Raw genomic sequence first — 247,957 nt, 5'->3', positions numbered from 1 at the left:
AAAGAAATTAGTTCCAGATTATTTGATTTTGGGGGAAGACTCTCTGTAAATACTACAAACAACCCAGACTTAACATAGCTCCTCCCAACAAACTAAGCACAGTCGAGATCGACAGTATCATTTCAAAATACTTCCTTGACACCAATTGCTTTTTATCACAGGGCATTTTAGAAAGAGCGAAAAAACATGACTTGGACAATTTTTTTAGTGAATAGGGAGAGGTTCCACCAGAAAAGGTGACTGTTTTTTTTTTCCTCTTCCTGAACCAAACGTTTGTTTACCATGGCAAAAAAAACTCTTCAGTCCCCACATGATAAGCACCTAGGATAATCTTCTATAGACATCCGGCAATCGGTGTTTGGCTTGCTTAGGTTGAAAGGAAGTGGTCGAGAAACAAAGCTGTCGCAAACAAATTCTGAAAACTCTTTGAACTCACTGCTCTCCTTTGTGATTGTTATGGACGCCATGTTGTCATCCACAGTCCACCAATCTCAGCATTGCTTTGCGTCTTTTTGAGTCCCTTTTGGTGATCCATCCATTATCAAAGCCGTTTCTCCTCTTGTGGGTTACGGGATTGCTGGAGCCTATGCCCGCTTTCTCCGGGCAGCAGGTAGGGTACACCCTGTACTGGTTGCCAGCCAATTGCAGGGCACACAAAGACAAACAACCATGCACACTCACAATCATAACGGGGGATATTTTAGAGTGTTCAATCTACTCTGCATGTCTCTGGAATGTGGGAGGAAACCAGACAGGGAGAACATGCAAAGTCCACACAGGATGTCCGGAGCTGGAAACAAGTTCTGCACCTCGGAACTTTGAGGTGGACGTGATAACCAGACATGCTAACCAGTCTTTCACTGACCCAACCCCCTTTTTGGTGATTTCTGGCAAAATTATTTAATTGGCTGTAGGCTGTTCTACTCATCCTAGAAGGCTGGTAGATGCAGATGAAAACAGAATGATGAAAAACAAAATGAAAAAAAAAACCACAATGATGCCTGAGAGAGTTAAACCATATATGAATATTTTGTGAATTGTTAACAGTCAATTTTGCAAGAAGTTAACTGTGTTGCATTGCATTGTATCGTGACATTTGATCAAGCTTGGTGATATTTCACTGCCCAGACTTTTTTTTCCCTTTGGCTTCGTGAGAACAATGTGTAATGTTGATTACTTTATGAGTCAGAGGTAATGAAACCGGACCTCCTCTTACATATGTCCTACATTTGGCAAACATTCATATTTCCGTGTATCATCCATCATAGTCATGCACAGCTGTGAATTGAACACACTCTACGTTTACAAGCAGGGTCTTCATGCTAATTTCACAGGGGCGCCTGCAAAGATTGCATGACTCAAGCGTCACATGGTATTATTTTGGGGTTTCACTTCCAAGGTCCTTCAGGCTTCTGATGGACACGGGGTCGATGTATTATGCGGCATCAGTGGAACTCTCTCTTCATCATGTGATTTCGAGTAATAGGCAGGGATGTCTCTATTTTGAACCGAGGACCATCCCCAGTCGTCTTCTCGCACTCTTAACGTAATTAAGCACAATGTTTAACTCATCTGGGGAATTTAATTCTTTCTGGAGATTTTTACCTTATTCACCCACTTTCACTGCCATAGCTCTGTGTTGACAATCGACTCAAGTTGCCTTTCCCCTCCCCGCCGCCTCCCCTTGACCGCGGTCATAAAGCGGTGGCTGTCGCTGTCACACAAAGCTCGGGGGAAGCTCATAAACGTGCCACCTGTTGCTTGTGCGTGTCGCGGCACTTTACTTGGGATGCTGCAAACGTGGCCCTGCTCGGCCAATCCGACTCTCTTTCCCAGATTACTGACTTGGTGTTGTTGAAAAACAGTCAACTGTGTGAAATTGGGATCAAATGTCCTATCTTGGCTTTGTTTTACCAATCTGAAGAGCCTTAGAGATTGGACAGAAGACCAAAACAAGTGCAGCTGATCCAGATTTCTTTAAGGCTGCGGTTCTCTGTTTTTTTGGAGAACTCCCCATTTACCCATAATGTCAATGAACCATAATTCCCATGTGACACCTAAATGGCATTGGAATAAAAAAAAAAAGTAGTACTATATTCGCTAAATTATTGAATTTATTCTCAAATAAATTTCCATTAATTCATTTATTTTAACTTAACTTTATTCATGCGTGTATGTCAGATTTACTGTCAAATGATCACAATTATATCAGAACTTTTAATTGGCCCACAGCTAAAGTAGGGGGAGTGATTGATTTTTTTATTTTTTTTTATTAGCGGCATTAGTCATCACATATACAGTTGGTATGCACTTTATAAAATGAGAAGGTGAAATAATTTATTGCAAATTCCTGTATTTATCACCCCAGGCTACATCAGTGCACCATCCATCAGAGCTGAGATCATCCACGGACGTCCGTGTATATGAATAGTCCGATAGATATAGCCACACTGTGGTTTCAGCAGTAGTTTATTTAAACGTCCATTACAGCCTGACCTCATTTGAGCAAGCGTGTTTGCTTTCACCCGCATCCTGACCAAGGAGTCAACGCAATCCTGATCGCAATAAAAATCTATGTTCGACTCGCTTCTGACTCTGTCATCTTATGTAAGTAGCAGCCTGTTTTGCGGAGCTCCAGTGTGGCATAATCCACAGCAGGAGTGTGCGCTTCACAGGGGTACTCCAGTTTCTGTTGATTGTGTGCTGCATACACAAGCTTTCTGTACAGGTACACTTTTGAAAGGCAACAGTTTCTATAGCATTATAATTCAGACTGTTCATACTATAAGTTTCCACTTGTCTGCACATTTCATTTACTGATAAGACCACAAACAAGCAGAAAAAAAACGTACTTTTTTGTCATCTTTAAGACAGCTTCAAATTCTTAGCAACGGTAGAAGTTTTACATTTTTGCCTAAAAGATAGGTTGTAAGACATGTGTTAAATGATGTTGACTGTTTCTATTAATTTATTTTTCTCCAATTAATATTGGTATTGACCAAGTAATATGGGAATCTGGTTTTGCTCTTTGACAAAAATGAGTACGGAATGAAGCTGTACATTGCTCCTTTAGGTTCTTGGATGATGGTCGTCGAGTCGACGTCTACTAGTGGATGAAGTCATTTATATTCTTTAAGTTGTCTTGGCAAATGTTTGCCTTCAGCCAGTAAATGCAAGCTAACTCGTTCAGCTATAGAAAAATGCTTTTCGCCGTCTTTTGGTACACTCAGCCCCACCCCGATCTTTCTCATCCATTCACATTTCGATACCTTCATGTCCTCACAGTCAGTGGAAACTTGTAAAACTCTAACACCAATTAATTTAACACAGCAGAACTATACTCACAGGTGGATGGACTGCTTGGCAATAATGTCTTGTAGTGACCATTGCGACTGACTGTGTCACATAGTTTATTTCGAGGGCTGTCTGTGAGACAGTGGAATGTGTCTGCATGTGATTTGCGGTTGTATGAGTGAGTCTGCAGTTGGGCGACAACAGAGCTGGGAACTTGACCCTTTTTTGCCGGTCTGTCCACCAACTTCCGCCCGCGATCTCAGTACTGTTCCCGCCTCAACCCTCTGGCCTTATTCCTAAAAATAGTCGGCCCTGGACCCTGTTTGTTTTTTTTTTTTTTGTTTTGTTTTTTAATTATTCTCTGATGGCTGACAAGACCATTGTAGGTAGATAGCGTTAGCTAGTACCTTTTCAGAAGGTTGTGCATTTAGTATGTTTAAAGTTTGACTTGCCGCTTTTGCAAGTGACCGTGTTACTGGTGTTATTTTTTGGTAAAATTTCCACGTACTTGAGGCGCTGCTTTTTTGCTCTGTTCACTGACTAGCTGTAGTTGTCAGTGAGGCCTCCGTGTTGTTAATCAGAAAGCACCTGAAGAGCGATTAATTGACTTCAAGAGCTAACCATCATTGCTGAGTAGCTCAGTCGACAAGTCTACGAATCAGTTCGACACCTATGGCAAATAGGCTAGCCTGTACTTGTTGATAAAATGGTTATGGGGGTGACAGTTCAGACGTGAGATATAATTGAGCTTCGTGGGCAATGCTATTTTGAAAGTTAACCACATATCCATCTGTTTTTTTGTAACGTTAGATCAGTGCTAGTCAGTACACACAGACATACAACCTATCTCATCTCTGAATAGTTTAGTTTACTACTCAAAGGAAAGAAGTTTGAGTACCTGAAGAAAAGCCTCAGAGGCAAAGGCCAGAGCCAGGATTCGAACCCAGAACCTCAGAACTGCGAGGAAGATGCTTTCCTCACTAAGATCTTCATGCTGCCCCTCATTACACCCATTTTCTCCAGCTCACATGCTAAAAATGAGTCAAATCAAGAAGGAACTTGGCTTTATGCCATTTGCCAGATTTCTCAAACATTAAACAATGAGCAATACAAGAAGAAACAAAGCCAACTGTATTTTACTGCTTTCAACTTCAAAAATGTTGTCTTATTTCTCAAAACCAAGCATTTTTAATTAGAGGGTACCACATTCTCTCTGTAAATGTTGACATAAGTATAAACCCCTCCTGTCAATGTCTAAAGACCTCACAGCATTCTGTCGACACAACAATGTTGTTGAGCTTTCTCATTGACGAAAGTCCACGGCGGCACTAACTGCCTCTCGTCCTGTAATCATTATAACCTTATTTACGCTTGTCGCCAACCTCCCGACCTCAAACAATCGCTCACCGAGGGGGAAATCGTCTGGCACCCCGCTGACGCTAATCAACAGAAAAATGTCTGCCGCTCATCAGTTTGCTTGGCGTTCTCGCCTGCCCGCTCAATGATGGAAGACGTGGCGGTCCGAAGCGTCTGACCCACTTCAACCTGACTCTTGCGCTACAGTCAACAGAGTCGCCTTTTGACATTTGAGCCAGCGGCGCGTTCAGGCGCCAGCAACCTCCATTTTGTCTTAAGATGCTGCGACAGTGTTTCCACTTTGCATCCCACAAATCCTCTTGGATACACGGACAGTCACGTCTCCTGCATCACTGATAAACAGGCGTGTAAATTTTTCAAGCTGGCTGTAGTTGATGATTTGCTTAAAATAAAAAAGGAATGTGAACTCTGAAAAGCTTCACTTGTATCACACAGTGGTTATCTTTGTGCTACATACTGTAACTAAACGGTTTAGTAGGTTACAGCAGGAAATCCAAGTCAAGCTCATCAAAACTGGTCAAATCTGGTCTTCATTCAAAATTTCAGTTGTCAAATTTAATTCATTTTCGGCCACATTGTAAGATGAGGTTTCCTGACCGTGATGATATGACAAAGTATTTTTACCTCATCTTTTCATATAATTACGTACAAAATAGCCTCTGCATTTTACTGTCGTGTATGTTTTGAACAACAAATTGAATTTGCAATCAGGGGGCATGGAAATTAGTGGCAAACAAATACATTAGCCAATGGTGGGCGGTCAAGGCCTTCTCTGCGGGCCCAACATAATCAAGAAATCATATTTATGATGAGTTTATTTAATTATATATGTTTTTGTTTCCTTCACATTCATGTCATATTATATCCCAATGTTATATTTTTAGGTGAGAGTTTTTATCCAATTAGAATTCAGCTAGCTTGCTCAGCGGATTTCAGAGCATGTTACGCATTCTGAATGAATTGTCCGGGCGTCTGTGCTGGGTGAGTTAACCGCCTCTTAGAGTTTATTGACAGTTGCGATAGCCAATCAGATCACGAGTTGATGACAGTACGCCTTCTCGCAGGCCTAACATTGAAGGTGCGAACGTGCCCTGTGATGCGATAGTCACTTGTGAGAGGCCAGCGCGATGCAGAAATTGAGACCAGACAGTCTAACCCGGTGACCGTTCAAACTATTCTAGTTTTTGAGACCACAATGGACAAAGGAGGGGAAAGTGTAGATTTTATTGCAGATATACTTGCAAGGCCATTTTGAAGATGGACCTTTCAAGAGAAGCTCGCTCTCGTGAGCCGAGGTGGTCCAACAGTGTCATAAATGAAGTTGTAGTCAAGCTGGACTAAGTAGGACTTCACTGAAGGCCTACGTGTGAAATAAACGGCCCACCACTGATTATTAAAAAAAAAAAAAGTTCAAGTGAAGGAAAATTGTAATGTTTGTCCAAAACCTCAAAACTCAATCCATTTCACAAGACATTTTAAGGTAAACTTACTGTGCTGCTTTGGTGGACCCCATAGGTTGAATCAATAAAGATTTTTTGTAGTAAACAATAATATAAATAAAGTTGAGTCACAGTTGAGTTGATTATATTATTTTCCAGAAAGTGCAGCGATGCACCACAGACTAGTTCCACATAAAGAAATATTTTGATGACGGGCAGGACAGGTATAGATTTTTTGTTTTTGAATTAAAATTACTGGTAGGCTAATTGCAGTTGTAATTAGTGGGCACGCTGCACAAACCAGCCAGTCTCATCTTGTTTTCAATGTGGCTTGGCGGAATGTCTGATCAACAAGACGACGCGGTCCCCATATGTGTGGTGTTGAGGAACAAGGACTGTGGCGTGAAATAATACTCCCTCTTCACCAAAATGTTATGGCTAATAATGCACAGACAACAGGTGTGCGCTCACAAGAACTTTATTCACCATAGATGTTTGCAGCAATTCTTCCCAAATAGAGATAGCGGTATGCCTCAGCAAATCAGAACCTGTTTCCTCTTACGCACTGTATATTGTTAGCTGTTAGAGGCCATGAAATTGACTTACTCTCCCATTACTGGATGTGGTCGGGCGATAGCGGACATTGACGAGTCGTGGCAAGTCAGGATGCGCTGCTCGTGTCATTTTTGAGGAAAATGGCGGTGTCATTCGTCATCTTCCACACATCAAGCGCCGGGAAGTGGAGCTGCCGTGTTAGGAAGCGTGGCGACACTCTCTTCATCCTTGGCTTCTTTGATGAAAGACAGTCAAGATGATCTCCATTAGGCTGACAATTGCTTTCATCAGTTGCGAATATGGTCACCTGAACCGGCACACATACAACACATCTATCAGCACCAGAAATAAGATGTGTTTGTGCAAATGTATGTGTGTGGGCGTGTGTGTGTGTGTACGTGTGTACGTGTGTGGACTGCTGGGTTTAAAATAGTTCTGAAACCGATAGCCAGTACCAGTAGAGACTCAGATTTCTGCCCAGACAAATTGACGACAAGACTTACAAGAATATACACTGCTGGGGATATGGAAATCCACTAATGGCAAAAAGCCACACATGCCGTAATTGATGCCCCCCCAAAAAGGTTTGTAATTGCCAACAGATGCCACAAGAAGGAATCAAAGCATATTTGCTTAATTAGACATGGGAAAGATGAGTAAATGTAGCTCCTTCGCACTTCAACCGTCCCTTAGCCTCAAGATAGAAACAAAATGATTTCTTTATGTTCTTAGCATAATTTCCAAATATATTGGTTCAATGTTTTTTGAAAAAAAAAAAAAACAACACACCTAATTCAACAAGTAAGGGAGGTTCGTTTGTCTCGATTCAACTTTTGCTTGCCTTGACCTGGATGAAGATGTTTCATTCTTTACACATACACTTAAACATATTTCTTTTTTTTTAAATCAAGCCCGTTAGTATTTGTTTTCATAGATATTTTTAACATTAACAATTTGCTTTTAGTTCAACAATACTGGCTTGAGCATAAGAATAAGAAATGGGGAAAGTTTTCTGCCAAATCACGGGGGATAAGTCCCCTCCAAATTTGAAAATTCAGCTCAGAATCATCTAAATTTTGTAAATTTGACATCCCTACAATCCCTTTTGACCTTTTGCACCCACCTACACGCTCATGTATCCTGCTGAAAACTTTCTTTATTTCAAGGCTTCCACGTATGACCCCGCCCTATCCAACTCAACTTCGCTCAGTTGAATTCCCAGAAAAATTGCTCCCGACACCAGTTTCACTCTTTATTATGAAATTTGATAGATATGTTTATCATTCCAGGATTAAAAAAAAGGCTCAATGACCAATGGCCAGTATGGCATATGCCAATATTATTATCCTTCTATTATCCTAATCTCGACCAGATTTCCACCTGGACTTTTTTTAAATACATAGAATATAACCCAGTCTCGTCTCAATTTTTTTTGACATTCCTCCAATGAACATGCTATTTCCCCTCTGACTTGGTTTCTGCACTGAAGGCCACAGCCACTAGATGGCACTGTGTCACTTGTGTGCTTTGCGTCAAGCTTCCATCAAAGAGCCAGATTAATACCTCAAGATATCTAAAATGCTGCAGGCATGTGGAACCCCAACCCCACCCCCTTGGATTCATGCAGGCTGGATTATGACAGACTTTTTTTAGGCCTATTGTGTTGACGTAGTTGCTGCAACTCTGAAGTATTGATTGCATTATGAAATGTACTCACATCACTTCACGTGGTGTCCTGGCATATGTTGATTCATGGACATAAAGACCTCCATTTCTTAATTGCAGGCACACTACAGTGCATTGTATAAAGGGACAAAATTGAATTGCATCGCCAAAGGGGTAAGAGAGTGTTTCTTTTTCGAGCCTTCATCAATGAGAAACCAACACGAGTGCCTCATTGCAACGACTGTTTTTATAATAACAATAATGTTTCATGTGTAAGTAACAGAATATGATTGGAACACTAGAAATTCTAATTAATGTTGCTAAAGTCGAGTTTGCATGTTCTTCTCGTGCCTGCGTGGGTTTCCTCCGGGTACTCCGGTTTCCTCACACGTTCCAAGAACATGCATGGCAGGTTGATTGGACACTCTAAATTGCCCCTAGGTATGAGTGTGAGTGCAGATGGTTGTTCGTCTCTGTGTGCCCTGCGATTGGCTGGCAACCAGTTCAGGGTGTCCCCCGCCTACTGCCCGAAGATAGCTGGGATAGGTTCCAGCACCTCCGCGACCCTAGTGAGGAGAAGCGGTACAGATAATGGATGGATGGATGATAATACATGCCCGAAAAGAAGCATTGTTTTTAACCTGGGGCCAACTTCAGTTGTGTTTGGAAGGTTATTGCATTTGTGTGCAGCATAACAGCTAAATGCTGATGCACCATGTTTTGCTTTAAAGTCTGGGCTCCACAATGTGTTTGCTGCACTCAGAACCCTACTGGGATTATATTCCATGATAATTTCTTTGATGTGTTCCAGAACTAAGGCAGTCAGTGATTTATTGACCAGTAGCATCCTTTCAAAATCTATTCTACAGAAGGACTAGAATCATATTCTCATTTCTTTGTTCTGGTCTGAACCCGAGCTTTAGCATTCTGAATGAGCTGCAGCTGTTTGATCCTCTTTTGAGGGAGTCCAGTGTCGAGTCTAATGGATTAATGTTCATTTAAAAGTTATGATGGGTATCAGATATGGGTGACCTGACTTGTATTAATGTGTGTATTTATTCAGAGATCCTTCCCTCAGCATGGTCTTGCGGAAAGTTAAAAAAAAAATTCACAGATAACCATGAAACTGGATGGAGGTACCCATCATAACAGAATGGTTGGAAAAGTCTAAAAGACCTTTGCCTGAAATTGAAAATAAAGTCAGTTCTTTTGTTTTTGGTGAATTGAAAGGCTCGTACTTAAAATAAGAACAACCTGGAGTAATAGCTTTCTTACATGGGTCAAGCTAAATTACAAAGCATTTTTTTGCCTATGTCATCCTAATGTAGATGGAGCATTGGGGTCAAAGGTTGAATCATAGCACATATGCAACCTGATCTTCTTTTTCGCCAATCTCTTCCATCGTCGCTCAGGGTGGCATTCCCGCCACCTCCATATCGTGCCCCCACGCTTCGGCTTACGGCAAAGCTTGTCCAAAAACCCGGCAAACAAACAAGGTGCCTCCGGGCCGTAATTCATCAGGCGATGCCGTGGCGCTATTAATCTCTCTGTTTTAGCCATCATAACTCTTCCTTATAGTAGCCATTTGAGTAGTGCAGTGTTGCCAAAGACAGGAGCGATAACTCTGCTGTAATAATGGACCTCAGTGCAGCCGTCCTGATGGATGAGCTTCCCTGGTGGAGATGTATTCGCGTTAAAAACACTTCTTTAATGAAAATTTTGTCCCGGTGTAAGTCCTGGGTAAAACCGAAACAAAACACCTCAAGAGACAAAATCCGCTTCCTTTAAATTGCCTCGGGTATCACTATGCAAAACAATTTGTCCAGAGGCTCTGGGGAAAAGACTCAAATTTGTATCAACTTCCCAGTGGGAGGCAAATCTCAGCCTAAGAGTGCCAGAGGTTAGCGTTTTTATTTCGACAGGATAAATACTTTAAAGTCGCGTTTGTTCCGGGAGGCTGCACTTTCCCCACGCTCGGGTTAACGTTTTAACATGTTAACATTAGCTGCAGGCTGAGAAGAGTTGTGGCACTCCTGCTGTGCTGTGTGTTTGATAAATTCATTCACAGGAATGTTTTCCAATCGAGCCCATTTTGATTTGGAGCCATTTTTACTTTATCCAGTAATCAGGCTCAAAACAAAACATTTATTTGTGATTAACAGTTTTGTAGCTAGTATTTGTCTTGCTCCCTATTTTGCGTACAATTAAAATAGTACAATCTTCATTGTTTGAGAACTATTAAAAGCTAAAGTTAATTGAATCTACTTTATATCTCGTCATTTGTTCCTGACAAGACACATATTTTACTTTGGATATGACACACCACCAAAAAATAATCTTAAAAAAAATAATGAATATAGCAGCACGGTGGATAACTGGTTAGCACGATGGCCGCACAGTGCAGAGGTCGCTGGTTTGATTCCGGCTCCAGCCTACCTGTGTGGATTTGGCATGTGCACCCCGTGCCTGCGTGAGATTCCTCCAGGCGCTCCGGTTTCTTCCCATGGCAAGTTGATTGGACACTCTAAATTGCCCCTAGGTATGAGTGTGAGCGCGGATGGTTGTTCATCTCAGTGTGCCCTGTGATTGGCTGGCAACCGATTCAGGGTGTACCCGGCCCACTGCCCGAAGATAGCTGTGATAGGCTCCAGCACCCCCTGCGACTCTTGTGAGGAGAAGCAGTACAGATAATGGAATGGAATAATGAATTACCCCAAAAGGTCTTTAATTGCCCATAGAGGCATCAAGCACTACTTTTCTCTGAATTGAGCTCCTTAACTCACTTCAATGTAGTTCCTTGGCACCAGGTTGCCACAAGACGCTGGCAAAGCACTCCTTAAGCCTTAATGAAACTTCTCAATTCACTTAAATAATAGTTCCTTGGCACCTAGATGCCACAGGATGGCAACATAATCTGACTTTTATTGCTTTGGTCTGAACACAAAAACAGCAAATGGGTGAGTTCTTCATCAAATAACAGTGGATGTTTTCAAAATAAATACAAAAGTATATGGAGGCTTCTCTTATACTGAAATATAAATGGTCTTGTGAAATATTTCCTTTTCAAGAATGCCAATGCGCAGGTTAATTTGACCTTCTAGTGGAAGAGAATGGAATTGTTCTGTCTGTCATGACCCGTCAATGATACAAAAGAATGCTCACTGACATGTAGTTTTATTGGTGGTAAATGAATACTAAATTTGAGACCAATGGAGTGAAATGGGGATGTCCTAATCACTTGGGGCACAAGTTTGGCACACAAAAAGTTCACACTCGTTCAAGTTCTATTTGATGGTCACTAAAATGTGCAGCTTTTTTGCCGTTCAGTGAGCTGTTTGGTCACCCATCTTCTGGTTTGCTCTGACTGTCGGTTGTGTAAGCAAGGTTCTTCTCCCCAAGGTGCTGACAAGCACCAATGCTTGTGGCCATTTCAAACCCAAACTTTGGGGATAAATGTACCACCTCCTACAGAGCGCTGCGGCCACAGTAGTTTTAAACTTGATGGGTTGGCTTAACGCCATATTTGACGAGCTTTAAAGCGTCCCACGTTGGAGGTAGCGATGCTATCAAATATCCAAAGGCTTTGTCCTGCTCATCTTCTCGCGCTAAATGCCATCCGTCTGGTGGTTGATGAGCACACCGATAAGCCAGAGAATAATAAGGCAGGTAAACACTTCCCTATCTCGGGCGGAGAATAGGGCAATTGAGAATCTGAGTGAGAAATTAGATGGCCTTTTGTTACTTGACCTGTGTTACCCATCCAACAGTTGAGTCATGTGAGTGTTGTTTGAGCGAAGCGCTCGCGCAGATTCGTTGCGGCGAGGCTCAATGACCCATGCGGTGTCTCATTTCCTCATTAAGAGCTCCTTCACCACCGGAAATAAAGCAGAACATCAAAGGAAAGAATTTGTGCGTATGCAATACGTCTATTCTGAGCTATGATTGTCATTTTTATAAATTTCCATCAAGCATTAATATTCATTTTGTTTTGCATTCTATTACTTTCCCAAAATATCCAACCTGTATGCGTGCGTACAAACAGGCAGTAAATTACGGGTAAGTAATTGTCGGTATTGCATAATAAATATGACTACAGGGCTGTCAACATTTGAGCAAACCTTGTAATGAGACATCGGTCGGTCAGCGGGGTGCTGATGGATATTTAAACGACATGTCAAGCGGATGTCGGAACGTGCGCACTGGATGATGTCACATTGCGTCCCCTCGTGCAATTTGCAGCCCCCCACAGATGATGGTGCCCTACGTACTGTGCGTACTCCTTACTATGTTTAGAGTAGTGGGGCTACATAGAAGATGCTTGTAATGCCTTCAACTTTATTTTTTTCTTTAAGGGGATTCAAGAGTAATTTTAGAGCAGATCTGAAGCTGATTATAGTTGGCATACAAGCGTCCTTGCTGCATTTATATAACGTCATCAACAACCAACCTGACTCCTGCTTTGGACCTATCACAGATGTGATTTCCCCGAGAGTGATGGATAACTATGTTTGTGGAAGATTAGCTTTTTTATTTTCTGAGAGAAGCTCATTTTAAATGTCCTACCTGTCTGTGCAGGGTCTGACCTTGAAAATTGTCATAAAAGTAATAAGCTAGTTCCGGGTTGGGTTGTGAGTAGGGGCACGAAGGAGCATTTATGCAATCACATTCACAGCCATTTGTCCAGACAAACTTCTCAAGAACAACAAACGTAACTTACATATAACCTTTGAAAACTCCAAGAATATTGATTATTCGCTGACCTAAAGCAATGAAGTCATTTGCCAGCCATTTTAAAGCATTTTGACTCATCTCTAAAGAGCTACAAATTTTGTTTTCTAGTACAATTCAAGGTGTTAAAAAGGGGTTTTGAAACATGTCCATGAGACACTTCTTACAAAGTAGCCATAGGTTGTATTTCAACTTTGCATGTTATTTTATTTTATGCAATATATATCGCTCATTATTAACATAGTGCAATTTTCCCTTGACACTTTCAGGCTGAGATCCTACCAATTTCCCATTAAATTAAGAGAGAATATTTCAACGTTAGCCCATTTTTTGCCTTTTCAAAGAGAAATACTGTTCACTAGCCAAATCGGAAGCATGACAGAAGATTTCAGCATTTACCTGCCTTTGATTTTTACACAGAGAGCCTGCAAAATATCTCATCAGTTAAAACACAAGATGTGGCATTCACCTCCTATCTCTGTCTCTCGAAATGAGATCCTACAAAATCTTCTGGACAATGTTGCACAATTTGTGTATTCGCATCTCTTTTACTCAGAGGTCTTGTTAAGAATTTCAACATCAGGGTCATAACAGAAGATCTGGCTACCCTCCTTTGCATTCTTAACTGAGATCCTGGAAAAACTGCCAAACTCCAGAAGACTCCTCAATTTACCCAACTTTGCCTTCAACACGGAGGATCCTGCCGAATTTCCGGAAAAGTGGTGTAAATTTGGCGTAACTTTGTTTTTCAAACTTTCACTAGATATTTGCATCTGCTGTTAACAAAATATTCTGGCATTGACCATCCTTTGTGATTGGGCACTGGCCTACCTGCCCTACAACCCTGCTGATTGACTGCTACAAGGTGACTGACCGTCATAATGTCTGTTGATTATCTGCTGCGAGGAGAGGGGGTGTAATTTATCATGCAGTTATCGTTATCGAGGTAAAATTGCTCAATCGATTTGAGATCATATCGCCCAGCCCTAGTCTTCTGTGAATTTCCTCCTATTTTGGTGCACTATTTTATTTTACGTTTTGTAACTGTGTATTCACCAGATGTAAATATTGAGCACAATGCATTAGGGGTACTGCGATTGGCTGGCAACCTGCCTACAGCCCGAAGTCAGCTGGGATAGGCTCCAGCACACCCGTGACCCTCGTGATTAGAAACGGCTTAGATAATGGATGGCTTAATGGATGGCCAGTAGGGGTAAGGTCCCATTTTTGTTGAAGAGTTTCCTCCTTAGTTTGAGGTTTGGTTTAAGTGGATGCATTTTGGTTTCATTGTTGTTTTTCATAAGGTTTGTGCTTTGGTTGTGATTTTGGCCAAGGCTTCTTTGTAAATGGTCATTTTTGTATTGTTTTCTGCCTTGTGCGTTAGGTAATAAATTTCATTTCATGTTGGCTCTGCCTAACCCCAAACTAGGCCAGAACACAAATGTATTGTCCCCCTCAACCAACTCAATTGCTTTTAACACAACAGAGCAGAAGTGAGTGCCGACCTGCCGGGTGTTAAAATGTTGACCCTTTTCTTAAATTTTAATCATTTAAAGCCAAGGCTGCGTTCATTTTTGTATCACACAATCAAAGGCGGAGAAGTATGGAAAGTTGTGACTTGAAAAATGTGTCCAACTTAAATCATCCTGTAATTCTGGGGGATTCAATATCCCTCTCCCTCCAAGCCCCCCGACCTTGGAAGTGCATCAGCCTAAGTATTTATGTGCTGCTGAAAATATTACCACTGACTTATGACTGCATTTATCATATATCATGTATCCCCACCGCGCCCCACCCCTTCCCAAAAAGAAAATGGATCACTTGCAAATGTAGAATTATCATATTCTACCGTGTGCCAGAAGTAACAACATCCATCTCTGAGTCAAATAGACAATTTCCTATATTAAAATAAAGTTGGATCCAAAACTCATATATTCTTCCCGCTGCTACTTCCTTGGCTGAATCAATGCAGCCATTAAATCAACAGTGTTGGAAAGTTGTGCTTCGTCTCAGCAAGTCATGCTTTCCCCTTCTCTTGGCAGTGCATTACTCTTATTTTGGGAATGTATTCACTTTTGTTTGAAACCATTTGGAGTTTGACCAATGTTCAGTTTGTGGGGCAATTGACATTCGGTGAAGCTGCAGACTGCTTGGTTAGCCTCGCCCGCTGGCTCTTTTCTGTTCATAATGCAATGCAGGTACCTGATAAATGTTCAAATCTGATAAATGTTCAATTCTGCTGATACGCAGATAAAGATTTTTCAAATCAAAGATTGTTTATATGTGACAGACTCCACAGAGAAAGATCATGTATTTTACATTATGGATTGCATGGTGTGTGGTCTTCACATTCTGTCCACTGATCTCAAGGCAAGGCATAAATAGAATCACATGACCACATGTGGTCCCGCAAAAAGAACTAGGAACAGACACTTTCTGATATACTTTCTGAAATATATTACCCAGGTTTTCTAAAGCGTACCAGCTGGTAACGTTTTTAAGATGGTACAAAAATTAAAACTGTTGACTATCCTGTGTATATTGGAATTATGTTGACATGCTTTCATTGTTTAATAAAACCCTTGTCTGAGGTCCCTGCGATTAACCTGCAAAAATGCTACTCAAACCTAGAAAATTGCTCCTCAAATGAAATTATTGATTAGCAAAACTGCCCATCAAATAAGAAAATTTATTTCAAGCCTTTTTTGGGGGAACACTGTCACGTTTCTGGCGGTGCGATTCAATTAAAGTCAGTGTCGTTTTTGTAGGCGGGAGCAGTGGCGTGCGGGGCACCAAGGATGATGTGTTTGGAGCATCAAAAATCCGCCCATTCGCCAAGCGAATTAAAAATATTGAACTTTTTTTCCCTCTTTGCTTGGCGGCAGCCAATCAGCTTCAGGTACTCCATTGTCCTGTACATGTGCTGGGTTTTGTGTGAAGATTTGAGAATTATGGAGGGGAAATAATCATCGCCGTCCGTTGTCACCCGGATCACTACAACACGGCCAGCTATCAATAGCGGGACCAAATGTTGAGCAATGAAGTCGGCTTGTTGTGTTTTTACTACTTGCTTACAGCTGGCAAACTGTACCGAGGTAGCAACAGTGTTTAGTATTAACCAAATTATTTAGCATATCAACCAGCCACCTGATTGCTTTGTTCCGCAAAAAGTGGGAGGGCTTTGGGAACACATACCTCGAAGAAAAAAAATAAAGGTGCTGCTGGAGAACAAGAGTGGCTGGGCAGCAGTCCCCGTAAAAAAAGTGCAAGTACTTGGCGGTGCTCTCTTTTTTTCCACCCGCTGAATTGCTAAACTGTCAACCAAGCGATGTCATGCCGCATTCCCTTCTCCGATGTGCGCGAATGAAGCGGCTGAGTCCACCTCCGTGGTGAAACGCCAGCAAATTATGCGTAGCCGATCGCTCACCTGGATTTGGTCTCAACATAGAATTTGATTGGCTACACCTGTTCACATTACTGAACATGGAGTCATGTGACTGGAGAGTAGTTAGGATGTGTGTCATATATAATGGATGAATGGTTGCGCGCAGATATAGTCTCCCTGCGCTTCAATCAAATTGACCAAAATCATGTTACCATGCGCCACGACTTAGACCAGGTTTTACCTGGTCTTAAATCTAGTCGACTTTCCATCACCCAATTGTCAGGTGCGCTGAGGGCATGTAAATGAAAACGCCTTCGGTCTGCCGGAACGCCAAGCTTGACACACCGCTGTCCACTAGTTCCCAAACGCAGTTAACTAGACTTTCAAGAAAATGATGTGCCATGCGTCGATCTTATGTGCTACCTACAAAAATACAACCCTTAGCGCTATAGAAAATGGAAGGCAAGTTTTGGAGTTCCCTTTTAAACTTTCCAACTAAAATTTCCCAGACAAGTAAGAACCTCAGTGTCCTCTTGGCTCATTACCTCAGCCGTGCATCTTCATCAAAGCCAGCGTGACGATAATTTCTGCGGAAGGGACGCTATTATTCATTTTGTTCACCCACCTGCATTTACAGATGGTGCGTCCATCTGATCGAGGTTCTGAATGCGAGATGACGACAGCGCATCTTCCTCCCTCCCTCGCTTTTTGCCAGTCAGTGCCTTGAATGCATCCCGTGTAACCTTCAAGCACTCTCCTTTGTGTTAAAGGAGAACACGTGCGCAGAGTTGTGTAAACACGTAAAAGCTTATTGAAGTGATGCACATTATTTTTCGGCAATACTTAAACTCTGTAAGCCCCCCGAAAAAGAAGAAAAAAAGAACGCGCTTTTGAATGGTTTTCTTTTTGGTGGCGAACAGAGGCCTCGGTTAGCGGAAGCATTTTTTTATTAATTTTTTTTATATCCAAAGGCCACGTGAACGCTGCATGTGTTTTTTTTTTTTTATTGGCTTGAAAGTGTTGAGAGGAAGGACATGCTTTCAGCGCCTCTCTTTTATAAAAGCCTTGAACACGCGGACAATAGCCTTGAACACCTCCGGTTTGAACTTTAGCATGATAAATATGGCTTCAGCCATTCAGCCACATGAAAAACTTGCTTTCATTTCCTTCTATTTAATGTATTTCAACTTTTTGTTCAGCAGGTTTGGCGGACATTTGAAAGCGGTGTGGAACTTTTATAATAATAAATTAAAAAAAGGGAATGCTATATAAGGTGTGTGTCCCTAAAAATGCCAAACTCAATGAAATTATTGAATTAATTATTTTACTTCAATTAGCCGCCCCCCCAATACGGAGATCCTGGGTTCGATTCCGGCTCCGGCCTTCCTGTGTGGAGTTTGCATGCTCTCCCCGTGCCTTTGTGGGTTTCCTCTGGGTACTCCGGTTTCCTCCCACATTCCAAAAACAAGCTTGGCAGGTTGATTGAACACTCTAAATTGCCCCTAGGTATGAGTGTGACCGTGAATGGTTGTTCGTCTATGTGTGCCCTGCTTCAGGGTGTACCCCGCCAACTCCCCGAAGACAGCTGGAAAAGGCTCCAGCACCCCCGTGACTGAGAAGTGGCTTCAGTGATGGATGGATGGATATATGTATAAATCAATAATTGTCCTAGCCTGAACCCAACTTTTGAGGCATTTGTGTTTGTGTTATCATTAAAAAAAAAACCTTCATTTATAATACAAATTTTAAGTGTTTTTTTTTTTTTTTTCGTCTGTTTCTTTGCTTTTTATTTTCTTACACCCCAGAGTCTAATTGGACTTATTTTCTTTGCTTCAGAAAACCTTTAAAGAAAACTAAACATGATTTGTTGGCTCATGTACACGAAATGATTTCTATTTAATCAGTGCTGTGCTAGCCTTGTATGGGGACTTCATTAATTAATTATGCATTACAGTGTCACTGTTCTGTACTATTACTACGCTCTTTATATTAATGTGGTTAAAATCAAAACAATATTTAGCCTTACAATGTGCTTTCATGAAAGATGGGACATTCTTGTGGTTCAAGCAGAAATTAATAGCAGTAGTAGTTGCAGTAATAGAAAGAGGAGTCGAAGTGAATATGGTATTGTTAGTAGCAGCACTTGTGGTAATTATAGTGGTAATTGTGGTAATAGTAGTCATAGTGATGTTAATAATATTGATTTTTTTTTTTTCATTTGATTTTACTTCCATGTCTTATGCTGTCTTTATGTTCAATCAATCAATCAATCAATAGTCAGTATTTTTGGTAATAGGAGCAGAAGTAATTGTCAATGCCAATGTCAATTGGTATCGGTAATACGATTAGCAATGGTAGTAGTAGTTGTGAAACGCACTTTATAAATAAAATTGTAGTGTATTGTACAGTGTTACCAATAACATTCATTGCATAATTACTCGTCGTACATGTGGTGAGAGTAAAAATAGCAGCAATAATGGTAGCCACAGTAATCGTAATAGGAGCATTAGAAAACACAGCAGTAGTAGTAGGAATAAGTAGTCGTAACAGTAGTAGTATTAGTAACAGTAGTAATAGAAGTGCTCTTAGTAGTACATTAGCTGTTGTTGTAGTGGTATTTTAGTAGTACTAATAGCACTAAATGATATTAGAAGCAGACATACTAGTCATGATTCTGGTAGAAATAGCTGTAGTGATAGTGGGAGTTGTAGTGCAGTCGGTGTAATACTAGTACTAATAGTAGTAAAAAACAGCTGTAGTGATACAGTCTATGTATAAATAGAGAGATAAAGTCGTAGATTAGTGCTACTAGTAGGATTGTTGCAGTAAAAATAAGCCTTACAAGGCTAAATAAATAAAATAAGCCTTTAAAAAAAAGCCTTTGCAAGTGATAAGTCAATAAACGGTGACATGTGTGACTTTATATTTCTTTTTGTGCACATCACAGTGTTTACAACCCTCAAGGCTACAATGCCGATAGTTGATATGTTTGTTGATGAGCGTGTGTACACGGGGCACAGCGTGAGAAGAAAGATGCTGTGATTTGTCGTCGCTTGTTAATAATATTGTAGTGTATATATAGTTTGCGTGCGCCTCTCATCACAGCGCTAAATTTAAAATGCTGCCTCGGGTACAAGAAGCCAACGTTTTTATTTATTTATTTTTATTATTCATCCGCATTCAACACAAGAAATGATCCTAGAGACGATGTCACTTTTGTTTACATTTGTCATGCGCTCTGCTGGTGGAACATTCCGAGGTTTACATACTTAAGCAGTAAATAAAGTCTATGTTGAAAGGTCAGTCGTTTCAGCACTGATTTGAAATGATGGCAAAGTAAAACGCAGACTCATAAACAAAAGTTGGGAATGTATCTTAAAACCAACATAAATTATTTTGTATTACAACTCTGCAGGCGAGTATGTCTGGTCTACAAAGGACTCTCCAATTGGGCTCTTTTGTTCAAAATTATTTTGTCTTATTGGTTTTATAATAAGCGAGGAGACGAGATTTAGACCTGCCGCGTGTGTAATGTGCTCTGAGATGACTTCTGCTGTGATTTAGCGCTATGTAAATAAAATTACATTTTATTTAATTAATAACAAAATATATTTCTTATAGTCCTACATTTTAGAAAATATGTTTTCCAGAATATGAGGAGTCATATTTCAGGAATAATGCTGTATTTTTTAAATATACAATACTTGTTAAATTATGATTTCCTTCCCTTTCAAACTTTGACTTTAATAACATGACATTGCGGGCTATATTTACGTCAGTGCCACACATGTAATTTTACCAGCACTATTAAAAAGGGGACGTTTGCGCTATTGTGGGCGTGAACTCATCTGACTCCATTTGCCGCCAATCAAAGCGACGCCTCTCATTTCCTTTTAATAAGGCACACTCACATCACTTATGGAGACAGCAGTGTGCCCGAAAGGAATCATCTGTCTCTGCGTGGCCGGAGCATAGTCACTGCTCTTTTGCTGGTGCCGCGACAGACAATTTAAGCGGGTACCCTCATTAAATACAGAATGATCTAGTGCTAATCACCGATTTCCTGATTTCAATATGTACGTGTGCCTCATGTATAGATCACCAGCAGTTCATGTTTTTAACTTTTAAATTCCAATGGCATTTACGTGTAACACAACATTTCTTCCCTGTAGCGATCCATGGACTCAAAAAGTTCCAGGATGATTCTTCTGAAGGTGCTTTTATTTTAGATGCAATGACAAAGTTTGACAAAGACTGTTTCTCTTTGAAAGTCAATATTGAAATGTTTTCTCATATATTATGATTCACAGCACTGCTTGTTGAGATTTGGATCTGTGGCTTTGCATGCACGATACTTTAAAGCGGCAGACAATCTAAATACTCGGGAGGTATCTGAGGCTCCAACACAAGGACAAATCTGCCAGTGAGGAGATTTCAGTCTTTCTTCATATTTGTTTCTGTTTAGAATATCACTCCAAAATCTCAAGATTTCTTTGAGGTTTGTGATAATATTCAACAAGCTGCGAACGTGAATCGGCTCACGTCATAGAGATGGGTATGACTTTCGTTCCAATGGCAACTGGGGTGATGACCCTTGTTGAGCCCTCAATAGTGAGTGCAAACCGATTCTCTCCATGTTGGCGTAGTCGTAGTACTAGTAGTAATAATAGTAGTGAACAAACATGTGAACACATCCTTTTTTATACGCAGGGAGGCTTCTTTTTTAAGGAAAGGCTTTGGGGAATTTTGAATGGTTTACATTTAATTTGTGCCCCCCCCCCCACCACCTATTTTTCCGAGAAAGAGAAATGCAATCAAGGGGGAGAATTTTTTTTTATTAGATTCCCTGAACGCAAATTATAGTTGAAAAATAATTGCTTTCCTATCCTAAATGTTTTATATTTGTTTGTGAAGTGATAATCTTGAACAACTTGTTCTTTTTAAGAAGAAATTAAATGCATTAAGGTTCAATGAAGGGACACATTTGTGAAATTGTTGTAAAGTGCTTTTTGAACAATACCTGAATTTTTTTTTCTGCTTATTACTTTGCGAGCTTTGTTAATTAAAGAAAATAAATAGCCATTGACAATGTGTGTGTGGGGGGGGGGGGGGGGGGGAGTTGAATTTTATTTTTACCAAAAATATGTGTCCTAATTATGTCGCATTATTTTTCAGTGGTTTAATAATTAAAAGCCAAACATTGCAGAAACAAATAAAGCTCATCAAATTAATTGAGCATTGGCCAGTCGATGATGCAGCTATAGTTTAAATATTCTAAAGTATCGGTATCAGTATTAATATTGGCGAGAAAAAGTATTTTTTTGAGCGACCAATCACCGTCATAGTTTCATGAAATATAATGCAAAAGACAAGCAGGCCCAAACTTTAGTTAAAAGAAGTGTTGACAATTGTGAAGGATTACGGGTCATTGTGCTTTTTAGATTTGAATGAATCTGCCATCAATTACAGCATGTGAAATGATGATCACTCTGATTAGCTGCAAATCATTTCACCACTCCCAAGATAATTACAACTAAGTGAACTTTCAATGTGTGAATATGTCTGTTTAGTTAAACCAAAGAATCAATGACTTCAATATATACCCCACGGGTTTCCCCACAAACATAAAGACTTTTTTGTCTTAAATATCAAACACGTTCAATATTTAATATCGTGGGCCCCACTCCTTCAGGACCCTATTATTTGGACAAATACAGTCGAAATACACCTCAGACAAGGATAATGGGACAATGTGATTTGACATCCTTGTTTGGGAAGTGGCAAAATCGGGAACAAAACAGCATGACTGTAAAATGGATTTTTCTACAATGCCCTCTTGTGTCACCAAGACCAGGCCAATAAATCACCACTTTTTTTTCTTTTTAACCCTCTTCCAGGGATTGAGTTCACTTCTCTGCCAACCTGACCCATTTCTGGAGGACACGAGTCCACTCAAACTAACGTGCTACAGTAAAGTCTCTGTTGGGAGGAAAATCGGGATCTTTCCGGCGTTCTTGTTGTCCATTTTCATTTGTTGCACATACTCTTCAGATGGAATGCTCGGCTCAACATTATACATTTGTTTTCAAAATCTGAAAATCAGATATAATGCAGTTTAGCTGTGTGCATGGGTAGAGTATTCTTTCTTTCGGTATTTTGTGAGACTTTGTGCAGTTAGAATTGGGCGTAACGGGGCGTTTAAGCATTTGTGTGCCGCTGTGGGACGGAAATAGGTCTTTTCCCGGCCCGTCATTGTCTTTGACAACCAAAGACCAAGTCGGAAACCTAGGGGTGCTGCTCGATTCTGATCTGACTTTCAACACTATTATCAAATCAATCACTACAGCCTTTTACCAGCTGAAAAAAAATATCCAGATTGAAGGGTTGCGAGCTCCGAGCAGACCATGAGAAGCGTATCCAGTTGAAATTAGATTTAAATAGAACATAGGCAGTGAATTGAATGCTTGAGTCAGCCACATAATAAGCAGGAATGAATGAATGGATGGAAGTATTTGGGGTGAAACGAGCTCGGAGGAGAATGCAAAATGTTGCAGTGAGAGCTTGTAAGATGACTGCCCTGCCCTACTGTCACACTGCTTGTTAGCATGGCCTACTTTCTCACACCACCTCACACGCAAGCACACGCGCTAGCCATGTGTCTGCCTTGAACCTGCTCCTCCTTTCCTCCCTCGAGCTCAATTACAACCTGTGGATGTCACCTTTGTCCCACTTCTTATATATATATATATATATATATATATATATATATATATATATATATAATTGTTATTTTTATTGTCCTCTGATGGTTGTTGTCCAAAAATTATTTTTTTTTCTGTCAAAATTAAAGCGTTAACTCTGGAGATTAATCTAAAAAAAAATAACTCAGTCAAATATCTTAACTCAGTTAACTCAGTTCGATATATGTAAATAATATTGCACCATATTAGCTGTACAACTTTAGCACATCATCTCAGAACAAAACACCCTGTTCAATTTACCACTGAGCCTTGCAAACCAAAACTGCCGGAGTGTGGTGCATGTGGGCAGTTTTGGGAAATGTTTCTCAGAAAAATGCCTGCTTTGTTGAGTTTGTATTCAAGAATCAAAGAAAACTATTAGAGCTATCTTTGAATTAAATCTACTGCATATTTGGTGTTTTTGCATTAATCCCAATATATTACTCACATAAATATGTCACAAAAAAATAGTTGAGAAATGTGATTAATCGCAATCATGGAATTTTACATGTATATATATATATATATATATAAATAACTCAAATGTACAATAACAGAAATAAAAATAAATGCATGTAATATATATTTTTTTCTATAAATTGATGTTTGTGTAAAGTAATCACTGCCTTTAGTAAGCCAAACATAGTTTGAGTACATTGAGTATATTTCTGCGGGGTTGAAACAAGTTCAATATTTTGCCATCTTCATATGTTAACATTACTGTATTTCTTTTGATTGTGTGCATTATTCGCACAGAATATTCATGAGCTACTGTTTCCTAGCAACAGCATCGCTTGTACGCACGGCGGCTCTGATCACGCGTACATCCCAACCCAAGACAAAGCTAAAAGATAGCAAGTGAGTCAATGCGCATCTTCACTTCTTCCCCTTAAGCATCATCGCTTACTTACTACAGAGCCGCGTTCTGCTCAATCATGTGTTGGTCCACTATAACGCCTCCAGATGTAGCCACTTTTCTTTCTTTCTTTCTTTTTTTTTTGTCGTCACGGTAGGAGCCGCTCTGTTTATGGCTGTACACAAAAGCACGGCTGAGAGCTCCTTCAAAGCACCCGCCAGCCACTTCTTAATACAATGCGCCTCTCCATGGCGGGAAATGTTGGTGCTCGGTCCGAGACGGATGCGTCGCTTGTGCCCATTCTGTCACCAAAGGCCACTTGTATTAACTTCAGGTGCATATTGGAAAGGTAACGAGTGGACACTCTTTGTCACGCTCTCTTCCAGTCTGCCGACCGCTCATGGGGTGACGGCAGCTCGTCTGTACGCACGGCAGTGATGTGCGGCTAAGTAAATTTAATTAGATTAGGAATCATGGTTGATTATGAGGAAAATTGCATTTTTCAGAACGTTCCCGCAAAATATTGCCGCTGACACCACGTTCACAGATCGGCCCGAAATTGAGTGGACTGTCTAACGCAGGCATGTCCAGCTCCGGTATGGAGCTGAGCAGTCTTAAATTGGATTATCAGTGTTCAACTTAACTGGCGGAGCTTGGATTTGTTCCATGGAGGGGGCATGGTTGGTCTGAAGATATCTCAGGCGGTCTGCAAAGGAAAATAATTCTTCAATTCTTCAAAAAACACTGATAAATATTTATTATTATATGTTCCCTACGGGAGACGAGGGGAAAAAAATCTCAGAAAAATCGGAAATCATCCAAAAGCCAATTAGCTGGCCTGGCACCTGAGAGCCCAAGCACCAGGACCAGCATTAGGTCTAGAAATTGTTTCTTTCAGGTTAAATTGGAAGCAGTATATATGTTCATCGGATTTAAATGCAAACCTATCAGCCTAGTTTGCTTCGAGACAGTATTAGCCATGAAAGATTTCACGACAACACTGATGTCATTCTCTATTTCTAATACAGCAAGTCCTTGCTTTTGGAGGTGGATACATTTGTGTAATCAGTTGGTATACTCGTCACTGAAGCAAAGAGAGGCCAGATGCTCTTGCAAAGTCGTTGCTTTGCGATAACAAGCCACGATTAGTTCGTTGGTGCAATGTTTTTGAAGATGATCGATCCACTTAAAATGGAAACAATGTCCAATGTAAGAACTTCAAGTCGGGGCGTCTGTCGCAAGGGATGGATTCAAAACAAAACGGTGTTGAACAGAGTTTCTTGCTGTTGCCTAGCAACCGTGACAGATGCAGATCTAGGAGATGCTGATGTAGAGCTGTTAATTGTGTTTATGTGGCATTCACAACCCAGATCCGCATGTTGCTGCAGCAAAAATAAGAGAGCCAACATCTAGAGCAGGGGTGGGCAAACTTTTTGATTGGTGGGCCACAATGGGTTCGAAAATCTGATGGAGGGGCCAGACCATGAGCAGATGGATGGAGTGTTTTGGTAACCTCACCTCATCGGAGAAAAAAAATAAATGTAATTTGAAATGAAAATGAACAAAATCATCAAAATATCTGTCTTTGACACACCACAATATTTAGAAAATAAAACATCAGGTTTATTCATTAAATTTTTTTCAAGTTCGGCGGGCCGGATTAAAACGTTTAACGGGCCGCATGTGGCCCCCGGGCCGTAGTTTGCCCACACCTGATCTAGAGTATTCATTGTCATAAGCGAAAGCATAGTAATAATAGTAGTAATGGTAATTACAACAAGTTGCAAATGATTTTTTTTCTCGATAGGCCTACCTTTAGTGTTGCTAGAATAATTGACACAAGATACCAGTAAAGCCATCAGAAAAAAATTAACAATTGAGTCAACTCATGTAAATTGGTATTTTAATTTGATTAGTAAAAGGCGACGAGGAATACCAATGAAGATTCCACACCAACTCCCAACGCGTCATATTTGTTTTTAAACAACTTTAGAAAAAAAATAAATAAATGGAAAACTTGTTGATTTCTGTCATTTTTAAGATGGGTGGTTAAAAGCTCATTCAGTCTGCATCTTGTACCAGTTAACTGTGAATTATTTAACTTTCTATGGAAAATCTGTCACATTTTTGAGCATTTTGGTTGCCAGGTTAAAGAAGGCATGGCATTGGACAACCATGACAACTCATTTCATGTTGAGGTGCACGCCAACGACTAATTTCAAGTGATTTCATTTTTTTTTTCCTCCAGTGATTCACTGGCCTTTATGCGCGATAATCCCGGCAATTGCAGGAGGAGCCTTTTCTCCCTTTTATTTGAAAGTTGGCAGGGTATGACAATTTCCAATCAAAGCACACGCTCGCATGCAAACAAATTGAGTGGATGTGCTAAAGTTGCCTTCTAAGTTGTACTTACTTCAAAACAAATGTAGAAGAATTTGAAGTTGCATAAATCCAGGTCCAGAATGTAAACCCTGCGACTAATCTAACTAATTAGCCACAGGTGCTTTTACTTGACCGGCAGGTAAACAAGGTCTAGACCAAACCAGTAACTGAATCATAACGTATGTCAATGTGAAATGATGTCATGTTTTTGAATAAAGGCATTGAAATTAAAACATTTTTAAACACGATTAATCGGTAAAATAATGGTTTGTTAAAATAAATGTTGCAGCCCTAACAATTTAGTTGTGCTCTTTTGAGGCATGTTTGTTTTACGGAATGTTTCCTACTTTTGAGGCATGTTTTTATCTACTTCTATTTAATGTCAGTAAGACTTCCCCAAGCGTCCTGCTATAATACACGTGGTTTTGAACTGACAAATACGAATCACATGATCCGATTAAGCAAAAATAAAATGTAGAAGTTGAGTTTGAAAACATTTTAATAGAAATAAAATTTGGTATAAAAAAAATAAACATGCTTCACACACTTTAGTATTTTTTTTTTTACAAATACATAATCAGATAAACCAGGCACTGTATCTTTTTTTACACGTTTTTTTTTCTTTTATACTATGTGATGGGAACAGAAAGCAGACATCATCAATCTATTTACCGTAATCACATTGAATTGAGTCCCCGAAAGAAAAATTGTGAAACGAGCGAGGCCTGACAAAGCGACACAGATGATGCTCCCCCCACCAAACACACACACGTGATGGCTCCCCCAAGACACCTGACGGCTTTTATACCTCATGAGTCATCTATCCGTTGATAGATAAATGCTTTTTACCTTATATATATATATATATATATGAATCTTGAAAAAAAAATGTAACTTCCTTCTTCCCCTTTATCACCAGAGTGCCCATGGAGGACGAGTAGTCTTCGTAATGAATTTTGTAAGTATGGTTTCCCATTAGGAATATATGGATATCACCTTCAGGGGCGTATGGCGGGATGCTCTCAAGGGTATACTTCATCTTAATTCCTCCTCTTAATGGATCTGTACAGCGAGTCGTTTTTACCCTCTGAGGGAAATGGCTGCTGGCAGTGATGGTGGGGGGTGGGGAGGCTCAACCCCTTCCGGGAAAGATCCGTCCTGCTGAATGAAGCACGTACAAGAAGGGCAAGATGGCAGTGGCGAACTCCTGCGGGGGAGAGCTGCTTGATACGTATCGAAAAAGTCACTCATGAGACCGTTTTGAATGTACCCCCAAACGAGTGCAACAATCGAGTGACAATGCATTCCGAATATACAGCAACAACACAACACATGATGTTAAAACTATCATGCACAACACACTTGGTTCAATAGAACTCAGCAAATTAACGGGAACGGGGGTGGAGGGGTCTTAATTTTGATTTGGCGCATGGATGACTTCGACTGGAAAAAACACAGCAGGAATCCCCCTTGCATTATGTACCTTTTTGACGTCGATTATCCCGTGTTGGAAGATTCTAACGCCAGTTGGCAGACGACACCGACAAGACCCAAACACATTTTTGGCTTTTGAGTTCACCGTCAGTCACTCACTACTAGGATGAATCGAAGGATAAACTTCCGTTTTTCAGTCTCCTGGTGGCTTTCATGCAGTTATTTTTCTTTATTTATTTAGATTTTTACAACACAAGATGATACCTCACAATTGTCCCGCCCGCACAAGTGCGTCACTGCGTTGGGGGGGGGAATAACACACTCCTGTGATTTCCGACCGTGTGAAAATGACACTCCTGACAAGCAAATCAGGTGGAAATCCTGACTTTGAAAGATGGTGACTTGGACTTGACTTTGAGGCGTCCATTAAATGGCGTGGTTGCTGTAGCTGATGTATGTCTGCTTTGTAGAGAAACCTGGAAAATAGCAAGGAAACGTTTTCAAGAGAAGATACACTATGTTTCTGGTCATATCTGATTTAAGATAGGTACGCACATTCAGATTTTTAGCATTTTAAGCCTTTTTTTTTATTCTGAAAGAATGCACACTTATTGTAAATCCAAGATCAGCGCTCTGTGTCACTGAAAGCAATTACAAATTTTTAGGATATTAATGATTCAGACCTGAATTTTAACTCTCACAGAAGAACGTGTTCTTGCTTTTATTTTCAGGAGGCTAGATGGTGTATTTATATAATAGTTATGGGTCTTAATGTAAAATCAATCAGGAAGCTGCAACTGATCCAAAACGATCCTCAAAAACACCTGGAAACTGGACCACATCAAACCTGTCCTTATATCACTAGACTGGCCTATAGAATAGAATAGAAATCTCTAAATGGGCTTGGACCAAACAGCATGCAGGATGTATCAGTACCCTACAAAGCATCCAGCCCTTCATGTCATCTGGAAATGGTCTACTGCAGGGGTGTCAAGATCCAGTCCTGGAGGGCTGCTTTCCTGCATGCTTTCAATCCCTCCCGGCTGCAACCCACCTGATTGAAGTGATCAGCTCATCAGCTAGCTCGGAAGAATCCTGATCAGTATACTGCTTATTTGAATCAGGTGTGTTGCAGCCGACAGAGATGGAAGAATTCCCCCCCAAAAATCCGATGCTAACAAAGTGAAGCAGCATTTAGTTATTATGCTCGACAGCTGTGGAACAAACACCCCAAATACCTGAGGTCCGCTCAAACTGTCAGTTTTTCTGGGCTGGAATCATTATTGTTTACTGCAGCATTCTCAATCCTTTATTAATCCCCATTTGTATTTAATCATTTGAATCTAATTATTTTTAAATGATTTTAGTAAGATTTTTACAATTTTGGAATATTTGGTTTCTCTTTCTGAAATGCTTTGAATGGGGCAGGGCATCCGGACTGTCACAAAAACAATGAAACACAGCAAAAGTATTAGAGGAAGAAAATAGTAAAAAAACAAGCTAACTGTTAGCTTATGCGGTCATGACATTGCGGTTGCCAACGCTGTCATTTTCTATTTTTTGGGGGGGAATGACAACTGTAGCTGAACCAAATCTTTAATAATATTACTAAATGTATTACTATATTACATATGATATTGTTTACGTATTATGATGATTATTATCATGAAAACCTGTAGAAAAAAACTAGGGGAACGATAAAAAAAATCTAGAAAAATGTACTTGCATTCCTGATTAAAACATTTACTAAAAATTTGTTGACCAGTGTTATGGGAGATTTTCTTGTTGTGATTACAAAGAGGTTAAATTCAGGATTTGTGTATGTATTTGCCCATCATTCTGTTTCATGAAATTTGGCGTTAGCCAGAAACATAAGGATTTCCGATTACAAATATTGAATGGGTTTAACTTTTACGATTGCTGGCTCTGAGCCTTTTCCGGGTAGATCTGGGGGTAAAAAAGCCGTTTTAGCAAACCCCAACCAAAGGAATAATCGCTCTGGATAATCCTGTAGAGATGTAAAATAATCGGCTCTCAGATGACTTTGATTGCAAGCGATTGAAAATGCTCGAGTTTGGATAGATTTTTAGTATGTGTGTTTATACAGGGCAGTTGATTCCGTAAATCTTGTCAATTTTCCTACCACCACCATTTCCTTCCAGTTTTTCTGCTTTTCTCCCCTGACGGTGTTAACCAAAGCGCTGAGGTGGCGCCGATAAATCCTGACACTGCACATATTTGCAGCAACTTGGCAAGAGCCGAACTGTGCCGACAAGATTTTTTCAATTTTGTCAAGTCGTAAATCCGCGCTGGCAATGACAATGACGAATGGCGCTTATTCAAATAAGCCCGCATCGCGCAGCCCTCCCGCGACAACAATCCCATCGAGATAAATTGCTTCTGGCGATCAGCTGGTCATGCCAGAGGCTTTGCGCTGCGAATTGGAGCAAAAGGCTCAGTTAGCCAGCAAATTGGACTAAATGTGACAATCTCCTTTAACGTGTCCATTGATGATATTTGATTTCTTTGTTTTTAATTCTGGTACACCAATGCAATGGTACCTTGATTGTACAGTTTGCAGTTAATTTTTTAACTGTGTGCGAGACGTGAGACGATGGATGGATGTTGCGTGCATATCTGAAATTCGCTTATCTCTCAAATTTTGACAAAGCAGAAACAATAAAAATGAATAAATAAATGAAATCGTAAGTTCGTCAAGCAACCACTTTACACTAACTCGTCAAGTGACAAGTAGCCGCCATCTTTATGGAATTTTCTCAAAAACATAGAATGAGCATTTCAAACGGCTCTCAAACCTCCGAAACGAAAAGGCGCAGGTGTGACTTTGACCCATTTCACTCATTTGAAGGCATTTTCAAACCAGATTTTCTAAAAAAAAAAACATTCCCCAAAAAGGGCCATTTATTCTGACAAAAGAAACAAATTTTCATCCAATTTTCAAAATATTGGTGAGTTATACTTCTTGATTTCAACAGACTGTCATTTTTGCAAATTCTTACATTGCTCCAGTAATCCCTGCATATTTTTTGTTTTATTTTTCCTTTTGAACCAATCCTCACCTATGAGTTGAAAAACTCACTTATTTTTGTGCTCTCTCTGTAACGATTTCATAAACCACAAGATGTTGCCAAGCCCTGACTAATAGGAAAGTAGTAATTAGTGTTGATTTATTTTTGAAGTGATACATCAGGACCGGGGGACAAGAACTTTGTACGCCGAGGAGGAGCTAAGTTTAGCCTGTGTTGTTAGTGGAAATTATGACGTGTTCTCGCCACATGAGCATGTATGCGAGCCCTTGTGAGTTACTTTTAAGATAAATCATATCAGATGAACCTAAATTGTGAAAATGTTTTGTAGTCAAGGTTTTATTTACAGTTGAAGATATAAATATAAGCAATTCAAAACATTTTCAGGAAAATCACTTATTTGTGTTATTTCACTATTGTCAGTAGTGCTTGGTTCAGATCCCTCACAAATAGCGGAGGTTTTCCGTAACAAGATTATGTGTATTTGGAGTCCAATATAGAACATGGTGGGTCTTAACAATCGTAATCCATCCTTGCAATGACTTGAAGACAATACCCAAAGCGGTCTAAATTAACAATAGTGGCAGTTTTGTGGAGCCGCTCAAGTATTAAATAACTCCCTTCCTTCCAATTTGTGCATCAATTTGCTTCACATTCTGAAGGACAAAATGAGGAAATAATGCTTTCAAGCACTTACTTTGTGTTTCCAGGCTTTCGCACAGCTCCGTCTTAGCCTCACCGTTGGGCCTGAGTCCGGCCTTGGGGTTGAATTTATTCGACATGGTGGCGGCGGTGACCACGGCCTTGAGGCTGCGTGTTCGCTTGGGTACGTTCTGCTCGGGGTGGAAGAGGACCACGTAGACCTTGGGCATGTAGAGCAGGCCCAGAGACACCGAGGCGCTCAGGCTCACAGAGATGGTCAGCGTGGTGGTTTGGATGTACATCTGTGGGCGGGGGGAAATAAAAAATTGTATGTTAACCCTTTAGCTTCTTTCGCTTGTGTGTTGGGAATGTTTCCGGGAGGCCAAGTGGCCAGCACGCTGCATGTGACAGCTGCTGTGTTGGATTGTCATTAGTGCGTCCAATGACCCGTTAGTCGGCCAAGCTGTTGTTGGAGTGGTTCCGGCCGCGATGGATCGACAAAGACAAACCAGCCAACGCTACCCCATTTGTTTCAGTTTTACACAAACACATTTGGCTCGAGTTGTGACTCCAGCAGCAAAAAAAGAATGAAAATACACTTGTATAAAAACTTAAATAGAACAAGAAGTTTGGCCCGTCCCTCTTTGCAGCAACTAGCGAGGGTGCACAGCCCTTTTCAGATCTCTCATGTTCAATCAGATTCAAGTCAGGGCTCCGGTGGGGCCACCCAAGGACATTCACAGATGTTCTGAAGCAACTGCTTCCATATATATTTGTTTTTAAAACATTTGCACATGTCTTTTGCTCTTATAGATTGTTGTGTATAGAAAAAAAATGAGAGGAAGGCTGTAATAGGAAATGTGAACAAAATGAAATGCCGTGAATGCTTTCTGGATGCATCATATCCAGCATAAAAACAAATTAACCACGATTATATTTTCATATCCAACTCCCCATTATATTCCAATTGGAGTTCACTAGTACATACTTGCATGTATATACTTTGTACCATGATGTGTAAATATTTGATCATATTTTGCCTTTAAAGTGGGAGCTCTTCCTCCTCACTGGGTGCATTTTCACCTCCCGCCGCGAGACCGCCCCCCCCCCACTCCCTCTCCGACTAACCCTTTCATCAAAGCTGCGTAACATTTAAACCCCCACATGTGAGCTCGGCTTTAATGTTTTCTTAGTTTGAGCCAGCCTTGTGGCCGAGTGGCAGCGCTTCTCCGCCGTAACGGTGGCACGGTGATCAAGTGGAGCGTGGCTGTATGGACGGCGAAGAAGCAGCTGCAGCGTTCCCTTGGCAGATGTGCACGGGGACGGCCGTGGATCTCTTTACTGGTGCCTTAGGGACTCAGACTGTTGAACTCAAGCTGTTAGTCCCATAAACACAGACAGTCATCAACTTTAAGGCGAGTATAAAAGGGTCCTCTGTTTACGACGGAGCAGGCGACGTATTCTGAATTTGTATCCAATATGAAATGCACTATAGTCGATGACAAATTATAATGCAAATGCAGCTGTAAAGTCCTGATTGTGTGAATACTGTACTACAAAATAGTCGTCCAACACTCGACTCCTTCCAAAGTCCCCATAAAGTGTAAATAAATACAACAGAAGGTGTGTGAAGTATATAAAACGAGGCGACAAAATCATGAAAAATCAAAGACATTTTCTCAATAATATATCACACATCTTTCTTAATAAGCTACATTTTTGAGTCTTAAAAATATTTCTGACTGGTTTTCTACGCTGAAAAATGCAAGTCATCAATTAGCTTGAGTGTTAACTGGTGCTCCTTTTGGCCGGTGGACAGCTCATCCGTGGTGTTGTCTTCTTGTTTGGGAATTTAAATAATGACTATGGTTATATTTACATGGACACAACCGGAATAAAAATGCTTCATATACACACCCTATTTAAAATAGTCTGAAACAATCAAGCTCATAATGATCAAGATTTTCATTTTCATTCAAGATATTCCGAATGAGGGGGTTAGTTTATTTTGATTGATAATTCAATTGGCGTGCATGAAAAAAAAAAATTCTGAAATTTCGAAACAAACTGCCTTTACTGCACATGTGACGTCAGTACACGTGTTTCTATTACTAGTAGAAGCAGAGCAAGCGAAAGACATGGCGAGGCAAGATTGAACTTGCCATCAAGCAGTGTGAACTCAAAGTAACAAGTAAAGTAAGCACGAATGAGAAAAATAGGCGAAAGAACGCTGAGAAAAATAGGCGAAATAATGCAAACATTAAGAAGAAACGATGAAAGTGAGTTAAAGGCTATCGCGCCACCATTTCATACGACATTATATAGCTATTAGTCTACGTACGTTTTCAGCAATTATCTTTAAAACGTTGACTGGAAGGTTAGCAAAAATCTCCCCGACTCCAAATTCTCTGATCGTAATGAAGGTGGGGGGACATGTCGATCAGAACATGACGCACAGAAAAGTCTCTAGAAGCCACGCTGACAAACAAATTGGAAGCAGACATTTTGCGTGAAATTTAAGACTCAAAATGTATGAGGGAAATTGCTCAAATGAACCCCAATGTGAAGCAGGTGACAATGTTTCAAAATGTTTTGTTCAGTCAGGGTGCAAGTAAAATTTCTTAGAGATTACTTACAAACCCGACAAAAAGTAGATACACAGGTTAATGATGTAGCTTCTAGTGGCTTCATCTGGAGGCCTATGGCAGTTTTGCAGCTTTTCTTTCAATTTATTTTCAATAAAAAAAATTAAATGTGTTTTGTGAATTTTATTTTGCGTATGCCATCTAATGTGGGCAGAGCATGGCATCAAAATTTGTTTTTGGGTTGATTTGCTATTAAAAAGAGGGTGTAAGGGCACATAGTGCTCAGCTCGCACCTTTTAATTTCACCGAAATTGGTTCCGCAGGCTTCCCTTATTAACAATTTGGCAAAACAACACCTATCATTGTCACCCATCAACTCAAGTATCTCAGTTTCTCATCATTGCCAGCACTCATTTTATTTAACCAAAGTAATTGGCTGTTGCCGTGACTGTGTTGCGGCGGCTATTGATTGTGACCGATATTGATTTGAATGATATCTGACAAGGTGACTGCTCAATTTTCAACCTGTTCTCAAAGTGTCATGACATTACTGTATTACTGCATTGCATGTTTGTTGTAGCAACGATCCTATTGATTAACAAGACAAAGCTATTTTGGTCACATCCATAAAGGTTACTCACGGGCTTCTCCAGGTCACTGCCTGTGAACTTCTTTCCAAACAGCATTAATGATGTACGCTTTTATTCGCATGAAGAACTACTGTGTGAAAATTACTTGTGAGAGGTAGGATCTGGACTCGCATACTAAAATAACTGCGTACTTTGAATCAATTAGAATTACTTAGAAATTCAACCATCTTATTGTCATAGCAATGGTGAATGACATCTTTCTGTGGGGTGAATTCAACAAGCATAGAAGTTAGCATACCAAATGCTAGTATTGGTGAATGGTCACTAGAAATAACCAGAATTCAACACTTATCAATTCATCCAGGTGTTTTTTTCCATTCGTATTTTGCTACATGTTAGCATCTTATCAGGCATGATGTGATCATACCACCTATTCTAATGTTAGCATGTGATCAATTCTTATAAGAAAGAGCACCTGCCTACTGGCAAAACATTAAACCCATATCATTTGGCCCGATAGATTTTCCTTTTCTGTTTTCTTTTTTTAAATATTGGGAAAGCTGTCATGGATCGGAAAGGAGGAGAACCCAATCGCAGTGAAGCCGGATTGCAGCATCGACTTGATTTAGAGTAAAGTAAAAAGGCAGACAAAGTACTTGAAAAATAAAAAGCAACAAGACACGGCAAGGGCAGGAGGACAACTGACATGGAAACCGACATGACAAGGTCTGAAAGGAAACAGGGAACTAAATAAAAATTAACGAGACAACGAGAAACACCTGGATAAGACACAAAGGGTTGGAGGAAGAGCTGATTGGGTGACACCAGGGACCGGGATGACAAGCACAGGTGCACACAACAAACCAACGAGGCACAAAGAAACCTGAAACTAAATACTAAGCTAAAAATAAACCAAAACATTTCACGACAAAAGTTGTAAAACGCTTATAAACAAGCCTTTGCACTTTATATACTTTGCTATATTGCCTTATGTTAGCATACAAACTGCTATCCATTGCCATAACCATGACCATTTAATCAATTCTCATTAGCAAGAAGGCAAAAAAGCCTGATCATTCCGATCAAAGTATAAAATGCAGGATTACTAACGTTCTATATTCATTAAATTTTAAGCATTTCAGTTCAATGTCAGCGTTTAAGCATGCATTTTTTTTTTTTACAGAAACTGTATTTCCTTGTTTGAAGTTGTAATATTTTGTGATTCCATCAAATGTCAGCAATGTATGTATTTTTCTCCTTTTTAGTTGATTAGGGTGCATTAAGAGGGAATTCTATTTTTTTGTTCAGATAATAACAAACTTCAGGCAACACATCACTGACTCAAATGATGGGAAAGTAAACAACAGGAGGTCAAATCGCTTCTTGTGTTAAATTCGCTCATTAGATTCGTCAGAATGCGGCACCACAAAGTGAACAAAAAAAAAATCCAGCCAGCTAATACGAGCTTAATTTGAGAGTTGAGAATTGTAAACAAATGCTATTTTAACCGACAACCCGAGAGAGAACCTCAAAACCATCAGATGATTTTCAATCCCGTCCCACCGCATAGTTTCACAGCACGCTGCGAATCGAAGGGGGGTGTAGCGTTGAACGTACTCCACAGTGGCGCTCTCTCATTAAGCTAATAAACAAATAGAAGCCTCGGGGGACTCCATAATAGAGTACCGTCGTTTGTAAAGATCACAGTTCTTTAGCCTTGATTAGTTTAACGGCCTGTTCACCCTTGACTGGTGCACTCGTGGGGGGTTGCCGGCCCGAAGCCCCAGATGTGGTTGGGAAGGAGTTGGGGGGTGGCATGTGCTAGTCGCGCACCGGGTGGCTAATGAGTGAAACAACTGCTCTCGGTGAAAAAGCTCAAGATGTCGCTCTGATCTCTGCACTTGCCCGCATCAATCTTCATTATGCCTTATTGGTCCGCCGGGACGTTATTGTAAATAATGTCACGTAGGCCAGTGCGGGAAACTGTTAAAGTGAGGGACAGTATAGCTGCTGGCAGGTAGACAAAATACGGGAATGTTGGAACATATGGAGCATTGTAAACTTTCGTCTGAACATCAGCTAAATGTTTGCTGTTCCACTACAATATACGAGAAGATTGTAAATTCTCATGTTTTAATGCCAGAAGACACCAGAAAGATCGACACATTGGCCCATGGAGGCTTTGGCTGAACGATTTATCATTCTGAGACCGAAATCGCGATCTCAGTTGCCCGTAGTGCCGGAAGTAATTTCTTTCGCCGCTGCTTGAATGCAGGGCGCCAAGCTATCTAACGCCACGGCAGCATGGACTTTATTTGTACGACACGCAAGTCCGTGCACAAATAAACGACTCCACTAACAAGAAGCGTTTTAAACGAGGAGGCGAACGAGGAGTCGCTAAAGCGTTCTAATCGCTAAATTGAAATACAACATTGGGAAGGACCCAAAATAAGTACTTAGATGTACATAGAAGTCTGGTTAAAACCGCGTTTGGGCCGAGAGCCAACAACTATGAACAGAAATGTTGTATTTTAATCAATACATATCTAGACATATAATAAGACGACAGCTACATTAGCAATTTAGCGGATGCTCTCAGACCGGAACACGGAAATGGCTGACGTCATCATGACGAAGAGGTTTGATGTCTAACGTATATCAAATATTTATTCATCACATCAATATTTGCACCACAGTGTTCTGAGTTATGAGATCTACACAATAATAGGTCTCTATATTTTAATCAATTGATTCAATTTGATAAGTGACTGTGATTTTATTGGCATATAATCTACAATTTATGTTAATTGAAATGTACATTAGTACGAAATTCAAAATAATAATAATAAAAAAAAAGAATTTTCTTATACACAATTCCTCACTAATACAAAATTATACTTGACAGAAAGCAGTTTTTAAAAACTTAAGAACTGCACCCACACAAAACCGCTTCAGCATCCTTGCATTATTGCAGTCATAGCTTTTATTGTTTTTAATGTTATAATGGCATTTTCTGTCATGTTTGTAAATGACTCAGTACATTGTGCCAAAAATCGCAAATTTAATCGAAATTGGAATATCTGTCAGAAAAATCGCAATACATATATTTTCGAGAATCGTTCAGCCCTAATGGAGCCTTATCAGCTACACAGAAAGTGCCTTCGTCATGCCCACACAGGTGGGTGAAATAGCCCAAACAAATGTCAGTGTGTGCACCAAACTTGGTCTTAACGTGCTTTAACTGTTCTTAGGTGTAAAGAGTGCAGTAGAGGCGGATGCAAGACCTTGGCAAGTAAAAAGGTTACAGCGATAAAACAGTCTAGCTCAAGTCACATATCTAATTATGTATACCAAAGAGGCCTACATCGAATAACGTGATTGAATTGCCTGCGCTGGTGGACGGGGGTGGACTTAGGGCCACTGCCCCCCACGAAATATGCTTGCCCGCCCTCGGGTGCCAGGCCACATAATTGACTTTTGGGTTTTTTATGGTATTTTTTTTCCAGGAAAGTTTTTCCACCTGTTCCCCACAGAGAACGTATTAGGAATCAGCGTTTTCTGAACAATGTTTTGGATTTGTACTTTTTTTTTTTACCTTGTGCACCACTGAGATATCCTTGGCACTCCCTAAATGCTCCACCAGTGATTGTGTGCAGTATGCATCACAATACACATAATGATGTTACGTATTCTCCCAATTAATACTTTGTGGCAATCCACACATAGAATGACCTTTCATTAAGTGTTAGGCAAGCCCCCTCGCTGTCCACTTGTTTGAAAACACATTTTTATTCTATGGCTTTCAGCACAACACCAGACTGTCGCTGTTCTGCTGTTCTTCTGGCTTTGTGTGCTTTAATTTGTGTTTTGATGTAAATGTAAATGTAAAGTGCTTTGTTATAGCTCCAGCTGTTGTGAAATGCGCTATAGAAATCAAGTTATATTTTATTGTATTGTACATAAATCATTTTATAGTGTTCAGCATTTCTGCAGGAATATATATTCAAGTACAGTAACACACACATGCTGCTGGCTACTCTCTCTGCCTTCTTTGTATAAAGTGGACCCACGCTGTGTGCTGGGGATTGGGACCCTTCTGACTCGCAAATAGCGAAAATCACGCTTATAATTGACTGCCACTGAAATGTACAGGGAACTTTAAGAATAAATGAAGAAATTTATTTTTTTAATTAAAAGAAAAAAAAGCATGGGTTCAATTCCGGCTCCGGCCTTCCTGTGCAGAGTTTGCATGTTCTCCCCGTGCCTGCGTGGGTTTCCTCCGGTTACCCCGGTTTCCTCCCACATTTCAAAAACATGCATGGCAGGTTGATTGAACACTCAAAATTGCCCCTTGATATGAGTGTGAGCGTAGATGGTTGTTCGTCTTTGCGTGCCATGCGATTGGCTGGCGACCAGTTCAGGGTGTCCCCCGAAGACAGCTGGGATGGGCTCCAGCACCCCCCGCGACCCTTGTGAGGAGAAGTGGTACAGATAATGGATTAGCCACTAGTGCTTAACTGTAAGTATGTCCACTGTAGTATAAATATTTATATTCCTGTACCATCAGGTTGCCGCTTGCTGCATAATAATGCACATCTATTATGATTTAATCAATTATTCCACAAAATAAAGCAAACGATGCTTGCTACCTTGTTGTTCACATTCACTTTAACGTACAGACGTATTTATCCATGTACCGTTGTTCAAATCGGCATGGATAGTAAAACAACAATTCTGCTGACTATTGCACCTTTTTGTCCCCCAACATATTTATCCATGTCGTAGCAAAGTTGTCATCCATTTCTGTATAGTAATTATTACCATTCAATAACATCTACACATAATGCGGTTGATTATGCTTGTTACCATATTGTTCACATTCACTTCTATGTGGTATTAATTTATATAGAATTGACATTGAATACTTAGTGTTTCTTAAAAATCAATAACCTACAAAATACTTTTTAAGGTATTTATTCAGTCATGGACACTTTTGCTCATGCTCCACAACCTCTATTTTTGTCATAGTGGACTTTGTTAAGCCTTCATCAAGAAACCCAAAACAGTGGCTCCATTTGTTGGTCCATTGATGGCGATGGCAGAACCTCTTGCATTCAATCCCTTTCAGGGGCTTCTATCCCAAGTTTTTGTTCCGTGGCTCCTCCTCGTACGTCAACCACCAATTTAGGCCGTCACTCTCCAGTTAAGCAGACATTTTGAAGCTACTGTAAAAAAGGTGTACAACCAGGACCAGATGTCCCGCCTTAAATAATGGAAAACGCCTCCCTGTGGTGTCCGGTTGGACGTACTCTCAAGTGAAGTGTGCCATCGTGGCAGAAGGAAGTGAAGCGTTTAATTGCTGTGCGAGATGTTTCAATGTGTGTGTGCGGCTTTACAGGGCCTGACACACTTCACCGTTATGAGGAGTGTTTTTGCTTTGACGTGAGGTAATTCCCCCCAAATAAGAACTATCCTGTTTATGTCACGATGAAACTCTTAAGATGTTCTTTAAATACCCTCGCCCGACAAAAATTGTCACCCGCCTTCCTTTTACATACACACTATATTAAGCGCCACAGTTATTGTTTCAGGACCCAGGCGGTCTTGCAGAAAATCATGTGTAAAATTGTGCTGCATGCTTTGAATGGGAATGAAACAGCTGACATGGAAAGCTATTATGGAGGGTCCTCGTTTTTACGATACTGATGTGTGCCGTAAAGCCAAAATGGCAACTAAAAAGAATGACGTTGTGCTGCATTCTTCGAATGGGAAAATATAGCTCCATCTGGTGGACAAATATACAAAATACAAATGGAAAACCAGAAGTCCAAAGTGAAATTTTCCCATGGTTTATTTTGTATGATCAGGTAAATGCTGTTTTTTTGTGGAACCTTTTTTTGTCCCCTGAAACAAATGTTTCGGATTTCATGTCGTTTTGCCATGTCAGGCAAATTAACGAAACCGAAATGAAAATTTTAGAAAATTCAATATCCCATTATTCTTTCAACACACCTAAGTTGTATGAAAATAAGGGTGCAATCGCCAAGTCTGTGTATATAATTATATATATATATATATATATATATATATATATAATAGAAGATACTTTAGTTAAAATAGACATTTTTAGCTTTGCATACTTTTGGGACTCATTCAACACTAGACTGTTTTCTGGCCTCCTTCTTTTAATAGTGAGTTTAAATAAATTATAACTTTTTCACCCTTTATAGAAGTTTTCCAAAGAAAACAAAGTAATATTGTTGACTGTGTGTGGGAGTTTTAAGAGTTTTGAAAAGTGCATTTGAGGAATGATTGTCTTTTTACTTTTTTACTTTTTACTTGGCGAATTAAGAACATCATACGTTTTAAACATCTGCATACATCCCAGTAAATTATATTCCTTTGAGTTATGAAAGAAACAATGAAAAGTTATCTTTCTATTTTAAACTCACTAATAGCTAATGGATGCTTAATCCGCCTGTGATAAATCTTCGGGTGGAATAAATTAAATAAAAGGTTCTGGTATTCACTGGGGAAAAACAAGGATTTTTTTTTTTCGTTTCATTTTGCTTTTAGGCGTCCGGCTATGTTTGACGAGCGCTAACGTAAAACCAGGCGGATAGGGTACGAGACGTTACTTTTAGCGCATTAACCGCAGGTGGGTGTGCGAACAAGCTGTTATGCAGATTCACAGCAAGCGTATGAAAACAAGACATTGTGCTGCCGGTCACACGCTGCATTATTAATGGCATTTAGTTGACTGCAGGCATATGCAGATTTTCTGCACTACTGTACACAATTGAAATTATTTTGGGGCTGAGAGTGGGAAGTGTGACGACATACCCGCCACACACAGCGGCCTTTTTTGGGGGGGTTTTATGATGTATTGGTTTGTTTAATCTCCAAAAGGGAGGAGGTGGGGATTCATTTTATTGCATCTGTCAGACCCCATGCTGGTTCTCCTGATAGCGTCCGTGCCAGCGCGAGGCTTTTGCGTCCCCGGCTGTCCTCTGGTGTTAGCGCACAAAGTCCCCTCTGGTAGCCTGGCCCAAAAAAAAAATAAAATCCTTTTCAATTGGATGGATACAATTCTATTGTTGTACCCCCTTTGGCTTCATTCCCAGATGGTATCCCCAGCCGCTGTTGCCATTGCATCCCTCTTGACCTGCAGCTCATCTAGAGCCCTCACTGAATGTGAGCCGTGTTTATGGTTCTGAGGTCAGAAACATTGATTTGACTTGGGAATATATGAGTGTACACAGAGCTGCTCTCTCTGATGCGTGGGTACTGGTGTGTGTGTGCGTGAGGCTAAATGAACTCACAATAATTTGACTTGGTGCATTGTTAATATGCTCTAAATGCTTTTGCATGAATGTATTGTTTTGTATGCTACAAAGTGGAATATCTTATCTGGACTGACTCTTCCACCAAATTGATTTCAATGAAGCTTACCACCTCACCATTATTCCACTTGTCGCGTCCTGCAATTATTTAGCTTATGCAATGACACACATTTAATATTCATATTTTTAACATATTCAATTGTCTTTGCTATCACAGGTGTTTCTAAAATTGTATTGTTTCTATGACATCAAACTTATATTGTATTATATCGATGACTGGCCAATTATGGTGAAAGTAATAATTTTGATTATTTTAATGGAGATTGAAATCATGATTATAAAAATGATTAGTCATTGCTTTCAAAACGTTGTGTTTGTTCAATGTCTAAAGGCGATTACTCCAAACTGTAATTATCGCCTCATGCTCATTCATGCCTGGACGTTCAACACTTTATTCTTAAACACTCTATTCTTTTTGTCAAGTATAAAATGAAGTATCATGTGAGATTCAAGCTTCTTGCATTTTCTTTCTGCTCCATCCACATGTTTGATGTCTTGCATCTTCGCATACATTGAAGCCACGATTAAGCATTACCCTGATCTCTTCATCCGATTTTTTTATGTTTCATGTCATCTTCACAAGTCTCTGTGATTTTATTTTGTGTCATGTCATTTGGAAATTTGTGCTGGTTCAACAAAATGAAAATCCTTGGATCTTTGATTCCTTAATTTTGAGGGAAGGAAAATTCCAATTTTAAATATTCCTTGAAAGGACAACAAGAAAATAAAATCATAAGAAAGTAAAATAGGAATATAAGAAAATGATAGCAATTGAAAAAAAAACTATTAAAACAAATGAGTTGTAGCTGCAAGTTTTGGCCTCTTAAGGGCAGTTTGTTGCTATGTATGGATGGAGTACGGAATAATTTTGCGATTGAACACTGAATTAATAGAACTCGTTTTTCACAGACCTGGAAGAATGTATAAAGTAGCGTTATCTTACCTGTGTGTATGTGTTTCCACAGCGTTCATGTGTGAATATATGCATTCATTGAAGAAATACCACTCTCGAAGTCAACGCTAATTTCCATTAGCTTTATAATGGGATTCTCGATTGACTTTAGCATTAGTGCTATCGATGTTTTATAAATGAAGCAGGTTTTTGTTTTTAAATGTACAATGAGCGTAATTTATTTATTTGTGTGTTTAGTTTTACAGTAAACTCCAACTAGGTATCATTAAACATCTTAGCAGAATCACATACACGCTTGCTACGCAAGCAACATGGTGCATTCAGGGAACTTTTAAATACACTGCACCTTTCTGCAAATTTATTGTTTTTCTTTGATTATGTTTAAAGATGGAGAGAAGCGAAAACGAAAATCAAAATCAGATTTTAATTTAGCGTTCAGCCCTAATCTGATCTGTCCGTTTCCACTGCACTCACATTGACAGTTGTCAAATGCATATCTGATTTGAATCCACATCAAGAAGATGCCTAATTTTCATCCGAGGATATCTGACTCAATGCGGGTTTTATTTTTCATTTATGATGCCATGTCGTATCTACAAATTGTGAGCAAAATCCCAATTTGGGACAAAAACAAATAAATAAATCTGAATTATGTCACGCATGCCGTGCAATGTAAATCCATACTAATAACTGTAGCAGGTTGAACTAGGTATGGATCATAAGAATGCATTATATCTCAGGAATTTTCCTAATTAAACATTTACCGCCTTATTTAAACAAAAGGGTGGGGAAAAGTGGAACAGCGGAACGAAACTGCAGGACAAAAAAGCAGCACAGCCTGAGGCTCAGAGCTAAATCTCTTCACATTCCAAAGAACAATTATGAGCACGCTTCCAGGGTACCCACTACCCAATTTGAATTGTTTACAACAAATCTTATTTCCAAGTAGAAAATATCTCATTTGCACCAAATCCTCTATCTTTCTGTTGACTTTTGATAGCTAGCCCAAACCATTTAGTCTGCAAACTGCTGCCAAGTAGTGGAATACGTTATGCCTCCGTTGACAACACAGCCTCATTGTTACAAAACGATCAATGCAGTTCCAGTGAATCAGTGACAAAATGATTCACGTTGCAAAACTAATACTGACTATAGTTTGGTTAAAATCGAAGAAGCATGTCAAAATGTCCTGTTGAGTGAGTGGGGGTGAGTGTGCGTGTGTGTGCACTCAGAAGCTATAACGTGACTTATATTGCATAACGGAAATTGAAAGCAATTTCACAATTTAAGATAACGTGCACATTTTGGTCTAAACACTATTAAAGACGCATTTATACACTTGTGCATTTAGTTGAACTATTTGTTGGCCTGTTTACTGCTGCTTCTTTTCTCATTTCTGCCCCCTCTTAAGGTGACGGTGACCCGCAAGGAAGGTTAAGGCATTGACCAACTGGGCAGGGACCTGTTCCACTGAAGTTTCAGCACGTCATCAGATCAATTTATTTATATACGTTGGCATCTAATAGAATTATTTGTAGGCCTGTTTACTGCCGCTTCTTCTCTTTTCTGCCCCCTCTTCCCCTGCTTTGGAATTAGGCGATGTTGATTCACTAGGAAGTGGCTATTCTGATTCTACACGAACTGACCGGTAAAAGACCGAAGGCTGACCACATCCTTGGAGGTGCTGCCATGGAGTTATGGCGCTGATCAACTGGATGAGGACCCACTCCACTGCAGTCATCTTCCTGCAGCACTTCATTTGATTGACTCTTACATTATCTCAGCTAACATTGTATAGCATCATTTTATGTGTCAAATGTTGCCCACTTGGCATCCATTGCAGCCTGGTCATCCTGGAAGGGGGATTCCCCCATCTGTGGTCCCTTCTCAAGGTTTCTCACTTTTTCCCCTAATGGGGTTTTGAGTTTTTCCTTGCCCTCCTGGGGGTTAAGATCAGAGGATGTCGATTGTGGTTATGTAAAGCCCTTTGAGACTGTCTGTGATTAAGGGCTATACAAATAAAATTGACTTGACTTGACTTGACTCGGGTTGTTACTGTAATTATGGAACTCTCTGTCGTACACTGATGACCCTCTGTAAAGTTAAAAGTAGGGATATAACCCATCCATCCATTATCTGTACCGCTTCTCCTCACTAGGGTCGCGGAGGGTGTTGGAGCCTATCCCAGCTATCTTCGGGGATTAGGCGGGGCAAACCCTGAACTGGTTGCCAGCTAATCGCAGGGCATACATAGACAACCATTCGTGCTCACACTCATACCTAGTGGCAATTTAGAGTGCCCAATCAACCTGCCATGCATGTTTTTGGAATGTGGGAGGAAAGTACCCAGAGGAAACCCTCGCAGGCACGGAGAGAACATACATACTCCACACAAGGACGCCGGTGCCTGAATCTAAATCACGACCATTGCAGAGTGAGGCCATCGTGCTAACCAGTTAACGACCGTGCCGCCGGGGATGTAACCGTTAATCGAAAATTGGTTTAAAATGGATTTAAACTGCTTAAAATATGCATTAATGAAAACCATTTGTCATTCAAACAAATGTAAAAATGGTATTCCTACCTTTTCTGTGGATTGTGAGGTGCCAAAGAAGATGGGGATGAACGCCAGCCAGATTATGCAAGTGGTGTACATGGTAAAACCAATGGGCTTGGCCTCGTTGAAGGTCTCTGGCACCCCTCTGGTCTTAATGGCGTACACGGTACAGGTGACCATGAGCAGCATGCTGTAACCCAGCAGACAGATGAGGGACAGGTCGGAGATATCGCACTTGAGCACGCCGCGGGCCATGGCTGGATTAGACGTCCTCTGATCCTCATAATCGATGATGGCCTTGGAGGGATCCACGCCAAACCAAATGCACACGCCGAGCAGCTGCACTGACGCCAGCGTGAACGTGATGATAAGCTGTGAGGCTGGGGAGATGAACCGCGGCGCGCTCAAGGACATGGTGCCTTGATCGAAGATGCGGTAGATGCGGTTGGTTTTGGTGAGCAGGGCGGCATAGCTGATGCTCATCCCCAGGCCCAAAAAGATTCTCCGCAGGGAGCAGATCCCCACGTCAGGGGTGGATATCATCAGGAAGGTGGTGGCGTAACATAGGAAGATGCCGGTTAGCAGAACGTAGCTGAGCTCTCGCCCCGATGCCTTCACAATGGGCGTGTCATTGTACCGCACAAAGGTGACCACGACGAAGAGGGTGGCCATGATGCCCGCCACTGCGATGAGCACCGGGATCACCGCCCATGGAGAGCTCCACTCCAACTTGACGATGGGGATGGAAACGCAGCCTGTGTGGTTCTCATTGGGCCGCAAGTCGAATCGACACATCTTGCACGTAAACGTGTCAGCCTGGTACTGGTAGCCGTCGCACCGCTCACAGTGCCAGCAACACTGGATACCTTTCACAATCTTCTTGCGCTCGCCGGGGCGACAAGGATGGCTGCAGATTGACGACGGGATCTGACGGACGGCGCCGGGCCACTGCATCGAACGAACCTTGCAGGAGGGCACAGGAAACAGGCTTCAGCATGTTTGACATTGAGTAAAGGTAGAGAATTTATTCACCTTCCATGCCTTTCACACAGAACCCAATGATCCGGGACATAGTGTCTGGTATGAATTATACAACACTGGTCAGACTGCTACAATCACTTTTAGCATATCTGGGTGGAAGAAAAGAGTCTCGGGTGTTCAACCTCACAGCTCAGTCGCAATACTTTTTCATATAACCACCGTCCCACATTTACAGCTACCTCCAAGTTCAATAAATTTGAGGGGCAACTTCAATTTCCCAGCCCATCTTGGTTCCTGTTACATTGCAAAGCTATTTCCTTTCACGCCATTTTGATGATCAGATACATTTCCAGGCCTGCCCTTTCACACAGTATTTGTCATATCTCCGATACTACTTCCAAACTTACTTGCTCCAAAGTTGATGACATTTGCAGCTGGACGTCAACCTCCCATCCTGGTTTTCTGCTTTCCTTCACATATCTTGCAAACCTCTGATACTACCTCCAAAGTCAGCAGAAGTGCATGTTTAACTTTAGCTTCTCAACTTGCTCTGGTTTTCTGTCGCTTGAGTATAACTCCCAAACCAAGAAGTATTCGAACCAAATTGGAATTTCCACTTCCTTGTCGTCATGTCTTTGGTGTTACCAAGAAAGCCGGCAAATTTTTTGTTCGGCTTCATTTTAGCACCCTGTCCTACGTTTCTACTTTTATTTAAGTCGTGGGTGTTGAAATTCACTGCTCAGTCGCAATTCCCTTTCGTACAACGGCTATTCTGTCTCTGATACTAACCCTAAAGCCAGAAACTGTGTGAGTCAACTCTGACTTCCCGCTCCGTCCTGGCCCTTTCGCTATTCAATTTTACAAAGCTGCTATCATGCCTGTAATACTTGAGCCAAAGCTGGGTCAATTTCACCACCCAATTCCATGTCTGTACTTTTCTCAGCCTTCTTCTGGGACAAAGTGGGCTTTGACAAGCACTATGAAAGGGGCTAAAGACAACAAAGAAGCAGATTAATATTGATTGTAGTCGGTTTGGTGCACAGAGTGGTTACAGTGGCCGCATGTAGCAGTGGTGAAGATAGTTGGAGTGGAGCGATATGAGCTCAAGGTCAGTAGCAAAGGTTAACTTTTATTTGGACGCTCAAAGCTGTGCTGAAGGAGCCGTCTTGAAGCTCCCATGCCAGTTGATTCTATTTTTAGGGAGGTGTGTGTTTGGTCATAACAACCAGCCCGTCAAAAGAAATGTTCCTTTGATTCAGCAGAGTTTTCTTTTTCCTTCTCAGAAGTTTAGTTATTAGAAGGAAGACAGTAACATAAGGCAAGCCTGTATTTTACTCTTCTGGGAACTCACAACACAAGGTGCTCAACGGTTTTTGGAGCAAAATAAATACTTGGACATCGGGATCGACTCAATTTAATTGTTTTCCATGATGTATTCTAAAACGAACCAGAAGCAGTTGTATTGGATTATGTATTTTACTTACGCGTATCAATCTGAAAAACATGAACACGCCATGCAGTATTACAAGCTTACGTGTTTCTCGTGTGAACGCGTCTTCTCCAAACACCCGTGAAGATATTTCAGTGGGCCTTCTTTAATGATTTCACTTGTCTCCAATTATTGCAAGTAACGTGGAAAGGGGCTTTTAATTAAAAGACAAAGCAGACTAATTAAATAAAGCGAGCTCAACTGTTCGAATTGGTGCGCTCGGCTCAACTGAAGTCAGCAGCAGGTTGTTTCAAGAAATACACAAGACAAAAGCTTCTCTCTCAAGCTGCTTCGTGCGTTTCAACTTTAATCTCTTTTTGGCCGCCCAAGGCCTTCTTCTTCATATTGTCAAAACATAATTTGTTTTGTTCCTTTTATGCCGTTTACTGTTACAAGACCGTCGCTTCATCACAGCCTGCTGAGCCCACAGTGTTACGTTTTAAGAGTCAATGATGCCGTCGGGCACAGATGCTATTTAATGTGTCTGTCATGGCTTGCTTTTCATCACGCTCTGTCCGGTTGATCATTCAAGGAGGCCCTCAGGATATTTACACACGGAAAACGGCAGCCATCAAATCATTTGCAAGGAGTTAGCGAACAAGCAGAGACACAAACTTTTAATCCACTTTATGTCACTCACGTTGAGATGAAGTTGATCCGTCCAGTGGCCGATGATCTTGTACTCGGCAGTGAGGTTTCGGATTTGGTACTGGTAGATCTCGTAGCGCCCGGGAGCGTCTCCATTTTCGTTGAAGAGCACCGGGTTTCCTGCGATGCCTGCATGGTGGGAAAATAATCACACCGCATTTACTTGTTGTGACTTCCGATTAATGCAAATGTGTTGCCATTATTTGTCTATTTGAGCCATTCCAAAATAATATCCGATCGAAACCAAAACTTTCACGAACTTTCTCAGTTTATGATGTTCCCGAAATTTGAGGAGTCAAGTGGTATGCATTAACTAGTTTGTGCAGCAGCGTAAGAAAAGAAGGCACACTTTTTTTTTTCTTTTTCATACAAATACATCAGGTATTTCTGCGATTTTTATAGTCAATTCAAGTCATCAGAATTTTCAAGTCATCAGCTCTTCGACAATCATTTGAATGTTTTTAAGCAAACCTCCCAATGACATATTTTTCCCCAAATAAAAACAGAGTTTTTGCTTGTTTCGAGACATTTTATAGTTTCTAATGAACTGAAAATAGTTATTTGTTGAATTTTCAATATTAGGAAGTTGTATTTGCTGAAATCTAAAGCCGTATCAATTAAAAACGTCGAACCAGGTCAAGTTCCATTTTAACACAAGGCCTCTTATTTGATAGCAGCTTGCAATTCATGCATCCATTGAACTCGAGAGTTTTTGGACAGCTTCTGCTTGAATTTATTTCCCGGATAATAGAATAGCCTCCCGAGCCGCTGTTTGAATGTGAACAGCCTCCCAACATCGAAGAAGTTTTGCTACTGCCTCCCAGCCTCGTAGACCTTTTGCTTAAGGACACTTCACAAGTTTCTCTCCTTTGATGCCCACGGCAGCCCATGATGCAGAGAAATTTCTTGTGGCATAAAATAAAATAGAATGGTGCATTGTCATGCATAAAGATCATCATGAATCATTTTGTACCATTGAAAATAATAGGCAGTCAGGAACTCCACATGCTTTTTAGAGCTTATTTTCAAAAATTCAGGGACTCTGCTCCCTTGCTAATGATATTGGTATTGTTCCTTTTTGGATATTGGTAAGATTAATGTTCTCCAAAAATACTTAAAAATATCATTTTTGCTTGGTTCAAATGTGCTGTGTCAAAGTCTTGGAGCCATTGGTGCAGATTCGAAACAATTTCATTAATTGAATGCAACTAACAGATCGGTGAATGTGCTGCTGGAGGGTATTAATTTACTGTAGCTGTGCTTAAGTATGATGACAAATTGTTGAATACGCAAGTATAAACTCTTAAATTCCATGGCAGATTTGGAGTTGGTGTCATGTAATAACTCCACAAATTTCAGGCATTCGCTCAGGGCGAATTGGGTCCTCATCCACATCTGTTTATACTGATTAGAGAAGCGATTGGCCGCCATCATCGCAGGCTCACGGGGGGATTAGACGCAGGGATGGATGTTATCTCCCCGCACGACTCGTACCGCCGTGAAAAGGAGTGACAGGCAATAGCGACAGGCGAGGATGAGGCGGAGGCAGCTGTATAGATGAGACTTTTATAGGATATTGCAGTCCCCTTAGAAATGGTTTGTATAGGCTGACAGACGTCACCGAGCTGATACGGCAAAGACTTAACAGTGGTTCAGACACATCGGCATGGCATAGAAACTTGTGATCCTCCCCCGGATGTTGTGAAGAGCATCAAGATCAAAAGACTCTGAGGAGCAACTGGCAGCTTCCGACCACTCGTCCAATAATCAATATATATATATATATATATATATACACGATTTTCAAAAACTGGAAACCTTTTTGATAAAAGCCGTTTATTTTCTGCTTCTCTCTGCCCCACCCGGGGTAACTAGTCTCTGCGCCAACAAGTCTTGTAGCCATCTTCCTGAATCAATCATTGCAGAGTTGTCCATTGCGTGAAAAAGCAAAGGGAAGCAGACTCAACAATAAAGATAGATGAAACGTTTCAAGAATTTAAGAATTTGCGTCAATGTTTGGACAATTAAGACTAAAATTATATCAATTGCTAAACTGAAGAAAATTAGGCATTTTGGGACCACTGGAAGTCTCAGGGTCCTCAGCAACTTCCTGTGTTTACCTAATGGTAAGTGCACTCCTGACTACCGGCACCTACTGGACCTGAGTGGTTCTATAACAACCCTAAGCTTCAGTGTGAGCACTAACAATGATACGCTTTGACTTTGCATCTTCTGCTTCATCACCGTGATAACTGTGTGCTGTTTGAAGACACACCATAATGATGTGTCACTAAAAAGACAGGCCTCATCTTTACCATACAGCGTATGATGAGCCTCACTGCCAGCCCAGTGATGCGTTTAATCAAGGTAGAACACAGAGAGCCGTCCTGAGAGGTACAGCGGAGGGACTCAACGTCCAATTGCTTCTGCTGTCAACATTCACAAACCTGATGAAAAAGCCTGTGCATTGTTTTTTTTTTTTTTTTTTTTTGGTTTTGTTTCATACGCCCCTCCCAGAGATGGTTTATGTATTTGGAAGCCTCCCACACGTCCGAAATGAAAAGGGTGCGCTTGGTAATTCTGCTGAGTCGTTTATCTTTGTTTCATCGCCGGAGGACGAGGCGGTCTGATCCACAGCTGGGCTGACTCATCCACATGTGGATTAGAGCTTCAGTCGGGCTCGCCTCGGTGACAATGCCGCCCACGTCACAAAGCAGTCGGCCGTCGTGGGAGGATTACACTGATTTTGTGTCCCAAAAGGGGGAATTACAGTGTGTATTAAGCTCATTGACACTGTCAATATAGACGTGTTCTTTTTGAATTGAAAGTCTTTTGTAAGGGTGGCACAAGCTCAGTATGGAAGATTGTTGGATTGTGAGACAAGTTTCGTATAAGGAATAATTGAAATTGAAGCTATAAGCAGCAATGAATGCGCCCGCTTTTTTTTCTGCAAATTCATTGATGAAATGATCAGCAAACTGTGACGTCATGTTCTGCCAATTTTCTGATGACATAGGAAGAAAGACTTCACAATTTCAGGTTGAGCATCCATCTTAGGTACCTGGTTTTGATTTGAGCTTATTCGGGCAAATTACCGAAGGACGAGTCATGTGGAAATCGGAGAAACAAAATGGAAGTTCAACCCAAACTGGAGGACTTCCCGTTCAACTTTAGGCATGGGTCCTTGAGACTTTTTTGTGTCTCCTGTTCAGGTCGGAAGATAATCCACCCAATTATGTATTGGTCTGTGAAACTGATGATAAGGGCTTTTCAGGTGGTGTTCTTGAGTGATAGACTTTGCTCTCATGTTGGAACCACATTAGATGGTGGAGGCACAAATGCTCTCCAATTTGTCATCGCCCTTCTGTCTAGGATACCTGCTTCCCACTGGTGGGCGGTCAAGGCCTTTTCTCCTGGCCTAACATAATTAAGAAAATATCGTATTCTTCACATTGATGTCATATTATATCCTAGTGTTGTATTTTTAGGTGAGTTTTTATCCAATCAGAATTCAACTGGCTTGTGTTGCCAGGCAGGTTTCACAATTCTAGTTGAACGCACTATTCGTCCGTACCTTCAGATACAATCATGCGGGCATCTGTTCTGTCAAAGACTATGAGCTTTCAGAGTTGATAGACAGTTGCGATAGCCAATCAGATCACAAATTGGTTACAGTGAGTCTTCCCGATGGCCTTACGCTGAACGGTGATGAACGTGTTTTGGGATTGGTTACTCACTCGTGAGGGGGCAGCGCAATGCAGAATCAACACACCAGAAAGTCGTAACTGGCGACCGTTCGAAAATCTCAAATACATTCTTGCTTTTTCAAACCACAATGGCCGAAGGAAGGAAATGCGTGAATTTAATTGCAGATACACTTGCGAGGCCCTTTTCAAGACGGACCTTTCAAGAGAAGCTATGTCGTCCAACATTCATTGAGTATTCTGTAAGTGTGTTTCTGTTTGTCCAGCCGTGGTGTCATAAATGATGGTGTTATAAGGGGGATTTACTCAAGTTGGACTTCACTGAAGGCCTACGTGTGAAATGCACGGCCCGCCACTGCTGCTTCCGATTGGGGCTCATTTGGATACTAAATTCCTTAGTGAGACTCCGCCAAAGTACGAGCCCAGAAATTCGCCCAAAATGGCTGCTCCAACCCAAAACGGATGACCTCCTGTCAACATAATTTTGTGCGGACTGATGGATCGTTGTCTGGGCTGTTGTCTGAGGTGTTGCTTGGTGAGTTTTAGGTGGGTCATCTGCATTAACATTTGGCATCCCACCTCTGATACTACTTTGAAAGATGATCAATTCAGTTGACATTAATGGCCCCAACTCTTATTGGCACATTAAAAAGCCACATTGCTTTCAAAACAAGCAAGCATGGGCAATAAAGTCAACACTTAAATATATCTCTTATTTTAACCGGCCCAACCCGCAGCACCTTACAACACCAGATAACAGCCTGGAAATAATTTTGAATTTTGCGAACTTTGAAGCAATGAACCCCCAAAACAGGAGGGTAAATCAAATTTTCAAACCATAAAAGCTTAATAAAATCGATCCACACTCAGCACCGAATTTGACAGATATCCTATTCCCGCTTCTGCCCAAATTCATCTCTGTGATTCAAGTGTGCCAGCAGAATCCTGCATCCCTTTCACTTGCCACTCAATGACCACTTCACAATCAAGCGTGAATAAACATGTATTTATCAATTCTGATTTAGCTGCCCACCCGCGGAGACTCGCCAAGGAGCAATTTCGGCTCTAGCGGCAAACTGTAGCAGACCAATGTGATCTCCACAGGACGCTTGCACGTCAGAAATGCTGACGGTAACAATAGGACTCGACAAAACATGTTTATGACATTCACTTTAAGGCCAGTGGTTTGTAGGACTCCAAATGGATACGTGTTAGTCACACGTCAGTAATCACATCAGATTCTGATCTTTTGGGTTGAGAAATCTGGATGATTACCAAATTACAACTCCCGACTTCTGCTACAATTTTCTTCACTGAACTGAGGAGTAGTACCCTCAAAACACATCAACTGTGTTTTAAAAAAGAAGAAAAAAAATCACACTGACCATGACACTACACACAGTCACACTCCCTTCTCCTTCATCAGTATGCATCCCACTTCTGACACAATGTTGAACAGAACTGAAAAGAGCAGTGCCCTCAAACAGAATTTTAATAGGGACTTTTGGGGCTTAAAGGGGAAGTAACCCCCCAAAAATTCTTTGCAATAAAAAGTTCTATGTGCCTTCTCTCGTCTAAACATGGCATTCTGATTCACATTGCGTCAGAGTTGCAACCAATCATGTTTCACCTGTCTTCTTTGGGTCGCCTTCCCCCTTCAAAAATGTACACTGACCATGACACTGTGGTCAGTCATGCTACAGCCTCCCTCTTCTTGGCTAGCTATCCTACTTCTGACCACTGACCATTTGAGCCAGGGGTGGGCAAACCTTTTAATTGGCGGGCCACAATGGGTTCTAAAATTTGACAAAGGGGCCGGACCAGGAGCAGATGGATGGAGTGTTTTGGTCACCTCACTTCATTGGAAAAAAAAAAACTTTTTTTTTTTTTTTTAAATGAAAGTGAACAAAAGCACTTCAACAATATACATGCCTTTGGAAAACCACAGTATTTAGAAAATAAAACAATAACAAGGCTTATTCATTTAAGTTTTTTCAAGTTTGGCGGGCCGGATTAAAACGTTTAATGGGCCGCATGTGGCCCACGGGCCGTAGTTTGCACACACCTGCTTTGTACTCCATTTTTTTTTTTTTTTTACTTTTGTCCGTTACGTTACTTTCGAGGAATTGAACAATGAATGATTTTTTTTTTGTAGTTGACTGTGATGAAAGTTGGGTCCGCGCCAGTTAATCGATGATGTCATTCATATTGTTGTCAGTGCGTGGTGTGAATGCGATGCAAATAAAGTTAGCACACAGTTGATCTTCCTTTGTTATTGGACATCCAATTTTGGCACAAAAGATGAGCTTCCCTTCACACCGCAGCCTTTGCTCCTCATCACCAGTCCTATGGTCCCGCTGGTATGAATATTTGAAGACCAGCGGCGATCTGCATAACTAAAGCCTTTGAGGCTGACAGCAATGCTCATCTGCAACCATCTTATTTTTGGACTCTGGGACCTGTGCAGAAATATGTAGTGCAGACTGTGTCGCATTGTTGGCTGGCCATGTTGCTGCTGCTCTAGTTGGGTGACGGCAGCAGGCAGGCCAGTCAAAAGTCCTCTTTAGATTGTCCAATAGAAAGATGAAATGCCAAACACAGGTGATTATGGATTAGCGGATTTTAACCTTTAAATGTCGATGCACAGTAGTTGAATCGACTAGTAGTATAGTACCCTAAAACTGATTTAAAGTGTGAATAAAATAGTGCTGTCAATTGTCGATTACATTTTTAAACTAATTAATCACAAAAAATATCCATGATTAATTGCAATTAATCCCAATTTTCAACTATTATTTATTGTGAACTTTGTAACAGATATTTACTTGATTATTCTCTTGGAATGAATACAAAATCGCCAAATTTAAAGTGTATTTAATTCAAAGAGTGTTCTAATAGCTTTCTTTGATTCTTGAATATGATCTAGACTGAGACATCTTAACAGGGCTTTTTTTTTTTTAAAAACATTTCTCAAACTGCCCACAAGCACCACATTCTATGGGTGTTGGTTTGCAAGGCCCAGTGGCAACTTGAGCAGGGTGTTTTTTGTTCTGAGATGATGTGCTAAAGATGTACAGCTAATATGGTGCAATATTTGAAAAGTATGAAAGTAAGTTATTTGTGAAGTAAATCAAACCGTGTTAATTTTTTTAGATTAATCTCCAGAGTTAACGCTTTCATTTTGACAACCTTAGAATAAAGCGGACCACAACACTTCATGCCACAGTAGCTTCTTCATCTTGGATATCATCTCACTTGTGATACCATTTTTAACAGAAGTCTGAAGAGTAGTACCCGCCTGATTGGAACTTAAGTTTAGTTTTTTACGCTGACTACAACACGGGGATGGCATGAACAGAACTGTAGTGACGCTGTGACACAGATGGCATCATGTGCTGGCACAGCACATCACACCTCTCCAGTGGTGAACAAAATTAAGAAGACAAAAAATAAAAAAAAAACGGGGATTCTAGTGCTTGGGTAATGAAATGAAGTGGCCGAGGGGGAATGCGACCTGTGGTTTCAGTCGTTCTTCCTGTGCCAGTGGTAGGTCCTCTTCATTAGGGCGGAGATTCTGGTCCAGTCTGGCCAATGTTGTAGATGCAGATAAGAAATGAGGCCTGTCATGTGGCACAAACTGCTTGTCTTAACAGTCTTCTTGCATAATGAGCTCCACAGAGGCCTCCTCCTCCTCATCTCCTCTGCCACCACTACATTGAGCTGCACTCTAATGTGACAACGTGGGCCCTGAGGTTGCAAAAGCCTGTGAACTGACGGCCACTTGCTTGTTCCGGGCCACTGAGGTTAATTAACTGCTTGTAATCATATGCAATATTTAATGATCATGGTAGCAGTACACACCTTCAGAATTAGCGATCATAATCTAACATGGCCCCCCCCAGCCCCACCCCACACGTGAACGCAGGACACCTTGGCAAATGGAGGCATGTTTCCATGCTACACTGACATTAACTCTTAATGACCTCTGCATGGGGAAGTCATGCAGAATTTACCCCGAGTACACTTCGCTCTTGAAGTGCGTCTCGCGCCTCACTGGCTCCATCATCGCTTTATGACTTTATCTGCAGCAGATCCTGTTGCAATCACGAGCTCAGTAGCGCATCAAATGTGAATTATATTGAAAACATGAAATTTAAAAGAAACAAACATGTCATAACCTGTAATAAAATCTTGAAAACAAATCACAATGCCGTTTTAAGATATTTAAGGGAAAGAAGGTGGAATGCTTTTAAAAACTGCCAAGAAGAAATATTTGCTGACAAATAACAGTGTTTTGAGATATTACACTTCACTTTAACTTAATTTTAGATTTTGCTGTGTATGCAAATGGCAGTTGCATCATTGAGAATATAACTAATATAATATAATCAATGCTGCGTTTATTGAATTTGTGGTCGATTCAGAGCAAAGCAGGCCAATCGTAATTCATTAAGGATACATGTTGCTGTTTGCAAAACAATAAAGTCCAACAGATTTGGATCTTCGTCATTTGGTTTGTCAACATGATACGGCAGTAATACAATATGACTAGGTCAGCACTTGCACAGATGTTTCTAAAAATGTATTTTTCCACCACACAGGCATGAAAGAGCTGTGGCAAAAACAACGACAAATGCGTTGTTTGCCCGTTCTCAATATTGCGTGAGATCAAACGAAGGGCAAACTTCATATGCTAACATCCTCCGAGTATGTTTACTGTTAAATAAAGCGGGTAAACACTGCTTTAAAACGTTCATTTTTCTTTGACCTAAAATGCACTGTGCTTGTGAACAAAAGGCCAAATGGATTTTTTTTTTAATTAGATACAGGTATAGTTTGAGTTTCATAATGCCTGCTGGAGGACAAAAAAGAAGGTGAGAAAATAGAAAAATAAACACTTTTGTGAGGCGCTCGCAGAAGACAGAAAAGACTAATGAGAAGCTGCTTTTCTGCTCTTGACCAATTGGAGTGAGAACAAGTTTGAAGAGAGTCGCAGTGGATGCGTTTGAGTATTTGTGCTTGGTCGGCTGCTGCTGCTGAATGGGCTGAAACTGAGCTGTGAAATTGATTCACGCTAAAGAAAAGGGGCTCTGACTCTGGATTTGTCAGTGTGGAAAATGTGATCGGAGAGAACGTAAAAGAATCACACAGATATTAGCGGATTATGAGAACTATCTGGAGATTTTGTTCCCGCTTTTCGAAAAGGTTATCTGTCGTCAGCTAGCTTAGCGTGCAGCCTCCAGACAGTGTGCTCAGATATGGCAGATAAATGGGTTTTAGCGCCCGCGACTCCCTGTGAGCATCTCGCTTTTTAAGAAGCTTTTTGAAATTTCATCCTCATTGCATGAGAAACCCAAGAAGCCCACGATACTTTTGAGGCGTTGTCATTATTTTTAGCGGCTACCCACCAAAACTGCTGACACACACGCCGGTATGGAACAATAGATTCCTGCTGGATCAGTCCCAAGAGCAAATTACCACAACAAGAAATGTGAGACACTTCAAAACAAGAATTAGCACTGACCCAATCTTAACTATAACCCTAACCGTGTCCTCGCTGAAACACCACTAATCCTAAAGGTCTCTTTATAGTCCCGCGTCAGCACGGTCGACAAGTGGTGTATTGCCTCACGTGACCGGCACGTTGTGCTGCGCACACGTCAGAAAATGTTGCAGCACGAACGTCGATGCCCGGCATTCTCTCTCTTGATTGGTCCGTTATGTCACATGCTGCAATGACTACATCAGGTTTCCTGGCAAGTTCCACCATTTTGACTAAAGAAAACGAGCCCCAAGTAGTCGAGCGACTGTACGAAGAAGTGCACAAATATATTCATCTATATGATGCCAGCTCCAGCTTCAAAGATGGCCAAATGGCAGCCAATTCCTGGCGTGACATTCTCACAGCTGTAGACTCGGAATTGTTGGAGTGCCAGCGAAGGTGGAAGGTTTTGAGGGACAAATTCGCCGTAGGGACACCCCCTGACTTGGAGTGAAACTGCAGCACATTCTCAAAACTGCGTGCGCGAGTGTGAAGGCAATTGGCGCGTGACATTGACGCAGTGTCGTACGCATGGACATCGGACGCTGAAGTATATAGAAGCTTAAATGCTTATACAGCCCTAACCGACCCTCACCCTGCTGACCTTAAAACTAACACTTAGACCAACCCATCATTAACCCCCACACTCCAATCCTAACCATAATATGCATAACCCAGGGGTGTTAAGATCCAGTCCTGCATGTTTTCAATCTCTCCCGGCCGCAGCCCACCTGATTCAAATGATCAGCTCATCAACAAGCTCTGAAGAATCCTGATAAGTATCCTGCTCATTTGAATCAGGTGTGTTGCAGCTGGGAGAAATGGAAAACATGCAGGACCTCGAGGACTGGAGTTTGACACCCCTGGCATAACCCTAAACCTGACAGAAAAATAAATATCATGAAATTCCTATTCTTTCTACATAAATACACATTTATCACACGTTTCATGTATCATGACGTTATACTATAAATTCAGTCAGCATAGAATCCACACACCCCAACAAATACAGTTGGAGCTCTTGTTTTATACATCTGGACAGTTTCAATATCTTGTTGTGGGCTGATGCAATTATATGGAGTGTGCTGTAGTCTAACCTGGAGGCAAGCTGTCTGGCCAGATGCAACCGCCATGCACACTGTTGAAATAAATTCATTTAAGGTTTGATGGATCAATAGAATTGCGTTGTGTCTTGTCTTTTCTTAAAAGGACTTGGTGCTTTCAGACACTAGCTCCGTCCGTGTAAGACTTCCTGTGAAGCTTTTTATGAACACACACACACACACACACACACACATCGTTACTTAAAAGTGTTTTTCCACTTTCCTCAGCTCAAATAACATTTGAGGCACATTTTCCTGAAAATCTTATCAAACTTTGGAGTTTTAAGGTTCCACACTGTATGCTTTGAAAAATACCAGTGTGGACATGGTGTTATTATAGATAACAGCGCAATTGGGTCTTTAGGGTATCTGTTTAGTGAGGGGTAACTTTTTCTCGCTGCTCTCCCATGATTCTCTAATCAGCAGCACACCCACACAACCCCAGACCACCCAAAAAAAAAAAAAAAACTCCAAAGGGGCCGAATTAAAGTCAAGAGTCCCTTTTGGCAAGTGTCTCTGCTCAGCAGATGTCTGGGGATTCAGGTTACTGAGATAAAAGAGACACCGTTAATGGTCACTCTGGCATTCTCCAAGTTGTGTTCCTGAAACCCAACATAGGCACCAATTCAACACGGCACCTCTAATTTAAACCGTGTGGATTATTGATCCCCCACATCTGATAAAGACAGCACTTAATGCTTAACCCAAACCCTACAATATTAATCTACACCCTAATCCTAATATCAACCCGACCCTAATGCTCGTAACCCTCTTAAACAGGTGTGGGCAAACTACGGCCCGGGGGCCACATGTGGCCCATTAAACGTTTTAGTCTGGCCCGCCGAACTTGAAAAAAATTAAATACATAAACCTTGTTAATGTTTTATTTTCTAAATACTGTGTTTTTTTTGCTGTTAAAACTAACCCCTAAATCATTCCAATCCTAATTTGAAAAACCCTAACTCCTAGCGCTACTTACCCTGACTAGCCAAAACTTTTAAAACTAAATCCAAACTAACCCTGACCTCTAATCATGGCAACCCTCCCCGACAAACTCTAACCAACACCCCAACTAACCATAACTACTAACCGTACTGCACCTAATCCCTACTAAATGTTAACTCTAATTCTTCCAAACCTACCCCTAGTAACCCTAAAAGAACCCTCTTAATCTCTAACCAAACTAAATAAAAAAACTATAACCAACTCTAAAACATAAAGAAATTAACCTAAATAAAGCTTCTACAACTATAACCTTAACTCATTCTGTACCAGCCAGTAATAAAAAAAATTAAAAAAAATGTATCCTTGACATCTTAAGCCGTCAATGGCAGTTACTGAATTTAACCTCTAATGCTACCAATCTAAATTATGGTTGAAATACACAGGATGACATCTCTATGTCCTTTGCATAAAGATAAATGTTGATTTAGAGCAGGGGTGTCAAACTCAAATACACAGTGGTCTAAAAAGTAAAACTTGAACAAATCCACGGGCCAGCATTAAATTTTTTAAAAACAATATAAATGCTAATTTCTTTTATTGAAAAAAAATATTAAAAGTCGTTTAATTAATGCAATACAATGTTTAGTTTTAAAAATTAGTATTATCATTTTGAATGTTACTATTATAATATAGAATGTAAAATGGTATAGTAGTCATATGGTATATATCCTTGTGGGCCGAATACAATTACACTGTGGGGCAAATTTGGCCCGCGGGCCCGAGTTTGACACCTATGATTTATACTATTCAATGTTGCTCTAAAATGTCCCCACTGTTCTGTAAACTAGGCCTGAGCCAAGATAATGTGACGTGTATTAACAGTCGTTTCAAGTTGACTTCCCAGTGAGAGGCTCTTCTTCCTTCCTTGAATAGTTTTTAAACTCTCAAGTTTATGGATTAAACATTTAATTGACATTCTGACAAAGTGACAAGTAGATATTAATTAGAATTGAAAAAAAAAAAGATAGCCGACACAGAGCACGGCTTCAAATGAATAATTTATCTACACAAACGTTGCACAACCCACCCATACACACGCACACGCACACCCACACACTTGATTTTGCGTGAAAGAATAATTATTGTCTTAAATTGCTTCTCTCCATTTTTTTTTTTATAAAATGAAATATGGATCAGTGGGGATTTTTTTTCGTGTGTGAATAAGTGAACAATTAATATGCAAGCCACAAACTTGGACGCAGCGACTAGCTGGCAGGAGGAAGTGTAGAAAATAGCCTACTCAATAGAGGTTGATGTCATAAACACATTTTAAATCATTATGGCAAATCGTGGTAGTCAGGTATGACTCTTATTAGTAAAAGTGGAAGTCTCGCCTGCATGTGGTGATTTTTCTCTCAAGCACCTTGGGTGATATAGTATTCATAATATGACTCATTCTTGCTTTAACATGGAACAAATCCTAAAAATGTGAACACGATCTTTTAGGTGTGAGGCCTATATTTCTTCAGATTAATACTAAAGAATATTAAGTGTAGTTTCTGCATCACTGAATTTAAGACGTCCCCCCGCCCCCAACAAAAAAAGGCAGTGAAATAGGCGACAGCAACTTGCTCAGTGCCGCTGTTTTGGTTATCAAATAATTTCAGTCTGCATGGATGATTCATAAGAAAGCAAAATCGGTTTCCATGTAAATGTTTGCGTTTGTAAAGACCAATAAAAACTATGCTTTCTTTTTCCTACTGTGTTTACTTTGGATGGATAATTGATAAATATTAGAACAGTGCGCCATCCGCAAAGATTTATTTGCACCTTAGACTGGTTCGCTCGCTGCACCAACCAGATGGCATGTACCAACTTTCCGACGTCGGATTGGTGCGTTGAGGCCTTCAAAGCGACATTTATTTGGTGAAATTTGCTATAGATTGCAAAATTGGCATGCAACTCACCTTTAAAGTTGAGGCGGCGTATGTGCTTGAGCAGATGCGTGCCATTGATGGGCTCCATCTTGGCGCAGAGGCCCACCTTGCCCGGGCACAGCTCCTGGTGCATATTGTGCAGCGCGTGCGCCATGGAGTAGACGGCGTCAATCACAAACTGCACTTTACCTTCCTGCTCATAGTTGGAGTCTTTTCCGATCCGCTCTTGATCTGTAAGACAGGCGTGACGTGATATGAAATGAATGTCATTAGGAAAATGAATAAGCAATTCTCCATGATTAAATGTTATAAACGACTTTATATTATTAAACGGTCTGAGTGAGTGGAGTGGCTTATTGTCGGATGCATACCTTCCTAGCGAAGAACAAAACTCTCGGCAGTGCAGCAGCTCAGGCCAGTGGCTTAAACAGCCTATGAGTTTTTTTAGGGCTAGTTGGGGGCACATAAATTCCTGCCTTGCACTTTATGCTCCGCTGCGTGAACTTTTTATGCCGTTCGTCAACCTACTACAGTGTATTTTAAAAAAATTAGACAACTTAAATTACGCAGCTCTTTAGTCTCGCGAATCGATTGTCACCGTGAGTAACGTTCCGATTCTCCCGCAATCGTTCACATTTTAACATTCCAGCACCGATTGAAAGTGCTCCTCAACTTTGTTCAAATACATGAACACTCGCCTCGGTGTAACATTTCTAATAAGATTGAATTATGCTAAGGAGGTCACATGACCTATACAAGTTAACAGTGCCGAGTATGATGAGATCTCTCCCGCTGCAAGCCTTGATCAGCCTACAGAGTGCAGAAAGTCGGCAAAGTCATACTTGGGTGAATTGCACAATAAAATGCGTTTATTGCCAAGATTGAGGCAGCTATGGGTCAAATGCAAAGAACCAGCTAAGTGTATGCATGTGCTTACTATAGGATGTGTGTTCTCATCTGCACCAATAGACAGTACGCACATTACATGAAAAGGCAGTTAAAATCATTTTCCTCAACAATAACTTTTCTAGAGTTCATATAGGGTAGCTTTTGCTAATGTGAATTGGGATGCCAAAAAGTTTTGCGTAAACAAGGTTATGTGATCCCATCAGTGGGAGCAAAATGTGTACAATTATTTACACTTGTGTAAATTCATTTTCAATTGTCTTTAGAATATGTAACATATACTCCTGTTTAATTAGAATTAATAACATAAATTCAAGTGCCTAGGTTTGATATTAATACTGGTTAAAATAAATTTAATAAATGAGATAGCAATCCATAGTAAAGCTAATTAAAAAGTCAATAGAATTACATTTTGTTCAGAAAATAACTGATTAGCTTGACCATTTAGCCAGGTGCAGAAAAACAGGAGGCTCGGGTGATAATGTTTATTCGTTTAAAAAAGACGCATTGAACAGAAAAACATGAATTAGTTTTTCAGGATTTAGGGGTGGCCCTTGGTGTGATTGTTTGAAAACAAGCAAGTGAGCAATCAGAACAAATTTGTTCTTCTGCTTTGTTGCCACCTAGTGAAGAAAGTAATTTTATGGGCCACTAAAAATGGAAAGCCGTAGTTTGGACACCCCTGATTTAAACCATGCAAACATCTTCCCCCTAAAAGAATCATAAAGGCGAATCGTTTGGACCCAGAATCATTCAAATTCAAGCAATGCCCACCCAAAGGAGTTTGTATAATGTGCAGAACGGCACAAGGCTACTCTGTACTATGTAATTTGGCAACTATGCTCTAAATATTTTGGGACCAAATAAAATCTCATTTAGGGCCATAAAAATCCTATAGTTGGCCTTGCAATGCACTTTTTCCACATTTTGTTACATTACAGCCTCTTAATAGAACATATTTTTCCCCTCACAATTCTACATACATCATAATGACAAGATGAAAAAAAGTTTTATTTTTTATTTTTTATTCACACCCCTTTGACCATTGCATCATGATACAACTCCTTCGTTAGGGAGGTGCCCAAGAATCTTATGGCCACTCTCCCAGAGCTTCAACTGTTCTATGGGGAGAGAGTAGAACCTTCCAGAAGGATAACCATTTCTGCAGGACTCCACTAATCAAGCCTTTATGATAGAGTGGTCAGACGAAGCCACTCCTTGGTAAACGTTAAATGGAAGCCACCCTGGAGTTTTACAAAAAGAACCTGAAGGACTCTCTGACCAGGAGAAAGAAAATTATTTGGTCTGATGAGACAAAGATTGAACTCAGTCACTGCTTGGAAGGAAATGGGATACTCGTCAGGATTTAGGATTGAATGCATATGAAAAGTGCTGTACAGTATAGAGAGTATTCAGAGCTTTCTAGGAAATTGGTTTCATAGTTTTGTCCTAAATTTACGAACAAAACAGAGACAGAAAAATAATTTCCTCGATAGAGGTAAACACGTGTATTTCTACCTGAGCTAATAGTTCAAGTCAATATCTTGAGCGTATACGCAACAACTTCATTTGTCACAATGTCACTTAGTGGAGCAGAGCGGTTTAGACAGCGCAATTCCGCACCAACCTGCTCCGAATGATGGGGTACCTGCCTCGGTCCTCTGCGGGGTCCCTTATTGCCGCCGCATAGAAAGGGCCTTGCCTGTCGCAATTAGCTGGAAGCTAAATTTGTGGAGCACTGCTGACGAGAGAATCAATTCCAATATGTGGAGGGCAGGTTGGAGGTTGTTTTTTTTTTTTTCCTGTCCTGCGGGAAATCTTATCAGTGAAAGGGGTAAAATCTTCTTGTCTTCAGAGAAGGATTACACGGATTTGCCTGCGAATGGAAAAGTCTCCATGTTCATTTGCCATTATCTTTTCCCTACACTGCGTACGTCATTTTTCATTAACTTCAAATTCCATAGCGCTAATGGATTGCGTAAGCCATAGTTGGGGTTGGAATTCACTTACAGAGCCCAAGCGAGAGAAATTAGGAACGTAGCAAATGTGGACTTACATTTGCTCAGATAATCCACTCAATGTAATAACATGCGATAGGAGTTCATTAATCCGGACCCAGGCTGTTGCAAAGGTTTTTTTTTTTCTGCGAAGGGGGTGAGGGCGATGATTAATTGCATAGAGGTGCACACAAGAAGCAGATGCAACACACCAATCCCGACGTATTCGCCCCCGCCGCATTCCGTTTGACAAAAGACGTGAGGATTAAGCGTTGAATAATTAGCAGCGACGGGCTAATCGCCGAGCTGCAGCTACTAATACGGTAGTTCAGAATGCAATTGCCAGCCAACAGGTGGACGACATGCTCTCTTTTCAATTATTTCCAATGAGCGAACGCTGTGGAAAAAAGTGCGGCACACAGCTTCTTTTCTTCTCTTTTTTTTAATGTGAGAGCACTCTGACTGCTTTGAGTTGAAGATATTTCCCCCAAAAAAGGTACCGGTGTCATCGGTGTTGCTCTCATTCAAGCGGCTAATCAGATTTATTGTTGCCTCGGAGACCAAGATGCTGCAGTGGAGGTTTCTTTCTTTTTTGCATGACCAAAGCAGCACAAGTGGTGGGCACATATGCCTCACAGAGTGTTGAGAAGAGGTTTGGGGTATTCGGGCTTCCACCCACATTCCAAACATAAGCGTTTGAGTCTTTGAAGACTCCATTTTCCATAATTATAAATGCGTGCGTGGTTGTTTGTTTTTCTGTAGTTCCCTGTGATTTACTGGCTACCAGTCACACTGCAGAAACGAAACACGAACCAAGTTTGATCTCTTACGGGGGTTTCAGATAGAGCCAAAGCAATTGCAATGAAATACCATTTCCTTTACGTGTTGGATTTTCTTCTTATTTATTTTTTAATTACTTGATTTTAAGGTCATGTATAAAGATAATAAATGCAATTATAGATGGGTTTTTTTTCAGCGAATAGCTAAGGACAGGTTCTACAAAAAAAATCTCTCTCTCTCTCTCTCTCTCTATATATATATATATATAAATATATATATATATATATAAATATATATATATATATACATCTATATATATATATATATGTATATATATATATATACATATATATTTAGTGCTGTCAAGTGATTAGTTTTTTAAACTAATTAATCACAAAAAAATTCCATGATTAATCGGATTAATCACATTTTTCAACTACTATTTTTTGCAAAGCTTGTAACAGATATTTACTTAAATAATATCTTGGAATTGATGCAAAATCACCAAATATGAAGTACATTTGATTCAAAGACTGTTCTAACAGCGTCCTTTGATTCTTGAATACGACCTAAATGGAGACATCTTTGCAGGGATTTTTCTCCGAAACATTTCTCAAAATTGCCCAAAAGCGCCACACTCAAGCAGTGTTAGTTTGCAAGGCCCAGTGGTAACTTAAACACAGCGTGACCTTTGATAAATTGATTCTAAATCTTCACTTTGTAGCAATTATAGTACAAATGATACATTAAATATGCTAAATACGTCTTCTGATGAGGTTATGGACTCATGGCTGTCCTCATTCATGCATTTTCTAACATCAGGTTGTTCATTTTTCAACTGACGTTGCAATTTTCAATCCCCACTTCAATCTAAAAGGTGCTAGACCCCCCCCAAATCAGCACCCGTCACCCCATCTCGGTCACATCTCATCTTGCCTTTCTAACGATTATCTTGTGAGATTTTCAAACGATCATCGGGAGGGTACGGCTGCAGTAATTAAAGGTCCACGGGGGCTTTGATTGGACACAGTTTGGACGACGTGAAGAAGAAGCCTCTGGGATTCTGATAACGAGCGTGGGCGGTGTAGCAGTGGCGCTCTGGCGAGGCGTCGACAGGCCGCCAACGCTTAACTTTCTATCGACGTTTCAGGACACTTGCCCCTCAATGTCGTCGCTGTCTCATCTAAGCTCTCCAGTCTGGAACTTTCATGAACGGTATAATTCTTTCAGAGGCTGGTTTAAAGGCCTGTGATGGCGATTTTGATGTCTCATTCAATGCCAGCCTTTCCTGTCTTTTATTTGACGATACTACTCCCAGGTTCTTTTCTCACTGACTCATTCGGAGCATTCAATATGATGAGCGAAAGAAGTGTTGTTAATGGAAATAGAAAGGTTGCTGGCAGGCCGGCTTGCAAGGGAGGGGTAAACACATGTTGATAATTGGGTTGAATTTGAGGATTTTACGCTACTTCTGATCAAAAATCAGCAAAGGTTAGATTATTGTTTTTCTCTGAAAGATCAACATCAGCAGTTATCCTTTCATCTCACGTAAAACGGATAATAATAGCCAAGCAAGAGACACATATACCAATGATGCCGAGCCGCAAACTTTGTAATAGTCAAGTCATTAAGCAGTGTACACACAAACCGACAATGTGGCCAAATTTGAGCCAACACCCTTTCCAATCATAGTCAGCCAAGATTCAATGATTTGATTTCTCGAAAAGACTATGTTGAGTGATTTTTCTGTGTTGTGCAGTCTGTAAGAGTTATTTTTCCTCACTGATCTGGAACTGAACAGTCATTCCGATCCTCATAAATATTAAACCTATTTCTTACTTGTGTGGTCAACATCAAGTTGAGCCAATCCACTCATATAGATAGACAAATCGGAAGCAACCTTAAACTTGCGCTGTTGCTGGGAACAAATAGAGAAGCAACTGGTTCTGAGTCTTTAAGGAACATGTCTCCCAAGTCATTTGCCGCAATACAAATGGCAAGGAGATGACTTGCTACTGAGCCGGGTCAAAAGTGAAGAGAAGAACAGCAATTTGATTTTTTTTCCAGAATTTCCTTTGGGCTTAACACATTATCTACCTAACCTAATCTATCCCTCTACTTGGGTAATTGTCGCCCACTTGACAACAAGATGAAGCATGCTATGCTGGAGTAGTGCCAAGCACATGACAGCCTGCTTGCTGCCTGATCAAGGTTTTTACATTGCAAAGGTGCTAATATGGAGCTCCAAAAGAATTGAGGAGTTTTCTAGTCAAGTCAAGTCAAATTTATTTGTATAGCCCTTAATCACTGACAGTCTCAAAGGGCTTCACATATTCACAATTGACTTAACCCCAAGGGGGCCACTGAAAACCTCAAAACCCCATCTGGGGAAAAGTGAGAAACCTTGAGAAGGGACAGATGTCGGGGATCCCGGTACCAGGATGATCAGGCTGCAATGGATGCCAAGTGGGCAACATTTGACATACAAGACAATAAAAAAACTATCTGCCCTGTTTTTTGTCCGTGCTTGTCAATTGCAACAAAATAGGCAGGTTGACCAAATATCCAAATTTATCTGAACTTGTCGTCTGTCTCATGCAAGTGATTGACTCTAGACCCGGCCCATATACTGCAGGGCCAATTTCAAGTCTATTAAGTCCGCCTTTATGACTACAGGGCGCGGAGCCTGAGCATTGGACATCAGTGACTCATACTTGTGGCAGGAGTGTGGGGGAAGAAGTTAGTGAGAAAAAAGACGAAAAAATGCCTTTCAAACACTACCCCGTGTGTTTGTGGCGCATTGACACATCAGCAAGCACAAATACCCCTCCCCCCTCCGCTGCCACTGTGTCAACAAGCTCATCGAGCATTTACTTAAGTTCCTCTATCAGAAGAAAACTTACCTGTGCATTAAAAACAAAAATCAGTGCAGCTCTGCGTACCTCGGCTTTGAGATTATAGCAGGGGTGTGATATAGTTTCAGACAATGTAGTCCAGCCCTCCGTTACACCCCAAATAGCAGTGTAGCCCAATCTGTATTGAGCCAAGGCAAATATCTTACATCAGAAAAAGCTCACAAAAACTACCAAACAAGGACGTCACTAAGTGTATTTTTCAGAACTAACTATCTTATCTCAAATTATTCATCGGGTTGAATGAATGAAATGTGGGCCTGTTCAGTTGAACACAAATCCCTTCATTCTGACTATCTGTATGAATGGTAACAGGGGTTCACATTCATATTTTTTTAATTAATAATTATGGTGATTATTATCATTACCTTCTACCATCTAGTGGAAATGCATTTAATTTTATTTCCTGTCCCTACTCATCACTCAGGATGGGAAAATGAAGCTTCAAAAGGCTTAATGAACCAGTTGTTGTGTTTATTGAGCCCTCTAGATGGCACAGTCTTTTCAACATAGGGCTGAAACTACATTGACTTGCCATTACTTGCGCCCCCTTTAAACCAACAGTGCCACCCAGAGGTGTAAAAAAAATATAGCAAGTGGTTCATGAAGCATCTTGAAGCTTCCTTTTCTCATCACGGGCTTAGATAGAAAATAAGCATTTTCAGATCAATGAAGTGAAGTTGGATAATTTCCTGTGGTGCACTTGATAGGAATGGATGCCTTATAGCAATCGTATTAATCTGTCAGGTGATATATTTCCTGGATGAAGAAGTGAGGACAATCATTTGGCCAAAATGTAGCTTCTGGGAGACTTTTGAGTTATTTTTCAATCTCAAGTCATGTCCTGTGTGATTAGGTGAAAAGGTACAAACGTCTTTGTGAAACTTAAACTCTGCCTGATCCGCTAGCAACTCCCTCCCTCGGTGAGCATCGGCCCAACCTCTCATTTGGTGCAGTTTTCTGGTTCTATTCAATTTCATCATACAAGACTAGTCCGTTAAATAATTTGGTAAAGTTCTGCATCTCCGGTGCAGCCGCTTCCTCTGAGTGTTGTTGGCATCTTTTTGAGCAAAATTGTATTTTTTTCGACCTGCTCCTTTCTCTTTCTCACGTATTCTCTCACATCTTTAATAACTAGCATAAATGAAGTGCTTGTGCCGCGCCGCACCTCCCCTTTCAACATTAATCAATATCAATTTTACATCTCCTTCATACACAGATAAAAGACAAGTCTCCCTTTTTTGGTCTAGGCTCCAGTTCTCCCTATCGTTTGATCATGAGCCGAGCAGGATGCTGATTATTTTGGAGGTTTATTTGACCGTGGAGAGAGATGTCAAAGCTTCTCCACTCCACAGAGAGTTGTCACTCTTTAACCTCCAACAGCAGTTTTGAGACTGGTCGTCCCTGTGAAGCAAAGGTTACAACGGTGCTAGATGTGGAAATAGATGTCACGGCTGAGGCAAATGACAGGAGAGATTCTACCGATGCAGCTTCATTCCTGAGCTTTGCTCACTCCCGATGGAGTTTGCATGTACTTCCCGTGCTTGCTTGGGGTTTCTCCGGGCATTCTGGTTTCCTCCTCCATTCTGAAATCATGTATGTTTGACTCTAAATTGTTGAAATTCCATAAAGCAGGAGAACCTCTAGTTACGAATTACCCATCTCTAGTTAGGCAAAAAGTTTTTGTGGAAATTCTGCCTCCAATGACTTGATATAGAAAGTTGTTTTGTCCCCATCTTACGCACATGCTTCTTAAAATCACAATTCTAAAAGGGGCCGCCTAGATTTCTGATTAACATGACAAAAAAGTTTGAGAGTATTGTATGTATGACATGTACAGTTTTTATTGTATTGGATTCCAAGGCATTGTGGAAGAGCATTCCTTGTACTGTATATATATATATATATATATATATATATATATATATATATATATTTGGAAATATATGACAATTTGGCGGCTGGAACAGATGAATCATCTTTCCATTCAATTCAATTGAAAAAGCTTCCTCGATTTATGAATGTTTAGAGTTAAGAAGAAGGTCACGGAACAATTTAATTTCCTTACTTAAAGTATCACTGTAGGCAAATAATCGATAAAAATGTACTTAGATTTTATTACATAGTTCATCTTAGAATTTGCTCGCAGTTATTTTACTTTGCATTTTAAATACCATTTACACCATGAATCACAATATTTACAATATATTGTGCGCTCACATTGGCGCAACAATGCACAACACTGCCTCGCACATGTGTAATACAAACTGCATACAGCTCCACTTAATTGACATGCTGGCTATAGTGGTAGTAAAATGCTGTTGCTATTGGAGCATTGCCGGCATTCCCTCAGGAGCTCACCAGGATTCCCAGTGGCCAGCCCGCATAAGTCGCTGCGACTGAGTCATGTATCCGTGTCATCCCCCACACCCAGCGTCATAGCCTCGGCATTCCCTCTCTGGAGACCCTCGGCGGGTGATTTTACATGTGCAGTCCTTCGGTGACTTCACACTAACATTATTTTCCGTGTGTGCGCTTATTCCTTTAATGTTGGTGGTGTACTTGAGATGGCCAACCTGTGAGATAGGAATCGGCTCCGGCACCCCCACAACCATTGTGAAGATAGGCGGCTCAGATAATGGATGAATGGATGGATGGATAATAGCAATAAAGTTTCTGCCAGCCACATTAAGTGTCCATTCGACATTAAACTCAAACTGCTAATACGAAAATAACCCCCTTTTTTTTTTTGTTTTGGCACTGCACTTTAAACAAAGCTCAGCGTTCGCACGGGGTCATATACTCCACATCACAACACATTGTTGCTCTTAAATACCAGCATCTGCATGGAAAGCAGCGAGTGAGCATGCATCCGCCTGTCCTGGGGCAATGCGATGACTCAGTGACGCTTCGCAGTATGAGGGTCGCTGCCTCGACTCCCTGCCGAGCGTGTGTGCACGCATGCCGCCTCAAGAAATTTTATTTAGCTTGGACGGGAGACTTTGAATTTGGGAGAGTGGGAATGAGTTTGGTCTCTATATACTTGATAACATTTAATCGGACCATGCAATTCTGAAAACAAATATGGCTGTATTTCCACTGCAGGTCAAGGTGCCCAATTCCAATTTACTGTCTGTAATTGGATTTTATTCCGTCTATGTCCATAACATGTGATGTTAAGCATCCGATATGGTTGTTTAACACATTCACAGAACAACAGCTACATTTCTCATACTGTAAGTAACTATAAAAGTTTCAACAGAGGGCAGAAACAGCATAGATGTGAACAATAATACAGAAATAAATCATAAAAATATTCAACATAGTGTTTATTGGCCTGGGCAGACCCCTTCCCACCCCCGTTGTTTTAAATGAGGGTAACGTTCCTCTACCAGTCGATATCAACAATTATTTTTGCTTGTTTTGACAACTACACAAAAAGATTTACAATTACCCATAGATGACACAAGATGGCAGCAAAGCAAAACATGTTTAGTAGACAGCGGATGGCCATAACAAGTCCGCAAAATATTTCACCCAACTCCTTTGAGTTTTGCTCATGAAGACTGAATTTAAAGTTTGAGGTGTAACCAACATGGCGGTGTTTTGCGACTACCCAAGCTCTACTTACTTGTGCACTTTTTGAGCCCGGAGCCTTTCTTCAGGGCGTGTCGGCTCAGCTTGCAGCTGAAGTTGTTCTCCCAGAACTCGGCGAACCAGATGTTCCGTCTGTTGTTCTCCAACGTACGGCTGATAAAGTAGCGATCGAAGCCTGGACACATTCAATGACATGTTTGTGTCTTTTCTCTTATTTTGCAAACGATCATATTTCCTTGAGTAGTGTCAGGTTTAAATGCCCTGACGCCTTTTGGGAAATTATTCCCACAGTAGTCGTCCCACTCATAAACGCCGTTCCCCAATTAGTTGCAAGACCAATTAACACCTGCCAGAAATAGACGTCTCCGTCTTCCCCATCTAGAATAAAATGGGTAGTAAGTGTCATTACCGCACTTTACACTTTATTGTTAACATATATGTACTTTAGAGATTTAACGGCAATAGCTTTTTGCTAACCAAAACAGCAGCACCTACAGAAGCAGATAAAAAGTCTCCTGAATTATAGTGTAGATTCATACAGAAATATTATGCATTGGTAACATTGCAATTCAAGTTCCAGTAGACTGATGTTTGGTCACTCCACAATGTTGTGTGCTAGAGATGTGCAATATGGGCCAAAATTTCTATCACTGTATAAATTGCATGCCTCCATCAGATGACAGAATAACAGCGGTTCAAGTGGAGTGTATCATGCAAACACTTCTTTTGGTGTTGCGCGACGGCATGTAGATAGCTTAGCACTCACCATGGCTTGTCTGACTTTTTCTTATTACTAAAACGTGTCATCCCTTCATGATGAAAATACTTACTTTCGCTCGTTACTTATGCATTGTTGATAACAGATTCAAAGCAAAATGTTATCTAGTTTAGCCATGTTGGCTAGCCAGACGTAGCCCATAGGTAGCCGGGGTGGCACAAAATAGTGAGGACCAAGCATTCCTTAATGCAAACAGCAAGGTGATGGGCAGCTGTTCAGTGTTGCCGTGCTTTGCATCGCGTTCATGAAATTTGTATTGACTAGCATCTGAATCATGTTGCTGATCCAAAACATTTTGACCTGGGGCTATCGTTCATATCATACACTGGATTTTGCATTAAATATCCGGAGCAATCTGTGTCATGGGTGTGATGACTTAGCATTCAGTGATTTCCCTTAAAAAAAATATTGATGATCCAGAACGTTTAGCAGCTCTACAAATGACATTTTCCCGTCAACATCATTTGCTCACTCCTTCACGAAACAAAAATAAAGTGGATATTGGAAACATACTGTATTTCTCTTTGGGCTAGCCATACTGTTTGGCCATTTACGTGACAATGATTAGTGTTCATGGAGCGAGACACAACGATATAATCAGCATGCATTACCGCAATTGGCCAATAGGGTCCAAATCTCTACCTTCGGAAAATTCATACCGTGTATTGAAAAAATTTTATATTATATATATATATATTTATATTCTGGGAAAGAATATAGCTTTTTTATTCAAAGAAGTCTGCCTCTCTTCTTGTTCTCTTTGTATTTCTTCATATTTGTCCTTCATATTGTTTTCAACTCCAGTAGACTCTGAAGTGTTCTTGCCCCACAATGTTGTGCATCCATGTTTATATTTTGGATAGCTACTGCATGTTTACTTTTGCAATGCATTCTACCTCTGTCATTGTCTGTATTCTTCATAATAGTCCTTCACATTTGATTTTAAATCCCAGTGTCCCTTTGGATTAATGTGGTTGCTCCACATTGTTGTGTTTGTCCACATATTTGTGGAGATACACGTCTTTTATTTATTCAACTCAGTCGTCCTCTCACTATTTTTCATTTATTTAGTTTTAAACTCTAGTGTTCTAGTAGATAGCGGACATGCACCACAATGTTCAATGCATCCGTGTTTAAATTCGGGGGAGAGAGACAGTCTGCCTCGGTTCTCGACTTTTTTCTCCACTATAATCCTCTCTGTGGTGAATAAAGCCCCCGCAGCAACTATTTACAGAAATATGGTATCCACTATACGACTGCGAAGACTTCCTTTACCCCTGATGGACTGGCGCTTGGGCAGGATGGTGACTGCCCCTTCCGCCATCTCCTCCTGGTGCAGGACTGGAGAAATCTTGGAGCCCCAGCTGTCAGAGCCCACCCAAATGAAATGACCCGTCTGGTTGGCCTTTTTAGCAGCGTGGAGCAGCCGCCTGCAAAATATATGAAGATAACGTCATTGAGGTTGGCCCACCCCCAGCTTGTGGACCTTCTTCTTAGTCGTTTTCTGTGCATTTTGCTACATACCTGATATCATCTTCATTGGCGAAAATGATGACGACTCTCGCATTGGGATTTTCACGTAGGCGTCTAATGACCTTGTCGAATTCCCCCTGCTTGGGCTCCCTGGGAATCTTCACCGACTGGGAGATGCACACACCCCCTTTAATGTAAACAGCAACAGGAAATCTGTGAATGTGGATTGAACTGAATGTTTTGAAAAGACAGTTCAGGCAGCCAGTGAAGAGACATGTAAAAATATGAATTGATTTAAATTGATTGTTTAGTTCCCTACTATACATCTCATCTCATAAACACAATGTCTTCATTGCTCATATTTTCCCAGGAATTCTTGATTCTGGACTGATCTTTTAAAAATATTGCCCATTTTCCACAACAATATTGGAGCAACAAGTGTGATAATTGGCTGTAGAAGGAGAGAAATGTTCCTGATGATCAATGGATTTTACAAATAAATTACCTAACAGAAAGTGTTGGGTAAAAGAAGTGCTCGATTAAAAGGAATTGCAGTCCTTGTGACTTCTTTTGAGCCATAAATTCTCATCCACACCATAACAACGATCTTCCCTTTCCATGAGCTATTTCGAAACACTGATTGATTATTGGTTGATGTGATGCTTCACTAATTTCCATTTGTTAGAAGAAGTACAAATTTACCAAGTAAAAATACCTTCATCCATTATCTACACCGCTTCTTCATACAAGTCTAATGGGGGATGCATTGTATAGAAACATGCTCGGCATATTATGACAAATCTTTGAACCATTTTGGATGAAAAAAATTCCACGATGAACTAAAGTCAAAATGTTGTGGGTTGTGCGACAAATCAACAGACCCATTGTCATACATTTTGGTCAGAATGACATTATCAATTGATAATGTCCGAAACAGTAGAGAATTGGATATCATTATTGCATGGATGTGCAAATGCATCGGCAGTTGTCTATAAACATGAGTTGCAGTGGTTTTATTACATCTATGAACTAATATTTTTTTAGTTTAGATTTTATTAGTTTTAGTATTAATTTTATTTCCTTGAAAGTGTTGTATATCCTGCATGCAAAATTAAAATAACAACATATATATTCTTTTAAATTTTTTTTAAAATAACCATCCATAAATCAAATGCAGGTGCTGTATGAAGGTCCACAGACTTTTAAGTACAGTATGTGCACTGCATAATATTGCTACTCAAGTTAGATTGGGTTATGAAACTAAACTTCCATAACCCTGGGATGGGCTTGTGTTATCATTAAAAAAAAATTAAAAAAAATATGCTTGTTTTTATTTTACTTTTTTAACAAAAATGTTTTTGTTCGTTTTCATTAACTATAATAACCTTAGCTCAAAGCCTTTGATTTAATTTCTTAGGCAATTTGAAGCTCTATTGCTAACCAAAATCCTAACACTCACCGAGGTAAACAGTCTTTTAAGTCGCTTTCTCTTCAGTGTTCACCCAAAGCGCATCTGAGCCACGTTATTATTTACACCCAACACTATATCGTGGGTATTGGGTGAGAATAACAAAGTGTTTTGCAACTTTCTCATGCCATCATCTTGACAAAATGTTTAAATTGTCACTTTGGTGTCTAGACAGTGGAGATCCCTGGAGACTAAACACAGACACCACGCCAAATCTTTGAACGTTTGACGAATGCTTGCGCATCCTAAACACTCTGACGGCACACTCATGCTGTGATGAACACGTTCTCACAAGATGACATGTTGCAATTATCACTCTTGTGAATGAAGGGAGAACCAAATCCCAAAGACCTGGTGGATTATCTCCAAAGCAGTGGAAGCATTTCAACCTGCACACTCACTCCTTTTGTTTTGCTGTCCCAATTATTTTGCTCAAATTGTGTATTTAATGAAGACTACACCTTGCATTGCTCTATTGTATATTTTTAGCATTGCTAACAGTGCGATTCTAAGAAAGGTGACACCATATGTAATAGCGATAATGATATTCAGTCAGAGGTTTGACAGCAGACTTATGTGTTGGTTGTTATGACAAAAGATATAAACAATTCAGAATCAATTAATTGATTATTTACGGAACAATAAACTTCCTCTTACCATTGTTCATTTATTGTTATATGTATTGGGATTTGGTAATATGGCTCAATTCAAATTCTGTTTTGAAAGTAGAAAGATTTCACACAGTATGAAAAAAGATGCTCAAGAAAATGTGTGAGCATCACTGCAATTGTGTTTTAGCACTCTAGCCATTGTGTGTTCTGACAGTTTGTCCATTTGCCACTTTCGCCCGATGCACGGTGAAGAAACGTCCTGCTCACGGAAACACACAGCGAAATTTTGGAGCACTTGTCACATATAGAACCTATAATATTACATTTTTAGTGCAGCGGCTTGTGAGCATGTGTATTGTAAATCTAATGATTACCTTTCTTAGGGTCAAAGTTCATAGTACTTGTCACCTTCTTGCAAGTGGCAATTTTTAAACCCCTCGTCACTGAGTTTTCGGGGCTATGGAGAAAAATGCACTACTGATATTGAAGCCAAACGCCCAAGTACAAGTCTCAGGTCAAAGTCATATTGATCCATGTTTTCCGCCGCGGTTGAACAGTAAAATTGACATCATTTGTCTCTGCTCAATTTCAGTTTTTTTTTTTTTTTAATGTTTTTAATCAATGCTACTTTATTTAGCAGCAAACTGTGATTTTAGACCATTTGACAGATTTAGCACCAACTGAGAGATATCATTAAGTGTGTGGTGTACAGTGTTGGTCAATTGGAGTACACCCCCTGAACACACTTGCAGATGTTTTTCCTCGACAAGTGTAAGATCATTTACATTTTTAAAAGTGGGTTAACATGTTACAAATTGCTGTGACTCCCTCATTTTGGTCAATTCTTGTTTAAAAATAAAAGAAAGAAGACAATGAGGGATGTCTCTCTTTGTCTTCTAGTCATTTGCATTCATTGCTTGTTGAAAATCCGCCAAATCGCGAATCAATGTGAATCGTGTCCTCTGTTAGTGATAAACACTCAGATCATTATCACCCAAATGGAATTTGGAGTTCCCCCTGCTTGTGCTGCAGAGCTTTTAAGCATCTGTCAGCTAATTGTTTTGATTTTTCAGGGCCGGCGAATGCAACGCTTTGGATTGCTGTCATTTCAGTAATCATCACAGCTTTCCTATCCAACTGGCAAAAATAAATAAATTAACTAAAAAAAATCCCAAAAAAGCCCATCCTGGAAGACTACGTCAGGAATTAGCTGCTGGACGGGAGTTGAGCGTTTAGCAGCCAGAGAAACACAAAATCAAAAGTGTTGCTTTACACCAGAGCAGGCAGACGCGTGATTGCTCAAGGCGCATTTGCACTGCAGGAACTTTTGGGAGAACACTGGGACTGAAATTTGGTTGGTAACTGAGGGTTGTCCTGGGGTAATGTATGAACTGCATGCCAATTAAGTAATTGGTTGAATTGAGTTCTGGTGTACACTTGAATGAGTCACTACACAGGAGACAATACAGACTTGTACATTAAAATCTGGGGCCGGGGTCTGTCACGGCAACTGAGTGGATAAGCGAGACTAATGGGAGAAACCCCCTGAAACTAATACCAAGAAAAGACAACTAAAGAATGCAAATATTAAATGTTATTCCCTCAAAGTTAATTGAATAATGCCCATTCCAAAACTTATGATCACTTGAAAAGTGGGTGGCTGCTAAAAGGTGCTCTTTCCTGAGTGGTTTAACATCTTGAGATAAAAGATGGAATTCTGAACTTTTGTCTCATATTCATCTTTTAATCTGAAGCCCAAATGTCTTCAGTCGGCAATACAATAAAAACAAAAGAATTGGCCTTGCCATTCCAATACTTCTAGAGAGGAATGTATGTTCACATTTTAAACTGTAAATACACAATAAACTATGATGCTAAAAGAGTTTAACTTTTCGTCTTCCAGATGCTTTGGTTTTGGAAAAATGCACCGGAAGTGAGCTCGTACTTGATTTACAATCTCCATTTACAGCTCAGGCTAAACTTCTACTGACATAAACCATACTTCCTTGAGACATTTACTGTGCGACTTTGGCATTATCTTGTAGAACACAGGGGTCAAACTCAAGGCCTGGGGGCCAGATCTGGCCCGCGACCTCATTTTATGCGGCCCGCAAAAGCAAATCATGTGCGTCACCTTGCGATAGGAGATATTGCCATTAGTGCCCTTTTAAAATAAATTGAAAATTTGTTGAATAAACAATTACTTACTGGCTTCTGATTTCAAAATTGGGTTTCCATCAATTTGTTGTGTGCATGTGATAATATAAGGTGATCATACATTTAAATGGGTTCACAGTCATAACGGCCCTCTGAGGGAATCCTTAACTACGATTTGGCCCCTCCAAAAAAAAACTGAGTTTGACCCCCCTGTTGTAGAACATTCAGGCACTTCACACAATAGATGAGTTTAAGCCAATAAATGAGAAAAGTTACACAGGAAACAAAAACACAAATAGGTGAAACCACAAACAGAATTACTGTGTCGGAAATGATGATGTCATATAAGAACGCGTAACTGTTCAACCATAGTCAGTTTCCAGTTCCATTGATTAGGTGTTATCCATCAAGATAAATTTGGTTAATTTAAGATGTGAGTTTTACGGCTTTGAAATACACCCATTGAAGCAAGACCTGCCTTTTATTTCCCCTCTTAACTACATCATAACTGCCCAGTTTGCTTTTAATGACGCCTCACCAGACCTTGCGCAGCTACAGATGTACCGACAATAAAGAAGTCCCTTCTGGATTAATGAGGCTGATTATGAAACGGTAATCTGAAAGTCCCAATCCCGCTCGATTTGCAAATGAACTCTAGCGGGCTAACGACATTTCAAACGACAAACTGTTCTCGACAAACTGCAGAAAGTCATGAAAGTTCACGTTGGAGTTGCCCCCGTTTCCAAGTATTCATCAAGGAATTTTGATGCCAGGAAGGAAGAGAGGCTGCGATGAGTCTACCTTCCGAGTGCATTTACAATACAAAGACCAGTCACTTCAGTTTGTTGCTGTGCTTCAGGAGCTTTATGTTTATGTGTGTGAGGAGATTTTGAAATAATCTCCACTTGGAAATGATTCCCCTTTTCTCTTCAAGTGCTCCCCAAATAACTTAAAATGCTTGCGTGGGTTTGACGTGAGCATCTGCCGTTGATGTTGTTCAAAAAATAAATCCCAGGGTCCTTTGCAAAAAAAAAAAAAAGCCGTCACACTCGCTCCCCGTTAGGCTTTCATCTCGTCCGCCGTGTCCATGCTCAGCTCATGTTCAATTAAAGCATTCCAAATACAACAGCGTGAGATCTAAAGAGTCCATTTGTCATTCCTGCGCTCCAATGAGTTTCCCAATTGTACACATTTCCCCTTGTTGTTTGTCTGCCACATGTCTTCGTGTGCGTGCATTTGGTCTTTGGATCCACTCAAGTAAATAATGAAGAAGTGGAACATGCAATCTCCGCTGCATTTTCCCTCCGTCAGTTTAGTTTTAGCGATAAGAGCTTGTAAGCACAAGTGCAAAAGTGTGCGGTGCAGACACAAACATCGGCGAAACACTCAACAGCGTGACAGTAATACCAATGATACTGTAGTCGGGGCGTACCTTTTGAAGTGATGGTTTGGCTCATACTGGGTATAGTTAGATAAAACCATACCATGTGTTTTTTATCGGGTAAATTTTAATCAAAAGGCAATTTAAAAATCCGCTAACTTCCAGAAGAAACCATTCTGAAATGAAAGCTTTTCAAATTAACACACAGTGTCTGTAATATGATCAAATAAAACAAATTAACCATTCAATTCTATTCCACCATCTTGTTTTTTCGTGGCATTTGACCCCATTTGATTTTGGAGCAAGAAGTGGATTATTCAGGAGACTCATTGCCATCCAATCCCAGGGCACATTTAGACATACACTCGGTCACATTCCCATCAATGGTCACTTGAGACCAGCAGTGCCCGACTAGTAAGTCGCAGTCGTGAAAAATGTAGAAGCTCACTTCTTATCCCTCAAGCTGAGCTGAGCCGGCAGCCTGGCATTTTAGCTCACTGGTTAGCGTTCTACACTCCCAAACCGGATACTTGTTGGCGGTGCAGGTTCATTCCCTGAAATGGGTACAGGCCACAACATTGGATGAATATGTAAAAATATGAACACCTTTGTATAAACGAGAGCCAAAGACACTGCGGTCAGTAGACTGCCACATGGGACAGCGTAAAACTCAACAGAAGCGTTAAAAAAAGCTTACATGGCTTAATATGTCAGGAAACTGCAATCAATTGTCACCAAAATGGCCGTGGACGTCTCTTCTTATGCCCACATCGACCTCTAAAAATATCACTGAGATCGCTTCAATATTCTGCATTTTAAGAACAAAGTGACAAGAGCTCCTGTAGAGAGCGCCTCTATGGAGAGGAAAACACTCTCGCCATAAAATAAGTAATATTGGGGTGTTTGTTCTCATATAATGATATGATGAAATCTAAAGCAATACTTCGGTATTAATCTCATGATTTCTGGCTTGATGATAAATCTCCCATCGAACATGGCATCTTCACAAATCGCCACATACCATCCAGCTGTGGTGTCGACATACTCAAAATGCTGTCGATGTGTCTGTACAGTTCATGTCTATGGTAATACAGCAGCTGTGGCAAAGGGTGCCATTCAACACTATTGACTGGGAGCAGCAGTACTTTGCGAATCAAATACGGTAGCATCAAATATATGGAGCATGTACGAGGCCTGGTCTGACTTTAGCGTCTTTATTGAAGGTAACGTGCAGGTTTTGGGAATGTGAGAGGAGGCCAGAGTACACAGAGAAAATGGCCCAAGCTCAGATTCAAACCCAGAACTTCTCAGCAGTGAGGCAAACATGCTTCCACTAGTCACCGTGCTGCCCATTCAGTAATGTACAAGTTCTTTATAGGAAAGTATAACATTGCAATGCAATTCTCTTTAGAGCAGACTGAATGATTATGAGTCACTGATGTTAGTGCTTTACTGGCCCGAGGCAACGTGGGTTCAATTCTCCCGTAGTGACGATGTGAAACTGTGAGTGCGTGGTTGTCTGTGTGCCATGTGATTGACTGAAGACCAATCAAGTGTGTAGTCAGCTGGTGTGGATGAATTATTATGCTCTAAAATCATTATTAATGACATTTGTTACTGCTGCGTCTGAATCTGAAGAGCCTCGAAGAGGCTGTTAAATGCAGCTTGAAGTGTCGCGTATATCCTGCTTGTTATTTTTGCCGTGCGATATTGTTAAAATGAGTTTGCATAGTGCTTGCCAGGACGTGACACTCCCTAAACCTAGCATCCGCTCGTCACTTTTTTGGAGAAGGCTAGACATGTGGCTAAGAGCATGAGGTCTTTCCACGTGTAAAGGCTATTGAGCATTTTCCAACTGTATTCTATTCCACTTATCCTGTACGAGGGTGCAAGGAGGCGGCGCCTATCCCAGCCGATTTATGGCAAAAGGGTGACTGCATGGTGAAATGGTCACCCATAAATCACAAATAAACATATACTGTCAAGCCAGAAAACTTTTCAAACTCCTATTCACATCTTCACAGAATGAGAACTGAACTGATTGTGCCTGGCTGTAAGTCAGGCCTGGAGTAGGGATGTCCATCCATCCATTTATTTTCTGAGCCGCTTTTCCTCACAAGGGTCGCTGGAGCCAATCTGCGGGCAGTTGGCGGGGTACACCCTGAACTGGTTGCCAGTCAATCACAGGGCACAAGACAAACAATATCAAACAACCTACCATGCATGTTTTTGGAATGTAGGAGGAAACGGAGAAAACCCACGCAGGTACAGGGAGAATATGCAAACTCCACACATGTAGGCTTGAGCCGGAATCGAACCATGCACCTCTGTACGGTAAGGCCATTGTGCTAACCAGGCACCCACCGTGCCGCCAAGTAGGAATTTTTCCAATTTAATATATCCTCAATACCACCAATATCATGCCACACTTGCAGCAGATAGCATCGATAAATAAACACTATATAACCGCATCGCATACATCATCTGGAACAGCGCAAATGCAATATTTATCTAACATGAGAAAATATCTAAAGAAATACGATCACCCAATAGAGTTTGTTACTTACCATGTGTGTTTTGCTTGAATGTTTTGTTAACGTTATGTTTCCAATCAATTAGAGTTGTTTTCAGGTGTTAAAAGTGTTAACGTTATTGTGGGACGGCTATTAAGTGAGCGAGATAGCACTTGATTGGTGAAAATAAAAGGCCCCATGTCTTGTAAAGTTACAGTAGATGGGCAACCACGACTGATGAAGGGTCGGTGTAGATTAGATTGACATGGCAACACAGAAGCTAAAATCTGATTAGACTAACAAAATCTAAGCCCCACATACATGAATCAGTGTATCCAATGAGAAACACTAAAACAATATTTGGGAATAAATTAATAAAATTTTATGGTGCAAATGTTGGAATTTGGGTTGTAAATGTAATTAATTGATTCAGACCATGGTGTTACACAGTAAGTGGTGAAATAATTTCCATTCACATGTTCAATCAAAAATGTAATTGTTTTGGTTTGAACGCAGGATGATGTGATTAACTTTACATTGCATGCACTGTAAGGACCCACGTACAACATACAGTATGGCGACACTTTAATTTTCCTTAGCTGGGCGTATTGCTTTCAATCAAACCAATTGACTTGTGGCTGACCTCGCCGCTATGACTGCTAGTCTGGAATAACGCCGCTGGCTCGCTATAAGCCTGAAGAACAGCAGTACTTTACACTCTCGCCCACCTAATTGACTCTATAATAGTGTCATAGTCCAGTGGCACTAAATTGACGTTGTTTTCAAGCATGCTTTGGCAAACACTAGCGGAAAAAAAAGTGCCCAAGGGCCATATTTAGCAACCCCAATATGGAATAAAACAACTGTGACGCAAATTAGCAAAAACAATATCATTATGACACACGCTAATGCCACAGAAATACTCATTATGCTAGCTAACTAGTTCAGGCAAATACTGTATACATTACAGCGGTGCCTCGACTTACTAGGGACCGTATTTGACCATTTTTTTTTATTGATATTTAAAATAATTTTACTATCAGGCGTTGTGAGCAAATATGTAAATTTTGAGCAATAGATGGTGCAAGAAAGTTCACACCAATTAGCAGAAATTTGGCTCATAAGGAACAATTCTGCTTCTCTGCCACTGACAGTTGAAATTCTACAGTAAAATCAAACCTAAGATGAAGATTGTGAATATAATATATAAAATACACATGTATTTATCAAAGCATATAACCTTAATTTACAGAAAGGCTTATTAAACTAGCATTGATGTTGCAGTTATAACCCTCGAAGCAATGCTGTAGCAACACATGTAGACAAACAATATATATCCAGATGTAAAGTTGTCATTGTTGATTAACTTTAAACCAAATTGTACTTGAGAAGTTGACCAAATGTGCTCACGAGACAAACAAGCGACACTAAATGGCCAGGCTTTTGGGCCTACACCTTCTAATGTGGGAGGAGCATTAGAGCAAGAATGATGATTATTTCAAGGCTATGCCATGAAATGGGTGGAGTGAGGGTGGATTCTAATTTCTGTTCCCTCTCTAATTTGACAAACTCCAACAAATTTTTCCTAAATGAGCCCCAGTCAGATGCAGGTATCCAAGACAAGACAGAGATAGGCGCCACAGAAAAAAAACAACACTTAAGTGGAGCAGTGACTCATTAATATGCAGGTGATAACTGCAGAAAAAAAAGCACTGAGGCCAGATTGAGCGTCATGCATCACCTTTCTGTTATCAGAATTATTTCCTATTAAAAAGGAAGTTAGTGAGACATTTCATGGCTTAATCCATCCCGATTTATGATTGTGTTTTGGTAACTATTCTCTATGTCCCGTGTGAGCCACGTGAATTTTTCTCCCTACAAACGTGTTGACTAAAATGAGCAAGTGTACAAAGGTGCCATACGGACGAGACTCGCTCTCCAGCAGCGGCCTTATTATTATTGCTGCCACTTGGAGATGAATCGTCGCGGCTTGTTTGCCGAAATGACTCATCTGCGGTGGCAGACTGGTATAGGGTACGGTTGCTGCTACTGCTGCTGCTTTGTTATCGGATCACACATGGTCCAACTGCGTTTGTCGACGATGTTCAGCATCATGACTCACTCACGACGAAATCATTTGACAAAAAAAAGAGGAATAAATAAACCTTTGCTTTGTTGATAAGCGTTGTAGGAATTAATGCGTTACATATTTTAAAAAGCTATGCAAATCTGTCGACTGTCCTACTATTCCCCTTGCTGTGGGTTTCTTTGGTCGGCACATACAGGCATGCATGGTGCTACACCAGGGCAAGGGGGTCGGGGGGGTGCTATAGCCGCATCTCTCTAGACCCCCCCATGCCCCCAAAACAATGTTTATTCATGTATTTATTTTTCTTTTTAAAAGTTCAGAAATAAGTAACCATTCTGTTCTATTACAAGTCCTGTTCCCGTGGGAGACACAGGGTGACTCTTTCTGTTTCTTGCGCATCAGAGGCGCGTTTGGAAATAATCTCAGTATGCGCACTGGTTCACGGCGTCCGTTCGGACATTTAGGGCGTTGCTCAAATTTGTCATTCGGCTCTTCAGAGTGTACCAAAAAAGGCATGAGGCGCTCCAAGTAGGGACACGGTGCACCCGTGCTTGCTGCGTTTGTAAATTAATGACTTTATCATAAATTAAAGACTCACATTTGAATATAAACGGTGGAGAAACACATGTACAAAGACAATGTAAAAATACTCATAGGCACGCAGTATATTCTTTATCCTCTAAAATGACTAATACTACAGTATCTTCCTGAGTCACTTAGAGTAGTAGTAGAAGTATTATTCTTTTTCGTTTTGCCTCTGACCTGCCAGTGGCCAATGTGGGCACACCAGAAGGAACACAATGAATTGGATTACAATGGACCCCTGCTATTCTTGGGCGAGAGGGATTAGACCAGCATGCAAATAGAGAAAGTCAGTGTATAATGGACGCCCCTTATTCATTATTCATTATGCATTTAAGATAAAAAAAATTACTCTGATAACCAGCACTCCCCAAAAATAAAAAAATAACTACACTATTGGTTGAGTCAGGGAAGCCAACACACGAATACGCGGGGTTGCACTGGGCAGCATGAACTTCTGATATGAATACTGTGTGCTTCTTTACATTTTTTCACAGTTTATTTAGAGCCAGAATAGCCAAAATTCAGATTATGAGAGTATGTTTATGACAGCAGATTTCTATCTGCAAAGAATTTATCTTTTTAGTTGTTCACAGGGTCCAACTTTAACAGTGGCCCAATGGCCAGGGGCCATGATGTGACTAATGCAAGCCCGACTAAACCACCAGTCCAAATTTCATGACTAAATGAGATGAACTCTACACCTTCTTGCTATTTCAATATTCAATTTTACATATTTTGGAGTTTTATGCGCTTAAATTGATCAATCATCCTTTTACGCCCACTGTGCAAATTTCATCGCTACCATTGACTGAAATAATGTGCACTATGTACTTGCATGTCTCCACGTCTCATTACAGCTGCCTAAATATATAATTATAAATTTAATGACGTATCGTTTTAAACCACAATATCTATATATATTGGGTAGTGGAGAGTGTGAATATTTTTTTTTTAGGCGGCTGCCTTGATTACGTATTTCATGCATTTTCACCGCTGAGACTACACGATTCACCATTTCATCCACGAGTAGGCCTACATATAATAGATAATGTTAAGTATTGTTTTAAATCGGGGCCAGTGCCGGTTCTGGCGGGGCCACCATCAAAGAAGTCGTTTGCCTCTATATTAAAGTCGTAATTGACGTAGCCACAGCATAGTTGTCCGTCATTGGAGCGGAACCTGCTGCCCGGCATCTCCCAAAGGAAGAAGCTTCAAGGCAACACAGCCGCCGCATCACAACTTACAACAAGGCGAAGCGGTTGAAAATATGCGGACATCCAAACAAGGCCTCTCGGCCCGTTCATTATGCCGCCTTGTCGGGGCTCACATCAACCATGGCTTTATACATAATGAATATGCACCCCGGGGGAACATTTTCATAGAAATTCTGCGAAGCGATGCAACCTCAAGAATGATGCGTGGCGTGTTTTCAAAATGCTGAATAATTTACAGATGTATCCCCTCTACAACCCTCATTCACTAGCTCTCAGTCTCTCACTCTCTTTTGCTCTACCATCCTCAATCCTGCGCGAAGACAACCGTGGCGGCGGGAGATAAATGACCTGCGTCCATTTGTCATCATCGCCACATCGCCAGTCGACGAGGATGAGGCGCTTTCATCTGCTAACTGACGGATTGATTCGCCTGTTTTTCCCGACGCTCTCAGACTTGTTGATTTGAGCCTCAGAAATCCAGGTGTTGTGTTTGGCGGTACATTGATGTCGACTCAAACGGCAAAGCGGTGGAAAAACAGTAAAGACGAGTGTTTTGTTTCGCTAATTAGCCTGCAATCACATGCCATGCGTTATTCTTGCAGTCGGATCGAGTATTATGGAAGCTCTTTCCTTGTTGTTTGTCTTCATTATGCATGTCAAGTGATGCTGGAGGGTAAATTTATTTTGTATTTTTTTTTTAATACAATTTTTGTCAAAATGCGCGAGGCAGTCTAAGTTGAAAAAGGTCAACTAGCCCCCCAGATAGAATAAACAAGGACACAACATTGCCCCTCTACTGAAACTCTGGAGTTTAAAACGAACCAAAAATGACTATTATGACGAAAGCATTTAATCGTATGAGATTGAAAGGAGCAATAAACATGGATGTACACAAGATTGTGCAGCAACCACATCACAGTTTACGGGAACGTTACATTGTCCACATTGTCGTCACATACCGAAATATAGCATTGTATAATAAGGCCTTTTTGTTTTATTTATTTTTGGGAGGTGCATTTTATTAGCTTAAACACACAGTATTTATTAGCACTTCATATTTTATTTATAGATTTGTTTTACTTTTATATTTGATATTTGATAACTAATGAATTATCCCTGTAGTTGATAAAAGGAAATTTTGTGAAATGTCCGTCACCTTTTTAGAAATGTTCTTTTAAAAAGGACCTTTATTCAAAAGCCTCCTTCATCTCTCACATTCAGGGCCTTGAGAGCTGAGCGCCAAAAGATAATTTTGTCAAGCACTGAAATAGACTCGTGATCTCACTCTTTGTGTCAGGTTCGCCGGTCGGCGAGGAGGGGGTGGACCCAAAATGCGAGGAAGCAGGGATAAGGGTAACTTAAAGGGAATTTATTTAACAAAACAAAACCAAAAGGCAAATAAAGTACTAGGACAAACAAACGTGGCAGGGTGCAAAATAACAAAGTCGAACTAAACAGAACAAAAACCCGAGGAACAAAGACAGTGACAAAAAACTAGGGACAAGAGCGGGAGCAAGAGCGGGAGCAAGAGCGGGAGCAAGAGCGGGAGCAAGAGCGGGAGCAAGAGCGGGAGCAAGAGCGGGAGCAAGAGCGGGAGCAAGAGCGGGAGCAAGAGCGGGAGCAAGAGCGGGAGCGGGAGCGAGATCAGGGAGCGGTCGTGACAGTCCAAACGGAGCAATGCACCGACAATGAGTTGTTGGAGTGAGGTGTTCATATAGTCCAGTAATTAGGGGAGCAGATGGGCATCAGGTGTGTGAGGCTAACGGGGAACAGGTGCGTGGCTGGTGGGGAACGAGTGCTGAAGGGAAACGCCCCACTCAGCTGACCAAATAAACAGAATGAAGACATGGCAGGAAGGTGAAGAAAAACAATAACAAAAACACTGACATGACCAACACGGGTCATGACACTTTGAGTTTCTGTCAACGTTACTTCCCCTCTGTTTTCTATTCACAAATTTCCTGGGAGGTGAGAACACTGTTGTCGTCATGTGGACAGAAATAACAGGTGCAAAACAATGGGATTCTTCGAATAATAATTCTGAGAAGGACGGTTTTGATTTGACTCACAGCTATGGTGGGGTTCTTGCAGCAGTGTAAATTTCAGGTCAGTGACAAACTTGTAATGTCACTGCTGTCCTTACTAATTGCAAACATGAAAATGCTACTACCTCACAAATAAAAGCACAACTATACGGCTAGGCTACCTTACAAAAGAAAAGCATGACTGTAAGACTGTCTCACTAATGACAAAAATACATTTGAGACTACCTTACTTTTGGAAAATATGACTGTTTGACTCGCTTACACATGTAAACATGACTTTGAAATTGACACATACAGCAAAGAACTCTAAAACTACATTCTGATGCAAAATATAGCTGTAAGACCTATTTAATAATGACAAACATAATATAACTACCTTAACAAATTACAAACAGCTGCGAGGGGCCTATTGTTAGTCCATTCTATACATTTGCGTGGCAAGACATGACTTGCTTTGGAAAATAGTTCCTGCAGTCAACGGTTGATTTATGTATTTATTTATTTTTTTAACTCACTGATCGGTGATTGGCTCCAAAATGCTGATTGCACAAATTTCTCATTGGTGAGTCAGTGCACTTGATTGACTGCATTCCATTCACGTCCAAGTTCACAGAGTCAAAGAGCTCGAGAGTAGCTGGCTTACTCCACAAAAAGAGAATTTTGGTAATAAATATTGAACACATTTAATATTCAGCATTGGCGGCCCAGCTTGTTTTGGACCCTATTAACAGGGCAAATACACACTGAACACACTTCAGATTTAAGGATAATTTTACGGGACAATCTTATAAGACATAAGATAATCGGGCAATTGATGTCCTTGGTCGACAAGGGGCAAAATTGTGACAAAAACAGCCCGATTGTGTTTGTGCGTGTAGACAGCCGAAAGCAAACTTGTAAATTACAAACTTTAAGACTACCTCACTTCTGACCAAAAATATTTTAGCCTGCCTCACAATTGACAACTATGACAAAAAGTCTCCTTTACCCATGACAGCCATGATTGTAAGACTACCTTCCTAATGACAGAGTGCTTTGCTCGCAGCCACTCTGACAGTCACAAATGCATCCAGGACTTGGGGGAGCTGTTCAATGTGCCAGCTGGAGAAGCAGCCAGCCGCCGCCCATTTCAGCACAGAATGCCCACAAAGGATACTGGCAAGCTCTCGACGGGCTGAGCGACGCGCGCCAGCTTTTAAGCGGATCCAGCCTTGCCGCTCGCCATGTGCACTGGCAATGGGTTCCGAGCGAGTCCGTCACCGCGCTGTGTCATTTCCATTAAATCTGTCGAGGTTATCCTCGGGTGACCACTGTTAATCAGGTCAACCCTGCTTGATTTTTAGCTCTGTGCTTGATTGCTAACCAAAACAGCAGAACCTATCACAACATGTCTTAAATTGCAGCCTGACTGAACTTTAACAATTACCCTTACACTGTTTTTAAAGATGATATTATGTCACATAGAGATATTGGCACCTCTAATGAGACTCTGACATGTGACCACTTAAAGGGGATGTCAACCCAAAAAATCTTTTTCCAATCATATGTTCTATGCACCTCCACTTGTCTAAACACATCATTTTGATTCATATCGCAGACGTGGAATCCAAATTAAGCAGCAAAATCCAAGCATATTTTGCCATCTAAGGGAGTGGCCATTTTGACACTTTCTGTCAACTGAAAATGACATCACAGTTGCTCAGGGCTCAGCTCACGGGCAATCGCGGCTCACCTGTATTCTGAAGTTGAGCAAAAAAAAAACACAGAAATAAGGGACTTGGACATTCTATAACATATGGACTGCAACATTCTTAGGCCAATTTATTTGATTTAGAGTCCTGTAGTATTAGTTGCGTTAATTTAGCTCTTTTTCCCCTTAAAATTGTATGCGCATTTTATTTTATGTTTTTTTAACCTCATCATCAAGTAACCCGGCCCATCTCAAAATAAATATAGCCGTTTGAACACAAGACATTTGACCCCTCCTGGTCTATGGCCTGTGCCACCTGATGACAGGGCTTCATCACCATCATTAAAAGAGCTTTGTGAGGTCAAAGGTCAAATCGATTTTTATTTCTTGTTGGGTCCGTGGAGTGTCACATCTGAAATTAATCCGAGATTGGAACCCAGAATCTCCTAATTGTGAGCCAGGCATGCTAACCCATACCCCACCATCCCTAAAATTGCCCAAATGAAATTCATTGTGCCACAAACGTTGCCATGTATCATCAATTACTCGCTGGCAGATTAGCGACAGCTTGAAAACCTTTTGTTTTTTTCCCGCCAAAATATGATTTGGAGTGTATGCGTACGTGCCCGTGTATGTGATGAGCTGTGATTGGCTCAGCTGTCCCAGCCAGAGCCGTGAAAGCAGCCAAGTGTGACTAGGCTCGAGTGTATTAATTAAACGGCAACACCTGCAGATCCACGTTCCACATTAATTTGAGCCCTTTTGCACTTGGGTGCCGGCGCCCATGAGGCAGCGCGGCGGGTGGCCCCGCACAGACGACTTGTAGTAAAGCGCCCTAAGTGTCACTTTACATTCAGGTAATTACTAAGAGAACATTTGCGCTCTATCAAAAAGTCCTCTACACACACCATAACGCTGCACTTACAAGCTTGCATCAGTGCTTGCGATTTAAATGTGGTCGCTTAAGACTGAAAGTTATCCGCTACATGAAAAACATGGTATTTCCTCAAAAAGTGGTCATTTACTTAACTGCAGAGTGGCCAAGATTTATCATGTGTATGGTGTTTATTCAGAGGGAAGCGTATTTCTTAAATATGAATAAAAAAAAAATAAAAATAAAAAATAATTTAACATCTGAATGGGAGCCCATTAAGTTTCCACACTAAATTACTAATAAATTAATCTGCAAGTATGCATTCCTTAGCATACTGTGTAACGTTTCAATGACATTCTTAAGTTTAAATATACCAAAGATCAAGAGCTTTACCACATTATACAAAACACGTCACTTTTATTGTTTAGCCTGTTTGAGAGTGTGGCCCTGTCTCGCGCTAGTGAACGGCTGGACGCGCCGCCCCATGCTGTTGGCCCAATGGCGAATCCAGATTTGTTCCCATGACAACCGGGACTGGAGTGAGTGCCCATCAATATAAGAAAATGATTTTCACTCATGGAGGCAGCACTTCATACACAAAGCTGTGTATATGTGTCGCATGGTCGCATCATCAAACACACGTTGACGTCTTCACAGAGCAATCAATTATGTGGCACTTAGCAGAAGCTAATATCCTATCTGTCCTTCTACAGTGCTGTGAAAAAGTATTTGCCCCTTGCTGATTTCTGTGTTTTTTGCATATTTACCACTCACAAAGGTTTCATTTCATCAAACCAGGTTCACACTGAGAGAACACTTGGATTGATAAAATGCTATTTCTAGATGATGTTTTTATTTACCAAATGGGGAAAACTATACAAACCGTCTGGCCCTATGTGAAAAAGTAATTGTGTCCCTTTGTTAAAGAACCAAGCAACAAAAAGGTTCTAAAGCCATTTCTAAGGCTGTGCGGCTCCAGCGAACCACTGCCAGAGCATTCACAAATGTTTTCTCCATTCACAAATGGAGAAAATTGTGAACAGTGGCAAAAATTCCCAGGAGTGGACGCCCAATGGAGATTACTTCAAGAGTGGGACAACGACTCATCCACGAGGTCACAAAACAACCTTTGGAAACCAACCAAAGAACTGCAGGCCTCGCTGCCTCAATTTAAGTCAGTGTTCACGACTCCATTACAAGAAAGACACTGGTCAAAAAAGGCATTCATAGGAGGGTTCCTAGGCAAAAACTACAGTTATTACGCAAGAACACAAAGTTTGCAAAAAAGCATCCTAATGATCCTCAAGACCTTTGGAGAAATATTCTGCGGACCGTTGAGTCAAAAATTTAACTTTTTGGAGGGTGTGCAGCCCGCTACATGTGGTGTAAAAATGGCACAGCATCTGATAAAAAGAAAATGATGCCAACAGTAAAACATGGTGGTGGCATTGTGATGGTCTGGGGCTGCTTTGCTTCCTCCGGACCAGTACAATTAATTCTGCTGTTTACCAGAATATCCTAAAGGATAGGCCATCAGTTACTTTTTCACATAGGGCCAGATAGTACACACACGTGGTCAATAAAATCATCGCTTTTAAACGGAATTTTATATATCCTGGGATTGTCTCAGTGTGATGTTAAAATTGGTTTGATGAAATTAAACCATAGTGAGTGATAAATAGGCGGAAATCAGCACGGGGGCAAATACTTTTTCACAGCACGGAAGCAAAACCCAACGCAGCTCTGCTTACCATTTGGTTTTGACATGATAGAAGTGGAGCTGCACCATTGTTGGGTTGTGGGTGTATCTGCATGTGTGCCTTTGCATGACAGCGTTTTACACAGTAGAACTTGAAAAATCCCTTGAAAGTGGCTCTGGATCTTACCCAGCGTAGCTGAGAGAACCTTGGTGTGGGCGAGGCTATTTAGTAAATGAACCCCACTGTTATGTAACAGAATGGTATGCTTTCGCTCACAGGCAAATTTCCAGAAATAGGCGGAAAGCAAAATGTTGTTTAACTTCACACTTGCTGGGTGAGCGGGCATGCCAGTGATCCAACTTAGTCTATGTCGTTAAGCAATTAAGCAAACTGATGAAATATTTAGTAATGTTGCGGTATTTTCATTTTTCTTTTCTTTTTTTCTCTCTTGATTAAACATGGAGAAGGTCATCCTGACCTATGATTTAATTTAGATTTTTTTTTAAGCTCAAGAAAAATACATTAACAGGGAGGTTAAGCCACATGGGTTGCCATTAGCGCAAGCACCACAGAGGTGCAAAAGTAGCCCGGCGGCGAACGCATACATTACAATCTTGCACCGTAATTATGCCCCCATGTTCGGCCCATTCAAGCCCTTGCAGTACATCTTCAAAGTGGGCAGCTTTTGCTCACAAGCTGGGCTTACGTTCCCCTCTGAGCCACTGCTGCTGTTCACCCCCTTTTTGTCTTTTGGGAGAAAAAGATTTCAAGAAAAAGTAGGGGAATAATGTGAGTAAAAAGTAAGCCGTCAGTGAGGCTTTCATTTGCTGCCGGCCTGAGGGCTCACGACTGCGACATTCTTTTTAAAAAGGCCGTCACTCAGTTAATTCAAAGTTTTTTGTGTGCGCATAATGGAGTCAAAATCACAATATTATGACTTCAGGCAAGATGTGTACAAGCGATGAATTTAAATACATTTGGCTTTATTAATATTTAAAAATAAAAAAAATAAAAAGATTTGCTGCAGTTCTATCATAAACAGGAATGTACTCTAAATACATGCGGCGTGCCATCATCGCTCACTTATACGCACAATATGATATTCTCCTTTTTCTTGATGCCCGCTTTGTCTTGCACGCCTCACGGAGAAACCCTATGTATTATTTACACTCGCAAGCACGCATTGTTCTGCTACAAAAGGACACTTGATGCGGAAACACAGCACCAAAAACAAACAGCGGATGACTTTTCGGGGGAGGGTGGCCGCTGCATCATGGCAGATAATCGTTCTTTTTTTTCTCCTTCTTTTTATCATGTTATCACTTGTTTTTAATTAAAGCCTACATCACACGTGACTCGTCGAGTGAACCCGCTGGCAGTTGTTGCTGCAATTTTAACGCGGCTTTTAGACTCCAAGTCACACAAATTTATGCATTCATTATTTCCATCCAGGGTAGCATGGTGGTCTAGTGCAGGGTTGGCCGACCTTAAATACTCAAAGCGCCATTTGAACCGTACAGAAAAGAAAATACGAGAGCCACAAAATCCCATCTAAAATGAAGATTTTTTTTTTTCCTGTTTGTTATGTTTTTTTTCCTGCATGCAACAAAAACATTTGCTACTCTGTTGAAATTTTCAGATATTCCATGTTTATTTGAGTTCTCCTCCCATTTATAAACTCCAAATACAACCTTTAATAATCCACCTAGAGCAAACCAAACTCCTTCAAGCAGTCATGTTATCACTTATAATGAAGAGTGCATAAAAATGTATACGTAGACACTTTCTTGAGTGGGATGGCCCTTTCCTGCACTATCTCAGGGCATATTGGATGTGGCCATAGTATTAGCCACCAAATCTGCAATTACTGTTGTAAAAAAGGTCTTGGAATGGGCAAATACAATAGGAAGGAATGGTTGCGTTTTAATCCCATGAGTTCTGGTTTGGAGAGTAAAACCATTTCGACATCTCCAACATGCTAAAAAAAACAGATGTCTGAGCGAGCTTCAAGAATCACAAATAAAAATTTGTAGTCCGATTTTTGGCATTGCCTGTTGTATCCATTGTCTTGTTGAGTTAACAAAGAGATGAGAGTTTCTAAGCGTTATGTTTCAAAGGAACCCATTTCGCTGGTCGTGCCAAGCGGGACCGCAGATAGAAGTTACTGGGTCAGTGGACTAATCCCATACTGTACTCTGGGGCCAGAAATCCGGTCTAATCCCAGCACAGAGGGACCAAGACAATATCAGAAGTCTGAAATTGAAATCTACCATTGCAGGTTAATTACAGTACTTCTTTTCTTTTCAACTGCTTGTCACAGTTGAGCCGCTATCCATCCAAATATATTTTTAAATCTAGTGAAATAATCATAAATTTTCTTTGAAGCGTTCTTTAATCATCCTGACTCTGGACGCTTTGTTGAGAAAATCTGAAAAAAAAATCAATGTGGTTATTTGTAGAAATCTATGAACAGAATGAGAATAATTTCAAAGCATTCACGCTGGGATCGATGTGGCCGCCTGTGAATAAAACATTGTCACGTGGCCTACATTCTATGATTGTAATGTTGTTTCTCAATTAAGATACTCATCACACTCACAGAGTCTGTGATTGGGTCCACCTCTGTGTTGAGCACACATGAGGATTAGCCATGCTAAATATTGACCGGGTTTAACATTTACGTTTGTCAGCCTCCTGTTCAGAAAACGATTGGGGAGGAAACATCTGTCTTAATACTCTGTACACCACAGGACAATCACTCAGGATAAACTTTTAGAGACATCCAATCAGATGGCTTTTGCTGACTTTGATTGCAAGGGGAGGAAATTTACATTTTGTCCTATTGCTCAGGTGAACTCAAGCCTATCCCAGATGACTTTGGCTGAGGAGCAGGTTACACCATATAAAGCTCACCATCCAATCGCACATTCACACCTATAATATAATCAATTAGGAGTCTCAGTACGGGGAGAAAATACAAAAATACTCCCATACAGGGAGGCCAAAACCGAATTTTGAAATCCGATTCCCAAACTGTGAGGCAGATGAGCTAACTGCATGCCCACTGAGTCGGCAGACTTAGTATTATAACAGGTGGATGCAACATTTGAAATTCATGTAAAGTGTATTGACCTGCAGCATAGTCATAAGTGAGAGCTTGTGAGTTTGACTTTGGCCACCTATTGAATAATTTCTCCTTTATAAACAACACCGTTCTTAACGTGATGGAGAGTCTTGTTTTTTATGAGGTGAGTGGAGATGGCCCATGCGGGCTGTTGCTGGTAGCAACGTGCCCCACTTCTCCAAAACATTGCTAGAAGCTCTATGAAATGCCGCAGTCTCGGCTTCCTCAAATGCAAGTGAGCGTTTTGTGTGCTTGCCAGCTCGGATCTAAGTCGTTAATAAGACCCCCAAATGATGATAGCCGTCGTATCGATTGCGCTTTTTTTTTTCCCGCACACCACAACACTTCGCCTCAGTAAACACAGGCGTCACGATTGTTGACCCCCGGCAGCCCTCCTCCATTGATCACACACCGCTGATGCTGGTGAGGCCACATTGTCTTGCAGAGGATAAAAACATCGGTATGGTGGATCGATGTAAGTGATGAATTAGGAGAATGACATTTGAAAGATGATTTATTGTGAAAAGATGAGGCGGTATAACGCTTGACAAATGTCCATACTCTAATGAGTGCTTTGATTTTGGTCACGTTAGTCATAAGAATATGTTTCACAGGTATTGACGCGTTCCATTCGGTCGGGTCACTGGAGATGTCGAAGTAAACTGCGACATCACACACACCAATCGGGCCACATTTTGGGCATTTTTCGCTCCTTTCTGATTAACGTCAGCAAAGGCCCGATTGTTGGATGTTTCTAAATGATCAAACTGAGTGATTTTTTTTGCCCCGCCCTAATCTTCTTTGAAAATGGTCAGGAGCCAGATTGTAAATCTTAATGCTTTTACATTTTGGTCCAATTTTCCTGGACATCCACTATTTTTGTTTTTTTCTTGTATTTGTAACACTTGTATACAGATGCTATACTAATGAAGGAAATGAACTATACCATGTTCATATTTATATATTTATACTTGGGCTCGGCACAGAGGTCTGGGGTTCAGCTCAGGGAGGAAGTAAGGGGGTTTAAAGCACAGGCACGAAATTTAGGATGAAAAATGCAAGAGTATGAGCGAAAGGAAAAAAATACGCTGTTTATACAAAAAAATAAATCTATAAATCCAAGACCCTGTGGTTTGAGAGTCCTGCACAGCCGTCTAGTCCATACAAATGTGAATGTAAATGATGTTCAGAGTAAGGGTTTCAGTAGACTGTTTTAAGGAAGAGTGGGCTACAGCGCTCCTGACCACACTTTAGTACTTTTATAGTTGCTCAAAGTTGTGCAGGTTGAAGTCGGTGGTAGTGATGGAAAATGAAGCTTCAAATTTGCTTCATCAACCAGTTGTTGTATTTTTTTACTCCTCTAGATGACACTGTTGTCTTAAATAAAGGGGTTTAAGAAATGGCAGGTGAGTGTACTTTCAACAGAATGGTGAACAGAGAGTGTCATCTAGAGGAGTAAAAAAATTAAACTGATTCATCAAGCAAATCTGAAGCTTCATTTTCCCATCACTAGTCTGTGGCAGCTCACCATCAACTCCCGTCCTCTAAGAATAGGAACCTGGCCTGCATGAAACAGCACCAATTAGGAATAATAAGACCGTCATTTAAATTCAATCTTTTCCATTTCAAATCTTACTGTACGTACTTCAATACGTAATCCTGAAAATATGCCTTAGTTATTTCATAAGTACTTAACCATAAATTAATGCAACATACTTTCTGTACAATATGTGGAGTCATCAGGTTTTAATTGACAAAAAAATGTCAACTGTTAATTCAAATATTCAAAAAGCAACAGCATAAATACAAAACGCCAACAGCTTAAAACAATTTTAAGGAAAACAATAACATAATGTAGATGTTAACATAAATTAAACTACCTTTGGACAAACTGGCTCCCAAAAATTTCTGTTCACGTCCCAGCCCACAAGATGGAAAATTTGCTCCCAGTTTGTATGCTCGGACAAACAATTGAATGAGCTCACCGGTTCCCTCTGGTTTTTCTTTTCCAGTAGCATGGGGAACACAAGTGATGCAAGTCTGTGGTAGAGGCACCTTTCAGTTGACAGCAGATCAGTTGTGTCCGGTAATTAGGCAAAGATAATACTTTTGAAGGCGTTAAAACTCGCCTATTGGCAACAGATTCGACCTGGACAAAGCCCACCTAAACATTCGTCACTGTGATTTTAAGGAAAATACATTATCAAAAAAAAGAATGACATCAGAAATGAATGAATCATACGCTATGGAAGATAACGCTCGACACTCTACACAAATGAAAACCACGTGATTATCACTTGACTATAAAAATTTAACAAGAGGGAAACAAAGGTACGGAGCCCCTCTGGTGCCAGAGTATGAGAAAAAAGTATTTTTTGCTAATCTGTACCCACAGTTTAGTAATCTGTACCCACTGGCAACCATATATTACACGTAGTACACAATAAATACACAAACATAAACCATGTGACATGTTAGTTCATTTATGTTGTTTACAGAGCTGGGCAGTACATCCCGGGGGCGGAACGGTCCGACCCTCTGGCCCGTCCGGCACCCCATGTTTGGAGCGATGACGAATTTTAAAAAAGGGTTCCATTAACAAAGGCCAGAGGTGGATTTTAGTCCAGCCCGCAAATCGGCCCTCGTGCATGTGAGTAACTTCCTCGCGAAATGGGCAAATGACAAAATTTCCTCCGAACGCGTCAAAAGCACCACAACCAACTGTTTGTGTATGAAGAGATCTAAGACAGCAGTGTGCGTTCAAGCGAGCCTGTATTTCCTTATTCTGACGTCACGTAACCCACGCCTCCCACCTGCTACAGAGGCCGGAAGGGGGTTGAGGGCCGACAATTTTTATTAATAAGGCCGAAGGGATCTACCGAGATAACGGCCGGAGGGCGGGGGACTGACCGACCAAAAAGGGTGCCCAGCTCGGGTTGTTTATGGTTCCTGCAAAATGACTTGATGAATTTGGGGATATACTCTTCTGTCAATGATAGCAATGAATCGAGGTCTTGAAGTCGCAAAGCATTTCTAAACCATCATGCTGCCTCCATTACACTACAAAGTTGTGAAGAGATTTTCATAGTGGCTTGGTAGAGCAAGTGAGCAAATTAAATCAAATTTTATCTAGATGGCACTTTTCATACACAAAATGCAGCTCAAAGTGCAGTACAATAAATTCTGCAGACCAGGAGTGGGCAAACTTTTTGATTGACGGGCCACAATGGGTTCTAAAATTTGACAGAGGGGCCGGACCAGGAGCAGATGGATAGAGTGTTTTGGTAACCTCACCTCATTGGAGAAAAAAACAACTTTATAATTTAATTTTAAATGAAAATGAACAAAATTATGACAACAAAATATCTGTCTTTGACACGCCACAGGATTTAGAAAATAAAACATTAACAAGGTTTATTCATTTCATTTTTTTCAAGTTCGACGGGCCGAATTAAAACATTTAACGGGCATGTGGTTCCCGGGCCGTAGTTTGCCCACACCTGATCTAGACTATCACATTGCCAAGGACCAGAACGGCTGAATGCAGCCTCACCATGAGTTCTGGTCCTCACCCTAAATAAAAGGCCGATGCCAGAGGACCTCAGGATGGGTGACGGCTGCTACAATAGGAGCAGGTTTGATAAATAAGATGGTCCAATACCGTTTAGACATTTAAAAACTAATAAAAGCATCTTAAAATCAATTCTGAAACACGCAGGAAGCCAATGCAGCGATTTTAAAACTGGTGTAATATGTGCCTGCCCTCTGGTCGTAGTCAGCGTCTGTGCGGCTGAATTCTGAAGTAATTGTAAACTGGAAATAGTCTTTTTAGGAAGACCAGAGAGGAGGGCATTCCAATAATCTAAACGACAGGAAATAATAATCTGCATCAGCACCCCCAATCCCGTCACATTTATTGGACTATAGGTTGGCTGAGTCCTGAGTTCGATTAGCTTGCACTCTACATTTTTTTTAACAGGTGCGCCGGGTTTTTGTAGTAATCCATGTGGTTGCAAAAGCTTTACGTACTTTCTTGCAACTGTGAGTCATGTTGTCTTATGACTCATTCCCATTCAAATTATCTCCCTTAGCACCCACGACTTTAAAAAAAAAATAAAAATACATATATATATATATATATATAGCTGGTGTACGTGTCCAATAACGCACTAATAGCTTTCCTCCCCAAGTTGAAAACATCCTCAGCTTGAAGCAGGTGAATTATACTTTAATGGCAACAAAGACTGCATGTTTTTCCTCATTTGAACTCTTAATGGGAGCTGCGTCTTTCACCAAGCTCACACTTTGATGGGATTTCCTGTTCCCCGCCGTTTGTTGGCAACTGAACAATAGGCACACACAAATAGTCAATTTTCTTTTTCAGTCTACATTTATGAAAAAAGAAAAGCAGATCCATTTTAAACCCCAAAAATAGAAACAAATGTGCATTGATGCTGAAAAATATAACTTCACAAGCACTATCCCCATTCATACGTCCATTATCTGGAGTGCTAATCCTCATTGGGCTCTTTGGTGACCTGGAGGTTTTTGGGCAAAAGAAGATAGGTACACCCTGGACCGGTCGCCAGCAAATCGTAAGGCCCATATAGACAAACCACCATTCACACCGATGGACAATTTCGATGAACCTAATGCAAACAATGGGAGAAGATACACGCTCCAGAATCCAACGCAGAACCTGCTAAATGTGAGACAGATGCACTAAGCACAAGCACAGCATGCTGTAATATTCTTTCAAAATATATTAGGGCTTGACATGAGATCTTTTCCATAGCTGAGGCCAGGAATCAGCCTGCTTCTGCTCGCAATCACTCAAATCCACCCCCACCCTCTCGTCTTTTCCCTTTCAGATGTTTCGTTTAGTGCTAATGGAATAATAGCAATCCTATTTGTACCTCACTGTGCTGCCTATTACCATATAAAAAATCTTGTTTGTGTCTTCTTTTTCCCTCCACATCTCTCCAAATGCAATTCGGTTGCTCGCGTCAAGGTTACTTTGCACGCTGCGACGACAAACGGTTGCGGCGGCATTTTTCGCCATTGCGTGTGTCCTCACTTGCTTCACTGACATGAGGCTGTCTTCACAGCACTCCCCTGAAGGTTCCTCTGCAACTCAATTGCATTTATGCACCATTAGTGCAAGCGCACTCTTTGGCAAATGGACGAAAGTGTGCCACACCGGTGATAGTGGGAACTGAATTATGAATACACCAGAGCAAAGTTGAGTTGGCTGTTAAAAGAGGCCAAGGACGCCATTGTCCCTCAGCAAACACATGATTTGCCTTCTCCCCTTAATATTACTCACCTCTTTATGTAAAAGGAAAATATATACGAATATAATCGAGAATTTATATTTTAATGGATTGAATACAAAATGTTGGTGATCTGAAGTACCTACTCACCCATCAAGTGTGAAATAATTAGAGGTCGGAGTAATTTACATTCAGAATATGCAATTAGTCTTGAGTGTTAACCCTCAAGTTAGGGCTGGAACATTTATGGTAAAAATTATAATATTTGAGTGAAATTGAAAACGGTTATTAAAACAATTACTCAGTGATTTCAAAACACTATTTGTTCAACTACTAAAACTCAACTACCGCATTTTCATGACCATAAGGCACTCTTAAATGTTCACCCAAATGGACGCGGCACCTTATAAAGCAGCCTTATTTGTGCACCAAGTTCCAAAATCTGTAGATGTTGTGTGACTCTGCACTTCTTGGCGACATGTTGCTTATATATAGAAAAGGTGGACATGATTGAGGAGAGCATGCACACGTTAAAGGGGAAAGAGTCCGTGTGAAAGAAGACACTTAAGGGACGCCCCCAGTAGGTACCGGTAGTCCGGCAAATGAACTTGGAGCTTGCCATCATTCCAACCGTAGCACATCGGTGTAAACAGAGTGTTCAAAGTGAAATGAAGTTGTGAGTGGCGTGTGAGTGATGGATGACAGATGGTGAACACGGCTTTAACCAAGACTGGCAGGCAGTGCCGGGCGAGTTACGCCACAATTTGTGAATGAATTGCGAATGCTCGGGCTAACATGTCTGCTTTCAATATTGTGACATCCTTTCTGAGGAGCCGGACGGCAACTTGACTGACTGTGACAATGACGAGATGGGACCTGGCATGTTCAATACTTCAAACCAAACTCAGTTTTGCTCCTGCTGCCTTTGTAAAAACATACGCTAGCACGCATGCTAGCATGCGTCTTAGTGTGCATGCATGCTCCCATATCTTTTTAAACAACCTTGTTTTACCATGCCTGCACCCAAGACAGTGATATACCAATACAGCGAGCCTTATGTATGTGCTAAATACAGAAATAGCAGCCGTAGCTGAGACTGCACCTTTTAATACGGTACGCCATATGGTGTGAAAGAAAATACGGTACTCAAAACTCATCATCAAAGCCTCTTGCCGATTCCTCCCAGCACAATGAACACTTTATTCTTGAACACATTGTCCTGCTTTTTAAATCTGTTACACTGATCTGTAATCTTAAGTTAGCTTATTAATATTTACCGCCGAAGACGGTATATTAATGTTGACCATCATCTAACGTGTGTGAATTTGAGAAAATTCTCACATTCAGACAGAAAAAGTTTCAAGTGTGGGAGCATTTCCCATTGAAATGAGCACCATGTCTTGAAATCATTGTTACACGGACTATGCTCACCACCGAAGACGTTCACAAATGTTCATGTACCTTGTCTTCGGTTCTACACAGTGAGTAAAAATTGTTTTCATTCGTGTGATGTGTTTGGTGACACGTCAATTGGAGACGCGGCGATGTCCAGCATTTGTGCTGTCCACATTTCACCTCGCCAAACCTTTCATAAGCGGGGAAAAAAAAAGAAAAATGCTCGAGTGAGAATATCTCTCCACAAGTGAAGCATATAACCGTGACGTGCGTATGAAGACTTGATGGCCACCGTATTGTGCAATTCACACGCAGCCCCTTCACCAAGCCCCCCAACCTACCCAACACACACACACACACACACGCACCCACACACAGCAAGGATAGATGGTTTCCATCGAGGGAATCAATAACTCGTAAATCAATATTCTAATTTAAAACTAATCCTACGGGTGCTCTGGCACTTTTGTGGCTCCAAAGACAAAAATCACATCTGTTCTTGGCTGGAGTTTTACTTCTAATTGTTGAACAAGGATGGTTTTATGTTCATCACGGTAGTTACTCGGTTTAGACCCACCCATGATGGATAGAAACCAAATAAAAAGCCTTAATGCCTTCCCACAGACAGGAATTTTAAAATTGAATTTTACTTAAATAGACTTTTTAAACAGTGTAAAGGTATTTCATCAATATAATAATAGCCACACATGGTGCACAAAAATTTTAAACTTTTTGAGTGTAATGTATCCACTTTTCTGTCCTGGAAATGCCAGCTATATTGCAGCAATTTGTGTTTCAAATATTTACAATACTTACCAAAATGCCCTTGCTGGAGGGAAAGGAGAGTAAAAGTTGCCAAAGCACTTAGCAACTGTTTATTGAACACCGGAAGAACAGTAAAACACATTAACACAATGAGCGTACTCACGCATGCAGGAGCTGCTGTCGGCCACAGCTCACACCCAGACTTTCACGCGCAGCCCTCTGACAACACAGTGTTTTGAATTTGTTTTAAAAAGTTGAAATGTGTTTAAATTGTGTGAGAGCGCTACAACTATAATCAAGTGTTTTTTTTATATGGTCTCTTGAGTGAAGCTTTTCACCTCAAGAGGTATGCATACATGTTCTAGAATCGATTATCCTGTTGATTAATTCCATTGAATAATCCAGTAATCAAATGGATTTCGACTTTTTTCCCTAGCATTGGTATAAATTATCGAGCAGTCGGCATACATTGTTTGGAAAAAATGTACAAAGTAAACAAAATATATTGTAATCTCTTTTTTTTTTAGAGCCTATGACACGAGGCATGAATCATCCTCTCATTTCCGTTTATTCTCCACTGTTCGCATACTGTTTTGGCTCACCTTATCTGCAGCTAGTCACATTGCATTTTTCGGCCAATTGGCGCAGAATCCCCCCCAAGGGTACTTCAGGGCCAATTAAACAACATCACGCTTCCCCGCCACCGCGACCCGTATCCTCCCCCACACCCTAATCTATGGCTTCTGCTTCTCCACTTTTGCTGCATTTGAATATTTCCTTGCATGAAAAATGAGAAGACAGGCAATTATTCCCACATAGATCACGTGAGGCGCTGAGCTTTTCCCGACAGAACGAAGTGATAGCTAATGTTAAGGATCAAGGTTCACGTGGCGTTACTTGCTTAAGAAAATTGCCCGGTGCGATACATCTCTCACTAATAGGGTCACTCCATCGTTAAGTCGGCGAGGCAGCCAGATCATCATTCAGCTCGTAGGCTCGTCCAATTAAGCCACGACACGTAATTGTTTAAGCAAATTGCGACAGGACAAATCTGAAGGGACTCGGAGGGGTTATTTTGGTCTTGCTGCGTTATAAAGAGGTGGAGCGGGCTCTAGTGTTCGGATATTAGCCGGCTTCGTGGATGGAAGCTGGAACGTCATGCTTGTTCCTTCCCTGCGGGTGAAGGCTATGACCGACGTTTAAATATTTCTGCTCTTATTGCTTTGTGCGAAGTAAAGACAAGGGACGTCTCTCGAGTGCCATCTTACCGGAGAATTTACAAGAAAGTCAGCTACAGAGTAAGGCTGGATTTAGACTGCAGGTTTGAGTGCCTGATTCTGTCTTGAGGCTTGTTTATTTCCATTGTACATTTCAGGTGAAACATATCTTATATTGACTTGGGCGAGTTTTTTCAAGCTTAGCCCATTTCAAGGTTTACCATGGGGGCAAGAGAGTTTGTTTTGTTGGAAGGGGTACCAAAGCTTAGTTGAGAAAGGATGTGCAAAATGTGCTTATAAGAGTCTCTCACTCAGGAGGCAACACTCCCAATATGATATCACAGTCATGAAAACAACACCCATCAATCTTCAAGGTAACGTTAATATTTTCAGCAATGAGAGTGAGCTTGTCTATATTTGTTGAAATAAATAGAATCGACTCTCTACTGATGGAGATAAGTAGCTAACTAGCATGGCTAACATCAATTAGTTTTCGCTCTGATGTTACTTCACACGTCATGCAACTAAACGCTGGAGACGGGCTAGAGAGGGGTTCATACGGCGCACGTCACACAACGAAAGTTAATCAGTGACGGGGAGGCTGTCACGCGGGTCGAGTGGCACGGAAATAGACCGGCCGTTCGGGAAAAACAACACCTCCAAAAGTAGAAAGTAACAAAGCGCTTTCCATATGAAAATCATTTTAGTTCAACTCCTCAAATTTAACATTTAATTCTCAGGCATTGTCTTTTTTCTTTTCTTTTTTTTTTTTTAGCGTGTATGTACGATTTTATTGACAGGCTTTTGAAATATTTACTCTTCATCTTGTAAATAAAATATTAAATGTTTCCATGAACTCCCTACAATGTGCTCACGACTCATGTACAAATTGTGCAGTAAGGGAGTAGCAAGTACAGCTTTAAAATGAAACAAACAAAATTGCATGCAGTAAATTTTTCAAAATGTGAAGAGTCTCAAATCATCAAAAATATAACAATACAAGCAGTATTTAATAATATAGACAGTATACCATGTTAAATATTGTTTTAGGAAAGTGCAACATTAATAGTTTGTCTTCTCCATCCTGAAATGAACAATTTAGAAAAGTGCAATAGTAACAGTTTTTCTAGTGTCAGTCACAAATGGCATTTATTTTTGACTTGACTTCATCCGAAGAGCACCGGGATTCTGTTTAAATGCGGCTGGAAGTTGCCTTTGTGTTTGAAATACCGCAACAATAAAGGGATTTCTGATTCTGATTCTGATAAGCATATTGCAAAGTCTTGACGTCCACGAGTCAGAGCCTGAGCGGCGCTGTATTTGTTTGCAGAGTAATGTGGGCTTTAGCATGAGGTGGCTACTAAAGTGGTTCATATACAACATGCGGTAATTGAATGCAACAAATGTCCCCTGACACGCCCATGTCCCAACTATTGCATGGATTTCCATGCTTAATATTTTGGGGTCCTTGTGTAGCCAAATGATAAATCCTATTTTGACAGCCAACGTGTGTTTGATTTCTGTTACAAGTAGATGTATTACGGTGAAGTCTGTTCCCCCTCGGGTGATTTGTCATCATTTCGATGAACACCAATCTTTTCATCGAGTGCCATCAATTCCCACACCCGAGCGGTCACTTGTCCTTTCGTTTATGACCATACGTTCCTTGGAAATAAATCACCCTAATACCTATAATTCGATTTTTCATGGTTGATGAGTGTCAGTGAGGCATTTGGAAAATTTTTATTTTCTAGTAAAAATTTAATATTGTATTCAGAGGGGAATATATGATGAACACACATTAGCTTCGTTGTCTAAAGGGACCAAATGAATGTCAGTTTGAGACCTCCTGAGGAATTTACGACTGATTGTTATTTTTAATCAGCGCAGTTTCATTTAGTGATTTTGGAGGATTCATCATAGATAGATGTTCTTGTGAAAATACTGTCTTCGTTATTGTTCTGATAAATAAATCAGCAAAGACAAAAAAAGCATTTCCACACACTCTTACCTTTTTTTTTATACTTATTCTCAGATATTGGTTTCAATGTAGCAATGCAATTGTGTAGATTATTGATTTTGCATGGTCTGCATTTATCAATATATATCTTGGTGACCCAAAGTGTGCAGCCAATGCTTGTAATCCTCCCTCAAACGGGGACTCCATTAGCAGGCTTTCTCATGTGGCTCTTGGGCAGGCCGTCGGTTTGCTGGGGAAATCTTGTTAGGGCTCTTATTGACACTGTGTTTCATTAAGTTGATTAATGATCTATCGGGGGGAATGTTCCCAAGTAATCAACATCTTTGAGAGGCTTGTCTGCAGTTAAAGTTGGGACTCAGTCTCAACTGAATGCAGTTGAAATCCAAATTAATTACAGGATAATAAATCTGAAATCAAACTCATTTTTATATTACTTCATTTTTTGGGGAGGTGAGGGGGACAAAATTGATCAAAGGTGCGACCACACTACCATAGGCTTGATCGTCATAGTTTGAAATAGCCGAAAAGCATCACATCTCAACTATCTTCATATAGTCTGAAGTTTTTCCAACATAGTTTCTGCCATTTTCAAAGAGTATGCAAAAGTCTCATGTCATGTCGTTATCCACACCGCTTATCCTGTACAGGGTCGCAGGAGGGTGCTGGAGCCTATCCCAGCTGACTACGGGCGAAAGGCGCACTACACCCTGAACTGGTCGCTTGCCAGTCACAGAGCAGACATAGACACCTCACTGAGTGGGAACCGAACCCACGCTGCCCGCACACAACTCAGGCGAGTGTACCACTACACCATCAGCGACCTGCAAAAGTCTCTTCCATGGCAAAGTTCTCTTTAACAATCCCAGCGTATAATACAATCGTAGTCGGAAGACCATCCCAGCACACGCAACCTTTCTGATATAGTCTAAGATAAAGTCATCCTATCATTTCCAACTTCTTTTAGGAATCCCGCAGGTTAATTTTACATTTAATTACGTGATTGGGACGATACAAGATAGAAAAGTTTTATTTTTCGTTTTGATTTTTATTTTTTTTATTTTTTTATGTTGCTGATCTCCAAAATGGAAGTGGTACGGGAACAGGAGCCATTCTGAACGGGAGCAGGACGCGATAGAAGTCGTTTTCACCGGGACAGGACAGGATTTTTTATTTTTTTACTAAGGTCCAGAACGGGACAGTACGAGATTTTTTCTGCGTGAGTGGGATGGGAGGGGAGTGAAAATGCACTCCTGTCGAGTCTGTAACCAACCAAATAAGGTCTCTACCGGTCTAGCAGTCTTTAATGATCAAAACACGTTTTTCACTGATAATCAGAAACTGTCTGAATTTAGGGCCTCATTTCCAAACAGCAGGTACTCAATTGCTTGTTTGTGCTGCCAGATTGTGTTGCAAGTGATCTAGTGAGATTGACTTTTTTTTTTACCCTAAATAGTGGTCTCTAAATTGCATACTCCATTACTTTAAAGAATATTGGCAACAGGGATAACAGTGGTGGAGATTATTTAAAGGCGATTTGCACTTTGGCTTTCGCGGTAAAAGGTCTATCATGAAACATTTGGAGAGCATGACGAGTGAGGGAATTGAATGGATGGAAGGTTTAAGTGATGGAATTGAACATGTTAGTGGAAGACAAGAAGACCAATTACTGAGTTACCAAAAATAAATTGATTGCTCCGATAAATTTGGGGAAGCCATCACCAACATAAAAGTCATGTTTTAGTGCGTGTGAGTTGGATGCATCGGCCCATCCTTTGTGCAGCACACTTGAAAATCTGCTCTAGAAGAGACCAGCACTGTCTCAGTGCACTGAAATAAAATGAGCCAGCCGCAAGGAAATGCAAAGTTGACAGGGGTTTTGTCAAGTGAGTGACTCTTTCTCATTCCTGGCTCCAAGTTATTCCTTAAATCAGTGGTCCCCAACCACATGGCCTGGGGGGCCACTTTGCAGCGGGCCACAACGATTTAAAAAAAAATATATATAAAAAAAAAACGGAAACTTGCAGTTGACGCATGTCAAGATGCTAATTGTCTCGGTCGCATTACACGAATATTAAAAACACAAGCTAGTGAAATGAGCAACGCTCGTCACACTATGACACCAGCACCCAGTCCAACCAACATTATGGAGTTTGATGAAACAGTCCGCGGTGAAAAAAAACGGTTGGGGACCACTGCCTTCCGTCTTTCAGAAGCTCCAAAATTGCATTGTTGAATAGACAATATTCACAACAATTTTTGTTTCTGGCATTTCAAAATTGTTTAAACACAAGAAATTTGTCCCTGTATTTCAATGTATAATAGTCCAGCTTCCTGCTTTGACCATCCTACCGTAGTCTGCCACAAGCCCAAATTCGTCGTGAACATGTCTCTCAACTACCCCAAAACTGTTGTGCAACTAGCAGAAAATGCTCCACAGATTTCTTTGACAGAGACAAACCCAGCTTTTATCGGAATATGTCACCAAAATCTTGGTATTATCAGCTACCATAGAATTTTCCAGTATAGTCCATTTTCATCCTAGCACTAGTCTCGACAAGGAACTTGTTGTTTCAATTTGTAACACATACACTTCCACTTGGTGATGTTTTCCAACTTGTGTGTGCTTTTACAGAAGTAATCTCACTTTATCGCAATCAGAGGATGGCATCCTAGGTCAGCTCATGATAGATACCAATCTGCTGGAAATGTACCAAGAAAGAGAGTTTTCAAGGCCACGTTGTTTACCAGCCATGATAGATTGAAAAGCAGAAATCAACCCCTCCCCTCACTTGGTCTTTATATTTCTTCTTATATTCATCACCTAACTCACTTTGTTCTCACGTTTATTGCTGGTTCTCTTAAGGGAGGCAAGCGGACTATGAATTCAAAGCAGGTCACTCCGGGGTTGTTGCTGAAGCAGCTGACTCAGATAATTTACTGGACGGCTTTCTGTAAATATTAAGCCTTAAACAATGGAACAAAGTGAATCAGGCGGGCAAGTGTGCTGGTGGAATTCTAACACACTTACACAAAGTGAAATATCAGCTTAAATTTGTTCCGCAGTCTTAACACTGCAAGTTTTTAATGAAGACTCGTCCTCACTGGGAGGAAATATTGACTTTGAATTTAACTGCCGATGAGCCCCGATTCATTCCTCATATTTAATACTGTTTGTACAAAATGGCAAGCGGCGTGATGGGCGGTAATTAAAGGTTGCGTAATACAGCGACAAGCATGTGCTGGAAGTGCTGGTTGGTGGCTCCGCGGGAGCCGCAGAAGTGAGCGCTGCAGAGGAGTTTTGTGATGTTGCCAATCCGGTATCGTGCTGCCGTTGCGGTGCCAAGAGCGGTTTCATGGTGCACAGTCAGACACCCACCCTCTTGGAGCAGATCAAAAGCTTAGAAAACGTATGTTCTTCAGCATTCGCTTACTTTATTTTGTCAAGCCACACTCAAATAAACCTCTCTAACGTTGATGGGCTGTCTACATATTAGGCCCTGAGCGGTGATGGACAGGTTTTGTGTAACATAGTCACTGTTGAGCACATTTGGTCAATTCAATTTTTCACAAATCTATACTATTTGGAAGTCCCCATGTGGGTCTGATATTTGCACAAATTCTAAAAATTTGTGAGACCGCCCGATCTTAGTGATATTTCAGTAATTAGTTATGTTACAATATAACAGCAAGGCAATAGCATCGTACCGGGGGTCACCAACCTCTATAACACAGCGTGATACTTCTGGGGTATTGATTAATGTGAGGGGCTATTGTGAATTTTATTCATCTATATGCATATACTCAAATTTGGTAGCAAAATAAGCCCTAAAATGGATGCTGCAAAACAAACAGACTTCCGGTGTATTTTGGGGCGTAGGTTCTAGAAACCTTTTTTTTTTTTTTTGCAGATCTACTCATGACAGACAATTCATTGGGAAGTAAAACAGGCTTGGACAGAATGCAACAATGGCCAAAATAACCCCAACTTGGCTGATTCAAACAAATACAAAATTTCCTGTGTTCCCTCGGGCATGGGTTCTGGAGACGTTTTTGTCGATGGGTCTCACGATAGAAATGCCTACTAAATATAATTTGATTGAAATTGACTTTGGGGGCGGAATTTTCCACAAATTCCGGAGGGGCGCACACTACACTCTGATAAGCAATTAAAAAATCAATTTTCCTTTCTGTGCCCTTTGAATTACATTTTGATTAGTAGGATAAGCGGATCAGATAATGGATGGATGGATGTTTTAAATTACTGCCTTACAACAAAAAGTAGTAACTTCTGTTCTGGTGTTACTTTTTTCCTCCCAACAATGGTGCTAGGTGAGCATCTTAGATCGTCTGCAAGGCAGTTTCTTTTTCCTCACCCTGCAAACGTAATATATAGAGAGCAGTTTTACAGAAGAGGATGTGTTTTTCAAAAAGACAGCGCTAATCAATACACAAGTGGATTCTATTCCTCGTTCCTAGATGCAACTCAGTTTGCCCCCCCTAAAAAAATGATAAAATAAAAAAAAACAAGCAAAGATAACAAAGTGTCAGCATGGTGGCGTAGTGGTTAAAGTCTGCCTCACGGTTCTGCAGGCCAAGTTCGAATCTCAGCTCCGGTCTTCTTGCATGGAGTTTGCATGTCCTCACTGTGCACGTTAGGTTCATTATACACTCTAAATTGTCCTTTTTTGATCATGTGAATATATGTGTTAATTGTCATTTGTCTTATGTTTCTTGTGATTGGCTGGTGACCAGTCCAGGGTGTACGTTGCTGTCCACACCGATGGAGTGTTTTTGACAACGCTAGCCCATTTACATGTCACATATATGAAGCTTTAATGGTCATTTTAAAAGCACCATGAAGCCTTTCAGAGATTCTATCAAAGCCCTTTCAACGTTATACGTGTTCTGGAACTAATTAATTAGTACCTGGGCAATTTTCAGCAGAACAGTACAATATGTCCACTCGGGTAACTTGATAAAGAGGAAAATTCGCGTCACCACACTCACACACCCACTCCTCCTCCTACCCCCATCCGTCCCCTATACACACACACACACACACACACGCACCTATATACGCACACACTCAATCAGCTCACTCACCATCCTCCCGAGACTTCTGGATGAATGCCTCGACCCCGCTCTCGCCATAGTTGCCCTCCGAGGCCACGGTGGAGACGTAGTTCCAGCGCATGGCTTTGACGATGTCCACCATGGCTTGTGCTTGGTACGTGTCCGGCGGCACCACTCGGGAGAAGAAGTCGTAGCGGGTGTTGTCACTCAGTTCCGGAGCTGTGGAAGCGTAGCTCACCTGCGGGATCTGGACAAAAGGGCAACACTGACGTCATTCTGTTTGGAAATCATTTCTGCCTTCTTGGAGACTCTGCTTCTGGCTTTGATGTATAAAAGATGTCCCGTCTATGATAGGTCAGATGAAGACGCTTATTGTTTTTGATGGCTATAAAAACACGTTGGTTGGGTTCCTTGAAGACGAAATGGTCTTTGCTGATTTTAAATGTTTGAACAGTCAACTGCCTTTGATGTTTACAAAAAGATATACGTCTTTGAGACTTTGCCCTGCAACTGTTGCAACAGATGTTCACAGAATTTCCTGTCAGATTGGTTAGATTCAAAACCCATAAAATACATTTTTACCAGGTTATTTGTGTTGATGAAAGGAAACTATTGCGGAAATGACTGAAAAGGGGGGAAAAGGTTTTTAATATTTCTAGATGGCATCTGATTGTAAGTAAAATGAATATTGCACTTTTTCTTTCAGTGACACAGATAAGACTGCAGTTTGGAGTTTTGATATTCACACCACAGCGAAAAGCTGACAAGTGCACTTGGCAATTATTTCTTGTCAGCTACAGTATGTTACTTGGTGTAAACTCTTCAGCGGGTACAATCTGAAGCCCAAAATAACACTTTTTTTTGATGTAGCAGGCACACTGAAAACCTGTCAAGGTGATGCATGGTTTGCTGATAGAAATGCATAAATTGCACATTGTTTAATATTTCAACATGTTGCTCATTAAATGTCGTCTGCTTGCAGCAGGTGGGAAATACAGCGACTTTGCAAAACAAGATGGAAACTAACAATATGCTTTTCAGTGTGTATCGTGTACTGTATGTCAGGGTATTTATGTCATTGAAAACTAATTGCTCTTTGATGTTTATAAAAGTAAGTTATGTTTCCAAAAACATGTATGTTCAGCCAAGATTACATGGAACAGTATTTGATGTTTGACGTTGAGAAAATAAATTAGACTTTGCCATTTACAAAAACACGTTAGTGTCTTTGATGTTTAATAAAACAGGTAAAGTTGGTTGATATTATTAAACTGGCTGGTGCTTACGAAAAGTCACACAACACCATAATGTAGCACTCTGAAGAAGCCGAAAGACTCACCGAAACATGTCATGTAACAAAACAACCTAAAACGATATTGTCTGCTATGATTGACTCAGTCAAAATATAAAGAATAATAATAAGACCAAATGAACTTCATACAATTGTTAAACTCTTTTTTACTAAAAATGGATTTTGACAAATGTTTTTTAATAAATATAATATTGAGGACTTACATGTTCTTTGATGTTTAAAACGTTACAAACCTGTATAATTATGTTTGTCAAATTGAAGACTGCATAGATTTTCTTGGATGGTAGATGACCTTGAGACTTTTTCATGTGTCCTATTCTCATAGACACCCAATTGCATTCATTTTTTGATACTGTATTCATGCGTATCTGAATTTGCTATTTGGAGGATCCTCATCCTGCCAGCTCCAAAAAGCTCTACTGTTTCCCATTTGGATCACTCTACAAAGTTACACCAGCGTCTTTCATCCCAAAAGTTAAGTCCGGGAAACTTCATCCCTCCGGTTTGTTAGTACCTGGCGTTGGCAGGAGATATGTGTTTGCGTTGTGTGCAGCCATATGCTTTCAACAGCGCACAGCTCTGAGGAGACGCTCGAAATAATTTGTCTTTACAGGGATTTTTTTTAGTTCATGCGAAGGGGCCACACTGATAACTAACGGACTGCATCAGTGTTAGTGCCAGATGATCAGAAGAGGAATCCCCTTCTTCCTCATAATCGGTCATAGTTTAGGATCCTGACATAGTAGTGTAGTAATGGAAGCTGTATTATGTGTGTAAGTTGTTTTTGGGGGCTTTTTTTTGTGCTGACACAAAATAATTGGACTAGAAATCACCAAGCTAAAAAAGAGACAACCATATTGCAGAAAATAGAACATCCATTAATATTATAGTGGAATCAAGACAATATTTTTTAAAAATAACAGCGTTGAAACTGACTGGGCTGAGGTATGTATTTATTGAATGTTTGGTCAGCATTGTTGCACGTTCCTAAATTCCTGTGTGTGTGTATAGCACACACACCCCCACACACACACACATACATACATATATATATGTATATACACACACATATATATATATATATATATATATACATATATATATATATACATATATATATACATATATATATATATACACATATATATATATACATATATATATATACATATATATATATATATATATATACATATATATATATATATACATATATATATATATATATATATACATATATATATATATATATACATATATATATATATATAATTTTTTGGGGGGCTGTCAAAGTTAAAGCATGAGCTCTAGAGATTAATCTAAAAAATTGTTATGCAGTTAAATATTTGAACTCAGTTAACTCAGTTTGACTGACTTAAAAAATAAAAAAAAAATAATTTGCATACTTTGCAAATAAAACCATATTAGCTGTACATCTTTGGCACATCATCTCAGAAAAAAACACCGTACTCAAATTACCACTGGGCCTTGCAAACCAACATTTCTGCAATGTGGTGCTTGTGAGCAGAACTAAATGTACTGTATAAGTTTTGAGAAATTCCTGTGAAGTTGTCTCCGTTTAGATCATATTCAAGAATCAAAGAAAGCTAACAGAATAGTCTTTGAATTCAAATAACCTTCATATTTGGTGATTTTCCATTACAAAAATACTCTAGCTTCACAAGCTTCATTTTTTATTTTATATTTAGTTAAAAAATGTAATCGCAGCACCAACATATATATATATATCTATATATATATATATATATACACACACTTCAATTGGCTAGCAACCACATAGTGAAATGTTATATGATATAACATATATGTAACCTTAACAGTATTGCCGGTGCTTTACCATGTGACATCATCACTCCATTGACTCCAGCACATGAGTCATGTTTCCCCCAATTGAAGGTGAACATTACATGTGAGCCGACCATTATTCATCCCTGTGGTAAAATAGCGTGCTAGACACAAGTGAACAGCAGGCAAGTACACTAACCTGGTATTGTTATGCTAATGACTTCCCACCTGTGCTTTTTTCCCCCTTTCCTTCTGTCTTTGCCAGCCGTCTGTAGAGTTTCAATGCCTCGTGGCGAATGGTTGTTCAGGATTAAGTTATTGTCAGAGTGGTTGTCATCATATTTTATCTGGACTTTGATGGCATCACAAAGAGCCAAAGAAAAAGCAAAATGGTTACAGTGATTCTGTTGCTACAATATGGCTGTGTTGCAATATGTAAAATTTCTGGTTCTGTAGTTAACCAATGGACATCTATGTGGTGGGGTCATCAAAAACGCCTAAAGCATAGCACATACCAATAGTATGGCCACTGACTATCTCTTAATTTCGTCTAAAAAAAAAAAATAAAAATAAAATTTACATGTGCATAGTTCATGTTGCTAGGCAACCTCTACAACGCAACAAGTTCGATTATTGTTTTGTTGCCATTGTCACGCTTCTCCTGGAAATCACTGGTACTCTATCTATGGTGTCAACACGAAAGCCAAAGAAAAAGCACAACGAATAAACAGAATCCTGCTCCTGATACAAGCTCACATACAGGTCTTTAACTGTCTTTAGCAGATGGGACTCTGCACAAACTAGAGGTGCTTCAAAGAACCTGCGGGGTTCATGTATACTGAAAGGGACCACTGGGGAGACCACCGAGCACTTAAGATGGAGACCCAAAAGAGGCGCTCAGGTGTGAGTAGAGGGTTTACAGCCTCTTCGCAGATAGAATGTTATGGAGAGTAAGCACATTTTGATGATTTTACTCATGAAAGACTCTTTTCAAGTGTTGGATTGCACTGCTGGTCTAAGCTCAACCCTGGATAACGCGCAAAATACGACATGGTCTCAAAGCCATGCAACAAATGCACACCGAGATTACCACACGGCTCACTTTTTAATCATCGTAATTCTTTGAAAAGCAACTCAAAGCATAACTTGGGAGTTGCTTTCTATTTAGGTGCAGAGCTCCAGCTCAATTTTGTCAACAAATATATTTCTGCAGGGTTGTGCTAACCCAAGTAAGCATTTCAAAATACAGCTCGCTTTGAATTTGAATTACTGCGATGCTTTTACAAGTACCTCAAACATGCTTCTTTTGGGTTCGCACAACTTTGAAAGCTAAATCTCACTCTCTGTTGTTAAGAAAATAAATTGGCAGGTCACTATTTGAGGAAATATGGCTCTATCCAAGATGGAAGTACGTGGAAAACAAAGCCGACATATAAGTTAAATCCTATTGGCTTTGTCTCATCCTTTCAATTCAGTCTGCTGTCAAATATTAAAGGTCAAATGTGAGATATGGAAATGTTATGGAGCAGTCCAAAGCTGGCCAAGTAAATCTCCAGAATCTTCTTTTTGGGGGGGGGAGTAAAGCAATATACTTTAAAGAGACACTGCAGAGACATTATGAGACTGCTTTATTGAGAGACTTTAGAGAGTTTATTTATTTGAATCCTCTTCAAGTGCAACAGCTCTACTTCCCAATTGAGTTTGTCTCAAGATGACAAAAAGTCAGATAAATAACAGCTATATTAAATATTACGTATAAATCAAATACAAACAATTATTTTGATATTGTTACAGACACCAACTTCCATTCAAATACAGTTTAATAATAAAAACAGTCCGAAGGTTCGTGTACCCCAAATTTACTGCAACAGTCAGCATCAGTGAGCCCAGGTGTGACAGATGAGCAAGTCGCATATGATGTAAAGTCATTAGAACCAATGCGATGGATCATAACAATGCACAAAGAGAGACAAATGAGGTCTCTTTGTGTAATAATATAATAGCGATAATAAATTAATTTCCACGACTACACACCTAGGTACTTCATATCACAACGCCTCAGTTGACGGCATAAAGTCCCCATTGTTTGCGGCGCAATCTCGTAGCGGCGAGAATCTGATTTGTGGTATCATTATGCGGGGATTGCTTTTCCATTCAAGAGGTTCCGCTATTTGCTGCTCGGCTTACTCCGACAAAGTCAAACTTTCATCTGCGCCTGCGGCAGCTGACAGCAATTAGGAGGATGTCTGGCTAGTGGAGAGGCGCTGCCTTTGTGCCCAACGTAAACACTTATTCCTGTAAAGTGTCAACCTGCGGTCTACAACAACTTTAAGATAATGAATAAATCAAGAGGCGTTGAAATGTGGACAATCCCTGGTAGTCCAAACACAAAAGACTTTTGCATCTGAATCATCGTTGTATTATACCTCCAACATGACCCTGTTGGACTCGGACCAACTTTTTATGAACAGAGGGACTTTGATTTGATCTTTTTGAGCCGTGGACAGGACTATGTGTTTATGTACTTTCAAGACGGTAAATTGTCCATAGGTGTGAATGTTCGGTTTTAATGGTTGTTTGTTTGAATTTGCCGCGATTGCCTGGTGATCCGTCCAAGTCCTACAAACAGAAAATCTGGAACTCTTTGACCTAACCACATGGTCCACGCTCTAACATTGTTTAAATCCACATCACATGATTTATGGATGCAGGATGATAGAAAACGGTCGGGTGAATGGATGATCATTTATTTACACTGTAGACCAGGGGCGTAGCCAGGAATCTTTCAGCGGGGTTGGCCAGAGTGACAAAACATCTCAGTGTGGGGTGGCAAGAGGTGGCCATGCGTGCATCCATCATTCGTTGTCATAACATCCCCAGTCAGGATTTTATGAAATAAATCCACACATATCCAGAACAGTGCCCATCACACTACTAATCAAGCAGGAACAAATCGAAGTAAAAACAGTGTGACAAGGCCACGCCTGGCCACCCGGTAGCGCCGCCCCTGCTCTAGCCTGGTCACCAGTCAATCACAAGGCACAGATAGAGACAAACCAATCGCACACTCTCACTGAGATCTTCAATTTACAAGCTTCCAGCCATTCCCTGAAATATGAAAAGCTGCATATCAAGACGTACGCATTGTTAAGGTCCACAATGACTGAATGATGGCTTTGGTGCCAAGAGCGGCTCAGGGGAGTGGAAGGACGCCAGCATTGTGCAAGTGCATCAGAAAAGCTCTGATCAAACACTTTAAAAAGAAAAAAAGAACAGAAGAGCCTCTCCACAGGTAAAAAAAAAGAAATTGTCTTTCTGTGTGGCCTTCTTTTTCTTCTTCTGTGGAAAGCATCGATTGTATGTTGTCGGGGCATCTGGAGATGTGGTTGAGTTCAAAGGTCGCGTGTCTTTGTAGCAGGAGACGACTACAAAACACGTAGGCTGCGTCATCATAAGGGGAGCTAAACGATGGAAGAAACTAAGTTTTTTTTCCCAGTGGATGGAAAGAAGCAACACTGTCAAAAGTTGTCTTTTGTTATGCTGGTATTTGCTGAAGGACACATACTGGAGGGTGTGAATATAAATGTAATAACCGCACACATCCTGCCTGTGTCCTTGTAGATAATGCAGGGAAAACACAATTATTGTTTTTTTTTTTTTCTTTCTATGATTCCACTTGCAGCATTGCGGATTAGCGTTTAGCACATCTGCGTCACAGTCGAAAGGTCTCAAGTTTGAATCTGGCTCAGGCAATCCTGTGTGGAATTTTGTACGGTCTTTCTTCGTTTGCCCACATTCCAAAGAAAAACATGCAGGTTACTTGCGTAGATGACTCTAAATTGACCATCGTTTTGAATAGCACCATATATTTGATTGAGCTGATTTGGCGATGCCGTGGTGGGGTATTCATGTTTGGTAACGTGTCCATATGCCACATAGACTCAGGGCCAAATCCACAAAGAATGAACTTCGGCACTGATAGCACTTTTAATCGCACTTCATTAGCACGCGCAGTCTGCTCTGTCTTAATGTCCTATTCACAAGACAAACCAGCGCAAGCGTGCCCACAAAGTTTGACAGCTGAGTGCAGTTCGCACCGTTTCCTGCCCGATTGCGCACATGGCAAAGTATATATGCTGATTTGCGCCAAGAACACCGTGGCAGAAGAATGGCAGTTAGGAAGAGAGTATTTCACAAATCACATATCAAAAAACGGTTTAAAATAGTCTACTTGGCTTGTAAAGAAATTTGTTGGGTTGACTTCCCCTTTTAAAATTAATGATGACAGGCGCAGGTGTACACGATAAACTAACAAGACACGAAGAAACACAAGAGAACGAGAAACTAAATACTAAATTGAAACTCAACAAAATCATATTAATTGTTGTTTAATGTATGTTCTGTTGTGTTTGTAAATGCTTTAAGGTGACTTTGCTTGTGTGAAGCACGTTGAGTTGTCTTGTTTATGAAGGCCAAATTAAATTCACCTGTGAAGGTTAGGGTGCATTTTAGGCTCATTGTGAAGTTTCATCCAAAAGCCCTCACAGCCCTATGTCTACTTGTCGAATATGTCTTGGGATGAAATCTGACATCCCGTTTTGCTAAGCAATCCAATTTTTAGTAAAGGGGGGGCACATTTAAGCCTTGTTAAAGGTCTTGAACTTCTTAAACGCCCTTGCTTTTATTGTGCTTTATTAAAGATGCATGCACTACTGCTCTGGGAAAAGCAAGACTTGACATTCAGGTTTTTTTTTTTTTTTAAGAGTGGATCTACAATCAGTTGCGGTAGACAGCTAGCCAAGGTTGTTCAAAAAAAACAAAGTTAGTAAACACAACGATTTAAATTGTCTGTTCTTCTCCGTCTGTTCACTGGTACAGCGGCTCCCTGCATTCCCGGCACTGCATGGATAATAGGCATGGCAAATGGACGGATAGGGAGAAGTATAATTGAGAACGTAGTTCCTGTCTGTGGTAACACAATTACCTAGAGACAATGCTGCAGGAGGAGGTCTGAACTCGATTTTCTCAACTTGAGCTGACCCTGACGATGGTGCTGCTCACATCTCCTGAGTATACTGTCGATAGAGTGCTACCTCAACGTTTCAACCGCAACCCGCTTCCAAAACTAAATTTTCCCATTGAGTTCAATTATATTGTGAATAATAATAATAATAATAATAATTTGAACACTAATGTAGCTGTCTACCTGCTTAGTAGTAAGTAAGTAATGTAGTTACTACTTAATTTTAAAAGTAACTAGATTACAAGCGACACTGAGCAGATACCGACAACCTCGCTCAACATAAAAATGGCACCCGGTTTTGACAACTCATTGGAAGTGTATTTTTAACAGTGACATTTGAGAATAAAGGTTTTATTGGAAAAAAATTAACAAAAACTCATTTGATGACTCGTCATATTTATTTTAATTTAAAAAATATGAGTTATGGATTTCACTGAACATAAATGGGGTACTTGTTTTTAATAATAAAAAAATAACTTTAAAGAGTCTTTCTTGACTTCACTTAAATAAAATTGTAAATAAAGGCAATCTTTTTTACTTGCCATGTTTAACTATTATTATTGGGAAGACAAAACTCAACATTTATAATGTACATTTGTTTAGAAATACACCAATTACATTTGGGGACCTCCAGTCACACGTTACTGGCATCACTAATCTTGGTTTACTTAGCGAGCTGGTGTGCAGCCGTCGTGGCTGTGAATGGATGATAATGGTTTCCGGCCAACTAGCAGAAGATAACGGGACTGCTGAAGAAGACCGCTGCAGAAGAGTTTCCTGTTTCGATTCAGGAATAACTCGATTTTGTGTGATAGCAGCTGCTTACAGACTGCGCACAACAAGAGGGAGTATGGGAGTGGTTAAGCTTGCACCAGTTTAATTTGGGACTGAAATAGTGCAGGGTAATGTTGAAATTAGTTGCCAAATAAATGCAAATTACTAGGTAATAAAGTCTTAATTAACTAAATGTCAATGCATGTTTGTTTTTATATTCAATAAAGAAGAAGTCAAATAAAGACTGATCCAAATTTTGTTCTGATAGTTTCTTAAATTCTCTGGAGTTCAGGAAATAGTACAAGTCAGATATCTGGGCGGCTTTTTCTTATTCTCACGAGGACCTGCACTTGAGCGAGTAGAGTTGGAAAAATATACCTATCCCATATACATCTTTCTGCTCGACAGGTTTCTCTGCCAAAGGTAATGTCGGTTGAAATCAGTCTTCCTCGCTCCCTCCCCTCGCACGGGTCCACATCCAAGGGCAGGTCATCTCCAGGATGGTTATCGTATGAAAGGTTGATTCCAGTCTGGTTCCACGGCTTATCCCAAGGCTGGTTCCCATCTGGTTGTTCTACGGTTTCTCCTTCCGAAGGCTTGGCATCCTCCTGCAATCTTGTCTGTGTGCTCTTATCCCAAATTGTCGTGTCTTTTACAATGTGCTTTTTCAGTGGCGTCCTACTGACCCATCCAGTGCCCAGGTCGTTGTGTCGTTATCGCTATGGTCTATGTGGCCAATATGATTTACTGTATGTGTTGTGTCTAGAACAGGTGTAGTCAAACTACGGCCCGGGGGCCACATGCGGCCCGTTAAATGTTTTAATCCGGCCCGCCGAACTTGAAAGAAATTAAATGAATAAACCTTATTAATGTTTTATTTTCTAAATACTGTGGTGTGTCAAAGACATATATACATATATAGACATATACTGATTTTGATCATTTTCATTTCAAACTAAGGTGAGGTTACCAAAACACTCCATTTGCTCCTGGTCCGGCCCCTCTGTCAGATTTTAGAACTCATTTGGAAATAAACACCTTTAATCTCAGTAATATATGAATATAATATGTCAGAAAAATTATAACCAGTCAACACCACGTGTCTTTTACTGCCCAGGGTACTTCTAGTTTCATTTGATCAATGCTTTTTGTTTAATAAATGCTTAACACCTGTAGCAAATATGAACCCGTTAATATTAATGATTGGCATTCTCTCACGTGAATGCTAAAGCTAGCTACTATTAACGTAATACAATACTTCCGTATCTAAAACCATGAACAGTGGCCCACGACTATTCGCAGGGGTTAGGGAAGGAATATAATTTCATCTCCAAATGGGCGGCGCCGCAAAAAAAAAAAAAAGTTTGGGAACCACTGCCCTACAGAAAGTATTTAATTTGCTCCATGTTTTTGATGCCAGTGTTGAAAAGGTCCAGTCAGGATTTAACACACGACAATTTTCTACCCTGCCAAAATGGTTGATAAAATGTATAGTGCGTGAACCTTTTGATTTGTTGTCTAGTTGTCAGTATTGTATTTCGTTAAAATTGATGAAAAACATAAATATGGGTGCTGATCTGTTTGTCAATGTAGAAAAATGAGCTAAGCATCTCAGTAAGGCTTGCGGAATGAGGCCTGTATATGATGGGTAGCCCCGGGGCCTATGAGTAAGTGGAGGCGGCGCTGGCCTCCATTAACCTCAAGCACACGCATTGGGAAATTATTACTGTAAATACAGTTGATGACTTATCTTTGCAGTTCATCTCAACCACTATTAAATACATGCATAGTGTGTGCGGTGCTGCTGGTGAATATTCAGCAATCGTAAATATCTGCGGAGCAACATCAGTCTCACTTTCCCTGTTGGTCAATACGCCATTATCGGCTGCCGCGTTCAGTTGAATAACTGGGTGTGCAGCGATGACCTGTGTTTTATCTCTCAGACTTGCGAGTGTATTTATACTTTTGGGGAGTTTAAAAAATGGTGTCTTTAGTTTATTGAACTAAAGCAGTCGGTTTGACTAACGACATCGAGTTCACACAAAGTTCACATGCAAGTGGGAGAAACTTTGAGGCGTTTCGAGGGTTCAGTTTTGGAGCTTCTGTAACTGACTGGTGACCAGTCCTCCGTACTCCTCCTTTCTTAACAGCGATTCTGTCGAGGACAAGCGGTATAGAAAACCTGATGTATGGACATGCAACACTTTTCAACTGACGAGGGACTAGTCAAACACTACATTGTAAACAAACCCAATGCAACGCTGACGTGAACAGTGCAACACAAAAAAGTAGCCTTGCGCAAATAAAACCTCCAGTTGTTTTTAAAAACTGTGCACCTTTTGGATAGAGCCAAAGAAATCGCAAATGTCAGTGATGTTTGCATAGCATAATAATTCAGACTGTTCAAATGGTACCTGAAACTTTTCAGCTCAAAGACAAAAAACTTCCACTTCGTATTAGGTTTTTCTCGCTGAGAATGTTTAAATTAATGATGATGTTGTACTCAGTATTTTTAATGAGTTGCACCAAGGAAGTATGCTACCGTCTGAATGAAACGGAAACAAAAAATGCTCATCCCATAATGTGCAGGGCGGCCTTTCTACGTGGTCTGTTTTTTTTTTTTACTCATTTTGCTTTGAGAGTTTAAAATTATCGTAATGCGAACGAGACAATTAGCATCTTGACATGCATCAAGAGTGTGATGTAACTGAGAGAAGCCGAAAGTAAAATATTTTTCAGCCTCGAATAATACATAAACTTGAAGTACTGCATTTTTTTTAATTGTAATGATATAACAGTGCACACTACATGCATGCCAATTTTTAGCCTCTTAACTGATTTTTAAAAACGTTAGAGATCTCACGCATGCCAAGGAAATAATTTCCATGTGTGTTCTTCCTGCTTTTAAGTATGGTGCTCTCTTGATGAGCGTGCCATTGTGACTCTCCTCCCTAAATCAAATGTCTGGCTCTGGTTTCACGTCAAAATCACAGAGATGATGGCTCAGCTGGATTCAGGGTTGACCCTGCGCTTAGTATCGGAAATATTTAACTTTAATATTCACGATTTTTTATCCAGCCGTGATGGCCCATTTTTACTAACAAGCTCAGTTTATACATTTTTTTATCAAGTGACATTAGTCAGCATTTTCTTTTTTATACATAAATTTTGGTGGAATTAGGAATTAAGTGACGACTTGAGAAAAGGCTAATTCTAACAGAGAATATGACCACGCCCCCTTCCGCTCTCTCCATGTTCCTGCGAGAGTCACTGAAGGGACCAATTACAAACCATTGGAAATCTTTCTTTGCTTATAAAGTCCAAAAACGGTGATCAATTGGCAAAAACATGAATGTGGACACCCCTACCTGTGACCACTTCAACATATCAAAAGGATTAACCTCTCCGTGGCTGATTTATATGAGTATGTGAGAATGTGTATGTCATCCAAAAATGATGTGGAGTCGACCTCCTCGCTGGAACTTTTGTGCTCTGAATTTTTCAAATTCTGTCAATCCATCCATCAATTTCTGCATTGCAGATCCTCACTATGGTCTTGCTGGATGTTCTCAAAGTCCACCAAGGCATGACAACCGATGTGGTCGTGAAGCGGCCCTGACCAAGAGCACATGCCGCACCGCTATCTGCGACATGGAGCCGCCGGCTGGACAGTAAAGAGCTCATTTTGTTGTGCTGATGCCTTTTTGGTTTAGTGGCCTGAAGCCCATTGTTGTTCTTCGCCGTGCCAGTGTCCTACTGTTAGCCGGGGAGGGCAAGAGTTGGGGATAAACATCCATGCCTCCATGCAAGCTGCCTGCTCACAACCGTCTTCTGCCTCCGGAGACTTGACAGAACTTTAGCGTGGCTAAATGTCCGAAAAAATGGTTTCGTGTGCGTATTCAAACTCGTGACCGCTTCAGCTTCTGTAAGTGAAGAATGGATCGGCACAGTATTTTGGATTTGGTGGAGGTGATTGCATGAGCTGGCGTTTGATTTCAATAAATCCAAACTATTGTGAAAAACACTTTTATACTTTCACAGGTTGAAGAGTAGTAATGTGCATTTGCATTTTTATGGCAATCGGTTGCTGTTTTAGACAACAGAACTGACAATTTGATTAATATCACCTCGCTTTCCTCCCTGCTGTGACGTAGATGCTGAAACCAGAAAAAAAAGACAAGCCAAGCTCCAAAAGGGTGTGTGCCAAATTGTCATAAATCTCATCCCCAAAAATGCCCTTAGATCACTACAGAGTCTTTTAGGGCGATGAATTTTAGTACTGATGTTAGTTTTACATGCAACCCTATTTTAAGAGTGCCAATGTTAACGTCAATCAACTGTCCCTTTTATTGTCACACCACACACCACAGGATAATCACTCAGAATAATCTCCAGAACTTCAAGGCTTTGCGGTTTAACGCAAAGGACAAGAAAAGGCTCAACTTCGGCTTCATTATAGGTATTTGTGTCCTTTGCTTTTGATAAACTACAGGGGGGAAAATGCACGCAGACACCAGTCATTATCTTTTATGTGCAATTTTACATCTGTGTAACAAATATGCGATCATTTGCATTCACGCACTCTGGGGCAAACACTTTGCATTTAGAGCAGCTCACGTCAATCTCCAGTATGTAATTCAACTTGTAAAGATGTTTTTTTCTTTCAATCTGTCCATCTATGAATACATAGGACAGCTAAAGATTTTTGTCTTGAAAAAATAAAGTGTGCAGGCGAGGATGCGATTAATGATACCTTCTCCCAGGGTGGGCTGCAGCTCATTCTTAACTGCATTTGGGGTGCAATAATAAATATTCTCCCCGTGAATTGCATTAGTATGCAAGGTGCTTCTGGCAGCTGGTCTGCATTTATTAACAATATCCACTTGGTGCTTACAGCCGAGGAGAAATGTGGTAAATAAATAAATAAATAATTGAGTGAAGAAGAACGCAGACAAATAAAAGAGTGCTTTCAGCCTGGTGCTTCCATCCTTTTGTTGCTCCACTTTCAAATCAGCCTTTTTGCCTCCATAGCGATCAGGAGCAGACGGAAAGAGAAACATAGCTTGTGTCCTTTCATCCAATAAAAGCGGCCAATAATATAGAAAAAGGAGGGTCGCTCCATCAATGGACAGTGGCGTAGACGCTCGGAATATAAAACAAAATATACTTCATGTCGTAATTGACAATAAGATTCGATCGATGTTTATGAAATCCAGTGAAGGACGTCGCTGTGAAATGTCCAACTAAAAAGCAGATCATCTCCATTATGTGCCTTTGTGACACTTGTCACCAGCCCACACGTCTGTCATGCAGCACACTGCAAGAAACACCATTCTCAATGCAGTCTAAATTCCCAAAGCCCAGGGGTCAGGCTTTGCCGTCCAGCCTGGGACTCGATAAACCTTACAGAATCCTCTTTCCTGGATTCTCCCTACTGCTTTCCCTTTGTTGTTTAATGAATAAAAGGCTCAATTATTGATGGTCTTCCAGTGCCTCGGTGATTAAAAATGTGCCCCTTCAAAGCCATGCTGGGGTTAATGCAGGTGATATAGTGGCCAGGGTAAAAAGAAAAAAAAAACAAGACAGATCATGATTAATTTTTGATGATTACTGAAGGGTGCCCCACTGCACCGATTCGCAGTCTGACCTTGCGGAAACTGTAGGAAGGCAAGTGGTGATGCGATGGCAATCGATCAGTCACCGACTCTAAGCTGACAGATGTCAGCTTCATTGGTTTCACTTAACTGATCGACTGACAATCAAATTTGTGAAAATGTCGCATTTCAGACATTATCACTGTGCTGAATTGCCATAATCTTTGCCAAAAACACAGTTCGAATAGCAAGTGCAGAGCAAAATACATTTCAAGATGAGGCACGTAGCGGATCCAAGCCACTTATACTCACGAGGGTCGCGGGGGGTGCTGGAGCCTATCCCAGCTGTCTTTGGGCAGTAGGCGGAGGACACGCTGAAATGGTTGCCAGCCAATCGCAGGGCACACATAGACAAACAAACATCCGCACTCATAATCATACCTAGGGAGGATTCAGAGTGCTCAGTCAACCTACCATGCATTACTTTGGAATGTGGGAGGAAACCGGCATACCCGGAGGAAACCCACGCAGGCACGGGCAGAACATGCAAACTCCACATAGAAAAGGCTGTGCATATATGTGTGCATGTAAACATCAGAGAAGAAGAAATAAAAGATGCTAGGATAATTGTTAGCTTATCTGGAGCCTATTATTCAGCCAACCTTGGTGTTGAGCACAGACACAGATATTGAATACTTCTTACATTTACAATTGTTTCACCCAACCGTTTAACGAGTAGGTTGGGGTAGAGAAAAATCACTTAAGAAAAGCCGTTTAAAGACATCTGGCAATTCCTTCTTTGCTGGAGCTAATCAGGCAATGCTCCACGGCTTATGCAGTTGGATACTACAAACTCAGAAGCCAGAAAATGTCAGTGTTGACTTGGGCTTCTGGCTTTCTTCTGCATTCCAAAAACATGCATGTGAAGCTAATTGAACTCTCTAAATTGTCCATTTGGTGTGAATGCGAGTGTGAATGGTTTTTTGTCAAGATGTGCTTTGGCTTTTTCCCAAAGTCAGCTGGGATATGTTCCAGCTCACCTGCGACCCTAATGAGGACCAGCACCAGGGAAAATAGATGGATGGATGGCTCGTCTACCACAAAAATGATCCCCCATTTAACGTAATGGAAGCGCTTGGGCGTATATTGTCGCCATATTTTATAAAGCATCTTTGAATCAATAGGAGGTCAGATAATAAGAACAAAGCTTGGTACTATCACGTCTGTGATTGCGGCATTTACAGATGGTGGCAGCCAATAGCGGTAAGTGACAGATGAGAAGAATCAGACGACGATGTTTCCATGACAACGCGGGCCTGGGAATAACCGCTCGCAACCTGCCATGTCATTGACAAAGTGTTGACTGGTGACAGAATTGCTTTTTGGTGCCGTAACCTCTTCAGGGGTTACGGCTGGTTGACAAATTAGTTGCGGGGAAGGTGACTAGAAGGTGATCACCACCACATACCTTTCATCAACCTGATAGTAGAAAGTGAGAGTGACTTTAACACTCTGACGGTGTCCTTAACGCGTTGCATTTGAGCGCCTGTGGGGGGCAGAATGTATCGTTCACAACATCACAGTGTTTGGAGTGAGTCAAGCTGCTAGTCAAACTATTTTTAGCCATCTCTGTGACATCTTTTTCAGAGAAGCAAGCAGGTGCCGGGGAGCCTTTATTGCTACTCTGGCAGCATTTCAAGCCAACAGGCGGTCGCTTAATTACAGGGTAGTTTCCCAATAGAAACCTGCACCTATTGCAGCTCAGTATTTGCTCCGTGACTGTTCAACTTTAAAGTGTCTCCGTCCCAATTTGTTGGAAAATGCTGGAAACGAGGATACAGAACAACCGGCAAGCTCGTGAATGGCGCATCAGGACGGGCACATTTACGACGCTCTCGACTCGATCCCTCTCGACTTGAAATACACAAAGTCCTTTGATTGCCTGACACAGGCTTTCAATCAGAGCCTTTTGAGAACAATTCCCCCAGCCAGGCTTTGTCGTCTATATTTTCCCAATCGTTTGGAGTCCCGATTTGGAGGAGCACTCAGCGGCGACGATCACTTTCACCCCACCCACCCTCTTCTTACCTACGAAGATGAGGAAATGACCATTTCTGGCGCATTCAACATCTCCTTTGTAGTTGTCAGAATGTGTCAAATCCAAGGCTTAGTAGAGATTATATCCCACTTTGCAATTACATCAATTAATAGATGTTCAACTTAACTTAATTGCCTGCTCAACACCAGTGATTTGTTTAGCAATGGACTAATGACTAATGTTTTTAGGAGTATGTGCAAAAACAATGAAAAGCCTCCATGAAAAAGAAGCGTAAAGAAGTCAGCAGAGGCATGTTTAAGGTAGATAAGGTGGAACCAATCGACAGTTGTGGGGAGCAGCAGACATTTTATTGGCAAGGCAGTTGATAGTCCTCCCCCTCCCCCACTACCCCGGCACAACGAATGAACTCCACTGTTACAGCAACTGGAGGAAACGTCGTTGGTCACAGCGAGGCGTTGGAAATGGAAGTCGCACAGCTGTGAGCTTATCCCGTTAAATCCGGCTTTTCCTTTTTTAAGAGCACGACTGCAATGTTTCTAATGAGATTGTCCAATCGAGTTTACATTTGTACAACAAGTAAATATGCAGATTTACATTTTTTCTGCAGTATTTTATGTTGCTGAAAAACATCTGCTCCACATTTCAGTCGTTTCACTAGTGAAATTGAGTGGAAAGGTAAATATTAACTTGGCAAGTCAATTCACTTTGTGTGCCCCTAAATTTTCAACTCATGCCCCTACAATTTCAGGTTAGGGTCCACTGTGCTTAATGAAAAAAAAAAAGTTAGTTTGAAGCCCTGCCAAACATTACTTCTGTTGACCTGAGAGCGTCATAGATTGTGAACTGTTGAGCTTAGCTGTAAAATATTTAAAATGGTTATTTCTTTTCCCAACTCCTCTGTTCAATACCAAATAAAGTCTGGGTTGATCTCGGGCAGACATTCGGCCCGCCGAATTGTCTTATTACTCGGTTGTGCGTGGAGGGGAGAACGAATTGAGTCAAGCTGAAAGGTGCACAGCTTTACCGTATTTACAATTTATATACATTGAGTTGAAGAACAAAAGTCACCTTCGACCACATTCCTAATTTCATATCGGGGGAACAGCGAAATCACATGGCCAAAATGTAGCGACCAGTACGTACCGCGCCAGGAATTCAAATCATGAATCCCAGTTTTTTTTTTTTCATTCTCATTCATTTCTTTTGAGCTGGGTCTCGAACTCATCTCGTGGCAGGTCTTGCGTTCTTGAAAAACAACTACACAAGGAACAAAGATAGCACATATCTTTGTTTCTTGTGTTGTTCATTGCAAAGAACTTTGCGTCACACTAGTTTGGAATATTAATTTATTGTTTGCTTTATTTATTATTTATGAATTGTAATATGTTCTATCTTTCTGTTTTCTCCATTCTCAGCAGGACTCATTTGGTTTATATTATTGATGACGTTTTGTAATTAGTCAAATTGTATATATTGAAAAAGAATTGTTGAATTCATTCATTTATTTTTTTAGCTTACATTTACTACCAAAAATAACATTAAAAAAGTACCGAAATCGATAATTGTGCGCTAACTGAGGAGCTTTTGAGCATGGCGTCATTGAAGGGAAAAACGCAAGGAGAGGACTTGATGAACAGGTGTCCGTTGAAAGAATGACATTACCTTGGATTCAATTTGCCAATGTCTACCCAGATGGATCGTCAAATTTAACTGGAAAAACATCTGCTTTAAAGAAACCAGGTTGAATTGAAAGAACAAATCGCTGAGCAGGATGTTTACGACAACACAAGTCCAAACTTTGACGCATTGTCAAAAAAAGGGCGAGCAACTGCAAAGATACAATCTCCAGGTTTGATAGATCATTGTTTGTGTGCAGTTTTCATCTATTTGCATTCTCTTCTCCCAGTATTTTGTGAGTAGTGTGTAAACGCCACATCTTGCATATTAATGATGTAAATGTACTACCTGGATGAGAGCTATTTTGCACACTTGAACGGCCAAGTCCTGAGTGCACACTGTTAGTAAATCGGGTTGTTCATTCATTTGCATGTGCTCACTGTGCCATGAAGTTTACACACTACACATAACACTTTAGTAGATCTGGCCCAAACTCTCGATTCAAATATTCTTGGCCCGGTCCCTCGGTCAAAATTTAGAACCCATTGTGGCCGGCATTTCAAAAAGTTTGCCCACCCCTGATCAAGTGACCAAGTTCGAGAGTGATTTTTTTTTCTCTTTAAAATCACCAGCCTGCGTTGACAATATTGTATATAAATAATGCAGAGATAAAATACACATTATTGAAATGATTTTGTTTTTGTACAATTGTATTTTGAACAGTGATTAATAGCAGCCGTGACATGCCGACACCTCATGTTAACAATGGCCCTTAATACCCTTAAAATGCATCAATTAACTGGTTTTGTACAAGTTCAGTTTTGGGATCACGCTCCTGGAACATATTTTCTGAGAGCAACCCTGAAGCTTAAAGGAAGGATTTGAAGTTAGGGTGAGTGTTAGTTTTGGGTTTACCGTTAGGGGTTGGGTCCGAAATATATCCAAAGACCTCCAGGATTGACCTTTGCCAGTTCAAAAGTCAGCTAACCCCAAATTGGTCTTGATTTGTACAATATATTACGAAAGTAGTTTATAGGCCATCATCTATGCTGCGTGCCTGACGTAAATCTCCGCCGCCGACTGGAGATGACGTATACGAGCTAAAAACAAATGATAGTTGAATAAAAATTGCATTCAAACTTCCGTACATCCATCAACTTCTCCTCACAAGGGTCTCTGTAGCCTATCTCTATCTTAGCACTGTGAGGAAATCATGCTAACCAGTCGGTCCACCGTGCCGCCCCGCATTCAAACTTGAATAAAACAATAAATGATTATTGGAAACTTTGAGTATAAAAGATTTTTTTTAATTATATTGATTACATCGATCAATAACTTATGAAAATTATTTTGTGTTGAAGTGTGGCCAGCATCGACATAAATTAGTCTAATGCGATCAACGTAGCTGGACCGCGGCGCAGACTACACTTCTCATCGTTTTCATGCCCGGCCAATGAGTTGACTATTCCTGATCTTCATTTTTTTTACGTAGTATTGAGTTACAATTTACATTGCTTACTTTTTAATAAAAAAAATCATATTTCTAACGTGTAATAAGTAACTAGCTAATGTAAAAACTAGGGCTGTCAAAATTAAAGCGTTTACTCAGGTGTTTAATCGAAAAGATTTTAACTCAGTTAAATATTTTAACTCAATTAGCTTGATTTACTTAAGAAATAATTTGCATACTTTGCAAATATTGTGCCGTATTAGCTTTCTTTAGCACGTCTCAGAACAAAACACCCCGTTCAAGTTCCCACTGGGTCTTGCAAACCAACACTGCTGGAGTGTGGCACTTGTGGGCAGTTTTGAGAAATGTTTCGGAGATAAATGTCTGGAAAGATGTCTCCAATTAGATCGTATTCAAGAATCCAAGAAAGCCATTTGAACAGTCTTTGAATTAAATATATTTCATATTTGGTGATTTTGCATCAATTCCAAGATATTATTCAAATAAATATCTGTTATAAGCTTTGCAAAAAATAGTAGTTGAAAAATGTGATTAATCACAATTAATCATGGATTTTTTTGTGATTAATTAGTTTAAAAAAAAAAATCACTTGACAGCACTAGTAAAAACACAATACAACCAGGGTTAAAAAAAAAAACACATTCCACATTTCAACGGTAACAAATTTAATTTTTTTCCCCCGATCTGGTAGTGAAATAGGTATTAAGTTAAAAAGAAAATGTCTTAAAAAGTTTTAGATTTAACTTGAAGCAACCTGTAAGAACCCCGATATTGGTTCTTCCTAACATGGACTGAAACGAACCATGTGACTTTCCTGCTTGCGTCTTCAAACATCTGCTTATGCAAAAGAAAAGAGCCACAACTGCATACTAGCTGCAAGCTAAGGGGATACATCTTGTCAAACTCGCATTTGTGGCCACGGTAGACAGTTTAGTGAAGGACGACTGAGCAAACGTGTCAGCGCAGCCCTCAAAGAGCCCGGCGACAGCGTCCTTGTACACTTCCGGCTCTCTTCTGCCGCGAGAATCGCATGATCAGTGGGCTCAAGTCGCCTGGCACATGGTTGGACTGATTGGCACTTCACAGCATGCTTTCAGGACTGGTTAATGATTAAAAGTGGATGATGGGCAGCTTTACAGCTGCGACAGGGTCAGGCGGGTTTGGCGAGTCAGTAGAGTCGGGGACAGGAAGACGGAGAAAGTGAGGGGGGAATCCACACAGAGCAGCCCCATACATAATTAGATTTGACGGGCAGTAGAAATTGAGTAATAATATTCAAAATGGTGATATGGAGTGGAAACGTCGATTTGGGTTAGGTGACTTCGCCAGTTATACAAAGTTCCCTCAAAAGGATAAGTAGAATGTGAACTGAGTCCTACCCTGAATACGGATAGCAATCACTTTTAACAGTGATCCGTTGCCATTTGATTGACTTTTCAAACCCAATATCCCAATGAGATCCATTCTGCTTGGAATTTTGTATTTCTCCGGCCAAAGGGTCTGCATTAAGGCTGGATTTTTACTGCAGGTCCACATGCCCTATTCTATTCTATTAAAAATGTTGGGGGTAAAAACAAAAAAAGTCATAGTGTCACAGATGTCAACCCAAACGTTAGTGTCGAATTACATGCTTATACATTCATGTTCGAACTAGGAAGTTTTATAAACTTGTCCCTTCCATACCATTTAATCTGCTTTCACAAAATAGAGATTAAAAATATTCCTCCATCCATCCATCCATTATCTGTACTGCATGTCCTCACAAGGGCCGCGGGGGTTGCTGGAACCTATCCCAGCTGTCTTCGGGCAGTAGGCAGGGTACACCCTGCACAGGTTGCCAGACAATCGCAGGACACTCAAAGACAAGCAACCATCACTCACACCTTGGAACATGTTCATCAACCTACCAATCTGGGAGGAAACCGGAGTACCCAGAGAAAACCCCCGCACGGGGACAATATGCAAACGCCACACAGGAAGGCCGGGGCTGGAATTGAACCCTGCACCTCAAACAGTGAGGCCCTCGTGCTAACCAGTCGTCCACAATGCCGCCCACACTGTATACAGCGCACAATATATTATGCAATACACTACTATAAACGTAGTTATGCATAGTATATTACTAGACAATGTACCTTATACATTTAATTTTACATATATGTTGTTTTCCATGACAATCCCATCGATAACAATTATAATCAAAAATTGTGAGTATGCGGGAGTTGCACTTTATTTAAATAATGCTGAGCTGGCATTGACTTGGTATGTCCAATTTGCGTGTTCACGCTGCACTTGAATTAACAGATGCGTAATATGTATCAGATTTGTATGGACATTTCAAAGAGGCCTTTCTACAATATGAGGATATTGCAATCCTTGCAGGGAGGTTTATTTTGTTTCAATGTCATGATACATATCCAAATTGTGCCAGTATAAAACCTGCTCAAGCACCTGAACACAACCAGAGGCTTGCTTCAGCCCAAAAAATGGTTTAACTCCAAATTGCAGAAATGTTGAGACTTTTGAAGTAAGACTACTAGATAATTGCAGACAAAAGAGGGCTTCATTGGGCACGAACATGACTTCAAGTGAATGCTAATGCTGTGCCTGCCGAATGACTAAATCAGCAATGCTTTGCTAATTGGATGACTTAATTAGTTTAAGCCTTAAAGGTTATTCTGTGGTCTGATTGCAGATTGATTCTCCGCCCCATACCGATGGAAATATTTGATGCCAGTTCAAGTCACATTCGGGATCAAATAATCATTGTGTTCCGTTTAATCAACATCTGGGACAAAGTCGTCACATTTTGTGGGAATCAACTATTTCAAGATTACATATTTCAGTTACTACGTGTAATAGCAAGATACAGTAGATAGATAAGGCTTCATTATAGTTACACCCAAAGCAAAGCAACCTTTTCAATTATTGAATATTTTGGCTTATTAGAAAATATCCTTGACCTAAAGAAATAAGTCATTTTATGGCTTTTATTTGAAAAATGTATGTTTGCCTTGGTGTCAGAAAACACACTTTCACAATGCGTTGTGCTCATTAAGAAACCATACGAGTTTGCTTGTGACTTCACATGACACTGCATTTTGTATTTAAGCGTTCCCTTGTAAATGATACGGCTCCACCTGGGACACAAATCTGTTGTCGTTCTCATGTGTTGCTTGCAAGTAAGGCGATATTGTACACATCTGACATGGAATGCAGTGCTGAGCAGTGCGTATAAGAATAACATTGGACAATGAACCACATGCTGCTTCAATAACTAAAGTCATTGTCTGATCATGTGTAAATCATGTTTTGGTATTTTTCCTTTGCAATTGTTTTTTATATACCATAATGTGTCATTTGTATTCATTATAGCACGGGATAAGTGAGTGAAATGGACGGGAACATGAAAATCCGGAGGCTTAAGGCATTGGAATCTCAGCTCTCCTGTGAGAATTTTTCATGTTCATTCCAGCATCCTCTCAAATTCCAAAAACATGCATGTTTCATTCCTTGAAGACGTACATACGTTGGTGTGGATGCGACTCTAGATGCGCCACCAGCCTATGGTGTACACCACCTCTCACCCTAATACGTGAGCTAAGCCCACCCAAGAGCCTAATGAACAAGCACGACTGAAAAAGGACGCAAGGTTGGTTGTTTACTGCATATGCCGTGCAATTGGATGGTGGCCAGTCCAGGGTGTACGGCGCTTATCTTGCCAAAAGTCATCTGTGATAGGCTCCAGCTCACCCACGGCTCTAATGAGGACAAGCGCTACCTTGACAAAGACACACACACACAAAAAGAATTATACTGTGCTGTTTCCTGTCAGTTTGTGTCGAATCTGATGACCAGGTTCGTGTACTCCAACGTACTCAAACTGACAATGCAAAATTGATGTTTGTCAGTCATTACAAAAAGACATCAAATCCTCAGCTAATTCGCCTCACACTTAATGCTCGTCTTGAAATCGTGTCGGATGCGCTCGTTTTTAAGGAGTGGCAGCAACTTGTGCTTTTCATAAAGTCATCTAATCTCGTTGCACACTTGAGTACAATGACAATAAAGGGATTTCTAATTCTAATTCTAATTAGCGAGCGGCCCCGTGGACCACAGAGGTTCGACGGGGTGAGTAATTGTGGCGATGTCAGTTTATAAAAAAAATCTATTGAGTTTAAGCAAATATGCTTATTTAATTATGGAGCAGATGGATTAAATTGGGAATGTGGACTTGTACCTCCTACTGTCAATGAGGATTATGCAGATTATAGAATTACTTTCTCGACATTACAAATGTAATTTATTTCGAATTTCTAAGGACCAATATAAAAACAAAAATGTATGTGTTTAACAAGTAGTTTTATAAAGACAAGCATCCTACTATATTCAACTCGTACACTAATTCTCATAAGGAAACTTGGGATTTTTACTTGCAGGATACATTTTCCATATATTCTTAAAATTAACAACGTAATACAAGCTGTAAATTCCCTCAAAATAAAAAAAATTACAATAATAAAAATAATCTACGTGGGTTCTGGTTCTCATTAACCGCGATAAACGAGAGATTACAACATTGTAAAATGAGCATCAGAACTTGATACAAGCTCGCATCGTTCACATCAAAAGCCTTCCTTGTGCTAAATTGCACTTCGTTTTTCTTCCTATGTCATCTGACAGATGATTCCAGACATCTTAGATGAGTAGCGCTTCTTTATTATAACAAAACAAACCTCGTACAAAATTGAGGCCTAAAAGCCAGTTTCACTAAGCAATGTGATTTGGCAGACATGGCTCGCAAGAGGAGAACCACAAACATGTCTCAAGAACCAATACGTAAAAACACACAGGAAGTCTGCCATTTTGTTTGGAAGTAGCAATTTTGGCCATTTCTAAGGGCACTCCAAAAGGAGCTTGCCCAATGAATGTTTTGGAAATTCTGCCCTTCAAAGCCAGTTTCACTAAGCAACATGTAATTTGGTTGCCATCTTAATCAGAGACAGATATCCAACAAGGTCTCAAGAATCAATGTCTGAAAACTCACAGGAAGTCTGCCATTTTCGGTTTGTTATTGCTCTAATCTCTCTGCACTTTCAGATGATCTTTAGAACACACTATGCCATGATGACATCATGACTGAGGCTTTTTTTTTTCTTTTTGTTCAGTCTCATCTGACAAATTACATCTCGTCGACAATACAGCTTTGATAAAAGTAACCCAGACGATGAGTGGGGCTTCTTTATTATAAAATGTGAAAAAACACCATTTCGCTCTATGGCCACAGGTCAGAAGCATCGATCCAGGGGCCCGACTGTTTGAAATGGAAAAGATCAATCAAAAGCAAAAGGGTTATCAGATTGTATGGAATCGAATAATATGACTCCCACAAGGAGAGCTTGCCGCCACCACGTAGCAATCGATCCCCCTTTGCTGTTTCTGTCCGACTGCCCCCGTCAATGTTCTATCCATGTGGAATAATGGGGGTCTGAGGAGATCTGTATTTATCATGTGCAGTCATGAGAATGCTAATGTGATCAATATGATGAGCGGGGGCCACCTGGGACAAAAGCCTTTAGACCATATTGCCGTCACGTCATTTGGGCCACTTCTCGAGACCCTTCAGAAGGAGCTTGCTCAGTGAATGTTTTAAAAATTCAACCCTCAAAACCAATTTCACTCAGCAAACTTTGGTGACTTGACAAAAAAAATCTCGAGAACCCATACCCAGAAGTGCCGAGGAAGTATCTATTTGATTTTATTTTTTTTATCGAAGGTGACATTTCAGGGTAAATGTTGGCCCTTTCAGTAGGGGTCCTTAAAATGAAACTTGTCGTTGAAATGTTGTCTGATTGCTGCCTAATTGACTGTATCCCTTTGGAGCAAATTCCATTTTTTTAAATCAATACAAACCTTGTAAACTAGCATAGGACCTTTTGTCTTGAGGGAACTTTTTCTGTTCTTTTACCTGTACTTATGTGCAATAATAGCGTATGAAATCACAGTTGCACAAATAATCTTGCGTGGATCCATTGCATGCATGAGGCTGGAATGAGTCACTAAAAATGTGTCTAATAAGAAGGAGCCTTTGGGCACAAAAGTGGAAAAAGTGAGCAAATGCATTGCAGCAGACATGATTAGCTTGACCTGGATTGCACAAACTTGCGACGTTCTGGCGTAGAAAGGAAAACATTAGCTTCCCGACACTTCCTGCCTGCTAATTAAATCGACGCACCCGCTGGCTGTTTTCTCTCCCCTTTGGCAAAATATGCAAATTTGTGATGCCGTTAACCCTAATAACTCCAAGCCTCCGCACTTGTCTTGTCATCACTTCACGTTGATATTGGCACTGTCACCTCCGAGGCCCGCCATTTCTCCCTTGGTTTGCTACAAGCGTTGTCTAGACCGCCTCGTCTGGTTTCATTTACTGTATCTTCCATCGGAAGCCCCGTCACAGGAGGTTGAGCGGGTCTCCTGGTGATTGGAAGACTCCTGCTTCCATTCGTTGGTTCCTCTTGAGGCCATTGTGTGTTCTACAGAAAATAAAAAAAAACTGTAGAAAGTTCAAAACTTGTGGTTCCACGCTACTGTCGTTCAACATTGGCCCAGCGTCGACTTCTTGTTTTGAAGATGAGCGTGATTCATCGCTACTCTCTGGTGCAACATTTCTTTGAACAGCCAGAAACTTTTGCTGCTCCACTGTTGTTAAAAACTGCTGTGCTATGTTGTCAACATTGTACCCAGCGCTATTCTCCTCGATTTGTGCTGGAACCATATTGATTTTGAAAACAACGATAGAGTAGAGGTAGCTGCGGTCAGTCGTACAAGTGGATACAGAATGTTTATTCTTATAGTTGCAATAAAATACATTTGTGTCATGTTCTAAATAAATGACAGGGAATGGGTCGATGAAGTCAACTGAGCAAAACTGCCACAACGGGTTGGAGATCGCCTGTGTGTCAAGCCCATTTTACTTCTGCTTGCAAAGGTCAACATCTTTCCATTTTTTTCCCGTGTTGACATGAAATGGGTGGATAAATTCAACCCAGCAATTTTCCACATTTGTGGGTGGTATCGAAGCCATGACAGACGTGGAGAGTTTTTTTAATCCCCTTTACCTTGCCTGTATTAAGAGAAAACATTTTTGTTTCGTTAATGGATGGATGAAGTGGATCTGGCAATTCTGCTTTCAGAAGTCCTACCGAACAATTTTCATAGTTTAGTTTCCCAAAGTGGTATCAGAGACTGTGGAGCGATGGGACGCCGCTTGTACCGCACCGTATCAGTGTCATGACATCTTTTGGTTTCTTTTGGTTTAGTATTTAGTTTCAGGTTTTCCTTGTGTTTTTTTGTGCGTCTCGTTAGTTTAATGTGTGGACCTGTAATTGTCATCCTGGTACCTGGTGCTACCCTCCAACCCTTTGTGTCTTATAGAGAATCTGCATTCATAGCTTATGATCCCATTTTTTTAAAAATACAAATTTTCCAATTAGTTCCTTCATATTTATTTTAATGAATCTGCCCTCTCCTTTCAGGGCCATTTTGCTGGCTCGTGGTGTCAGGCGGTTGGTTGGGGAGGGTTACTACCCCACACCACATATGACATGCCATGAAAGCAAAGCAGCATGGCCGCTGTATAGATCGCAGCCTTTTCAAAAAAGCAACTCCAGAAGTGGACTTCATGAAAGATGCATGAGTGCCAGTTTACGCTGTGAATTTAAGCTTAAGCCCGTCTTGACGAAATTTGACAGTGACAAACAACGTCCCCGTATGTCATCATTCATTTTAAGGGTCGTTGTACAAAGAGTTTGTAATGACTTCAATTTTAGGCAATTGCAGTCATTTTTGGTTGTGTGAATTATTTATTATTAATTTTCAGTAAAAAAAATTCATTATTTATTTATTTGCGTTATTACCAAATCTTGCATGACTAAAAATAAAAAAACGGTAGGTAAAAAAATGGATGTATATATAATTTTCATGTCCCTCTATTTACTTTAACTTATGTGATCTATTAAAAAAAAGCAGCAATTTGGGACCCGTGGAACAACACTCACACTTAATTAACGCTGTAATTACACTTTTTAATTATTTTTTATATGCCTGTTTTCATACAAATATTTACTATAATTATGACTTAGTAGAGCATATGATGCATACAAATTCAGGTTACATTGGCGCTTTGGAATAGAAGTCTGTAGTGAACTGAGCCCTTGTTGTGCTTGAAAATCTTAGGACTTTACCAACTGCCAGCTCTCAAATAAAGCTCTGCCTTTGATTTTGAGTGCAGCTGACAAGAGGAAACCCTCAGACTGCTTCTGGTTGATTGTTTCGGGACGGTCACCGCCGTGCTTTTGGAAGAAGTGCATTGTCACGTCACACATGGCACACACACACACACACACACACAAAAAAAAGCCCACCTTTCACTGAGTTAATTGCTCCAGTTGTCTTTGAACGAGGCTATTCACAATAAGTGCGAACTTTGTCGACATTCTTCAAAGCAAGAGCCACTCCATCACAGTTACTTTTATTATTTTGCTAGATTTTGCGGAAGTAGGCGGAACAGGGTGTTTGCGCCTTTTTGTGCCATTGTGGGATGGAACGTAGTGTTTTCCTGGCCAATCCTTGATAAATCCCTAACTGCCATCAGAATTTGGGTGGTACGGAACCCACGTCTGAGTATGCCATGCTTGACTTGTGAAAACAGAAACTAGACTTGCTGGAGTTCTTGCATCACATTAGCACGTAAAATGTAATATCTCCCCGTTCAGATAATGTAGTCGTCACGGCGTGTGACGTGGGAAATCAGAGACTGCTTTGCACCTCTCAAACGTGCGTGTGTGTGTGGAACGCCCCGTCTGCCAAATTCACAAACTTGCTGAACCACTACCCTGGCACGAAAATGATGATGCGTCCGTTCTGATGCTGAGCGCAGACTACTTTATGCCACCAAATTGGCAGGTCTGTCGGTGGCGAGGCTGCTTGGTGCGCCAGCACGTCCAGACAGGCGCAACACGGCCCTGAATACGCTAGACTAGACTTGCGCTGGCACAAATATTAAGTTTTAAGCCCGTTATTATGCTGAGCATGGGCGCCAGTCAGCCAAAATAGGACCCGTATAGTCTATTTCGAAACTATTCAGAACTTTGCCGCATTTCCCGAAATTAGTCTTTGAGTTTTAAACCTCCATTATTCTAACGTGCTCACTCCACAGTGTTGTGTGCATCTCTGTTAATGTTCTGGTGACGAACAAAACCTTTTACTCAGTTTGCTCTTCTTCTTTCTGCATTTCTCCAGAGTAATCTTTTTTTTGTTGTTGTTATTGGTATAAACTTTGGTCTTCCAGTAGATGCTGATATGATCTGGTCACTTGTCAATGTTGTGTGCATCCATATTTTGTCTGTCTTTCCTTTTCCATCTTATAAGCGCTTAATTGTATTCTTAAGTGCATTGTTTTCCATTGTGTGACTATACACTCTATGTGCAGGGTAAACTTCATTTACCCAAATAAGCCTCATTTGCATAATGTCCAATTATATGCCTGACAACTGAATTATTACATCTTCATTTCACACACTTCAATGCTACATTATGCTCCAATAGCCAAACTGTGCCCATCAGCGGTACATTTGGAAAAAGTTTCACTCGCGCGTCTTTGATTTGACCGTCGTTCGGGGAGCTGCGTGGTGCTGATAGAATCCGCGCCTCAGATCCCCTTTTCCGCCGGCGAATCTCCCTTGTGTGTGACATCACGACCAGAAGTGACTTAGTCGTGTGGGGGATCCTGTGAGGAGGTGATAAACACGTCTGCCAACAGCCTGACTTGGGTCTAGTCTTTCATATTGTATTAAAACATTATATATTAACTTCTTAACTATCTGCGGTCTTATTGGAGACTTCTGAAGAGTCAAAGACCCTCTCTGGAGATGGCGATGTTCGTCCCTCCATGTCCAGACTGCAAATGTACCCTTAAATTGTTATACAATACCATTGTTAATGTAGGCTGGAATTTTTTGGGTAATGTAATTCTGAATTAAATTGCCAAAAAATGTTCGGTACAAATTCACTACAAGAAAAACCCAAATTCAGTGTTTGACCTTGTTTGCTCTTAATATGCACCAATGGCATTTATTTGTATTAAGGAATTTTCCGGTTCAAATGAATCATGTTTGTAAAGTATCCGGCCCTGCAACCATAACAGTTTTCAGTGAACTGGTACGACCTCCAGACAATCCTTAAAGGGCAACAGACTCATCAGCCCGCGCGAAACACGAGCACGGACTTTTCTGTTGACGGCCTAACGTCAAACGTGACATCCTTTGGAGACTAATTGGCTCGGGAGGAAGGAAAAAAAACGCGTAGCTTCTTCAACTGGAAGCCATTATTACTTTTTCCCTGTCCGTTTTTTTTTTTTTTGTCAAAAATGTTCCGCAAAAAAAGCTTGTTTCCGAGTCTGCCGGTGCCTCATTAAAAATTGCTCGCAATTAGTGTGAATTTTTAAGTAGGTGCACTAATTGACCTTCACCGGCTTTCATTAAATGTTGCTCTAACGAGTCTATTTTCAGCTGTTGATTAGTGAAAAAGTGAAGTGATGCTTGTGTGTATTGATTTTTTGGGGGGGGTGTATTTTATGACTCATCATGAGTGGGAATGAGTAGAAGAGACTTAAACGGAGCATAATTTGGAAAATGTACTTTTTAAGTGCTTGTATACAAATAGTTGTGTCTCAGGAGTACCTGCCCACAACTCAAGTGTGAAATTAAACATTGAATTGAAGACTTTGTCATCTGTTTACTTCCAAAAAACGTTTCTTTGAGTCAGCTGTTTTCCTGAGTTTCTCTACCTGGAAGTTACACTGGGCAAAGATCCAAAGCCACTCTCAAGCAATGATTTTAGTCCCTTTGTTTTTGTTATTTTTCAGGCAGTGCTGGATTCATAGAAGTGCCTTTAATTTTCAGTCTGCACACACCGGGGTGAAACACCACATCAAAGGCAGAAGGTAAGCAGAGCTGCATTGGCTTTTGTTCGATGCACTGTATCGACATTCTTACGCAATGTGGAGACAGTGATCAGCGTAGAAATAGATGTTGACATGTGGTCGATCCGCAATGCAGTGTGTCAATGTTTAAATCCCAGGGGGCTTTGTGACTTTGTTCTGTGCAGTCTTCCTCTGTTCCTGCTGTTTTGTTCAATTTCTACAAATTAGTCCTTGTTTTTCTTTGTGTGTGTGTGTGTGGTCACTAAACAACTATGTGTAGATCTGTTTTTATGTTCGACAAAGGTACTTTTTTAAATCCCAGTCTGCCTCTGTTCTTGTAGCTCTGAATTTCCTCATGATAATAAATTTTGTTTTGTTATAATCTCGGGCGTTCGAGTCTCTCCTTGTGCGTGTCCAAGTTACAACTTTGGGAAGCTACACAACGTATTCGTTCCGGCCAGTGTGCCTCTGTCCTTTCCATGTATGTGCATTTTTGCATAATCGTATTGGTACTTCAACTCCAAGTTTCTAATAGAATTTGCTACGTGTGTGCGCCACAATGTTGTGTGTATCCATGCTTATGTTCCAAGGAGCACTGCAACTCGTGCGTTCCACCCAGCCATTTTCTGCATTTCTCTGTTTTTATTTTGGATTCAACTCCAGCAGCCAGTAAACTCGGACACTTGGTCGCTCCGCAACATTGTGTGCATCCATGTTGCTGTTCAAGGGAGACTTATTAGTTTCACCCACTCTGCCACATTTCTTTTGCCATTTTGCTGCAAATCTTTGTAAAAGGTTGGTTTCATATTGTCTTAAACTCCAGCATCCCAGTAGACGCTGACAAGTAGCTGCTCCAAAGTGTTGCATGCATCCAGGTTATTTCCAGTGATTGATGCCACTTATTCGTTCAGTCCAGGCTGGCTCTGTTCTTGCACTGCATCTCTCCAAATGACTCCTTTACTTTGGTTTAAACTCCAGCATTCCTGTGATGTGGTCACTCCAAAATGTGTGTGTGTTCCAAAGAGTTGCGAGATTAATTTTTCTGCCCGTATTGCTAATGTCCTTCCTGTTTTGCTGCATTATTTTAAATCAATCAATCCTTTATTATTATTATTATTATTATTATTTGGCAGCCCCGATTTAAGATACGCGACAAAGCGTATACATACACCATGTACACCTCTTCGTCTGCAGAAGCACTGCAGCTTCTTCTTCATTATCATACGCATACACATTGAACAAGCACCTGCTTGGTTGTGTCTTCACGCTTGTCTAAAAGCGTCAGCTGGGCGCCGTTGCTGGGCGTTGCTCGTTCCGTTCTTGACAGTGCGCCAAAAGCGGCAACTGAACAACACCTCCGACACACTCCTCTTCACGCACCATTCAATTAACATGTCGGAGAGAGACAGGCAGAGGCCTTCTTTGTACACAGGCAATAAAATAGCTTCATCAGTGTGTCCTCATTTTGTGTCGTAATTATCTCAATATCCCCGTTCTTGCCGCATTCATCACCTTATACCAGCTGACTCTTGACAAGATAAGCGTACGCTGGTCTCCAGCCTATAATACAGCGCCGATAGACAAACAAACATTCGCACCTTTGCACATTTTAGTCTTCACACGTAAACATGACACAGGAGGGCCAGCGCAGAGAGTCGAACCCGCAACCTCGGAACTGTGCGCCACCGCTTGATAATATCAGTTTATATGAAAGGTTGACATTTACATGCAGCATGCCCTTAAGTTTTACTAGCCGTGTTTTTTGTTAACTTGGCAACTTCCCGTTGGTAATTAAAGCAGCACCCACTGTTTTGTCAAACCGAGACGAGCTGTCACGAGTGGGTCCAATCCTCCATTTTGTCTGTTCGAGCATGAGTAGCGTTTGTTTTTTCTTTCTCAAAGTGACAGCTTGGCAGCATAAGATGCGACGCTTGAGACGGACGACGGCAAGGAAACCGTTTCAAACTGACATTGTGTTCAAAGACGACAGCTCTCGCCACTTTGGTTATTCACGCTTCAGTCAGTTTCCAGGAAAGAGGATTATTACGTTATTTTAACTAACACCTGTGTGGAACTAGGAAATTTGATTTGGTTGTTATACTTGTGTTATGCTATATATATATATATACTAGTACTATACAAATTGCAATTTTACCTGAGCAAAATGGCATAAAAAAGTTTCACAATTAACAGTGCTCTGTCTCGAGTAGCTTCTTCGGATTCTGGCTCATTTGGGAAGAATTCCCTAGCCGGAGTGCGTCAAAGTACGAGCCCAAAATGGCTGCTTTCAACTTCCGTTTTGATCATGAGTCTTTTTCATACATCCTGCCATGTTAAACATGTTCACACAAATCCTTGTTGATCAGTGAAACTGATGCCAGGGGCATTTTTATTTATATATTTATTTATTTAACTTTCACCAGGATTGGCTTAGACAGAATTGAATGAAATTAGCCCAACGATTCCTGCAATATATTTATTACCTCGTCTTTTTTTTTTTTATAATTTTCCTGTTTATTAATTTAATTGCATTTTTATTTCCAAATATTTTGGTGACGTATTTCTATCATTTAATATTTAAATATACTGTATTTGTAATCAATTTACATAGTCTTCTATTTTAATAATAATAAAAATAAATATTTTTGCATTCACAGCCTGTCATGTGGTACTATGAACTGTACCTCTAAGTCCATTTCAATCGATCGGAATCCTGAAGATCCTTAGAGTAATTTCCAGAAAAGGCACAGTAACAAAAATGATCAATTGAAGAAAAAAATCCCCATTTCAATTTGTATCGTGCTGAACTGCGGACTGTATTTCAAATAATACACGTGCATATAAAGTTGAAACCAAACCACAAATCTGAGTTCATGGTGTACACACAACAACAATATTGGACATCTTCTGTGACAGTTGCTGAAAAAGCCTCGTTTCTCTTTTTCAAGAGGACTTTACCTTGAAAAAAAAATGTTTGCATGGACGTGGCCTGAATAAAGAGCAAGAGCTCATTAGAAAAAAAGAATGAAAAAAAATCCTTACCAATGCTACAGTTTTGTTTTTGTTTGTAAATCAGAAGCCTGAAAAGAAGTTGAAAATAGACGAATCAGAAAGGAGACAAAATGCCTACTGAATAAAATTACATTGCCACATCAAAGATGATGGCCCACACTATGAAAGAAAATGTTTCGTAAATAATTTGCTGGAGATGTCGAAAAAGTCCATTTGTGAGTGGGATTTAACTTGAAAAATACTTGCGTAAGTGGACATGCCCACAATAAACAACTTAAAATGTCTGACGAGGCCGGGTGTGCTCAAGTCCATTTTAGAGGTCGCTGACTCATTCCGTACCTTGCTTTTTTTTGTTCCCAAACGGTCAGTGAATACAACACGAGAAAGCTGCGTGTTCTTTCCAAACTGCCGACCTGTTCTTTGACCCACAATGGTGAACATAATGACATAGTTTCATGTGTGAATGAACTTGAGTCTGCAGGCAGTCGCTGGCACCATTTTTTGATGGCCAAGTCACAGCGATGTAAAAAAAAAAAAAAAATGCATGCAGCCGTCGTGACTCTGCTTGTGTTGATAACCCTTATTTTCTTTTCCTGGACGCTTCACCTCTGTCGTATGAGAAGACACACCAGGTCCGACCAAGCAGGGAAACAAGTCACTGTCATCGTCTACGTCTGAGCAGGCTTGGCTTGTATCCGCACTGCGCAGCATCCCTGCCGGAGGCGTTTTTCTACGGGAGCTAGACGTGTGCGTAATGCTCGTTCGCATGCCTCACTGGAGACCGCCAAACTATCCCGAATTAGACGGTAGCGGGTGGGGTGAGATGACAAGTTTTGCAATTTCCATCTAGTCTGGCGGCCTTTTCACCAGACAACACTTTAAAACGAGCACCTGCACGGCCGTATTGTTGATACGTTTGCACGTGAAGGTAAGAGAAGGCGGACATGCGCTGCTTGTCTGGCATTTGTCAAACTCGGTGTCAAGCTGACAATCACAGTAGGTCAGAGCCAATTGGCGGCTGTCTAAAGTGACTTGAGAACAACCTTGGCCGAATAATTAATCAGTCAACCAAATGGCAAAAGACTCTGAAGAAGGTAATCTCGCATAATGATGCTCAAAGGCAACTTGCGTCTGAAAAGCATGAGGTATGTCCTCTTGACAACATGACATAAACATCCCTCGTCTTGTCTTTGACCATTAAAAACATCATGCATTTAAACTAGTTTCTCATGTGGCTGGCAAAATGAGATGTCAAAGTCAAACCATGTTGTAAAGTTTGACTTTAGGGACTTCCTGTGGCTTTTACGACATGACTTCTTGAGACTCTTTGTTCCTTTTCTCATCATCGATAGGTATGCCAAATTCCGTGTCGCAAAAGAAAATTTAAACCATTTGCAGTATTTTCCAGTGACGGTGATAAAGGGTCAGGGGCTGACAATTTTTATGAATAAGGCCAGAGTGTCGAGGCCGGGGAAAGGGGAACTGACGGGCAAAAAAGGATCAAGTCCCCAGCTCTACCAAATTCGATGTTGCTAAATGAAGCTAGCTCCACTTGCTGATTTTTTTTCAGGTGCAATTATTTAGAGACTCTTGTTTTTTAGTGGGTCACCAAACGCAATGCTATGTCCATATTCCGTGCTAAAAATGAAAACATTTCTTCATTCCGTTTCGCCCATTATTCAAGCATGGATGAATAAGATCTTGTAGTGATCTGACAAAAGCTCTCGGCCAAGAATCACCCTACAACATAAATAAAGTAGACCAAAATGAGTGTGCTATTTGGGCAGGTGTTCTTGAGTCTTTTTTGCCAAATTCAATGTTGCCAAGTGAAACTGTTTTTGGAGGCTGAATTTTCAAGAAGCAGTGTTTGTTTTATAGCCAGATATCAAACTCCAGTCATGCTGCTACCATAAACGATGACAAAAGTCCTCATTATTGAAATTCTTTGGCATGTATCTGTCTAGTGCGAGTGGTTAAAATTTGGGAGCAATCAGTTCAAATCTCATATGATACATGTGAAAATGGAAGAAATAATTCTGAAACGATTGCTTCAAACCAAGATGGCAGACAACCTGTGTCTTTTTGAGCGCGAGTTCTTGAGACTTTTTTATGGGTCTGTACATAATAGACAAGCGTTGCAAATGTCAGTGCGCTAAGTGAAACTGGCTTCAGGACTGAATTTTGGAGTGAAGTTAATAACATTTTGTGTGTTCTCAGAGATTGGGAAAATAAAGCATAAAATGTCGCTTTATCCCAAAATGGCACTCTTTCACAAGTTTTGTTGGGACATTTTTGTGGGTCAAGCAAATTTCATGTTGCTTCGTTAAACTGTCTTGGAATGGATTTGAGAGAGTTTTGCGTAGTTCGCAAGCAGTTAAACAAAATCTACATCTACGATCAAAACCATTGAAAGCACCCCTGACAATGGCTTGAAACTTTCCGTTTGTTTCTTGTTTCCACCAACCCAAAGACAGCTGATTGGGATCGATACAAAGAAACTGGCCTTTTCCCAACATATTAGAGCAGCAATCAGTAAGTGGCTGTAATCAGCCGCAATGTTGGCAAAATGAGCATGAAAAGAGCATAGTTACTTTGAGACAAAATACACTAGATCGATAAATCATCTTGTCCGATAATGATAAGTCTGTTCGACCTTTTGGCCTTGTCAGACTTTGCGCATATTCAGATCCCGGGACGCAAATGAAAGCGTCGGACTTTGACTGGCGATTGTTCACTCGTCTGTGAGCAACGTTCAACCTTTTACCTTGATAACAAATCAATAGGCAAAAATGAATGGATGCCAAAGATTGCCATGGATACGAGCAGAGGAGCTGACACACTGTGAATTCTCCTCCGTCATTGTTTCAACGCCTCTCCGAAAACAAGTGGGCCGCGGCCTTACTTAACCTCGCCGACGGCGCATTAAAGTCTCCCTCCTGTTTTTGTGTCCATGAAATCGCTGTTAGGTGCTTTTTACAAGTGATACGTATAGTACATGCGGTGGCTGATCCAGCGTTAAGCCTCAAGCTTTTCCATTTCTGCTGTTCACGGCTAACATCAGCTCTTCATTAGTAATTAGTAGAAGGTCAACTTTGAATGGATTGTCAAATTAATCGACATCTATTTTGATACATTGCTTCAACTCAAAATTAGGGGAAGACATCTGCAAACTTTGTTGAACAATAGTCGACATTTAATCCTATTTTCTGATATGTTTTCAGCCAGCAATTGAATCATCATCAATTTATGAAAAAGTTAAAAACTTTTACGCCACTCCCTCTTGTTTGCATAGTGCTCATTTATTTGGTTTTGTTTAATCATTAAACAATTCTAAATAATCAACAAAAGTCCGTTCATACACAGAAATGGTGAAAAACATAATTTTGCAATGCAAATTTATCCGATTGATAATCAATTGAATAATTGATTGATAATTGAATAACCGATTCCCAAAATATTTGATAGTAAGGAGGAGTCACTCTTTGAGTACTTGCCGAAATAGAATACAGATCTATTACTTTTGAAATATAACATTTAGTTTAACACGTCAAAAAAAATAAATAAATAAATAAAATATTTCTTTCTGGCGCAGATGATTTGTCAATGAGTCAATCAGTTGCAGTATATCGCCAACAACTGCCAAGGATGGCTTGCTTGATGTCAGAATCTGTTTGCCTTCAGTATCAGTGGCTGCTATCAGCTGCCTCCACTAGTACCCGATACCTTTAAATAAGCCGGTATTGACTTGATACAATATCTGGTGTCGGTAGTCGCCCATCCCTATTGATTAATATAACATTGGGTGGCCATGATCAATTGAATAACTTAAACAAATTGACTTTAAAAAAACAAGCACAAGTAAAATATCAGCCTTGGAGCTTTGTGCCGATCATTTTTCCATATGTGCTAATGTTACTGCTGACTCACACATCACTCTGTGTTGGTGCGATGGCAACGAGATAGGGTCAAAGTTTGGGAACATTTCATACTTAAAAAATAAGAGAAAGTCAGACACGTCTACTGTGAAGCAGAACTCACAAAATCACACTGTGCCGTACACCATTGTTGTCAGGTTGATCTAGCAACATCTATCTAATCATCATTTTTCACTTGACTACAGTATGACAGATTGCTTAATTGCCGCTTTATTATGCAGCAATTGGAAGAGACATATTTTTTTTGCTTTGGCGTCACCTTATGTTATGTTACATTCAGATCACGACGTTGCAATTACACATAAATCCATCAATAAAACAAATTAAATCAACAAACTGGAGAAAACATACATGGACATATGTGTACAAAGGCACCCTCCCACACACACGCACACTCACATGCACACTCACATGGCAGGCGCACACACGCAGTCTGGCGTCTGGCGTGCGAAGAACAGCAACAGATGGATGAAGGTCTGCGTTTGGATTGGCGATGGACATTTGTCAAGTTAGCAGGTACAAAAACAAAAGTTGTGATGTTTGACTTGGGTGCAAAATCACAAAGGAGAAATGTAATTAAACCAGCATTTGGAGGTTTAGTGAAGGAAAGGAATATCTTTCAGATGAATGCGTGTCTACATCAAGGCTCAGTTCCAATTTTGACAGTCCATTGCACTTGGCATTTTTTCTGATTCATCAGTGTAACATCCCAGAAAGTCAGGTTGAGAGATTGAGAGAGGACACAGAAAGTAGCTTGGGTGCAAGTTCCTCAGGATGGCAGTAGAAGTGAATGTTATTTCCAACCTATCAAAATGAAGATGATGACAGTAGCACAGGTGTGGAGACAAGGGCCTTTATATCTCTTGAAAATTCAATTGAGCAAATATGTGGAAAACCTCAATTTCTGTGAAATCCATATCCAGGACAAGCAGTTATCGCCCTATAAATCACCCAAACATAAATTTGACTATTCTCCCAAAATGATTTTTTCTTCTTGTAACATATTATTCTTGTGTAGTTTTTTTTTCTTCAACTCCACCAACTTGTTTCTCATAAAAAAAATAAATAATTAAAAATCCATTCTTGTGAAATTCCAGCTTTGTTCATTGTTTTTCTTAAATTTCAACTATGGTATTTGATTGCCATCCTTCTTTGATAAAATTAAATGTCTTTACTCTTTCTTTAATACTTGTCTTCTAATATTGTGATATTTTTCAAGAAAAATGGTGACTTTTTTTCTCATAATATCAGAAATTTGTTTTCAGAATATGAAGTATTGTCTTGTAATATTGTGTTTCATAATAAAAGTCAAATTTCTCACTTATTTTCTTATAAAATCATGATTTTTCTTTCATGACATTACATTTTGGTTCTTGAAGATTCATAATATCACGTTTAAGTAAAATTACTTGCTCTGTTGTACGTTGTAATATCAGAAATGTGTTGCTGTAAATATAAACATAAAAATAAATACAATTTTTCCCCTCAAAGAATAACTTTGATACTGTAAAATTATATTTTTAAAATTTTGAATATTGTGACTTTTTTATGGTTCCATTCAAATAAAACATGACCTTGATTCTGCCAAAATGCCCTAATTTTTCCGATAATATTGAGACAATATTAACATCAACAGAATTAAAATTATTTTAATATTACAACTTTATTCACACAGAATCATATGTTTTCCCTCGAAATATTACAACATTAACATGCCACTTTTTTTCAAGCCCAACAGTCTCATATTTGCATGTGAATGAAATCCCTCAAGGTCCAAAACGCAGATGAACGGAATGTATACGTGTCACATGTTCTTCCAGTTGTTTGCACAGTGTCTGTCCCGTGGCCTGGGGTGTTGTCACAATATATCTTTTCCACACAAATGGGTCACCAACGCGGGAATCAACACACTCATCCGCCAGCAAAATAACACAAGCATAATATGAAGCAATAATAACAATAATAATAATAATAAGCCCACAAAAGCACAACGTGGATGCCAAGGCCTCACTAAATCTTTTTTGTCAACATTCTGAAAGTGAAAATGTACATGTGAGCTTATATTTATTCTTTTTTTTTTTTAAGAGTCCTTATTTTTTTCTCAAGGCTAATTAAATATCAGCCACTAATTAAATATCAGCCACTCGCTGTTGTTTACACTGAAATTGATTTGACTTAATCACGTAACAAGCTTCCTCGTGCGCTTCAAGTTGACACATTTGGCATGAAAAAAAAAATAATAAAATCGGCAGCGCCAACTAAAATGTGATGTTTGAATTGAACCAGCTGTTTTGGCATTAGATAACATTACAACTTGATTCTTTACTGTCCATCTACCTTTAACATTAGTATTATAGTCTCTTAAAACTTTTTTGTAGAAGTTTAGAATTTTGTAGTCACGCACCAAATCAAGTCAGGCAAAATATTGTCAGCAGGTTGTTTTGTCTTAGCGAGTAAATTCTGCTCACACATATACTACTCTGCTACCAGCCACCGACTTGCTCATCCCGTTACAAATCTAAGACTGCGTTCAGAATGCCAGCCAAAATCCGATTTTTAGCCCATCCAGACTGAAAGTGGATGGCTGACTGTCCACACTGTTTTTAGCAAGTGTCCAAATGGAAATTGCCGCTGTTCAGACTGAGCCACATTTTTGACCTATATGACATGTTGCTGTAGCAATGATGATGGAAGCTTGTGGAGTGTTCGACGTTATAAAAGTGCGACAACGGCAACAACAACAAATACATGCCCTCGAGCTTTGCTTGTATGACGCTGCCTCCACACAGACCGATAAGACAATACGTTTCCTCCTCTGTCCAAGTCTGCTGTTTTCCCTTTTCCCGGTGTGCTCCATATTTTTTGACCACTCCGCATTCCCATTGGCACTCTCTGCTCGGATCAATTGGGTCTTGCATCGCACAGAGTGAAGAGTCAGTTAAAGACCAAAGCGCTGACTGCCCAGCGGGTTGCAACGCAGCAGCAAACTTTCCCACCAGCACAAGCAGCCTCAGGAGTGTCAGCATCATCCATTAACTCCTGCACTTTGCTCTACTGTCCAATGTACGGACGGTCTACTTTGCAATTTGTCGGTATTCGAAAACATTTACCGTATCATATTGTGTCTGAATATCAAAAACTGAGCTTAATTACTGTTTGCGTAAAGTGCAAGTGGGCGGCACGGTGACCGACTGGTTAGCATGATGACCTCAGTGTGCAGAAGTTGTGGGTTCGATTCCGGCTCCGGCCTTCCTGTGTGGAGTTTGCATGTTCTCCCCGTGCTTGTGTGGGTTTCCTCCGGGTACTCCGGTTTCCTCCCACATTCCAAAAAACATGCATTGTAGGCCGATTGAACACTCTAAATTGCCCCTAGGTGTGAGTGTGAGCATGAATGGTTGTTTGTCTCTGTGTGCCCTGCAATTGGCTGGCAACCAGTTCATGGTGTACCCCGCCGACTGCCCGAAGATAACTGGAGTAAGCTCCAGCACCTTGCGACCCTTGTGAGGAGAAGCGGTACAGATAATGGGTGGACAAAGTGCTCGCGCGTCATGTTATTTAGGTTAGCGTGCTAGCTAATGCGATTGATTAGCCACATGAAGGTGGTTTGTCTTTCTTGAAAATGTCACTGCTGAAATCAGTCATATTCAATAAGTTATAAAAGTTACAACCACTTTTAGGGGAACATCAATTATTCCCGGAAACTCGCTTCTCGGCCTGTGCTGCTGTCCCCTCGCAAATAGCGCTGGTCCACTCTACTATTAAAAAAACAATCCCCAACAGGCTCCATAAACTAAGTACAACTATTAAATTTATGGCCTAACATAACAATGACATGAGTCCCGTGTTGAACAGTCGAATAATGACACACTTGAACTGAAGTGCGTCTGCTCCCGCAAGGGTGCTTCAAGTCTGCGTTGGCGTGAGAAGACATCGGTCGCACCTCTGAGGCTGCGCTTGAGGTGCGGGATGAACTTTGATGCGCTTGATCTGTACTGCCGTCTTTTTAGTGCTTTTTCTTTGTTCCTGCAGAGTTGCCAGCATTTAACGCTTCTTCTGCCTGAGCCTTCACGCATGACGTGATCAGCGCCAGGAGTGGTGACAAACAAACAAACAAAGAAACCACGTACGGTCATGGTGGGTGGACACAACATTCATGAGAGGTCGCACGCGATTAAATGAAACCTTGTTGGTCTCTTTACAGGTGTCCAATCGCAGTCACTTTGGTGAGTACCCCAATTCAGATTCTCGTGAAGAAAGAAGGACGAAAAATACACGTAATGTAGTGTTTCGTCAAATCTGAGTCAGTGAAAAATTTCCAGTAAAATGCCACTATTATTTTCGCACAATTATAACTTTATCCTTTTAATGCCACATACTGTAAGGGGGAAAAGTGGGTGAAATTATTACTTTAATGCTTGTGAAATTTCCCAAAAGTTAAAAGTGAAGCAGGAAATGATATTCCGAATGCACCCGCGAATAGGGAATGGGGATTTTGGGGTTGAGTTCTACTGTTCTTTGTCTTATTTTTTGCAAAGTAAGTTTTTCCCAAAAACATGATTTATAATACAGAGTGACTTATAGTCCTAAAATATGGTAGGAAAAAAAAATACATAATTTTCTTCATGTAGTAATAGGAACGTAATTTTTGATTTATCTTATATTTTAATTTTTGTCTCATTAAAATACGACTTCAATTGATTAAAAATGCTGAAAATCTTTCTTGGAACAATTCTTAGTGTAGTTTAAAAAAATGCATGACTAAAATATTTGACCTTTTGCAGACTTATTCAGCCTCTTCACATCCAAAATGATGCATTTTTCTTATTATATCCCAAATGTCATGTCATGTCATGATCCACACCGCTTATCCTGTAGAGGGTGACGGGAGGGTGCTGGAGCCTATCCCAGCTGACTACGGGCAAAAGGCACACTACACCCTGAACTGGGTGCCAGCAGGTCACAGGGGAGACATAGACACCGTCACTGAGTGGGAACTGAACCCACGCTGCCCGTACACAACTCAGGCGAGTGTACCACTACACCATCAGTGACCCTTTCCCAAATGTATTTTCCTAAAATATTTTCGTTCTTTTTTTGAGTAAAATTCTGGAACTCCTTTTCTCATAATATCATAACTTTATTCTGCTATTCAATTATTTTTTATAACCTTAAAAAAATCCTTGTCATAGTAGAAATACAACTTCATTCTTGTCAAAAGTAGTTTTTTTCTTGTAAAATGATGACTATTGTTTTGTTGTAAAATTGCAACTTAAGTCTCTAAAAATTCAATTTAGAATTGCCTTGTAATTTTGAGGCATTTTGTTGTAAAAATTAAGACTTCATTCTTCTTAGATTTGTTCTTGGAATATAGTGACTATTTTGTTAACATTGAGGTTTCAGGTTCTCAAGACTTATTTCTTAAAATATTTTACTTATCTTGAAAAAGTCTAACTCTATTCTCGTAAAAGTGATTTTCCTGTAAACACAATGACTATTATAGTCAAATTAATTCTCATCAAAATATCACGTGAAATTATTGATTTAATCTTTAATAATATAATTTAATGCTGTTAAGATTTCTTGAGAAATAATGAAGCATTTTTCTGATTACTTTATGAATCCGTTTCCTAAAATTAAGATTTTTAATTTCTTTAACGATTTTTGTTCATTCACCGCTTTTCTCTATCTTTATTTCCATCTAATACATTCATTTTGGAGCAGAAAAATGCACAGCTTTGTCTGTTTTAAATGACTTTACGGATGACCACATCTTTATCCACTCGGCCTGAATTCATCTTTTGTCACTGTGGTCGATTTCCTTCAACCAACCAACGTCTACAAGTGGTGTTTACCAAAGCAAAAGTGCTGAACTGTTGGCATCGGCGCAAATGAAGTCAGAGAGAGGTTGCGACGGAGCAGACGGCACTCACCTCCGGTAAGGGAGACGCGTTTGACTCGGAAAACAAAGATGCCGTCACATCTCCCTTTGTGAGACATCTCAGAGGTTTTCAATGTGTCCAAAACGCGGAGCCTGACGAGCCTGAACAAAAGCTCTGCGGTTCAGCGTCATCACGTCACCATTGTGAACGTCGGCGACGAGAGGAGAAAAGAGTGCGATGTGGAACGCTTGTGCGCTCTTGCATGATGAATGCTCTTCTTCCTCTCAATTGCTCTTATTTCACTGAGCCTTCAGGGTGCCTTGTCTGCTATTTAAGGCCCACCGAGGAGAGTATGAGGGCCACAGCGATATGGAAACGACAATGAAGCCCCGCAAATATGCACTTCGGCAATCGCAAATCTGCATATTTGCAAATTTTTCTTTTGAGTCTATCCTCCGTTATTCACTGTAAATGTCATTTATCATTTATTTTCAGTTTTTCTGCCAAGGCAAAATAATTAAAGTGGCCATTTGTTTATAGTGCTACTGTGCATATTTTGTTTCAAATTTGTACTTTATCTATGTGATATTGTCATTTTATTTACTAGTAAACCTAAAAACAAGATTTTTTTCTTTTAGTGTTACAACTACCCATCCATTATCTGTACCACTTCTCCTCACTTAGGTTGCAGGGGTGCTGGAGCCTATCCCAGCTGTCATCGGGCAGTAGGCGGGGGGGCACCCTGAACTGGTTGCCAGCCAATCGCAGGGCACACCTAGACAAACAACCATCCGCGCTCACACTCATACCTAGGGGCAATTTAGAGTGTTCAATCCGCCTGCCATGCATGTTTTTTGGAATGTGGGAGGAAACCGGAGTACCCGGAGGAAACCCCCGCAGGCATGCAAACTGCACACAGCAAGGCCGGTGACGGAATCGAACCCACGATCACTGCGCTGTGAGGCAATCGTGCAAACCAGTTGCACCACCGTGCCGGCCCTTTAGTGTTGCAATTTTTTTTTTAATCAAATCATTTAGACATAATACAAAATGACCTTTTGGGAAAATGTGACCATGAGAGAACTGTTTTGCACGTCCGCCTGACTGTTACATGAGTGTGTCATATTTAAATAACCCTCACATATTGTAGCAAGTTTCTCAAGCTATGGCCGCGCTGCACTGTCTCAATCGCTATCGTCTAGAAACCGATCATATCAAAAGTAAAAGTTAAGCAGAGCTGCATGGAGTTTGCTTTGGCTGCACAGCACAGATTAAGGTTCATTAACTTCCCATAAGTGTTACATATTCATTTGCTCGATGAAGATTTCAAAGGTTTTCTGTCGGTATTTGTTATTAGTGGAGGAGTCCATTTCCCACATACACACAGCGTAGTGTACGAAGTGCTGCAACCACAAGTGAAATCTCTTGTACTATCACTCTGGGCATTATCCAGCACGACCGCAGTAATACTGTGGCTGCGACTCCTCCAGTTGTCATAGAAACAAAAGCCAAACTCGCCATTGGTCTGGCAGTCTGTGGGGCGGGGCATTTAGTCACTCAAACACTGGTCAGTGAGCCTGCGGTGCTGGAGGTGCTGACTCTCCTGCCTTTAAGTTGCATGCCGTGGAAAATTGTCAGCAGGGGAACGGCCGCCTGGCACATGGTCCGTATCCGGCGAGTCTCATCGGTGTGCTCGGGCACATCTGGTGTCCCGCCATTTCAAGCAAACATTTACGTCTGGACACTTCATCTTGTCTTTGCATGGCAGCTCATGCGGCAAATGGTGTTGGAATTTGATGAGTGAGCTTCTTCTGAGGCCATCAGCAGGTCCGGCAGAAGCAAGCAGCTCATACATGCGCACGTTTGTGTGTGTGTGTCCCAGGAACGTCATAACTTGTGACCTGACCTAAATGACCGCATTGCACTCTCCATTAACACTTTACTGCTTAATCCATACGGTGACGAACCTGCTTTACATCACTTTCAAAATGTTTTCTCTCTCTCTCTCTCCCGCTCTCATGCTCACTCTCTTCTTTTCGCAGTCTCTGTCGCTAACTCTCTCTCGGTGGTGCACTCTCTCTCATTTTGTCTCTCTCTCACACTCTAATTCTCTCTAACTCGATCTCTCTCTCTCTCTCCCTAATTCTGTGTCGATCACTCAACTGAAGCTGACCATACCGCTTAGCGGTATTAAATAGGACATATTTTGGAAAATTGACTTTTTAAATGCTTGTATACAAACAGCTGGGTCTCTAGAGTGCCTGGCCACTCCTGAAGTGTGAAATTAAACATCCAAGTAGATCATTTATTTATTTCTTTGTTTATGAAACTGCGAGAGAGCCTTCCTGCACTTTTATGTAACAGTGGGGATAATATATATCATAAGAGCCCACACCATGATTTTCCGCCCATGACTTGATCAGCGAGGCTGGCTGAAGATCCAGAGCCACTTTGAAGTTTAAACATTAACATACAGTGGCATTCATATTCCCATCCCACATGTATGATACCACTGCTATCATGCCAAAATCAAGCAGAGCCGCAATGAGATTTGTTTGATGCAGTAGCTAACAGTTAGCTCCTGATAAGCATAGCATGTGTAAGCGGAGACATATTTTGGAAAATGTACCTTTTACGTTCTTGTATATAAATAGGTGGATCTCTGAAATGCCTGCCTAAAAATATTGAGTTGCCTGCCTAATCCTGAAAAAAAATTCTGTGAAGGAGCTATTCTCAATTGTGACAGATTATGACATCATAATTCATTTTATTTACATCATAACCACCCCCACACTGAGTTTCTCTGCCCATGATTTCGGAGCTAGGCTGGGTGAACATCTGACACTTTCTTCCAAGTTACTGCCAGACCACACAGTCAGATATACTATTATGCAAAGCCAAAAGGTAAGCAGAGCTGCAATGAGTTTTATTTGTTGCTTAAATTACCGTTAGCTTCTGATATGTAATTAACAGTAAACCAGTGGAAATAATTCAGCGTTCCTCTGACCTGACGTCCGAGTGCCGCAACATAGCCTCAAAATGTGGAAACACATAAAGTAGCGAGGAATGCTAATGCCTGCAATGAGTAGAAAGACATGGGCGAGATCAGAGAAATACCAATTAAATATGCAAGGATGCCGCTAACGCGCATTAATGAGGAGAGAATGAGTGCCGTGCGTCACGAGTGAGTGCGCGAGTGGGATGGAGGATGCTCATTTCCTTTATGAACGCGTACGTGAAGTGCGATGTTCTGACACAAAAAAAAAACAAAGCGGGCCGCACAGCTGACTTGAAAAGCAGGATATAGTCTGTGTGGTTTGTCAAAAAAAGGAAAATCGGCATTTTATGACCATGTCCTCCTTCTTTTGACCACAGAACAGTGTGCCCCCCCCCCCCCCCCCCCCACACACATGTCTTAATAGCAAATGTCTTTTTCTTGTAATATTATGACTTATTTGTAATAAAATCAAAATCTTCGTTTTGGCTAATGTTCACAGAATTTATAAAGATTATCACTTTACTTTCCTATATATCATCAAATGAAACTTGCCAGTGGTCCGGTACATGCTGAGCATGTTGTGGTTGTAAAAACTCGCCAGCTTGAGCATTGCAGGGCCGCACCTAATGATCATTCAGCCAATTTTATTGAGCAATCAGCGTACTTGCTATGATTTCCCTCAGCGAGAGTTTGGGGGGATTAAAAAGATGATTGGTTTGTCCGGCGTCTAAGTTGACTTTTGGGAAATGTGTGACTTTTTTTGCACATTCCGTGAGTGCAAATAAGCCATCAGTCCGAGGTGTGATTGTGGTTATTTGGATTTATCATATCTAAAGTTGGCAAAAGCACTCAGACTGTATATTTAAGTGGAAATACCGATTTAACTCCTGTACTTCGGTAAGAAAAAGTACAAACTCTCAAAAGGGAAAACTTAAAAAAAAAAAATTCTGTTAATTTCATAAAACATCCCTTTCGATAATTTCACGCAAAAAAATTAACTGAAACACAAAATGGTTGATGTGAATGTGAACTGAGGATTAAAAAAAAATACACCAAACTTCAATGTATATTTTTTTCCACGATTAGAGCCGCAATTTCTGAACGCCGCATTCTGATTGCTGCTTGCTCCTTTTTTCGCACCTCGTAAGACCCGTAAATCTCAATCAATGAATAAAAATCTCACCGGCAGTTGACTTTTACCTCGCTCAATTAACAGCCCTTTTACATTGTGTCATTATCTGCAGAGGTTGACTAAAGTAACAAGCCTTTTTTTTTTAGAAAGTAAGGAATAATTTAACAATGAGACAAAGGTCTCGATTTTGGATGGCTATCGCTCGTTCTTTTGACGTAAAAGCGACTTAAGCGTAACTTCATTTTCGTCCAAGCGCAAGTCTGGTCAAGCATTTTTGGGGCCGTGTTGAGGCCATTTGGGCGTTTTGGCAAACAAAGTGACCTCGTCCCCAATTGATTCAACAATTTGCGAACAGAAAGTAGTCTGCGTCATTTTCATGCCAGCGCAATGTGTCGTGTTTAGGGATTTGGTAGACACGCTAGACGCTACGCGTCACTACGCGTTTCTGTCTTGCCCCCGAGTGCATCTGCAAATTTGGTCACAAAAAGTAGATTTCATTCAAAATGTTGACACCAATTTGGGTAATTCCCACATTAAAAATACTAATTCCTATCTTGATATATTTTAATGGCACCCCTGTCGCCCATCATGCAAGTGTGTGTGCATGTCTGTGTGAATTGGGAGTACCGCTGTATTCAAGAAAAATACAGATACCAGAAAAAGCTATTCAAGTACAGTAACAACATCTCAACCATTACTAATCATGCATGTCTTCTTTCACGAATGCAACATGTCCTTCCACTCGGGACTCTCATGAACTCGCCCACTGACACTATGATTAAATCAGCAGCTCATATGTCATAAATGAAGGCTAAATCAAAATAAAGCACCATGGCCTAATCACTTGCATCAAGGAAAAACTGAGTCAGAGAAAAAGAATTAGCATCCCAACAATGGGAAATACAGTTAGAGATGATGCATCAACACGCTTGCGTTAAACAGGCTGCTGAGATCTTTTACTGTGGGAGAACACTCGTCGATTTAACTCTTGTGGTATAAAGGTGACGTTTCATCTTTCTCGGCGAGAGCAATGCAGAAAAACAACAAACACTGTGACGCTTGCGTTTGAAGTCAACACAGAAAGAAACTTTTGTTTGAATTATTACAGTCATTACTTTGGCAAATGGTACGATTTCAAGCAACAAAGAGGCCGGTAAAAAGTCAAACTAGGTTTCTCATCATTAATTGGAGGCGTAATGGTATGCTACAAAAACAAAAAACTGATGCATTTCTGCAATAAATGAAAGCTTCTCAGATTTATCAGATTAAAAAATGCGATTACTGTGAATGTATTCTTTCGGAAAGTCTTATAGCAATACTTTGTCTTCATTATAGGAAAGTTTAAGCACGCATCTGTGAGCCAGCTAAACTGCATTGTGTTTGTTTACAAAGTAGACGTGTAGCCAGAGTGAGAGACATTTACATATGTAATCTCTCACCTAATGTATTCCGTGCAGGAATTCCGTTCACCTCTGTGCCATACCGAATGTTCAGTACTGCAATATCTGAATAAATATGGATCATTATATCTCCAACTTTGCTTGCTGGAAATCATACAAAAATTCAAGTCCATTGGCCTTTTCCCAAAACATAATAATGACCAATCACTTTTCACTTCAAAATGCCTTGCAATTCTTGAGATCTCATTTTGCCCACCTCATATTCAAGACAATCGACACCAGATTGAATCTGCAAGTTACAAGTGCTTTACTTTTTGCGCAGAATTCTACTTCCGAAACTACCATACAGAAAGGCCTCTTCTAAGTGCTTTGTTGTATCTTAAGCACTTCGAAACAGTTAACTTGAAGGAAAGGCTACAGTGGGTGGCAATGAAACCCAGTAATAACATATTAGGCGCTTCAGTACTGTGACAGGCAATACCTCTCACTGCTTAGCAACCAACTCCTTGTGGGGAGAGTCGGCGCCATAACATTTACCAAGGGAACCCCCGGTCACACTCGCCACAAGTTATGACTGTGTCCACTGCGCTGCAGCCGGTATCACACGGACCGTTTCGCATTTCTCTTGTTTTCTTGCTCTGTGTTTTTCTTTGTAGCAAACATAAATAAAAGAATCAATCAAAGGACTGCTTCTTATATCAAAGAATACACAAGCGCAAACACTGCTCGAGAATGTGCCAGGAATTGCAACAGGGAGCGCCGAAAAGCTCCACCAAGACAAATTTTAGATCAGCTGCAGAATTCTCGATTCTCCCAAGTTCCAACTTCTTTTTTTGAAAATGAATAAATATGCACTTGGTTCCGACCGAAACACACATCAAATTTAACGTGAGATCGTGATTTCAAGGTAATCTATTTATTTCCAAGATCAGCATTGAGCGTCACCAATGTTTTCATCAGAATTTAGTCACAACCTTCAATGAAATCAATGAAATTTCCAACAAAATTCTGTGTTGATGAAGTTGTAACCATGACTAGGAGGCAACCGTTTTGTATTTCATCGTACCAAAGTTACACCCTAGAGGAAAGTCACATAGAGGTCTAACCTTTGGTATAAATTTAAAAGTGAATTAACAGTCTCTCCTCATTACAGGACTTCAAACTGGATGTTCTCAGAGGGAAGTGGCCACAGAGCTTGAAACGTCATCTGCAAGTTCAAACTGAGATGCAGAGCGACTTAAAGACTCAAAGAGAGGTTTAGAAGTAGATGCCCCTATTTTCCGGACTATAAAACGTTTACTTTTTCCATGCTTTGATTCCTGCTGCTTTTAATGTGACAAGGTTGATTGATTTTTTTTTTTTTTTTTTATTGACAAGCTTCGAGCCAAAATAGATTCACCCAAAGTCACATCTCACAAATGAAACGACCAAACTCATCAGAGTGGACCAATTAATCGGTCGGGTATACTGGTGTTTAAAGTTTTTCAAATCCATCTGTGTGACCTCTTTCTTTGCTAATGTTCCATGTTATAACGTGGCCACCTGCAGCTATAAATACGGAGCGACCAATGTGTGTACAAATTTGCTTTTATGGCTCAATTTATCTGTTGCGGCTTTTAATCAGGTGTGTTTGTTTTGTAGTCAGTAAATAACAGTACTGGTCATTTCAGGGATCATCTGTTGTGAATGTTGCCATTCGGCTCCTTGTTAGCAAACAGAAAATTGTGCATGAAGTACGAAAGTTGGACGTGTGATTAAGAGAAATTAAGTGAAAGTCCAATTCAGTTCACCTTTAAAGGTTTAAGTGCATTTTAGTGTCATCTGGAAATTTCACCCAAAGGTTTTTGCGATTCATGTATTTCTTTGATATAAGATCCAGATCATGGTCAAATGTTAACCCACACCAAATTTAAACACATCAACCAAACTCAGTAAACTTGCTACGCAGCCTTGTCAAGTAACTCGGTCAAAAACAGTGAAAAAAAGTCTTCTGTCTTACCTTGAAGAGCCTCAGTATGTTGGCCACCATGATGGAGACGGAGCTGGATGATGCGCCGATGACGCCCACCACCCTCTCCGGTTTGGTGATGATAGGCGCTCCACCACCCAGACACTTGACGTCCGTCCCGTCCTTCTCGATCAGCGCCTGCACAAAGGTGAGCGACTGCTCTAAGGCATGCGTGTCCCGTGAGCAGGTGTCCAGGATCCGGGCGCCGAGCGTGATGTTCGGCAGCAGGTTGTTATCATTGTTGATGCGATCCAAGGCGAAGAGCATGGCCTCCAGCCGATGAATCCCCTTCTCCTTCTTCAGTTCCCCGCATGGCTTCCCCTCGTGGCCCCTGGCATGCACAGGGAAGAGCCCGCCTAAGGAGATGTCCCCGTCGATACGGATGGAGTTCAGGTGGGTGTGACCCGGGCCTTTGGGTTTGGCGGCCTGCGCCGCCTTGAGTGAGCTGTCGAGGAGCAGCAGGAGGAGAACCACGCCGTGTCGCTGGCAGCCGGTCCCGTCCGGTCTGCAAGGCGGTGGGGTAAACATCGCCGCAGTTTATACAGGCAAAGCAGCGCAATCAAGAAAAGAGAAGCCAGGTAGTCGCTCGCGCTGGCCAGAGGGTTAATTGCTCTCCAAGTAGCTGGCACAGCAAAGGCTTCCTCTCATGTTTTCTCTCACTCAGACCGTCACTTAATGTCCAATATGAGCCTGGCTCTTTGGCAGAGCTGTAATCCCGCTCTCCTCACGTCCACTCCACTCTCTCACTCCATCGTCCAAATAGACTTGTCTATGGAGATCCTGCACTCAGGGCATCGGGAAGAACAAAAGGTGGACGATGACCTCCTTCAACTCCCTCGTCTACTCTCTGGAATCTCTAAGGCGTCTGCTGCAATCGCTAGTTTTAATCTTCACTGTCCCCCTGGGCGGGGATCCGTTATGTGTCAAAGCCCGTGGGCCTGCTTGGGTCCGCAAGCTTCACGCTGAATTCCTAAAAGATGAAAAGAAAGAAGGCAGCAGTGAGGGCGTGCAGGGAAGAGAAAACAAGGCAATGGGATTTGTGTTGGCTTTTCAATACTTTATCTTCTTTTTTTTTTTTCAAATGTAACCTTGTATCTGCGGTATTACAGCCGATGACGCTTTTTGAATTCAGACTGAGCTGTCACGCTCTCTTTCAAGGTTGATGGTCACATCCCACGTGCTTGCTTTTCACCTGTCAGCCTTGTCAAAGGTGCGCACATTCTCCAGCAAAAAAACATTCACACATTTGCTGATTGTGTCGGCTTTGCTCAGTATGTCACACAACAACACTCACATTTCATAGGCAGTCCAAAGACTGGCAAAACCATAGCCTGTTAACCGCTACAATTTGGCCCGAGCCAAATAAAACCCAAATGAAGACAAGGTCTAAAGAAAACTGTCTTCTACTTTGCTTCTTATTGGCTATGGTACAAATTAACTTCCAGTTAGTATTAAATGAGTTGGCATGAGCAACAGTTCGTCGCTTTGTCATTGAGTCCTTGACACCCCTTTTTTGGGGTATATTTTCTCTTAACGCCTTTATTGATAACATGAACATTAGCATAGTAACTGCTGCTCTTTGTTGCATGGATCTACAGTAAAGGAAAACATTAAAACTATAAAAATGGCTCCAACGTTGCTGTCATCTCTCATCGTGCCAAATGGACCATTTTAACATTACCTTGGCGTGTCCGCGCACTACAAAATGGCAAAATCAATTATTACATTTATAATGGAAGTCACACGTAGGTCTCAGAAGCATGTACAGCATGCGTGGAGGCCTCGCGGGGAAAAGCAAACAGTCACAAATGGAAATGGCGCTATTAGCAATGAAGAGGGACTTTAATATTGAAAGGGAATTGTCCAATTTAATAGACTTGCGGCATTAAACAAGAAGACGCTTGGTTGTGAGCAATTATGAAAACAGCAGTGTGTTATTATATTGTTATTGTCTGTGAAAACCCTTTGGGCAGCTTTTCCGAACTGATACGCTTGAGTTCTCTCCTTTAAGCTTCAGAGATGTTCCGCAAGTAAAATACAATACATGATATATTAGTGACCTGTTTATCACTTGGGATATATTTCACTTGGGATATATTTCCGACCCACCTGCTGAAGGTGAAAATCTATGATATTAAGTAATTTTTTTCTTTAGTAGTCGCACGCCTTCGACATGCTTAAAGCAAATTTAAATTTATGAAAAGTTCAGTCAGATTTCAATCCAGACAGTAGAACCACTCGGGAACATCACATCACACACGAGGTTTGGTATTTATTGTTTCTCATTTGTGTTAGAATTTGTGATTTGCACGGTGATATGGATTGCTCAGGGTAAAAAATTAAATATGAAGTAACAAAGTATGAGCGTTTAAGAGGCAGGACCTGGTGGGAGACCTCAGCAAGTCTGTCTGTGAGTGTTTGGGAGTGAGCTGTAGCCAACAGCAGCTCCAACGTGAGTGTGCTCATTTGGTTTCAGAACCGATTTAAAAGGACCCCTTATTAAAGATAATGATGTTCTTGTTCACAATCTAGTGATCAGTGAAAACAAATTGTATCAAAACTTGAAGCAATAAAAAAAAAAGTGAAAATAGATGAAAATTAAATAGAAACATGGCACTGTCAGCGCAGTGTGTCAGCAGCAATACCTCATTTGTGTACAATTTCAAGAACACATCAAATAAATTCACACACGCACATTCTGCGTCATTGAATACAGGTACTTAACTATTCAACCAGAAGTCGTGTTGCAAGCGCTTATCAGCACTATGGCCGTAATGGCCTTGGAGGTAGCTATCTCCCTGCGCGGCGTCGATGCTCAGGCCCTTGTTTTACCATGGCGAATGGGTTAAAGGCTTGGATCAGCCAGAGGCTTAGATTCATTGAGAGCACATGAGAAGTGACAAGGTCCTGTGGATACACCCGGCTATCTCCCCGACGAGTGAGGACAAGTCATTTTTCACAGGTGATTCACTCCAGGTGCCCTTTCACTGCCGCCGGCCGGCTGTGAAGACAAGTGGATGAAGAAGAAGACTTTTCGATGGGAGGTGAAAAGTATACTACACATTTTACAGCCGCACACATACTGAGAATCGGGACAAATTTGAGCATTTTTCCTCCCTTTGGATCATAGTGAGCCAATGCCCTGTTCTCAGTTTATCTGAAAAATATGCGAATGATGCCAAATGGAAAAATATATAAATAAATAACTATTTAATGAAATATATATATTTATTTGCATTTATTTATTTACTTAACACATATTTATTTAGTTAGTTATATTACTTTGGATTGGAACAATTTGGTTCTTCTTTTTTTTAACTTGGTTTTCCACTTCAAATCGGTTTTTGTTACACTCCTGTTGTATGATTTTTTTCACATCAGACTTAGAATTTTTGAGTGAACCTTGAATCCTTCCTCAAACAATTCTCTAACTAAGGCCTTGTATCGGGAATATCTTGCTTCTCTGAATCTGCCAATGCTGCTTGGTTTTCATTCCTAGGTATTGCTGCCTACACTCTTAATCATAACTTTACTTCTGTTTACTTCTTTTTTGCATCATTGAAGAAAATGTAACATGCCTATTTTGACAAAGTAATGACTAGGAAGTGCAAATTATTACAGATATTTGTAAACAGAGATCTTTTGCTATTGAAATTTTTCAGTTTTTTTTTATTATTATTATTATTTTTTTTTTTTTAATGACTGTTGTATGAATGTACCGTCTGGCATGCGACCATCTGTAACATGAAGTCAAAGTGAGCAGCAAGGACTGTGTGAGGTCTTGCTGCCAAGAAAGTGTCGAAAAAGAAACTGTTCTGCAACGCTGCAAATTTCCCATGTCAACATGTTCATTGGCCTAAAAGGAGATTTAATACCTGAGAAGATCACACCTTAGTCTTTTATCGTTGTTGCCGATGCGGTTCCGACTTGGCTGGGACGTATTTTAATTCTGTGTAAAAAAATCTGAATAAATCACAGCAGTAACGTCCACCCATCTCAGCCATTTTAATCAAAGCACCTCACTGAAAGCTGTGTTTGCCAACACATTACTTCCATTAGCTACAGGATGTAAAACAAAAGCCAGTCCTGGCTACTGACTGATTTACATAGATAGTACATTTATTAATCTGTCGATTGAAAAAAATGGAACTAAAGAGAATTGAAGAACAACATTGAAAACTTGGACACTTCGAACATCTTTAAATGCCTTTAAGTTGGTGTTTTTTTTAAAATACTTTTAAATGTACTTTCAATCATGTAAATATAATTGAGTTATATTGTGTATGAATTGCCTTGTCTTACAAAATAAAAAAATCTGCAAAATAGCATGTCCATGAACCTGGACCTAGCAATAGATTTGCGTATAGGTAATAATTTTCAGGAATAAAACCTCTGCCTGGTTTTCCTTAAACACTTAGGCCTACCAAGATACTAGATTTTAGTGATGGGAAAGTGAAGCGTCAAGATGCTTCATGAACGACTAGTTGTGGTTTTAGGAAAAAAAATTATTTGGATTTTTTTGACTGATACTGCAATTTCAATTTGATTTGCGATTTTCTTCACAATGTACAGAGACATTTACAAACATGACGTATAATGCCATTATAACATTAAAAATAATAAAACTATAACTGTAATCATGCAAGGATGCTAAAGAAGTTTTTTGTGTGGGGCAGTTTGTTCTCAAGTTTTAAAAAACTACTTGCCGTCAAGTATAATTTTGTATTTATGCGCAATTGTTTAAAAGAAAATGCATTTTTTAAACAACAAAATGATTTAAATTTCAGACTAATGAACATAAATGTCAGATTATATGCCAATAAAATCAATGTCCCATACCAAAGCTAAATTGGAAATATATAATTTTGAGACCTATTGTTGTGTAGATCTCAAAAGTCAGTACTCTGTGGTGCAAATATGAGTTTATAAATACTTAATATACGTTTGACATTGAACCTCTTTCTCTAGGTTATGTCAGCCATTTACGTGTTCCGGTTTGAGAGCGTCTGCTAAATTGCTAATGCAAGTCGTCCTTTTACATACATACATATTGATTGAAATACAACATTTCTGTTGATTGCTGATTGGTCGCTACCCTAACGCCGTTCTAGCCAGACTTCTGTTAAAAGTTGACTGTACACCTGTGCACTTATTTTGGCTTTTTCACAACTCTGTATTCCACCTTAGCGATTAGCCGGCTTAGCGATTCCTCGTTCGCATACTCGTTTTAAACGCTACTTTTTAGTGGGACAGTTTATCAGTCACCGAGGAGGAGATGATCCACATCACACAGCTCGTTGCTGCTGCTGTGCACGGAATTGCACATAGTACAAATACGGTCCGTACTGCTGCTTCGCAAGATAGCTTGGCATCTGCAAAGTAAATTACTTCCGTGACTACTTGCGACAGCGCAACGCTCTTTTTTTGTTTGTTTTTAATCAGTACGGCACTGCTTAGTGTGACCTGGTTCGTGAACATGGGGCACAAGAGCCCTTTAATAAACTGCAGCTTTGACGATCTCGAAATCGCGTCGTCTGAGATTGCGATTTCGGTCCCAAAACAATAAATCGTTCAGCCCTAGTGCCTGTTATGCCAAATTTGAGAAGTTCCACATTAGGATGTCACATATCATCACCCGCATTGTTGCAAGGCCAGCGTGATGGCACATATGTCTCACGCTTCAGATTGCCCAAGTTTGTATACAGTACAACCACTGTGATAATGTGCTTTCGATGCATGACATATGCTTACTAGTTTGAAAATGTCAGCGCCCTTAAGATTGATACGAAGAGAAAAGCCTTCACATGGGTGTGAAAAGCTCATTTTAGCATTTTGCAGACACTCAAGAACTGAAAACTAAACCCTGACAGCTTGCAATACATCTAAAATACCCTCCATCCTCTGATATTTTCTCATGAAGAGCCATCTTTTCTTTTTTCTTTTTTTTTTTTGTACGTGTACACCGAGGCATGTGGCGCTTAAATCGTTTGCGTGTCACCCACATGCCTGTCACTGAGTCTTGTTTTTTTGATATAGAGATGACGTGGTGAGAGTTGACGCTTCAAGGAGGTCTGGAGAACGTTTGTGCTCCAGCAGGAGATAAATCACTGACTTGCGGGGGAGGGGTTGGGAATAAGACCAACACGTGCAACCTGCAAGGTCACTATTCAACGTCTTGAGTGGTCAAGTATAACTTTCTCAACTGGATTGTTTTTACATTGTTGTTCTTAACTAGTAACTTTTCAAATACATAGAAGCAAAGGGCCCTATTTTTGTTACCAACACCAATCTAGTGCAAAGCTCAGTCTTACTTGTGCACGTGGGCAGAATTTTATTTCTTTTGGTATTTTGCTACGCTTTGAACAGGCAGAACTGGGTCTAACGGTGCATTTGCGCCATTGTGGGATGGAACGAGACTTTTCCCGACCAATTTTGGCAGCATCCTTCATTTGCATTAAAATCAGAGCGTTCAGATTGCAGTTCGCCCAAGTAAGGCGTGCTTGACATTGCGGGAACGAAAATAGACTTGCTGGAGTCAATGCATGACATTGGCTGGTAAACTGCGAGATCCCCCCATTGCGGAGGATGTATTCAGCAGTGCATGTGACGTGGGCATTTGGACATCAGCTTGCACCTGCACGACAGTGTGTTCATGTGTGAATAATCGTGATGGGTTCACAAAATATTTTTACGATGATAATGGTTATAATTTATTCAATGAATTTATTTCTACAATGATTCAGTGGTGTCATATTTATGAATGTAATTCTGTGAAATGAACCACACAAATGTATCTGATTGATCAAATACACCATAATCACGTTTTGCTAGCAGTACTGCATAATATATTTCACTTTAGGCCGTCTAAAATGTAGTTGAAATTTTGTCACCAAATTGTGAGACGCGCTGCGGGGCAAAGTAACGCCCAAATTAACAATTACACTGAACTAGACCATTGCCTGAGCACGTTTTTACGCAGACTACTTTCTGTTACCAAATTGCTGGATGAGTCGGCTAAGCAAATCTATGCGCCGAACGCCCAGAGAAGTGCAACTCGGCTCCAAGCACACTTGACCAGTCGTGGTCATTTTTCCGTCCAGCGCACAGGTGCGTGTATACCAAGTAAGAGGAGCAGGAATAGTGGACCAGAACAGCTGTACCAAATAGGGACCAGAAGTCCCACAATCATGATGGCAGACACCTCCAAAGGTGGTTGAAAAGATTCAGGCCTAGATCTTGTGGGACTTCCAAATTCAAGCTGACAAACGGGTGATGGACAATCAGCCTGACATAGCGGTATGGAAATTCGGATAAATTCTTCTGGAAGTGAATTTCTGTGGTTGGCAGCTCTGTATATCTATCTTGTAGCCTCAATTATTACACCTGAACATTTGGGCTTCTGTACTTTTAAGTGTGTGAGGATGAACTATGAATCATTTTTAGATCACTCAAGATTTGGATCTCCCGCATGCAAGACATGAGCAGCTGTCGTGGGCAAACTTTTGTTGTTGGTGGGCTTTTTTTCTGCCCGACTTGCACTTCCACGACAGATGGGCAGGAGGGCCCTTCTAATTGACACTCGAGTATGTTGACACTGCACAGTAGATCAATAGGTGGGAGGAGGATGGCTGCCCGAGGAAAATGAATGGGGAGTGCACGCAAGCACATGAAGGATGAGAAGGGGTTTGCCGGGGGAGGCAGGCTGAGATGAAGCTGCCACCATGTTTGGGCTGCACGGACAGTTTGCGTGGATCACACTTGAAATATGTACACAGGCTGCAGCAACGATCACAACAATGCAATTTGTCATTGTTTTTTTTTGTTTGTTTTCACACAGTCAGACAAAGACCATTTACTGACAATGTTTCCAACAATGGTTCGGGCTTCAAAATTAGGGCTCCAGGCCAGAGGCAGGGTTTCAAATGAGTATGTCAAAGAATTAGGTTATTATGGTTTACAATGAAGGTTTCAATATACAGCTATTGTTGCAAATTTGGGTTTTGAGTCCGAGGTGGGGTTTTGAAAGGTGATTTGAAGTTCATCCAGATTTGAAGTTAGGATTAGGGTTTCAAAAGATGGCTTTCAAAGGGGACGGCACGGTGGATGACTGGTTAGCACGACGACCTCAGAGTGCAGAGGTTGTGGATTTGATTCCGGCTCCGGACTTCCTGTGTGGAGTTTGCATGTTCTCCCCGTGCCTGCGTGGGTTTCCTCCGGGTACTCCGGTTTCCTCCCACATTCCAAAACATGCATGGCAGGCCGATTGAACACTCTAAATTGCCCCTAGGTATGAGTGTGAGCGTGGATGATTGTTCGTCTCTGTGTGCCCTGCGATTGGCTGGCAACCAGTTCAGGGTGTCCCCCGCCTACTGCCCGAAGATAGCTGGGATAGGCTCCAGCACCCCCCGCGACCCTAGTGAGGAGAAGCTGTTTTACATCAGGGTGAATGTTTTAAATTTAGGATTTAAAACAGGGCAGAGGTAGCAAATTAGGCTTTCAAACCTTGGTTAGTGTTTCAAATTCGAGCTTGAAGCCAGGGTTATGACTTCAAAATTGAGATTTCCAAGGGTTGGGAGGTGAAGTTAGGGTTAGGGTTTTAAATAATGGGTTCTAAAGGGTTACGTTTTCAAAGTTTTCTTTTCAAGACAGGCGTAGTTTTTCTAATTAGGGTGTGAGGTCACGATTAAGGTTTCAAGCATAGGACTGAGATTTCAAGCAACGAATGAGGATTCAAGTTGGGGTTTGAAATTAATGTGCCACACACGGCAGACAAACAACAAGTGCAATTCTAAATTCCCTAACTGCACGTTTGCTTCTGTCGTATTTGCATAATTTAGATGAAGCTCGCCAGCGACCAGGCCTGCACAAAGTCATCATGACAGCCTCCATTGCCAGCTGTTCCGCGCGCCGTCTTCTCATTCTGCGTGATGCGAAAAGACAACAAACACTCAACTTGGGGCCTTTCGACGCGCCGGCACCGAACAATTTCTTAAAGCCGCGCTTGCCTCTGCCAAGCCTCGCAGCAGCTAAGTGGCGCATGTCCGCTCGCTCGCCCGCCTGCATGCATGCATGCATTCGGCCCTTTCCAGTACGCAGCAATGACAACACGCCACAGCTGTCACCGCAAAAACGGCTGCCGGAGAGGGAGCACACACATGCACGCTTTCATGACAATGATAAAAAACATCTTTCTCTATCATGGTAGATCAAATGCACTTCTTATTTGACTACAATGTCTCGTATTATGTTGGATGAATGAGTGGATGTGATTGAAGCAAAGGTTGAGGTTGTAAATTCAGGTTTCAAGCCAAGGTTGCGGTTTCAAATTAAGTTTTCATTCGGGTTGCAAAAGGGTTAGGGCTTCAAGGTTTCCCATTTTAGATTATGGTTTCAAGCCATGTTCAGGTTTCAAGGTAGGGTCTCATGCCAAACAAGGGTTTGGGTTTTAATTGTGTTTTTAAAATGAAGGTTAGAGTTACAAATTATGGTTTCAGGTTTGGGTTAAGGTTTGTTAACTAGGATTGGGGTGTTAAATAAACATTTAGAGCAAAGGATAGGGTATCAAATTAGGGTTTCATGCTAGGGTTAGGGTTTCAAATTAAAGTTTCAAAAGTTAGTTTCAAGTCAACATTGGTATTTTGGTTAAAATGTCACCAGTTTTTCAAGTCACTCTTTGAACTTTGAATAGAGTGTGGTTTTCAAGCCACTCCGGATTTCTATGTAGCGTTTTAAAGCCTGACTTGGCTTTATAAACAAGGGTTAGGCTTACAAAGCAGGATTTGAAATTAGACTTCCATCTCCCCCAAGGAAATACGGCTGCAATTCTTTGTTTTTTTTTTTTGTTTTTTTTTTGAGAAACATCAGCATGAGGAAAACCGTGGCGCAAAATCATTCCATTTCTGCATTGTCAACGCAAATCTACAGTGAAGCCACACACCAGCCACAATAATAGATCATGAAGTAAAAGAAGTATAAGAACAACAACACCAGCAAGTGTCAGAGTGGCATGTTGGGGTTTCATGACGGGGTTGGGTTTCAAACCAAGCTAACCCAACCCTAGCTGCGAGTATTGTGATATGTTCTGCACATACTCTATGTGTTGCTACTCCATGTGTCAGCACTAAAATTCAACCGCCTAAAAAAGTCAGTAGTGATTTAATACATTATTTATGACCACATTCAACAGATATGAATGAATCCATGAATTGTGAACTGTGTTTTTCCACACTTGAGCCTGACGACGTTATTGAAGGAAGGAGGCAAGCATTGTAAAATTGTTTCCTGGCTTTTTTCTTTTTTTTTGTAACATTCAGTTGTCACACCTAATGTCTGAAAACGGTGACTAGGCATCACTGAAATTCATATGTACAGCTATCGTAGTGTCCACGTTAACCTGTTAAAATTTACAAACAATTGGAAATGTTTTGGATTTTATTGACATTAAATGCAGCGACTCTGAGGAAAAGCCATTATAACCTCCACAAAATTGAAACTATTGGGCTGATCGATTTTACATTTTGACTGGTTGAATTGGACACAAGTAGTGATGGGCAGATGAATTTCGATGGCCTATGGTCGTACTGTCATCATTGCCATTTAGCGACACAAAAGTTTTTTTAGACTCCCTAGGGGTCCAGCCATCCCAAGACTGAACTCCTACAGCTAATTATCCGACACCAGTGCAGCTGTCAGGTCTGCAGTTAGCATTCGGCCGCCAATATTTGCGGGAAATTGAAATTGAATCCCTGGCTTACCAGCCGGAGATGGAACTTGGCATCACGGAAAGCAGTCAGCTGAATGCCGCTTATGTAGCCAAAGTTAGCGGTGCAAACGCTGGCTATATTGCTGACCAGAAACAACAAACAGAGAAAAGAAAACATGAACAACATTGAGAATGCAAGCTAATATAATTTTCCTGATCAAAGTTTTTGAGTGAAAAATAGGCCATGCTCACTAGACCGTTTCTTTACGCATCAAAAGCCACCAATTTTTATCCATGTCACGGGGCGGCCATTTTGCCTCGCACTGACACAAGCAACTGAAAATGATATCGCAGTGAATACGGGCTCAAGTAGCGACTGTTAGTTTTCTCTGTTAGATCATTGAAAAATCAATGAATCTGTGCAACAAAAAAAAAAGGAGGATTTTTTTTTGTCTAAAGGTGAAGAAGAAAGAAGAAGAAAGGTGCTGTGCCATCTAATTTTTGTTTTGTTTTGTTTCCTGGTATGGGTTGCTGTTCCATGCTGGTCTAATGGAAGTCTACGATTGCAGACCAGGGGATAAATGGAGTGAAATGTGAGAAGGAGTCGTGCTTCTCCTGGATGGAAGAGGCCTTGCAGGGAATCCATCAGGATAGATATTAAAAATTGCTTGACTTCCCGTTCATCGGATTCAAAACTCAGTGTCTTCCTATCTTGATGTGAAAAAGCCTCCCTCCGCACTAGACGACCCTTTATGCGGTGACTCCTTTTGGGAATAAAGCTAGCCTCTAGCAATAAAGTGTTAGCCTATTATCATCAAATGTGCACCTTGTGGAGGAACTAAGTGTGTGTGTGTGTGTGTGTCTGCATGTGGGGGTGTGTGGGGGTGTGTGGGTGTGTGTGTGTTGAATGTGTGACTGAGGAGGACTCCAAAGGCCATTTGATGGAATTTCCAGGTTAAAAATCCAATTCTGACCTCCAGGCTGCCGGAAAAACGAAAGCCTGAGTGAGGTTAACCTTCTACTTGCAACTGATGACAACAAGGAGTTGATCGGCCCATGGTTGGGTTTCAAACGTTGAGGAACAGGCCTGGGTTGGTCTTGAAATGAGAGTTTCAAACCTGGGGTTGGGTTTCAAAGGATTGTGAGGCTTTCAAATTTAGGTTTCAAGATATATTAGAGTTTCAAAACAGGGTCAAGGTTTGAAAGAAATGTCAATTAGGGTTTCAGTCCAGGGTTAGGGCTTGCAATTCTTGTTTCAAACCAGGTGTATGGCTTCAAGCCAGGGTTAAGGTTTCAAAGGGGTTAGGGTAGGAAAGTTTGAAGACAGGGTAAGGGTAACAAATGAGTTTGAACTCTGGGTTAGAGTTTTGAACAAAGGGTATGGTTTCAGATTAGGGCTAGGATGTCAAATAAGGGTTCCAAATCAGGTTTGATTAGGGTTTCAATTCAATGCACCAAAACAAGATTAGGGTTTCAAGTCATAGTAATATTTCAAACAGGGGTTAGGGTGTCATCTGAAAAGTGTGAGAGGCGGTTAGGGTTTCAACTTTGGGATTCCAGCCAAAGTTAGAGTTTTAAGCAAGGATTACTCTTTAAAATTAGTATTTGAAGTTTAGGTTCGGGATTCAAACCAAGATTACTGTTGCGAATCATGGTTTTTAAGACAGAGTTACATTTTCAAACAAGTTAGGGTTTGTAATTCAGTTTCGTATCCAGTTTTGATTTCATGCCGGGTTAGGGTTTCAACTGTTTACAGGGATTGGGCGATCAGGATTCGAGCGTTGATTATGTGCTCGTCTGTTATGATGTCCGCATGCAGAGAGCTGCAAGCCGCAAGCGAGGATGTTGTTGTGGGAGCTCGCCGGTCGATAGGAGAGGCCGCTACCTCTCAGACGCTCCCATTGATTTACTGTATCTGTTGAGCTCCACCTGCCTGCCTGCCGAGATTAAAGCATTCTTGTCCCGTCAAAGATGCCCCGCCCCTCGTAGTCCCCCCCCCCCCCCCCCCCCCCCCCCCGACCCTGGAGAGAAGTGCTTTCCGACAGAATGCCTCCAGGCTGCCGCGCATGGAAAAGTAGGCCACCTGGGCAAAATAAGGAGCTGCTTGCAAAGCGTCGAGATAGTCCGCGACCGCCTCAAGTGCCTGAGCGACACATCGAACCTGACGATTGGATTCACGTCAAGTGTGTGGCATTGCTATTAAAACCGAATTTATTCCGATAATAGGAGCAATTTTGCAAATATGATCAGCTGTGAAATGCATCTGAATAGTTAGTTTCAATTGAGGGTTTGAACATTGGAGTAGGGTTTCAAATTAGAGTTTCAAGTGTTGCTTTAGACAGGTTTTAAGATTTGAAAGGTAGGGAAAAGATTTAAAATGTCTGGGTTTTGTTTTACATAAGATTTAGGATTATAATGAAGGTTTCAAAGTAGGACTTGAAATTGGAGCCTGAAGACACGGTTACAGTTTGAAATTTAGATTTGAAGATAGGGTTAGGCTTGAGATTAGGGTTTTAAAAAAACTAAAGACATGGTTATGGTATGGAGCTGGGGTTTCAAGCCACAGCTAGGTTTTTTATAACAGGGTTTTCAAAATATACATGGAAGATGGTGCTAAGGTTTGGAATTTAGCCTGCATTCCACTGAGGGGGCGAACAATTGCGTTCAAAGTCGCAAATGGTGGAAAGGACTTTCACCAGAACCTTCGCCAACAGATTTTAATGGTCACGAACTGTTTTTCTCGTCACTATGGAATTTTGAACAAGCTTCAGGCCAGTGTTAGATTTTATCTTATAAATTCACATTTGCATTAGTTAACATTTTACATTAGGATTTCATAACTCTGTTTGTCGACTTTCCAGCCAGGATTAAGGTATTAAACAAGATTCAGATTTTCTCATTTTGGTGAGGTGTTTAAAGGTTTAAAGTCAAAAATTGTCTTCATAATACTATGTTCCATACGGTCCCACTTGTCAAAACACTCTATTGTGTTTAATGTTGTCTATATGGATTATGAATTAAGCAGCAAAATCCACCAGTTTTTATTCTTCGCTGGAGGCGGCCATTTTGCCACCTGCTGCCGATTGAAAAATTACATCACAAAGGGCTCACCTTGCAAATGTCACATGACCAAACCCAGAAAGCAGGTGTACTGTGAGAGGTGATTGGTCATTGATTGGTCGTTACTTGAGCCCTAGTAACTGTAATGCCATTTTAATTCGACAACAAATGACAAAATGGCCGCCCCCTAAAACGGGTACATTTTGCTGGAGGGACTGAGTAAAAGATTCAAGGCCTATGTTATCATATCAGAGATACAAAAATACAAAGTGGCAATGGGGGAAAGGCCAACACGCGTTGAAATGCTGAACATTTTCAACCTTGCCTTCTCATTTAAAGTCTACTTTATGTCAACAGGTGAGACAGGTCCACTCATCACCACAGAAAAGCAGCTTTCGTACTGCTCGACTACAATGCTTTACAAGTCAGAATTACATTTAAATAGAGAATACAAGGTGCACAGATATCTCCTGAAAACACACCTCCATTCAGCTGCTTCATTATGCAACAAAGTGTACAACTCAGCCCAACGTCGGTGCCATTTTGGCTTCCGGGCTGCAATTGTAATTGTAATTTCTCGCTTCCCGTCAGGCGGATCCAAGTGATCGGCAACTGCTGTCGGTTTGTACTGAATTCCAAAAAGAGGTCACATCTCTCCCATATCGGCGTCTCTGTAGAATCAAGAGCGGAACTTTTCAAACTTCGCTGAGCACCTGCAACTGCACAATCGTTACGTCGCGGGAGGACCGGCCTCAAAAAACCTCCCTTCATCCTGTGGGAGAACAACGATGGGAAATGGGATGTTTACTTCCAGAATGTTTGTTTGGGTGTGTCTCACATCTGTAAATGAAGGTTTCAAACTGGGTTTAGGTGTTCAAACAAGGGTTATGGTTCGACATTAGCATTTCAAGACAGGATTGGGGATGCAAAAACACTTTGGGGGTTTGGAGCCGTGTTTAGGCTTGTCTCAGATTAGAGTTTCAAGCCTGGGGTTAGTTTTCAATAAAGGGTTAGGGTTTCAAATAAAGGTTTCATGCCAGAGTCATGGCCTTATTCATTCATCCTGCTTGCCCAGTTCTTGTGTTTCTTTAACCTTCACAATGTCTTCCTGCCATTGTTGCAGGAGGCCAAGTTCCAAGCAAGTGATGTAAAATACAAGGCAGGCTGGATTCAAATTTTGCATTCTTACCGCCACACGAATGATAACAGTCAGCTAGAAATAAAAGCTCAAGGTGAGAGGTGCACTATAACCGACAGCTTTCTGGTTTGTTTACGCTTCAATATCAGTTGTGTGTACCTTGGTGACATTTCATTCTCATCACTTTCTGCCCTTAGGACTTGCCTCACTTTGGCACGACATAAAATTACACGAGAAAAAAAGTCACAGAGTTCAGGACGGTACAAGCCTCCTTTCAAAGATCTAAAAGTTAAACACACAATAGTTCAACATTGGGAATTTTCTCTTCCAGTCATGTTTGTCATCAACAAGTCATTTTCAACATTCTTTACTCGCAGTTACTTTAGTTAATTTGTTGGGCAGGCAGTTGGTTAGTTAATCATTTTAACCTGTCCCTATACGCTCACCGACTGCCCAATGGCCATAGATGTGTCCTTATATTACAATGACCGCCAAACGTCAAAATTCGATCACATTAAATGGTGATTAAAAGGATCAGAGCCAGTGGACTTTTTCTTCACCTGTGAGGTGTATTTCCTTAATTAGTTCGTCAGTCGGTTATTTAGTCAGTTGGTAAATTGATCAAATTCAGTCACTCATTCAGTTTAGTTACTCAGCCCGTTATTTACTTTGATAGTTAATCGATTAGTTAGTCAGTCAAATTAGTTGAAGAGTTTAGTTAGTTAGTTAGTAAATATGTCTGTCAGATAGTTTTCATATTAGCTAGCTACTCAGTCAAGTTAATTGCCCGATACATATTTGCTTGATATTTTGACAACGGTGATTAGGTGGGTTGCACGTCAGCCTTACAGTCAGGAGATGCAGGTTCAAATGTTAATTGGAACATGTGTAGAGTTTGCTTCAGTTTCCTCCCACATCTCAAAGCATGCTCCTTGTAATAATTGCCATGTAATTTACTTGCGCCCAGTCCAGGTCATAACCCGCCTCTCGCCCATAGTCAGCTGGGATAATTAACAGTTTCCCGTGACCCTCATGAGGATGCAAATGGATGGATGGACAGAATTGACATGCTGTCGGTGTGTCTTTCCCGCTGAAGGTATACAATATGCTACTGATCTAAATCAGGCATATTTGGCCTTGGTAGAGTTCTATTCTCGGTTTCCCATTTGACCAAAAAATGATGAAATTTCCACACTCACCATTGTGCCTCCTGTGATACATTTCTAATAAGTGCTCCTTTCACATTTTTGGGATGGAGCTCACTGACAACTCCCTACTGACCAATACCGAAGACTATTAGAGAAACTGTCTATAGACAAAACACTGCATTTTGTTCTTATCGCGCTGCAGGTCAAAGCTAAACAGCGACATTAATCTCAGAAAATCAGTTCATTCACAAACAATCAACCCTGCCTATTAAACTGAATGTCTTTAAGTTGATGCTGGAAGTTTTTCCTCAGTTCATTTCCTCTCTGCTGACTTATCTGATAAGATAATATCAGGGGCTCCTCTTGTTTTACTTCTGCAGTCACGGCGCTTCTAAAACAAGCCAGCAGAGGAACAAAGGAAGAGAGGTGCGGGGGGTTTAGAGAAAAATCAATGTAATTGAACACTGAGTTGGCCGCGGCCATAGAGAGTGTCGATACGAGTGTCTGACGCTAAAAAGAGAAAACGTGCGTCGTCATCTTGCACTGAGCTTAAAGCTGCCGGCTGCGAGGAAACAAGTCACAGAGTTGCAGAATCACTCCAAAGTTTCAAAGTCGCGACACATCAGCATACGGCAACTGGGAAAACATCGTTCGATGACGCTCATTAGGCAACTAATGACTTGCTGATGGATTTTAGGTGTTTGCGTGTTCATGCGGTTGTCCGAGCTCCTTTACTTGTCCCTAATGCCGTCATTTACGTCCTGCTAATGGAGCCAGCATGTCGCATCTACGCTCACCTTAATCAATGGAAATGATCTTGTGTTTTTTTTCATCTCCAACGTCTTTTGGTCACGTAAGGATGTAGGCAGACCGCTGTGTTATTTGCTCTTTTTCAAGACGGAAGATAACCACTAGAAAATATAACTCAGATTGAGAAAGCATACTCTTCCCAGTTAATTTCTCTTTGTTCACCACTCATTTTAGCCAGGCAGTCAATTACCGTCAGTCAAGTTAGTTGGGTCACAAAAATAATTAGTAATCTTCTTTCAGAATCAGAATAATTTTTATTGGCCAAGTATGTAAAAGACACACGAAATTTGTCTCCGGCAGAAAGACCTACACTCGTATAACAGTGAAAGGCAACTACGTGAAACAAAGACATGACATAAGTATAGAAAATCTTTCCATCATATGGATCACAAAAACTCAAAATCAATACAAGCATGACGTACATTTACAAGGTTGTCATTGGACATTGAAGATATACTTCTTCATGCGCAAAAATGTAGTTGTCGACGTGGTGAATAATCTTTGACTGTGGGGGGAATTTGGGCAGGGGGGCTACTGGCAACTATCATGGCCAGGACCAGCCTGAAAATACATGTGCCATTAAAAATTCACATATTTACCCGAAATTCCAGATGCCCACCATGCCACCTCTGATGTAACAATGTCAGGGATCGATCGCCGGTGGGCGAGGAGGAGGTGGACCCAGAATGCGAGGAAGCAGGGAAAAGGGTAAGCTAAAGGGAATTTATTAAATTAATCAAACGAGGACAAACAACCTGGCGTGGACAAACAAACGTGGCAGGGTGCGAAATGACAGAGACAAACTAAACGTGACCAAACAGAACAAAAATGACAAGTAACGAGGACCGTGACAAACACTGGGGATCGTGGGCGTGGGCGAGGGCGAGGGCGAGAATGAGAGCGAGAATGAGAGCGAGAATGAGAGCGAGAATGAGAGCGAGAATGAGAGCGAGAATGAGAGCGAGAATGAGAGCGAGAATGAGAGCGAGAATGAGAGCGAGAATGAGAGTGGCCGTGACAGTCCGTAAAGGGAGTAATGTTCCGACGCCGAGCTGTCGGGATGAGGTGTTCAAATAGTCCAGTCATTAAGTGAGCAGATGGGGATCAGGTGTGTGACGGTAACGGGGAACAGGTGCGTGGCTGGTGAGGAACGAGTGCTGAGGGGAAACGCCCCACTCAGCTGACAAAAACAAACACACATGGCGTGGGGGAAGGAACGTGACAAAAACAATAACAAAAACACCTGACATGACCGACACGGGTCATGACAAACAATACCCTTTGAGTTGCGAATATTAAAATGTCAAAATGTCTTCCGACTTTGCCATTTGGAACTACCAAAGCTGCCGAGCAAAGCTTTACAGCAGCGCTATGTTGTAAGTTGACCTTACATAAGCATCATCACAGTCGCACTGAGGCAACACTGGCACCTAATAATAAGAAAAAACATTGCTGCTGTTGTTGCCAAGGCAACTGATACATATGGACTCTATGATTGGGGCGAACCAGCCATGACACCTCTTGCTGTGTTATCACCTCTGTCGGGATTAATATCTACGTGTAAACTTTGATGAAATTTTTTGATGAGGCAATCTTATATCATTAATTAGTTAGATTGTTGGTTGCCTACTTAATGAGGCAGTCGCTCCGACAAACAGATAAGCAACTGGTAAGGCTGCTAGTTATATAGTGAAGTAGTAGAGTTAAAAAAAAAAAAAGGCCCAACTGTTGCTTACAGCTGCTTTGCACTGTGTATCCTCTCAAGTGCTGCAGCATCCGTATTGTTGACAGCATGCAACAACAATTGGAGTATCCGGGAGCGACGAGACCTTTGCCTTCGCTTCTGATTGTAGCTGTTGTAAATTATTCATCGGTGCACAGCGCTGACATATTTGGCTTCTCTCCTCGTTTGGACCTCAAGGGTTCCCCTCACTGTGACATTAAAACCGAGGACATCCGGCTCCTCTCTGTTTTTTTTTGTTTTTTTTAATGAAAGTTGTTCATCATCACATTGCCAGCAACAAGTTGACACCACTTTGTCTCCCCCAGGGAGAGCTGTCAGGTCCAATTCTCCATCCTGACATTTTACTTTGACGAAGGGACCAACCAGCGTCGGGACAGGCCCACCGCAGGGATGCCACGACAGGTTTTCGGGGCACGGAGCTCATTCGAAAACCAGCACAGTTTCCGACAACTATATTTTGAATAGGACTCTGAAAAGAATGCGCAAGACACTGAGAATGGTCCACTCATCCATAAATAAAAAGTGATGTCTCATTCTGTATGGTGGAGACTGTCCTAACACTTCTCACAAAGTATCGTTGGAAAACATTAACCATGGATACTACCGTGGTCATCTTTCTTCATACGAGAAACTTGGGTGGCATTTTAGCTAACCTTTTGGTTGGTTGGTTGCAGGCCTGCTTGCTTGCTTGATTGGTTGATGGCTTGTCGTTTTGGTTGGTTCAGTCATCAGTCAATCGGTCAGAAAGTTAGCCAGTCGGCCAGTGTCTGTTGTTTAACAAATCATTAATTGCATAATTTAACCACATTGTGCAAAAGCTCCCCTGAGGTCAGTCATCGCAGCAAAGGCTTTAAGTGTTTGTTGGTTTTGCCCCACTTCCCCTGCTTGGCTGGTTTCAGGCATAAAGCACAGTGTGTTTGTGTGGGGGGCTGTGGGGGTTACAGTAATTCATGCTGACATCCAGAGAAGCCGTGATTGGATTCAGGGCTTTTGTGGGCGAGCTCCATGTGGGCGGTGGCGGCAGAGGGATCATGTCGGTGTCTCCCACCGAACCTTTAACAGCCTTCTAAGAGCTGCAAGATGGTCCCCGGCCCGACGCCAGACGCCCAGGGGAGAGCTGACGCAGCCAAAAGAGGAAGAGTGGGCTCGCATTTCCTCGAATACTTTTCACAAACAGTCGGGCGATCCCCGGCCCCTCCGTGGTGCGGACGCACCTGGCCTTCTGTGACCCCGCAGTGCGTGCAGTCTGTGCGTAATCGCAAGTGTTTGTGTTGAATAATTCACAAACACCGGGACAACATCCAGCACTCATGCTCACTCATTCTGTTCGGCTTTCCACTGCAGTCTGCGTTGGTCAACAGGGCCGCCCAGATGGAAACACAGAAAACTCTTGGAGTTCAACTCAGTCCACATCAATTAACCGTCTGCCTTCAGCCAATCAGAATGGTACGAAAACAACAATAGTGACTTCAAGTTTCCACATGTACTGGCATTTGTTGAACTTTCTGTATTGTTGTTATTGTGTAGTTACCTGGACCAAGCGCAATGCAAGGGGCATTATTTCCATTGTGGGGAGGTTTCACATCCTACTCCATTTGATTTCAACCTAGACAATGCAATGCCTAATGTTCACAACATGTTGCTACGTCCGCCAAGATCGATAGAGGCAGATGTTTTTATATTAGCAGAATAACTCAACATCAAAAGTGTTTTCCACTAATGGCCAGAAATGGGTGCAGTTCAATATATTGGCTCACTATTCATCTGGAATTATAACTAGCCCACTAACTAGCATCGCTAACGCAAACCTTTGAGCTATAGTTGATTCCAATTGTCAATTCACTTACAAACATACTTAGTCAGGCGCAGTGTGAAAAAATAATATTGTCATTTTGTCATCTAGTATGTATAAAAAATGAAGTATTTAAATTTTATTGTATTTTTGGTCACTTTTGGATAAGTCATCAAATTAGGCACAAACAGTATTGAAATTGGGTATTTTCACATGCTTTTGCTGCATTACAGCATTGCTACAGGAAGAAATCTCAAAGGTGTTGATTTTTCTGGACTCTCCATGGATTTCTGGTATAAATTCAGATTCTTTTTTTGTGCGACAGTGACCATCTTCCATCCCCAAAAGAACATAGCAGTCCAGATCAGCACCATTAATGCTCATTTCACCAATAACTTCCTTACACTTCCAGTTGTGTGTCAGACTCCACAGCAGTGAGGGAGAATGAGTTTTTCGGACCATGAATGTGACAAATGCGTGAAGACTCAGCGGGCTAGAATGTGAAGAGGGGGTTGGGGTGGGGGCTGCTGATAATGATGGTGGTAGTGGTGTTGAGGGGGAATGTAGCCTTCCCACAGATGATCACAACGGCGGCGGTGAATGCATCACAACACAACGCCGTAGGCGACCGCAAGTCAACAGTGCCTAATGCGAGCCTTTGGCATGCGGGGCGTTAAATAGATTGTGAAAATGCTCTTTTCATGACTAAGATGGAGCTTTTCATTAATCCCACAGCTCAACCTGCCTCCGCATCACAGGCGCCCCTCAAGTCGGGAGAGTGGGGGACTTGAGGTGTGTGTGTGTGGGTGTGTTGGCAAGTGAAGGGGGGGGGGCAAAATTGCCCACGGCAGGTCGGTGGGGTCTCGCAAGAATTTGTGGTCCTTGCATACCCCCCACTCATCCCGTGCCTCCATTTGCGTTGTGCATGTTTGCAAATATGCACGTGCGTATAGCGGCCATGCAAATAGTGTACATGCAGTGTGCTATAGGCGTCTCGCTCCCTGAGCATGTGCCATTTTGTGAAGCCTTTCAACAAGCACGCACATATGCTTTTGTACGCTGCCTGTAGGTGGATGCGCTTGATACTGCGGATATTCGCTCAACTTAAATCGTGTTTTGCCTTTTATGCAGGGAAGATATTGCATTTATTGATAGATTTTATTTTGGGGAATGCCGCCGTTAGAGCATTAGAGGATTAGAGCAATAGAACATGCATGTGCATGAGTGTGGATCCTGATAATTGCTGCGGCGTGACATCACATCAATGTACATCACATTAACATTTTTTTTATTTATTTTTTTCTATATTTAGAAGCTATAAGCCAACTATTTTACAGCAGCAGAATTCCTGAAAAACACACAAACAGCTAAACGGTTGTGCTTTGTTACAGCTCCAGCTGCTGTGAAATGCACTATATTAATAAAGTTTTATTGAATTGTATTGTATAAAAAGGCCAGGGTCGTTTTTTTTTCTGTTGTCGAGACTGTCATAGCACCCTGTGGTGGTTAGCTTGTTAATCTAATTTAATTTTAGTTGGGCATGTTTTAGCCACCTTCTTCAAGACCCACGATAACTACCTGAAAAAAAGTCATCGTAACAGTTCAACTGTCCATTAAAAACACTTGTTCCCATAATTCCAATCTGCGCATACTTTTTAGTTTTAATGGTTTAGTTTTAATTTAGCTTTTGTTTTTTCCCCCAAAAATCTTTGTTTTAGTTTTGTTACAATTAGTTAATTTGGAGTATTTCTCGTATGCAAAATTGGAAAACTCATCGAGTAAGTACTGTGGAGTAAACAGTCAATAAAAATAAGTTTAAAACAAAAACAGTCCGCAGACTTAGAAGTCCAATAAATGCAGTTTACAATACTGCTTCTCAAGTAAGATGCATGACAAGTCTAACATCCTAACGCTAGAATGGTCTTGCTTCGAATCCCTTGTAAGCCAAGTTAGAAAAGGGATTTGTGGCTTGAATTCTCATTGAGAAGTGTTCCACACAGCGCAACAAGCCACTTGCTTTTATCCGTCAGTCTTCATCCATTTGAATGAGTAGGTGATGGACAGACAGGCAGACAAAAAGTGCTTGTTGTTTATATGGCTGAAACTTAAACCCGGTTTTGCTGTGTATTGTTTTTTTTTCACATATGAACCAAAAAAGGAGAGCAACACTAAAAGTTGATGTGTTAAAATAATTAAATAATTTCGACAAAGACAAAAACAAACTTTGATACTTTGTGTTAGTTTTGTAAATATAAAATACACTTTCAGTGAATTGTCTTTTTTTTAAAATAATTTTCAGTTTATACCCAATTTTTTTTTTCAATATCAGTTGCAATTATTTCGTTTAGTTTCCTCAACTAAACTAACATTTGTCTTCACCTGGTACATTAAAACTAATTAACTGCAATCGCTGGTTAATTGATGTTTTGATTTTTAGCAGCAGGCATCGGTCTGACTGAAAAAATTGTGAATTATAATGTGATCAACACAATTTTCATTAAAACAAAATAACTATCATTAGGGCAGACATTATACTTTAATGGCTAATACTGTGGAGCCACCCGCGTCGATCAGACTCCAAAATATACCTTTAATGTCAATCAACCTGCTTTCAAACATTCACTTTATTATCCAAGGATGCTTGCGCTTGGTTCATTAAAACAAAATAAATGTGACAGGTGCATATTTCATAGTTTAAGGGCTAATTTAGTCACCAAATTTTGACCTACAAGCGTCCATCAGACTCAATAACAAATTGTCATTCATGTTTTCTAAGAAAAATAAATTTAAAAAAATAACGGCGAGAAATTAATGTAGCGAATGTTAGTGCTTTGAAAACGCGGCTATTTGACGCCACAGCAACTTCAAGGTATTCGCTGCCCTGTGAGAAGCCGCAGGGAAAGACGTAAATTCCTTCCTTCAGCTTGACCTCGCCTTCTTCCAACTTCGTTGGCATCTTGCATTAATTATATATCCAGCGTGAATAAATGAACAGGTGCGCAAACAAATTGCAGCCGTAATTGCAATATCGGAGTTGCAGATGAGCTGGTGAGTACAGGTGAATTGAAGCGACGTGTCCGACTAGGTCGCTGGCATCGTAGCCGTCTGAGACAGATGTCTTTTTGTCACGCCAAATCGGATATATGCGTGTGTTGTTGATGAGGTATCGAATGTCTTCTGATGCGTGAGGGGATTGGTCGAGTAAGACACCGTGGCACAGGGTGTGTGTGAGTAGTTGTGTGTCCTAGCCACTTTTAGGTTTAATTCAAACTGCATCCATTTATTTGAACTCGAACCACAAGCTTGAAACCCTGATTTGAAAACTTAAACCTCTAATTGAAATAACCCTTTTTTTTAACCCTAAATTTAAACAACAACTCTTATTTGAAAACCAGCCTAAATTTGGAACCCTACCCATTGCTTGAAACCTACTTTGAAATGCAAAACTAGGCATAAGTCTTGAATCCCTAACCGTGATTTGGAACCTTAACACTTGTTTCACACTGAAATTGCTTAAAACCCAAATTTAAGAACCTCTTGAACTTGTAGACTTTAAAATCATCATCTCTGTTTGAAGATCAACCCCTAAATTAAGAATCAAATTTGAATTCCTCAACCTGTCTTGTAACCCTTCTTTGAAAGTAAAACATGGAAACTGTACTCCTGATGAGCCATATAATGAGATTGTGTTTTACTTCTGTTCGATGTAATGGGGGTGTCCAAAATTCGTTATCAAGCTAATCATTTGAATCAGGTGTGTTGGAGGAGGAGGACATCTAAAACACGCAGGACGGCGGCCCTCGAGGACCGGAGCTGGACATTCCCGATATCGAATATGTTTGCTGTGAAATGGAAGGTGTGTGCATGTGCCGTGCTCACTCATCTCTTTCCACTCATCCCACATTCAGAGGTGGAAAGAAGTGAACAAGTGTGATATTATTATCACTCCGTGTACCTCACTGGTGCCATGTGTCTACAGCCCAACGGCAGCTTTTATTTTTTTGTTCCCAACCGTGGATGGCTCCATCACACAGCCGCAAAAACATATTGCGGTAACGTCACAGCAGTGTCATTGTCGCACTATTACTGACATTCCAAATGCAGTTTTGCATTCATCACAGGGAGTACGCTGCCTGAAAACTGTAATTCATAAAATGCAGTGTAGTTGATTCGAAGAAGAAATATCATGATTGTGAAAGCCTCATTTGAAACCCAAATCCAGGCTTCAAACCCTAATCCTTTGAAACCCTCAGCCTGTCTTAAAACTCTCATTTAAAACCTTGATCCCGTCTTGAAATCCAAATTTGAAACCCGAATCATCATAAAATACTGTTGTAACCAGTGTAGTTCATGTAAAGAAAAATAACAATACTGAAAGCCTCATTTGAAACACCTATTTCAAAAGCCTACTTGATTTGCAACTTGAACTTTTGTTTGCAATCATAACACCGGCTTGTTGAAACCATACTTTTTGAAACCATACAAGGAATCCCAAACTCTGTCATCAAAGACCTGATTTAAAAAATCCAAGCGTGAATTACAGCGGTATATCAAAAATGTTACAATGCAATGAAACCGTAATACGTGCTTGAAACCCTACCTCAGAATTGCAACCTTAATTTGAAACCCTACACTTTGCTTCAAACCTTAAGTTGACATCCGAATCCATGATTGAAACAGTTCTTATATCACTCAGAGCTCTGCGGGTCTTAAAAGATCCGTTAAACACCTTGTAGTCTGGAGGACTCTGCTTTTAAAATGGAAGTGAATGAGTTAAAAACATCAGCGCCACCTAAAACCCAAAACCCTTTTTTAAGTACAGCAGCCTCCGCGGATTTTAAACCTGTTGACAACAGCATGTGCAATCCGTTGGAGTGAGCATGCAAGGTCGCGCCCGCTAGTCAGGATTTTAGAAAATCAGAGCCTGAATGGGTAAAAGTCTCATGTGAGGTGTGTGGCGGCACTCAGGTGTGTAACAAACTTGTGTAACAAATGGACTGAGGCATGTGGGGAACATTAAATGGACACGCGTGGAAACAAATGGAACTGGGAGGCAAATTCGCGGGCAAAGATGCTCTTGAACCCCGGTGTAAGATAATGTGCATAATCCACAGCAGGGATGTTAAGTGCACTCATTTCACACTCCATTTCACACAACGCTGCCCAAGGAAGAAGAATGTGTGTGTGGGTGTGCGAGTGCATGTGTGTGTGTTTCCACAATGACTCAGGCGACGCACAACATTACTCTTTTGGTGCTGCGCCGCTCCCCGCTGTTGTTTCCCCTCCTCTGTTAATAACCTGGAAACCTATAATAGTGACACAATATTTCGACATTAATGAAATGTCAGCTCCATAATAAGAGTCAGGTTACGCATGAAATTCATACCTGTTGAAGACGCTACTGTCGTATGCGGCTCACCAAGAGGATGTGAAGCAGTTACAATACCCGATTTCTACCTGTTGCTTCTGAATGTAAGCATAGGTACTTATTTTTTGTGCTTGTCCAACTGCAACACGCTGGGTGAGATGTTTCTAATATTTTCCCTTTTTGAGGTGATTTTGATAACTTTTTTTTTATTAGTCAACATGATGGATGGATGGATTCACCAACTCTGGTTTACTGATTGCAAAATGTAAAAGAAAAAAACGCTACATTGATATCAGAACAAACTAGAAACAGTACAAATATGTTCTCTTTTTATACACTAACTTACCATCAGTATAAGCTGTTTCATTTTATGAATTAAACATCAACGCAAACAAACCCTTTTGATAAAATAGCATAGTAATACAAGTAATATTTCTCAACAATATTCAACATTCTTTTTCGTGCAAAAAAAAAATCAAGTATTAAACTTGTATATCTTAACATCAAATTAACCTGCTGCTGTGATTGTTCTGTATAAAGAAGAGTAAATAAATATGCCAAAGGCTGAACTATTATTAAAAAAAAAAAAAATCAGCTGATGAACATGTCTGGCAAGAAGCTCTAATTTGTGCACTAAATGACACAAGAAATTCTTTGAGCTTGAGAAGATTTATTATTGAGTTTTAGAGTAAATAAGAGAGCAAGACTTTTTTGGTCTTTGCCACTCCCACTACCTTGCACGGTCCTATATCTTTAACTGATCATGGTCATACCTTGTTAGAGCGAAACAAAAAAGTGCATGTACATGTAACTTCCTCTAGCAAACCAGTCTAAACTTGGGTCCTCCCCAACATACACAGCGTGTCTCTCAACATTCTTCCTTGACACAAATTACTGTACTACTTTCCTATTTAGATATTGGAAAGAGCACTAACAAATGCAAATTGAAGAATTTTTTAGCAAATGGGTTCCACGGGTCAAAATTTTTACATTTTTAAAATCACAATAAAATACAATACAACTTTATCTATATGGCGCATTTCACAACAACCAGATTCGTAATAAACGTTGGAAACATTATAAGCCTTTACTGTTATATGAAACAATAACATCACATGCAGACAGCCTATAGAATACCCATAAGCTTATATTCTTTATCCTCTGTGGAAAACGACTGCTATTATTGCAGTTCTTCATCTGGCTCATCTTAAATCTATGTGGAATAGTATGCGTAATGTATAATACTGCCCCCTGGTGGCGTAGCACTTTGAATTACCAGTAAAGCATGAAATCATGATGCACCAACTGTTTCATTCTTTATTCTATTTAATAATGTTATTTTTGTATGTTTGTATGAAGTACAATACCGTGGCGTGTTGTTTTTCTTATCAAAAAGATGTGTGTCATGGGCTTGCCTTTCCATTCATTTCAGCGTGGAAAGATGACTTAAGGTACAAGTGTTTTCTGTTAAGTGCGTGGTGAAGTCAAGGCACCACTATAATTCTAATTCCATTGTTTCCAACCGGAGGAAAATGCGCTTTGAAATCCAGCATTGCTGAACTCAATGTGTACAGTGCTGTGTGTGAATGTGATTATGTTTTATTATTAATATTGTTATGACAGAGGCACTGTATAGGGGTGTGAAATAACTTAATAAGATTGTTGGATTTGTTTTGGTATGTGATGAATGGAGCTGTTCAGGGACGCCAACCACCAGAGCTGGCTGTTTGTAGTGCGTCCATGTGTCTGATTCACCTCTTTTTTTTTTTCGTACAGTGAAATTGTTTGGAAAAGCTCCCCGCTGAGCAGATGGTGTCTGGCGGCAGGAAAAGGAAACACACACACACACACACGATTCCTATTTTCAGTTTGAGTCTTTGTAAATAGAATAACCAAGGTCTAGTGGGATTTTCACCACAGATCTGTTTTGGTAATCTGGATTTTCTGTGCTGCTGTAGGTGCAAGAGATCTGGAGTGGAGGAGGCTGAAGAGCGTCTCTGTTTGGAAGCCTTTCAAGCACTTTGGTCAAGGCGTGATGTGATGTGTTAAGATATACGCAACACATTTGTTTGGGAATGTGGCCAAAGCGTTCTTCGTCCGCCAAAATTCTGTGATAGGCAAGATGGTTTTTCTTTATAAGAGACAAATCTGGCCTGCAAACATGATGCATCACCAGAAACATTGAGGTGGCATCATGCTTCAGGCTGTTTCTTATCCTTCTTCTTCTCCTTCTTCAGCCGCAGGCACTTTATCAACACTTGAGACTCAAACTGAATGAGCTGGCCAAAGCAGAAACCTAAATCTAGTTGAAAATCACAGTGATTGAAATACTAGTCTTAATTTGAAAAACACCTTTAAAAGCTTGACTAATTTGAAACTGCAACTTCCAACCCTACTTCGAAACATTAATTCTGGCTTAAAATACTGACTTTTAGCACTACTTTCAAACTAAAGTACTGGCTTCAAACTTCATTTAAAACCCTATCTTGAAACCCAACTTTGAAACCCAAGCCTTGTATTTGTGTGGAAGCAGCAGTGATTATGCAAATTAGCTCCACGCTTATGTCACAGTTGAACGGGAGTGCAGAACAGTTTGCTTACAGATATTTATTTTGTTAGAACTATGCAGTGATCAGGAAAATGATAACTCATATGTCAGCATAGTCAGTCCGCAACTGGATGTTGTACAATTTTTAAATTTCAAAATAAGAGAGCCTAGCTGTGCTGTGTGCTGTGACTAACACCTTGTTTAAACTCCAAAGTGCACGTTTAGAGTGTTTTTCACAATGTTAATCGGTGAAAGAGGACCATGTAGCAAATGCTCAGTTGACAAAATAATAAATAAAAATAACAAGTAGTAAAATCAAGTCCGTATGTCGAGAACCGGTGAGAGAACAGGACATGACAAGGCATTGTTGTCTATCCAACAGAACAAATTTTGTGTCCATGTGACCACCGCAATGTGATTTGGCCACTGTGCTGTTTCTGGGCCCCTTATAAAATCTCATTTAGGGCCACCAAAATCCACATCAGCACTCGCTTGGCTTGCTGCTCTAATATGCAAAATGTGTGGATAAATTGACCTCACTGTGACATGAGAACAACTTGGAAGTCAAACATAAAAAGATAAAGGAGGTTCCATTGTAGATTAACGAGTTTCTGCCGCCAGTGAACATCAGCGCTCGCATGGCCAGCTGCTTTAATATACTGTACAGACCGAGTGGATTAATTTCCATTGAGAGAAGAACATCTTGGAAGTGAACTTGATGTTGATCAATTGAGAGCTCCTGCTGAATGTTAACAGGGTTGCCATATTCAGTGCACATCAGTACTTGCTCGGCCATCTGATCAAATATCCAAAAAGCCTGGCTTCATTCACTTGACAGTGCAATTAGAATCATTTGGACGTACACCAGGCCAGATATTGGAGATTCTCGTGTATGTTACCAGCAAATAATTAGCCAGTATGCTTCTCGCTAGGCCAACTGTTTTCATACACAAAATGCCTATTTTTATGATCAATTCTGAGCCTTGTAGCTGCACCAGAGGAACTTTTCGCTGACATTGCACTGGAGCAGCAGATAAGGAAAAAGCACCAAAAAAAAGTCAGTGGAAGCCGCAGCAGACATTTCAAGCAGAATATCACTCGCTGGGAAGAACGCGAACAACCCAAGACATCATCCATATCTCCTTGCAGACCACGAGAGAGTGAATTAAAAGCCTCAGGGATTTTTTTTTTTTTGCAGAGTCAGAGCCTTGAGGTAATTACACTGCTAGTTGAGTCGGAATGCAGACAATGGCATATTTGCACCACCGCCACCGCCTTCCTTCACCTTGCATGCACCATCCAATTGAAGCTATGAGAATAACTCGGCACAAAGCTAATCTTGGGCCCCCGCGAAAAAAAGGCCGCTGGGAGTAAGCTCCAGAACCCGGGCGCGGAGGCCGATATTAACAACACGGTGTTGTCGTGGTGTTGTGTTGCTTACGGTGCAATGACCGCATAACCTAATGTGCACCACTATCCCCTCTACTACAACTAAATAATGCTGCTGCGTTAAGAGGCGTCCAAGCTTTAAGTGCCCTATTAAAGTTTGCTGGAGGAGGAAGATAGGAGGGGGAGGGGCCACCACCACCATCACCACCACTGTCAGGAGGCACACACTCACTTACACGCGCACATACTCACAAACACAGAGGGTGAAGGGAGCTCGTCTTTGCGTTTCCACTTGCATTCACAAACCAAAATGTGGCACAAAAATAGAAAGACATCATAACACAAATGTTACTATTGACCAACCAACCTTCCATTTAGGATGCTTCACTACATGACTCAACTTGTTTCAGGGCTGCTCAGATGAATATGCGTAATGTGAGGAGGGGGGGGGGGGGTCAGTTTGCACATTGATCCCGCTGATGTGCACCAGCTGTTGCTACCTTGATAGCTCCAGCTATAGGCTGATATTTACTGAGCGTGTTTTAATCGAATTTTGGGGAGAGAGTGCGTGAGTGCGTGTGTGTGTGTGTGTGTTCGTACTTGAGGCGCCTCCGCAGCGCGGGATGCTCGCATGCAGACAAGAAGATGCACCTTTCTTTAAGCCACAAACGCAACAAAAACAAGCACAATTGGGCGTCGTGTTACACGTATAGATGTAGTTTTGCATACAAGTCCCAAAAACACGTTTGTTGCGTCCATTCCCTGATAATTTCATTCACTTTAAACCCGAAAAGAAGCATTTGACGGTGTTTGTTTGGTTGTTTTGGTCATGGTGCGTTTTTGAAGCACTTACCGCAGGTTTTTCTTTTTCCTTCCTTGCAGAGCTTCCAGTGCTGTCCACCCCGCGAAGTGACCCACATCCGATGCGCTTATCTTCGGTAGAATGATCAGAGCCTCAGATTCGGAGTCACAGCATTCATCTTGCACGTAGTATCCGCGAGGAAATCCACAGAGGCGCTGTACACCGAGGAAAGTGGTGCTGAAAAGTCTGGAACTTGAATCGTGGGTGGTTGAGTGCGGACGGGGGACGCGATGCAAACGAGGCGAGGTTGCCTCTGTTTCTTTTCTTCCCCCTTGGTGGAGGTTTCGCGCGCGTGATTGATGCTCCGCGGGCTGTCGCACGGCGCTCTTATCTGTGCCGAACTGCACCCGGGGTACGGAAGAAGGCGAAGGTGTTGATAGCAGATTAGTGAATGTTCGGCGATAACGGCTCCAAGCCTTTATCCCTTATTTTGGTGAAAATGTCAACGCACCTTCGGCAGAGATAGTGCAGCAGCCGTAGCCCCCCCCCCTTTTTTTTGCTGCCAATTAAGATCAGTTAAAGTGTGGAATTGTTGCATCCATCCCGAAGACGCGCCTGCTGTTCGACAACCTCACACCGTGTGATGTGTGTGAGCGCGCGGTGGGTGATGCGCGTGGTGGGGTGCGCGGGGTGCGTAAAGCATGACGAAGATATCAAGTCCAATCAGTATGAGGAAAAAGTCTCATTTCGTGCAGCACCAACACAGACAAAACAAAAAAAAAGTGCTTTGGTGTTTTGATGTATGATTTGTTGCACCAGGCAGGCACTGTCAAATGTAGTTTGTCACATAAAGTTATTTATTCTTTTACAGCTGGGGTGTTAAACTCATATTTGTCTGAACCACATCGTACTTAAGGTTTCATTTGGGAGCCCTTCATGACAACTCAAATATATACATGACCGCCTCATATTATCATGCACAACCAATTGATGAAAGGTTTTAAAATCAGAGACCGCAAAAATAGTTTGGGAATTGGTAACAAAAAATACTGGCGATATCTCAACATGTTTAAAACTGAAGACAATATGCGTTTTTAGTATTTTAGCAAGAAACATGAAGTTGATTCACATACTTTAATTTGTTTTCAAGGGCCACATAAATTGATGTTGAGTGCCATATTTGGCCCCCGGGCCTTGAGTTTGACAGTATTGTTTTACTTATACTCCTGTGATGAACGGCAAGAATGCTTGCGCAAAATGAATCAAGAAAGAGTTTTCTGTGCGGTTTTGCACACAAACCGGCAGAAGGAAGGAAGGTAGAAAGGCAGAAAAATCAGCTTTAACAGACAGAAGCAGGAAGAAAAAAAATAAAGGTAGAATGCAGGTTTAAGCGAAGAATGGAATTATGCAAGGATGCGTAGGTAAAAGGAGGGGCAAGGAAGGTCTATGGAAAAAAATGTAGATAGACTGAATGTCAGAACGAACCAGAACGAAAGAAAGTGGGTGGTAGGAAGAAAAATGTCCAAGTGGAAAAGCTGCTGTGAGGGGAAAGGAAAACAGGGTCAGAAAGGAAGGTGGGAAGAATACGTAAGTAGGTTTCAGGGAAGGAAAGCAGGAAAAGAAGGAGGGAAGGAAGAAAGGGAGGGGAAATGCCAACAAACAAGCAGAGAACTGAGACCAAGGCTATCCGGAAAGTTTGGAGCTGAGATTCAAACCCAGAATGTCAGAAGTGTGAAGCAGATGTGTTAACCACTCGTCCAACCTGGTTTAATCATTCACATTAAACTTGACAGCTGCGTAGGGAACATTCCACAGGTGAGTCTTCACAATTTCTCCATCTGAGACACTGTTTACCACATATGTGAAGTTGCTGCTGTTTTGGTTATCAAAAAGAATAGACTCTTTAGCCAACTCTAAATTGTCACATGAACGACAACATCTGGGAACTGGCACTTACTCCTCAATTTGTGATTGATTGGGAAAAGGGAGACATGTATTTAAGGGAGGCATTTATTTGTCTCAAAAAGATGAGGCAGTGGCTCCGTTCTGCGTGTCGCACCTGTGGAGTGGGCAAAGTGGTGGGGGCGCTCCATGCATTGTGCTCGATGTTTCTCTCCATTGAGGCAGCAGAACTGCTGAATATTCATGAGTGACGAGCGCGTTCCGCAATGTCAGGGGGACGGCACGCGACGGAATCACAGCGCCAACTTGTTCCAGTTATGGAACTAATTGTTAGATGTGTCGTTATTGTCCCACAATGCACTGGCTCTGTGTGTTTAACTCCCAAAAAGAAAATTGCAATGGGATTTGCGGGAGTTTAATTTTAATCTGTGTAGATTTGAAGGAATTTACCGTAGCTTCCATCACGTTTATGAGATTTGAAAGAGGTGAGGTGCAGATTTGACAAGATTTGCCGTAGTCATATTTTATCACAAATACATTTTTCAGGATTTTCTGGTAGTCCTGTTTTAATTTGCGCCGATTATATGGGATTTACGGTAACCTTATTTTTAAGGGCCCCTTTAATTGTCTGAACATTGGCACTTTTTCTTTAGTTCTTTACTTCAAGTCAGCAGTATAAGAAACATCCCTGCACAATGGCACAGTGATGATTGACAGTGACAAATGATTTTGGCTTGTTTTTTTGTTTTTTTGACAGTATTCAGCAGGCTTAAAACCGCTACAATGGGAGCTGAATACTATTGTTTGCAAATTCATGTGTCATTTTCTTATGAAACTCAAAGAATTAAGCAAAACATTTTCACGCACACTTGGGCAACCTCCTGCAGACTTCTTTTAACTGAGGGAAACCTTATTAGAGTCATGTAGTTTTATTTTAACCGACAAAATGCTATGGTCTTATTTTAGAGTAGTATTTCACAGAATATGTTTGTTTGATTTGAATGCAGATTTTTGGGGAGTTGTGGTAGCTTTATTTATTTATATTTATAGTTTAAAGTAGTTTTAGATTAAAGCCACATTTTAAGTGATTAACAGTAGTCAAGTTTTAAGGGGGATTTAACGGTAGTCTTTTTGTAAGCCACAAACTTTTTCTGGGATTTCTCGTCATCTTTGTTTAACCTGCAAAACCTTTAGGGACTTAATGCCTGTATTTTACAAGCTTTGCTGTATTTTCACTCACACAGCTTTTAGGAGAATCTTTCATTGGCTTTACGTTAGTCTTATTTGAATTTGAATACCATTTTAAACTGAGCAGATTTTTACAGGCTTTACGGCCATCTTAGTTCAACCTGCATACATTTTATGCTATTTACTGCAGCTCTGCTTTAACCCATAAAAAAAATAATAAAAATTACTGTAGTCTACTTTTAATCTGCACAGTATTTAGGGGATTTATTGTAGGTTTATTTTAACCTGCACATCCTAAATGGGGTTTACAGTTGTCCTATTCTAACTTGCAAAGATATTTATTACACTTTCTTTTATTTGAGCTTTTACGGGATGTACCTTAGCTTCACTAAACGTCTCAGATTTTAGAGGAACCACACTACCTTACTGTAACAAACTCATCTCGTGCGGAAATTATGGCAGACTTCTTTTAACCTGCATATCTTTTACAGGATTCACGGTAGTCTTATTTTAACCTTCACAATGTTTATGAGATTTACAGCAGCCTCATTCTTGACCTGTGCAACTTTGACGGGATTTAGCACGGCCTTATTTTTTATAAGGTGCTATAAAAGTGTCGAAAGTACAAAAGCAGATCCTTTGAGGGTACCACCCCAGTGGCAGGACGGCAAGAGCCCCAGAATAAATATTCATGCTCTGTTTTCCCGTGGAGTGCCTGCACGGAATGCACCATTTTGACGCCTCCCAAGCCCGGCTGCACAGCTTCCTTGTTGCAATTAGCCACGGGGCGGAGAGAATGGAAAGCCACGTTAATTCCAGTCACTCACGGAAATCCCGGGCGGCGGAAGCAAGAGCAAACCCGCCGAGGCGTAATCACCCACCCCCAGACGCTGTTCATTTCATGGACACATAATGGGAATTACTCCGATTGTAATTCTCCAGTTCAAAAGGTTCTCTCATCTAGTCGTGTCATTTATTACGAGGGCCAAACGTTGAGCTGTCTGTGACAGCTCGAAATGTTCTTTTTTTTTCATCACTTGTCAATTCAACTCTAGGGGAGGAAAATCGAATGATTTTGTAATATTTTCAATCAAGTTAGCAAAAAAAAAGTATGCCACTGGAATGTAACATGACCTGAGTGTCCTTCAGCATCAACAAACCAATTTGATCGTGGCAAAGAAAAAAAAGATGTTTTTGCACCGCTCTTTATCATCTAATATCGAACTCACCTCATACTATCTCGCTCTCTCTGTCTCTCACAAACACACGCACACGCACGCAAACATTCCGCTGACATTTAAGTGTATAAAAGTGAGACTGTGACTCTCAGCATGTCACTGTGCTGTTTGGGAAGATGAAACAGAGCGAGCAGCCATATGCTGCGTCCACGTGTGACTGTGTACGCCATGCATGCACAACTGGCCATCCTCTAAAGCCAGGTAGAGTAAACCGGCGCTATTCCATGGTGATAGGGACCAATCCTTCACACAAATAGCGTAAAACCATGAGGATATGACTCTGCACCTAAAAATGTGCCTCTTTTAATAGTTTGAAATGCTAATATACCACAAACTGCATTCAAAACACACACACACACACATATATATATATATATATATATATATATTTTTTTTTTTTTTTTAATTATTTATACAGAATTTATATGTCTTTAATAAGTTGTTACGAACCCACCCACACGCACATTCCTCGAGTACATTTTACTCTAAGTAGACCCAGGTCCCAGTAAACACGGTAACATTTTCAGCAGAAAATGTACTCTTAAAATTTCCAGCTGAATATTTTATTCTACAATTTTACTTGTCAACTGGGATCCAGTATAGTTCTTTTCGAGTAAAATGTACTCTACGAGATTTACTGAGCACCTGCCTAAACACTTGAGCATGTACGCACACACGAACCCGACTGGTTATATTTCGGCTACATACGCTAAGGTCGTGTCAACTCTCAGGAAGCAGAAGGCAGAAGGCAGCTGGCAGCATGCAGCGAGGAGGCCCACTCCAGAGCCGAATGTGTCCGCGACATTGAGTGCTGTGCACGTAGCCCGCAGGTCGCCTTCAAAAGAATAAGACAGCGTGTTGTAGTTACGTCGCCTAGAATCGAAAAACTGGAGCCAATCCTCATCCAAATAAATGTGCACGTCTACTCATTTCCACTTCCAGTCTCAGTAAATATCCCGACTGGTGCTTTATGCCGCGGGTCCTCACATACGTCGGCTTCTTTGATGGAACTTTTTGTCCGCTGAACATGGATGCTTTCAAAGCGGCCCTGCATGACTAAAGACATATGCCACTCCCCGATGCGCTCCGTTCCAGAAGACAGCCCCGATGTCTCTCTTTAATCGACCCCCACTCACTCTCACGCCGAAGCTGGCGGCTGCAAGCCGTGTCGGGCAACGTATGCGAAGCCTGAAGCTAATATTTGCTATTTGTCATGCTGTTATCCTCCTGTTAGCCAGGGAGGGCAGGAGGGATAGATCCATGCTCGCCTGTTGGCTGCCTGCTGCCCACTACCAGCCGCCTTCTGCCTCCTGAGAGTTGACACAACTTTAGTGTAGCTAAATGTCCGAAATATAACCAGTCAAGTTTCGTGTGCACATTCATGCTCTTGTTTGCTTCAGCTTATGTTAGTGGAGAACAGATCCACACTGTATTTTTTATTTTTGTGGAGGTGATCGCATGAGCTCACATTTGACGTCTATAAATCCAAACTATTGTGCAGAACGCTTTTATACTTTCACAGGTTGAAGTGGACAATAATAGTCATGTGCCTGCAAAACAAGCATTTTTTTTTTGTTAATTGAGTTAACACCTCTAAATTGTCAATGCTGTAGGTGGGAATAGTTGTTTATGTATATCGCTAGCGTCAGGCCGAAACCTCGTAAATCACAATTTGTTATTTTCACAGATCATTGACCAATCTAAGTGTTAAAAATGGCTTGCTCTCTGTAAATATGCAATGGACATACGTGCTGTTTTGGGGATCTCCTGAAAAGTGACTATTTTTTTGTGGAGGTGCAGGGGTTTTGGCCCATTGCCAGCAATGTGTATTTTCCATTAGCTGGAGACCAGTCCAGGGTGTATTGACATTTTTTTTTTTTTTTTAACAGAGAATTACTTGACTGTCACTTGAATTTGTTCGTACCGTAATCCTAATTCAAGGCGATGACCTTCATTTTACGGGCAAACAGTAATGTCCGATGCAGATGCATTGACAACAACCATCTTTCGCATCTTACTGTAACATGATATCAAAACAGAGTCATTTTAAAAGCCATGGCCGAGCATCCTTCTGAGGGTGCGCCGGATTGTAAAAACAGGCAATTAAGTAGCAGCGTGTGGATGTTAAATGTGCTTGAACGTAAAATATATCCATCTTCAGTGGCTGGCTGCACACAGTCGAATCCAGTTTGGGCAGCAGGGACTTAATGTTTTCCTGGGAGGCTGCCAGAAGAAAAATGTCATTTGTTGTTGTGGGCAGATGGGCAGCTGTCACCAGCCAGGTGATGCGGTGTGGTGCTTCTATCATGCGATATTATATCACATCCTGCTGTCATTTGTATTGATTTTATCATTCATGGGAGCGTCTGAAGCTCATGTTTGTATATTGTTGGGGAGCATGAGGAATAAACAACATGGTGAGAGCAGCCCCTGCTGGGAAGAGAGAGCAATGCGTGCAGTCGGTGTAGACGAGAGTGGAGAAACTTTTGTGCTCAGGCCACCACAGGGCGGGGTACACCCTGAACTGGTTGCCAACCAATCGCAGGACACACATAGACAAACAACCATCCGCACTCACACTCATACCAAGGGACAATTTAGAGTGTCCAATCAACCTGCCGTACCTGTTCTTGGAATGTGGGAGGAAAACCGGAGTACCGGGAGAAATCCACTCAGGCATGGGGAGAACATGCAAACTCCACACCGGAAGGCCCGAGCCGGAACCGAACCCTGCTGGGATAGGCTCGAGAAGCGGAACTGGTAATGGATGGATAGTCTTCAGTGATCCATGTGTGCAATCACATTAAAATGCTGACACTGATGATGTTGATGTGACAAAAGCAGATTTGCTCATTTAGAACAGCTCGCTGGCAGGCAGAAATGGGCAGACAAAAGATTCAGTTGTCAGATGGGAGGACAAGCGCTCCACATGCCCAACAATGCGTATACAAGCCATTAAAAAGTCATTTTTAAAGAATATGTCTGCTTAAAATGTGAGATGTGTAAGCAGTTTTTGAGGCTTATACATTGAAATACTTTACGATATGATGACGCAGTTAAGGCATTACATCTCTTTTCGTCTTTTACTTGACACCACTGGCAAATCATCAAATCCGATTTGAACGGAAATAATGATTTTTCATGCTGATAGTTTTTAGCAAACGATAGCGTCCATCAAGAGGCGGTGCCATTCGCAGCGAAGGCTCAGACAATCACAACACGCCGGCAAATTGCTTCTCTTGAGGGGTCGAAACCAAGCTGGCAATCTCCTCTCTGGCCTCGGGCGCAGCAACAACAACAACAATCTCCTGCTCGTTTCCCAGGTCGTTAATGTGCATATTTAAAGAAAAACGTTCGCTAACGTCTTTCCAGGCTTCGATAAAAGAAAGAAAGAAAGAAATATATTCTCTGGTCATTAACAACGAGCACAAAATCAAACACTACGACTACACACGTCACACAGTGTGATTCTATGCTGAACCTGAATGGGCATTTAATAGATTGACATTTAATAGAGCTCCTCTGATAATTCCATTTAAATGTGCGTGTCACTTTGTCTTCACATTACGTTAATGCTGCCAAGTCACTTATTTATTTCACGGAAGCTCTTTTCCCATTAGCCAAGCATCGATTACTGACAGAAAAGCCACGTTGGGCAATGATGTCCTCCACCAAGGAGTCTTTTTGCCGTTATTATACAAGACTACTTAACAGCTTTTCCCTTTTGTTGATGCGAGAGAGATGTGTGTGTTTGCATTTTTCTTAATTCCTCTGTGAATAATACATGAATCTTAAAGGGAAAGTCAAGTCAAATAAATCTTTACAAAAAAATGTTCTCTGCTCCCCACTAGTCTAAACGTGGCATTCTGATTAGGTTTGCATTTGCGGAATATGATTTAATCAGCAAAATACACCCGTTTTTATCCATCACAGAGGCCAAAGGTTTGCCACTTGCTATTGACTGAAAATGTCATCATTGTGTCTGAGGGCTCACGTAACTGCCATGGCTCAAATGTTTTCTGGGTTTGGTCATGTGACACAAGCTGAGCCCTTAGGCACTGTGATGGAGTGTTGTACCGATATTAAATTTTTGAATTTGATACTCTATTGGCATGAAATACTTTGCTACTAAAACAATACCATGGCAAAAACATAAAACATCTGTAAAAAGCAATGAAATAATAGATGACACCTCAACAACTTAAAAATTGTTTTAGTTCGGATAATGTCAAAAAAAATACTGTAAATATAGTAACTACAACACATTTTATTACATTAGAAAAAACATCTTTAAACACAAATGAATACATAATGTTTAACATTCTTTTACACACGGGTGATAATTTCAGTGCTGTATAAAAGTATTTGGACACTAACAGATTTGTCGTTTATTAATTCAGCATATGAGCAGTATATATTTAACGTTTCCAAACCACTTATATTGGGATCCTACAGGCAGATGGACCACTGATTGGAATTAAGCAAAATAGCAAAGTGATGTCAACCCCATCATTCTTCTTATATCGATTGATAGAAAGCCCATATTGGTGAGATAATTGTGGTTTATAAAATTTAATACATCGGTGGAGTTTTTGTGCATGTGTGGGCGTGTGTGTGTGCGTGTGTGTGTGTGTGAAGATGAAATATCATATTTTGTTTGAATGTGGCTCATATTATGTGCCAACCACAAAGGTCGTGTTATCTTTATTCCGAATATGTAAATGATGGATACCACATTCACAAACCAAAAAAAAAACAGAATAAAACAAAAACAAACTAATAAAGAAAAAAAAACAATACAGAGAGAAACAGAACAGCAATTTCAAGTGTACATGTACACGTCCGAAAACGTAAATTAGAAATAATACAATATTCAATTACAGCAATCAAACTGTTACATGGCATGAGTGATACAAGTAATCCACTCACTTTGAATTTCTAACTAGAACCCTGTAAATGTGAAATGTCGAATGTGCAATTGGAAATGAATGAATTAATTCATCTTTGACACATGAATAGTGTGAATGAAGTGAAAAATGTGAAAGGAGATACAGGAATGTGAAATGGACTGACCTAAATGTTTTGAATTTCTAACCGGAACCATGTAAATTAGAAATGGTGAATGTGCCATTGGGAATGAATGAATGGATGAATGAATGAATGAATCAATGAATCAATGAATCAATGAATCAATGAATCAATGAATCAATGAATCAATGAATCAATGAATCAATGAATCAATGAATCAATCAGTCAATCAATCAATCAATCAATCAATCAGTCAGTCAATCAATCAATCAATCAATTAATCAATCAATCAATCAATCTTTGAAACAATAGAGTGAATGAGGTGGAAAATGTGAAAGGAGATAAACAGGAATGTGAATGTGGCCTCAGCATTCACACAATAATAAAATTAAAGATTAGGAATAACATATGTGTGAAGGTCTCAGCCACACACATTTCTTATTCTGTGCTTTAGGTAATGGATGGATTATTAGTAGTAGCATTATTATGTTATAGCTGCACAGTATAATATGTGTGCTTGCTATTATGTTCGCAGTGTTTGCCAAATTTTCTTATTATGGCTATTATCATCATCACCATGGTTGTTGTTGGTAGGAGTAGTAGTTGTAGTGGAGTACAACGTGTGCGCATGACTTTAATTGTGACTCTTTTGAATGAGATGAGCGCCCCCCTCTGGACAAATTTACTAAGACACCGACTGCATCCTGTGCATCCAGTTTGTCTCCGGCGTGTGAATGGCTCAGGCAGCAGCGAGATGAGGTTGCCGTAGCAACTGAGCATCGAAAAAGTGGAAGCAGCTCCGCAGCCCCTTGAGTATGACCCCATTATGTACAAATATTTTTATTTCAACCCTATCAAGCCTCCGCTCGCCTTCTTCCAGGGAAAACAAAAAAGACAGAATAACATCTGTGCACATATGCACAGTCAATGATTATGAAGATACATTTTTATTATGAGTGATGAAGATTGGATTAATCACTGCTCTGTGGGCAAATACGGTTTACTGTTTTAAAATAATAATTTATTTTCACCAGGATGTGTGCAAGCGAGCTGTACACATCTGTGAACTGCAAAAACACAATCGTAAACATACAGTGTAACTGTTTTTTAATGTTGGAATCCTTTGATTCTAAAGCATTTTTTCGAGCACAAAATTCAAATGATTTGAGGGAAAAAGTTATATTTTTTAAGAAGTCATATTATTCCAAGAAAAATCTTTTTTGTGCTTTGCACCTAAATTAATTTTAAAGATGATTTATTTTCTATACAAGTAAAAGACTTTCGGGGGAGGGCAATATATTTCGAGGAAAATGAGACAAAAGTACAAGTTGTAGTCACATGTTTTTAAAATACAAATGTAGTATTCTTATAAAAATAAATATTTTGATGGGGAGTAGGCATAATAGAGAAAATATCCTACTGATAAGTAATTTTTTTTATATTAGTTTTTTTTCTCAAAAAATGTTGACAGATTAAAGTCATGATTTTTCGTGTAAAAAAATATTTATTCAAGACAACATATTTTGTTTTTGGTGCAAGAGGAAAAAATCTGCATTTTTCATCAATAAATCATACTTTATTGAAGAAAAAGTCATAAAAATGTTGTACTTCTTTCAGAAATGAAAATTGTCATTTTTTAAGTGAAAAGGTAATACTCTTACAAAAGATTGTATGTATTTTCATAAAAACAGTCATAAACATAAGGAATTAAATATATCTACTTTATTTTTAAACCTGTACTCTATATATAGCCTACCTTTCAAATTAGTCTGTTTTTGAAAACCTGGTTCTATTTTTTTTTTAATTAAGTCATATTTTTTTCTTCTCTAAATAGAAGACGTTAGCACAACAAAATTAGCTTTTTATCACCGGCAACTTGGTGAGGGGATGCCTGGCTGTTGCCACTCATGCAACTTCGTGTCCACCACCGCTCTCAGACAATTCATGAAGTTGTCAGAGTCAAGGGAAGAGCAAAAAACTCTTAACTTGTTGACAAGTTCAGCTATCACTTCAGCCTAAGCTTCTCCGGCCCAATCAGATGCTTTTTAAACACGACAGTGCGACAGCTCTAATGAAGGCTAAAGTGACAGATGAAACTGTCAGCAAGGTAAGAGTTTTTTAATCTTCGCTAAAAAACGTTTTTGTCTGGAATAAAAAGAAAACTCAAAATCGATTTTAAAGAAGAGAATTTTTCAAACAAATACACTCATGTGAGTTTTGCCTATCTTTGGGCAGCGTTACGACCCTGATTCCATCTTGAAAACCAAGAGGAAAATGATGCTGAAGAAAATTGTCTTGACTCTAACCAATGAGTTTCAATCATTATGTAAGAGCATGGCTTCAATTTCAAAACGAAGTGAAGTGACACCCTATTTTAACTACATATCAGTGTTACATCCTTAACAAAGGCTATTTTATTACTGAATGGCGCTAATTTAACGCCAGCATTCTGTTTTTAACACTGACCCCAAAATTTTAACACCAGCTTATTTACAGTGCACATTAGATTGTGTACCTAATGTTGTGGCCACTGACTTTCCACTGTTTTTTTAAAGTGGTTCACAGCATTAACTGCGCATACAAAATAAGAGCAAGTGAAACCTTTGACTTTGCTCCTGTGGCGCTCTGTTTTAGAAGCATTACCACTGCAGTTTAATTATGTTTGCATATTCACTGCTGCACCCGCCCAGGGGCAACACTTGGCTTTAATTACATTTTTCATTCTCCGCACTCTGTAATGTTTCTCAACAGCAGTCGTCTCGATAACTCATTCGTACACACCCAGGCACACACACACACACACGCACAATGTTCTAGACCCAAAGCTTTTAGAGCAGCACACTGTTTGAAATGTTGTCTGCATATTTAGACACATGCACACAATAAATTCACAGTCCATATACAGTTGGCATAAGTCTACACCCCCCTTCAAATTACCGGATTTTGTGAAATCTTTTGTGAAATTTAAAAAAATAGCTGTAAAAAAATTGTCTGTCTTCGGGTATTAGGGAAGGTACATGAGAACTGGTTGCCAGCCAATAGCAGGGTAAACAAAGACAAACAACAATCCACGTTCACACCTGGGGAGGATTTAATGTTTTAAATCAACCTACAACCTACTGTATGTTATTGGAATGTGGGAGGAAACCCGAGTACCTGGAGAAAACCCACCTAGGTAGAGAACATAACTCCACTCAGGAAGGCCGCAGCCCGGGATCAAACCCCACACCTATGAATTGCGAGACAGACAGGCTAACCAGTCGTCCATCGTGCAGCCAAGTGAATAACCACCACAATAATATTAAATTAATAGAATAAAGTATTCCCTCAGCCATATCTTTGCTAAAAATGAAGTCCTTACATAAACGCTGCTCATGTTTTCCTTTTTAATGTTATTGTAAGTCTTGATGCCAGTACAGCGATGTGTGTGAAGTTTGGCTAATTTGCATAAAAGACCAAATGATTCAGTAGCATCCATGGCAAGGTGTCAGATGTGGACTTAATTGATGAAGAGTTTTCAACATGGCGATAAATCACTGCTTTTGCAATGTATAAAGTCTTCAGCAATGTTCAGTGTGATTTGTTCTCGGATTACCATGTCACTGTTTGGGAAATAATTGCTGGAGGGGTTGGAAAGGTCTGCAAGTAGTCGCTATAGACAATTTTCCTGCCCCACTTTTCAAGGCATTAAGTTGGCATCAGTCAATCTATTTTAGTAAACTAGCTCAAATTTGTTTTCTTATTTCTTTTATCCACAAGAAGAAAAAAAATCAACCATAAACAGCCATTTTGTATTGAGAGGTCACGTTATTAATCACGTCACTCATCATTTATGGATGTTTAAAGTGGCGCTGTCCATTACCTGCGGTGCTGAAACGGCAGAATCAACATGGACATCCAATGACACCTTTATTTTAAAATAATAAGTACATAATATGGCATTTATTGTGTTCAAAATCAGGTTTAGGTTAAAGCCAGGAGCAAACAAGTGGTCGCTGCAAGGCACTGGGAAACAAAAGTGTCCCTTTCCTCCACCGGCTCACTCTCGGCACGCGGTGTTGCGTTTCCCGAGCTATCCGCCGCCCTTATTCCCGAACGCCACCTACGGGACTTCCGTACGCTCGCGGAGCTATTAAAGGTTAAAATACGTCGTGGGCGTAGTGGCTCCTTGTAATGGCGACCGTGCCGTAGATGCGCCGAGATGTGTAAAAATGAAGCGGAGAAGAAGTTATTTATATTAAAGTGAAAACGCCAAGGTTCCTCTCGAGGAGGACTTTGCATCGACAAGGGTCGACTTCGAACGTGGTCAACCTCGCCGTGCTTTTCGAACGCCTCTGCAGCCCCTCCGCGATGATGAAGCTCAAGTCAAACCAGACGCGGACGTACGACGGGGACGGCTACAAGAAGCGCGCCGCCTGCCTGTGCTTCAGGAGCGAATCGGAAGAGGAGGTGAGTCCGGGATGTGGCTAGTTTGTTGGGCCGCGCTAACCTTAGCATTAGCAGCATTCGCCTCAGCACTAACTGTAAATGAATATTTTCATCAATGGAGCTGTGGTTGTTTGTACAAGTGGTGCTCTCCGCTTACTTGTGCGTTAGGTAGTCTCGCTGTTGTTATGTTATAGTAATGAAAAATGATATTTTCCCTTTGTGTTATGTAAGCCTCTTCTATATCATTTTTTTCACACCCGAGTAATTAGCCACCGTTAGCTAGCTGGTGCTAATGTGCTTCCGCCGGCCGGCTCTCGTCCAGCAACCGAAGCCGGCAGCCCAGGTTGTTCTGAGTTGTAGTCGCTGTCATTCTAGCGGTCGTCGAAATTTAATTAACATTTTGAATCGTCTAATAAAACGGAGCTCCCCGTCTATTAAACCGAGGTAACTGCAAGTGGTGCTAACGTGACTGGTACCCAAGTGTTACTTGTGCTAACCTTAGCAGATAGGCAACACAGGAGGTAATGATGCACGCTTAGGCTGACATAATGGTGCATTTGTCATTGGGCGCCAAGCAAAAATGTTGATCATCGTTCATGTGACATGTCCTCACGCCCTTATTTGTTTTCATGGTGTTTGGTTACCTATTTGCTGCCGTATGTACCACTGCGTACGAAAGGCGTGAATGAGCTGAGATCAGAGGCGAGTCTGGAAGCTGATGTCCAGTCGACAACTAAGGTGGCAGAAGTACTTAAACTTTGTACTTGGTTAGAACTGCAGATACTTTTCTTGCAGTGGCGGAAAGACTCCACTTGAAGTCCTGATTCAACTTCATTACTCAAGTAAAACAAGTATAGACTCTAAACGAGTTGCTCCATGACCATGCAGAGCTGGCAAATTTAATCCAGAGTTTTCAGTCCTTGGACGAGCTTCAATCAAGTCACCATAAGCTATCCATACACAAGTGATTTGAAACATTGATTAGTTGCTGCACTTCATGTCTCATATGTTCAACTCCCCCTAAAATGCCTGCACATCAATCCTGGCATAGCGTGCACAAGACCATCAAGCCCGCCATTGTCTGTTTCCGATGCTTTTCCAGGTGCTGCTGGTGAGTAGCAGTCGACATCCCGATAAGTGGATCGTTCCTGGAGGGGGCATGGAACCCGAGGAGGAGCCCAACGTCGCTGCCACTCGGGAAGTGTGCGAGGAGGTAGGTTTTCACTTCGGAGGTTGTCATTTTTTTTTTGTCTGTACTGTCGACTGGAAAAGGTGCACGCGCGTGAATCTTACCCCATTCAAACTTTGATTTGGTCAACATTCAAAACTTGGTTTTTACTATTATCTGACATTATGTTACAGAATTAGTAGTGTTAAAAGTATCTTGAGGTAAAACAAATTGTCTGAGTAACCAATAATGAGCAACCACTTTTTTGATGTGAAAAAACTTTGTTTCAAAAAATAAATTTTAAACAAAACATTTTTTTTCAACCTCCCAAATTTTGTCTTGTTTCACGAGAAGAAAGTCATTTTTTTCAGGCAAAGATGGATTATTTTATGGATGGAAGTCTGTTCACAAAAAGGCAATGTTTTCAAGAAAATTATTGTTTTCTTTGTTCGGGGGGAATCAGCACACATTTATTTCCTCTACACTGAAGAGTGGAAAGGGAAACGATATACAGGTGAACGTCACTCCAGTCAACCTTTGATTTCTTTCAAAAACCAATTTTCTTGTTGAGATGAATCGGAATTGGATTAATGCATTTCAGACTCCACGCTGTCTGTATCCTCATTTTTTAGCAGTATAATTTGTGTTGACTTAGTATTCATATTATTAAAAGAAAATAACACTCAAGAAGAAGTTGTGTATATTTTTAGAGAAACAAATTGTTTTATTCTACTCTAGTAGTTGTTTTATCAGGTAATTTGGAAAAAATCCAAACCGTCAAAGTCAAGATTTTTTTTTTTTTTAACAGAAGTCATACTTTTTGAAGGGATGGTAGTATCTGCACGGCATTTTTGGTGGTAGGAAAAAGGAAGGAAAAGGGCACAGTGAATGAAACTTTCCGCCAGTTAATCCTCGATTTACTTGACTTTGCAAATATAGTTTTCTATTGAGATCAACCATATTTGGACTGATTATTCCAAACTCCGCACTTGTCGTTATCATAAAAGCTTTACTGTGTTAAAATGTGGCAGATGACCACTCTGCAGCAAGCATGAGAGGCTCACATGGCAACCTACATCGCCACAATGTGATTCCAAGAAGTATTTATTCACCAAAAGCTGTTCAATACTTTTCTTCATCTGAGCGGTCCGATCGTGCCCACAGGAATTAGGAACCTTCCCAAATAACCCCTGCAAGAACCAGTACTTGGACACTGATTTACTTCACGTAAGCAGAAAAGGTCGACTTTGGAGGTTGATCTGTCAATGGCTTCTACACGGGGCCAAATACCTTTGAGATAAACCCTGTTTTAACTGCTGTGTTTACTTGCTCAGGCAGAGCCTAGCAACATGTCGCCAATGCCATCGTGGTCATCGTGTTACACAGCGGTGTTTGGGTGTCAAATAAGGTCAGCGGGATTCAGCTCAAGCCCCCTACAAATGTTAGAAAGTGGTCAGCTTTCATTCTTTGAGACGGCTCTATTTTTAGAGTGACTCTTTTGTGATGTTCTAAAAGTAACCAAGTAACCTTAAACTTGACACAATCAGTTGCTGGGAAGCTTGCTTTGGTTTCAAAACTATTGCAATGAGAGAACCCTGGCAATATTTACTATTTAAATCCGAAATTAACTGATATGAACTTGTTAGCAGAAATTAAATCCGTTTTTTTTGAATGAATTAAAATCAAATAATTAAAATATCAAATTTAAGAAGGTACCACGTATTGTCGCAGGGGTCATTTTTCCACATAGACTGAAGTTACTTCAGTAACACACATTACTCCGTGTAGGAGTTGGCACGATGTCAGCGGTCCAGAATGAGAAAAAGATCATGTGTAATGTTTACCACAATAGCATTTCTAGATGGCCACCACAATGAATCAGTGTTCGCTAATTCAATATCGCCTACCTTCGTTAGTCAGAGCGTAGAGTCATGCCCCCACAGGTGGTCAAGGACAGACACAGCCGCTTGAACACTTTCAATTACTTTATTGGACAAACAGCAAGAAAACAAACCCGCGATAAGCACATTCAATTTTACATGAGCTGCCAATGACCACAATTTACGCCAAGTTAATCAACACGCAGACTGGCTATCGGGTTCACCAGTTAATAGCCGGCCAACTCTCCCGTCATTCATCAACACCCACGTTATACACCAGGCCGGGCCTGCATTTGAAAGCCGCACACAGTCAGTCACAGATACTACAGAAGAATGTTAGGATGGAAACCCCAAGTGGTCGAATATAATACCTGGGCCTTACGTGCACGCTGTTGTATTTCTAATGCAAAATACATTTTTATCCGGATACTCAATCGATAGGATTTAAGATAAAACACTCATTTCTACCAATATTCAGTAGCTTTAGTTCTAGAAGTTTCATAAGATGTTAACGTAAAAATGAAATCACAGACACATTTGACAGCAAGCGGCAAATGTTAAATTTGCTCGATATCCAGATTTTAGTCGTAAATCTTTGCTATGCAACTTTCGAACGCACTGGAGTCTCACGACACTCTGTGCCCTGATTGTGATTTTCTTCACTTTTTGTCGAGGTTGTGTTGTGGGCGGGGGACTCAAAGAACAAGCGAAGCATACATATTCAATGCAGACTGAATCACGGCAGTTTGGGGGTGTTCGACTTTGAAGGGTTCGCCATATTGGCTCTTTTTGTCCATCACCGTGGTGCGAGAAGGGCAGCAATTAGTAAACAGTTGGGAGTCTCCCCTTGAAATCGATATTGGGCCTTTGGGACCCCTTTCATCTGTCACTTAATGGAGTATTTCTGGAGGGTACATGCTGTTCACACCGTTGGCATTTTGATCGGAGCGAAGACACTGAATCCTCTCGGCCGGCTGTCCGCCGTTTGGCACCATAAAAAAAAGTCCATTCTCTGTGCGAGGTCCAGCACAATGACGGATGCTGATATCATCTCTCATCCTGGCTCCTCCTTGTGTGTGGGTCTGTGGTGGCTTTGTTTAGTTGCAGGATGCTGCCAGCGTGCCAGCACAATACCCCCGCCATCTAAAAGCTTGTGGTTGTCAGCTTTTATACAAATACCGTACCTGTCTCGACTATCATTTTCAAATGACTTTTTCTGATCGACTGGCTCGAGATCGGTCGATATTTTGCATTTTATGCAAAATTGTTGATCGACTATGATGTCATTTGTGCGATCTTTCAGTGAGATTATTGATTGGCTACACGAAATAAGACGGAGCAAAAACAACCTCTTTTACTCCGGGGTCGTTCTGTGCTGAGCCCGAAAGCAAATCTATTTTTATTCTTTTCGCATGTCACACGAGGAGAACGCCTTTACGCTGAGAAGCGAAAATACTGCATCCGCGCCATCGACCATTCAATCACTTATTTATTTAATATACATATTTCTTTTGTTCAAAATAGTTACGTCAACATTTGGCCAATCACATTCCGCCAATCTCATAATCGACCAGCAGGCAAGCGTTTGTTTTTTTTTTTGTTTTTGTTTTTTTGAAGATTGACAGTATACTTTTGGGGTAAAATACCATCAAATTAGCATTGAGTTTTTGGACAAATAAAGAGCCGTACTTGCTGACCCCATCAAAGTAGACACTGGACGCCGTGACGTAATTTAAAATGTCGCCTCGTGGTCGGGTGGTCTTATGAAACGAAGCTAAGCAATCGTTATCCTTGTGACCAGGTTGGGTGCCTAACTTCATTCCTCCCATAGGCTGTTTTTTTTTTTCTCGCCCCTCTTAACACATGATCTTTCTTGACGCCCTCAGGGTGCAACACTCTCACCAGTTATTTATAGACTGTTACTGGAAGACAAAGTAGCAGCAAAAAGACGGACCTGCTGTTCACCTCCCGTCAGAGCCGCTGTCTACTCAGCTGATAGGTTTGAGCTTAAAGGAAGAAGAGGTCATCGCTTCTCTCGCTGAGGCTGGCTTAGTTTTACCGGTTTGTTTGTGTTGTTTTTGAGTCGGACTTAACACTTGGACTGTAAATGAGTCAGCATGAATACATTTGTTCCTTTTCACTGAAGGTTCCACTGTCTTTTTAATGGACAGAAAAAAAAAGCTTTCATTTGTTGCACTCCTCAAATGGTTGCTTACTTCGACAATTATTATTTGCACGTACAAAGACACCGCCAGGGAGATTGTGGGAACTGTTTCTGGTAACGTGTGAATTATTAAATACTAAGAGCTGTCTGACCGTACACGTGGGATCCACCGTGTAGCCTGTTTCAGATTATTGGAGTCTTAATGTCGGTCTGCTGCAGCAGCATCATCATTAGTTTTGCTCTAATCATACCTGGGAGGTCTTCACTTGTTTTTATGTTTTCATTCGGCAGGCGGGCGTGAAGGGGACGTTGGGTCGCTTAGTCGGCGTGTTCGAGGTGAGCCGCTGTGTATTCGCCTTTGATGTTTGGTTCATTAACTGTGGTGTTGTGTAACCTCATGGTTTCCTCTGACCTCCTCTCTGACACAGAACCAGGAGAGGAAACACCGAACTTTTGTCTACGTTCTGATCGTGACGGAGGTTCTGGAGGACTGGGAGGACTCGCTCAACATTGGTAAACGGCACTGTTGTTCACAAGCGGTCATGTGGCATTCGACGAACCCTTGTTTCCCCCCCCCCAGTCCTTTTTCGCCATTTGAAGCGGGCAACACACATGCCCATTTTTAACATGACTGATTGACACTTCTAAAATTAACACATTTGCTCAAATTAACTGATAAAATTAACAATTTCTCCCCAAAATAATTTACCAAGATAGAAAACAGATAAACTCCAATATGCATCTATGAATCTCTGCAAATGTTTCCATTTGAATATAATCACTTCTACAACATTCCTGGGAAAATCACAACGTCCATTTAAAGAGGGGAAAAAAATCTTTGGAAATCAGCTGTATTTGCTCTCAAAATATTTTCCACATGCAATTTGTGATCGAAAATATTGAACAGTTTTAATATTTATGATTTTAGACCTTGACTGTTTCCTGAGCGTAATAAAGAGAAAGATCACTCTTAGCGTACCACAGGATAATCATTCAAGATGATTTTGAAAGAAACTTCCAATAATTGCTTCGTTGCAGACTTTGTTCCTAAGGGAGGGAGAATTGGCCACATTTTGCCCGATTATTGTTGTGCGTAGCCTGCTTTACACTGCCCGGTTCGTCCCTCGCCTTTTTCTTGACGTGCATCTCCACCGCTGTGTCTTTGTCGCCAACAGGGAGGAAAAGGGAATGGTTTAAAATAGACGATGCCATACAGTTGTTGCGGTGTCACAAGCCCGTGCAGGCCACCTACTTTGAGGCTCTCCAGGAGAGCTGCCTGACCAGCAACGGGACCCCCTTGGCGGCCACGATAGGCGGGGAACTCTCCTCCACCTATAGCATCAACCAGAGCTCCGTCTCGGATATCAGATAACTAACAACCCAAACTGAACACCACCCCAAACGCCAACCGCAGCGCCCCCTACACCCTCCTTGTCAGGAGCTTTTGGCCACCACTTGCGCTCTTACTCTTCTTCTTCTATTCTGTCTGCTTTGCCTTGCCAACTCCTCGGCGCAGACTGGAGGACGAGCGTTGGCGCAAACACGTTGTACATTTTTGATCTCTTTTCTTTTTATTTGTTTTCTTTTTACTGAACCTTGTTGCATGAAAACGAAAAAAAAAAAATCTCCCCTCGCGATGCACCCTTAGCGTGTTAACTGAATGAAAAAGAACTACCTTTTACTGTCGTCATGTAAAAGTGTGTATCTCTCTCGTGCTAATAACAGGAAATCTTTCGGTGGGCCTTTGTTAACCACGTCCCGTCTTTTTTCTGTGCCCCCCGCCTTCCCTTGTTTCTTTGGATTTCCGCCTTTTATTGTGCTCGTCAGGCCCTACTTGATCCTCAGTAGGACTGGTCTCACTCTTGCATGGTGCACGTTCACTCCAAAAAGAGAGTGGAAAGAATGTCAACATGGCTTCACCTTGAGCATCCTTTTTTCTTTTTTTTTTTTTTTTTTTTTTTTTTAAACATGCACTCTCTTGTGATCGACTGAAATGTCTTTTGCCGCACGCCGAGGCTCAAAGTACAAACATTTCAAAAACCATGCAACACATATCCTGTTTTCCCTCTTCACGTTCAGTTTGCTTCAATTGTTTACATTACACGTGACTTTAGTGGGCATGTTTCCTTTTTCTGTTTTTTTGATAAAGTTTCCTCCTGTATTGACACAGATGCCAACCCAGGAGGCAGAAATCAGTACTGCTCCCGATGTTTTTTTTTTTCTAATCTAACATTGTGCCCTGTTTGACCTTGCTTGGGTCTGTGTGTGTTCTTTTACACTGCACGCACGATGCACACATGTCGCGGCAAATGATCTATTTGGTGTCCGTGACATCTGGAGTGCTACAGATTTCTGCTTTCTGGGGGCATTGTGTAAAAATGGGGCGCGTTTATGGATTTAATCTGCTCCCCACCCAGTTTGACATTGAAAGTAAGAGAATCTGCAATGCTGTGTTTGGCAGGATGCAGCGCAAACAAGCCTTGTACAGTGTGAGACTGTTTTTAACATGTAAAGTGATTTTTGGATACTAGTTTGTTTCCATTTCTTTCTCTCTAAACGTCTGGCGAGAGTCTCTTTAGCCGCGTCACGAAAGCCGCCGGCTCCATACTGTGAAACTGGAGGCGCTGTTGTAGATAAGCACGGAAGAAGTTTTTATTGTAAATTGTTTATTTCTGTATAGATCAACGGTGAGCATACAAAGATGTCATTTCAACCGAGAATAGGGATCGAAAAGTGCCAGTCAGCCGTCAATGTGACGTTGTTGAACGAGCGATGAGGCTGAGATTGAGGATAGAATACCCGCCAAATCCTGCATTCTGACCAGTGAAGAGGCTGAGTGGTGGAAAATTCATAGTTATTGCAACCCTTAAGTTCATTGTGGTTTCCCATGAGAGGGTTTCTGTCACACATCCTGCACCCTGGGTTTTTGTGGGGGGGTTTTTCTTTAAAATCCACTGAATCGTTAGGTTTTGATTGATGCTTGACAAGCTCTCGGCCAACTATTTGCAATTTAATCATTCATTCAGGCTTCAGTTGGCTGATACCCTATTCCGCGGCTTTTTCCCGTGTGGAAGTTGCCAACACAGGATGTTGGAGTCGATCCGCGCATTTTTCAACCTCTGAGGTAGTATCAAGTGCATGACGATGCAGCTGTAATAAAAGGGGATGAAAGTTGTTGTGTGAAAGTTTGTGTCCCAGAATGAGGCATCAAAGTCAACTTGGTGATTTCAGTTTTGTGGTTCAAGTGAGACGGAAGAAAGACGCTGTTCGCTGTCGGATGGGTTGCTGAAGTCAACTCGCAAATGTTCTGGTTTATGATGTAGAATTGTAGCTGTGAAAAAGGTGGTAGCAGAATGAACTGTGACTGTTGTGTGTGAAAGGTGCCAATGTGGAATGTGGTGGCGCAAGTCCACTGTGTTTCCTGGCTCCAGAGATACAATTTAAGCTGAGTTCAAATCGAATGTGAAATATGTAATAAAATGCTATCCTGGTTCACAGTTCAACAACTGATGAGCCAACTTCCTCACTCAGCATTCTCCACACCTACTCCTTTTTGTTTCAGCCCCGGTATTGGAAGCTGTGTTTTTGTAACTTCTACTTTACTGTGTATATTTTAATGTCGTGAGAAACGCTAAACTCGCGTTTGGTCTGACCCCAGCTTTAGAGCCAAGGATAGTAAAAATGTGCATCACTGTTCTTTGTGGACAACACATGAGGGAAATTGGATAAAAGTGACAACTCACCAAGTTTTCTCTTAAAATCAGAGGCATTATGTCAGGTGCGGAAGTAAAAAGATGTCACTGTTCTTTGTAATAAGACAATGCACCAATTTTCCGGCTTGTGAAGTAGAGTCGGAGGCAGAACGGTGGCTGTATGAAAGGGAATAGCAGAAAACTGGGACCAGGGTGTAAAATATGTTTTAAAGGCTGTTGATGGAAGCCCGTCATTTGAAACCACACAATAACCTGAAACCCAACTCGCGTAGCTGGCTTCCGGCAGGCCTGTGTGACTGAATTTAATAGACTTCCTCCACTGGCAGACGAGGTTAGAGGACTCTATTTATTGCCGCTTAATCAGAAAAGGCGCGGTGGCCAAAGTCTTAAGTTTACGACGCCTCTCTCAAGCCAGTCCTAAGGTTTCGGCGCTTCATATGAATGTGCAATTAAGTCGCTGAGGGCAATTATCTCGGGTACACCCCGACGGAAGGTTAGTTGTGGATTTTGCGGTTGGATGCTGACTGTTGTCGCAAGGCTACTTGATCCTTCATATCCACTGATCCATGTTGTTCTTAAATCAGTCGTGTTGTTGACATGCTAATATTTTGTACATTGCTAACATAACATTTGATCAACAAGGATTTGTCTGCTTTTTAATGAAAGTTACTCCTTTAGTCAAAATTAACAGTTTGTTTTTAAGTGGCACCAAATGGTCTTTCTATCCACGTATGACTTCCATCTGAAATGAATTATTACTTTATTTAAGGTGTCAGATTACCAAAGGTGATAGTGCAGTTGCGTAGTAAATGGCGCCATCTACTGGCCAAATGTGTTCAACATCACAGTAGAGGATTGTAAGATGATTTGGAATTTGGTTCCCCATTCCGCAAATCCTCACAAAATAAGCCAACATCGGCACTTCTTTTCAGACGACAACCATCAGCCTAGAAGTTACATCCTCCCACTTTTGTTCAACGTGTCACTGGAGTTTTTTTTTTTTCTTCCTCTCGTTTGGGACTGTAGATTGAAACCAGTGCAAGAAGACTGAAGATTGTAATATAAATGTGCCAACAATAAAAACAGTATTTCACATTCAGCCTCATGTCTGTCTGTCCAATGTCAACTTTCCTCAACTTCTTGATTTAAGGCTTTAGATCGGTGGTGGCCCGGCCCCTGGGAGCATATTTTTATTTAATCTTTTTAACTTAGAGAACACATTACAGTAGACCCCTGCATACCTGCGGGTTTCAATGTTTTTGTTCCCCCATATACAGATATCAGGATCACTTTAACTGCAGTTGCACTAAAGCTTGTTGCTCATCTTGTCCACAAGAGGTCGCACTGACACTCCATTTAATTACTGTGAAAATTCTACTATTATTCAAGAAGCGGGTTTGGTGGAACCGTTTTGTTTATGCACTGCCACAACTTATTACATACATTTACGAGGGGAGGTTGTGAAGGTTTCCGGATTAATGTGTTGATGTAATTTCAAATTATTTCTAGATCTTGAGTCCTCTTGTTGGTAAACGGCAAAACTGAATCATTTTGTTGAAGTTGCTCTTTTAAAAAATTCAGATTGCACTCTTGATTCGCAAAAAGGGAACTTATATGAATATCCTCAGGATGTACCAATTTTTCATCTGGCCCACTTGAGATGAAAATGGAATCAATCTGCCCCCAAAACCGGGCAGCACGATGGCCTCACAGTGAGAGACAGCATCGGTCGTGGATTCATGTGTGGAGTTTGCATGTTCTCCCCGTGTCTGCGTGGGTTTCCTCCCACATTCCAAAAACATGCATGGCAGGTTGATTGGACACTCTAAATTGCCCCTAGGTATGAGTGTGAGTGTGGATGGTTGGTAGTGCCCTGCGATTGCTACCAATTCAGGGTGTCCCCCGCCTACTGCCCGAAGATAGCTGGGATATGCTCCAGCACCACCGGCGACCCTAGTGAGGAGAAGCGGTGTAGATAATGGATGGCCCCAAAACCGAAATGACTTTGGCACCCCTGCTTCGGATACAGAATTTATTTTAAGATTGTGATTTCAAACAACACTGAAGGCTCGACTTGTGTGAAATTTTCTTTTATTGTACTGAAAGTAAAAATTTACTGAGGCTGCTGTCCTCTGCCACGCCCAAAGCCGCCCCTCTGAAAAGCAGACAAGTAAAAGATGCTCATTAAAACAGTTTACTTTTATCAACAGGTCTTAGCAGTATTCTTATAGAAACATGCATCTGTACTTACAAAGTGGAACTCTGTTGCAGCGCCGGCACCAGCCTCTGCTTTCTTGTCAGAGCCGGCTGAAAGATTATAAATTAATTAATAAGCATGGAAATCCTTGAGCCATGTGAATTGCAACTTCAAAACCATGAATGCATCTGTGCGAGCTGTACAATACATACGCGGTGCAGCAGATCGCCTGTACGCATCTCTGTCAGACTCTCCACGGTTAAGGCGGGCAGGCCTGTCCCCTTCTGCTCCTGCAACAGATTTACAATGTTAAGCTTCGCAAAAAAAAAAAAAGTGATCCGTCACAAATGGCCGATCTTGATCTCCACGTGAGGCTAACGTCCAAGCGCAAAGGTTCATGTTCTCTCCACAAACGGGTGAGTATTTTAAACTAAAATGTGATTTCATAACCATGACTGCATTTTAACAACTGAGTGCCATGTTAAGTGGTGCATAAAATTCACAATGAAAACATGTTTACATATGCTCTTTCTTTCGCATGATTAGTTTTTTGGACCGTTATTATTTGCATGAGTATTTTTTGGTAGATCTTAAGAAGGCCTTGTCATATTGTATTGCACCGCAGACGGATCGGCTATTTTTTCTTCTGTTTGTGCTTATTTAGTGACTCTTTAATAGACCACCTAAGTTCCCTTTGATAAAGATGAGAATCACCAATGAATTTAAGAATGGTGCCCCCTTCCAAACAATTACCTCTCCTCTCATTTGCCATTAAGTGTTAAATAACTCAAGTTAATTTTTTACTACATTTTTTAATCATAGAGGCAATTTAAGTTTTCTAGATTTTTTTTTATGTTGATTTCCTAATTTGCTGAAATTGATTTTCTAGCGCACAAACGAATACATTTAAGAGTTCATTTTACAGATTCTTTTGTTTTTAACTCTTTCAATGGTCTCGTCCCACCTTACATCTCGGAGCTCCTCCACCGCTACAAAACTGCCCGGAGCCTCAGAGGATTGATCTTTTTTGTTGCCACCTATGCCTTATGACTTAGAGTCTGAGACTCCACATCATTTTCGTGATTTAAGGTGTATACAGTTATTGTTTTAACCAGCCTTGTTTCTATGTCTAATCGTTACATAAAGTACAGCACTTTGCATTAGCTGCGGTTGTTCTTTATAAACATGAGTTATGACAAAACAATACTCATCCATCCACCCGCTATCTAAGCGGGTGTGCTGGAGCCTATTCCAGCTGTCTTCGGGCAGTAGGTGGGGTACACCCTGAACAGGTTGCCAGCCAATCGCAGGGCACACAAAGACAAACAACCATCCACACTCACAACAAGGGACAATTTGGAGTGTTCAATCAACCTACAATGTATGTTCTTGGAATGCGGGAGGAAACCGGAGAAAGTCCACACAAACAGAGGGAGAAGATGCAAACTCCACTCAGGAAGGCCGCATCCAGAATCGGAACCTGCACCGCCAAACTGTGAAGCGGACATGCTAACCAGTCGTCCACCGTGCCGCATAATACAATATCAATATGTAAAATGGTAATCTTTGTGAATAGTTAGGTTTAGCAACAGGTATGTTTAACAGAAACGTTATATGTATAAATTCTAACACACCATATAACCGTATTGTGCCAGTTTTAGTAGGTCAAACTTAAAATTCCAAATAAAATGAAAATCTTTCAAAACCAAAAGATTGCGGCTGTGGCGGTCTTAAGGTTCCACTCAGCTAAGTTACTTAATAATATGTGCCATTTGATACAATAATTTGCAGTGAACCACTGCCTATTTGAGGTTTACCTTTTTTGAGTGGAGCTTATCCTATAGTCGCTGAAAATGTCACTGAAGTGCCTGTTTTCTGTGCTCAACACCATACGCTAAACGTTAAGTAGTGATTGTGTCAAGAAAATATGTTGCCATGGTACATTTCAACTGAGAATAACATCTTGGTGCATCATGGAAGAGTGAAGTTTAGTCTATGTTGCTGGGGAGCCTTTGCTGCATATGTTCAAACTCAGATTTTTAATTAAACCATTTATTGCAAGGCCAAAGGTAATTAATCTTAGTTTTAAATGAACTGTTAGGAGATAAAAAGTTTATAGTATATGTGCAGTTTGAGCTAATGCTATATACAAAGAAACTAGTTTGTTTTCTTTTAAGTGGGGGTCAAATTCTTCATCAGTCACCTCCAATGCTTTGCACTTCTCGCAGCTTTACCACAGCCCAGGCTATGCAAGCAAGCACATTGATATTTAAGGATTAAATTAAATAAATCTGTCTCACCCTTGGGTCTGGGCCTGGCAGTCTCTGGGCGGGTTTGGCGACGCAGTGTGGCGGGCACGATCTCGGAGGGCAGGTGAAGGAAGTCCCGCAGGTACTGGATGCCCTCATTGGTGAGGTACCAGTAGAAGTGGCGCCAAGCAAATTGCTCCTTGACGTAGCCGCACGACTTCAGGGACTACAAGTGCATAAATCATTTATCTTAAGTCCAATGCTTTAAGGACGAAGGGGGAGCTAAAAAGCTACATGCAAATAGTCGCGTCACACACTCACCTGCATCGCTTTCATCACATGAAGGTTGGGCACGTTCTTGTCGGCCAGCTCGGGATGCTTGGGCAAGTGGACGTCCTTTTTGGCCACCATGACTCCCTCCTTAAAGAGGAGCTCGTAGATAGCAATGCGATTCTTCTTGGGCATCAGCATCTGCTCACATCGAAGAGAAAAAGCGCCGTTAGCATGCTAACTCGCTAGCCAATCCGGTTATGTGGCATGTATAGCGTGTGTGTGCTTCGCGAAAGCCAAAACAATTAGCCGCAACGTATCAACAGAGACTGTCATTTATTTTTCCACATTCTGCTCACGGTGGGCACATTGACAAAACGACAGGTTGTTTGCTTCAGCTAAGAAAATGGCAGCCATCGGTGAGCATCGCTGACGTGATCTCAGCCCCATTTTCTCGTGTTAATATCAGCTTGTTGATAATAATCACGTTCAAAATACACCAATTTCTTCCACCCAAAGGAGTAGAACACTTGGATGTTCGTCGTGGATTTTTATTGACACTCGCGATGTTCCAGATAGTTTTAGATTAGGATACCGGTACCCACTTTACCTTTCCACTTGATAGTAGACCGGAGCCGGAAGGACCGGGCGTCGTTGGTGGGGAAGTTTTATTCTTTCGCTCTGAGCCTCTCTCTATATGTCGCCCCCTTTGCGGTGGAGGAAAACTGCAGCAGAACTTGCCGGCACGGATGTTTGATTTGGATTCTATGCTACGATCAATACTGTATATCATGAAGCTAAACTCATCAGATTGTCTTGAATTTCGTGTGGTTAATATTTGTGATTTAAAGTTTTTATTAATTCTAATAAATTACATTATCGTTAGCCAACATTGTACATGATAACCGACTTGTTTTGTTAATTACTATATATTTATAAACGTTTAAATCCTAAATGTAAAAGCTTACATGTATTTCAGAATGGCCCAATCATAAATAGCAATACATGTAAAAATGAGATTTTCCCATTGATTCATTAATCATATAAATTGCCAATATTTCACTAATTGAATTTGAATTGCAAACAAAATTGATATTTAATATTAATATAAAGGTGGGTTTATATCTAAACAGCTTGTTTTGAATTCATGAAAACGTGCTTGGGTCACGAATCTATTTTGAAATGGCCGTATTCACGGCGCTTTTTATTTTGAAGCCGACAAAGAGCTTCCGGAAAATGCGCTTTGTCATCTCTAGCTTTACGTCATCCCTCTCGACCACCAGACCGTCCCCCGTCGTCTGTCTCTGACGATGCTGTCCGTCTTGCAGGTCTGAAGCGAGCAAGTGGATCGCTCTCGTCGGTATGTCATCTTTTCAAATCATTCATGTTATTATCCATTAACCGCTAGCCCACTATCATTTTACGTGCGCTGTAATTGCGATTAAAACGCAATTTAATTTCAATTATTTTCGTTCCACGACAGCGTCGTCAAGAATGGAAGAGAAAGGGCGTAGTATATGATGTTATTTAAAAAAAAAAAAGAAAAAAAGAGCGATTGTTCATATAACAGTTTTTTTAGACATTCTGAACTAGAGTGGGTTTAAGTGGGTGTCATTTGAGCCACCGATATTCTGCTCCTGCTCCTGTGTCACTGGTTTCATTTCCCATTGATAAACGAATTCATTGCATATTCATGTAAGACAATTAATGGTAAAGCATGCATACAAGTGTGCTATTGCCTCTGACCTCCATGTTGTGCTTTCCTGATGGGCTCTGTCCGCGGTTCTGAAGTGTCTCAACTCAGGCCTGCTGCACGCAATGTGTTGATCAAGCAGCTTGTGTTTACACTGAACCTTTTGAAACTGCCCAGGCGATGTTTGAGGTGACATTTCACGTTTGTACGCATACAAAAATGAGTTAGACACTGTGTAAGTAAATGTAATCATCTGGCGAAGGCCCCTGTTCTTCATCTCGCGACAAATTCTGTGATATTACATCAGTGGTGACAAAAACTACAAAAAAAAAAAAAAAACTGAATACATTTGTTGAGCATTGTGTATGCATTCATTTAATATTTTTATTAAGTTGTTTTGTTATTTGTTATTATTATAATAACATTGTATGTATATATATATATATATATATATATATATATATAATATACAAGTCAATTAATCTTCAAAATAATTCATTTTTTGATGTTATTTTCAAAGATGAATCTGTTTGAAATTTTAACATTTTTTAATTTTAATTTAATTTTTAATTTCTTTTATTTTAACCTTATTCATGAACGTTACCTAACAAAATCTAAATTTATTAGTGTACCTGTTACAAAATAGTTGGCATTTTAATTAGTTTTTCCTCTTTGTATTTTTTTTTTCAGATTTTATTTATTTTTTGATTTGAACATAGCAAACAAATTCAATGTTGGTCAATTTTTGTTCTTTTTATTTCTTTCATTATATTGTGTATCAACTTCCGTCAATTCAGTCGTATTTGCTGATTGGAGTAATCACACGTTTTTTTCTACTTTATTGTGAGGCCTGTTGCATCTATTTTGACTTACTAAATTTGTTTTCTTACAAATAAATAAAAAGTTACATGGTTACTTTATTTATAAACTGTTGTTTGAAGGAGTGCAGGAAAAACAATGGTTTTCCTCATACTATTGTATTTGCTGTACTTGCCTGATAAAACATGTATCTCATTGGATAACTTGTCACATTATTCATTTGCATGACCAGACAGTCGTGACATCACCAGCTATTAATGTAATTCATGCGATTCAACCCTAAATTGTCTTTTTTGACCTTCCCGTTATTCCCGAGGGACACGATCATTCCATTCTGTGTCTACCGAGGTCAGAGTGTCAACATCTGGCACTCACTTCTCCACCTGCCCCCTCTGAAGTGTCTACAGACTGGTGGGTAGGTTAAGGTTGAAGTTGTACATTAGCGTAGTAGGCCTAAGTTTCCCAAAAATAGAGAGAAAGAGTTTTTATTCCCTAAAAAGAACACTCAATATTATTTTAAGATGCTGTAACATTCTGCACTTGGAATATTAACACTGTTCTTAAATGTAAGAACATTTTAAAATGTACACCTAAATAATGAGTCAATTAAATTGTACAAATGTATTGTAAAGTTTTAAAGCAAACCAATCTTAAAGATTAAATGCAAATGAACTGTACTTCAAAATTAATAAATACAGCAGAACTGTCCCATAGTTAGGCAGTAAATTATTTTAGCGGGGAAAATCACACATCTCTTCAAGTTTTATTCAGTGGTCCATATTTGAAACACATATAAAACATGACAAAACTGTTTCATTTCAGTAGTACAACTAAGGCAGATAATTTAATCATTAATAAAATCATAAAGGCCATTATTTGCTTTTCATTTAAAGTAGTATACTGTATTGTTCCTTTTTGTGTGTTTTGTTTATTCTTTTGTGAATGATTTTAAACATTTGCAAGATGCCTTAAAAATGTGACTTCTTTTGTCAAAATGCCCAAAGAACCAATAATTAGGGCAAACTTTGAATTTTCACTGATGGAGGCAGCACTTCATACACTACACAGATTGTATGTGGCTTATACAACAAGCCCCCAATCCACCCAGACTAGCTAAGTTTTTAGCTAATGCTAATCGGAGCGTCCCCAAAAACTCAGCGCAGCTCTCCTTACCTTTTGACTTTGACACGATAGGATGGATGGATTTATTATTAATAAAATATGACTTGGCCTTAGTGTGGGCCATTAACAGCACATGTCATCATTGTGCTTAAAGTGATGTTCTCAGACGCTATTGACTATATTATAATGGGAGGCTTCAGCCCTCCTTGCGTACACTTACAATCTAACTTCCCTTCAATGATTCATAAGCGCCATTGATTTTATGCCAGCTGCTGTTTGGGCTGAAGTGTTGCTTCCGTGCTCTTTTATGAACCTAGTTGTTGTTCACATTGAAATACTTCCTGTTTTTTTTTTTTCAAATTGGAATAATTTAACCGTGGGAAAGGTAACCTTGGTGTTGCCATGGTTACAGTGCATGCACGTAATTGATTCTCGTTGGCGTGGAATGTTTGCTTGTGTTTGGGCCGCTGTCATGTGATGATTCCAATGTTTGATATGGATCTTGCAATCACTGTAATTGGCTGAAATAGCCTCGCAAATGGCAAATCATCTTATGTTGAAGTCCATTTGGTTTTGTTTTGTTCATCATTTTGTGTTTTTAATATCAAATTTTATTTGGTGTTATGTGTTTTTAAATGATTAAAACGTGAATATTATGCAAAAAATGATCATTTATAATATTTTAGATTTTTCTTTTTTATTTATGTTTTTAATATGTATTTTTATTTTGAAGTCAAATTGTATTTTAAATAATATTTTTTAACTGTATTTTAAAAAGGCTTTTATTTTTTTGCTAATTTGTATTTTTAGTGAGAATTGTAGTATATTTTCCTTCATTCAATCATTTTACAAATCCTTTATCCTCGTTGGGGTCATGGGCCAAACGTTGATCCTTTCCACACTTCCATGGCCATCCTTGCCACAGGTGTCAAATTCCAGTCCAGAAAGTAAAACACTGCCACAGTTTTGGATTTAGCCACAGGTCCTTCAACTCAACCGACAGGATAACAAGCTCTTGTTTACATGTCGTCTATTCGTCATATTAGATTATTATTATTATAATTATGAAAACCCGATGTGTTGATTAAATTATTCAGTAAAGTTTACTTGCATCTGCGATGAAACAAAAATATGTTGACCAGTGTTATCATTATGTCTGTACCCCACTTAAAATATGTAGACGGTCTTTAAACTGACAGCCCTCAACTAGGATGTGCCGTCCAGACCTGCGGCCATCAGCTCATTCCACACCAACAAGAGAAAGCCAGAGTCCACTTTAGAATTGCCTCACAATATCCAAGAGCTAACCTTAGACTTCGAGCCAATCTCTCCTCTAATTTGAGATGTCATAAATTTGTTCGCACAATGGTGGGATGGAACACAAAGGTCAGATGGAGTGAGCCCACCCACCACGTGGAAGAAATCTGATTAGATGACACGCAGATGGTCAGAACAGCTGTCTGTGAGTGTGTGTGTGTCATCTGTATCAGCCATTACACTTAGACACTCAATCAATGAATGAATCCATCAATGGTTAGGTTCTGACAATTGCGTATATCGAGCTTCGTGGGAAGAGTTTAAGGATTCTGCCCACAAAGATCTGTTCGGTGTGGAACAAGTTATTCATTTCAAAAGCAGAAAGTCTTTCCAGTAGAATCTTAATATTTCATCAATCCATCCAACGTAGTGCTGGGCAATATGGAAAAAAAAATATATCATGATATCAGCCATTTTATATCATGATAATGAAAACGTTAACTACTAGTTTTTGTAGTTTTTTATTAGACATTGGCGAAAAGTTAGCATAGAGTCCCAGGAGGTGACGTAAGCACATTGCGGCAAGCGCGTCCAGCCCTGCGAAGCTCTTTGGACCAGCTCTGTTGTTAGTTATCGGAAAAATCTGTGATTCTCAGTTCTGCCATTCATTGTCTTTGGATGTAGCACAAAATGCAATTTTAGACTTGCAACCTGCTAAGTGAAGCCGCTCATTCCTAGCCTTGATTAGTTTGAAAGAGTCAGTATACCTAGTGGTTTTTTTGTAAAAAGCTGTTATGGGGTTTGTTGTTGTTAGGTAATTTTCTCTCAAAATGGTAGCAATAGTATTCATATTCCCATTAGGGTTGCAGGTGCGCTGGAGTTTATCCCAGCTGACTTTTGCCAAGACAAGTGGGGTACAACTTGAACTGGTCGCCACCTATGGTAAATTTAAAGCCTTTAGTAAACCCAACATGCGGAATCTTAATAATAATAATGATAATATAAATAAATGTCACCTATAAAGTGCTTTCCAGGACACACATGGGCACTCCTGCACACTTTCTTTCAGAAAAGGCCAAGTCATTACTACTTTGTATTCTTACACATGTCCCTGCCCGTTTTGATCGGGAGCCGACCCGATGGTGACTCAGTGCCGCGTCACCCTTGCCAGCCCTTGTCTCTCCTCCGTGTTCTTCCTCCCTTTCCTTCTTATCCTCCTTTGCTAATTATTGATGGCCTGATGTGTCTTTGCAAGGAAATAGCAAAGTTCACCCTTGCAGTGTGCGTGCGTTTGTGTGTGTGCCAAAGGCGTGCTGCACAGTGGCACGGTGAAGGTGAGCAGCTGCGGCGTCAGGAATACTTCAGGTTCTGTATCTGTTCTCACCCGTTGCGTTTCGGTAAATGCCATATTGTGACGAGAGGTTAGCACGTCTGCCTCACATTTGTGTCTTGGGTCAGACTTTTTCGTACATGCTATTATGATAGGCGTGCCTACACATGTTTGTGTCTCTACGCAAAACTTGAGATTTTTTTTGTGGGGGGGTGGGGGGGACTTTTCAGTGGGCATTCAGGGGTGTTTTTTTTCTCTGAGGTCAATCTTTGGACACCTATTATACTTACTAGAGTACACAGTCTTGCAAAAATGAGTGGGTTATTTGGTATGTTGTGTTGTTGTGATTCCCAAGAGGGTCTTTTCACTGCTTGGTGCTAATGAAATATTTAATGCCAATAAATTAGTCCAATGGCTAAAAACTGTCGTTAGAAATTTTAAATAGTAGTAGAAATACTATAATACTGGTGAATATATGGCAGCATTCCTAGCAATCCTGAAATGGCAAAATCCAAATTTGATCTTTTTTATTCTGGGTTTTAATCCCTTGAGAAGTTGTCCTACTGTCGGCACACAATCAATTTTTGACCCCAAATATCATTAGTGTGACGGCTTGACTTTCTCCCCCTTTTACGACCACCGTATATCTCTCTGCATTCCTTGTATCTCTGCGAAGATCGCCTCCGCCTTTTTATGTAATCAGCTTTTCTAACACTCGAGCTTCAAATGACCTCCGTCATGGTTTTTCATGCTGTTCGCACACTCTAAAGAATACGTTATTTTGCTATGTATCGTCCTGGTAGGTGTTGGTTTATTATAAGGCCTTGTGGATAAGTGCCCAATTCTGGTGAAATGCTACATCTGCCTGTGCCTTCATACATGTTAACCTGCTTGTTTTTTGTCATGTGATGTGTTTGTAAAAAAGTAAGCCCACAAGCTAATAGAAATCAGTAATAATGTCTTTAGAGAGTATCTTCAGAAATGGGAAAAGGCCAAATATGACAAATGAAAAACCCGCAACTTTCAAGAAAAAGAAAGTTGCATTTAAGAGAGAATATCAACAGTCTTACTTAAAAATTCAGGTTTACCGCGACAGTTAATTCCTGCGCAGTAATACAAGTGCGCTAAATATGTGGCAACAGACTTGCCAATGAGGCAATAAACTGCCTACCATGCTTCCTTTTCCAACATTCTATTCGATTTTTGGCAACCAAAACAAAATTACAGAGTATGGACATGCGTATTTGACTCCTGGATGGGAAGATGGGACCAAAAAGAAACTAGTACAAGGCTTCACTAATTCCAACAACACTTTTAGTGAAACAATGAGGTGTATTTGCAAGGATTGTTTTTATTTGTTTCTATGCCGGTCCATCAAAATATTGTTTTAAGTGCACTAAAGGTTGGGGACCGCTGATTTAAGATGTCCAGTATAAATCCATCCTTAGGGAGCAAGTCCTGTGAACCAAAACAAAACCCGAGGACCTGAGAGGCGTAACCAGCATTACGCCTGAGCAGCAACACACCCACCAACTACCAACCAACCACCCCCAACCGACCGCCTCATTTCTCCTCCTGTGTCCCCTTCGGCTCAACGCTCTGTCAGAACCACTCGAGCTAAACACCACGGGATTATCGCTCTCTTGCTGAGATACACAAACACACATTATCCTCGCTGAATCTGTCGATGCTCTCTTGTTGCTCCGAAGTGGAGGAAATTGTTGCCCGAGACCACGTGTCTTCTTTCTCTCCTGGCTGCAGCCTGGGCCGCCGCTCATGGAGGACTGGGGGTAAGCTTTTGTTCAGGCAGGGGGCTGTGCCGGTCTTTGTCTTGTGGAGTTGATGCCTCGAGCTCATCATATCAGTAGTTGTAGTTTTTTCAATGAAGTCGGTGTACTTGGCTTAGGGTCGAGCATTATACCCTCGGTTGATTGTGTGTTACCAGCTCGGTAACGATGGTTTCAAAGTGGAAGTAGCTGGTGGCGTTGCACCAAACAAAAGCCTCTTCGTGGTGTGAGATCGCATAAGCGTGATAAATGCTGTGTCTCATCACCCACAACCACCGACTGGATTTAGACCACAAATTCTCAATGAAGTGGATTTTAAATTTTGGGGAAAATCTCTCTCTCTCTCTCTCTCTCTCTTGCTCTCTCACTCCAGTGACATCTCTCTCTTGCCCCCTTCATTGTCAAAAGTGTCATGATGGTTGACCCAAATACCCACGCTGCTGCCGCCCCACCCCCGTCCGTCTCCAACCTACTGATCTCCTATCAAAACACAACATTCTCTTTCCATTGTTTCCCAAATGGCGCATTTTCCTCGAAATGTTCCACATCTACAATATTTTGTGCTATCAATTAGGGATAAGCAATATATTATTTTTTAGGGCCAATATCTACACCAACTAGCAGTATTCAAGGAGGTAGATAACCAATATTGGGAGGCGATATTCGTTTGCAGTAAAAAGGAAATATTCAAGTCAAAATTTAGAAGAATGCAAACGGCAGGCAACACTTCACCTCATTTAAGTGGATTTAAACATGTTTATTCCACAGCTTTTCATATTTTCAACATGACAAATTGTTATTTCTTTTTATCTTGGATAATAGACATCTTTGTTTAAGAATTTTACCAAAAAGTGCAGGCACAGCAGCATGTCTTGGAAAGTTCAAAGGAAACAAATAAATAGCTCCCCAATTTTTTCTTCATTAAATTTCCCATATTTTCCTAAGAATCTGAAACGTTGTTCTACTTTAGATTTGTTCAAGTTCAAATAAAAACAAAAAGTGAAAGGAGTCCCCGTCTCAGCAGAATCTCTTGACAAGTCTACTGAAAATTTCAGTAAATAAATAATTCCCAGAGGTTTACTCAATTTTAAGATGATCTGTTATCTTCCAGTAGATTTTTAACAATGGCAAAGGCCAATATGTGTCAAAATGTGGCGCTGATGATCAAGCAGACCGATTATTGGTCTATCCCTACTATAAATTCAGAAAAAAGGATCAAGATCTAAACACAAACTAATAGAACCAATTGTACTTTGACTTTACCAGGAGACCAAACTTCACCTTGTCCCTCAAAGGCTCCAGAATTGACTTTGTACCTTGGGAAAAAAATGAGACTGGTCATGTCCCTTGGACTTGAAACTCCAACTTCAGTACGCTTACATGCAGACCATTTGACTCTCAGTCTTCTAATTAATTTGCAACAACAGACTTGCGTTTTGTTGGCAACATGGTGACTGTGCAAGTTTAGGCTCCTCTTGTCCCCCAGGAAATGTCACCGGGTCGATTCCAGTGAAGATTAATAGCTGGTCTTTCCATACATTGATCTCAGCCCAAGGGGTGTAGAAATTATTAAATATTCGAGGGTTAAGAATCTGTTTGTTTTCTTCATCGTCTTTCAGTTTTAGATTGAGACTTTGTACTGTTATCATCTTGTGCATGATTGACTGCGCCTAGTTTCAGGATGAGACCAAATACTCCTGCAAAGTATAGCAAAATAATGCTGATATTTTCTGAACGTTTTAAAAGCAGCTTTACCTGTGCAGGAAATATGTGCATGATTGCGTAACTATCTAATATTACTAAGTGCACTATCCTAGGGATTAAAATATCCAATGCGGCCTTTGAATCTTCTTATGATGCAGGAGTTTTCATATGCGTTCTCGTCTTGCTCTCACAGTGCCTAAGAGGAGTTAACGGAGACACCATTGCCCCGCCCCGACTGCCACCATGTCTGGCACCTTCGAAGAGTCGGCCAGCCTGGAGGAGAACAACGACAGTTTCTGGGAGGTGAGGCTGACGGAAAATAAAAGCCTTTGGTGATTAGACGTCGGCGCATCGAATGAACTCTTGGTGAACCGGCATTAGCTGGGAGCTCAGTGCAGATGGATTGAAATATTTATTTATCATCATGTGTACGACATATCCCAAACGGCTTATGCATTTGTCGTTTGCACATGTCCTAAAAGTAAAAAATAGTATTACTTTAGGAGTCAACGTGTGTCTCTAAAGTCTCCTGTACATTAATGTACTGCATGCATCCATTATCTATAGTATTTATCCCGATTACGATTGTGGGTGAGCAGAAACTTGTCCGGTCTGACTTTGGGCGAGAGGTGTTGTATACTGTGGACTGGTCCCCAGCCAATCAATCACAGGAGGCAAACGAGGAAACAAGGCATCCTAGCTTTATTTAATTCGGGTGCATAAATGCATGCATCTAACTTTCAAAGCGGTATCATGCATTGTACTATAATTCCAGTTTGTGGACTGTTAAAATGTATAATAAAAATAAATGTATAATAAATAAAAACAAATAGTAAAACTAAATAAAACAAAACTAAAACTATAAAAAAACTAATAAAAACTAACAAAGCTGCCTTGAAAACTAGTTAAAGCTAATTCCAATAAAAAAAAAAAACTCAAAACGAAACAAAAACTAACTATAATTAAAATTCCAAAACTATAATAACCCTGATTGAATAAAGTTCTTTCTGTCAATTATTTATACGTGAATTCGTTGGTTCTTTCATCTCAGAAAGACTTTTGCAAAAACATGTCAGGTAAATGACAACCTCATGTCTGCGATAAATCAACCGTTTCATATATAATAACCCTGGTCTCCACCCTAAAACAGGTATCTGTTGTATTACCAACACTGACCTGTGAGAGGTAGCATGATGCCACAAGACATCCAGACCGACAATAAAAGGATAAAAAGGATTTTCACCCATAAATGTTGAACAGGTTCTACATGTATTGTAGGTTGAAAGGGCTTCAACATTTATGATTGTCAGCCCTGCCCCCTTTCCCAGTGGGTCAGAGAGAACAAAAAATTGCTCTTATCGCACCCTACAGTACAGGATGGTTGGTCAGAGTCATCTTTCAGAGCTATGTGATAACGTGGCCTTGGCTGGCTTTAATTGCAAATGGTGAATAATGTTCACATTTGACCCAATTTGTGACTTTTCCAGATTAAAAAAAATTGCATAGAAATTCTCTTGCTGTAGAAGTCATGGACACAAAAGCTTGGCCATGCCCGGCATCATGTTAGTGTAGCCCAAAAGGTTCAAGGTGTGTGTGTTCACGATGACATGGCATCACCAACTAAGGTTTCCAAGCACAAGCAACCCGTGAGTAACTGGAGTTCCCAGTGGTCATTCATTATATATGAGAGCTGAACACTGTTGAGCAACAAGGAGGCAATATGGCAGTTTAGTGGTTTTGCTGCATTCCTGCAAACTGGGATGGCAGAAATCTCCTATATCTGACAAGAAGCAGATTAGGAACCCCCACAGGATAATTGCTCAGGATAAGCTTTCCAGTACGTACAGTACGGTTTGGTACGTACCTTAGATTTATTCTCACAGTTCACACCACTTTCTGTCCAGTCAGGTAACAAAAGGCAAAACAAACTGTTTATGCAAAATCTAAGCAGTTTGAGTCTTTTCTCTTGAGCAAAATGCAACATCGTTTGTCTTCTTTTTAGGAATTGAACACTGCACACACAGCAGTAATAGTCTGAATAATATGCAATAAAATTGTGAAAAAAAAATATTTTCTAATGCTTCAAATCCAACTGAGAGAGCCCAAGAAAGGCAGTGGAGGGCTGGATCCAGCACTCGGCATTTAGTTTGACACCAGTGTTGGAAATTGAGGAGAAACTGCGTGTGCCGTCCTGCTCTGCAGTGTTCTATCATCAACATCATTCAGTCGCACGTTTAGCTGGAGCAGCAAAGGTGTCGTCTTCCAGCCTGCCGTCACTACATCACCATGGGCCACTGCATCGCAGTGCTGCAGTGCTGCTGACTCAGCTGCTCTGTCATGCCGACGATACATCTGCGGGTGTAATGCAAGCACTTGTCGAGTTCATTTCAAGCAGGGGTGTGGCGACATCCAAACACCAGGAGATGTCAACATTTCATGAGCTCTGAAGTTCATTTATGTCAGCAAAATAACTAAAGTGACAGTCTTCTGCCTAGCATAGAAGCACCTAAGTAAATCCTGCAGTTCATCGCTGTCTTTTGAACTGTAAAGTTATTTTGTCTGGATGCTAAACTCTGACTTTAGCGCCATTAGTTCCAATTAAGTACCTTGACACTTCCAAAGGCCAAACCAATTCAGTTAATTCTTACGGAGCACCGAAAAACTGAATTGTATTTAGGATACACCTTTTGGTCAATACAAAAAGAAAAATTGTAATCCTTGCTTCCCATTCTTTGTCATCTTTTGCCATTTTTAGGCAATTTTATGCTACCCACTGTGAGAAAGGTTCTGGGGAAGACCTTATTGAGTATGGTTAAGAGTTAGTTGTTAGGTGATTCGGTTAGGTTTTAGTGAGCCAGAGTTATGGTTTGGGCTTAGGTTCTAGTTTATAGGTTGTGTTTAGAGTCATAGATAGTTTTATGGTTAATGTTTAGTGCAGGCGTGGGCAAACTACGGCCCGGGGGCCACATGCGGCCCGTTAAACGTTTTAATCCGGCCCGCCAAACTTGAAAAAAATTAAATGAATAAACCTTGTTAATGTTTTATTTTCAAAATACTCTGGTGTGTCAAACACAGATATTTTGTTGTAATGCTTTTGTTCATTTTCATTTAAAATTAAATGTATTTTTTTTCTCCGATGAGGTGAGGTTACAAAACACTCCATCCATCTGCTCCTGGTCCGGCCCCTCTGTCAAAGTTTAGAACTCATTGTGGCCCACCAATCAAAATGTTTGCCCACCCCTTGTTTAGCGGGTATGTTGGGAGCTTTGAATTATTTTAGGGTATAGGGTCATGTTGAGGGGAAAAGGGTGAGTGATTGCTGTTAGACGGTATGTTTAGGTTTTTGTTTGGTTGTAAGGTTATGGTTTGGCGTTGCCGTTGAATTCACAGGTTACATTTAGAGTTATGATTACGTGGTATGCTTCCCAGAAGCTGTTAAAGCTAAAAAAAGGGGTCCATCCACAAACATTCGCCTGTTTTCACTTCCTGTAGGTGGACGTGTGTTACAATAATGTTCAGGATGCTGATGTCCAAATCGTCATGTCTGAGTCCGAATATTTTATTCTATTGGAAAGGTGGGGAACTACAAGCGTACAGTGAAGCGAATTGACGACGGTCATAGGCTCTGCAATGACCTCATGAATTGCATCCAGGAGCGAGCTAAGATTGAGAAAGCCTACTCCCAGCAGCTGACTGAGTGGTCAAAGAGATGGAGACAGCTGGTTGACAAAGGTCAGAGGTCTCTCAAGCTCACAGGTCTTTGAAATTGAGGTCTGCAATGACGGTAACACTTGCCATCCCCTTTCACCAGGTCCTCAGTACGGCACGGTAGAACGCGCTTGGATGTCGCTGATGACTGAGGCAGAGAAAGTGAGTGATCTTCATCATGAAGTAAAGAACAACCTGATGAGCGAGGACTTTGAGAAGGTGAAGAACTGGCAGAAAGACTTGTACCACAAACAGATGATGGGAGGTTTTAAGGAAACCAAAGAGGCGGATGAGGGATTCAAGAAGGCGCAGAAGCCCTGGGCTAAAAAGTTGAAGGAGGTAAGTTGATCTGAGGGGAACTTTCCTTAATCAGAATATCACCTGTGTATAAAAGGCAACTAGACTTTAATTGGTTTTTAAATATAACAACTTCTTGGGTACTTTTTCTTCGACAACCAGGAAATCCAGTTCCTTCAGATTTGACTGTTTGGGGGTTCCCATTACTTGGTTGACAAACATGTCTTTTGTCATCTTTCCTGTCAGCTTGAGGCCGCCAAAAAGTCGTACCACATGGCCTGCAAAGAGGAGAAGCTGGCTTCTACCAGGGAATCCAACGGCAAGAGCGAAACGTCAGTGACTGCCGATCAGCTAAAAAAACTCCACGAGAAAGTGGAAAAGTGCAAACTTGATTCACAGAAGGTGAGAACGTTCACAAGATTCTGTGTTCTAATGAAACACAAAAATACATTTTCTCAAGCGCAGAAGCACAGCAATGGTTGTTATCAACATTGTTAATGTGTGACTAAATACTGCTCCCTCACCCCCTTGCTCGCTCTCCAAGTTGTTGTCACAACTCCAACTTCAGCAGATCTATGCTGTCCTTTGACCACCGCACCTTTAGCAAATGTTTCATATATTGTATTTTTTTATCTTTAGGCCAAGGAAAAGTATGAAAAAGCTCTGGATGAGCTCAACAAGTGCACCCCTCAGTATATGGAGAACATGGAGCAGGTCTTTGACCAGAGTCAGCAGTTTGAAGAGAAGAGGCTGAGCTTCCTCAGGGAGGTGTTGCTGGACATCAAACGCCACCTCAACCTCACAGAGAACCAAAGGTTTGATTCACGTGATGACTGAGTCCGATATGGCGACTGTGATTCAGAACTATACTCAGAACCCTGGCTGTCTTTGCACAGTTACACATCCGTGTACCAGGAACTTGAACACACCATCACATCGGCCAGTGCTCAAGAAGATCTACAATGGTTCAACAACAACCATGGCCCCGGCATGCACATGAACTGGCCACAGTTTGAGGTAGTCTCATTGTGTCAGCGTCAGCGCGCCATCCGATGACGGCGAGCCAATCATTTACACTTGTTTATTTTGCAGGAGTACAACCCAGAACTTACCCACAGCATCACGAAGAAGGAAAAGTCAAAGAAAAACAGTGATTCCATCATGCTGACCAATGTTACGACAACAGTTGACCGGGCCCAAGCTGGGGACCAGGGCAGGTGAGCAAGTCTTGTTCTGGGGGTCATCAGTGCATGGCAGACTTCCGTTGCTGTAGCGGCGATGAAACATTATTTGAAAAAACTTTGAGTTTGAATGTGCCTTTACTTACCACCAATTCATGATCATGGTAAGCTGTGTGAAATACTTTAAATAAAAACAGTAAGAACAGCATTAACGTAGCGTGCCTTTTTGTAATATATGACAAAGCATTGAAAACTCGTTAATGTCGCACCTGACGTAACCTTGAAGCATTGTATGGTACATTGGGACTATTGTGAACTGCTGATTCACGGTAAATGTCTGATCATTGGGGTTCTTTGTCAATGGAGATTTACAATAGATGGGTTGGTTGGCAGGTCTGTTTTATAGATAGATACATATAACCTTGCCTGCAAGCTGAATTCTCACTTTCACCCTCTAGTGGCAACACAGTAGCAGTGACCTTTGTGATTGCCTGCCAACTGCAATTTAATTTGATACAGTGTAGTTAGGTGTATCAAAGAATTGATAGCTATAGTTGTCACAACAAGGACAAAATAGATTAAGATTGACCATTCCTAAGTGCTCACTGCTAGGTAAAAACGTGGCTTCTGTTGTTGTATTCAGAGCTTTTTTCTTCTTTGGGCTTTGTTTCTTTTAGCGTGAGCAGTTACGAGAAGAACCAGGCGCACAGGGGCTCCAACGAGTGGTCAGACGAGGATCAAACGGCGCCAAACTCAGCCAGCGACACCAACGGCGGCGCCAACCCTTTTGACGAAGACTCGACCGGTGGTGTTAGAGTGCGGGCGCTGTACGACTATGAGGGCCAGGAGCAGGATGAGCTCAGCTTCCGAGCAGGTACGTGTCACATGATAACCCAGTGTGGTTCAGAACAGAGCGCTATTGCTATTGTGGTGACATCACCCAAATTTTTACAAGTCGGAACATGCCATATGAACTGAATGCTCTGTAGCAGTCTGTAATTTTTTTACATTCTCAACAAAGGTGACGAACTGACAAAGTTGGAGGAGGAGGACGAGCAAGGCTGGTGCAAAGGTCGCCTGGACAGCGGTCAGCTGGGTCTCTACCCCGCCAACTATGTGGAGCCGATCTAACACTCTCACCGCCATTGACGCCGGGACAAACAATTAATGGACTCAATCATCCAGGCGTGGATGCGCACTGACCACCTCCGCCTTTTTCAAGCACCCGAACTTGGTTTCTCCATTCAGGATCATGTGACTTCTAATTTTGCATTTTTTATGATACGGTCTTCAAAGCGGTGCCTGGATTACCAAGAACGAGCTATGCATTGAGCATTTCATGTATATATTTACTTTATTTTTTTTTTTAAACATCGGGATGCTTGTAGAGTGTTCACGCCTCATTTGTTTTCTGTCATTGTGAGTTCTTGACATATTTAGCCTTAAAGGAATAGTCCAGTTTGAGATCATGCTACAGACACACACTCACATTCACACCAATGCACAATTTTGAGTCTTTAATGAACACTTGTGTTTTTAGACGAAACTAGGGACAAGATTTGAATCCAGAACCATACAAATGTGACGCAGACCTGCCAAGCACTTGTTGACCTTGCTGTCAATCACTCAACTTCTACCCAGAAAAGAATGAAAATGCTAGACTTTTTACTCTTCCGTGTACTGAACACAATGAGGGCATTTTGCAAATTTAGGGAATTTTACAGTTTTTCTGCCAAACCAGGTATGAGAGAAGCTTTTATTTTGTGTTTTTGTTTTTTTTTAACAGCAAACATGGTGAAATTCGTCAGACCGTGAAATGTTTGTAAACTATGTGATTTTCATTATGAAGGTTGAATGGCAAGGACAAGAGAAACAATACTTGCTAGCAGTTAGCCCGCATTTTCTATTTTTGTGCCGAGGTAAATTAACCGGCATACATTGCCACTATGCTTATCCAATGGTTCATCTTTGGCCTCCACTCACTCCTTTTGGGTTTGTACCCTTCCAACATCTAAGCAGATGTGTTAATCTTTGGTAGACCTAAAATGTTTGTCAAATAGCTGACTTGTAACTCTTAACAACTAGCCACCTAACATTACTACCTACAGAAGTTGTCGCTTCAGTACCACAATAACGATTTAATAGTAAAAACACAGAGAAACAAGACTTGTTGGCAGGTTGCTCATGTTTTCAATCTTTGCGCTAAGCTAAGCTAAACTAACTAGGATATAGACGCCATGCCCTTATAGCTGAGTTGTGAGGAAGTATTACAACTGTAACAGTACAAACATTTTTTACTTTTACGAACATCTCATGCCAGATGTGTTAAACCTCTCTGGATTCTTTTTTTAAATATGTGAAGTTTATAATGCTAATATGTAGCCACCAAACATGGTGTTGAAAGGGTAAGTCTAGTAAATCACTGGCTAGACAGTCACATTCAGCAAGTGTTAAAAGGTTTACACACTATGTTTGCAAAGGGTTTAAATAGTGTGTCTTCTCACAAATCCGAGACTATTCCTTTAGGCTTTTCCTGACATTTTATCCTGACTCTTCGCATGCATTTGGGAGTGGCAAAAGAGATGATCTGTTTGTGCTTCTCTTTGGAATTAAATTAAGCAAACAGTGAAACAGATGACTTTCCCGAATAGCACATCTTTCATCTTTCATTGCAACCAGGTTTTCCCAAACTGTGGCCTTGGGTCGCCTCTCAAAATGGCTCATTTCTCAATTTTGGGGTCTTTTTAAAGGGCTTTTTGGGGCGTGCATTCTGTGTCGAACATAAGTTTGTGTACAGCTGTATATGAATTAATAGAAAGAAGATTTCAAGGTGGCTTGTCAGGGGGATGTTTATATGTTAACTTTTTAATTTCATTTGTTGTTTATCTATGTTTTATTCTACCTTTTCCAGATTTTTATCTTTAGTTTTTTTCCCCTAAATTCGGTTTTTACATTTTGTCGGGTGGTATGTTTATATTTAGTTTTGATTCTGTTTTATTGAAATCAGTTTTCATTTTATTTTTAATTTAATTTTGTTTGATTTGTTTTTATTTAATGTGGCCTATTGATCGTTTTATTTTGTTCGTATTTTATGCGATTTTCATTTTGTTCTATTTATTTCATTTCATCAAATTGTTATCTGATGCAGGTTTTTTTGTTTTTTATTTCTGTGCTTTCTTTATTTTGTTTTTATTATGGTTTGATTTTATCTGAGTCTATTTGAATTTTTTTTTTAATTTAAAATCATAATATTTGGATTCCATCATTATTTCACGTTTTTATTTTGTTCTTTTTTAAACTTTTGATTAATGTTTAATTCCAGTTGAATCTATAGAATCTTTTAAATCTTTTTATTTCGTTCCCCTTTTTCCCCTCAAGTTTTATTCTTGTACTTTCAGATTTGATAAGGTTTGACCCTCCCTCAGCCTTTTACGCATCCATAATGCGCACCACAAAGCTGCCTCCACTTGTCGAGTGCGCCTTTTTACTTACTTGAAGATCCCTTTTTCTTGTTTACAAACAGTTCTGTCAGCTAACCAACCTGATGCACTTCATGGCCTCAACTTGGTTGCCTCCACTTATGTCCACACGTGAGAGCAGCCGAGCTCACTGAGCCACATTTTGAGCATGTTGCAGCAAGAAGACAGACACACGAACAGTGTACAGTTTGTGTGCGTGTGCGTGTGCGTACGTGCACGCGTGTGCGTGTGTTTCACGAGCCTGCTCGGGAGTCTACAGGTGTCAACAGTGAATACTACACCCTGCGCGGTGTTGTCTTACTTTGCGAGCTGCAGGGAAAGCTGCAGAGGAAGCACTAAAACTCTGAAATATTGATGAGGGTTTCTGACGCCAGAAACGAGCTTTTTGCAAACAAAATGCCTTTTTTCGCGAAGACTGCTTGCAGGTGGAATCCACCACTCCAAACACCTTGCTTGCTTTGACATTGCAACTCAGTTTACTTTTACCCACCAAAAAGAACTAAAAAAACAAAACAAAAAAAAAATGTTTTTTGGGGGGGGGCTTTCTCTTTTGGGTGGCTGCGTCCACCATGAAAGGAAGGAAATGGAATGGAAAAAAACGTGTCTCAAATAAAAGATGTCGACAGAAGGTAACGCCTCCTGCTTTCAGGGTGCATTATTTTCGCTATTATTACTGACTATTGACTATTATGTTTGGCCTCTAGAGGTCACCTTTTGCCTATTTTATATACATATTTTATCTATCTATCTATCTCCCTCTCTCTCTCTCTCTGTATATATATATATCTATATATATATCTATAAATATATATAGATATATATATATATATATATATATTATAAAAATAGAAATCCGACAAGTAGCTTCTACATTTTTTTATTAACAGTATAGCCTCAATAATCACCTGCTACATTAGTCCAGAGATGACTTTGCATGTGTCTTTTTACAGATATTTACACAATTTCAACACTTATATAAAATGTTTCTTTCAGTGAAGTCACCCCATTTTGTGCTTCATTGTAAGATCATCGGAATTTTGAGATTATGAGATGATTTTTTTTTTGAGTACTTGGACTCCAATGCTAAGCTCCCATAACCAGCCAAGCAACATTGAAAGTATTGAATATATACAACCATTTACGCTCAGGTTCACAACCTCTGGACCATTCGGAGTCTGCAGTGAACCTTACATGCATGTTTGGTTATGTGAAGAAAAGTCACGCAAGCACACGGGTAACATACAAAATCCACACAGCACGGCTTTAGCCCAGATTTGAATCCAGAACCTCTGTGAACTGCGAGGAAGAGGTGCAAATCGCTATCCAATGTGCTTCAAGGCTCAAAATCACTCAATAAAAAAAAAGGCAAAAATAAACAGGCAGTTTGTGCTTAAGACAATATCGACTCCCCAGTTGTTGTATTAGGCAGTCCTTATTGTTTGGTCCATGTTGTCTTGCCTGAGTGGAAGACCATTAGCACACACCCAGAGGTCATAGGATGGATGGATGGTTTTGCGGTTCTTGCATCACACAGGATGCACAAACTGGTACACGAGCCTCTGAGAAACGTCTGGCTTGCGGATGATGCCCTTCTTGTAGTATTGTCGGATGGAACGGCTCAATTTGTCGTAATTCATGGCCGGCCGGTTCTTCCTCAGGCCCCACAGACGCGCCACGTGGGCAGAATCCTCGATCTTAAAGATACCTTGCGCCACATGGATAGAGACATATTAGAATATTATAATATAGCTTTATTTAAAAAAAAAAAATCCACACCTCGGTAGATCTATATGATGTTACAGTATATTTGAAACCATGTAATGAGCCCTTGGTCTTTATGCTTACTTTGTGAAAAATTCCAATAATAGATGCTAAATTTCTTGTTTTGGAATTAATTAATAATGATTTCCAAGTGATCAAAATAAACGTAATATTTGTCAATGTAATTTTTGTGTTGAATGATGCAAGAATTGTTTGTGTGTTTATCTGGGGTTTTGTTGGGATTTAAATTTCTCTTTAGGAATTAGTCAAAGCACAATTTTAATTGCAATTTTTTTCAAAAACGAAAATGTATTTATTGATTTGTTCAATTTAAAACTTTAGATTCAACATTTTCAGCTCCACTTTGTGTTTTTTTTTTTTTGTTATGTTAGGCAAGCCCCCTCTCTGTCCAATTTTAAAACCCGTTTGAAGACACTTTTATTTTTTAGCTTTTGACTCAACATGAGACGTTTCACTGTTCTGCTGTTCTTCTAGTATCCAGTGTAAATATGTTTGTGTGTTAATTTGTGTTCTTATTACCTGCTAATTTATCTTACACCATATGGAAAGTGCTTTGTTAAAGCTCCATTGTATTTTTTATATTTGAGTGTGTGAACAATATTCATGTAATTAAAAAATTTTGTAATTATTTTTGGGTTGTAACTATAGCGGTTTAATTCATAAATGTCAATACACAATTGTAATTCATGTTGGTTTGTTTATTTGAAAACATAATATTCATATATTCTGTTTAATTGTATTCATTGTTTAATAGTATTTTCCTCATGTTCCTGCAAACATTTGCCTTTTTTTTAAACAAATAATGCAGGTACTGTACCTTTGTCTTTGTTGAGCCAGCGGATGCAGCGTCCGTAGTTGTGAGGTTTGAGCAGAAGTTCTCGAAGGAATTGCCACAAGTGGATCGGTTGACCCGAACAAGAAGAATCGGCCTCGGACCAAAGCTCCTCAGCACCTGCACGTGTAAAAAAATAATTAATTTCAATAAACACACGGAATACACAGATTTATTGATGTGTGATGCGTTTCTGAATATGAGTTTTGTGAACTATAACATTACCCACACCCTTTATTTTGTTCTTCATGTTACAATACAATACACCTTTATTTATATAGCGCTTGCTGATAACACCGACCTGTACTTTTGTTGTCTCCAACTGTGCACCTTTCTTTCATCCAGGCAGCTGAAGTGAGAAGACGCGAGTTTAGATGCTATACATATGACAGTGCTGTTGTGTCGACTTATGACTCACTCGACTTCCATATGTCCAAGTGCGCGTGCAGTGTGTCTCCGCACTGCGGCGAGCGCTGGCGGAAGTCCTCCTCGCTCATGGCGCAAAGATCCTTCCCGGTCAGCTCCTGGAAGGTCCTCCCCGCGTGAGGAAGCCGGTACAGGTGCTCCGTCCACAGCAGCCACTTCTGAACGTTGCCCACGTTCCACTCCATCGGGTCTAACCCAACGAATACAACAACTACATCAACACTTAACAATCGTTGAAAGAGAATTGTGTTTTATTGATTGACTTGTTATAAACATGTACTGAGTGAGTTGGTCAGTTCGTCAGTCAGTTAGTTAGGGTGTCAGTCAGATAGGGCATTTAATAATAATAATAATAATAATATTCCCTTTATTAGTCCCACAACGGGGAAATTCGAGATTCGAACCGAGGCCTCCTGGGGAGACTGGGTCCTGAACGCGGCGCCTTAGACCACTCGGCCATCCTGGCAGCCATTTGGTGGTCAGTTAGTCGGATAGTTAGTGAGTCAGCCATCTAGTTCGTTTTTCGTAACTTGCACTGTCACCAATCACTCAGTCAGTAGTGAATCGGTTAGTTAGTTTGTATAATAAGCCATTTATTTAGTTAAGTAGTCAGCCAGTTTGTTATTTAGTGAGTGAGCCAGTGGGTTAGTAAGCTCATTATCCTGCATATTGGTTTGTTAGTGTGACTCAAAGTTGGTCAGTCATACATCTTCAGACTTGAGGTGAGAGAGTGAGTGAGGCAGCGAGTGAGTGGGCGAGCAAGTGAGTTAGTTAGTTAGTAATCCATCCATCCATCCATCCATCATCTGTACCGCTTCTCCTCACTAGGGCCGCGGGGGGTGCTGGAGCCTATCCCAGCTATCTTTGGGCAGTAGGCGGGTGACACCCTGAACTGGTTGCCAGCCAATTGCAGGGCACGCAGAGACGAACAACCATCCACGCTCACACTCATACCTAGGGGCCAGTTAGAGTGTTCAATCGGCCTGCCATGCATGTTTTTGGAATGTGGGGGGAAACCGGAGTACCCGGAGGAAACCCACACGAGCACGGGCAGAACATGCAAACTCCACACAGGAAGGCCGGAGCCGGGATTGAACCCACGCCCGCTGCTGTCTCTCACTGTGAGGCCATCGCGCTAACCAGTCGGCCACCGTGCCGCCTAGTCAGTTATCCACATTTGTATATATATTTGGACCTTAATTCATCGACTTCAGGAATGAGTCACATTAAAATAGGTTGTTTTATTTCTTTGTAATCCGACTACTAACTAACTAATTGTGAAACAACAGCTCACCAATATAGGGACGATGAGAATGCGACAGCTGAAATAACCAAGTTGGTCAGTAAAACTCCATCTTTTCTGACAATTCCCCTCTCCTTTTTCTGCACATGATAGCTGCAAAGTCAACACACGTTTTATGATGACGCTTTTATGGCAGCGTACACAAGCGTCCAAGTGCGCCCGCTGGTGTTTGAGGAGGCCTCGCCCACACTGGGCTTGTGTACATGGCTAACGCGGCCGTCACGACCCGACAGAAGCGATGCAAAGGTCAGGATTAAACACATCCTGGTGCGGGCAAACATGGCTTTACACCACTCGGGATATGATGGAGAAGATCTGTCATTCCGGATGAGCTGTGTTGGTTTTATGACTAAATTCCAGTAGTTTAAATATCACAGAATAAATATGCCCTTTACAGTCAAGAACCGCTAAACCGCAATACTCTTTGTTATGTTACTAATGTCGGTTAAGAGAGGGGAGGTGCGCTTCCTTTCTGTTGGTGTATCGTGTGCCTGAAGTGGGGGTGGTCCCATGTGAGGGATTTGAGGGAGGGGTGGATGGACCTCCAGTGGGGGTGAACTCCCACAGGGGGTGCACCTTTAGAGAGGTTGTTTTTGGGGACTGATCCTGTAGGTGGAGAGTGTGTTTTGGGGTGGATGCATTTCCAGTCGAGCCAATCCCGAATTGAATGTTATCCCACGGGTGAGAGGGTGGACTTGAATGAGGGCGATCCCTTGCAAGTGAAGGCTGAGGCTCCAGTGGGAACATGGATCTACCTGGTGTGATGTTGAGCAGCTTGCAGGCCGTCTCGATGTCCTTCAGCACCTCGCCCACCACCATGCTCTGAACTTGCTCCAGAGAGCGCTCCTCCTCAGGGCCGTCCATCCCCGGGGAGAGTCCCTGCCCCTGGCTGTCAATGACAGGGCATTGCTCCGGCTCCTCTCGGTGCACCTCCATGCGAGCCACGCTGGGTGATGCCTCAGACACTTTGACCAGCCACGCGGCGTCCTCCATGGCCAGCATGTCAAAGCAGGGCAGGTAGAGGCCCGGCATGCTGCTTGTCTTGGCCTCCACCAGGTCCCACTCATCCCCGGAATCTCTGTTTCGCTCCAAGATGGTTAGGGAGTCCTCCGGCATACCAATCCGGGATCCATAAACTGTGATTTCTGCTAAACTTCCAATGGAATTTGACATAACGGACACCTGTGAATAGAACAAATAGACAGCAGTGAAGCCATGATACAATTTTGGCTCTATTTTTGTTCAAGTCTAAAGTTCATATCCAACTGAGCGTTGAAGTGAACAATTGGAGACTGCCTTCCACCCCCCCATCTTGTATAATAATGATTACAGTAATAATTCAATTTCTTTAATTTTTTCTAAAAATATGTTGTATATCTGAATTCATACAAATCGAGTAACTGAAAGTTTATTCTTATTTATATTTTACAGTTTGTATTATATCTAACTGTAAGTAATGATTAAAAACATATTTTAGAGTACTTTAATACTATATTTTTACAGCTATTTTATCAACATTTAAAATAAACATAATTATTTATAATAAATTGTTGTTATATTTAATTTTTTTATATTTATATATTCTTAAAAAGGATACACGGTGAAGTTATGTCTTAAATATGTATTTAATTTTTTTCTCACCGTACATCGCAGTCTCTCAGTATTCGCAATATTTGTTACTTTTCTTGTCACATGGTGAAATAGCGCCACTAGTATTTAGTATTTATTTCGGAGATCATCTGTATAGATCCATAAAAACTTACAAAAAGATCCTGAAGTAAGTTTTTAAATAAGATCCATAATGGTTTGCTTTGGCAAAACCGCAGTCCGGCCGCTATATCATCCAAGCAGGTCGTCCATCGAGGAACTCCATTCACAACATCAGACAAGAGCCAGAATGATGAGCTGCTTTAAAAACCCTGATGAAGAAGAGGTGCTCTTGGGGTGGGTGGTGAACGACTGACCCTGCAGAGGGTTAAAGCCCACACGGGGATAAAGGCAGGCATGGGGCAAGCTGGATTGGGCTAAATTTGTGGGTCAGTGGTACAGAATGGTCGCTGTCTTGGGGGTAGCTGACCCGCTTGAGCCCCTTCAGCTCCTTCACTTTCAAGGTGCCATCACCACCGCCGCCTTGTGGCTCTGCTGTCAGCTGGAGATTTTTTAATCAAACCCGGCTCACGTTATGTGCTGGAACGCTTTTGCTTGACAATGCGAAAAAACAAACCAAGGTGGACCTGTTTTTTTTTTCCTTTTATGACAGCTGCACAGCCGTCGTAAGTGTTCTTTTATGAACCTCAGCTGTAGCACAAGTGTTGTAATCTCAGGGCGATGGCCATCGCGATGTGTACCCGACACAGGTGGCATATGAGAAGGCGCTCGCCCAGCAGCTTATCAGCAATAAAGAGTTGGTCCGCAGAGCACATGCGCTCTGTTTGTCCACATCCTGAAGGAATTAAAGCCCCAATTAAATATTCGGGAATTATTAGGACCACCCATTTAGGTCCAAAAGACGTCAGGAAGTGTAAGATAACCAACTGTGGTTTAACATATTTATTCAATTTTATCAAACCCCAAAGACAATTTATAAAATCCATACAGTCCATTTGCATGGCCCATTGTTGCTAGGCCAAATTCAGAGGGTGCAATTCTGGGGTGGCTCCATTGGCCAATCAAATAATTGTCATGCAGGTAAAGGAAGTCAGACCTGCATTGTAGGCTTGATCTTCAAACTCACGTGGGAATGGTTCGTATGTTAGCTACTCATTGGGTTACTTTGTTTTCAGTCAATTAGTTAGTCGATCTGTCATGCAATTCCAATCAGTCGATTAATTGGTTTGTCATTTAGTTAGAGTCCGGCAGTCCATTTTTGATTTTCAGTCAATAACTAAGCAAGTCTGTGGGTCAGTAAGTAAGCCAATATGCTATACTCACAGCAGCTCATGATGTAAAGATTCTGAAGCTTACTACAAAGGAGAACTATTGCAACAACGAAGGTAGCCTGTCCATCTTTCTCCGTGTTTCTCCTTGCATGGCTCACCGGTGAGACACAAAGCTACGCACTTTCTCACTCCCTCTCTCTCACTAGAGGCGATGAAGTTGGCCGCTACGTGAATAACAAGTTTGTTCAAGCATTAACATTGCATTGTGAAGGAGAGCAAGCCATTTTCAACACTTTGGGTTGATAATGCCTAAAAGTAACACCTATGCGTTTGGATTGACCAATAATATAGTTTTTGAGAAAAAATGTGAAATTCATCAAAAAGTGACAAATGGGGCAGCAATATGCTTGTCATCATTATTTTATTATTGGTTGCCTCTGCACCATAGAACGTAATAACAAAAGCTGTCTATTCTATTTGATGGTTGTTTTTGTGCACAATAAAGAATTTAGAGTTGAACGCCCCAAAATAAGCATCTGTTCGCACTGACGTGCATGTACTGTGACATGGCAAATGGCTTATAGATGAGATACGGTGCTTTAATCACATCGCTGACACTTGGATAACTGGAGCAATTAATTAGGTAACACGACTACTACGATAACTTGAGGCCATTTCAGCACACATACTATATTTTAAAGAGTTTGTTGTTAAAGTTATTCAGTTTGTTTGTCAGTTGGTCTGTTGATAGTTTGCCACTTACTCAATAGGTGTTTTAATAAATTTGACAGATCGTTAGGTTGGAGTCACATAGTTAGATACTGCGGATAGTCAATCAGTCAGTAAGTAGGTTAGTCAGTCAGTTATTTACCAAACGAGCAAGTCAGTCAGCTTGTTAGTTTTCAGTGAGTCAAACAGTTAGTCATTCTATAAGGAAGTTAGTTAGCCGGCGTTTGGACAGTCACTCAAGTCACTTCATTACCTTGACAGTTGGGAGTCAGTCGTTTAGTTACTCTGGTTGGTCAGTCAGTCATTCTGTGAATCGGTTAGTTAGTCAGTTATGTAGCTAGATGAGTAGTTTGTTAGTAAGGTCGATAATCAGTTGATTAGCTTTCGGTTTGTTAGCCAGTCGGTAAGTCAATCAGTTAGTTAGTCAGGCAGTCACTAAATAAGTTAGTCGGTCAGTTCTTTGGTTGCTCGGCCAGTCTCTCAAGTCAGTTCATTTATTGGACCGTTAGTTCGGGGCATATCATTTAGTTACTCTGGTTATTCTGGTCACTCACTCAGTCATTTAGTTAGATGGTTAAAAGTAAGTTAGTTAGCTAGGCAGTCAGTCGATTAGTTTTTAGTGACTCGTCAGTCAGTCAGTCGGGTGGTCGTTCACTTAGTCTGTCTAATCTTTTTTTCTTATAAGTGATGCTTGCACTTCTTTTTCATGCTTGTCCCCCCCAAAATTGAATTAACTTATCGCTGTAAGCAGCACAATAAAAAAAAAAAAAAAAGATTGCCCGAACCTTGTGTGATTCAATGATTTGGAGCCCCCCCCCACCCCCCCACAGTAAAGTCGCCTCCTCATCTTCCTTTTATCTTTTTTTGTTTCCTCTAAGCCACATTTTCGGCTCTTTCTGCAATCCGCTGCTGCGTGTCAACTCTGCCCTGCGACAGCTTGAGCTAAGCCCATTAGCAAAGCAAATTTAGCCATATTAACTTCTTCCAAATGGAAGAAGGGGCACTGGGAAAAGGTGGCGGTGGGGCAGTGGGGCTTAAGTCCCTGACTGATCTCTAAATGAGTTTGGTCAAGAAGCTGATATTCATTTCAGGCGCATTATACTCCATTTGCTCAGCAAAGTCAGACTCCCCACCATGGGAACCGCATCGCTTCCGCATACGTG

General features: G+C 40.8%; 5 protein-coding genes across 13 annotated transcripts; 2 read left to right on the top strand and 3 right to left on the bottom strand.

The window, feature by feature from the left end:
- Positions 1-28,153: 28,153 nt before the first annotated feature.
- Positions 28,154-193,665, bottom strand: LOC148327706 (metabotropic glutamate receptor 4-like). 6 transcript variants are annotated; one of them, XM_088308713.1, is made up of 12 exons: positions 193,093-193,665; positions 188,180-188,240; positions 162,532-163,510; positions 111,570-111,786; positions 74,436-74,571; positions 74,187-74,341; positions 72,168-72,308; positions 61,972-62,172; positions 48,703-48,839; positions 45,620-46,555; positions 31,600-31,846; positions 28,154-28,331 (listed from the first exon to the last, which is right to left on the bottom strand). In XM_088308713.1, exons 3-12 carry the CDS (start codon positions 163,066-163,068, stop codon positions 28,282-28,284), a joined length of 2,757 nt encoding a protein of 918 aa, XP_088164839.1. In that variant the 5' UTR covers positions 163,069-163,510; positions 188,180-188,240; positions 193,093-193,665; the 3' UTR covers positions 28,154-28,281. The 6 variants fall into 6 exon arrangements, with proteins under 6 accessions (XP_088164839.1, XP_088164838.1, XP_088164841.1 ...); XM_088308712.1 differs by lacking the exon at positions 188,180-188,240; XM_088308715.1 differs by lacking the exons at positions 188,180-188,240; positions 193,093-193,665 and adding an exon at positions 192,840-192,866.
- A 12,889-nt stretch (positions 193,666-206,554) lies between these two features.
- nudt3b (nudix (nucleoside diphosphate linked moiety X)-type motif 3b) lies at positions 206,555-213,850 on the top strand. Its single transcript, XM_088308933.1, has 5 exons — positions 206,555-206,846; positions 207,928-208,038; positions 212,329-212,373; positions 212,466-212,550; positions 213,213-213,850. The coding sequence occupies exons 1-5, from the start codon at positions 206,748-206,750 to the stop codon at positions 213,407-213,409; spliced, it is 537 nt and encodes a 178-aa protein (XP_088165059.1). The 5' UTR covers positions 206,555-206,747; the 3' UTR covers positions 213,410-213,850.
- A 3,974-nt stretch (positions 213,851-217,824) lies between these two features.
- rps10 (ribosomal protein S10) lies at positions 217,825-221,203 on the bottom strand. Its single transcript, XM_088310055.1, has 6 exons — positions 221,077-221,203; positions 220,518-220,667; positions 220,248-220,422; positions 218,160-218,237; positions 218,002-218,057; positions 217,825-217,905 (listed from the first exon to the last, which is right to left on the bottom strand). Exons 2-6 carry the CDS (start codon positions 220,665-220,667, stop codon positions 217,864-217,866), a joined length of 501 nt encoding a protein of 166 aa, XP_088166181.1. The 5' UTR covers positions 221,077-221,203; the 3' UTR covers positions 217,825-217,863.
- Positions 221,204-221,732: 529 nt separating this feature from the next.
- On the top strand, positions 221,733-239,459 carry pacsin1b (protein kinase C and casein kinase substrate in neurons 1b). 4 transcript variants are annotated; one of them, XM_088309800.1, is made up of 10 exons: positions 221,733-221,826; positions 230,372-230,481; positions 233,754-233,910; positions 233,990-234,225; positions 234,430-234,585; positions 234,823-234,998; positions 235,080-235,200; positions 235,276-235,400; positions 236,042-236,238; positions 236,386-239,459. In XM_088309800.1, the coding sequence occupies exons 2-10, from the start codon at positions 230,422-230,424 to the stop codon at positions 236,493-236,495; spliced, it is 1,338 nt and encodes a 445-aa protein (XP_088165926.1). In that variant the 5' UTR covers positions 221,733-221,826; positions 230,372-230,421; the 3' UTR covers positions 236,496-239,459. The 4 variants fall into 4 exon arrangements, with proteins under 4 accessions (XP_088165926.1, XP_088165927.1, XP_088165929.1 ...); XM_088309801.1 differs by lacking the exon at positions 221,733-221,826 and adding an exon at positions 223,291-223,389; XM_088309803.1 differs by lacking the exon at positions 221,733-221,826 and adding an exon at positions 223,291-223,393.
- Positions 239,460-240,358: 899 nt separating this feature from the next.
- Positions 240,359-245,062, bottom strand: spdef (SAM pointed domain containing ets transcription factor). The gene is made up of 6 exons (XM_088309695.1): positions 244,950-245,062; positions 243,942-244,368; positions 241,876-242,073; positions 241,759-241,806; positions 241,443-241,577; positions 240,359-240,548 (listed from the first exon to the last, which is right to left on the bottom strand). Exons 2-6 carry the CDS (start codon positions 244,357-244,359, stop codon positions 240,370-240,372), a joined length of 978 nt encoding a protein of 325 aa, XP_088165821.1. The 5' UTR covers positions 244,360-244,368; positions 244,950-245,062; the 3' UTR covers positions 240,359-240,369.
- Between the last annotated feature and the right edge of the window lie 2,895 nt (positions 245,063-247,957).

Source organism: Idiotropiscis lumnitzeri, chromosome 11, assembly GCF_059441095.1.
Source record: "Idiotropiscis lumnitzeri isolate Australia: NSW breed Sydney's pygmy pipehorse chromosome 11, RoL_Ilum_1.0, whole genome shotgun sequence".
NCBI classification, from domain to species: Eukaryota; Metazoa; Chordata; class Actinopteri; order Syngnathiformes; family Syngnathidae; genus Idiotropiscis; species Idiotropiscis lumnitzeri.
The sequence above is the reverse complement of the archived record's forward strand: the minus strand, read 5'-3'. Positions and strand labels throughout refer to the sequence as shown.

Bases quoted from the DNA above. Each gene is read 5' to 3' on its own strand.
- LOC148327706 (XM_088308713.1), bottom strand. From the start codon at position 163,068: ATGTTTACCCCACCGCCTTGCAGACCGGACGGGACCGGCTGCCAGCGA. The intron at 74,572-111,569 runs GTGAGTGAGCTG...TTTACATTAAAG, and splicing joins CCAGAAGTCTCGGGAGGATG to GGGGTGTGTGCATCTCCCAG. The intron at 28,332-31,599 runs GTAAGTGCTTGA...GCTATTTTCCAG, and splicing joins CGAAAGCCTGGAAACACAAA to GTTTCTCTACAAAGCAGACA.
- nudt3b (XM_088308933.1), top strand. From the start codon at position 206,748: ATGATGAAGCTCAAGTCAAACCAGACGCGGACGTACGACGGGGACGGC. The intron at 208,039-212,328 runs GTAGGTTTTCAC...TTCATTCGGCAG, and splicing joins CTCGGGAAGTGTGCGAGGAG to GCGGGCGTGAAGGGGACGTT. The intron at 212,551-213,212 runs GTAAACGGCACT...TGTCGCCAACAG, and splicing joins GGAGGACTCGCTCAACATTG to GGAGGAAAAGGGAATGGTTT.
- rps10 (XM_088310055.1), bottom strand. From the start codon at position 220,667: ATGCTGATGCCCAAGAAGAATCGCATTGCTATCTACGAGCTCCTCTTT. The intron at 218,058-218,159 runs GTATGTATTGTA...ATAATCTTTCAG, and splicing joins CAGGCGATCTGCTGCACCGC to CCGGCTCTGACAAGAAAGCA. The intron at 217,906-218,001 runs GTAAGTACAGAT...TCTGCTTTTCAG, and splicing joins CTGCAACAGAGTTCCACTTT to AGGGGCGGCTTTGGGCGTGG.
- pacsin1b (XM_088309800.1), top strand. From the start codon at position 230,422: ATGTCTGGCACCTTCGAAGAGTCGGCCAGCCTGGAGGAGAACAACGAC. The intron at 235,201-235,275 runs GTAGTCTCATTG...TTTATTTTGCAG, and splicing joins TGAACTGGCCACAGTTTGAG to GAGTACAACCCAGAACTTAC. The intron at 236,239-236,385 runs GTACGTGTCACA...TTCTCAACAAAG, and splicing joins TGAGCTCAGCTTCCGAGCAG to GTGACGAACTGACAAAGTTG.
- spdef (XM_088309695.1), bottom strand. From the start codon at position 244,359: ATGTCAAATTCCATTGGAAGTTTAGCAGAAATCACAGTTTATGGATCC. The intron at 241,807-241,875 runs GTGAGTCATAAG...TTCTCACTTCAG, and splicing joins CTTGGACATATGGAAGTCGA to CTGCCTGGATGAAAGAAAGG. The intron at 240,549-241,442 runs GTACAGTACCTG...ATGTGGCGCAAG, and splicing joins CTGGCTCAACAAAGACAAAG to GTATCTTTAAGATCGAGGAT.